This window comes from Ochotona curzoniae, unplaced genomic scaffold, assembly GCF_017591425.1.
Source record: "Ochotona curzoniae isolate NIBS_2020 unplaced genomic scaffold, NIBS_Ocur_1.0 scaffold_2453, whole genome shotgun sequence".
NCBI lineage: Eukaryota > Metazoa > Chordata > Mammalia > Lagomorpha > Ochotonidae > Ochotona > Ochotona curzoniae.
This window is the reverse complement of record NW_024467094.1, coordinates 1,367,824-1,635,899: the sequence shown is the minus strand read 5'-3', so window position 1 is coordinate 1,635,899 and position 268,076 is coordinate 1,367,824. Positions and strand designations below refer to the sequence as shown.

Sequence of the window (268,076 nt, the reverse complement as noted above, 5' to 3'; positions counted from 1 at the left end):
TTCTAATCCTAGCAGCTCCACTTCCCATCCAGCTTCCTGCTTGTGGCCTGGGAAAGCAGTCGAGAACAGCCCAAAGCCTTGGAACTCTGCCTATTTTGAGCACTGATGGAGTGAGCCAGCAGATGGGAGATCTCTGTCTCTCTACCTCTTAAATAATTTGAGTGATTAAAACAGGGTTGGGGCCAAAGCATTGCATAACAGGCTCATGTTCCCCCTGCTAAGTCGGCATCCCAAATGAGTGCCAATTCATGTCCCAGCTGCTCCGCTTCCCATCCAGCTCCCTGCTTGTGGCCTGGGAAGGCAGTCGAGGACGGCCCAAAGCCTTGGGACCCTGCACCCGTGTGGGAGACCTGGAAGAAGCTCCTGGCTCCTGCTTTTATCAGCTCAGTTCTGGCTATTGCAACCACCTGGAGTGTCAGGGGATGGCGGTAAACGAGCAGATGGAAGATCTTCTCAATCTCTCCTTCTCCCTCTAAATGTCCCTTTTAAATAAAAATATATAAATAGATTTTTAAATAGGCTTATTATTTTTTTTTAAATTTGCTTTTGATGCAAAAAGATTTTGAAATGTTATATATTAGGGGTTCTTCTGAAAGCTCCTGGAAACTGTTATGACAAAGTGAATGGTTTTAAGGTTTTTTTTTCACCAAAGTAAGGTTATCTCTTAATTCCTTTTTCCGTAAGCTTTTGAAGTATCGTTATCAGTTTTTCAAAATACTTATTCATTGATCATCTGCTTGAGAAGAGTGTGAGAAATCTTCTAACCTCTGGTTCACTCCCCCAATGTCCTCAACCCCCAGGGTTGGGCCAGCTCGAACTTAACAGCCTGAAACTCCACCTGGGTCTCCCACTTGGGTGGCGGGAGCACAGGAATTTCAACCGTCATCTGCTATCTTCCAAGGCGTATTGGCAGGAAAGTGGACTGGAACTTGAACTCACATACAGGGTGCAAGCATCCCCAGCAGTGGCTTAACCCACTGCCCCACAACTCTCATGCCACTAGCACATCATTTTAAACTCTAAGATCTAAATATATCTTTGTATAAAATAGTATATGCACAAGGTTAAAAATACAGAAGGTGTAAAACGTGTCCGCAGGCCATTCCTCTCACTCAATCCCCTTTTTTAGTGATAAGTTCTGTTTTTCCAGAGAAATCCTACATGCTTATGCGTCCTTAACGTGTATGGTTTTTCCTTATAAATGGTCACATTTGCTAACAATGTCCCATATCTTGTGTTTTCCACTTAATAATATATTTTGGAGATTTTTGTATGCCAGTGTATATTGCAGTATTTTAAAAATTATTTTTAAATTGCATTAAAATTATAATGTAGAATTTTATATATTTCATTATAAATTATTTTACAATTATATTTCTATAATTATCCTTGTGCCCCGCCTGCGTGGTGAGTGCTGGGTCTCTGTGTCCCCGGGGTTGGAGGGTCCTGTGGGGCATCGGTGGGCCCAAGTTTGAGAACCGGTCCTCCTCAGTGTAAAGGGCGGAGTGCTGGACAGCAGACCATGGTGCACACAGAGGACATGGTAGCCCACTGGGGCCTGCAGAGGACATCTGGTACCACAGCAGAGAATGCACAACAGAACACAGGGACAACTACCCCAGCCGAACATTGACAGCGGATCTCTGGGTGAGTGGAGACTCTGAGGTCGACTGCATCAGCCAGTGGAAGGGATTCTTCATCCATTCCATCGGCAAGATTGACAGCTTCTCAGAACAATCGCATCCACCTGGCAGAACCCTCGCAGCACGTGCCTCAGTGTGACCCTGGGTTGGTATCGGGTGGACGTTCCCTATCCTCGGGCACTGGGATGGCTGGGAGGCTGGGTATGGGCTCTCCACGTATCTATCCCCTCTCCCCAGAAATGGGAAGAAGAAATAGAAAGTTTGGAAACAATGATTACACCCACTTCTCCCTCATCTTAGATCCTTCCCACCCTGACCAACTATGTAAGCATCATCTAAAATAATAAAAACAACAATACTCTACATTAATATATGGCACAGGGCCCGGCGCGGTGGCGCAGTGGTTAAGGTCCTCGCCTTGCATGCCCGGGATCCCATATGGGCGCTGGTTCTATCCCGGCAGCCCCGCTTCCCTTCCAGCTCCCTGCCTGTGGCCCAGGAAAGCAGTCGAGGACGGCCCAAAGCTTTGGGACCCTGCACCCGCATGGGAGACCCGGAAGAGGCTCCTGGCTTCAGATCGGCATAGTATCGGCCCGTTGCGCTCACTTGGGGAGTGAATCATCGGACAGAAGATCTTCCTCTCTGTCTCTCCTCTCTGTATATCCGCCTTTCCAATAAAAATAAAATAAATCTTTAAAATATATATATATATGTGGCACAAATAATCATATTCAAATCTTTATAAATTTATTTAGGAATACTTAGCTGTATCAATATGCGAATATATATTACACACAATGTGTTGTATATATTAATACATATTATAATAAATAGAATTTATACAGCTTATATGTTATAATTATATAAAATCAAGTATATAATTTTGGTAATTATTATTTCTTTTGTCATTCTTCAAATCAGACAAACCTTGATTCGCAGCGACAGCTCAGATGGCCTGAGGTGCCCTGGCCGAGTCCCTCACCCAGCACAGCACCGAAATATACATATGTAAAAAACTGAGGTGTCCCTACCCTATATAAAATTATTTTTACGGAATTTTAAAAAAGACTTTTTTTGTTGTTAAAGATTTATTTATTTATTGGAAAGTCAGATATACAGAGAAGAGGAGAGAGAGGAAGATCTTCCGTCCAATGATTCACTCCCCAAGTGAGTGCAACGGCCAATACTATGCCGATCCGAAGCCAGGAGCCAGGAACTTCTTCCGGGTCTCCCACGCGGGTGCGGGGTCCCAAGGCTTTGGGCTGTCCTCAACTGCTCTCCCGGGCCACAGGCAGGGAGCTGGAAGGGAATTGGAGCTGCCGGGATTAGAACCAGCGCCCATATGGGATCCTGATGCGTTCAAGGCGAGGACTTTAGCCACTAGGCCATGCCGCCGGGCCCATAAAAAAGACTTATTTTTTTAATTGGAAAATCAAATATATAGAGAGGAGGAGAGAGAGAAATAGCTTCCATCTGACGTTTCACTCAAGTGGCTGCAATGGCTGGAGCTGTTATAGTGGCCCGACAGACTAATCTTCCACCTGCAGCAGTGACATCCTACATGGACCGTCTCCGCTTCCCATCCAGCTCCCTGCCTGTGGCCTGGGAAAGCAGTGCAGGACGGCCCGAGGTCTTGGAACCCTGCATCCACGTGGGAGACCCAGAAGAAGCTCCTGGCTCACAATTTCCAACTGGCCCAGTTTGGGCCATTGTGGCCATTTGGAGATTGAACCAGCAGATGGCAGATCTGTAACTCTTTGAAATAAAATACATAAGCTTTATAAAAAACTGTTCTGTAATATTATATTTTATTAGAACACCCATTAATTATTGAACTAATTCTTAATTGTTGGACATATGCACAGGTTCAGTATTCTTTGACGTGTTTCCGTGTCTACCCCTTGACACGTCTCTCGTGGCAGGTGAATTCACATTACCAATGAGAGGAAGTGAAAATATTGTATGCAAGAGTGTACTATTTGGGGGCAAGCAATGTGGCACAGTGGGCTAAGCTGCCATCCATGTCCACATCTGAGCTGGAGTCTGTAGCTGCTCTATTTCCAATCCAGCTCCTAGCTGAGGGGCCTGGGAAGCAACTGACAGTGGCTCAAGTGCTTGAGTCCCTGGCATGCGTGCGGGAAAAGTTCCTGGCTCCTTGTTTAGGTCTGGCCCAGTCTTGGCTGTTGTAGCCATTTGGGGAGTGACCCAGCGGGTGGAAGATCTGTCTCTTTCATTCTCTCATGTCTGTCACACTCACACACACACACACACTTTAATCAATCAATCAACCAATCAATCAGGGTGTAGAATTTTATTAGAAACTGCCAGTGGGCTGCTGACGCTGCTCACCAGCACAGTTCAGGTTCTTTGGCCTTTGGACCCCAGGACTGAAGCCAGCAGCCCTGTGCGGGGGTGGGGTGATGTAGGGGGGGCTGTCTCTCCCCTGGACTAGCATTGCACTCCTGGTTTCTGTTGTTCTGAGACTTCCAGTCGCTGGTCTGAGCTGCCAACAGCGTCGCTGACTCTCCACCTTGGACACAGCCATCATGGAACTTTTTGGCCTCCTGTTGGGATGGCGGCAGATGGAACTAACGCCGTCTTCGCACAGGCTCTGGGCCTCTGCTTGGTACACGTGCAAATACAGTCACGGGCGCGGACAGACAACAGATCCACACAGCACCTTTGGAAACCACGTGACCATCCCACGGGCGAGGTGTTCCGAGCGTGGGTTCACATTCGTTTATGGCCACGGCCACCTGCCAGGGCTGTGTGCTGGGGTCTTGTCACACACGGTGCCCTTAGGAGGACTCTTCCCCTGCCCGGGGGGGTTTTGCTGTAGCATCCTTGGTGGTAGCTTTCCCTCTCTGCCAGGCACCTGCTGACATCTGGCCGACCCTACAGTGCCTGCAAGGCTGCCTTTTAGCAGAGGCTGCTCCGGCGGGGCCCTCCTTCGGCTAGCGGATGTCAGCCAGGTCCAGGCCGGGCCCTCTGTGGACTGGCTGGGGTTATTCGGACTCCTTGGATCTGAACGCACTCGGAGGCTTCAGAGGAAATGCAGCGTGTTGATCCTCACATAGCGGGAGAAGAGGAGGTAGAGGCGGCGGAACCACAGGAGCTGGCTGCCGTGGCAGGTCATGGCTCTCTGCAAGAGGCACAGGGAGCGCTCACGGAGCATGCGCACTGCGACTGTTCCCGGCGCTCTCCCACCTCCCCTCCGCCCCCAGGCCCCAGCCTGGAACCCATGAACCCCTCCAGCTTGATCTCCGGGGTCGCTGCCTTTCTCCCGCTGCCTGTCTCCCCTCTGATGCCAACAGGCTGGCAGGACAGGCTGCAAGCCCCACCTCAGTTGAATCCCTCTGTGAGCAGGTAGTGGAGCGAGGTCAGAAGCCAGAACCGCCTTGCTCTAGCGCCCCCCTTTGCCCATCAGGTGGTTTTACTCCACCACAAATACGACACCAGCAGGCATGTTTTACGGAGAGCAAGCTACAGCATTATGCCCACATTCCTCTGAAATAGGTGAGATGGGAAGATAAAATCACTATTACAAGAGGGATCAGGGCTTGGCGCCTTGGCCTAGAGGCTCAATCCTTGCCTTGCAAGCACCAGAATCCCATATGGGCACCGATTCATGTCCCGGCTGCTGCTACACTTCCCATCCAGTTCCCTGCTTGTGGCCTGGGAAAGAATCCAGGACAGCCCAAAGCCTCGGGACCCTGCACCCGCGTGGGCCTTGAGACCCTGCATCCGTTTTGGAGACCCAGAAGCAGCTCCTGGCTCCTGGCTTCAGATTGGTTTATCTCTGATCACTAGGACCACCTGGGGAGTGAACTGGCGGATGGAAGATATTTTTCTCTGTATCTCCTTCTCTTTGTATATTTGCCTTTCCAACAAAAAATAAATCTTTTAAAAAAAATTTTAGAAGGACAAAAAAAGCTCCAAAACTCTAGTAAAGACATGGGTTAGCCTTCTCTAGCTGGTGAGGGACATGCACGTTGTTTTAATATCTACATCTGCTACAGTTTGGTTTTTAAATGGAATCATAGTAACTGATTTAACTAGACAAAATGTAATATAAAAGTTGCTGCATATTTTTCTCTAAATACCATCTGCTCATTACCCAAGTTGTCTCATTGCAAACTTTGTATTAAAGATTTATTTATTTTATTGGAAAGTCAGATTTATAGACTGAAGGAGATACAGAGAGAAAGATCTGTCAGCTGGTTCACTCCTCAAGCAGCTGCAATTGCCAGAGCTGAGCCAATCCGAAGCCAGGAGCCAGGAGCCAGGAACTTCTGAGTCCCCCACACAGGTGTAGGGTCCCAAGGCTTTGGGCTCTCCTCGACTGCTTTCCCAGGCCACAGGCAGGGAGCTGGATGGAAGTGGAGCAGCAGGGATATGAATCAGTGCCCATATGAAATTCTGGTGGATGCAAAGCGAGGCCTTTAGCTGCTAGGCTACTGCACTGGGCCTCTTTGCGAAATTTTTAAACAAATTTATTTCAGTGAGACAGGTGCTTCTACACCACTTCCCAAGTGCCGATGACAGTCAGGGCTGGGTCAGGCTGAAGCCAGGGTCCTGGGCTCCATGTGTTTCTCCCACATGGGTGGTGTCATTGACCGCCACCCAGAATGCTTTAGCAGGAAGCTGGAATTGGAAGATTGTCTCCTGGGAGGTAGCAGATGGTGGCTCAAACGCTTGGGTCTCTGGCCCCGAGGGGACAGCTCCGGATGGAGTGCTGGGCTCCTGGGTTTGGGCCTGGGCTAGGCCTGTCTCTCGTAGCCATTTAAAGGACTAAACCAGAAGAGAAGATTTTTCTGTGTGTCACTCTACTTTTGAAATTAATAAGCAAATCTTTAAATAAATTATTGGGGGGTCAGCACTGTGGTACAGCAGGTTACTTGTCCCCTTGCCAGTGCCAGCTGCTTTGAGTCCTGGTTATTTCTGTTACAGCTTCTTGCCAGTGACTGACCCCACTGACACACGGAGACACACACATGAAGGGTGGAAGATGGGGCTGGCGAAGCGGGATTATACGCTAAGTCTCTGCCTGCGGTGCCAGTATCCCCTATGGATGCTGGTTTGTGTTCTGTCTGCTCCACTTCCCATCCAGCTCCCTGCCTGTGGCCCGGGAAAGCAGTCGAGGACGGCCCAAGGCTTTGGGACCCTGCACCCGCGTGGGAGACCCGGAAGAAGCTCCTGGCTCCCAGCTTTGGATAGACCCAGCTCTGGCTTTGCAGCCATTTGGGGGAGTGAACCAGTGAATGAAAGATCTGTCTCTTTCTCTAACTCTGCCTTTGAAATAAATAACAATAATAAATTTAAAATCTTAAAATTAAAAAAAGAAAAAACAATTCAGGACAGAGGGCGAACCCCTGCAGAAGGTCTCTTGGTTAGGGTCCGCACGGAGGTGAGAAGTGGGGGGCGTGGGGGCGTGGCTGGGTGGGGCTGGGAGTCCCCGTTCCTCACCTTCGCCTGAGCTACTTCTTCACGGGTGAGCACGAGGAGAACATCCTGGGGCCGGAGCAGCGAGCAGGGCAGGTCCAGGAAGCCCAGGTACTTGCGCAGCACATTGACGGATTCCAGCGTGAGCACGGAGCACCCTGCGGGCACGAGCCGGAAGTGTGGGCCCTGCTGCGGACAACCTGCCAGCCAGGCTGTCACCTGAGCAACAGCCACCCCACCCCTCACCTCCCCGCCGCCCCAGTGGCTCGGGGGTTGCCAAGGGCTTTCTGAGGCACCAAAGCTGCGCTCTCTGCCCCTCATTGGCACGGTCTCCGAAGGGGCTGCCGACTACCCCCTGCTCCCTACAGGCTGCAAGGTCAAGGCCTGGTCCGTCCAGAGCTGACCCGCTTGGCAAACTCCCTCTGTCACTCTCAGCTCTCAGTTTTCTCATCTGTGAAAGGGTTTGGAGGATAGGAAACCTGATTCTCTCACGTGGGGTTGGTCTAAAGACTCCAATGGACCCTGGATGTCTTGATGAGATCTCCCAGCTCGGCGAGCCCCATCAGCCCACGTGAGAAGGGCACGCGCTGCGTGCGCTTCCATCCAGTGCATGGTCGCACTGCTGCCATGGCAGGGGCGGGGCTGGCAACTGGCACGGAGAGGCGGAATATGATGCAGAGTTCCCCAACTTGGGCTGGTTGGTCCATTGGACGCCTACCTGTCATTTACAACTTGTGTAACTAATGATGGAGATGTGATGTGGGTTTGGAGGACAGTATGAAAGTGTGTGTGTGTGTGTGTGAGAGAGAGAGAGAGAGAGAGAGAGAGAGACAGACAGACAGACAGACTTAACCTGAGAGAGAGCTAGACAGGTGTGGGACAGGCACCTGCTGATGGACACAGCCTGAACACTAATAACCCGGCAGTCCTCTCCCATCTCGGAGTAGGCTTTGTCCAGTGTAGTTCTCTGCTTGCAAACCCCTCTCCAATGAGCCTTTTGGAGATGGGCGAAGAGCCTTACCTTCAGGCAACTTTCCTTTGGAGTGCAGAGCCCTGGAAGGAAGACAGGGACAGGAGTGAGAGGAGGGGCCTAGATGCAAAAGCTATCAGGCTGTGGCCCCTACCCTGTTCCCAGGGGGTCCTGGAGAAGGCTTTCCTGGATTGCATATCTCTGATTAAAGTGGAGGGGTCCAAGGTGGGCACCAGCTGTTGCCTCTCAGGGTGCACATGTGCAGCAGGGGGCCTAGGCACTCCACTGATATGGCCAGCGGGTGTCTCAAGTGGTGGCTTGACCCTCGGGGCACAGTGCTGGCCCCCTGCATTGGAGACACTGACCGTTTACGTGCCGCAGCCCTGAGTGGATCCTTCCTCCAGCTCAGTTGATGCACTTGGACAAAAGTCCACACGGCTTAGCGTGCGTCCAGAATGAGCTGGGCACGATGCTCCAGCTCTCCACATCAGCCTTGGGAGTTCAAGGCCTCAGGGTTGCCAGGTGGCTTGAAAGGCCACTCCTGGGGCTACTTCGCTTTTCATGAACTTCACCAAAAACTCTCTCTGGCTGTTAACAAGGGCCTTTGTGTGTCTTTCCTGAACCTGAAAGGACCTAATACAGCCTTTATACAGGCCTCTATCTTTGCAGGAAGGGCTGGCAGTCTGGCTGCCCCTCATTGCATCATCCAGCGTCGAAGGAGGGCTGTCTGGAAAGAGGGTACAGGCAGTCACTTCTAGCAGCTTCCACTAAGTGACAGACAACTCAAGGACATGGTCGGGGGCCCCTGGGCTGGACTGACCTCTGTGTGTACGTGGTGGAATCGTGGATGGGGAACTGGGACCCTGGGTTCTGGCAGAGCCCTTGTGGCACTGGGCAAATCACTGCACTGTCTCTGTGGGAGGTGGCAGACAGACTCAATGATTGTGAAGGTCATGTCCAATTATAGAGTTATGTCCACCTGCTTCACAGGAAGACTGCAGGAAGTGCAAAAAAAAAAAATCCAACTGAGAAGATGACAAAATATATCAGGGTGAAGGTTTGCTCACTGCCAATGGGCAAAGAAAAATAAAATCAGGGCCCGGCGGCGTGGCCTAGTGCCTAAAGTCCTCCCCTTGAACGCCACGGGAGCCCATATGGGTGCCAGTTCTAATCCCGGCAGCTCCACTTCCCATCCAGCTCCCTGCTTGTGGCCTGGGAAAGCAGTGGAGGACGGCCCAAAGCCTTGGGACCCTGCACCCCTGTGGGAGATCCGGAAGAAGTTCCTGGATCCTGGCTTCGGATCGGCATAGCATCGCACTCACTTGGGGACTGAATCTTTGGACAGAAGACCTTCCTCTACTGTCTCTCCTCCTCTCTGTATATCTGATTTTCCAATAAATAAATAAATCTTAAAAAAAAAAAAAAGAAAAAAAAGAAAAAGAAAATCAGTCACTCTTTTTGCAATATTTTTTCTTAAATGCAGTGGTGGAGGGCCCGGTGGCATGGCCTAGCAGCTAAAGTCCTCACCTTGAATGTGCTGGGATCCCATATGGGCACTGGTTCTAATCCCGGCTGCTTCACTTCCCGTCCAGCTCCCTGCTTGTGACCTGGGGAGGCAGTCGAGTACGGCCTTGGGACCCTGCATCTGCGTGGGAGACCTGGAGGAGGTTCCTGGCTCTTGGCTTTGGATCGGCACAGCCCTGGCCGTTGCAGTCATTTGGGGAGTGAATCATCGGACGGAGGATCTTCCTGTCTCTCCTCCTCTCTGTATATCTGACTTTGTAATAAAAATAAGTAAATCTTTCAAAAAGATAATAATAATAAATGCAGTGGTGGAGGTATGTAGGCGTGCAGCCTAACTGTTAAGACACCTACATCCCGCATTTGAGTTCCTGGTTCAGTACCCGGCTCCGCGCGAATCCCGGCTCCAGCCTCTTGCTAGCACAGACCCTTGGAGGTCGCAGGTGAAGGCTTGAGTGCCTGGGTCCCTGACACCACTGTGGGAGATCTGGATATAATCCCTGGTTCCCAGCTTGAGCTGAGCACTGGTTATTGTGGGCATTCTGGGGAGTGCATCAGCAGATGGGAATTATCTGTTTCTCAAAACACAGAAATCTTTTTAAAAATATCTTACTTGTTTTATTTCAAAGGCAGATTTTATAGACAGAGAGACAGAGAATAGAGAGAGGTCTTCCACCTGCTGGTTCACTCCCCAAATGGCCATAACTGCCAGAACTGAGCTGATCCGAAGCCAGGAGCTTCCTCTGGGTCTCGTACATGGGTGCAGGAGCCCAAGGCTTTGGAGCATCCCCCAATGCTTTCCCAGGACACAAGCAGGGAGCTGGATCAAAGCGGAGCAGTTGGGACATGAACCAGCACCCGTATGGGATGCTGGCGCCACAAGGCGGAGGACTGTGCCGGCCCCCATAAATACATTTTTCAAACAAACAAACAAACAAAAAAATGCATGCCTTTGAGTGGCTAGCATTCCTGCTGTCTTGAGAGAGATTAGAAATCTCTAATTAGAAACAGGGAGGACATGCGGTGGCAAGCAGTGGGTAACACGGTCATCAGTGGCTTTTGGTGATAGTTTATGGGGCCCAGGGAATCGGGGTGGGGGCAAAGCGCTTTAGAACCTGGGACCCCTCTGCCCCTCTCCATCACCCCAGGTCGCACCTCACGGCCATGTTCAGGGCAATGTGGTTTCTGTGACCACTTACACCTCCTGCGTCGAATGTCACCACCTGCAGAGAAATATAAGGTTTGCACTCAGGGTGTCTGGGACATGCTCCTCAGCTTAGCCACTGCAGCCGCTGTCTCCAGTCCCTCGGGAGGGAGAGGAGAGGAGTGGTGTGTCCACAGGACTGGTCTGTCCACCACTGGGCTGGCTGTGTGGGTACTGCCCCGCGGCGGGCTAAATTGTGCATTCATGTTCCTGGCTGGTGGATCTGAGCGGAAAATCAGCCACATTCGAATCACAGGTTCAGGATTTCCTTGTTGTGTACATGTTGGCCTGTGTATTAGCAAGTGGCATTTTCCTGGCTGGCAGTTGGGCGACCACTGGTCATGTAGACGCTGGCTGCTTGACTGGGTGCCTTTTCCTAAGGACCACATGAACGGCACAGAAGGGTCCTGGAGGGTCAGTGAGTATGTGCATACCATGCCATGCCCCGGGCACCACTGTGGTTCTACAGCCCTTAGAACTTCCAGACAGAAACCAGAGCAGTGCCCTCAGGGGCTCTTGCCCTGCATTTCCAAAGACCAGTCCAGCCAGTGCCTGGTGTGGTTCCCCACCCCATCCTCTGCTTTCCCGCCCAGCCACCTATCCCCTGGGGAGCTACCGGCTTTGAACACTCAAAGCTTCCTCAGCTCTCACTACTTTACCATCTCTCTGAACTCCCCTGGCTCCTCTGAACACCCCGAGACCCTCAGGCGCAGAAAGGCCTGGCCTGCTGAAGGACCGCCACAGCCACGCGTTCACTGCATCTACACACCTGCAGCCAGCCACCTCTGCCGAACGTATTCATCTTTAACAATGAACTCCACTTGCCTGTGGATCTGTCTGTCTCTTTTTTTAAAAAAGATTTATTTATTTATTGTAAAGTCAGATATACAGAGAGGATCATCTTCCGTCTGATGATTCACTCCCCAAGTGAGCGCAACAGCCAATGCTATGCCGATCCTAAGCCAGGAACCTCTTCTGGGTCTCCCACACGGGTGCAGGGTCCCAAAGCTTTGGGCCGTCCTCGACTGCTTTCCCAGGCCACAAGCAGGGAGCTGGATGGGAAGTGGAGCTGACGGGATTAGAACCGGCGCCCATATGAGATCCCGGGGCGTTCAAGGCGAGGACTTTAGCCGCTAGGCCACACCGCCGGGCCCTCACCTGTGGATCTCTACCCCACCTCTCCCTCTCTGTGCTCTGTCCCTCTCCTCACCCGGGGGCTCTGCATGGAGGAAGTGCCGTTGCTCCCCGTCCGCCTCTGCTCACGTGTTCACAGACACATCCATGGCCGTGGTTCCACTACAAATCCAGTGGAGGTGACAGCACTTTATCTCTGAAGATGAAAGGCAGAGTTTGAATAATAATGATGATGATGATAAGGCTAGGGTGAATGATAAAAGGGATAGAAAACAGACATCAAGGATTCAGGAGAAGGAATAGGATGGCCAGACAGGGAAAGAGGAGAGATGTGCTTCGGTAAAGAAAGGGGAGGAAGGTGACCCCATGGCACAGATGAAGAGACCTGCAGGGGGAGGCCGGAAAGGGCCGTGTTCTTGGCCTGAAACTGCAGAACATGTTGACCTGGTGCGTAGCTGAGCTCTTGGTTACAACAAGAGCAGCTTACAGTCAGCCACGGGTACAGTATGAACAGCCCCTAACACCTGGGCAAGTGCAGGAAGCACAGCTAACTACAGTCACCTGCCGTGTGTGACTGCGCACGGCCCACTTCTCCTCCCGGGGCCCGATGATGTCATCGGGGAAGGAACGTGGTGTTCCGGGCGCTCCGGCTTATCACCAGGGTCACCGGTGGGTCCCTAACTACACAGTGCGTGAACGTAGTTCACTCCATTGTGCTTGGTACTGAGCATACATGCGCACACGCGTGCACGCACGCGCACGCACACACACATACACACACACGCCTGCCTGCCCACGTGCTATGGTAACTCAGACGGCATTTCAGGATCCTGAGAGCTCTGTCACTGTGAAGCCCTATTTTCCACCACACTGACAAAGTTCACCCAACTGCTAAGTAGTAGGAGACCTCTAAGAGAATACCAGAACGCTGGAGAAAGTCTTTGAATGGTTACTGCCCCTGCGTTTCTGTCCTGACCCACACGGATGCTGTGTGTTCATCCAAGGGGGGGGGGAGGGGTGCGGAACTAGCTGTCATTATCTCTCATTGATTAATAATAAATTACTTTTTTTTTTTTTATGCTCCTTCCTCTCACTTCTGGTGTTTCAAACTGACTTTAAGTTCAGGTTGCCTGTTCGTTCGGCAGGGCCCTGAGAGGACTGATCTAGAGGCTTCCATGAGGCGGTTAAGTGTTTCTTCCAAGGGTGTGGTGCGGTCAGTCCAGATAACAGATATCTGGAGTACAAGCCGTTCTCATCTTTAATGAGAGAGCTTATGCAACACCCAGGCAATATATTATCTTTTGAAATAGTTATTTATTTATTGTAAAGGCAGAATCAAAGAGAGAGAGAGAGAAAGCAGAAGAGAGAGAGAGAGAGAGAGAGAGAGAGAGAGAACCTTCCACACCCCCTGGTTCATTCCCCAGATTCTCTGGGCCAGTCCAAAGTCAGGAACCTGGAATTTCATCGGGATCTCCCATGTGAGTAGCAAGGGCCCAAACATGCATGCCATCGTTCACTGCCTTCCCAGGCAAATGAGCAGGGACTTGGATTGGAAGCGGAACAGCTGGGACAGCACACAGCACAGGCCCAAATCATGCAGCTGTGATGAGGCTGCCTTTGGGGTCATGGCTTGGTCCGTGGTGCCTGGGCCTCTGGTGCCCTGGGCCAAGCTCACACCTTGTGGCCTAGCCAGAGAACCACACCAGAGAGGCAGAGATGGGGGGAAAACAACCACAAAATACCACGCCTGGTCGGCAGGCATTGGCTGGGCGCCAGGCATGCCGCGCCCCGGGGAGGCCTGCAGGAATCCGGCCATCGCGACACTCGGCACTCTTCACGAGTTTCATGGAGAGTTGAGAATTATTTCACAAGTCATCTCGAGATAGCTTCCGCATGGCAATGGCTTCCTGTGTAATGGCCTGGAAGCCAGGGGCGGGCAGGGTGGTTTAAGACGTCCCTTGGGGCACATACGTCCTGCTGTGTCAGAGGGCTTGGGTTCGAGTCCTGCCTCGGCTCGAGATTCCAGCTTCCTGGGGAAGTGCATCCTGGAGGCAGCGTTGGGTCCCTGCCACCTATGTGGGTGACCCGGGTTGAATTTGGTGTCCCTGACTTCAGGTGAGCCTAATGTTGGCTGCTGTGGGCATTTGCGGGAGGAGTGACCCAGGGCAGGTGGTGGGGGATTGTCTCTGCCTGCCTATCTCTCTGCCTTTCCAATAAATTCAGTTAAATAATAAATAATAACAACAGAACATGAAGCTTTCTGACAGCAGCTGCGACCGTCCCTGCTTCGTTAGCCTCACGCCATTATTGTGCTGTCCACATGGGATCAGGGTTGTGCACAGCGAGGCTTTCCATGGGCAAGTCACTTCATGCTGATTCTTACCATTGGTAGGGCGTGTTCCACCTCCCCAGAGACCTGCCCACCCTGCCAAGGTAAAACCAGGACCCCAGGGCACAACACCTTGGAAGGACTGCTGGTCTCTGACACCTTGCTATATATGAGGGCTCTGTGATTAAGACTGGTTGCTGGTCTCAGTGCAGTAGCCTAGCAGCTAAAGTCCTCACCTTGAACGCCCCGGGATCCCATATGGGCACTGGTTGATATCCCGGCAGCCCCACTTCCCATCTAGCTCCCTGCTTGTGGCCTGGGAAAGCAGTCGAGGACGGCCCAAAGCCTTGGGACCCTGCACCTGCATGGGAGACCCATAAGAAGCTCCTGGCTTTGGATCGGCGCAGCATCGGCTATTGTAACCACTTGGGGAGGGAATCAGAGGACATAGGATCTTTCTCTTTGTAGCTCTTTCTCTCCATATATCTGCCTTTCCAAAAAAAAAAATAAAAAAGAAAGGAAGAAAAAGAAACCCTTCAGTGGTGTCACGTGTGGATGCCGGCCCCAAGCCTCAGCAAGCCCACAGCAATAATACTGAACTTGCTGTATGGACAAGAGGGAAATAGATGTTTTCAGAAGTTAATTTTAACACCAAACGAGATAAAAACATTTTTGTCTAGAAGTTAACTCACATAAGTGCCCCAGTTCTGTCTACTAAAAAAGACAGACAACATAATCAGTCTATTAGCTGCAATGGTCGGAGCTGAGCCAGGAGCTTCTTCTGTGTCACTTTTCTGTGACAGCTTGTTAAAGATTTGTTTAACTGTATTTGGAAGGCAGAGTTTACAGAGTTCATAAAAACTGAAGTTGAGTCAATTCAAAGCCAGGAGCCAGGAGCTTCTTCCAGGTCTCCCACACGGGTGCAGGGGGCAAGGGCTCGGGCCATTCTCTGTTGTTTTTCTCCAGCCATCATCAGAGAGCTAGATCAGAAGCGGAGCAGCTGGTACTAGAACTGGTGTCCATGTGGGATGCCGGCACTAGGAGGCAGAGGATTAGCCTGTTGAGCCGCTGTGCTGACCCCCTCACCTGAGTAACACCTTAACCGCTGCACCCAACACTGTCCCTAGATTCTTCTTTCAAGGAGGATTATTCAAAAGTTAACCTGGGGCCCGGCGCGGTGGCGCAAGTGGTTAAAGGTCCTCGCCTTGCACGCCCGGGATCCCATATGGGCGCCAGTTCTAATCCCGGCAGCCCTGCTTCCCTTCCAGCTCCCTGCCCGTGGCCTGGGAAAGCAGTTGAGGACAGCCCAAAGCCTTGGGACCCTGCACCCGTGTGGGAGACCCGGAAGAGGCTCCTGGCTTCGGATCGGCATAGTATCGGCCGTTGCGCTCACTTGGGGAGTGAATCATCGGACGGAAGATCTTCCTTCTGTCTCTCCTCTCTGTATATCTGCCTTTCCAATTAAAAAACAATAATAAAAATAAATCTTTAAAAAAAAAAGAACAGTTAACCTGGGGCAAATTGAGTGGTCAAGACGCTGCAATCCATCTCAGGATGTCGGGATCCATCCCTGGCTTTTAGCTCTGGACTCCAGGTTCTCGCTGCTGTAGCCCCTCAGGGGCAGCTCTGATGGTTCAGGTTGCTGGCTTCCTGCCATATAGGTAAGGAGACCTGGACTGAGTTTGCCACTCCTGGCTTTTCTACTCCTCAGTTTCCCACTCTGTCTAGCCCTGGCCATCAAGGGCATTTGGGAAATGAGCCAGAAGATGATAGCGCTCTCTCTCTCTTTGCCTCTTAAAAAATAATAACAAAAAAAAGGAAGGGGGGGTGTCCGGCATGGTAGCCTTACAGTCAAAGTCTTTGCGTTGCACATGTCAGGATCCTATATGGGCATCAGTTCTAATCCCGGCAGCCCCGCTTCCCATCCAGCTCCCTGCTTGTGGCCTGGGAAAGCAGTCAAGGTCGGCCCAAAGCCTTGGGACCCTGCACCCGTGTGGGAGCCCTGGAAGAGTCTCTTGGCTCCTGATTTCAGATCAGCACAGCTCCAGCCATTGCGGCCGCTTGGAGAGTGAATCAATGGATGAAGGATTTTTCTGTCTCTTCTCTGTAAATCTGACTTTCCAATATATATTAAAAAATAATAATAAAAAAAACCACAAACAAACCAAAACCATACAAAACCGTAAACACCCCAAAACCCAAACAAGTGGGGCTTTCCACATATGTGGTGGAGATTTAAATATTAATCCACGAAGGATTATCTATTATTTATTGTGTGAAAAGTAAGCCTGTTAGGCACTTTTGAGGTTGACCCCGGGCTAAGTCCAGTCCTGCTGATCCTAGCAGATCTGAGGCGTGAACCCCCGTCCCTGCCACAGCCCTGCGACCTGGGCCTCCTTCCCCTAAAGGGGTATGCATGGATCGGTCCTTCATTTTCGAGTGGGAAATGAAAGCTTGTCATGCTGTCAGCTTTACCATTCGCCCATCTCAAGCAAGCTGCTTGGTCTCTGGAGGCCTCTGCTTCCTGGAGGTCAAATGCACATCCTTTCAATGTGAAGATGCTCAGGGCAAAGATGAAGGTTGGTACTCAGGAGTCAGGTGACTGACAGGTGGTGGAGGGGGCGGATAAAGAGGACACCGACTAGGTAGGTTTAGGAGAGCGGTCTGGGGCTCATGGCCTTTTATCTATAGAGCGGCTCTGCAGCAGGACTGGTTGGGGAGGGAGGCCGGAGGTGAGGTTACAGACCCTGATGGAGGGACCTGGGGGGGACCAGGGAGGTGTCGTTCCCTTACCAAGTTGATGTCATTCATCTCCACATGCCGGAGTAGAACGCTGGCCACAAGCTCTGTGTCCCACTGCACTGCGGGGTCATCTGGAAAATTCCTGCAAGGGAGAAATGTCACCTGATCATGGTTTATGTACACATTCACAGAGAGAAACGGGGAGACAGGGAGACAGACATCTTCCATGTGCCGGGTCAGATGCTCAGATGCCTATAACAGCCAGGACTGGGCCGCGCTGAAGCCAGCAGCCCAGAATGCCATCTGGATCTCCCACGTAGGTGGCACGGACCCAAGTGCGTGACCCATCACCTTCTGCCTTCCAGGGTGCACATGAGGAAGAAGATGGAATTGGGAACAGAAAGGGGACCCGAACTCAGCTACTGCAAGATGGGATATGGATGGCCCAAGGGGTGGTTTAAACTGCTGCGACACACACCTGCCGCTGGACACACCCTTGGCTCCAGGAGATGAGTGATGACAGGGAGAGCTGGGGGGTCCTGCCCTTTAGATATGCAGATTCAGTGAAAAAAAAGGATGAGATTTATTAAGACAAGCAACTAGAAATCAGTGGATGATCCACATACACAGCTGTAGGGGTTCTGAGCCACGGGCCAAGGAGAAGCCAGCAGGCGTCAATGACCCACAGCCATCCACGAGTCGGGTGGAACCTGGGCACATACAGCAGGACAGGCCCTGGCACAGGAACAACAGTGCCAGGGCCTTGCCGCCTCGCACAGAGGTAAGCGGCTTGTTTGAGAGGCTGCTGGACTCGGACTGGAGCCCTGGTTTCCAGCTGCGAAGGGGACAGGAGCAGGTGGCATTCCCATGACCACATTTCAGGAATAGAGGTCCGTCTGTCAGAGCATCTGCAGCTCAACCAGCCTCTCCCTGGCCACATCTAGCTTTGCAAAGATCTTTTGGGTCTCTTCTTTGTTCTTTTTTTCGTATCTGGGGCTGTGATGTCACTTGGCAGGAGACAAGACCCCCATCTGGTCATTTGGGAAACATCCATCTTCTAAGCAGAGCCTCATCCTTCCCTGGCCTGGGCCAATGCTGGGCTAAGGCTGCTTGCGAAGGGAAGGCCTCCCTGCTCCTGGCCAAGCAGGTTTCGCTACCTGTCCCGCCTCCCTGCAGACAAAAAATGCCAATCAGGGACCCATTGGGACTTTGGGTAAATTAAAGTGCCATTTTGCTTTGCTTCCTCAGCCACCTGCTCTGGGCCCTCAGGCTGTTTTCTGTACAGGGAAGCTTTGAACTTTCTTTCTTTTTAAAGATTTATTTACTTTTACTGGAAAGGTAGATTTACAGAGAAAAGGAGGGATGGACAGAGAAAGATCTTGCATCCACTGTTTTCTTCCCAGATTGCTGCAAGAACCACAGCTGAGCTCATCTGAAGCCTGGAGCCAGGAATTTCATTTGGGTGTCCCATATGGGCGCAGGTGCCCAAGGACTTGGGCCACTGCTTTCCCAGGCCATAGGCAGGGAACTGGATGAGAAGTGGAGCAGCAGGGACAACTGGTACCCATATGGGATGCTGGCACCACAGGGTGGAGGATAAGCCTGTTGAGTTACCGTGTTGGTCCCTGTTTTGTAGCTATAATGAAGTATTGCATTCTAACAACATTTTACATATACACAAATAAGACCCTCCTCCTTCCCCCAATAGAAGTACATTATCCAAAGTTTGATTTTGCCATCTGGGGAGTGCAAATAAAAAATATTTGGAGATCGCTGTTCTAATCTGGCTCACTCCGTATTTTACTCAAATTTTCCTGGATTTTAAAAATACTACTTGACTAAGGCAAAATTTCCATAATCTAAAACGCATCCATTTTAAACATACAACTTAGCAATTTTTAGCAAATGTTCAGAATGTGCATCTTATTTTTACTGGTGTTTTGCATAGATTTGATTCTTGATTCTGCATTCTAGCAGACTAATGCTACATTAGTCATTTATCAGTCAGGGCCCAGCTAGGAAGATGGAACCAAGAGGAATCTTACACAGGGACTTGGTTAACCTGCTGGATGGGAGGGGTGAAGGGTCAGGCAGAGAACAATAAAACAACTCAGAGAGTGACAGCAGCAGCAGGAAGCCCCCACAGGCCTCAAGGATGGGACATTGGAGCCACGGACCAGGGTGACAGTGGGGAACAGAGTGGCAGGATCCAGAGTCACCTATGAAGGAGGAAGGGGGATGGCCCTGCCTGTCTCTCTTGTACCTCTAGTCCTCCATCGTTACCACCTATCTGTCCAACTATCCGGAAGGCAACTGGTAAGGGACTCTGGAGACTGTAGTTCCCATCAGTCAAAGACAGCCACATAGGATACAGGCAATGTCTCGCTTACTGCCAATGCTCAAAGGACTACTTACATGTCTGCTCTTTCTGGGTCCAAAAGCTGCAAAAGGCACAGTGGTATGGCCACCTGCTTCTTTCTAAGATCTATAGGAACGGGCCTGGCATGATAACGTAGTGTCTAAAGTCCTCACCTTGCACGCGCTGGGATCCTATATGGGCGCAGGTTTTAATCCCAAGGACCTCACTTCCCATCCAGCTCCCTGCTTGTGGCCTGGGGAGGCAGTCGAGGACGGCCCAAAGCCTTAGGACCCTGCACCCATGTGGGAGACCTGGAGGAAGTTTCTGGCTCCTGGCTTAGGATCGGCTCAGCTCCAGCCATTGCGAACACTTGGGAAGTGAATCATCAGATGGAAAATCTTCTTCTCTGTCTCTCCTCCTCTCTGTGTATCTGATTTTCCAATAAAAATAGATAAATAAAAAAAAAGAAGAATAAAAAAGAAGAAGATCTATGGGAACAAGGTGACCAGCCAGATCCAGGACCATGTAGAGCGACGCAGGGTGAAGCCTGGTGGCAGTAGTGGGCCACTCCAAGGCAAGCATGCTTCAGGCTCAGGCAGGGGTTAACAGCCAGCTCTCCCCCAGGGTTACAGACACAGAGTGCACATGGGGTCATCAGGACGCGGTGTGATGTGGCAGACAGAACGCCCAAGTTCTAGCTCCCCTGTTCGCCACGTGAACACAGGCATGAGCTGTGTCATCAACAAGGCTGGGAGAGCTCCAGCTCGTACCTTGATGACCTTGGCTTGGCTGACCCTTCTGGCTCTGCAATCTAGGACTTTCTGTTTAAGCAATTGCTTTTTCTCCCCTCTTCCCAGCTTCGGTGAGGTAGAACTGGCAAACAAAAAAATTGTAGATGGGGCAGTACTGGGCAGGTGTAAAGCTGTTGCCTGTAATACTGCCATCCCATTTGGGTGCCTGTCGATGTCCCGGTAGCTCCACTTCCCAGCCAGCCCGCTGCTGTGGCCTGGGAAAGCAGGGGAGGATGGCCCCAGGGTTTTGCTCCCTGCCACTCACTTAATGAGACCTGGCTGAGGCTCCTGTTGCTGGCTTTAGCCTGAGCCAGGCCTGGCTGTTGCAGCCAGCTGGGGACAGAACCAGTAGAGAGAAGGTTTCTGTCTCTCCATTTCTCTAACCATGATTTTCAAATAAATAAATAAAACTTGGTAAATTTTGAATCTACTGTACATTAACTATAGTTACCATACGGTACATTTAAAAATTACTTATAAGTGAAAATCCAAATCTTTGAAATGAACGATGAATCCTCCTCAATTCCTCCCCTCTCTCCACCCTGGGCCATCTCCTCTTTACTCTGCTTCTGCTTTAGACTTTACACATGAGTGAGAACATGTAGTGTGTAAATTCCTACGTCTGGCTTAGCTCACTCAGCCTAAGTCTTTGAGGTTCATTTACGATAATATGATAGTATGGATGATACAGGAAGAAGAGAGAGAAAGGAAAAGAGTGAGGGAAGAAGAGAGAGAGATCAGGGTGAAGCCAGGAACCAAGAACTGCATCCAGGTCTCCCATGTGGGTTCAGGGTCCCAAGACCTTGAGTCATCCTCCACTGCTCTTGAGGTCAGAAGCAGGGAGCAGTACCACAAGTGGAGCAGCCAGGACTCGAACCAGTGTTCGAACGGGATGCCAGTGCTGCAGGTAGGGGTTTACCTTACTGTACCAACATGCTGGACTCTCGTTATTTTCTAAAATTTCATTCTGTTTGAAAGGCAGACAGATAAGGAAGAGAGACCAGGAGAGACAGACAGACAAGACAAATATCTTCCATCTGTTGGCCTACTGCCCAGATACCAGTACCAGCTGGCGCCTGGGTCAGGCCAAAGCCTGGAATTCAATCTGGGCTTCCCACTTGGGTGGTGGGGATCTGAACACGAGAGCCGTCACCTGCTGCTTCCTGGGCTGTAACTTAGCAGGAAGATGGAGTTGGAAGCCGAGACGCAAACTGAGGCACTTTGATATGGTGCCTTAACTGCTGAGCTAAACACCCACGCCTAAGCTTCCAATATTTATAAATGATCTATTTATATTTAAGTATTTTCTTGTTACTGTGCACCCTGCACTTAGAATAGAACCTGGTCCATGATAGGCATTTGCTATATACTATTTCCTTCTTACTATTTTTATGTTTTTTTCACTGTTTCCTTCTGGTAAGTCAAGAGTAAGAGAGATTATTATTTATTATATATTTATTATTCGAAATAATATTGATCTTTTTAAAAAAAGACTTATTTATTTTTACTGGAAAGGAGGCAGATCAGATTTAGGGACAGTAGGGACAGAAGGAGAGACTAAGAGGAAGCTCTCCCATCCACTGGGTCACTCCCCAAATGGCCGCAGTGGCCACATCCACAACCCAACCTGAAGCCAGGAGCTTTTTCCAGGTCTCCCACGCAGGTGCAGGGTCCCAAGGCTTTGAGCCATCTTCTAGTGCTTTCCCAGGCCACAAGCAGGGAGCCGGATGAGAAGTGGAACAGTCAGGACATGAACAGGTGCCCATATGAGATCCCAGCACTTTGAAGGTAAGAAATTAGCCACTGAGCCATCATGCCAGGCCCTATTCATTGATTTTGAGGCTAGTGTTGCTAAGCGGCTCCTGATTTGTGAGTGTAAATAGCATATATTCGTTCCCAAACTCCCTGTGTTATCTAACTCTCGGTCTGACTGATAGCAGTCTAGCACAGCCAGTATTTCCAGAAGCAGGGAGAACAGAACCTTGTACAGGATCCAATGCCTCTAGATTCCTTCCTGCATAGGAACACATCCTCTAGGGCCTAGCTTTCATGCTATCCCCTCCAGGAAGATTTCTGCAAGGAGTTTTGGGGCCAGCTGTGCAATGTGGAGGGCACAATCCCTTCTTGACCTCCCCGTTTCTGACACCATCTACCAGGTCAGGGGTTCTTCTCCAAGCTGCCCTTGGCTTGGAAGGACCCACAGTAACCGCTGAAAGCGTGTTAAGTGCATGGTTATAACTGAAGACAGGAAAGAAAATATAGATTCAACTCAGCTGAGGAAGAGACTGATGGGCTAGGTTCTAGTGGGCACCAAATGCAGGGCTTCCATTGCCTTCTCCCTGGGCATCTGGGTATGACAGTACACGCGGGGTGCTGCGGTCAGGGAAGCCTAACAAAGGCCTGGCTCCCAGTTCCCACTGGGACTCCTCACGTAGCCCTGGGTCGATTCATGGATCGGTTAGTTGCGCAGAGGTTGAAGGCAGCTTTCCAGAGTGCATGGCCGAGAGCCACCACCCACTCTAAGCAAAGACACTGCCATCAGTATGACCCAGATTGGCTTCCAGAAGCCAGGGGCACAGGCCAGATCTCCATCAAGGCAAGGCCAAGTTGATTTTGTTTGTATGTTTGTATTTTTTTTTTAAGATGTATTTTGTTTATTGTAAAGGCACTGTTACAGAGAGAGAGAAAATAAGGCGATTCACTCCCTACATAATTGCAACAGCCCGGGCTGGGACATACTAAAGATTGGAGCCAGCAGCTTCTTTTGGGTCTCCCACATAGGTGCAGGGGCTCAAGGGCTTGGGCCATTCTCTGCCCATTTCCCAGGCTCATTAGCAGGGAGCCGGATTGGAAGTGAGGCAGCCAGGATTTGAACTGGAGCCCATATGGGATGACAGTGTCACTGGTGGTGGCTTTAGCCACTAGGCCACAAACCTGGCCCCCAAGTCCAAGTTCTTAGAACATGCCTTCTTTATATTTCAGAGCCTACATTGGACTGTGGCCCTATGGAGTCCCATTAGCACTCGATCAGGACCAATGTTTTACAATTTTCTATCGTGTTGGGTGTCTCCTTACCTAAAGTAAAAGAGAACGACCTGTTTTCTCATTTCTCCTATTATTTCCCGTGGTCCGTGGTGTAATTTAAAGTCAAAGAGAATGGTCTACTTCAATGAACAACTCAAAGCAATTGTGCTGCGGCGGTGTGGAAGGCGTCGGTTGTGTGAGGCGCCTTAGGAAGAGGCCAGAACGCGTCCCTCTCTGTGAAGTCACAAACTGCCCAGTCAAGTCCCTGGGGGACTGACGCCTTCAAGCAGGAAGTTGAGAACACGGTGACCTTACACTAGACAAGACCCGGGCTATGATTTCCGCAGGCCAAGAAGGCATCCCTTCTCCCCACCTCAAAGATCCCCTCTGGCCTCTAACACAGGTGGATGTAACTGACCCTGGGAAATTGCAAGCAGATCAATATAGATACAGCAATTCCTTTCAAAGATCAACTCCCCGAAGTTAACCTTTACCTAAAGTTCAATCCTGGTCGGCTCAAGGCCTGGGAACGTCTGTCTGGTTTGGCAGGCAGATGAGCGGTTCTGCCTCAGATAACCTCTGCAGGATGTAAGTAAGACGGCTCGTTGGTGACTCAGCCTTTGGACGCCTCCTTCGGAGACAATTGCTGAGTGACCTCTGCCCCGTATCCTCCCTTGCGCCCGAGCTTGGCTTGGCTGGCTGGGACTTGCATACTGTGACTGGAGCTACAGTAGCCAACTCAGGACAGGAGACCCAGGGAAGACCGGCCGGAGAGGAGGCGTCCAAGCCCCGAGCGCTCTCAACAGCAGCTCTCAATAGTGTCCCTACCCCAGCCCTGTTCCTGGGCACTTCCGGGTACTCGTCATAGAATCAACTCCTGACTCATGGATGCTGTGATTTTTGAAAAGCCTCTAGCACAATCAGTTAGGTTGTGCCCAGTTTTAGAAAAAGTTTATTTTTTTTTAATCTATTTGGAAGGCAAAGAGAGAGAGAGAGAAAGAGAGAGAATTTTCCTTCGGCTGGTTTGTTCCCAATTTTTGTTATTCTAATGAGGTTGTAAGGAGCATGTTTCTAGAAATCTCTCTGTGTTGCTGTGTTAGCAAATCATGGAGATGTACTTTTGGAGTCAAAGGTGAAGAGAATCAGGTGTATGTCTCTCAGGTGGGAACCACGTCGTGGGGCCGGTGCTGTGTCTCAGTGTTTTGAGCCACCTGCAGTGTCAGCGGCCCATAGGAGGCCGCTGGGAGTCAGGGCTGCAGGGGAAGCCAGCTCGAAAGCTTGGGGCCCTGCACTCTGGGGTGAAGCTCCGGGCTCCAGGCTATTGTGGCCACTGGTGAATGAACTTTTAGACAGAAGATCTATCGTTGCCACTCCCTCTAATTTTGACTTGCCAAAAAAAAAAATAATAATAATAATAATAATAATAATTTTTTTTCGGGCCAGCACTGTGGTCTAGTGGCTAAAGTCCTCGCCTTAAACACACCGGGATCCTACATGGGCACTGGTTCTAATCCCAGCAGCTCTGCTTCCCATCCAGCTCCCTGTTTGTGGCCTGGAAAAGCAGTAAAGGATGGCACAACACCTTGGGACCCTGTACCTATGTGGGAAACCCAGAAGAGCTCCTGGCTCCTGCCTCCTAGCTTCTAATCAGCTCAGTTCTGGCCGTTGTGGCCACTTGGGGAGTGAACCAGCAGATGGAAGATCTTCCTCTCTAGCTGCTTCTGTTTGCATATTTGCCTTTCTTACAATTTGAAAGGAAAAACAAGTACAAATCATATTAAGAGTTCCATATGGGGCCCGGTGGCGTGGCGTAGCAGCTAAAGTCCTCGCCTTGAACGCACCGGGATCCCATATGGGCGCCGGTTCTAATCCCGGCAGCTCCACTTCCCATCCAGCTCCCTGCTTGTGGCCCGGGAAAGCAGTTGAGGACGGCCCAAAGCCTTGGGACCCTGCACCCATGTGGGAGACCCAGAGAAAGTTCCTGGCTCCTGGCTTTGGATCAGCACAGCACCGGCCGTTGCACTCACTTGGGGAGTGAATCATCGGCTAGAAGATCTTCCTCTCTGTCTCTCCTCCTCTCTGTGACTTTCCAATAAATAAATAAATATTAAAAAAAAAAAAGAGTTCCATCTTGATCCAATGCTGTGGCACATGAGGCTAAGACTGCCCGCAGTGCCAGCATCCCATAGAGACATCAGTTCGAGTCCCAGCTGCTCCACTTCTGATCCAGCTCCCTGTTAATGTGTCTGGGAAAGCAGTGAAGGATGGAAACATGTGATATCTGCAACCGCTTGGGCAACTGGTGGGAGTTCCGGACTCCTGGTCTCAGCCTGTCCCAGCGAGGTCGCTACAGCCATGAGGCGGGTGAAGCGCTCTTTGACTTTCTGTGTCTTGTACTCTCTCTTGCCTTATAAATAAAAAATGTTTTTAAAAAAGATTTATTTATTTTTATTGGAAAGTCAGATATACAGAGAGGAGGAGAGACAGAGAGAGGAAGATCTTCCAGCCAATGATTCACCCCCCCAAGTGACCGCAACGGCCAGTGTTGCGCCAATCCAAAGCCAGGAGCCTCTTCCAGGTCTCCCACGTGGATGCAGGGTCCCAAAGCTTTGGGCTGTCCTCAACTGCTTCCCTGCCACAAAACAGGGAGCTTGATGGGAAGTGGAGCTGCCGGGATTAGAACCGGCGCCCATATGGGATCCTGGCACATTCAAGGTGAGGACTTTAGCTGCTAGGCCACAGAGCTGGGCCCCCTAAATAATCTTTTTTTAAAAAAGTGCTCCATTCCTTCTAAAAACCCAAGGTTCTTTTTCCCCTACAAAGTACTGTTATACTTTCTTTCTTATCATAAACTCATTTCCTTCTACAGTGTGGAAGATCTGGAAAGAAACAAATCCCTCAGTGTCCAGCTCAGTAGCTTAGTAGCTAAAGTCCATGCACGTGCCAGGATCCCATACAGATGCTGGTTCTAATCCCATCAGGCCACGTTGTCATCCAGCTTCCTCCTCAAGCCCTGGGAAAGCAGTTGAGGATGGCCCAAAGCCTTGGGACCCTGCACCTGCGTGGGAGACCCGGAAGAAGCCCCTGGCTCGTGGCTTTGGATCGCCTCAACTCTGGCTGTTGCGGCCCCTTTGGGGAGTGAATCATCGGATGGAAGATCTTCCTCTCTGTCTCTCCTCCTCTCCGTATATCTCCTTTTCCAGTAAAAATAAAATAAAATCGTAAAAAAAAAAAAAAGAAGCAAATCCCTCCATCATATGGGGAGTTAGAGAGGCACTAAAGGGTCAACAGGGAGCAGGACAGAATACATACACAGGAAGAACACAGTTTCATCTTGTTAACCAACACTCCGTTCTGCATATCCCTTGTGCAGGAGCCCATGTGAAAGCAGGAGCAAAGCCTCTGAGACTTGTCAAGCTTCTGGCTGAAACACTCCAAAATTACCTGACCCACACAGATGCGCCCAGGGTGAGGGGTCTGCTCCAGCCCACAGACAGCAATTCCAAGGCAACTCCTTCTCTGCTGCCTAGGCTCCAAAATCGGGCCTTAGCAGGCCTATGGAGACATTAAAGAAAAAAAAAAAAGGTACCGTGCCCAGAGTTCCCAGGCGCTTTCTTTAACGACTAGCAAGGGCTTTTGGGGACCCCAGCCCTGCAAGGCAGAGGTGTCCACTCGGGGGACAGGGAGCCTCCCACACCGCCTGTGCACGTCAAGGGTAGGGAAGGATGGCTTCTGCTTCTTTCTGACACTCGGCTTTCAGGAAAATTCCAGCCTTTCAGCTCATCTCGCCCAACCCTGTCAGCCCAGTAATGGTAAGGTGTCAAGTTCTAAGTTATCTGGGAAGGGAACAGATGCTATAGCGCGTTAGGTTATACCTTCAGTCGGGGACACCCACATCGCAGTGTCAGAGTGCTTGGTCCAAGGCCCCAGCCACTCCGCTTCTGGTCCAGTTCCCTGCCAAGCCCTCCTGGGAGGCACAGGTGGTGGGTGGCTCAAGCCTTTGGGTCCCTGCCAGGTTCGTGGGAGGCCTGGCTGGAGTACCAGCCTGGCCCGGCCCCAACTGTGGCAGAACTTTCAGGCAGTGAACTAGTGCATGGGGGATTTTTGTTTGTTTGTTTGCCTTTCAAAACTAAATAAAGTAAGCAAATAGTTTATAAAGTTAACATGTCCTGATTGGACGGATGCAAACATCAGGCAGTTTGCAAAGGAAGAGATGCAAGCATGCCAGTGTATATTCTTTCCAAAGCCAGTGCAAGATTCAGGCAAGCTATGCAAATGGAGAAGAGCTGAGGGGAAAGGGGAAATGTGTGGAAACTACCACATCTGCAAAGTGGGGCAATTTGACCAGAGGTGATTGCTTGTGCCCTCTGACCCTGCACTTCTAGATTTGTCCTAAGGAAATGATTAGAGGAATCCGAAGGCCCAAGTCAGCACGGGGCAGAGAGAGAAAGACAGACAGGAGAAAAAGCGCGCACCGAGAGAGCGCACGCTGGCTGAGCTCGCTCCGGGAAGCAGGCTGGAGTTCCGCCTTCCTGCCACTAGGGGGGCAATTCTCTAACTTCCTGAAATGCGGTAGATGAAAAATGCTCAAGATAACACGGAGGATCTAGGGCAGGTCGTGAGTAAAGCAAGCACAGAAACACCCGAGGCGAGGAATGGCCATGTACAACAGGGGCGGATAAAATGTCGCTGCACTTTTAATTTTGCTTGTGACTTCTCAAAGAGAATGGAACTCAATCGTGTAAACAGATGTGTGAGAGAACTTCCTTTAAAAGGTTCTGTAATGTCTTCAAGCCCCCAGAGAGCTTAGCCCCGGGTTTTCCAGAAAGCAGAGAGCCTGGGCAGAAGGCCTGAGCTCAGCGTGTACTTTCCTGGGGCAGTGTGACCCCCAGAAGCAGGAGCAGGTGGCAGGGAGGGAGGGACGCCTTGAGGACACAGCCTGGGCCATCCCACAGGGCCGTTGCCAGCATCTGTCCAGGAGGAGGAAGTGGGCTAGCTTCTGGGATCTGTGTGCCTGGACACCTGGGGGAATGGCAGAGAAACCCTGGCAAGGAAAGCAAGTAGTGCAGGGTCTAAGGACCGGACGTCGGCAGGGGCCCCACAAGGCACCGGGAAGGGAGGCTGCCCGGGGCCCCACGCTGCCAGTGCAAGGTTCCAAGACAATGAAGGTAGAGAAGGCTGCAGTGATGTGGATTAAGCCACACCAGGCACCAGACAGAGGGCTATGCTTTACGGATTAAAAACACCTAATTCTTGGGGTCCTGGGGTCCCTTCCCTTGGGAAATTTAGGGCTGGGTTTGGGGGGAGGAGGAGAGCTCCTGCAGGATCCAAAGGCAACTGCAGCAGGGGTCGGGGGTCGGGATAGCAACGGGGATAGGGAGCAGTGGGGTGGATCCGCGGTGGCCCAAGCACAGCCTCACTGCCTGTGGCTCAGGGCGGCCTCTGCTCCCCTAGGAGAGGGATTGGTGTTTTGCAATGACACCCCCTCCCCACCCCCACCCCTGCTTTGAGGACTCCTGCCCTGGAGGGGAGCTGGCAGATGCAGCTCTGAATACTGCTGGGAAATACCCCAAATCCTCAGCCCCGCCCTGGACCTTAAGGGTTCAGTAAACAAGCCGCGGCCTCGAAGCCTGTGAGAGTTCATAAAAATAACGTTTGTTTTCCTCCTGGCTGCAGATCCTCCAACTCTGACCTTTCCTACACATTCGAATGACTCACGCTGGCCCGTGCGCTTAAGAGCCAGGAGAGTCGCGCGGGGACTCTGGGCAGAGAGCCGGGAGGTCCATCCCTTTCAGTCGGCAAGCACTGGCGAGGCGGGAGCTTCCTCCCCTCCTTTCCCCTGCTGGGCAAGCCCAGGGGTCCTGCTCTGCCCTCCCGCAGACTCAGCCCTAAGCACAGGAGACAGACTGCAAGGTCCGCTGCTGGAACTCCACCAGGGTTGGGTAACCGCTTATCTCCCTGGAAACGCAGCCCCACTTTTGCACACTGCACTCTGAACTGTATTACCGACGGAGGCGGCGCGCACACACCCTTATTTGGTCTTGTGGCTTGCACAGCCCGAGCTGGGAGGTTCAGCTGCCCCTCCTCCACCTACCTCCGGCACATTTCTAAACTCGACGACTTCCTTTGTCATCCAAGGCGGGCAAAGGTCAGCGGAGTTCAGTAGGAGCTCTAAGGCAAGCCAAATGCAGGCTCCCTAGCTCGCTCAGGCGCACCCAGTTCCCTTAGGCCCTGAACCTAAAGGGGCCTCGTTCTGCTAATACCTGGGGGGGAGGGGGACACTTTGGGAGGCAGAGATTAACTCCAGGTCAGGCACCAGTGAAACCAGGCAAGTGCGAATGAATCAGATTAAGGCTTAAAGGATGACCTGGGGTGCCAGGCTGACACAAAGAAGGAAAAGAAGGGGGGCGGAGGGAGGGGAGATGAGTAGCAGGAGAAAGGAAAGCAAGATCTGAGAAAATGAAAGGGGACATAAAAAAACAGCTTCCTTTCATAGGATGAATATTCTGACAATGGCCTGATTTTAAAGCCCAGTCTCCCTGAGAGACCTCCACCCAGCTAAGGCTTGGAACCCCCAAACCTAATCCTGGAATGGATTCTTCCTTTCTATTTTATTATTTTAAATATTTTATTTATTTTTATTAGAAAGTCAGATATACAGAGTGGAGGAGAGACAGAGAGGAAGCTCTTCCATCTGCTGATTCACTCCCCAAGAGCTTAGCTGGTCCAAAGCCAGGAGCCAGGAGCTTCCTCTGGGTTTCCCATGTGGGTGCAGGGTTGTTCAGGCTGTGCTTAACTGCTTTCCCAGGAAGCTGGACGGGAAGTGGATGGGAAGTGGGGCCGCCAGGACACGAGCTGGCGCCCAAGGCAAGTGCAAGGCAAAGACTTTAGCCACTAGGCTACCCCACGGGGCCCTCTATTTGATTTTATTTTTTTTAAGCTATTTTTTTTTATTATTATTACAAAGTCAGATATACAGAGAGGAGCAGAAATACAGAGGAAGGTCTTTTGTCTGATGATTCACTCCCCAAGTGAGCACAATGGCAATGGCCAGTGCTGTGCCAGGAGCCAGGAGCCAGGAGCCAGGAGCCAGGAACCTCCTCCAGGTCTTCCACATGGAGACCTAGATGCAGGATCCCAAAGCATTGGACCGTCCTTGACTGCTTTCCCAGGCCACAAGCAGGGAGCTGGATGGGAAGTGGAGCTGCCGGGATTAGAACCAATGTCCATATGGGATCCCGGCACATTCAAGGTGAGGACTTTAGCAGCTAGGCCACACCGCTGGGCCTGATTTTTTATTCTTTTTTTTTTTTTAAAGGATTATTTGAAAGTCAGAATTACAAATAAAGAGAGAGATGGGACATAAAGAAATCTTCTGTATACTGGTTCACTTCCCAGGGGGCCATAATGGCCAGCCTTGAGCCAGGCTGAAGCTAGGAACCAGGAAGTACTTCTGGGTCTGCCATGTGGGTGTAGGAGCCCAAATACTTGGGCCATCTTCTGCTGCTTTTCCCAGGCCATTAGCAGGGAGCTGGATAGGAAGTGGAGCAGCTGGGACATGAACCGGTACCCAGGTAGGATGCCAGTGTGGCAGGCGGCGACTTTACCCACTGTGCCACAGCGCCAGTCCCAATTTTTCCTTTCCCCGAGGACACAAAGGGCAACGGCCCATTAGGAGTGTTAGGTGGCATATGAAACCAGTCACCTGTGCTCCCCTTTCTCAGAAACATACCTTTCCAGTGATTGCAACAAATAAAAGGTGTAAAGCTTGCAATCTTCTTGGGAGAGGTCTTCCAGAAGTTGCCAACTGGGGGACGGGCCTAGGTGGTTAAGATAAAGGTGAAGATGCCTGAACCCCACGTGGCAGCTTCCTGCTAGTGCAGCCCGTGGGAGGCAGTGCCATGGCTCGGTAGCTGGGTCCCTGCCATCCTGAGGGAGACTTGCCCTGGGCTCTCAGCTCCTCGCTCCTCTTCGCTTCAGCTGACTCAGAGCTGGTCAGCCAGCAGGTATTTGGGGAGCGTGAAGCAGCCATAGGAACTCTCTGTCTCTCCAATCTTTCTCTCGAATAAATTAAAAAAGAACTTTTTCCCCTCTTCCCCTTTAAGTGGTTAATTCAGTGTGCCTACTGAAAAGCCAGAAAGAAAAAAACCTGTTCGCTCCACTCACGTTAAAGAAGTGCCAGAGGTCACCTTGCCAGCCAGAAAGGGGTAGCATGTGAGGCCTCAGGTCGCTAAGCCCCTCTCCCACTCTCCTCTCACATGCAAGCAATAGAGTAGTGGCGACAATCAGCTTGCAAAGATTCTTGGATACGTGAAATGGAGGAGCGAGGTGAGGTGGGGAAGACTTCTTACGCAGATGGCTGGACCATAATCTGTCTCTAAAATCTGAAAATTTTGCTTCGTTCTTTATTTTTTAAAGGAATCCAAAATAAGGCTCCTTCTAGAGAAGGGGTTCATTTCCGACTCAGGCAAATACTTGCAAGACCATTGCTAACCCAATAAATAAGACAGCAAGCCAGAGGGCTGGAGCCCCGGATCCCTCTAAGCCACCAACTGCTCGTGACAGGCACCACATGTTCTGGTTGCTAAGCACCCGCTGGAATCCCGAACAAGACTGAGTGCAGGGAGAGAATGGTGTGGGGAAGCTTTTAAGGTGGAGATGGTGTTTAGTAGTCAAGTCCTAGGAGAGGAGAGGTGAGAGGCTAGGCCTGTGCAGGCTGATGGAAGGGATGCGAGTGGGAGGAGGGGCCAAGCAAGCTTCCGACAAAAGTAATCCAAGCCTCAAAAGGGCGCTCAGAAAAGTCAGGCACATTGCTACGGAGCTTCAGAGAAGGCAAACATAAGGTTTTAATGGTAGGGATCCATAAAGGAGGAGGCACTGGGACTGAACTGGGGGTGAACAGGTCTGCAGCTGGGGCAACAGGTGGCTAGGAACAGACTAAGCCAAGGGACGAAGGCACAGCTGTGGTTTGAACTCAGGAAGGCACGTGGCACCTGCCACCCTATAGAGGACAGGTGTGCAATGAGGCGGCATGGGAGAAGTTTGAACAGCTGGACTGGCTGGATCAGGAAATGACAGCTGGAAAGTCTGAGGAGCACACTGGGGACCGTAGAGAACAATGGGGGAGCTCCAGCAGCCCAGCCCAGAGGCCCAAGGGCTTGGGATCCTTGTGGGGGAGGGCTGCAAGAGGGCAGAAGGGCTGGCAGCTATAATTACCCGAGGGTGTACCGGAGCAGCCAACGGGATGGTAGGAACCGGGAAGGAACTGACATCCAAAGAAGACTCCGGATGTCAATAGGAGGGAAGTCCTGCTTGAGGAATACTCCATTCCTTGAAGAGCAAATGCTGTTTATTTAGTGATCATTTGTGGGCCCGCTCCCAAGGGCCAGCATGGACACCGGGATTGGTGCTGCTCCACTGTAAAGGGTTCATCTAAAGGGTGCTTATGCTATTGGGTTCCGCATGCTAAAATAAACAAGTAAGTAAGTAAATTCTCGTGCACATGGTGTGGTCACGGAGAGGCCATCCAGGGACTGCTTCAAGAGTGTAAGAACTCTCAGGGCCAGTGCAGTAGGCAGGCTAATCCTCCCGCTGCAGTGTGCCAGCATCCCATATGGCTGCTGGTTTGAATTCCAACTGCTCTACTTCCTATCTAGCTCCTTGCTAATGTACCTGGTAAGGCAGTGAAGAATGGCCCAGGCAACTGGTCCCCTACTCCCACAGGGAAGACTCAGGGGAAACTTCTAGCTCCTGTCTTGGGTTAGTCCAGCTCTGGCTGTGGCTGTCATTTGGGGAGGTAAGATTTCTCTCTTTCTCTCCCTAACTTTTGAAGTAGATAAATCATTTTTTAAAAAGCGCAAGAACTCTAGCTTGAAAAAGCTTTGAAGTAAATCCACGTGAGGACAGAGTCAGACAACAATGTGTGTTAATAAAAAAATAATAATAATTTAAAAAAAGAGGGGCGGGCAATATGGGGCAGCGTGTTAAGCAACCACTTGGGACCCCTGCATTCCACAGGGAAGTGCCTGCGATTGGCCCACCTCCGGTTCCACTCCGGCTTCCGGCTGCTGTTGACCTAGGAGGGCAGCAGATGATGGCTCCAATGCTTGGGTTCCTGTCATCCATGTGAGGGACCTGGATGGAGCTCCTGGTTCTTGCTTTGTCCTGGCCCAGCCCCAGCTGTGGAGGACATATGGGTGACATGAACCAGTGGACAAAAGCTCTTTCTCTTTCTCTCTCTGTATCTCTGGAATTCTGACTTTCCAATAACTAAACATGAAAAAAAAAAAAACCACAGGAAGTGAGGGGTCAGGGAGGGGAGTGGGTGTTTTCTCTAGTGGTTAAGAGTCCCTCAGTTAAATTTCCAGATCCGGTTCCTGACTCCAGCTTCCTGCTAACACAGATGCTGAGAGGTGGAGGTGCTGGCTATGGTAGCTGGGTTCCTGCCACCCACATGGGAATCCCAGATTAAATTCTTGGCCACAGCCTGATTCTGGTCTTTGTGGGCATTCGAGACCTTTGCAGGCATGGGGGCGCTTTGTCTGACCATTAAATACATAAGTATTTAAAAAGTAAGTTAAGCGTAAATAGAGAGCAGTCAACCGGATGAACACTGCCTAAACAAAGTAGAGGAAAAGGAATACTAAGCAAGGCCACTGGTTGTTAACCTTGGGGCCTCACCAGTGGTGTCTGAAGTGGCAGTGAATTTGGGCAGGTAGAAGCACAAGGATGAGGACTGGAGCCAGGGACAGTGAGAAAGCAGCCCGAGGCCAGGATGGGCCGGCAGTACTCTGATAAAGTGATGAATCAATTGCTGGATGCAAGATGGGGGACCCCTTTATTGGGTGGCTTGGAGCCTGGTGTGATGGCTCAATTGGCTAATCCTCTCCCTTCTAGCACCCATATCCCATATAGGTGTTGGTTCAAGTGCTGGCTGTTTCACTTGCCATCCAGTTCCATGCTTGCGATCTGGGAGAACAGTGGAAGATGGTCCAAAGCCTTAGGACCCTGCAGCTGTGTGGGAGACCTAGAGAGAACTTCTAGCTTTGGATGGGCTCAGCTCAGGCCGTTGTGGTCATTTGGGAAGTGAACCAGTAGATGGAAGATCTCTATCTCTCCTTACAAAATCTGCCCTTCCAATGAAAGTAAAAAAAAAAAAAAAAGTTGATGAGAGAGTCCAGCATTATGGCTCAGCAGGTTAAACTGTGGCCTGTCATACAGGTATCCCATATGAGTACTAGTTCTACTCCCAGCTACTCCACTTTCGATCCATCTCCCTGGAATGCAGCAAGTGATGGCCCAAGCACCCATTTGGGAGATCAAATGGAGCTGCAGGCTCTTGACTTTGACCTGGCCTACCCCTAGCTGTTGTGGCCATTAGGGGAATGAGTCAGCAGAAGGAAGCTCTCTTGTTCACTGTCTCTTTGCTTTTCAAATACATTTTTTCTTTATAGTTTAAATAAAGGGTTCAATCTATGTTTTACGAAGGTGTACCTGGGGCAGGCTGGAAGAAAGAAAAAAATCTTTATACTGGACATCCACACAAGAAGTGACTAGGGCGTGAATTATGATGCTGGAAATGCAGTGAGAGAAACATGAGAAATGACACAGCATTAGAATCGTTTTTGCCTAGAAGGCTGACTAGAGGTAAGGGAGGAGGGCTAAGGCATCTATCGGCCGGAGGGGCCGAGCGGGTGGGGAGGCATGGGGGGCCTTGGCAGGGAGTGCTGGCAGCGCAGATGGGAGAGGAGGGCTGAGAGAGGACTTGATGGTCTGAGAAAGCAATGGCAAGAAGAGGAGCTGGCTGGGAGCCTGGGAAGGAGCAGCTGGAGACTGCCTGTCTGGCTGGCTCTGGATCGTTCGTAAACAGTGAGCAGACACCAACCACACACCAAGGGCCAGCCTGGTGACCTAGCAGGCTGATGACTGAACCCCGCGAGTACGGGGCCTGACGGTTGAAAAAAGCAGCCTTCGTGAGTGAGGTCCTGGTGCCTATTATCTAAGTCCATGATGAGGCAGATGCGAGATGTACTCCTTTCCCTGGGGGACCTAGCAGCAGGGAAGAAGGGAGCTGAGCTAGAAAATCCATGGTGAATTGAGGAGCTGGCCTGGAGCAACTAGCGGTACTAACTGAACTGCAGGGGTCTGTGATAAAAATGTCCGGAGAGACTTGCCCTGGCATTGTGGCACAGCCAAGTTCAACTCTGTCTCTCCCTCTAACAAGCTGCCTTTCAGAACAACAATAAAAGCGGCATGGATGTGTTCTGCCTTCTTGCTGTACTCTCTGTGGGGCAAGGAGACCAAGCATGGCGTTCCGGGCATGGGACGATCGTGTGTGCTGATGGGCAGTTGGCAGCTTTGGTCTGCACTAAGGTGAGTTTCAGTCCCAATCAGCTGACTAACTCAATCATAGCAGACCCTCCAGCACACCTGTCCCTTCCTTCTTCCACAGCGGGAGGCCACAGCAGGATTTCTTTTTCTCTCTTTTTAAATAGATCTGTTTTATTTATATGAAAGGCAGAGTTACAGAGAGAGAGAGAGAGAGAGGCAGGGAGAGTCAGAGGGAGAGGTCTTCCTGCCTCTGGTTCATTTCCCACATGGCCATAATGGCTAGCGCTGTGCCAGGCCAAAGCTAGCAGGAGGCAGGAGTTACTTCCTGGTCCCCCACACAGATGCAGGGTGCCAAGCACTTGGGCCATCCTCTTCTGTTTTTCCCAGGCCATTCACAGGGAGCTGGATCGGAAGTGGAGCAGCTGGGACTTGAATTGGTGCCCAGATGGGATGCTGGTATCATAGGTGTGCTTGACCTGTTAGGCCACAATGCTGGCCTCAAGACTGGAATTTCTTTGGATGAGTGTGGAAAGGTTTCCATTGCACTAGCTCGCGACACGATGCTTGCTTCCCATCACATGGAAGACGTACCACCGGGCGTCACTCCAGCATCCCAGATTATCTGCTCGCTCTCCTGTGCTAGATCCTGGCCAGGGTTTCCACCACGTCACTGAAAATTCTATTACGGGTCTCCTTTTTCTTTCTTCTTCTCCTTTAGCCAGTCATACAAACATTCGCCAAGCTCAGCAATTAAATACTTCAAATACTATCTCTATATATCATAGATATAGGCAAAAAGACTAAACATTAAATATAATAGCAGAAGACACACATGTCTATTAAGTTAGGGATTTATAGCGAAGACGGATGAGAACACTAATCAAACACATTCGCAACTGTGGGTCAGTTATTTAAAACCAGAAATAAAACCACATTTGCTGGCGAGAACACGGCTATGATGAATGTTCACTCCCTCCAGGTTTGTAGCTAGCAAGTGTGTTCTCACAAATGGGATGACGCTGTTTCTTAAAAGTCTCTTGTAATATCACACAGCTGATGTTTCAGAGCAATTGAAAAAAAAAAAAAAACTTCAGACTTTTCTCGGGCAAGGGTGAATGATCCTAGCGTTAGCATCTAATTCTAAATGGGTCTTGGTCAACAGTTAGTTGGAAAGATGAATTCAGGGGCTGACAGTAATGCCAAGCAGGTAAAGCCACTAGCTGCTGCCCGTGTCCCTTATGGGTAACAGTTCAAGCCCTGGGTGCTGCGCTTCCAATCCACAGCTTCCTGATAGTGTGTCTGGGAAAGCAGGGGAGATTGCCCAAGTGCTTGGGCTTCTGTCACCTGTGTGGGAGATCCACATGAAACTCCTGATTCCTGGCCTCAGCCTGGTCAGCCCAGCCAAGCCCAGCCCAGCCCATGTACAATGTTGCCCAGCTTCCTGCTTGAGTATCTGGCGGGACTACAGAGGCTGGCTCAAGTGCTTGAGTCCTGGCTATGCATGTGGGGTAGAGTTCCTGGCTCCTGGATCTGCCTTGGTTCAGCACTAGCTGTACTGGGAATTTGGGGAATGAACCAGTATGTGGAAGCTCTCTGTTTCTCCCTTTCTGTGGCTCTCCCTTTCTGATAAATAAATGCTAAAACCATATGAGACGAATCTAAACGCCAAGATTGTGATCATGCATTTGACCTTTTGCCTAAGCCGCCGTTCAGGAAGCCTGCGTATCATATTGGAATGCTTGGGTTCAAGTGCTGGCTCTACTCACGGGCCAGGTTTCTGCTGCTGTGCATGTGGGAGGCAGCAGGTAAGGGCTCCAGCAGCTGGGTCCATGACACTCAGCCTGGGAGACCTCCATTGAGTCCCCGGCTCTTGGCCCAGCCCTAGCCACTGTGATCCTTGGGGGAGGGAAGTGACTGTGTCTGCCTTTGCTTGTCAAATAAATAAAAACTAAAACAAACAGGAAACATTGAATGGGAACCCTGATTATTATTATTATTAACTTATTATCTGAGAGGAGAAGAGACAGAGAGGAAGATCTTCCATTCGCTGCTTCACTCCCCAAGCGGCCACAATGGCTGCAGCTGAGCTGATCCGAAGCCAGGAGCCTCTTTCGAGGGAAAGGAACTTCTTCTGGGTCTCCCACGTGGGTACAGGGTCCCAAGGCGTCGGGTTGTCTGTGACTGCTTTCCCAGACCACATGCAGGGAGCTGGATGGGAAGTGGGACCACCAGGATTAGAACTGGCGCCCATGTGGGATCCCGACGGATGTGAGGTGTGGACTAGCCATTAGGCTACTGTGCCAGGTCCCTTACTTTCTTGAGTGTCCATGATGTACAAAACATTTCGATTTTGACAAAAGTCCAACCTCTCTATTTTCTTTCCATTTGCTAGTCATGATTTTGTTATTAGATCCAAGAAATCACTGCCAAATCTAAGGTCAACATTCACTCCCACATCGGTGTTGGCACTGTGGGATAATAGGCTAAGGTTCGACCTGCAAAATGAGGATCCCAAAATGGATGCTCATAGATTACTTCATTTCTGACCCAGCTCCTGGCCCTGTCCCGTCTGCTCCAGCTCCCTGCTTGTGGCCTGGGAGAGCAGTCGAGGATGGCTCAAGTCCTTGAGACCCTGTACCTGCATGGGAGACCCGAGAAAAGTTCCTGGCTCCTGGCTTCAGATTGGCTCAGCTCCGGCCATTGCAGCCATTTAGGGAGTGAATCAGCAGATGGAAGGTCTTCTTGTCTTTCCTTCTCTCTGTAAAATGTGTCTTTCCTGGGCCCGGCACGACAGCCTAGTGGTCAATGTCCTCGCCTTGAATGCGCAACAGGATCCCATTTAGGCGCCGGTTCTAATCCAGACAGCTCCACTTCCCATCCAGCTCCCTGCTTGTGGCCTGGGAAAGCAGTTGAAAACGGCCCAAAACCTTGGGATCCTGCACCCGTGTGGGAGACCCAAAAGACATTCCTGGCTCCTGGCTTCGGATCGGCATAGCACCGGCCATTGCGCTCACTTGGGGAGTGAATCATTGGGCGGAACATCTTCCTCTCTGTCTCTCCTCCTCTCTGTATATCTGACTTTGCAATAAAAATAAACCTTTAAACAAATGTGCGTTTCCAACATATATATATGTAAACATATATATATTTATTTGACTACTACATTGTTTCTTTAAAGGTTAAGTTTTGGGGTTGGCATCACAGCATAGCAGTTCAAGCTGTCACATGTAAGGTTCCAATTACCTCATTTCTGACCCAGCTCCCTGCTAATGGCATCTGGGACAGCCACCGAAGATGGTCCAAGCCCTTGGACCTCTGCCACCGTCATGGGAGACCTGGATGGAGTTCAAGCCTGGCCCAGCCCTGACCACTGCTGCTATCTGGGGAGTAAACACATAGAAGCGCACACTCGCTCCCTCTCTCAACTCTGCTTTTCAAGATAAATGAAATCTTTGTGTATATAACCGAAAAACGATCAGTCCTTTACCTGCAGACCTCGCCAGTTAAGCTGTGCCTCACCTTGAACCTACCTTTTCTCATACCTGGTCCTTTTACCAAATCAGTAGATGGAGCAACACTTCATCTTAGATTGCAACACAGAAGCAGCTGCAACTTTTCTCACCCCAAGTTGTTCTCTGGAACATCCCCCAGTGTCTAAGAATGATTTATTAGGACGTAGTGCTAAGGGGAAATCATCTGGAAGATTATTTATCTCGAAGACTTATACTCTAGAAAGCCATCTGCCTCAAAAACATTTTGGTGGTTGCCTGTAGTGTTGCCCAGTACATTTTCTGTAGGGGCAAGAGCTAGCTGACGGCACTTATTGTGCTTCCTAAGGCTGTGTTTCCAGGGGAACAGGCACCGTGGCGTGAGCGGACAGACCCGCTGCCCCGCTTTCAGGATAGCTCCATGCTCATGTGTCCAGGAAAAGCAGTGGGAGATGGCTTACGGGCGTGGGGCCCTGCCACACATGTGGGGGTCCTGGCAGCAGCTTTCGGCTCTGTTCGGTATAGTTGTGGCCATCTGGGGGAGTGAATCGGAGGATGCAAAATATCTGTCTCTCTTTCTCGCTCTGTAACTCTACCTTTTAAATAAATAAATGTTAAAGTGTACCAAGGTGGGTGTGGCGGTGTAGGGTTTGAGTCCCAACTCCACTGCATTCAAGTTGCCTGCCACTCTGCTTTTCAAATCCATCTATTTATTTATTTGTAAAGACTTATTTTGTTTATTTATTTTTTATTGCAAAGTCAGATATATAGAGAGAAGGACTGACAGGGAGGAAAATCTTCCGCCCGATGATTCACTCTCCAAGTGATCGCAATGGCTGAAGCTGCGCCAATCCAAAGCCAGGAGCCAGGAACCTCTTTCTGGTCTCCCACACGGGTGCAGGGTCCCAAGGCTTTGAAAGGCCATCCTTGACTGCTTTCCCAGGACACAAGCAGGGAGCTGGATGGGAAGTGGGGCTGGCGGGATTAGAACCAGTGTCCATATGGGATCTGGTACATTCAAGGCAAGGACTTTAGCCACTAGGTCACTGTGCTGGGCCCAATCTATTTTTAAGTTTCTGAGTTTTCCCTCTAAGTCCTGTTTTGGTATTATGGATGCATTTCTAGTGTAGCTCTGACAATAAATGGGACATGCTTAAAAATGTTTAGACGTGCTGCTGAGCAGAGCACATGAGCCTCCGTTTATCCGAGTGCAGGAAGGAACACTGGCACGTGTTTCACTTGATCCTGAAGTAGACGTCGGAGCCCTGGTCTCAGGAGCAGCAGGTAAATCCCTACCTCCCTGAGGCATTTTCCAGGTGGCAAAGAAAAGGCCAGAGGGCAAATCATCTGCCAAGGGACACACAGCAGTTATGCCGCAGGGCCGTAACCTGAATACACATCCCGCGACTCCTGTACGCGTGCGCTTTCAATATTCCTGCTTCTCTGATCTCGTTTCCTTCACACCCACCCTTTCTTCCACCAACAGTGGCAACCTGTCTGAAATGGAAATGTGGACGACTAACTCTAGTACTGATTACATTTTCACTGAAAACAACAAAAGCAGTAAAAATTAAATTGCCCTGCACCCGGTGCCATGGCCTAGCAGCTAAAGTCCTCACCTTGAAGGCACTGGGATCCCATATGGGCACCAGTCCTTGTCCCGGCTGCCCCACTTCCCATCCAGCTCCCTGCTTGTGGCCTGGGAAAGCAGTTGAGGACGGCCCAAAGCCTTGGGACCCTGCACCTGCGTGGGAGACCTGAAAGAAGCTCCTGGCTCCTGACTTCAGATTGGCACAGCACCGACTGTTGCAGCCACTTGGGGAGTGACCATTGGACGGAAGATCTTCCTCTCTGTCTTCCACCTCTCTGTATATCTGACTTTGTAATAAAAATAAGTAAATCTTTTAAAAAATGAAATTGTTCTAACTTCAACGAGGCAAGAACACCACGTTGGCTGAACCCCCCGAACATGTGACGTACCTTCCTGAGGGAGAGCCTTACCTTGAAATCCAGGTGAGACTGGCTCTGGGACTCCTGAGAACTCTAACATCTGCAGGCGCTAAAGGCTTTTATAGGAAATGGAGTAGCATTTGCATTCAATACTGCGCGTATCCTCTCATATGCTTTACATCATTTCTAGAGACTTACAATACCTAGTACAATGTAGATGTCCTAGAATTCGTCCCGATGCTGTGTCGTGGAGGAAATAATGACAGGGGAACAAAGCGTCTGCATGTTGGGTCCAGATGTGGTATTGTTTTCTGAATGCTTCAGTTGCCTCTGAAACCGGGCATGGATATGGGGGTGGGGGAGGGGGGGGAGACTGTACTGTGAAGCCTGGAAATCAGGGAGATGAGGCACAAAGCCATCCGCTGCACGTCGCTACCTCATGCTTTCCCCCAGAGTACGGAAGAACCTACAGACTAAACGTCACCATGCCATGGGGCATCCGCTGAGCTCTTTCATCAGCACCACGATATCCACAGGCAGCAAGCAGCCAAGGAGAAACACACTTTGCAGGAAGCTGTTTCCAAGGTCTCCGTTAAGCCTCTTTGTACCAAGAGGCGAGCAACATACCAAAAATAAAGATGCCTCGGCAGGTGAAGGAGAGAGATTTGATGCGTTATTGTCGAAAGCAGTAAGATTCAGTAAGGCTTCAGATGGCTGCAGCTCAAGGCTTAGACCTTTCCCTTTGTCCTTCCAAAGTGTTCTTCAGTGGGTAGATTAGCCCCATTAAAACAGGAGATACAATCTAAAAACCAGTCAAGCAACAGGGGACATTGGCATGCACTGCAACCTCATAAACTTACAAAAGAAAGAAAGGAATCCAGGAGGAAATCACATAGGCAAAAGAGAAGACAAAAAGCTACACAATTTTTTCTTAAAAATATCACTTTAATCCCCAACTGTGTTTACTTTTATTTCCTTAAAAGGCAGGTAGATAGAAAGGTCTTGCATTTGCTGGTTTACTCCCCAAATGCCTGTCACAGTCAGGCCTGGGCCAGGCTGGGACCAGAAGCCAGGAAGCGTCAGGGACCCAAGTTCTCCAGCAGGTGATGACCTGCTGGAGGTCCCAGGTTGCGCATGTGCAGACAACAGAGGCAGGACTCACACCCAGGGACTCTGGCATGAGATGCAGGCATCTCAAGGAAGGGTTGTCTTAGAAACTATGGCAACCAGCAGCAGCTCCCCTACGTAGCTTCAAAACATCTTCTGGGGTCTCATTACTGGAGCCTGGTATTTCTTCAAACAAAAAGCGAGACAGAGATTGAAGGGTTGTGCAAAGAGTTTCTGTTTGGCTCAACTTTCATTCATTTGAAGAGGCAGAGAGAAAGAGAAACAGATCACGCCCAAGGCTGTTTCACTACCCAAAGCCTCAGTAGCCAGGGCGGGGCCGGGCCAGAGTTAGGAACTGGAAACTCATCTAACTTCTCTGCAGCCTCCTTGGATCTGCCTTAGCTGGGGGGAACAGGAAGTGCAATCAGAACTAGAATCTAGGTGCTCTGAGACTTGGATGTTCCAATCATTGTCCTAACCACTAGGATAAACAGCATTCCCCGCCCCCCCCCCCCAGCCCCCTACAAAGAGTATCTTGTGTAATAGAAAGGGAAGTAAGTACAGCCTGGGGGGAGGGGGGAAGAAAAAGACGATCATTACAAATAGAGCCAGGAAGTGAGCACGTGGTGCAGCAGTTAAGCTTGGGGTTAAGGTTGGGGTTCCAGCCCCTGACATGAGCTTCCTGCTAATGTGGTCTCCGAGGCAGTAAATAATTACTCAAGCAGGGTGGTCCCCATCACCCCATCCATGGGAGGCTCACACTGAGTTCCTAGCTTCTGGCTTCAACCTGGCCCAGCCCCAACTGTTCTGGGCATTTCAGGAGTAAACCAGCAGATGGGAGCTCTTTCTGTGTGTCTCTGCCTGTCAAGTAAAAAACCAAAAACGGGCCCGGTGGCGTGGTCTAGTGGCTAAAGTCCTCACCTTGAACGCGCTGGGATCCCATATGGGCGCCGGTTCTAATTCCGGCAGCTCCACTTCCCATCTAGCTCCCTGCTTGTGGCCTGGGAAAGCAGTCGAGGACAGCCCAAAGCCTTGGGACCCTACACCCAAGTGGGAGACCCAGAAGAGTCTTCTGGCTGCTAGCTTCAGATCTGCTCAGTTCCGTCCATTGCGGCTACTTGGGTAGTGAACCTACAGATGGAAGATCTTTCTCCCTGTTTCTCCTCTCTGAAATCTGCCTCTCCAAAAAAATAAATAAATAAATAAACAAATCTTTAAAAAATAATTAAAAAACAATTAGCTTGTAACCTGCGACATAGTAGGATAATGGGAATGTAATCAAAGTATTGGCGAGAAGCTGGGCATATCAGCAATGGTGATTAGAGTCTAAGGTAGTTCTTGAGTTGAGGTTTGAAGGATGAACAGGAGTTCGCTAGAGGTACAAGGTGAGGAGTGCTGGGTTATGTGGGGAAAGGATGTTAGAAAGAGGGACAAAAAAAAAACCCCCCACAAAGCTGTGGGTGTGTAAGAAAGTACGGTGTGTAACTCCATGGTTTGGCAAATCTTTAACTTTATTTCTGTGGCTGATTTTGTTTTATGGCTTTTCATTTAAGGGATGTACAGTAACTGTGTAATGGAGAGTCTCGTATTCCAGATGTGAGGATACAATGCAGTATGCATCTCTACTTGCAAATCAAAGAGGGAATCCCGATGAAACTGTTGGACATATCTTGACAACAGGATGCTGGCTTGTCTGCCACTGTCTGTACCCACAATGCTAGGGTGCACCTGAATAGCAGAATGATGAACTTCTGACTGCTTATGAAGGACTGTACTATCGTAGTAACATGGGGGAAGTCAGTGTGGGGGAGAAAACGCGGGGAGGGGGTAAGGAAAATCCCAGAGCCTGTGGAGTTGTACTGTAAAATTAAAAATGAAATAGAGGGAAAGGAAAAATCATGGAGTGTTTTTAAAGCACAACTTAAATAGAAGCCTGGGAATGTGGAAAAGAAGCATGACTTTGGGATCTGTGAAGTCGTGTCTATTTTCATTACAGAAATAGAGGCGATGCACGTGTGAGCAGATATTAGATGATGACACTAAGCAGGGAGGCTGCGCAGAGACCACCGATCTATCCTCCCTCTCTCTCTCTCTCTCTCTCTCTCTCTCTCTCTCTCTCGGACAGAGAGGAAAATCTTCCATCTGATGATTCACTCCCCAAATGACTACAAAGGCCAGAGCTGAGCTGATCCGAAGCCAGGAGCCAGGAGCTTCTTGTAGTTCTCCCTCGAGTGTGCAGGGTCCTAAGGCTTTGGGCCCATTCTCGGCTGCTTTCCCAGGCCACAGGCAGGGAGCTGGGAAGTATGACTAGCAGGGTTAAGCATGACTAGTTGTTCTACCTCCGATGCAGCTCCCTGCTAATTCACCTGGAGAGCGGTGGAGGACAGCCTGAGTTCTTGGTCCCCTGCACACTGTGGGTGACCCAGTTGATATTCCTGGATCTTGGCTTCTGCCTGGCTTAGCCCCTTGCTGAGAGTGAATCAGAGGATGGAAGATCTCTGTCTTTCTTCCCCTCTCTGTAACTCAGCGTTTCAAGTAAATAAATCTTAAATAAATCTTAAAACAAAATCAAACCATGAAGGGAACGGCCACTACCACCTGAACTTACTGATTGCAGAAACAGTGTATCTGATAGTTCATGACAGTATCGCGGAGTAAGAGCTGTAGAAACTGTATCAGACAGCCGTCCGCAGTAACACAAAGTAACAGCACAACTACAAAGTATCCTTGCCCTGAAAAACTAAGACTTCCAGGGAGTTAATGCTTCGTATTCAACTTCCAGTATGGGAGAAAAGAGAGGATTTAAGAACAAACAGAAGGGATGGGGAGAATCCCAGTACCTATAGAACTGTGTCACATAATACAATGTAATTAAAATTAAAAAAAAAAACAAACAAACAGATACATACCACCACATGAGGAAACAGATAAATCCACAGCACAGGACATGCTATATGACAAACTCAGTTTCTTTATCAGATTCATGGGTCAGTGGCAGACAGGGAAATTGAATAGACTATCAACCCGCTATAATATATGGGTTTTATATTAGATCCTAAATGGACAGACCAACCACAGAAAGACATTTGAGTGATATGGAAAAAAAATTCAATATGCTATTGAACTGGCTACTGAAGTTCTCCCAAAAACTTAATTTTCTGGGATGTTATGATCATGGTATTGCGGCTATTGGAAAGAAGATAACCAAATTTAAGAGATGCGCATCTACTTATACAGAGTGAAATAACCTGATGGCTGAGGTTTGTTTTCAATACTTTAAACACACAAGAGTTGTTACGTGGGCACGCAGGAAGCAAGGATAGCAAAATCCTGGTGATCACCGGGGTTGGTTAACAGGTACCTGGAGGTGCATGACTCTACCCTTTATCCTTCTGTGTAATTTTGAAAAATATAATAAGAAAAATGTAACATGGCTACTTTAAGACCAAAAAACCCTGCAAGGCAGTACAAAAAATAATTTCCATTCTGCTGTCATTTAAAAGCAAGTATGAAGCTACTTTAGACTTCAAAAATAAGCTGTTCTCATCCACCCACATTCACTTAGTATGTCTTTTGAATGTACCCCTGTATGCTGATTGCTGGTGAATTGACTACCAGTGAATTAAGTGAAAAATTACCTGTTGTCAATAATCATTACATTGGAGGGTGGAATTCCCAAAACACCACAGCTCTGCAAGAGTTCTTTCTTACGAATCTCCCCTTGATTGTAGTAATTTCCTGAGGATAACAAATACATAGTGACAGATTTCTTTAACTAACCATGGGCATGTGCCTATTCATTCAGTCTTATACCATCGTAGCGCTAAAGGTTTTTAAGATAGCTGAAAAAAAACCCCAATGTGTGGCTACAACTTAAAAAAAAAAGAACAATTTGAAGGAAAGGCAATTCTAAGATTGCTATGTGATGCTCTGTGAGAGAAGACCGGTGACAGCAGGCTCCGCAGATCACCACTGCTGGTCCTTCCTCCCGCCCCCCACTTCTGCCTTTGTGGTCACCTGCTCCAGCCTGTGTGTTTGTTCCACGTTCACTCACCAGTGAGGCCCAGGTTCTTCCTCCCTTACAAGTGGGGACTACCTCAGAAAGTTTGCGGAGGGGTTAGACACCACGGGCCAGAGCACTCGGGAAGGGACTGCCTGTCTTTTTTCCATCCTTGACCTCTATCTTCCCTCTCCTCTGCTTCCTCATTTACCCTTCATCTTGGTCACCCAGATCAAACCTCCCCGCTTTGGGAAGGCCTTCTCCTGATTTCCCTGGCAGGAAAATGCTTTCCAGTGTTCTGCTGGTCAGCATGAGTCGTTCTCCGTGATTCATTTTTTAAATGTCATTGACTTGTATATTCCCGGCTTCCTTTAGCTCTGTTTTGTCTTCAATCTCCAGTATACTGCAGGTGTTCATGAAAGACAGAATGGAGAGGCTCTGCTCAGAGACGCAGGTCACCCAGACAAAAAACAAAACAAAAACGAAAAACAAAACAAAACAAAAAAACAACCCCACATGAGGGGTCTGGCTCTGTGGTGCAGTGGGTTAGGCTGTCATTTCTAAGCACCAGCAGCTCGTATCAGTACTGGCTCATGTTTGGGCTGTTCCACTTCTGACCCAGCTCCCTGCGAATGCGCCTGGGATTGCAAAGAGGGCTGGCCCAATTGCTTGGGCCCCTGCACTCATATGGGAATCCGGGATGAACCTCCTGGTTCCTGACTTTGGCCTGGGCCAGTCCTGGTTATTGTGGCTACTTAGGGAATGAATGAAAGAGATGGAAAAAATCTGTCTGTCCCTCCATTTCCCTAATTCTGACTTTCAAAGAAATCAATAAATAAATCTTTAAAAACAAAACAAAACAAAACAAACCTCCCAAGAGAAACTTTAACCTTTGGAAAGCCTTCCTCTAGTGCTGACTTGGAACTATTTTGAACTCTGGAGTCATTGCATTGCACCTATAAACCACCACTGCAAATACTGCAGATGGTGGGTTTAATTTCAAATTGCATCCATAATACTTTTTGGTTTTCATTCATTTTCAAATTGGATTAAAAACTATAGTCAGTTTTGTGAAAGTCATTTTATTCTGGGAGCCATACACCACACACCTAAACATATACCACATTTCTGTGCTTCCTTATTCATTATTATTTTAAAGATTATTTGGTCTTGGAGAGGTTTGCCCATTAGTGATGATGATTCTGAGAAACTGTTTAAAAAAAAAAAAAAGAGGGGCAGGTGTCTGGCACAGTGGTAAAGATGCTGCCTGGGATATCCACATATCATATCGGAAAGCTTTGGTTCAAGTCCTGGGTCTGCCTTGAACTTCATCTTCCTGCTAATGTGTACCCTGGGAGGCAGCAGACGATGGTTTGAGAAATTGGGTCCCTGACACCCAGGTTGGGAAAGATTTCAATTGTTTCTAGGCTCCTGGCTTTAGTCTGGTCCTAGGCATTTGGGGAGTGAATCAGAAGATGATCTCTCTCTTTCTTCCATACAAAATGAAAATAGGGGATTTCCCATTAAAAAATAGAATTAGGGCCCGGCACGGTGGCGCAAGTGGTTAAGGTCCTCGCCTTGCATGCCCGGGATCCCATTTGGGCGCTGGTTCTATCCCGGCGGCCCCGCTTCCCTTCCAGCTCCCTGCATGTGGCCCGGGAAAGCAGTCGAGGACGGCCCAAAGCTTTGGGACCCTGCACCCGTGTGGGAGACCTGGAAGAGTCTCCTGGCTTCGGATCGGCATAGCATCGGCCGTTGTGCTCACTTGGGGGGTGAATCGTCGGATGGAGGATCTTCCTCTCTGTCTCTCTTCTCTGTATATCTGCCTTTCCAATAAAAAATAATAAAAATAAATCTTTTAAAAAAAATAGAATTAAAAAAATGGGAAGAGGAGCCCAGCGTGGTAGGGTAGTGATTAAAGTCCTCACCTTGTATGTGCCAGGATCCCACATGGGCGCTGATTCTAACCCTGGTGGGCCCGCTTCCCATCCAGCTCCCTGCCTGTGGCCTGGGAAAGCAGTCAAGGACAGCCCAAAGCGTTGGGACCCTGCACCCGTGTGGGAGACCAGGACGAAGCACCTGGGTTTGGATTGGCTCAGCTCTGGCTATTGTGGTCACTTTTGGAATGAATCATTGGACAGAAGATCTTCCTGTCTGTATATCTGACTTTGCAATAAAAATAAATAAATCTTTTTAGAAACGGGAAGAGAGGTTTGAGTAATTGGTGCAGAAGTTACAGCTGTGCTTCACATGTCTGGATCACTGTTGCAGCGTCTGGGTTTGAGAGCTGGCTCCACTTCCACTTTTCGCTTCCTGTTGAAGGCCAGCCAGACAAGAGGCAGACGATGGCTCAAGTATCTGAGTCCTTGTCACTCATGGGGGAGCCCCATGTTGAGTTCTGGAACCCTGCCTGAACCTGGCTCACATCCAGCTGTTGCGGGGAGTGAACCAGCAGGTTGAAGACTTTCATCTCTCTGTCTCTCTACCTTTCAAATAAAATGGGGAAAAAATTCTTCAAATGAGCATAGGACTTGAATATAAATTTGCTAGTTTTTTAAGGATTCTTTTTTTTATTGGAAAAGAAGATTTTTCAGAGAAGGAGATATAGAAAGATCTCCTGTCCACTGGCTCAATCCCCAAGTGGCCACAATGGCTGGAGCTAAGCTGAAGCCAGGAGCCAGGAGCTTCTTCCAGGACTCCAACGCAGATGCAGGGTCCCAAGGTTTTGGGCCGTCCTCAACTGCTTTCCCAGGTCACAAGCAGGGAGCTGGATGGGAAGTGGAGCTATCGGGACATGAATTGGCACCCATATGGAATCCCAGCGAATGCAAGGTGAAGATTAGCCACTAGGCTATTGCAATGGGCTTTTGAATATAAATTTGGCTAATAAGCATGTGAAAAGATGCTATCCATTGTTATGAAAATGTAAATAGAGCCAGGAGCTGTGACCTAGTGGCTAAAGTCCTCGCCTTGAATGCTCTGGGATCTCATGTGGGCGCCGGTTCGAATCCCGGCAGCTCCACTTCCCATCCAGCTCCCTGCCTGTGACCTGGGAAAGCAGTTGAGGATGGCCCAAAGCTTTGAAGTCCTGCACCCACATGTGGGCTATCCGGAGGAGGTTCCTGGCTCCTGGCTTTGGATCAGCATAGCATTGGCCATTGCACTCACTTGGGGAGTCATCAGACGGAAGATCTTCCTCTCTGTCTCTCCTCCTCTCTGTATATCTGACTTTGTAATAAAAATAAATAAATCTTTTAAAAAAGATCATAGATAAATGAAACATAGAGAGAGAGAGAGTCTTCTGTCTGCTGGCTCATTCCCCAGTGGTTGCCATGGAGGCAGCTGGGGTGGTCACCAGGAGCATCTTGTGCGTCCCGTGTCCCAGGGTCCCAACCACTTAGACCATTGTCTGCTGCTTTTTCGGGCACGTTAGCAAGGAGCTGGGTTTGAAGTTGAGTAGCTCACACCACAGGCAGCAGCTTTTCCGGCTGTCCCATAGCAGCAATCTCAATGACTAAATCTTTAAAAAAAACAAAATTAATATACAATGCTACCATGTGTAAGTCAGAAATTATACTCACGATTTAGCTCAAAGGAACTGAAAATGAGTACTCGGGCACACATACAACTAGTGTTCACAGACGCGTTATTTACAATAACCAAAAAGTGTGAACCACTCAAGTGTGCCTCCAGACAAAGATGATGGGTAAGTGAAGTTTGGCATATATGCATACAGAAAACGGATTACTCAGCTATAAAAAGGAGTCAGTTCTGGCACATGCTATCACATGGGTAGGCTATGAAACACTGTGTAATTAATACAAACCCGACACGGTGACAATTCTTAGGAGCTTGCTCGTGTAGGAGACCAGCAAAGTCCAATTCATAGAGACAGGCTGGGGGTGGGGCGGAAAGCGGACTTATTGCTTAATAGGAATATAGAGTTTCTTTTTGGGATGATGAAATAGTGGTCGCAGTTACACAATGTAGTGAATCTACTTACTGTCACCAAATCAAACACACACAAATGCTCAAAATGATAAACGTTGTTATATAGTTCACCATAATTAAACATGTTCAAAATGGTATTTTGTTAGGTATATTTGATCACAGCTACAATATATTTTCACTGGACAAAATCTTTCATTCATCAATTACTACTGTGAAATGGAAATTATGCTTTTAAAATTGATAACTTTTAAAAGGATCATTAAAATTAAAACAATGAAAAAAACAAGTATGGAGCACCATGTTTGTATAGCCAAACTCAAGAAACACTTCCAGAGGCTATTACTAGTCAATGCCTAGTCTTATGAATAACACAATTTTTCATCATTCCCCAAACATTGCATTCATACTGACTTTCAGTAAACTGAGAAGGTACTTTGTTACTTTTTTTTTCCGATTTGTTACTTACAGATGGTCCTTAACAAGACCAAACGTATGACAATGTTTTCTCAAATATGACAGGTACGTATTTGAATCACATGGGAGAAGTGCACGAATGGGTAGAGTATCTGGTTGCTACACAAATATTAAGCCTTTTAAATTGCATTATATTGGATTACTCCCTTTCCACGCTTCTTTAAAAAAAAAAGCAATATATTTTTATTTCAAAGACAGACACACATTATACATAGACAATGGAGACAGGGCTGGGGGGAAATCTCCCATTTGCTGAGTCATTCCTTAATTACTTGCAAGCAACAGCTAAGGAGGTTGGGCGAGGCCAAGGCTAGCAGCCAGAAAGTCCATTCAGGTCTCTCACTTGGCTGGCTTCATCCAACCACTTGAGCCACCACCTGCTCCCTCCCAGGCCACATATCAGCAGGAAGCCTGAAGGCGACTAGAGCCTGGACTCAGCCCCAGCTCTCTAGATTGTCCCCGGGTTGCAGCTTAATTGCTGTGCAAATACCGACTCCCCCATTCTGTCATGTTAATATTGCTGTGTTTTCCTTTTGATTCTCTCTTTTTAAAAGATTTATTTATTTTCCTTGGAAAGGCAGATTTACAGAAAGAAGGAGAGAGAGAAAGATTCTCCATCTGCTGGTTGGAGGGTGGCCACAGCAGCCAGGGCTGAGCCGATCCAAAGCCAGCAGCCAGGAGCTTCCTCCCACATGGGTACAGAGTCCCAAGGAAAAATCTTTGTCCCTGAAGGACTTTCTCTTTGGTTGGTCCCTAAAGTTTCATTAGCACTTCTTTTATGGCATCTCATAGAGAGTCAAGGCCCTTCTATTTTTTACACTTAAAACTCTGTAACTTATTAATAAAAGCTCTGGGAAGTATAAGAAACTCTAATTAAGCAAGCAGTTGGCAAGACATCAACATTTTTACAAGCCCTGCTTCACTGCAAAAACAGACGGGTGCATGTAAGGTTATCTGAGTAAACAGACATTTAGAAAGATATACCACTGCTTAGGCACTCTTTGGCTAGTGTGACCCTGTGGTAATTCTTCTATCAACCTAGAGAAGAATACCCAAACATTTAGACAGACACCATTACAACACAAACAGGGAGGTGGGACCCTTGAGCCACATTCTGAAATCTCCACAACTCCCTCAAAGGGATACAATTTACGCCTTCAAATATTGCTGATTTATTTCATTCTTAGGAGGATACCCTCAATACTTACTTTGTAAGGAATCTCACCTATATTGGGCTAGAAAGGAAAGACAGATGAGACTAACAGTTGAGCCTGGGTCTAAATATATCTCCAGAAGGAAAATTCTAAACAGCTGTGAGTTTCAGAGAATGATGAAAGATAATCTAAAAGCTCTACGGTGACTTAGAAGCCTGGAGAATCCCTTTTAGCATAGGATACCTGCACAGGCGAGATACGAGGTAAACATTCTAGAGTTTTTGGCCACACTAAGAAGGAAGCCAGTGGTTCTTTCTTCTGTTTTCAAGGACCAAAACAATAGGTAAGCATGAATGAAAGCTAATCCTAGCGTTATCATGATGATGGTATTTGCTTATAGTTGGTGGCCAAAATTAGGGAAACAGAAGACAAGGTTTGTGTACAGACAAAGATACTTCCATGTAAAGAGGGTTTCTTCAAGGGTAATACCTTGGATGAATGAACTAGAGGGGAAAAAAAACCTCCCTCAAGATAGGGATGGTGGGTTGGTACACCCCTTCCTCAGGCCCTGTTTCCATTCAGGGGGGAAATCAGTAAGAACTGTAAGCCACATCCTTGCTTTCATTTGGTGGGAGGGATGGTGCTTTCTGGAAGGCTAGTTTCACCAGCATTACTAATCCCACATGCATTTGCAGAACTTTGGGAAGCATCCCCCCAGGAGGAGGACTCCACTCTAGCTCCCTGCTCGTGGCCTGGGAAAGCAGTCGAGGACGGCCCAAAGCCTTGGGACCCTGCACCCATGTGGGAGACCGGGAGTAATTTCCTGGCTCCTGGCTTCGGATTGGCTCAGCTCTGGCTGTTGTGGCCTGTTGGAGAGTGACCAGTGGATGGAAGATGATTTTTTTCTGCCTCTCCTTCTTTTTCTATAATTCTGCCTTTCCAACAAAAATATTTTTTTAAAAGTAACTTAAAAATATGTTAGTCAGACATGGGTTCTGGCCTAGCAGTTAGGATGCTGCTTGGCGTGTCATATTGGAATGCCTTCTGATTTCAACCTCTTGCTAATGTGCATCCTATGATAGAAAAGCTGATGGTTCAGGCCTGGGTGGTGTCGCACGGTCATTTTTCAGCTGCAGTGCCTACATTTATATGGATCTCTGCGCTCTCCTGGGGATTCAGCTCTCTGCTAGTGATCTGGCAGAGCCACGGGCCTCTGCACCTATGTGAGAGACCCAGACGAGGCTCCAGGCTTCAGAACAGCTCAGTTCTCGTCATGGGAGCCATTTAGGGAGTGAACCAGCAGATGGAAGATCTCTTTCCTGCTCTCTGTAACTAATTCTGCCATTCAGATAAAATTAAAATAAAAATCTCTAAGAAAAAAAAAAAAGGTGATGGTTCAAAATCAGTGTCCCTACCAACTCTGTGGGTGATCTAGATTGTTCTGGCCTCCTGTCTTAGTCATGGCTGAGTCTGGGTTCTTGTGGACCTCTGCACCTTTGCGTATCATATATATGTGTGCATATATGTAATTAAAAAATACTAGTCAATGCTGTGGATGGGTAATAGATCAAGAAAGGTGTTTTCACTACTGCCAGTGAGAATGCAAATCAGCACAAGGTTTTGGGGGTCTTGACAGAAGCCAATCCCAATGAGATACGTGTAGAAGGTCTAGCATTTGTTTAACACGCACGTGCTTAATAAATGATAAATCTCAAGTGAAAAGAATATTAAAATGTGATTAGAGCGTGTAATGAGACATAACCAAATGGGAGGAGGCATGGGCCATTTTATGAAACAGCTTTATTGAGGTATAATTTGACACAGTGGAAAATTCTCCTGTCACATGTGTTGAGCTCAATTCATCACACAGCTGTGCAAATATCACCATAAACCAATCTCAGGGATTTTTTTTTTTTGTCCTTGGGTCTTTGCTGCATCATAAATAAAAACTTTCACTGAAAATTGGGGGTGGGGGGGGGGAAGGCAGGCAGCTGAGTCATTCGAACCAGCTACAAAGTATCCTATCTTTCTGTGTGTGTGTGTGTGTGTGTGTGTGTGTGTGTGTGTTTAATCCCCTCCTATCTCAATCATCTAAGTCAGAGCTTTCAGGGGGCGTTCACATCCTTCCAGCACGAAATGGGTTTTCACAGCAGCAGGAGGGTTCCTTTGCGATGGTTGCCAGCGCCACTTTGCCTGTAGGGCCGGAGCAGGCCCCATCCGGCACTGATGTGTGGGATCACCCTTCTTCATTAAAGTCAAACGGGTTCCATAGGATGGCGACGACGCTCGTCGCATATCCTAACGGAAGCGCAGGAACCAATCGCGAGCAGCTGCCTTTTTTTTTTTTTTTTTGTGGATCCTCAATCCTGCTAGCGTCTCCACATCCCACCTGGGAAGCCGGCCGCCCCGGGGTCCTCCAGCCTGGCCGGAGAGGGGGAGGCGGCGTGCAGAGAAGGGCTCTCTGCAGGCTTAGCTCGCTCTACAAATGCTGCGAGGGGAAGGCGCCGGAGCCCGCTCAGCCCCCACATCCCCCTTCACCGGCCTCCTACCTGCAGAGAAGCAAAGCAGGGACACCCGGTGCCTCAAGCGGCCCAAGCCCAGCACGGTGGGAGCAAAGAACATGGCTTCATCGTCCGGGTGCGCGATCACCACGAGGCTTCGGCTTCCGCCTCCCGGCAGGCCCGCCTGCTCCCGACGCTCCACTCCTCCCGCCGACTCCCACAGCCAGGGGACACCCCAGGCCAGGGCGGCCAGCACCCCGGCCACCGCACACAGGAGACCCAGCGCGTCCATGCCGGGGGTGAGTGGCATTGCGCTTGCGCAGCAGGAAAAGCTGCCGCGGACCCCGACTCCGCCGGGAAAACCGCACCCGCTGCAATTGCGTTCCGCGTTTAAAAGGCCGCTCTGACGCGACTCCACAAGTCAGACTTGGCGCTTGCAGCCAAGCACGTCTCTCCCGAGTTGTCTCCATTTCCCCCCTTCCTTCCCCTTCGGCATTTAAGTGCCTGCTGCTTGGTTTCTGAGCCGAACCAAATCCCTGACCATCCACTTTTTCGTTTGTTTTTCTAACTTTTGCCCTTGGGTTCAAAGGGAATTACTGTAACACACACTTGCCACATCTTGCAGGAAGAGTTGTCCCCAGTCTTTTACCTCTTTTTTTTTTTTTCTTTTTCTCAATCTTTAGGCTTTCTTGTCACTATATGGTTAGACAATCTGTAATCTCGAGAGAAGTTTTCCCAAAGTGGCATACACGCTAACTTTCTTCTTAAGCTTGGGGACTTCGGACCTGCGGTCTTTTTTTTTTTTTTTTTTTTTCCCCCCTTTAGAAAAAGCCTTCGGTTACGAGCACTCCCCTCCCCCTCTCGGCTCAGACAGGTCATGTTAGGGCAGGGTTGAGCGGCTACAGTTTCTCAGTTACTACCGAGAAACATGGTGGACACCTCTTCCGCGGCCGGCAGTTACGAATGCGATAGAGCAGGGTTCTGGAGAGTATCCCGGGTAAGGCGGACGCCCCTCCTCAGGTTCTCAAGAACCGCCGACTTGCCGCCTCGCAGGTCGGCCGGCCTCGATGGCGGGGGCCCCCGCGCACGGCCTGGCGCGCTTCCCTTTCCCACGCCCGGGGCTTGAGGGGAAGAAGGAAGGCCCCGAGCGCGCGCGGCAGCCGCCCGGCGTCCCCAGCAAGCCCGGCTGGCTCCGCGATGGCTGCCGCGCCGGGCCCGGCGGACGGAGGGCGGCCTGAGGGACGAGGCTGGGTGCTCGCCGTCGTCGCCAGGCCCATGGCGGGCGGGTGCGGGGCGGGGAGAAGAGACGTGACCCAGAAAGCTCGGCCGAGGCAGCAAGCGGCGCTCGGCCGGCGGAGGGAGTCGGTCCTCCCAGGCCTCCGGAAGGAGGAGGAGCCGCCGGTGTCGGAGCCGCCTTAGCCGCGGTCGACCGGCCTGGGGGGTGGAGGGGGAGGGAGAGGGGTTGAGTCAAGATGGCGGCCAAGGTGGCGAAGCAGCAGCGGCAGCAGCAGCGGCGGCGGAGGTGGCGGCGGCTGGAGTGAGCTCCGGGCCTCGGCCGCGCCGAACGAGGTCCCGGCGGAGGGGACGCGCAGTCCCGTCCCTCAGGCCGGGGGCAGGGGAGCGGGTGGCGCGCCGGCTCCTACGCTCCGCCAGCTCCCGGTGAGTAGGCCCCTTGGCGCCCGCAGCCCGGCCTCGGGGCCCCTGACTCGCCCCCGGGGCTTCCGAGGACTCCCTCCATATACCGGCTTCTGGGCCGGCTCGAACGGTCCTTAGCGAGATGGGGAAGGGTGTGCTCGGGCTTGGGGCGGGGGGGACCCCCGGGCCAGATCGAGGACCATCCCAGGGGCGCAGCTGCTTCCAAGCCTCCCCCCACTCCCGTACACACTGACTGCTCAGCCGTGCAGGGACGCGGCGGGCGCGGCGGAGAGCTCGGGCTGGGCGAGTGCAGAGCTTTATGGAGTTTGAGAGGAAGAATGGATTGCGGCCCGGCCGGTGCCGAGGTGTCCTGCGGGGAAGCGGGGCGTGCGGAGCCTTGCAGGGCGGACCGAGGCGGCCGAGCTGGGCGCCCGGGTGGGGCCGGCGCAGGTGGCCGGCCTGGTGGGCGCACCCCGGGGCGGACTTGGCGGCCGTCTCGTGGGGGGGGGGGAGTGTGGCAGGGATCAGGGAGGGTGACAGCGATGGACAAGTGCGTGGAGCGCCGGCTAGTTTCACCTTCCTGAGCCGACCGCTCTCGGGTGTAATGGCGAAGGGGTGGGTTAGTGGTGGAGGTGGCAAGCATCCGAACCCCGTGCCTTCCGCCGTTGTATTATTGATGTTTTCGGGAGGCCAAGGCGGAGAGGGCACCTCGTTTTTTTTTTTTTTTTTTTTTTTTTTTTTAGAAACTGGAATTGAGAACAATCCGTCTGAAAACGGAGAGAGAAAAGACCGACTTTGTCCATGTAGCAGGAGCGGGAGTGGTTTAGTTACGGATTAGAGGAACGGATGGGAATTAAGGGGTATTCGCGAAAAGTCGGTTTGCCAAGTGTCAGGTGTTTCAAGCCCCGGTGCGTCTCCCACCGAGTTAACCTTGGGTATGGGTAATTCTAATCTTTGGGAATAGTATGTTCACCTGCCTGAGATTTGCTTCCCTCATTATCTCCCCTAATTATCCCGAAATTTACATTCCTTGTGTGCAGCCTGGCAAAGCAAATGATGCGAGGCACAGAACATGGCAGTGTGGGGGATAAAAGCAACAGGCCTGTTTTTTTTTTAAATGCCTGCGAATTGTTTCATTCGTTCATCAAGACTGGATCTGTAGGGCCGGGTGCTGGTTCCCGTGTGATTGTTCTGTGCTTAAGTACCTGAAGTTGGTGGCGTTGTTACAGTATTTAATTTCTGATAGTTTTGTTGAAGGTGTTTTGCTCTGCCCTTTCATAATGATGTTTATTGGTTGGATCAGCTTTTGTACCTGCCTGGGCTCATGAGCAGATCCGTTTTACAGTCAGCATTATTTAAACATGAATGAGACAGAAGAAATGACCGCAAGTTGCTGGAGCGACCGGCCCGGCCCTGTGTGTTATTTTCTCATCTAGTTGATGTCCAGTGGGAAGTTTATTTAGTATTTATAGTCCTCAGCTGTTTTGCATTTTTTGTGCACACCTGTTTATGAAAATCAAGCTAGATCGATTATAGATGTGTATCTAACATGTGACACACTACAAAGTGATTGCTGGTAGTATCAAAATATTGCTTTACAAAAGGCTTTCCATATGTTGGGCTACTTCCCCGGAGGAAACACGTCTGATACAAAGATCCTGGGACTTCCTTTAACTATCTGTGGCATTTTGGAACATGAGCAACCTTTCTTTGGTTTCCTGGGCCATATTATTAGGAAACCACCTGTTCTTGGGTTGGCTGTTGTGAGCCTGAAGGGAGTTGGTCGTCTTGAAATTGCTTTCACCCGGTTGGAGGCTGAGCTTTCTGCGGTGCCTTATCAGCCCATCTCCCACGGTGCTCACACCTTCCACCTCGCCTTGTAGGTACTCATGCACGGGTTTATCTCCTTTTTAGAGTTGGTTAGACCCTCTTCTGATTTTATCTTTTAAATAGGAGTGTGTGTGTGTGTGTGTGTGTGTGAGAGAGAGAGAGTGTGGTATTGACACTGCAAATTTTTGTCGAATGAACAGAATTCTCATTAAAAAAATATATGCACATTACAGGTTAACCAGCATACACCTGTTATTTGCTATGACATATCTGTATGGTTGTGATTCTGTCCCATTAGCTCTAGAGGAATATGTGTGGTTTTTTTTTTTTTTAAAACTGAATGTCAGGATTAAAAAACAAAATTAGGCAAAGTACTTGGCCTATAATCATAATTTAAAGAAAAGCATGAAATGTGGATGGTGAACTTATGTTCTGTGGAGCCGAGTAAAAGTTTGCCCCATGGCTACATAATTTTAGTTTTTTTTTTTTTTTAAGATTTGCTTATTTATATTTAAAAGGCACATTTAGGAGAGACAGGGAAAGGGAGAGGTCCTCCGTCTGCTGGTTCACTGTTCAGAAGGCCACAGCTGTGGGAGTTGAGCTGCTCTGGGGGCAAGCAGCTGCGTCTGGATCTTCCACATGGGTGCAGGGGTTCAAGGACTTACGCTGTTTTCCCAGGAACGAAGCAGAAAGCTAGGTAGGCAGTGGAGCAGCTGGGATTAGAGCTGGTGCTAGTTTGGGATGCCAACTGCAGGAGAGGATTAGCCTGTTGAGCCACTGTGATGCACCAATTAATCCTGTTTTTAACAAGCGTTAATAAAATAAGCTTGTGAAGTGGTGGGACTGCCTTGCCATTGTGGCCTTTGCATGTAGGTGACTGTCCCCCCATTTATTACTCAGTTTTCCTGTTTAAGCCTGAGAGTGATAGAGCCCTCGCATATTCCTTCACTTCTGTTACTTTAGATGGCGGGTTTTATTTTAAATATGGTACAAAGCAGAACAAAGGTTGGCCAGAATTGTCATGCACACACTTACTTGTAGGTTAGATATTCATATATTTTGTTCAGTCACTTGCAGGGCACATTGGTAAGTATAGTTAAGCACAGATAGTGTCATCTATAGATTGCCTGCTGTTTTGTCATTTTCAGGTGTGAGGAGACAAGAGCAGTTACATTGTTAAGAAGCTGCTTCATTTCTTTTTCATCAGGACCGGCTTAAGAGTATGAAAAACAATAAGTCTGTAAATTAGCAACAGTTGTATGTGAAACTGCCGTTTGTTTTGTGTGTGCTGTGCTTGTGGTGGTCTTCTGTGAACATTAGCGCCGTTCTTCCCACCATTTTGGTGTGGTCAGAATGTTTCCTGGAGGGTCTTCAGATACAACTTGCTCTCACCAACCCCCTCCTCTGCATTTGAAAGTCGGAGACCACACAAAACACCCAGTGTTCTGAGGACCCCTGGGGTTCCTTCCCTGGGTGCTGCCATTACTTTGATTTAGCAGTGTTCCCCAAAGCAAACGGAATTGGTTCAGTGAAGATGCTAGCCAAGCAGTAGAGGATCTGGTCTTACCTGTTCTTCCTTGGGGGAGAGGAGGTGGTGTGCCGCGGCTGTGCTTGGCCGGAGCGGAGTCCAGCTCTTCGCACATCCGGTTTAGCGTGCGTGCCACGTTCCATGTCGTCCACCTTTCATGGGGTTTCACGTAATGGTTGACACTTACAAATTGGATGGGATGAGAAATGAGAAATCAGTGTGGATACTCAACTGAAGTGTGGAATTTAAGATATTTATGTAATTCAAATACAGTTGGCAAAAAAAATGGGTTTTGATCAGTACCAGTGATCCTGCACAGTGATCACTGGGAATTATTTAACTTGCCTGATTTTGGTTTTGGATAGATTAACATCTTAAAGTCTTTGAGGACCTAGTGTTAGTTTTAAAGCTTAAGTGTTACAGTAATGAAAATTTTGTTTTGCCAGTGTCAGGTTCTTCTGAGATTGAAACAAATAGGTTAATCATTTTATAAATTTAGCTGTTGCTTTCTTAACTTACTCTGTTCTCCGAATTTTTAAAATTTAAGTATGTGGGATTTCAGTTCTATAGATTAGATGACCAGTAAATATATGAACTGTATCTTTGTTACATTGAAAAGCTCATTTACAGTGGCCCTTGTTTTGGATTTATGTGAAAGGGGGAGAGAAAATCCACTCACTGATTCGTTCTTCCAGCGCCTACAGTGACAGGGCTGGACCAGGCTGCAGCTCCCAAGAATTCTGTTGTGTCACACGTGAGAGTTGGGGACCTGCTGCCTCCCAGGGTGCACAGCAACAGGAAGCTAGAATTGAGAGTGTGGCAGGGACTTGGGCCCAGGTACTGTAGCTTGGGGTGGGGCATCACAACCGCTAGGTGCCGGCCCTGGAAGGCTCGCTTGAAACGTTGGTGTTCTGTAGGTACTCATGCTAAAATGTTTATTTCAAAGGGTTTTGGCACAGCGGGTTAAGCTGCAGGTTTCTTTTGAAAGATTTATTTATTTGAAAGGCAGAGTTATAGAGAAAGGAGGAGAGCCACAGAGACACACCTGGGCTGTCTTCTGTTGCTTCTGCTGGCGCAGTAGCAGGGAGCCAGATCTGAAGTGGAGCAGTTGGGATTTGAACTGGTGTTCACATGGGATGCTGGTGTTATAGGTGACAGCTTGACCCACATAACGCTCTATCAGCCCCTCTCCACCCCTCCCCCCCATGGTTCTTTTTAAACTGTGGTGGTTTTCACACAGCGACCACACCATAGTGTATTTCTGTATTAAATGGTATGCTTATTTTGAGTTGTATGAGAAGTATTTGTTCAGGGCAGACATTTGGCATAGTGTTAAAGATGTTGCCTGGGGTGCCTGTGTCCCAGTCTGAGTACTTGGGTTCCAAGTCCCATCTCTGCTCTCCATTCTGGCTTCCTGCTGATGCAGACCCGGGAGCTAGCAGGTGATGGCTCAAAGCGGTTGGGTCCCTGTTAACCATGTAGGAGATGCAGATTGGGTTCTGGGATCCTGACTTGGCTTGTCCCATCCTTGGCTGCTGTGAGATTTCTGTCATTCAAGTTGAAAGAAAACAAAACAACAACAACAAAAACCTAAAAAAGAATTGTTTTCTTGTTCTATTTTTTTGATTCCCTTACCCATCTAAACTGTGTTACATTTAAATCTGCCTGTTTTTCAAGTGGTTGGCCAGGTATTGCTTTATTCAGAAAGTCTCCCGCCTCTTCCTTCTCCAAAGTTTGTGTTTTTATCCTGGAGTTTCCTGATGGTCTTACCATCATAGTTATGCATATGTCCATTTATTCACAGCAGGCCTTCACATGTAGTCCTTTGTTGTAGGGATGTGTGAGAATACGGCACAAAGTTCTTGTTAGGGAAAAAAAAACCTAGATGGTAAGTTTATTTTGGTACAAAAATGTTTGAGACCCATGCGTTATTTTCCCGAATGTATGTTTCCATATGTTTTTTGGAATGCCCTTGCATGTATCTGCGTTAGGTTTTTTTTTCCTTCTTCCTCTTTCCTGTCCTAGCCTGGTCAATATTAGCAGAGCACGTGATGAAAAGAACCTAACAGCTTCAACTGGCGTGGCTGTGATACATATCTGATACACATGTAACATTTTGCTGGGAAACAGTTTTTGAAACTGAAAACCTGGTAGAAATACTACCAGTGGCCGTGACATATAACGTCTACGATCAGTGCATTATCAAAGCATTTCTCTGGAAATTGTTTTTTTGTGTGTTATATTTCTGAGATGTTCAGAGGACAAGCAAATAGACCCGGGGTTGGATCATCCCAGGCAGCGGGTATAGTTTCAGGTAATGTTGGAATACAAGAATGCTTTAATTTATAGAAGCAGGGGATTTTGGAGACGTTCCAGTGCTAGAAAAACGGGATGGCTGATGGATGTGATTATAATAGAACTTGAGAATGCTTTTGAAAACATAGTTGTGACTAATTTTAAAATTAAATTCATAACTAGGATTAGTCAGGAAGAAAGGAAGAATAAAGTTAAGAATACCCCATGATTTTGATCCCAACCCCAATGTTATGCTTGTCTACTGAAATGTAATTTGGGCCTTTTTTCTTTGTTGAAGTAACCACTACAGATCGCCATTAAACTTTGTTAAAAAAATTTGACTTTTAGATTTGTGATGAGGTCACTGTGATGGTTATAGATTGTCACTTGGCCCATACTTTTGTTTGAAAGACTTTTTTTTTTAAAGATTTATTTATTTTTATTACAAAGTCAGATATACAGAGAGGAGGAGAGACAGAGAGGAAGATCTTCTGTCCAATGATTCACTCCCCAAGCGAGTGCAACGGCCGATGCTATGCCGATCCGAAGCCAGGAGCCAGGAACTTCTTCCGGGTCTCCCACACGGGTGCAGGGTCCCAAGGCTTTGGGCCGTCCTCGACTGCTTTCCCAGGTCACAAGCAGGGAGCTGGATGGGAAGTGGGGCTGCTGGGATTAGAACTGGCACCACTATGGGATACTGAAGCTTTCGAGGGGGGAGATTATCCAGTTGACCCACTGTACCATCATGCCCTTGCTGTCTCAAGTCTTTGAATTCCTGTAATTTTGCATTATTATTATTTTGTTAAAGATTTATTTTTATTGGAAAGGCAGATATACAGAGAGGAGAGACAGACTGTCTATTTGCTGGTTTGCTCCCCAAGTAGCTGCAACAAAGCTGAGTTGTTCTGAAGCCAGGAGCTTCTTACAGATCTCCCACACAGGTACAGGGTGCCGAGGCTTTGGGCCTCCTTTACTACTTCCTAGCCACAAGCAGGGAGCTGGTTGGGAAGTGGGGCAGACGGGATATGAACCGGTGCACATATGGGATCCCGGCGCATGCAGGGTGGGGACTTTAGCCACTAGGCTACTGCACCAGGCCCTTTGCTTTACTTTAAGTACTTTCCATTAGTTTTTACATAATAGTAATAGTGTTTGAAAGTATTTGGAATGAAACCAAAACTTGTGCTTTCTAGGAGTTGTAGCTGAAAATATGCACAGTGTAAATCCACCAGATGCAGTATTATACACACTCTGTGGTGCAGTGGGGAGGGAGAAGTTATTTTATATTCATACAGAACCATTTGAATGTGTGAAGGAGGATACGCTATTTTAAGTCTTGTCTTTCATTTATTATAAGTAATATATCATCTCCAGGGAGTGCAATATAGCAACATAAAGAGATTGACTCCTTCGGGGTGGCACAGCAGGTGGCAAGGCAGGCAGCCCGAAGGAGTGGAGGTTGGAGTCCTGGCTGCGCTACTTCCAGCTACTTCCATTATGGGTTGTTGCTAGGGCCCCTGCAGTCCATGTGGGAGTCCGGGATGGAGGTCCTGGCTCATGGCTTGGGCCAGCTGTGTCTGCTGTGTTTTGGGGGAGGTTCCAACGGATGAAGATGTTATTCTCTGTCTTTCCCTCTCCGTTCCTTAGCCTTAGGAGTAAGTTAATAAATCTTAATTTTAAAAAAAAATTTATTTTTAAAGGAGTAGACTTCATGTGTTGTATGTAGCTCGTTTTTATTATTTTTTTCCCAAGATTCATTTTATGGGAAAGGCAGAAATAGAGAGAGGAGATGACAGAAAGAAAGATCTTTCATCTGCTGGTTCTTTCCCCAAGTAGCCCCTGTGGCCGATGCCGAACCCATCTGAAGCCAGGAACTGAGCTTCTTGTGGGTCCCCCACGTGGGTTCAGAGTCCTGAGACAGTAGGCTGTCACAACAGGCCCAGTAAGTTAATAATCTTAAGAAGAAAAAATTGTGTGTTTTTTTTTTTTTTTAGGTGTACTCTGCTGAGTGTTGCAGATTCTTCTAGATTTTTTTTTCTCTGTATAATTTTTTTTTTTTTTCTACCTGGGGCCTTATCAACCATTTTGTACATTACTGTTCCAGTTGCCTGTAGAGCTCTGTACCGTCAGTGACTGCATGGTATTCCGTTTCCGCTGCATGTCAGCTGTCTTACTCTGTATAGGGCTTCTGCATTTCATGCAGGAGGGAGAGAAGCCTTCTTCCTGCTCAAATCACCATCCCGGGAGGAGGGAGCAAGGAAGGAGCATTCGAATTGTACCCGCACGCTACCTCTGCGTGAGTAGATACAGATAGGTAAATTCAAAAGTCCAGCTTCATGTTTTTAAAATGCATTTTTAATTTAATTTTTGTATTTATCACAAAGGTGAGAGGGTGGACACGCTGAGGGGCCTCTGGGGGGATGGAGAGAGAGCAGGGGTGGTGGCGGAGAGAGAGCAGGGGTGGTGGCGGGGAGAGAGCAGGGGTGGTGTCTGGGAGGTGGCGGAGGTGTTTCAGTTTTCCCTCCTGCGCGGGCCCGTGGGGGGCGGGGAGTAAAAAATGCACAGCTCCTTGCTTCTACCAATTGTGTTAAAAGCCAGTTTGCGGAGGCCCATTGCGGTGGCGCAAGTGTTAAGGTCCTCGCCTTGCACGCCCGGGATCCCATATGGGCGCCGGTTCTGGTCCCGGTGGCCCTGCTTCCCTTCCAGCTCTCTGCATGTGGCCTGGGAAAGCAGTCGAGGACAAGGCTTTGGGACCCTGCACCCACGTGGGAGACCTGGAGGAGGCTCCTGGCTTCGGATTGGCATAGCTAATGGCAAGAGAAAGAAAAATACTCACCCCGCTACTAAAATAAAAGTGAAGAGTATTATGTGTATGTTACTATTTGTTTTTTTTTTTTTAAAGATTTATTTTTATTATTATTTTTTTTATTGGAAAGGCGGATATACAGAGAGGAAGATCTTCCGTCCCAGGATTCACTCCCCAAGTGAGCGCAACGGGCCGATACTATGCCGGTCCGAAGCCAGGAGCCTCTTCTGGGTCTCCCACGCGGGTGCAGGGTCCCAAGGCTTTGGGCCGTCCTCGACTGCTTTCCCAGGCCACAGGCAGGGAGCTGGAAGGGAAGCGGGGCTGCTGGGATTAGAACCGGCGCCCATATGGGATCCCAGGCGTGCAAGGCGAGGACCTTTAACCACTTGCGCCACCGCGCCGGGCCCACTATTTGTTTTTAAAAGGAGAAACAATGTGTCGTGGTTGCTCATGTATCCTAGGCTGTGTCTGCGGGGTTACTGTGTAACCTTGGCTGTCCCAGGAAGACCTGAATGAGAGCAAGGCTTCTGAATCTCCTGGTTTGTGTTTTATTTATTTATTTATTTATTTAAAAATCTTTATTTATTTTTATTACTAAGTCAGATATACAGAGAAGAGAGACAGAGAGGAAGATCTTTCGTCCGATGATTCTCTCCCCAAGTGACCTCAACGGCCGGTGCTGTGCCGATCCGAAGCCGAGAACCAGCAACTTCTTTCCGGGTCTCCCACGAGGGTGCAGGGTCCCAAGGCTTTGGGCCGTTCTCCACTACTTTTCTGGGCCACAGGCAGGGAGCTAGATGGGAAGCGGGGCTGCTGGGATAGAACCGGCACCCATATGGGATTCTTGCGCGTTCAAGGCAAGGATTTTAGCTGCTAGGCCACTGTGCAGGGCCCTGTGTTTTATTTTTTAAGATTTGTTTTTATTGGAAAGTCATTTATAGGGTTACAGAGAGAACAGCCCTTATTCGCATTTTTCAAATGAGCAGAACCAGAACCTTTTGATCTACTATTTCATGGTTCCTCTTTTTCTTCTACTTTTAGTTTGGAATCATTTGATCTATCTGGAATTTTTTATAGAAGTGGTGAATTGGGAAGCAAAATTGTACATTTGTTGTCTCTAGATAGCAAGTTATGTCAGCACCATTTAATACATTAATCCGTTTATTGCCCTGATTTAAATCACAGCCTTAAATAATTTACCTCTTGTGTTTTGTTGTTGAATGTGTTTGGGAATATTTTTCTCTTGATCTCTTGCTGTGTATTGCTATACCTTTAAATTGCTGTCATTTTAGAATTTTAATAGTTAATCATCTAGTAATTACTCTTTTTAGATTGATATTCTGGTCAATGAATTTTTCTGCATGAATTTTAGAATAATTCTGTGAAGTTTTAAAAGCTTGGTGAAATTTTAATTGAAAATACTGAATATTTGGAATACTGAAATTATAGTTAACTGTGGGAAAATTGACATTTTAAAAAATTATGTTGAAAAGGCAGATTTACAGAGAGGCAGATCTTCCATATGCTGATTCACTCCTCAAATGTCCATAATGGCCAGAGTTGAGCCGATCCGGGTCCCAGGGCTTTGGGCCGGTCTAGACTGCTTTCCCAGATCAAACGCAGGGAGCTGGAAGGGAAGAGGAGCAGCTGGGACATGAAGTGATGCCAGTATGGGATCTTGGCACATGCAAGGCAAAGATTTAGCCGCTAGGTCATTGCACTGGGACCCTCCATGTACTTTTTTTTTTTTAATAATTGTTGTATTTTTTAAAATCAAGATGTATTTATTTTTATTACAAAGTCAGATATACAGAGAGGAGGAGAGACAGGAAGATCCCCCGTCCAATGATTCACTCCCCAAGTGAGCACAACAGAAGCCAGGATCCAGGAACTTCTTCCTGGTCTCCCATGCGGGTACAGGGTCCCAAAGCTCTGGACCGTCCTCAACCACGCTCCCAGGCTACAAGCAGGGAGTTGGATGGGAAGAGGGGCTGCCGGGATTGGAACCAGCGCCCATAAGGGATCCTGGGCATGTTCAAGGTGAGGACTCCAGCTGCTAGGCCACGCCGCAGGCCCCCATGTACTTTTAAATTGAAGATTTATTCTACTTATTTGAAAGGCATTTATAGGTAAAGAGGAAGAGAGAAGAGATTTTCTGTCTTCTAGTGGCCTCCCAAGGGTCTCTCCCTCCCGAAATCCAGAAACTTCCTTTGGGTCTCCCATGTGCTTATAGGGCCCCAAATACTTGGGCCACTTTATGGAGCTTTCCCAGACCATTAGCTGGGAACTGGATTGAAAGTGGAGCAGCTGCGACTCATAGCAGTGCTCACATAGGATGCTGGTGGCTCACTGAGCACGCTTTCTGGAATTTTATTTGTTTATTTATTTTTTCAACATAAATTTGTTTATTTCTTTTTTCAACAAATATGGTAGGGAACCAAAGCAGGGAGTTGACATTTTAGTGGAAGAAGATAAAATATAACCAGGTCAAATAAACTTTTGCACTTTAGATTATGGTAAAGCTGTAAAAATGCAAAGAAGGTGATAAGATTGAGAGTAACTGGTGAATGCCTGGCTTCAAAAGAGTGCTCCAGAAGGCCCTTGGGGCAGATGAGGCCCTGCAGCCACTGAGCGAGCTGCATTCCGAGGCTGGGATAAAAGGACAAAGGCCCCAGGCTAGGAAGGGCTAAGCTCCTGCTCCCGGAGAAGCTGAAAGGAAGCCCCAGTTGCTTGGACAACTAGTCCAGTCTTGTGTGTCTCCCTGCACAGTTTGGACTTTGTGTGTAAGCACTTAGGAAGCCTTTGTGGAATGGTAAGTACCAGAGGGACCTGCTTTGCTGTTGTTTAGGAGGAACAGGTGCTATTTGAGAGGAGAAGCTGAGTGTAAGAGGGGTTTCTTGGACAGTCAGAAGTGAAGATGTTGGTAGTTGAGGTGGCGAGGCTGTAGAGCGAGTGTGGAAGGAACTTGCCGTGGAGCAGTGTGTGTTGTGCACAGCTGAGTGCTGTAGCTGCTGTGGGTGCTAGGAGGCCTCACAGGTTGCGTGTGTTTTGTTTGTTTGTTTGTTTTCCCGTTTCTTTTGGTCCCTGACTTTTTTTCCATGCAGAACTCCATGAGCATTAGTTGAAGTCCAGTGCCTTTCTCACTTGTTTTAGTGTATACCTCAGAGTCTGTTCCTTGAGCCTCGTTTTGTGCAGCAGGTGCAGCCAGCTGTTGGTTCAAGGGGAGTCAGCACTGTGCACTTCAGGACACCTGTTTGTGCTTTGAAGTAAAGCTGCCCTGCAGCATTGGGGCGAGGTGGTTAGTGGAGCCGCCGAAGCCTAAGCCTTTATGCATCACCTAGTGTCAGGGGCTCGCGAGCTGCCTGATGCTTTTATTATTCTGTTAGTTCACATCACACATCTCAACATACTGCCCTTCTAGTCTGTCAGTTAAGGGAAGAATTGACAAAATAGTCATGCATCTGGCTGCAAAAAAATATTTGTTTTTATAGTTCACTGAGTTGCCCAGGTCGGAGAATTACTTGGATATAGTCAAAATGTAACAGAGTTCTCAGCTGGGTTGTTGCCTGGCACCACTGTCTTGGGGAACTTTTATTTTTTTTTCTTGCTCTGTAAAAGGACAAACCAAAATAATTTGCATTTAAGAATTATTTAGTGACTACTGTGTCTCTTCTTTAGGTAATTATGTGCTGATGGAAGCTTTTCTCTCAAGGTGATGCTATTCAGCCCAGCTCCGGTCTCCACGTGGGCGGACACTTTGACCTGACCCAGGGGTGCTGTCGAATTCCCCCTGCCCCCCTAACTCTGTCTCTGCTCCATCACCTACCTGCAAGTGCAGAGGCCTGGTCTGTGGAAAACCCCAAAGGTCATTCCTCCCTGTCAGACACCGTCAGCTGTACCCACTCCAGTACATCTCGAGGCCCCCTTCCCCAGGGAGCCTGTAGGCCCACCTCCAGATCCAGGGTGGCCTGTTTCAGCCCACAGTTCCCTGCCCTCCCCACTTAAAACAACAACAAGAAAGTAAGCAACTATGCTGGCATATTGGTACAGTTAATATGAATTTGGCATTAACCAAGCCCCAAAAGTGCCAGCCACTGGTTGCTTTTCTCCCAGCAATGTAATACCTAGGTACAAGGCAACCTGGGGAGGCGGGGGGGGGGGGGGGAGGCGGGGATTCCACACTTTTTTTATCAAAAAGATTTGTTATCTGGCTAGTTCAGTTAAATGGCATCTTTGTGGAATTCTTATTCTACTTTGGTGAAAAACAGTCTTTGTCTCTCTTGTGACTGCTGGTAGATGCATTTTTGTTCCTCGGAAGAGGCGTCCGGAGTCCTGTCACAGTGTATTTTTAGCTGTTTTCCAAGATAGCTTAGGCTACCTTGAAAACCTATCCGAGTACATTTTGGTAATGCAGAAATTGTAGGCCGAAAGCCAGGAGTTCCTGGTGAGGAGCTTTTTGAGGGACAGTGAAGAGGAATATATTTAAAATGTTGTTGATTCAAGGTTCGTTCTCCTCTTGAGTAAATTTGTGTATGTGCCTGTGTGTGTTTGCAGTTAAAATAAGAAAATGCAAAAAAGAACTTAGACCAATTTTACTTTCTCATATTTCATTGCTCATTTTTCACAATGTGAGAGACTAATTCTGAACCTGTCTGCAGAATTCAGATAAAATGATGCTGTGTCACAACAATGTCCTCCATTTTAGTGTTTTGTTCCCATCCTAAAGCATGGTTGTGTTTGCTAATGTTCATGATGTAAGGCAGTTAGTTGCTCCTAAACTCTTGACTGGTGTTCTTAAACAGTTCACAGAAGTTTTACATTTCCTGAGTCAATACTGTAATGCTAATCCTGAGATAATAACGTTTTGGTGCCAAGAACTAAGTTTACAATCTGACACTGCTATTTAAAGTGGTCCCTTCTCCGCGAGCCTTACCTTTGAGCTGGAGTCTGGTTTCAGTTGGTTTCCCACTGGCGGAGGTGTCTTGGTGAGCAGGGCCTGCGGTGAGGGGTGAAGCGGGGAGCAGGATCCCAGTGCAGCTGTCCTCTAGAGCTGCATTCCAGGACCCCCGTTCTCAACTGGACTAGTTCTGATTTTGCTTTCATGTAAGGTGTTTGAAGAAGGAATACTGATCAAGGAAAAGAAAAGTTCTGAATTCTGTTGTTATTTGACTCTTGGGTAATTTTTTTTTTTTAAAAGAAAGATTTGCTTGGTTATTTGAAAGGCAGAGAAGGGGAGGGAGAGATTGACCGAGTGATTGATTGATTAATTTTCCATCTGTTGTTTCACTCCCCGGATTGTTGGTTGGGGTGGGGCCAAACAAACTAGGAGCCAGGAATTCCAGCTGGGTCTCCTGTCTGGGTGGTAGGGCCAAGCACTTGGGCCATCTTTTGCTGCTTTCCTAGGCACTTTTAACAGCTGGATCAGAAAGTGAGAAGCCCGGACTTGACTCTGTTCATATGGGATGTAGATGTGGCAGGCCTCCGCTTTGTTGCTTCCTGGGTTGGCTTGATCATACTTTTAAATAATCTGACTTCTTTTTATTCTTAGGATATTAAAGTTAATATTCAGTAGCAGGTTAATCCTTTGCCTGCAGTGCCAGTATCCCATAAGGGCACTGGTTTGTGTCCTGGCTGCTCCAGTTCTGATCTGGCTCCCTGCCAGAGGCCTGGAAAAGTGAGAGAGGGGATCCCAAGGGGCTCCTGCCCCTATGTGGGAGACTTGGGAGAAGTTCCTGGCTCCCAGTTTTGGATAGGTGTCGCTCTGATTGCTGTGGCCATTTGGGGAGTGAACCAGCAGATGGATGATCTCTCTGTTGTTTTTTCTCTCTGTAAATCTGCCTCTTAGATAAAAGTAAATAACTCTTTCAAAAAAATTAGTAAAATCACACACAAAGGTCATTATGGATTACTGACAAAAGGGAAAAATGAACAGCGGATCAACTAATTCATATTTGTGACAGTGGAATCCTTTTTTTTTTTTAAATATATATTTTTATTGGAAGGGTAGATTCACAGAGAGGAGACAGGAAGATCTTCCATCCACTGATTTACTTACCTTAAATAGCTGCAATGGCCAAAGCTGAGTCGATCTGAAGTCAGGAACCAAAAACAACAACTGCGTGTCCCATGTGGGTACGGCATCTCAAGGCTTTGGGCCATCCTCCCCTTCTTTCCCAGACCATAAACAGGGAGCTGGATGGGAAGTGGAGCAGCTGGGATGAGAACTGGCTGCCCTATAGGATCCTGGCACTTGTAAAGTGAGGATTTAGCCATTGAGCCAATGTGCTGGACCTGAGTGCAAGCCTTGAACCCAGCATTCAGAATTACTGAAAAGTATTAGTTTTTAGGATTTATTTATTTCAGAGGCAGAGTTACAGGGTGGGGAGTAAGGACATGGGGGCAGAGAGAGAATCTTCCCTCCTGCTTCACTTCCCAAATGACTATAACAGCCAGGACAGGGCCAGGCCAAAGCCAGTAGCTTCACCCAGATCTCCCATGTGGGCGCAGGGGCCCACACACTTGGGCCGTTTTCTGTAGCTTTCCCCATCACAATAATAGGGAGCTGGATCAGAAGTGGCACGTGATGCAGCATCTGTATGGGATGCTAGTGCTGTGGGGTAGACTTAATCTGCTGTGGCACAGTGCTGACTCCCTAAAGCTAACTGGGAAAGAATTAACGGGCAAGCTTGATCAGATCCACACATTGAATTTTGTGTGTGTTTGCTCTTTCTAAATTCCAAACAAAATTGAAACTAAGGAACACAAAATATAGATGACAGAAGTTGTGTGTGTGTATTCTATAACATATCAAGTAATTATTTAACTCTAGGCAATATATACTTTATTATATATATGTGTGTATGTGTGTATATTTATATACTTGTGATATAGCCTACATCTTATAAATAATTCCTAAGAGTATCTGTGCATCCCTCATATATTTATATGTATGAAATCTTCATCATGGAATTTAGACATTATTGCATGTATAATTCAGATAGGAGTTACGTATATACATTCCATTATTTTTCCATTGCATGGCTATCATACTCTCCAGCTGGTTTGTGTAACACATTCCTATACGTACCTCTTCAATTACTGTTCTCAAACATGAGCTCACCATATTTTAGGCTGATACAAAGGCTTGCTTTCCCTTCAGTCAGCCTGTGAGTCATGCTGGTAAGTTCTCTTCTAGAGTTCTTAGGAGTGCTGACAAGTTGACTGTGATATTCCTGAGAAAGAGGAAATGTGCTAGAATAGCTGGGAAGGATTTGAAAGTAGTAGCAACTACAAAGCAAGGTGAGGAGAAACTTGCCCTTCCAGATATGGAAATCGCTGAATATTTTAGTAATTTAAAAGTGTGGTATTGGCACAGGAAAAGGTGAATGAAACTGGTGAGGCTAGGATCATACACAAAAGGGAGTACCACCAAGTAATATGGGTCCTTTTTATTCTTTATCTACTGTTTGAGACCCTTACAAACATTCCAAAGGTAATGCAGCGATATTGACCTGTCTGCCATCTCTGTGAAAGAAAACTTAGTATTTTGTTCTAATTGCTTCAGTCTTAATTTTAAAAAGTGTTGAAGCCAAAGCTGTGATGTAGTGCGCTAACACTCTGCCACCAGTACTGGCATCCCATTTGGGCAGCAGTTTTGAGTCCTGGCTGCTCCATTTCTGATCCGGCTCCTTGCTTATGACATGGGAAAGCAGTGAAAGATGGCCGGAGGCTTTGTGTATCTGCACCCATGTGAAAGATCTGGAAGAAAACCTGGCTTTAGACTGACCCAACTCTGGCCTGTTGTGACCGTCAGGGGAGTGAATCAGATGATCAAAGATTTCTTAATCTGTCTCCTCTCCCTGTAACTCTTTCAAATAAACAAAAGAAAAAAAAAAACATTTTTAAGATTTATTTTAACAAAAAAGATTCATTTTTATTGCAAAGTCAGGTTTATAGAAAGGAGAGACAAAGATCTTCTGTCTGCTGGTTTACTCCGCAAATGGCTGCAACAGCCAGAGCTGAGCTGCTCCGAAGCCGGGAGCTTCGTCCCAGTCTCCCATGTAGGTGCACACTCCCAAGGCTTTGACCCACTCTTGACTGCTTTTCCAGGCCACAAGCAGGGTGCTGGAAGTGAAGAGAACTGGGATGCAAGTCGATCGCCCGTATGCACTCCTAGCACTTGTTAGCCATTAGGCTACTGCGCTGTGCCCAAGATTTAATTTTTTGAAAGACAAAAAATAGGGAGAGCCAGAGAAAGCTCTGATTCACTGGCTCACATGGTCCTGATAGCCAGGTCTGGGCCAGGTTGGAGCCAGGAGCTAGGCATTCTGTCTCAATCTCCCAAATGTAGTGGAGGGGCCCAAGCACTTAGGTCATCGTCTGCTGCTTGCCCAGGTGCACTTGCAGGAAGCCACCCCGGAAGCAGAGCAGCCTGGAGTGTAACTCGGGTATGCTGACGTGGGGCGCTGGCTTAGCCACATTGCCAGCCTCGTCTTAGCACATATTCATGCTTTTATTGTTGGTGTGCTTTCCAATATGTTAACATGGTATAAATTGTCATTTTTTTGAGATTTATGTGTTTTGAAACACATGGCACTGCTTTATTCATTGTAACTGCTGTGTGGTATTGTGTATATACCAGTTTATTCATTTTGTGACTTATATTCAAATTTTCCTATTGTAATACTGTAGTAGATACCCCTTGTTATCTATGTATGCCAGCTTCTCTAGGGTATATACCTAATTAGTGAAATTGCTGGGTTGCAGTGAGATGGCATTTTAGATCAGTGTAGAGAGACGGTCATGTTCAGTAAGTGTTTTGTTGAGATAATTATCGGTTACGAAAGAAAACAAAGAGCCCGTTTTAGAAAAAATAGCTTATTAAGGAGATATGTATGAAAGGATTAAACCTTTAAGAAATCTAAGAGGGAGATGTAGAATTTTTGTTACAATTTGGGGATGGAAATTATATATATATATTTTTAAAGATTTATTTTTGTTATTTTTTAATTGGTGGAAATTATATTTTTTGGAAATTTCAGAACATTTATGATACAGAGGTTAGAGTTTAATATTCATTATATACACAGGAAAAAAGAGAGAGGCCTCATTTCCAAAGAGACAGCCTGAAGAGGCCCACGTGTCCATTCAGGGTCTCCTGCCCTGTTCTCTCATCCGCAGCCTCCCCCGGCCCCCTTGGCCCCCCTGGCCGGACCGCGCTGCCCGGCTCGTCTCTTAGGCTTCAGCACGAGAGTCCTCCCAGAAATTAATTATCCAAACCAGGACAATTGAGAGAATGAAGTGGAGCATCATTAATCACTGCGGTGGGACAGAAGGTGTAAATTGGCACTGTTTTAGGAAACCAGGGCGTGTGGCCATCCTTGCTGAGTTTGGTTTTCTGTGATTGCTCCCCTCCTCATTACCTCCCTTCCTTGGCCTGTCAGGTTGGCTCATCTGGTTGCCTGAATTTAAATCCTCCATCCATTTCTGCTAGCAATTTCAGCTCCGTGTTCTAGGAAGCAGCGGATGATGGCTCAAGTGTCTGGGTCTGTGGCACTTAACAGTGGATCCAGCTAGAATTCCGGACAAATCCTAGCTTTGTCCTGTTCCAACCTTGGCTTGTTGAGGGTCATTTTGGGTGCAAGCCAGCAGATGGAGAATTTTTCTCTTTCAGATAAACATTAAAAAATATATTTAAACTAGAAATACATCTACCCTGTAAACAGTGGCTATTATTTAGTTGTAAAAACAAAAATTGTGTCACTTGTCCCAACACTCATGGAACTGGAGGACAGTATGCTAAGTAGAATTTTGAGCACTGGAAGCATGGCGTATTTTCTTTATGTGTGGAAACAAAAAAGTGGGTTTTACAGAAGTAAGGAATAGAATATTGGGTGGGATATGGGAGAGGGGGAGGGAGATTTGGTTAACGGGTTCAGCAGTACAGTTGGGTAGGAGGAATACTTTCTTCCTTTTCATTTAAGATTTATTTATTTGGGGCCTGGTGTGGTGGCCTAGCAGCTGAAATCCTCACCTTGAATGCGCTGGGATCTCATGTGGGCACTGGTTCTACTTCCGGCAGCTCCGCTTCCCATCCAGCTCCCTGCTTGTTGCCTGGGAAAGCAGTCGAGGACGGCCCAAAGCCTTGGGACCCTGCACCCATGTGGGAGACCAGGAAGAGCTCCTGGCTCTTGGCTTCAGATTCTCTTAGTTCCAGCCATTGTGGTCACTCAGGGAGTGAATTATTGGACAGAAGATACTCTGTCTCTCCTCCTCTGTTTCTCTATATGACTTTGCAATAAAAAAATAAATAAATCTTAAAAAAATTTGAAGAAGACCAAGTGAGGAAAGGAGATGGTCTCTGTACTGGCTTGCTTCCTAAATTGTCACAGCAGTCAAGGGTGGACCAGGCCAAAGCTAATTTCTGAGAATTCCATTCAGGTCTGCCATGTGGGTGTCAGGGACCCAAATATTTGGGCTATTATCAGCTGCTTTTCTGGGAGGCTAGGGAAGCAACTGGAGCAGCTGAGACATGAATTGGCATTCTGATATGGTATGCTGAAGTCACAATTGGTGGTCTGACTGGCTTTGCCACAACAGTGGGCCCTATAGGGTTAATTAATTTTGTTTATGTTTTTTGAAGATTGAATTAGAGGTGGAGAGGGCGGGTGAGTTCTTCTGTCTGTTGGTTAACTCCTCAAATGGCTGCGATGACAAGAGCTTTGGTACAGCTGGGCTAGTCTGAAGTCAGGAGCATCTTCTAAGCCTCCCATGTAGATGCAGGGCCCCAAGCACTTGGGTCATCTTCCAGTGTTTTCCCAGACACATTTACAGAGAGCTAGATTGGACATGGAGCAGCTGGGACTCGAACTGCTGCCCATACTAGATGCCGGCACTTTAGGCAGTGGCTTAACTCAGTGCCACAGTGCCAGTCCCGGGAATAACTTTAATGTGTAGTACAGGCGGATAGCTGTAGTTGAGGATTTTGAATGTGTCCAGCACAGAGAAATGGTGATGTTCCAGGTGATGAATATGTCAGTCCTGCTGGTCTGATCATCACATTTGGCCTACATGTATTGAAATGCTGTACTGTGCTCCATAAATATGGGCAGTTACTATGAATTGACTTAATGACAAAAAAGATAAAAAATACGGATGTTTTCTGCATTGATGAGGATGCGGTATGGAATGCTCACATCTCACATTGAAGTGCCTTGTTCGAGCCTGCTTTCCTGCTTCTGCTTCCAAATTCCTGCTGTTTGCGCATGGGAGGCACAAGTAGCTTGCCGCTTTCCTTCTGATTGCTTCAGCACTTGGGGAGTGAACTAGGGAATGGGAGCTCTCTTTTTCTGTATTAACTAAATAAAATAGAAATTCAAAACTCTAAAGCATAAAGTTCAGTAAATTTTTAAAATACATTCAGAGCTATGTGTTTTATATGTTTAATGTTTCCCACAGCAATTTTGGAACATTTTCATCTACCTCAAAAATTTTTTAAAAATCTCAATAACGTGGAAGAAAACATACCAAATGAAAGAAGTCAGAACTGGGTCATAGGGGTTGGTGCTGTGGCCTTAGGGGCAAAGCCGCCATCTGTGGTGCTGGCATCCCTTGGGGGCACCAGCTCACGTCAGGCTGCTTCGTTTCCAAACCCAGCTCCTGGCTAATGCACTTGGGAAAGTAATGAAGGATGGCTCCAGTACTTGGGTCTCCAGTCATGGTGGCCATTTGGGGAGTGAACCAGACGATGGAAGATCTCTGTTTCTGTCTCTTAACATCGGCTTTCAAGTAAATCAATCTTTTCCAAAAAGTAATTCAGCAAAGAATATTCTAAGATCTTTCCTAGGGAAGTCAGATGTATATAGAAAATATAACAGTGATTACCAGGAACTAGAAAGAGAAGCATGGGAAAGTGGGTACAAGTGTTTGAATTGGGAAAGGCTTAAGAAGTTCTGGGGCTGGATAGTGGTGGGGGTTAGCCTTGGTATTTAGCTAAGTACAGAGGACCCTAGTTCAGTTCCCTGCGTTCCATAATGGAGTACCTGGGTTTAGTGCCTACTTCTGGCTTCTTGATGTAGCCTTCTTGGGCTCAAGAGGTTGGGTCCCAGTAGGAGCCAACGCTAGACCGAGTTACTGGTTGCTAGCTTTGGCCTTTCTCTGTCGTGCTATTGCAGGCATTAGGGGTGGGAGGGAGCCTGGGCATGGGAGCTCTCTCTGGCTCTTAGATTGATACATTTTTAAAAAGATTAGAATATTACATTTAGCATACACTTTACCACAGTAAGAAGGAAAGGAAACGCTGTATCCTTTGTTCTCCATTTCTCTGCCACTATCATAACAGCCCTGAGTGCACTTTCTGCTGGTTATTGATTTGCCCGTTTCTGACTTCTCTATGAAAGGATCCTTTTAGTAGGCTTACTTTACGATGGACTAATTTTACTCAACAATATTTTCAAAGTTTTTCAAGTTCTAGTACTTCCTTTTTATGTGCATACCACACTTTATTGGTTCATTCATCTGTTGATGCACACGGCATTTGGGTTCTTTCCAAGGTTTTTATATTAGTTGGGACTTAATCTGAGATCAGAGAAATAAAAACCTGCCTGGCCTGTATTAAGTAAAGGAGAACTTAATGTAAAACTATGTAGGCAGTTTAGCAAGTGTCCAAGGACGAGGGGAGAAGTCCATTTGCTTTTCATGAGGAATGACCCTGGCAGGATGAGAGTGGAGTGAAGATCACACTGCTGTGTCTTCAGGAATTGCACCTTCTCTCCTGCTTGTTTGGGTGCCTGCTCTGGGCTGTAGATGGGCCTTTGCTTCTCCCCTGCCTCTTCTCATTTTGACGCTCTCCTGCTGCTCTGCCTTGCAGCTCCCTTCCCTGTGTCTGACGTTCTTCATCCCATTCTCCTGGAGCAGTGTTTGGTTTATCCCTAGTTGAATTAGGGTAGTTCCATGTGCTTTGGAAATTACATGTTAGGGGGCTAGTGTGATGGCTGCAAGTGCTGGCACCTCATATGGCTGCCGATTAATGTCCCAGCTGCTCCACATCTGATCTACCTTCCTGCTTGTGGTCTAAAAAAGCAGCGAGGATGGTCTAAGACCCTGCACCCACGTGAGACACCAGAGAGAAGCTCCTGGCTTCAGACCTGCTCACCTCTGGCCATTGCTGTCTTTTGGGGAGTAAAGAAGCAGATGAAAGATCTCTCTCTGACTCTCCTTCTCTAACTAAAATCTACCTGTCCAATAAAAACGAATAAAACTAAAAATTACATATTAGCCAAATTTTAATGTAGGGCATGTTCCCTTGAAAGGACTGTGTGTGTGTGCGTGCGTGCGTGCGTGCGTACGCGTGCCCCTCTTGTGGGTATAGCTGGCATCTCTAGACTCGAACACAGTAGACCTAATTCTTTCAGCCACTGACCAATATTTTGGTCTCTGTATTCTGAATTTAAGATCCCCAGGAACTGTTGGTTATAAAGATTCTATATGTTTTTCATTATGTGAAAAATAAACCTAGTATGTTTTAATGTAAAATTTTTATAGGTAACTTTTCCAAGAATAAAATGAGAATTGTTTTACATTTCTGTAAATTTGTTTAATGCTTGCCGAAAAGAAGCTAGCTTTTCAGACCTTATACATTTGATTTTTTGCAATACCTCTTTTGATGGAAGCTTATAAGGAAAAACACTGTCTCATGTTCACATGATATAAATATTTTTGAAGATTTACTTGTTTTTATTGGAAAGTCAAATTTCCGGAGATAAGGAGAGACAAAGATCTTCCATCCGTTGCGTCACTTCCCAAATGGCTGCAATGACGGGAGCTAAGCTGATCTGGAGCCAGGAGCCTCCTCTGGGTCTCCCACATGGGTGCAGCCGAGGCTTTGGGCCATCCGCCCCTGCTTTCCCAGGCCACAAGCAGGGAGCTGGATGGGAAGTGGGGCAGCTGGGACATAAACCAGCATCATAAGGGATCTTGGCACTTGCAAAAGGAGAATTAATTGAGCCATTGTGCTGGGCCTGATACAAGTATTTTTAAGATAAATATGAATATTCTCTGATAGTGTACTAAAAAACGACAAGTGGTAGTCTTTTGAAAGGTTAGATGATAAACTATTACATATGATTTTACTGATTTATTTTAAATTCATCTTTTACTTAAGCGTGTGTATGTAATTTTGTACTGGTCATTTGGAAAGCATTTGTGGATTAAGTTTTGTGTACAGTTTAAACGTTGATAGGTTCCACTATGTAGTAAAAAACTCCGGGTTGCTGTTTGGTTTTAGATAGACAGTCTACTTGAGATGCCTGAGGGGCATGTTAGATAACTTGGATTTGAATGTGGCTTTTGCTCCCAAATTCAGCTTTGTGCTGATGCATACCTCTGGAGGCAGCAGGTAATGGCTCAGGTATCTGGGCTTCTGCCTCGCTTGTGGAACACTGGTTCTCAATTCTTGTTCCTGGCTTTGATTTGGCCTAACACTGGGTATTGTGGTTATTTGAAGACAACAGTGAAAATCTATCTCTGCCTCTCAATTAAATTTAAAAAATTAATTTAAAACAACCCTTTAGTTTGTCAGTTTTTCTCTTTTTTTAAAAAGGCTTATTCATTTATTTATATTTCTTGGGAAGGCAGATTTGACAGAGAGGAGAGACAAAGATCTTCATCCACTGGTTCACTCCCCAAGTGGCCTCAAAGACCGGAGCTAAGCTGAGCTAGGAGCCAGAACCCTCTTCTGGGTCTGCCAAGGGTGCAGGAGCCCAAGACTTTGAGCCACACTCTACTGCTTTCCCAAGCCACGAGCAGGGAGCTGGATGGGAAGTAGAGCGGCTGGGACACAAACTGGCATTCATATGGGATCCTGGCATGTACAAGGCAAGTACTGTAGCCTCTAGGCTATCATGTTGGGCCCAATTTCTTTCTCTAAGATTTTCTTCTCTTATTTGAAAGGCAAAGTTACGTACAGGGAGAGACAGAGTATCTTCTGTCAGCTTCCCAGTCTTCCATGTGGGTGCAGGGTCCCAAGGCTTTGGGCCATCCTCAAATGCTTTTCCAGGCCATAAGCAGGGAGCTGGATGGGAAGAAGTTCCCCTAGGACAAACACCAGCACCCATATGGAATCCTGGCGCATGCAAGGTGAGAACTTCAGCTACAAGGCTACCACATCTCCAGCCCTAATTTTCAGTTTTTAATTTTGAGCCCTGGTTACGGTGTATCAGCATCCGTCATTATGAACCAATTACCTTTGTTAAAAAATTTTTTAATGTATTTGAAAGGCAGAGTCAGGGCTGGGCCAGGCCAGAAGCAGGAACTCCTGTCGCTGTCCTGCCAAGTGGGTAGTTGGGATCCAAGTGCTGGGGACATTTTCCATTGCCTTCCCAGATGCATTGACTGCAGCCTATACCAAAAGTGGAGTAGCAGGCACTCAAACTGGAACTCAAGTGTGGGATGCCAGTGTTGCAACTGAGAGCTTACACCACTGCGCTGCAGCACTGGCCTTAAGTTCTTTTTTTAATTGGCTTTTATAACGAGATTTTATTTATTTGAATGGGGGAGACAGAGAGAGAGAGAGAGAGATCTAGGCCTTCCATCCCCTGGTTCATTCCCCATGAAGCCAGGAGCCTGGAGCATCATCTTAGTTCTCCCTCGCAAGTGAGTATCAGGAGCCTAAGTGCTTGCTTTGGTTACGTTCCACTGCTTTCCCAAGGTGTGTTAGCAGGGAGCTGGATCAGAAACCGAGCAGCTAAAACTCAAACTGACAAACCAGTATGATATACTGGTGTTGCAGGTTGCACCCTAACCCAGCGTACCACACGATGACCCACAGTTATTGGCTTTTTTCTTTTTTTTTCTTCCTTTTTAAAAATCTTTCCTCTTTTCATTTCTTTTCTTTTTCTTTTCCTTCCTCCCTCCCTTTCCCCATCCCTCCTTCCCTCTGTCCCTTTCTCTTTCTTTTTAAAATCCTTGTTAAAAATTTCATTTTGTAACACAGTTTTATAGGCTCTGGGATTCCCCCATCCCCTCCCCATCCCCTCCCCCCATGTTGGATTCCTCCACATTGTTGCAGTAGTACAGTTCAAATCCAGTCATGATTCCTTCATTGTGAGCATGAACCGTGCATAGAGTCCAGCCTCTTACTGTCCAGATAGTTTCAACAGTTTCATTGGGAGACCATGCCTGGTCTGAAAGAAGAGCTGGCAGAATATCATCCTCTCCAGTGAAAAGCTACAACACAACATCAGCAACAATTTACAACATCATGGAGTTAATTGGCATGCTATAGAGTGACCAATATGTTAGAAAATGCAAGTTCTTAACCACATCCTGTGACTGCTTCATTGACATGACACAACCGGCTCCTATACACCTTACAATGGTTAGAGGGTACTGTTCAGTTGTCTTGTGTCTATTTTCACAGTTGGCTTTTTCACAACCCCCAAATTCAGAATGATGTGCATTTCTTCTTATAGTGTACTTATTTCTCAGATACTTTTAGAAAGACAGTTCCTGAGCTCTTGCTCTGTGTCAGGTCCCATGGCAAGGTTTCAGTGTCCCCTCTTCCCCCTGGGGATTGGAAACCATGGGTGGTGCTGAGCTCTGTGCACCATGTTTTTTCCTGTCGTGCATACCTACTATAAATTTTGCCTTTTAAGTTGGGCACACAGTAAAAGATTAATACCAATCAGTAATAATAAAATAGAACAGTTCCAATAACATACTGTAGTAGAAGCTATGTGGGTATGATCTCGGAACATCTTTCTTACTGCTTTGAGGTGATATAAGGAAATGAAATGAGATAAAGGAGTATTTATTATATACTTTGGCTCTCTGTAACTTTTGTGGCTTGAGGTTCAACAGCAAAACCAGCATTGATTTCTTTCCTTATTTCCAATTTCGTGCATAGAAGATTCATTTTGACCATAGATTTGAGTAACTTTGTGTAACTTTTTTCTTCTATCCAGTGGTCATTTTTCACTTTTACCCTTAAAGGGAACACTTTATGGGTGTTTATGGGTAAATGGTATACATAGCATGGGTTTGTTGGACAAAGGGGTGATTTATCGCACAGGATAGTGTGAGATCTCATTATGCATGCAAAATGATACAGTTTAAAAGTTAAAAAAATATTGAAAGGGAGAGTGATTGAAAGGGAGAGTGATAGTTAAAGAGGGAAGTGTGATGGAGTATATGCATGCGTGTGTGTGTGTGTGTGTGTGTGTGTGTGTGTGTGTGTGTATCCCACATAACCATAATAGTCATAATAGCCAGTTCTGGACTAGGCCAAAGCCAACAGGTAGAAACTTCATCCTGGTCCTCAATCGAAGTGGAGCAGCCAGGACTCTAACTTGTACTCTGATTTGGGATGTGGGCTTTGCAAACGGCCATGTAACCTGCCACATCACAACATTCATCTGTATAATTTAAATTCTTCTGAAAGATTTATTTTTATTGGAAAGGCAGATATACAGAGAGGAGGAGAGACAGAGAGGAGGATCCCCTCTCCGTGGTTCGCTCTTCAAGTGGCTGTAGTGATTGGAGCTGAGCTAATCTGAAGTCAGGAGCCACGAACTTTTTTTTTTCTTTATTTTTGACAATCTTTACATAATTAGGGCAAAAAAGGTTCAAAAGCTACAGGAAAGTGGGTAAGACTATTATTTCCACATTGTTTTCTTCCTGCATCTGGTGTAAAGGGGCCCCACCCAGTCTCCCACCCATCCCAGGTCCCTGACGTGGGGCACGCTCCGAGGGTCTTGATCAAGTGGTTTTGATAGTTCAGAAGTTATGAATTGCTGCCAATCTTGCCATTGCAAGCACAATGAAGTTGCTGCAGAATCCACTGACTGACACAGTCCACCTTAGAGTCTCCATTTCCCCAGTTTTTCACTGCCAACATATAGGAGCCAGGAACTTCTTCCAGGTCTCCCACGTGAGTGCAGGGTCCCAAGGCTTTGCACTGTCCTCAACTGCTTTCTTAGGTCACAAGCAGGGAGTTGGAAGGGAAGTGGAACAGCCAGGATACCAACTGGCACCTGTATTGGATTCTGGTGGATGCAAGGCGAAGACTTGTAGCCACTAGGCTGCCATGCTGGGCCCTATTTATTTTTAATTTTTAATTTTTTTTTAGTTTTAATGATGTTTATGTAGTTGACCAGGGTGGGAAGGTTGGAGGAATAGAGGAGGGTGGGTGAGACCATTGTTTCTAAGTCTTGCTGCTCTTCCTCTTTTAGGTGGGGAAAGGGGGAAAATTAGGAGAGAAGCCACACCCAGTCTCCCTGCTGCCCTAGTTCCTGGGATGGGGAACAGCTACCCAATTCTGTACCGGGGTCCCTGATGTGGGGATCCTGCTATGAGGATTCCACTTGAGAGCTTTGGGTAGTTCTGAAATGCTGTTGATCTTGCCACCCAAGGATGAGGAAAACCTTCCACGGTTCATCGGCTGACACAGTCCACCCCAGAGTCTCCATTCACTCTGATCTTTACTGTCAACACTTGGCTGGGGCAGTTGAGCAATTTGTTCTGCTCGCCTTCCTTTGCTTTGGTACCAGATGTCCTTTGCAGACCCCACTGAACTGCCATATCCTCCATGTATATTGGGTATGCCGTTCACTGCTCCGTCAGTCACTAAGGAGGTTCAGTTATGACACATGCACTCCACAGTCATACTGCAGATCCTACAGTTTTCCCCACGGTTGGATTTCTGAGTCCAGCAATTCAGTTGGGTGCATCCCCACACAAAACTCATCTGAGGCAATCCCAGTATATCTGAGGCAATTCCAGTGCTTGCCACTGTGAGTCTGGCTCAGTCCGTCACCCATGTCAGCCTACACATAGATGGGTAGTTGCAATTGCTGGGTAAGTTTTGTCTCCAACGCCATCTCTTATGTAAACCGTTGGATGGTATGGTCCAGTCCAACCCTGTCCCCCGCACACTTGGCCCTCATGTTCACCAGCACAAACCACAGCCTAGTTGGGATGACTCCCAATAACTCCCACCAGGCCTGCTTCTAACCCTTGTTCCTGTTCTTGCCAATATGTGCAACAGACTGGGCCAGTCTGTCCCATATCCCATTTAGTTCTTGTATACATCAGTGGGTGTTAAAACCTAGCTCAACACAGTTGAACCCACTATCTAGCCCACACTCATGCCGGTGGATACTATGCCTGTCTGACCAGACCTGCCCCCAGTCCTGATTCTCATGCTCACCAGTGGGAGTTGCAGCTCATCACAGGGTGTCCTACTTCACCCACTCCTGGACCCATATCTTGTACTCTGCACGTGGTTTTGCAATCAGCCTCACAGGACTTGCTCCCAGTCCCAGCACTTGCCAGGTGATGTCGGGGCAAAGCCCAGCTAGCCTGCATTTACTCTGGCTCATACCTGCCCAATGGAAGCAGTTGGTTGGGCCAGCCTGGCTGTCCCCCATCCCAGCTTATGTGCAGGCCAACAGGTGTTACTGTCCTGCCCGGCCTGGTCCACGCTGGTTCCAGTACTCAGGCTCATCAGTGGGAGTAATGGACCATGGTCCAGCAGGAGAGTCCCCACAGCTCCCTACTGCTGTTGCCCTGCTCCCGTCTCACATGTGCTGGTGGGTGCTACAGCCCAGCCTGGCATTGGCCCACCACACCTTAGCATTAGCTGGCAGGTGTTGTAGCCTATCCTAGCCCAGCCTGCCTCTAGTTCCAGATGTTGGTGGGTGCCACCACCCAGCCTGGCCCAGCCAGGCCCCAGTCCCGTCCCGAATGTGGACTGGCTGGTGTTGCGACTTGACCTGGCTTATTCTGCACCTCATCCTGGTTCTCAGATCTGACAGTGAGTGTTACGAATTCTCCCAGCCTGGCTTGCCCCCAGACCTGACCCACACATATGCTGGGGGCTCTTGGCTGCTTCCAGCCTTGTTTCTTGTGCTCACCTGCATGGACTGCATCCTTATAAACGAATTCCCCCAAGCTCCTGTGTCAGGCCTCCTCCCAGTGGCAGATCTTATACACATTGGTGGGTCTTTGATCCAGCCTGACTTAGTCCACTTCCTGTCCTGGCAGGAACAGTGGCCTTGCCCAACCGCCCCACACCTGTTTCAGTTCTTACTGTTGGGTATTATAGCCCAGTCACACCTGGTCCACACCCAGATACAGCTCTCATGTGATTCAACGGGTGCCAAGACCTAGCCCAGCTTGTCCTTCATACCTACCCTGGTTCTCATGAGCACCAATGGGTGCTGGAGTTTAGCCCAGTCTGTGTACTCCAGACCCAGTCTGCACCCATGTTGAGGGACACTGCAATCATGTCCAGCCCACAACACCGCCCCCATTCCAGCTCTTGTGCTCACCATTGGGAACCATAACCCAGCTGGGGCAACCCCTTAGCTGCCCAACCAAGGCTATTCCCAGCCACAGATCTTTCACCTGTCAGTAGCCGATCTGATACAGCTCAGCATTGTCTATCCCTTGTCTTGACCTTTTGCTGCAGCCTGACCTGATCCAGCCCATCCCTCCGTCCCCTACACCCCTACCCGTTTCAACTCTCAATGGTGGGTGCTGCCAGTTTAGTGTTGCCCAGACTGCTCCCATCCCTGACTCACGCAAACTGGTAGTTGTGATAGCGTAGCCCAGCATGACCTGCACTCCAGCTTGGCTCTTGCACATGCCAGACAGTTAAGGTTGGTGTGGCCCTGCCTGATCTTCCCTTTCCAGAGCCAACCCTCACACTTGCCAGTGAGTGAAACTACCTTGCCCAGCCTGATCAGCACCCAGGCTTGAATCATGTGCTCACCAGTGGGAGCTACGGCTCACCAGGGGAGTTTTCCAAGTTCCTCTACCAGGTCCACTCCCAGACCCAGTTCTAACATGTGCTGGCAAGTATGAGGTCCTTGCCTGGCTGTCTCCCCATTCCTTCCTGGGCTTTATATGAGCTGGTGAATGTTGCGATTTGGCTTGCCCCACATTCATTTCTTGGGTGCTGCAGCCTGGACCTTCCTGGCCTGTTCCCAGCCTAGTACCTATGAATGGCAGAGGGTTCCTTGGTCATGCCTAACTCGGCTTTCCCCAGCAGAAATTGGAGTTTCACAAGGAGCCCACATATCCGCTGCAGAATTTGCCCCTGGATCTGGTTCTCTTGTGTGCTGGTTAGTGTCATGGCGCAACCTATCATTACCTATCTGCTGTTCTGACTCTCACTGGTGGGTACTAGTATCTAGCCCTGCCAGGTGATTTTGGTAATTCTGAAATGCTCTTAGTCTCTCTGATCCAAGAAGGAGGAAACCTCTCCAGTGTCCGTCGGCTGACACAGTTGATCTTATAGCCTTCATTCAACAAGATTTTTGCTGTCATTTGGCTGGGATACTTGTCTATGGTATCAGATGTCCTCTGCAGGCCCCAGTGGGCTGCCCCATCCTCCATGTGCATCAGGGCCTGCCATCTGCTGCTCCATCTTTTCCACTAAGGAGGACCAGTCTCGAAGGTGAACCTGGGCCATGCAAGCTTGTCCCACAATCTAAAATTTAAAGGTTATTTATTTCTGGACATTTCCGTGTAGTATCTTCAGGTCACAGCTGATGCTTAGCAACTGAAACTAGTGTGGTGTAATATGTATTTTCACTCTGTATTGCTAATTATATTTGTCATTTTAAGTGTAAAGCAAAAGAGCCATTAAATGTTTTTCAAATTTTAGTAATTTATGTTAAAAACACGAAAGCAAGCTTTTACAGATAGTTCTGGCTTTATTTAGATGGGATAGCGGTAGTTACATGTATTGGAAGTGCACTTGGCATTTTAATTCTTATCAGTGTATTTTCCTATTTTCTGCAGGTTGTTTCCTAGAAACATGGTTGTTTGTTGGACTTGATCTCACAGCCCAGTGAGGACGTCTTTACTGATAATGTCAAGTTCAGGTTATCCTCCCAACCAAGGAGCATTCAGCACAGAACAAAGTCGCTATCCTCCCCACTCTGTCCAGTACACCTTTCCCAGCACCCGCCACCAGCAGGTAAGGAACAGGTGCTCTGTATGATGCATGCATGCGCTTTGCTTTGCTTTTCCTGTATAATGTACTTACTGACCAGACAAAACATACTTTTTTTATGTGACAATAAAATAATTCTGAAAGATAGGGGTCCAGAAGTTAGGAATTTTCTGTGAAAATATCACCTTCTGCCAGTTTTCAGAGGTTGCTATGTCTCTGCATTGATTGTAGCTGCTGCTGATTCAGTGACTATCAGGGTTTCTCTGTTTTCCAAATTCAGGTTGAATTTTCAGTGGATCAGCTAACTGCCTCCCTTGAGTGGTGGCCAGGGTAAAGGCTTCTCCCTTCTTGAAAAATCTCTTGATAGGAAGGCGAAAGAGAGTTTGTATGGTTTTTTTTTTTTTTCATTTTGGGTAAAATATAAAGTGGAATGATCAGTTTAAAGTGGACACTGCTGGTATGAGATTTGTAGAAAAAGAAGAAAGGAAAATGTGAAATAGTTATCCTGGAGTATAAGAAAGCGTATTTATTGGCAAAATCTTTGAAAGTGTGGTCATGGTTACTGAGTGCGTGGGCGTTCTGTGTTCCGTGTAGGGAATCAGTGTAACCATTGAAGGTTATATTTATATTAACGTTATCAAATCCAACTATTTTTGTCTTTTTGTGCTTTGTTTTATGTAAGAAGTTCTGCCAAACTCAGGATTTACTAAGATCTTCTATGTTTTCTTGAAGTTTTATAATTTCATATTTACACTCAGGTCTACAGTTTGTTTTAGATTCTTTGTATGATGTTGAGTTGAGGGTTGAGTTTCAGCCTTTGGCTGTTATAATTGATGTTAGCTTAGAAAATGTTTCCTCTAGCTGCAGTTTTTTAAAAGGGTTTATTTGAATGGTAGATTGAGAGGAGAGAACCCTTCCGACTCAAGCTCACTTCCCCCAGATAGATTCAACAGCTAGGTCTGGACCAGGCTGCAGCCAGGGCAGTGTCTCCCGTCAGGTCTTCGCCTGTGTGATAGGTACCTAGAGACGTGGGCCCTTTCCCACTTCCTTCCCAGGCACATAAGCAGGAAGCTGGATTGGAAGCGGAGGATTCAAACTTGCACTTGGATATTGGATGCTGAGATTACAGAGGCCTCTCGAGCCTGCTGTGTGAAAAGACTACATATTTTTTCCTTTCTTAGGTGTTAAAAGAAGCTTCTAAGTCTAGAACTTTCTTTGGAAGAAAGATTTAAATTATAAAGTCAGTTTTCTTTAAGAGTTATTCTTTCTCTAGTCCTAGAATCAATTTCATGTGAGTGGCAAGGTGAGGGGTGCAGGGGTACGGGGGATGGACGGAAGGAGAGGGAGAGCTAATTATCTTCCATCCCTGGCTTCCCTTCTCCAATGGCCTCCAATAGTTGGGGTCCGCCAGACGGGAGCCAGGAACTGCATACTGGAAGATGTGTCTGCCACGTGGGAGTGACCCAAGTACCTGGCTAGCTTGGTGTCTTCTCACATACAGTAGCAGGGAGCTGAATCAGAGTGGAACAGCCAGGATTGGGGATGTGGCTACGGCTCACCCATCTCTGCCGTAGCACTCAGCTCCTTGCAGCTTGTTTATAGTTTTTGTTTTTTTAAGATTTATTTTTATTACAAAGTCAGATATACAGAGAGGAGGAGAGACAGAGAGGAAGATCTTCCGTCCGATGATTACTCCCCAAGTAAGTGCAACGGCCGGTGCTGTGCCGATCTGAAGCCGGGAACCAGGAACTTTCTTCTGGGTCTCCCACACAGGTGCAGGGTCCCAAAGCTCTGGGCCGTCCTTGATTGCTTTCCCAGGCCACAAGCAGGGAGCTGGATGGGAAGTGGAGCTGCCGGGATTAGAACTGGCGCCCATATGGGATCCCGGGGCGTTCAAGGTGAAGACTTTAGCCACTAGGCCACACTGCCCGGCCCTTGTTTACAGATTTTTAAGTTAAATTTATTTATTTTTAAATGTTCATTACTAAGTGAGGTGATCTATGCAGGTCTCTGGGTGGAATGGGAAGGGACTGGGAGAAGGTGGGTTAAGGAAAAGACCCTGCCCCTCCCCACTGAGCAGGGCAGTGAAGGGAGGGGCTCACGTTTTTCTGCTCCTTGCAGTGCACAGTCGGTGGAAGCCTCTTGAAATCATTTTGTATGTGTCAACAAGCCTTCAGTGGCTTGCCTTTGGACCTGTTCCCAGTCCCCAAGCCCCGGCAGTGTACACCCCCAAGCACCCCCCACCTGTACCAGTGCACTTGTGGCAGAGGCGATGGCATGTGATAGCCCTGGCTGGTGTGTGTCCACCTTGGCAGGGCGGGCACTCTGCCCCTTCCTCTAGGTCCATTCATCTGTCTATTCTTTTCTTTAGTTTTCTTTTTTTTCTCTCTTGTTATTGATTGATTGATTGATTTTAATGGAAAGTTAGATATTCAGAGAGGAGGAGAGACAGAGAGGAAGATCTTCTGTCCGATGATTCACTCCCCAACCGGCTGCAACATCTGGAACTGTGCCAATCCAGAGCCAGGAGCTTTTTCTGGGTCTGCCACGCAGATGCAGGGTCCCAAGGCTTTGGGCCGTCCTTGATTGCTTTCCCAGGCCACAAGCAGGGAGCTGGATGGGAAGTGGGGCTGCTGGAATTAGAACCGGCGCCCATATCAGATACTGGTGCGTTCAAGGTGAGGACTTTAGCTACTAGGCTATTGTGCTGGGCCCTTCCCCAGGTTTTTTTTTGAAAGTTGTATTTATTTATTATTGGAAAGTCAGATATACAGACAGGAGCAGAAGCAAGAGGAAGATCTTCCATCTGCTGAGTCATTCCCCAAGTGGCCACAATGGCTGGAGCTACGCCGATCCAAAGCCAGGAGCCTAGAGCCTTCTGGAGTCTCCCACGTGGATGCAGGGTCCCAAAGCTTTGCACTGTCCTTGACTAGTTTCCCAGGCCACAGGCAGAAAACTGGGGTGCCCAGCGCGTGGCCTAGTGGCCTAGTGGCTAAAGTCCTCACCTTGAATGTGCTGGGATCCCATGTGGGCACCGGTTCTAATCCTGGCAGTTCCACTTCCCATCCCATTCCATTTTCTTTGTTTTATTAAAAAAAAAAAAGGTGTCTCATTTCCCAAATGGCCACAGTGGCTGGGGATTGGCCAGGTCGAAGCCACGAGCCAGGAGCTTCTTCTGAGTCTCCCTGCCTGTGGCCTGGGAAAGCAGTCAAGGATGGCCCAAAGCCTTGGGACCCTGCACCTGCCTGGGAGACACCTGGAGGGGGAAGTTCCTGATCCCGGCTTCAGATCGGCGCAGCACCAGCCGTTGTGGTTGCTTGGGGAGTGGATCATTGTAGGAAAGATCTTCCTATCTGTCTTTCCTCCTCTCTGTAAATCTGACTTTGTAATGAAACAGAATAAATCTTTAAAAAAAAAAAAAGCTGGATGGAAAACAGGGCTGCTGGGATTAGAACCAGCTCCCACATGGGACCCTGGTGCGAGGACTTTAGTCACTAGGCTACTGCATTGGGCCCTTTCCCCCAGATCTTAAGAAAAAAGGTGGTTGCTGGCACACTGGTATGTTAACACAGATTTGTCATTAACCAGGCCCAGAAAGGCCTGCCAGTTATTGGTGGCTTTGCTCCCAGCATTGTTAACACTTGCCTTGAGTCAAGACAACCTAGGCAGTTGCCTACAACTGGGAATTGGTTGTTAAATTCTTAATGTGAGTCTAAAGTAGTCTTGATTCTAGGCTTAGCTCTATTTCTTGGGTATTTACCCAGTGTCCTTACGTTCAGTGACCTGTCTCCACTCTTACTGGAGGAAATTTGAGTAAGCTCTAGAAATTTTTTTTTTTTAAATTTTTTAAAGATTTGTTGATTTGTATCGGAAAGACGTATCTTCAGAGAGAAGGTGAGACAGAAAGCTCATCCATTTGTTAGTTCACTCCCCAAATGGTCACAGTGGCTGGAGCTGAGCTGATCCCTAGCTGGGAGCCAGGAGCTGCCTCCAGGTCTTCCATGCCAGTACAGGGTCCCAGGAATCTGGGCGATCCTTTGTTGCTTTCTCAGGCCGGAAACAGGGATTTGGGTGGGAGTTGGACCCATATGGTCCAACTTGCAAGTGGAAGATTAGCCGATGGAATGATCGTGCTGGCGATAAACAATTCATGTTCGTGGGCAAGAATTCAGGCAAAGAATGAAGGGAACCCGAGAGCCTATTCCAGCAGATCTTTTTTGCTCTGACTCTGCCCTCTCAGGGTTCTTCTTTAATAACCGATCCCGGCTGCAAATTTCAGGTGGCCTCCGGGCGGGCAGCCTGGGCTGTGGGAAGCAGGCCTACGTCATTCGTCACGTTTCTCCTGGAGAGAATTCCGTGCTGCTTATTGTCCAGTGTTTGATAGGATGAGTGAAGGTTTTTTGTTGTTGTTTTTTTGTTTTTTTTTTAAATTAGGTGTTCAACTTTTTTCCTTAGATTTAGCTGAACATTTGAATTTTATCTCATGATTTTAAAATTTTCTGGTTGATCACATGCAGAATGTTTACCACTTTATGGTTTATAATATAATGCTTTTTTTATGTGCATTGGATTACGCAACCATCACCATTAATTCCGGAACACATCCATCCTTGGAGTCAAAAGTGCATACCTGCTAGCAGGTTAACTCCGGGTCTTTTCATCCTGGCAGCTGCCAGTCTATTTGCTGTCCTTATGGAGTTACCTGTTCTAGACAGGCCAGATAAGTGGAATAATACTGTGTGATCTAGAAAAGTGTCTGGCTTTTTAATGACATAGTGTTTTCTGGGTTCCTCTATGCTCTCTCATGTACCGTAACTTTATTCATTTTAATGACTGAATAATACTCCGCAGTATAATCAGCCACATTGTGTTTATTCCTGAATTGAAGGCTGTTGGTCAGCTGCTGTGGAACAGTTCTCTGAAAACCTGGACAAGTGTTCTGTCTGTGGTTACATGTTTTACTACTTTTGGGTTTATACCTGGGGTTCTTATTTCTGACTCATTTACTAATTCTGTGATAACTTTAGATTTGTTTTTAAAATAAGCTTTTGCCAAAAGTTTCTCTTCACTGACAGGCTGCTTCCAGTTTCTTCATTTATAAATATGAACTTCACTAAATGGCTTCTCTGATCCTTTTAAAAAGCCTAATCATCGACATGGGCACGTTCATTAGGGTCTCCTGATGGACCCCTGAGATTGAGATTTTGCTTATGTAAAACATGCAGGTAGTCAATATAACATTTGAGAAGAAAGTAAAATATAGATTGAACTTGAAATGTAATTTTGAGTGACTTGAAATGCTGTAGTGTTAAAATGTTCATGTTTTTAATCAGGGAAGGTTTGAAATATTTTCCTTCCTACGCTTAGTGGCTACCCTGCCTTTTGTTTGCTTTGAATTCCTGTCGCTGGTGGCTGTTTGGTTAGTAATGACCTTGTGGTGATTGGTTGCCAGGAGTTCGCCGTCCCCGACTACCGGCCGTCCCATCTGGAAGTCAGCCAGGCCTCACAGCTCCTGCAGCAGCAGCTCCGCAGGCGGCCTTCATTGCTGTCGGAGTTTCACCCAGGTTCTGACAGGTAACGAGGTTTCTTCTTAAAATAGAAGAATGCATCAGCATTGCAACTGTGAACTATGTACTTCAGCATGGTGTCCATTTCTTGATCATACTGTTTTATTAACAAAGTTATGACCGGCTGTTACAACTTCTGTGTATGTGGACCTGTTTTATTTGGTTGATCTTTCAGAGTACTTAACAATCGTCAATGAGATCTTAAAGCATCTTTTCATATTTAATGCTAAATAGTGCGAAATTGGCTGACACAGAATTGAATCCTCGTCAGCTCTGTGGCCTTGTTCAAGCTTTGTAAACTATTGGTGTTCTTGTCTCAGCTTGGGCTGCGGTGCAGAGTACTGGAGATACTGAAGTCCCGTCACAGAACGGCTGAAGCAGTCTCTTGCATTAGGCCGAGGCATTGGTTTAATGACCAAAGTTTCTCATGTGTTCTCCTTTGCAGCCAGAGATGTAAATCATAAATTTAGACCCTGCCTACCACAAATCCCAACTTCATGCACAACATTGGGTGCTGTGACCTAGCAGGGTGACCCCCTAATTACTCCCACCAGGCCCATCCCGGCCCCAGTTTTTGTGTGTACTGCAGCACGTACTGCAACCTTAGCCCCATCTGTCCTTTACCTCATCTGGCTCTCGTACACACCCATGGGTGCTGCAGCTTGGCTCTGCCTGACCCTCGGGATCTGGCCCACTGTGTGCTGATGAGTGGTGTCATAGACCAGCTTGGCTTCACCCCAACCCTGGCGCTCATGCCCACTAGTGGGAGCTGCAGCACAGCAGGGGATTGCCCACAGTTCCCCTACCAGGGTTCTCCCAGCTCTGGATCTTGCATATGCCAGGGCGTTCTGCAGTCCAGCTTACTACCCAGTCCTGACACTTGCCAGCTAGTCTGTTACGGTTACATGCCTATGGCCTGCACTCAGACAGGCCTGCCCCCGGTCTCAGCTCTCACACTCACCAGTGGAAGCAGCGGCCCATCAAGAGAGTTCCAAAGTTGCGCTGCCAGGCCTGTTCTCAGCCTGGGGTCTTGCAAGTAGGTGCTGTGATCCAGTCTGAGCTGACCCACCCCTTGTCTTGAAATTCTCTGGCACGTGCTGCCACATTGCTTAGCCATCTTACCCCATATACCAGCTCTTGCTGGTGGGCGCAGCAGCCTAGCTCAGCCTGGCTAATCCCCAGTCCCCTTGTGAACTGACAGGTGTTGCGGTCCAACTCTCCCTGCTTTGTGCCTTGTTCTGGCTCTTGGCTTGTGTCAGTGTATACTGTGAACTTGCTCAGTCCGGCCCAACCCTAGACCTGGCTCACATCTACACGCATGGGTGCGGCAGCCCAGCTTCCAGCCCCAGCCCTTGTGCTCACCAGCGTGAACTGCAGCCTAACAAGGAAGCTTTCCTACCAGTCCTGCTCCCAGCTCCACAGCTCATGTATGGCCCCCAGGCTTTTTTTTAAAAAAAGCCTAACATGGTTGGCCCCCAGGCTTTTTTTTTTAAAGATTTATTTTTTATTGCAAAGTCAGATGTACAGAGAGGAGGAGAGACAGAGAGGAAGATCTTCCATCCGATGATTTACTCCCCAAGTGCCCACAACGGCCGGTAATGCGCCGATCCAAAACCAGGAGCCAGAAGCTTCTTCCAGGTCTCCCACACAGATGCAGGGTCCTAAGGCTTTGGGCCGTCCTCAACTGCTTTCCTAGGCCACAAGCAGGGAGCTGGATGGGAAGTGAAGCAGCCGGGATTAGAACCAATGCCCATATGGGATCCCGGTGCGTTCAAGGCGAGGACTTTAGCCACTAGGCCACTGCGCCCGGCCCTTGGGCCCCCCAGTCTTAGCACTCAGTGGTGGCTACTATTGTCTAGCCTAACTGGCTCACATCCATTTTGACTCTCCGTTGGATGCTACTAGGTTTATTAATTGTACATCTTTTGATCTGTGTCTCCTTTCCTACTTGCGTTCCACACCTTACCTCCACCCCTCTCCTCTGCCCTTGGTAGCAAGTGTTTTTGTATATTTGCATCTTTTCTTCTCTCTCTCTCTCTCCCCTCGTATTTATTTATTTGAAAAAGCCACAGAGTGAAAAGGAGGGACAGAGAACCATCTTTCATCCTCTAGCTCATTTTCCAAATAGCTACAATAGCCAGATCTGGGCCAGGCTGACCCCAAGCCCCATAAAATCCATCTTTGTCTCTCACATAGATGACTTGGGCCTGGACCGTTGAGGTGTCTTCTGCCTTCTCAGACACCTTAGCTGGAAGCTGAATTGGAATTTGAACTGGAGCTCTATATGGGGAAGTGGTGGTTTACTATACTGTTTCACAAAACCAGCCCTCTCGTTATATGTCAAGATCTCAGTGAGATCCTGCAATATTTTCATGTCTCATGTATTTCGTTTAGCATGATGTCCTCCAGGCTCCATCGCTTTGTGGCAGATGGTAGGATTGCATTTGTTTTGTTTTACAGCTAAGTAATATATGTGTAATCATTCACGGTTCCTATAACCCTTTGTCAACAGAAATTGAGGCTATTTCCTCATCTTGGCTTTTGTGAATAATGGTGCAATGAACATGGGCTGTGGATGCCTTTAGGGGGTATTGATTTCATTTCCTTTGGGTGTGGGCCCAGAAGAGGGATTGTTGGTCATGTGGTAATTCTATTTTTAATCTCTTTAAAAACCTGTATGTTTTTCCATTATGGCTATACCAGTCTACATTTCTACCAAAGTGTTTCAGACTTTTCTTCAGTTGCCAGTGTTGGCAGTTGAGAAGAGACAGACAGATCTTCTGTCACCTGTTCACTCCCCAAATGGCTCCAAAGACTGGAGCTAGGCTGGTCTGGAGCCAGGAGGCTTGAGCTGTTCTTCCTTCCTTCCTTCCTTCCTTCCTTCCTTCCTTCCTTCCTTCCTTCCTATCCTTCCTATCCTTCCTATCCTTCCTATCCTTCCTATCCTTCCTATCCTTCCTATCCTTCCTATCCTTCCTATCCTTCCTATCCTTCCGATTCAGTTATTTTTATTGGAAAGACAGATTTCTGGAGAGAAGAACCAGAGAGAAAGATCTTGTGTTGACTGGTTCACTCCCCGCGTGGCTGCAATGACCAGAGCTGAGCCGATCCGAAGCCAGGAGGCAGGCTCCTCTTTCAGGTCTCTCACGTGGGTGTGGGGTCCCCAGGTTTGAGCCTTCTTCCTTTGCTCTCCAGAGCAGCTGGGATGTGAACCAGCGCCCATAGGGGCTCATGCAAGGCAAGCAGTTAACCATTGGGCCATCATGCCAGGCCTGAGGATTGGACTTCTTCCATGTCTTCCATGTTGGTGCAGGGACCCACGAACATGGGCCATCTTTCACTGCTTTCTTGGCACATTAGCAAGCAGCTGGATTGGAAGTAGAGCAGTTGGGAATGGAATTGCTACCCATATGGGGTGCCCGTGCTGTGGGCAGATGCTTAACTGACTACTCAACTGGTCCTGGCAGTTTTTTTTGTGTATTTTTAAAAATTACTCACTTGATTTAGAAGCTGTAAGAGAATGAATATTCTCATCTGGCTCAGCATGTGCTCTGCTTCACTCCCCCAAATGCCCGCTAAGAGCATGTAACGTAGTCTAGGTCTAGGCGTGGCTTGAGCCATCCTCCGCTGCCTCTCAGAGAGTGTGACCTGGAGGCTGGAGTTGGAGCAGTTCTCTGGACCGTGAGCCAGGCACCCTGGTTTGGAGGGCAGACCTCCAAAGCTGTAGCTTAGCAGTCACACTAAACTTCTGCATTGGTGTAAAGAGCTGTCCTTCTGTACTTTCTGAGTAAAGCTGTTGAGTTTGTGGACCTTGGACTTTGTGGACTGCCTTTGAAATGATCCATGTGAGCAAGATGATGCAGTGTATCATCCAAAGAGATAAAGGTCACGGCCTTCAGGATCCACTTTTGGGAGCGCTACCATGCATGTTTGCAAAGTTAGGATGGTGTGTTGCAAAGTGTTGGCTTTCTACCTTATTACTGATACCTCAGAATTCAAGTCATTTAAGATAAACACTAGCAATCGAGTGCTTTTATTATTGAGTGAAAAATGGTAATTTCTCTGGTCTGCATTATTCTGAATTCAACAGTACCAAGTTTAAAAATATCATTTTATGAATATTTTTTGAAGGTGGGAATTGTGTCTTTGAATTCTAGATTAAAAAAAAAAAACATTCAACCTCTGCAAGAACCTTTCTCAGTTAAATAGCTCTCCAGTTAGTTTTTTGTGAAGTGGGTGTACGCGGGGGCACAGAGGTTCCTGGAAAGCAAGCATAACGTGTTTACTTCAGAGTCTCACCGGGGAGGCTAGCAGGAAGTTCAAGTCTGGCACTGAAGCATTTTCAAGTGTTTCTTTTCTTTGTATGCATTAGGCCTCAAGAAAGGAGAACTGGCTATGAGCAGTTTCATCCAGGCCCATCCCCAGTGGATCATGACCCACTGGAGTCCAAGCGCCCACGTCTGGAGCAGGTTTCCGATTCCCATTTCCAGCGAGTCAGTGCTGCGGTCCTGCCTTTAGTGCACACTCTGCCGGAAGGCTTGAGGTCCTCTGCAGATGCCAAGAAGGTAAACGTTTGTTCTTTTGCTCTGTGGTGCTGTAGGTGGTATAGCATTTATTTAGCCATATTTGGGCAGGAAGTACATAAAAGAAAGTCCAGTTACACCAATCTCTGAAGGTTTCTGTGATTGGAAAATAAAAATTTCTTTAAAACAAAAAAAACCCTACAACCCTGCACACTTGTGGGAAACCTGGAAGAGGCTCCTGGCTCCTGGTTTCAGTTTGACTCAGCTCTGGCCATTGGGGCCACTTGGGGAGTGAACCAGGAGACAGAGATTATTTCTTTGTGTATCTCTTGCTTTCTGTATATCTGCCTTTCCGCTGAAAAATAAATAAATTAAAAAAAAAAGACAAAAACAAACCAAAAAACCCTGCAGACTCAGCGCTTCAAACTTACAAAGTTTGGTGTATTGTAAAGTGGATGATTTAATAATTCGCAAGCATTTTGCACAGGCTTGCTGTTCTGAAAAGAAGGGCAAAGGCATTCAAAGATTTAAAATTTAAATTTAATAAAACTGGAAATGAGTTTCTGAAACGCCCTGGAATTCTAGGGGGAAAGCATTTGTTTTTAGGTAAAGTTTAATTGTTATTCTTGAAGATTTAGTTTGATGTAAAAGGCAGATTTCCTCAGTGAGCAGGAGGGACACAGGTCGTTCATCCATTGATTGACCTCCCACATGGCTGCAGCGGTCGGAGCTGGCTCAGTCCTGAGCCGGGAGCTTCATCCGGGTCTCGCAGGTGGACTTAGGGACCCAAGCACTTGAGCCATCCTCTGCTGCTTTTTCAGGCATGATAGCAGGGAGCTGTGTCTGAAGTGCAGCAGCTGGGATTCAAACCAATGCCCATATAGGATGTGGGCGCCTATGGTGGAAGCTGAACTTCCTCCTCCATGACACCAGCCCCCGAAAGTAAATTCCTTAAAAAGTAAATGCATTGTTAATTCGTAAGTTACACGTTTTTTAAACAGAAAAATACTTAGCTTTTTTTTGTTGTTTGTTTTTATTGGAAAGATAAACAGAGAAGAGGATCTTCTGTCCTCTGGTTTACTCCCCATGTGGCTGCAATGGCCAGAGTTGAGCTATTGTGAAGCCAGGAGCCTCTCTGGGTCTCCCGTGTGGGTGCAGGGTCCCAAGGCTTTGGGCTGTCCTCCACTGCTTTCCCAGGCCACGTGCAAGGAATTGAATGGGAAATGGGGCACTGGGATTAGAACCAGCGCCCATGTAGGATCCTGGTGGCTGTGAGGTGAGGACATACTTCAACCACTAGGCTGCCATACTGGGTCCTTTTTTTTTTTTTTTTTTAAAAACTGGAAAGGAAGATCAAATTTTGATAAGGGAAGGAGAAACAGAAGTATCTTTCTGTGCTTGCTCACTCCTTAAATGGCCACAACAGCTGGAGCTGAGCCAGTCTGAACCCAGGAGCCAGTAACTTTTTTTGGGTTCCCATATGAGTACAGGGTCCCAGGGCTTTGGGCCATTCTCCGCTGCTTTCCCAGGCCACAGATGGGAGCTGCATGGGCAATTGGCACATGAACTGACACCCAATGGGATCCCAGCACTTGCAAGATGAGGATTTAGCCATTGAGCCAGCATGCTGGGTCCCTGTATTTATTCATTTAGTTAGATATTGGGAAGATCATATTTTATGGAAAAAGAATCAGAGAGGCTTATATCCACCTCCTTCCCATTTAAAAAAAACAATTATTCACTTGAAAGAGGTGTAGAGGTGTTCTGTCTGTTGGCGTGTTCTAGGCTGAACTTAAGCCAGGAGCCTTGAAATTCGTTCCAGTTGCCCACATGATGGCAGAGGCCAAGTATGTGAGCAGTCTCCTGCTGTTTTCCCAGTTTATTAGGCAGGGAGCCGAGTCAGGAGTGGAGCACTGGGGTTCCTGCCTATAATGTTCACCTGTGTATTCCTGCTGACACCATCATGTACTTATTGCTTAAAAGAAAAAACAATTTTTAAAAAAGTTTTGAAGTAAAATTGAAATGCTTCACTTATTGGGTATTTGAACATCTTTCTGTTTATGTGTTGTTTTTCACATTTGTTACTGTTTTTCTGTTTACTTTGTATTGAATTGTGGAATTCAAAGTTTGCAAATGATTTGTGTTTCATCATGTACCTTTCAGAATTGTTTTCCTGCTTTAGTAAGTGGGAGATCTTATTATTTTTTTTTAATTCAATTTGTGATTTAAATTTTTTATTTTTGCTGTTGACCTAGTCCATGACAATTCTGGATTTGCTTATGATAACTTTTTAAAAAATAGGTGGTCTTAATTTGCTGTTATTTTACAATAAGATGTGAAGTGAGTTTTTTCTTCAAAATCGCTGTCTGGATGTTCCAGTACAAGAATGCATTCACTGTGTAATTGGAGAATTATATGGCTGTTTGATCACTATTTCTAGTTTTGTCTTAAATAGATGTTCAAGCAATTTGATTTTTTTTTTTTTGTTAAATATTTAATCATTAGGGACTCTATGGAATATGCTGATTTGTAATATTTTTAAGGCGTATGTCTTCAGCTGGGGAGTATTCTAAAAGTTTGTTGAATGAAAATGTGTGTTTTACTATGATACATTTCTGTAACAAACTCTTGGCTTATGGTAGGAGAATGATACTAATTAAAACATGGTCATCATGATGGTGCAAAAAGATTTTCCCCTGAACATTAATGTTTCAAAGTTCTCAGGCGCAACCTCTCATCATTGAAGAAACAACCATTAGAATCATTACAATATTTGACCGTAATAATATTCTTATGTACTGCCTTTAATCTTCGCTTAGTGTGTGTAAAGCTGGTTTAGTGGGTTCAAGAACTGCTGTACTTTCACAGCGTTAGTGAAGATTTGAGAGTTGAAAAGACGTTGTGAAAACATTTTCTCTTGTGTTTCTTGTTTGTTAAGATTGATGAAGATGGTTATATTTCTACCCTAATTTTTTCTTTTGAGAAAACACACCATGTATTTTGACGTTAAGGGTATATAATGGACGGATGAACTACAGGGTCTCAGCCTGCCAAAGAGTACTGAGTGCAAATGACTCTGGAGCTTTACCTGTATTATTAGCTCTATTAGAAATTATTACTGCTTTCCTTGCTGCGTTCTTAATAGAGTTGAGTAGGCTATGGTATACTGATCATTTTATTTTCCCCAGAAGTACTCTGATGTGTTTGTAGTACAGACTGTCACAGAATGAGGCTTCTCAGCAATGTACATGTTTTAGCTGTCATGTGTGTCAAGGTTTTTTGAAGCAACTATTCAGGTATTGCTTGTGTGCTACGTCTTACATAATGCACTTTAGGATTCTATATAACACTGTCAGTTATCCTCATCTAGGCTTGTCATAGCCTCAAGGAAATTAGTGATTTATCCTGAAATTCACCTGTATTATAATATTGCTTATGTGTTCGCCTCAGACTGGAAGTTATGTCTGTGTGTGTATGTGTGCCAAGGGGTGGTAGATTCGGGGTAGTGGAGCTTTGATTTACTGACAGTTCTCTGCTTGTTTGAGGTAGGCTTGGACATACATGCAAACCACTTACTTTATTATTTATTTGAGAGGCGGAAAGGTAGTGACAAAGCTCAGATTCACTGTCTCATTCTTCTAAGAATTGGAACAGTCCAGAAGTGGGAGCCAGGAACTCAGTCGAGTTTTGCCACATAAGTGACAGGGACCAACCACCTGAGCCATCACCTACTGCCTGCCAAGGTGTGTTCCATCAGGAAGCTGCAGTTGGCAGCAGAGCCATATTTAAACCCAGGCATTCCAGTATTGGATACCTGTGTGTTCGCTTTGGTAAAGAGATGATTTGTGCTGTAACTTAGGTGGGCTGAGTTGTCTTTTGTGAAGATAGGCTCTGAAACCTTTGCAACAAACAGTTATGCAAGTTCTCTTGACTTGTTTCTCAGTTCAGGCCTCTAGAAAGCCTAAAAGTTTTCTTAAAGAACTCTTCACCAGGCCTGGTGCCATGGCCTAGTGGCTAAAGTCTTTGCCTGGAACTGCTGGGATCCCATATGGGCGATGGTTCAAATCACAGCAGACCTGCTTCCCATCCAGCTACCTGCTTGTGGCCTGGGAAGGCAGTCAAGGATGGGCCAAAGCCTTGGAAGCTGGAGGAAGTTCCTGGCTCCTGGCTTCGGATTGGCACAGCACCGGCCGTGGAGGTCACTTTGGGAGTGAATCATCGGATGGAAGATATTTCTGTCTGTCATTCCTCCTCTCTGCATATCTGGCTTTCCTATAAAAATAAAAATAAATCTTAAAATAACAAAAACAAAAAACGCTTCACCGTATCACGAGATGTTGGGTGGGCACAGGCTTTACCTGGAGTAACATTATCCCCAGCCTGCTTTGTTCAGACCTTTCTGAAAACCTTCCGGAGAAAATGACTTAGAGTTTGATATGACTACAGCAGTTTCCAGTAGTGCTAGTATTGTTACGCTATTTTCAGATAGTGAATATACTTAAACGGTAAAAGTGGTATTGATAAGTATGGCGTTTGTGAATATGTGTTTATGTATAAATGCAAAAATTGTTACTGAAAGACTAACCTTAGAGAAATAATGTGTTTCTTATGTGTGAAGATGAAAATTGTTACGAAAAATTAACATTAGAGAAATGATGTATCTCCACTTTTTTTTTTTGATGATTTTTTTTGAAAGGTAGAGTAGTGGCATAGAGGGGGGAGATGCTGCCTCCTCTGCTTTATTCCACAAATGCTGGCAGCAGCCGGACCGGCAGTGCTGCAGCCCAGGCCTAGAACTCCAGGTGGTTTCCCGATTTCCAGGGAAGGGCAGATACTCAGGCTGTTCTGTCCTGCCAGCATTGTCACGGAGCTGGAATGGCCCTGGAGTGCTGTTCATACGGAATGCCTGCACTGCAGGCAGGGGATTAACCTTGCCGCCCCAACACTGGTACCCATCGTGTTTTAAATTGTGCTTTTACAGTTTAAGACTGTCTTGACTCTAACATGGCTGTTAATGTTTCATAACTAATTGTCCTTGGTTTGCTTCTGAAGGATCCAGCGTTTGGAGGCAAACACGATGCCCCCTCCTCCCCAATCTCTGGGCAGCCCTGCGGAGATGATCAAAATGCGTCGCCGTCAAAGCTTTCCAAGGAAGAGTTAATACAGAGCATGGACCGTGTAGATAGAGAGATTGCAAAAGTAGAACAGCAGATCCTTAAACTGAAGAAGAAGCAAGTAAGTGTGTCTATTTACTACTCTAAACATCTTAAGGATGTGTGACCCCACAAGGAATTTTCCATATTTGGGAACTCTACATGCCTGATATACTTTATGACTTGATTTTTTGCTATCAGTTTCCTGTTTGATCCGTTTGTTTCCCCTGGTGTCTGATTATGTGATCCTACATAGTGAAATTTGTTCATTCCGTTTTTGATGTTCAGATGTCTTTTCCTTAGTTTCTTACTTTTCCATGGAGTGGTGGTGTTTTTAGTTCACAAGTTGTTTTCATTGTTTTTCAAAGATTTGTCTGATTGTTTGGAGTGCAGAGTTACACAAGAGGGAAACATGGAGGTCCTTCATGTGCTGGTTCATGCATTCCTGCCCACAACAGGCAGGGCTGGAGCAGGCTGCAGCCTGGAGTTGAGAAGTCCATCTAGATTGCCCACCCAGGTGGCAGTGGCCCATTACACTTCCGTTGTTTTTCCCAGATCGTTGATAGGGAGCTGGACCAGAAGTGAGATAACCGTGAGTCACACCCATGCCCTTACAGGATGCCAGCATTGTAGGTAGCAGTTGAGCTCACTACTCTTTTTTTTTTTTTTTTTTTAAGATTTATTTTCATTGCAAAGTCAGATATGCAGAGAGGAGGAGAGACAGAGGAAGATCTTCTGTGAGCGCAGTGGTCAGTGCTGCGCCGATCTGAAGCTAGGAGCCAGGAACTTCTAAGTCTCTCACGCAGGTGCAGGGTCCCAAAGCTTTGGGCCGTCCTCAACTGCTTTGCCAGGCCACAAGTAGGGAGCTGGATGGGAAGTGGGGCTGCCGGGATTAGAACCGGCGCCCATATGGGATCCTGGCGCTTTTGAGGTGAGGACTTTAGCCTCTAGGCCATGGCGCCAGGCCCAAGATCAAATAAATCTTAAAACAAAAAGAAAAGTAGGGGCCAGTGTGGTGGTACAGCAGGCTGATTAATTGCCTGCAATCGTAGCTATCCCATATGGACATGATTTGTTTCCCAGTCCAGCTTCCTGCTTATCACCGGAAAAACAGCAGTGAGTGGCTTAAATTCTTACATCCCTGTACCTGAAGGGGAGACCTGGAAGAAGCTGCTGGCTTCAGATAGGCTCAGCTCCAGCCTTTGCTGCCTTCTGGGGAGTGAACCAGCAGATGGAATATCTCTGATTCTCTTTCTCTCTATAAATCTGCCCTTCATATAATAAAATTTTAAAGTTTATTTGAAAGACAGGGATTGAGAAAGAGAATGGAAAATCTTCATTTCTAAATGGCTCGACAGCTGGGGAAAGGACATGCTGAACCAAGATCTAAGGCTGTGATCGAGGTCTTTCACCGTGGGTGATAGGTGCCCACATACTTGTGCCATCCTCTGCTGCCCTTCAGAGTGTGCACGAGCAGGAATGTGGTTTGAAGGTGGACATGGGGCTTGATCCCAGGAACCCTGATACATTATGTGGCAGCTCAGGTGGCAGCTTACCACGCTCTACCACATCACCTACCCCAACATATGACCTTTTTAAAAAAGTATAGTTTTTTTTTCCTCATGTTGTTTTTTTTTCCCTTCCAAAATAGATAACTTATTTTGAAATCAGAGTTAGCCAACACTGGGCCAGGCCAAAGCAAGAAGCTGGCATTTCATATGGGTTTTCTTTCTCCACTTCTAGTTTTTTTTTTTTTTTTTTTTTTTCTTTTTTAAAAACATTTTTATTATTTTATGATATAGTTCCATAGGCCTTGGACTTACCCCCACCACAAATCCCCTCCCCGCCACTGAGTTCTCCTATATTATTCTATAATGTTATCCTACATAAACCGTCATATGTCCATCATTGCGGGCATGGACAGTGACACAGAGTCCAGCATCCTATTGTCAACAGTCTCCTCTAGTTAACAGTTTCATTGGGAGTCCATCTTTGACCTGGAAGTAGAGAGGCCTACTGCATTGTGTCTTCACATCTGGGTATGGTAGTCTCCATTACCATACATAGCATTAAATGAAAAGCCAAAATACAAAATCAACAACAGGAAGAAGAATAGAAACTTAGAATGCCATGTTCACAAGAGGTTTTGATAGTTCAACAGTCTTGAGTTATTGTCGATCCCCCCACTCCAATCACGATGTCATCTCTCCATAATCCACTGGCTGCTATAGTCCACCTTAGTGTCTGCCCAGATCTTCAGTGCCAACGCTTGGTTGGAGTAGTTGATCAATGTCTTCTGTCCTCCATCCTCTGCCATGGTACTAGGTGTCCTCTAGAGCCTCCAATGTACTGTCATATCTTTCATGTGCATTTGGATATGCTGTTCACTGCTCCATCTGAGCCACTAAGGAGGCCCAGCTGTGACACATGCATTCCACAGTGAGACCATGGAACCTACAATTTTCTCCATGGTCGGGGTTCTGAGTCCAGCAGTTTGGTTGGTACAGAATCACCAATGAAACCTCATCTGAGGTGATCCCAGACCTGATTTCTTGTGTATGTTTGCCAATACAGGGTCCGGCACAGTCCATCGCCCAAATTGGCCTACACACACACTTATATTTGCCATTGCTGGCTCAGTACTGTCTCCATCCTCGTGTTATATGCAAACCAGTGGGTGTTGCAGTGCAGCCCTATCCTGCTCACCACATACTGGGCCTTTTTGTAAACCAGTGGGAGCTGCAGCCTAGTCGGAGCAACCCACAATAACCCTACCTGGCCTGCTCCCTGCCCTGGTTCTCATGCTTGTTAGTATGAACGGCTGACTGGTTCTGTCTATCTCATATCCCATTTGGCTCTCATACATGTCAGTGGACATTAAAGCCCAGTTGTCAACCAGCCCCACTATCCAGTCTACACTGTTGCCAGCGGGTGCCACCATCTGTCTAGCCATGCCTGCACCTGACAGAGTTTGCCTCTGTGCCAGCATCTGTCAGCTGATGCTGCAGCAAAGCCCAACCCACCCACACCCACTCTGGCTTATGCATGTACCAGAAGGTACAATCAGCCTAGCTTGGCCTTTCCCTGAGCCAGCTCACATGTAGGCCATCAGATGTTGTGGGCCTGCATAGCCTGGTCTGCCCCCATCTTGGCACTCATGTTCACCAGTGGGAATAGTGACCCAATATGGTGGCCCCCTTCGTTCCCTCAGTAAGTAGGTTCTCAGCATCCCCCGTGTTTCACATGTGCTGGTTGGGTACTGTGGCCCAGTTTGGCCCAGCCTGCCTCAACGCAGCATTTTCCAGTGGGTGCTGTATTTTGACTGGGCCTGGCCCACCCCCAATTCCAGCTCATGCTAGTGGGGGCTATAGCCTAGCCCAGCCCTGCCAGGCCCCAGTCCTGGGCCCCGTGTGGAATGGCTGGCATTGTACCCTGACCTGGCCGGACCCACACTCCCTTCTGGTATTTGGATCCGTCACTGGGTGATATGAACTGACTTAGCCTGGTCTACGTCTGACTGGTGCCTAATGTATGCTGGTGGGTACCGTATTTTGGCCTGGTCTGGGCTACTCCCCTTCTTGGTTCTTGCATTCACCTGCAGGGACTGTGTCCGGTTACAGTAGTTACCCAAGCTCCTCCATCAGGATTTTTCCCAGTGCCAGATCTCACACACATGGTAGTTTATGGGCCAGCCCTACTTAGTCCACCTCCTGTCCTAGCAGCAACAGTGACCTTTCCTCACTGGCCCTCATCCATTCCAGTTGTTGTTGGGTGCTACAGCCTATTCTCTGCCCCAGTACCTGTGAGTGTTGGCAATTTCCATGTTCACACCTAGTTGAGCCCATCATCACCCTGACTCTTGAGCTAACCAGTGGAAGTTGTATTTCCATAGTGTTGGGTCTACTTATCCTTTGCGAAATCTAGCCCAGGACCTTGTTCTCTTGCGTGTTGGTTAGTGTCATGGCCTTGCCTCATGTGACCTGTCCCCTGTTCCGACACTTAGGTACTGGGATCTAGCTCTGCTAGATAGACCTCCAACCATAGCTTTTGTATTGGGTGGCATGTCGCGGTCCGCAGTGCTCTGCACAAACAAGTACTCCCACATGGGCTGGTCAATCAGTCCGACCCATAGATACCTTCCAGTCTCTCCCCTCCAAACCACCATGTCTCAGTCCCCTTGCTTTCCTGCAAATACAGTAGCTTTGTCCTTGTGTCCCTCAGGATTCATTCCTCACCTGGATTCTGCTCCCTCTTCCAGTTTTAATACATGTGCTTCTGTAGCGAGCATCAACTCACTTCCCATTCAGCTGCTTGTTCATGGCCTGGGAAAGCAGTGGAAGGCCCAAATCCTTGGGCCTCTGCAGCCGTGTGTGATACCTGGAAGAAGTTTCTGGCTTTGGCCTGGCTCGGTCCCAAGCCTTTTCAGCCATTAGGGAGTGGAACAGTGGATGGAAGGCCTCCTTCCCTCCATTTCTTCCTCACTCACTCTTCTTGCCTGTATCACTCTCCTCCCACCCTCTCCCTACTGCCTTTTGAATAAATAAATTTTTAGAATTATTTAATTTGAAAGACACAGTTAACAGAGAAATAGAAGAAGGTGGAAGGAGCAAGAGAACAAGCAAGGAAGTGAGCGAGCGTGTGCCTCCATCCACTGATTCACTCCCCAAACTGCTAGTGGCTGGAGCTGGATCAGTCCAGCATCAAGAATCAGGAGCTGCTTTTGGGTCTCCCACATGGTGACAAAGGCCAAGGACTTGGGCCATTTTTTGCTGCTTTTCCAGGCACATTAGTAGAGAGCTGGATCAGAAGTGGAGCAGCTGGAACTTGAACTAACATCCATATGCGATCTCAGTGGTAGTGTTGCCAGGCTTCCTCTGCCCCCAGCTTTGCTTGCTATTCCAGATAATGCACGCATAGCATTGGAGGCAGCAAATAATGGCTCAACTACTTGGGTTCTTGCCACCCCTGTGGGAGACCTGGATGGAGTTCTGGACTCCAGGCTTCAGCTGACCTAGCTTCAGCTGACCTAGCCTCAGCTGTTGTGGCCGTTGGGGAGTGACTAGGTACATATACAATCTCTGTTTCTCTGTCAAATGCAAAATGAAACTTTCTGAATATGAGAGTTTGAATTTATTCCTCAGCTTTAAATAGTTATGGTCCATTATCTCCTTTTTTTTTTTTAAACAAAATACTTTCTCTCTAGTTACTTCATCTAGAAATTCCAGGTGAATATTCCAGTGAACACTTTTTCACTGTTTCTTCTAGGTCTCTTAATTGCTTCCTTTTACCATTCTTCTGGTTTCATTTGGGGTTGTCTTACACTTTACGATTTTCCATCTATATTTAATCTGTTGTCAAATCTGTCTTCAGCTTTAGTAATTGAGTTTTTGTTTCTGGAATTTTTATTTGGTTCATTTCCAGAGCTTAGTGTTTTGTATTCCTTGTGTTATTGGTTCACATTACATTTTACTATATTTAATAGTTGCAAGATTTTGTGCATCTGATTCTCCTTGGTCACTTGTCACATTCACCTTGTCGCACTTTAGTTTCTTTACTTGCAAAATGGTAGTAACACCAGTTACACCAATTAAATACATGACTTTTTATAAGCTCAGATAATTTAATACTTTGCATGGTATGTGGCTTTAGTTAATGTTCAGTGTCATGTACCCTATGATAATACTTTCAAATAACTTATAGCATATATTATAATTAGAAATATGTGTAGTATATTACCATAGGGAGATTTACAGGAACCACAAGTTTTATGAGAATATAAAATAACTAGATAAATAAATATACTGTAGCCTGTAGAGCAACATAATTTTTTTTAAAGATTTATTTATTTTCATTAGAAAATCAGATACACAGAGAGGAGGAAAGACAGAGAGAAAGATATTCCATTCACTGGTTCACTCACCAAGTAGCTGCAATAGCCAGAGTTGAGCAATCTGAAGCCAGGAGTTAGGAGCCTCTTCTGGGTCTCCCATGTGGATGCAGGGTCCCAAGGCTTTGTGCTGGCCTCAACTGCTTCCCCAGGCCACAAGCAGCGAGCTGGATGGGAAGTAGGGCAGCCAGGATTAGAACCAGTGTCTGTATGTGATCCTGGCATGTGCAAGATGAGTACTTTAGCTACTAGGCTACCAAGTGGGGCCCGAGCAGCATGACTTTTAAGTGCATTTTTCTTTTTAATATATATATATATATATTATTTATTTATTTTAAAAGGCAAATTTTATGGAGAGAGGGAGACAGTTAGACCTTCCATCCATTGGTTTATCCCCCAAATTGCCACAATGGCCACAGCTGAAGTGATTCGAAGTCAGGAGCCAGAAACTTGATGGTCTCCTACGTGGGTGCAGGGGTTTGAAGGCTTGGGCCGACCTTCCCTGCCTTCTGAAGCCATAAGCTGGATTGGAAGTGGAGTAACCAGGACTTGAACTGGTGTCCATCTAGGAAGCTAGTGCCACAAGTGGAGGATTGCTGGCTGCCCTCTACCCTCTTTTAAGATTTATTTATTTGAAAGGCAGTTAGAGAAGGAGATAAGAGAAGACTCCCATTTGCTGGTTCATTCCCAGATGGCACAGGGCTGGAGCTGGGCTGTTCTGAAGCCAGGGGCTCTTGGACTGCAGCCATCTTTCTTTTTCCATGTGCATTTTGCAGGGAGCTGGACGGGAAGTGGAGTAGACCAGGACTTGAAGTATTACTTACATGGGCTGTCAGCGTTGTAGGCAGTGGCTTTATTCACTGTGCCACACCACGGCCCCGGCAGCATAGTGCTAAGAACCTTATGTTGGGTAGGAATTGTTGCTGCTTGTGCCACTAGTATCTTATAGTAGAGGTCCCAGTTGCTCTGCTCCTGTGCAGCTCCTTGCTGATTCACTGAGCAGGCAGTAGGAAGATGGTCCAAGTACTTGAGTCTGCCAAGTATATACTGTGCATTTATAACACTTATGAAAAAAAGTGTTTTTCCTGGGCCTGGCACAGTTGTCTAGTGGCTAAAGTCCTCACCTTGCACACTCTGGGATCCCATATGGGTGCCGGTTCTAATCCCAGCTGCTCCACTTCCCATCCAGCTCCCTCCCTGCTTGTGGCCTGGGAAATCAGTTGAGGACAGCCCAAGGCCTTGGGACCCTGCATCTGCATGGGAGACCTGGAAGAAGCTTCTGGCTCCTGGCTTTGGATTGGCTCAGCTCTGGGTGTTGTGACCACTTGGGGAGTGGACCAGTGGACAGAAAATTTTTCTCTCTGCATCTGCTTCTCTCTGCATATCTGCCTTTCCAATAAAAATGAATAAATCTTAGAAAGTTTTTCCTGTGTCATTACTGGCCATTATGATAGAAATATAATATGCACTTTTATTCAGTTTTACCTTCTCTTACTGTTTTGCTTTAAATTGATCAAGATTTAGTTATTGAGGGTTATTTTCTTTTAGTCTTCTATGTGTCCATGTATATATGTATGTATTTCATAAAGTGGTTTGTGTTGTATAGTGGTGAAAATCAATCTGGTTTCTTTGCACCTTTGCTCCTGGGAGACCCTCTGTGTTACATGGTTATCCTATAGAGATGGCAGGCAGTGCCCAGTAGCATCCGTCATCTCTGTTAAGTGCTGGTTGGAGTTACGTCGAGCAGATGCTTGATTCGTCTTCTCTGGGTCTCTTAGCAACAGCTGGAGGAAGAAGCAGCCAAGCCTCCCGAGCCCGAGAAGCCCGTGTCCCCTCCCCCAGTGGAGCAGAAGCACCGGAGCATCGTGCAGATCATTTATGATGAAAATCGGGTAAGCTTGTGCTGGCTCTGCCGGCGCTGTCTCTAGTGTTCAGAAGCTTTTGTTGCTAAAGATAGGTGTTTTTCCTTATAGACTGAAAAAAATTGTTAACTGTGCTTTAAATTGTTTCTGTTTGGGTCATTTATTACGTAAGTATGATTTAATGAGTACAGCTCTATCAGCTGAGTCTCTTTATTATAGGGATATTGACATGCAAATTCGGTAGCATCCAATACCGAATACCTGTTCTGTAGTTTTCTCTTTATAAGGGCATTTCATGGTGAATACCCATAAAATTCCAGTCGAAATAGATCGGTTATTGGATGTAGAAACGGTTCAGATGCATAGTTTGGCTGTGTTTGAACTTAGTTCACATAAGTTTGGGCTTTTGTTAGACTTTTGTTTAAGCTTTATTAAAAATTTCTTCTTTCATATTCTTATATATTTTGTAATGCCCATAGTGTTAGGAAAACTAGACCTCAATTTCCTGAAGCACTTTTGTGATATCACAGGTTTTTTAATATTAGTGACTTATTTGGAAAGCAGTATGACTGAGATGAGGAAGCTAGATAAAGAGCTTTTTCATCTGCCAATTTACTGCCCAAATGGCTGCAACTGCTGGGGTTGTGTGGTGCTGAAGCCAGGTGGGAGGAACCCTCAGTGAGAGGAACCCTCGGTGGGGACTCAAATCCCTGCACTGGCACCTGCTGCCTCCCAGGAAGCTGTGGTGAGAGCTGAGCAGTCAAGGCTTAAAGCAGTTCCCTGATGTGGAGTGTGGGCATCCCAAGCTGTAGTTAACCTGCTGTACCACAGTTGGTTGCCTCTTAAAAGTGTGTGTGTGCGCACATGCATGTGTAAAGGAATATGTATTTGAAAGACTTACAATGGCAGGCAGAGAGCTATCTTCCATCTATTGGTTCACTTCCTGCATGGCCATCATGGCCCTCACTGCACCAGGCTGAAATTAGGGGCCAAAAGCTTCGTTAGGTCTCCCATTTGGGTAGTGGCGGATCAAGCATGGGCCATTATTCGCTGCTTTTCCCAGCCATTAGCAGGGACCTGGATTGAAAGTGAAACCTCCAGGACTGGAACTGACCATATGCTGTTCCACTATTGTTGTCTAGGCTTAATTCGCTGTAGCCCAATGCCGGCTCCTTAAAGTAGACTTTTAGCTCAAGGACCAGCAGTTAAAGGGAAAGTGATTGACCCTCAGTATAAAGAAAACATTTCCACAGAACTGTTTCACTAAGAAGGCTTCGAGAAGTCCTCAATGCTAAAGAATACGCTTTCAATACAATGGGAGAGAACATGTTATGTATCAGAGAACATACCATGAAAATTGTAATTGTTTCTGTTTGTTTGCTTGATTATGGATCAACTCATGAGTGTCGATCTTACACAGACCACCTATGGTATCATAAAAGCCCTTGTCTTCTAAAATTTATAAATATTTACATTTACCTGATGGGGAGAGAGAGAGAGTTTCCATCATTTGGCTTACTCCCCAAAATGCCCAGCACAGCAGGGGCTGAGCTTGGGGAGGGACAGGAGCTGAGCGTGCAACCCTGGTTTCCTTGTGTACATCAGGAACCTATTTGAGTGAGAAATCCCCATTGCGTCCTAGGAGCTGCAGTTGGCAGCATCGGGAGGCAGGAGCTGGAGCCTGGTGTCCCCCTCGGGCCACAGCGCTGAGGGGTCTGCGTGTCTTACCTGCTAGGCTAAGTGCCTGCCAGGAACTGTGGACTAGTAATGAAGTAAACATTTGTAAGAATAATGGTGAACTCAGGTATACGTGTAGGTGTATATAATAATAACTGAGAGTCACCAGATACATGGTTTTGAAAATTTATAAAAAAAATAGACAATATTATTAGCTTGAACTCAGAATTGACCAAGCTTGTTAGCTGACTAGAACATTCTACGGTAAGATAAGCCTGGTGAAGGTAGAAGACAGTATGGGACGCAGGTAACAGGTACTGCATGGTGCCATGCCTCGGACGCATGTGGCTCGGAGCAGTCATTCCTTTAAGAGAAGCCACTAACAGCTTTTATGTGAAATTGACTGAATTTTAAAAAGTACTCCATAGAACTTCAGAATGTTTTCATGTTTATTAGATTTCATGGACAGTTTGTAAATAGGAAGTAGAACTGATAGGAAAAAATTTTTAAGACTTACTGATCTATTTATTTGATAGTAAGTTGTATATAGAGAGGGAGAGACAGAGAGCTCTTTGATTTGCTGGTTTACTCCCCAGGAGGTTGCAACAGCTGGGCCAGGCCACAGCTGGGAGCCAGGAGCTTCTGCAGTGTTTTCACATAGTTAGCAGGAGCCTTCTTCCTCTGGTTTTCCTGGCCTGTTAACAGGGAGCCTGGTTGGAAGTAAAGCACTGCATTATAAACTGGCCTCCAAATGGGATGCCGGCAGTGTAGGCAGTGGCTTTGCCATAGTGCCCACAATGTTTGTCATTTTTATGTATTACAGTTTTATAAAAAGTTGACTTTCTTTAGTGTGTTAAACTTTGTTTTAAGATTTATGTATGTATTTTCAGATTTATTTATTTATATTGGTAAGTCAGGTTTATAGAGAAGAGAGACAGTCTCCTGGTTTGCTTTCCCAATGGCTGCAACAGCCTCTGAAGCTAGGAGCAGGGTGGGTGCAGGGTCCCAAGGATGTAGGCCGTCCTCTACTGCTTATCCAGGTCACAAGCAAGGAGCTGGATTGGAAGTGGAACAGCCGGGACAGAAACCGGCACCCATATGGGATCCTGGCACCCATATGGGATCCTGACATTGCAAGGCGATGATGTTAGCCACTAGACTACCATGTGTTAATTTTTTTGTAAGTTAGGTTCAGTGATATTTATTAATTGGGAGAATTTATTAATGAGATTCATCATACAGGCTGAATAAGTGCTTCTCGTATTAGTGAATTCTGTGGTTGCCTCATTGGGATGTAAGGATTTGATAAGAAATTCCGGTTTGTGTTCATTTTTTTAAAATCATTTTTACCAGAAAGGCAGATTTATACAGGGGGGAGATACAGAAAGATTATTCATCTGCTGATTCACTCCTGACATGACTGCAACAGCTGGAACTGACACAATCCGAAGCCAGGAGCTTCCTCTGGATCTCCCACATGGGTGCAGGGTCCTAAGGCTTTGGATCATTCTTGGCTTGGTTTCCCAGGCCACAAGCAGGGGGAGCTGGATGGGAAATTGAGCAGCTCAGACAGAAACTGGTGCCCATGAGATGCTGATGCTACAAGGGGAGGATTAGTCAATTGAGCTATCATACTGGCCCTTTGTGTTCAACTGTTGTATACAGATGTTTTTGTTAATGTATTAAATGTTTGTATCCATTAATGTAATTTGGTAACTCCTTTCAGATCTCTGTGTATTTGGTTTGTGTTAATTATAAAAACCAAATTTGAGGCCTGTTTTGGTGTTAAACTTATAAAATATCTTTTGCTAGTAGTAGATGACTGCTGCGCAGTTCTGGAACCTAGGCAGAGGGTCCCTGCGTGGGAGTTCCAGAACTCAAGGCTTTCTCGCCTTTCTCTCGCTGTGGCACTTGTGCATTGTGGTCCTGCTTTTTCCAAGACCTTCAGTGCCTCCTCAGGTCTGCATTATGAATGACCTCGCCTGTCTTTACTGCTGGGCAGGACAGATGGGGGAGTGCTATCCTTTTGTGCTGTCCTTCTCTGGTCGGAATGAAGCCAAGTGTGGGACAGTTGTTATGGACAAGACATCTTGCTTGTATTTAGGAAGTTAGAGGAGGAAAACTGCCCCAAAGTGGCTTATTTTAAACTTGGCTTACTAAGAGAAAAATTGGTGTCATATTTAACTTCAGACTAAATTTGTTTAGTCTGTGAGCAGACTGTTCTCATGAGCTGTTTTGAACAATTTGCTTTGGTACTGTGTTCAGTTTCGGGTTCCAAAAATATTTGCAAATTCTGTAAGAATAATAACACATATGTACAGCTTAGCTGTAAGAAGTGTTAGAAAGGTTTCAAGAAGCACGATCGTGTCCTAGGCTTTACGTTTTGGTTTGAAGAGACAGAACATTCCCATCCATTGGTTGATTCATTAGGTGCCTTTGGAGGCCAGGACTGAGTTGAGGCTGTGAGTGAGGAGCTTGCTTCAGGTCTCCCACATGGGTCGTAGGAACCCAGCTACTTGAGATGTTGCTGCTGTCTCCCAGTGTCCACGTTAGCAGAGCTGGAATCAGAACGTGGAGCTGCAATCGGAACCAGACACTAACTGCGAAACAAGGACATCCTAACTGGTGTCATAACCAGGAGACCTGACACTGGCACTCTATGTTTTAAGTGGATGGTTTTATTTTTAAGATAGATTTATTTATTTATTTCTAAAGATCTCCTTTGCCATTTAGCTTAGTTTGAGCCTTCATCTCTCAGAGGTGTTGAATCTCTGTCCTGCAGTCCTTTTTCATTCCAGTCCATCCTTCATGTTTGTGTCTCAGCATGTAATATAATTTGGATGATACCTCACTTTATATGGAGTAGCCAAAACCTCTTAAGAGCCTACCACAGCAGATTTGAATGTTCCCCCCAAATCGTAGGCACCTTTATCCTGTAATATTGGCCATGCGGACCGGTGGTCAGTATTCTGTCTTTCCTGTGTGTCCAGCACATGCGCACTTGAAGACTTACATCACATATGTTGAGTCAGGGTCAAGCACGGTGGCTTAATTGGTTTATCCTCCCCTCACAAGTGCTGGAATGTCATATGGGTGCCAGTTTGTGTCCTGACGGCTCCACCTCTGATCCAGGATGGCCGCAAAGCCTTTGGACCCTATACCCATGTGGGAAACCCAGAAGAGGTTCCTGGCTTCTGGCTTTGGATTGGTTCAGCTCCACCATGACCATTTGGGGAGTGAACCAGCAGGTGGAAGATCTGTCTCTCCTCTCTGTAAATCAACCTTTCCTACAAAAATAAATTAAAGAAAAAAAGCCTTTGATTAAATACTTTTGAAGCCTTATCCCTCTTAGTGGCAAGGTTTATCTTCCCCCTTGTTGCATTGGTGTCTAGCAAATGCCTGGCGCATAGAATGTTCTCAACATATGTTTGAAGAATTAATTGCTTCTTATCTATATATTTACATAAAAATGACATGGGGACATGATGGTTTTAAGTTACAATATTTTCTCCCCAACTATTGGTATCTTACTTTACTTTAGAAAACGACATGTAAGAAAACATATAATCTAACATTTATTTGTTACTGAGTGTTTATAGGGTGACTCAGACAAGCTGTTTCCTCTGTTGCTCAGTTATTGCCAGCGTTTCCTCCTCACTAGGAAGTAAACTCATTAGGTTTTCTTCAAAGAAACCAGTTGTGGTTTCCTGTACTGAAGACCAGGCCAATTCTGTTATGTTTTGTCACTAAATTTCGTTAAAGATGATGTGAGTTAAAGTATGTAAGATATTTGTTGAAGAATCATGGTTTCCTTTCTTCAAATTCTACTTTTAGGCACTTAGCAATTCCTTAGGTATTGCTTTCAAGATACATGTTAATCTTATCACATCACAGAATTTTTGGAAATTAGGACAAGGTTAGCTGTAGATCAGTCTTGGATAACGATCTTTAAATAGGTATTGCTTTTACACTTATGTACACTAAGTTTTAGTTATATAATGCAGCAATGTCTTTATCTTTAGAAAAAAGCAGAAGAAGCACATAAAATTTTTGAAGGCCTCGGCCCAAAAGTTGAACTGGTAAGTAAGAAGTTTCTGTTTGCTCGTGGTTTTGGTTGTCGCTTTTCTTGATATGAAGTCCACTTATTTTGGAATGAGGAGTGTGGGTGGTCAGGATGTTTATCATGAGATTTAAAATGATGGCGAATGAGCTGTTTACCTCACAGTAGCCTCATTCTGAGCGTGTGCTTGAGCAACCATTTGGTAACTTCTGGTGGAAGGACATAAGAATCAATTCGTGCTGTTAGAGTAGTAACAACGCATCATCTTCCTTTTGAAGTTCAACATCTACGACTAAATATTTTTAGTGTGGATATAGTGAATTTACAAACTTCCCTAAAGAGGCAACATTATTAGGAGTTGGGGCCAGTAAAATTTTTTAGGGATATCAAAAGTCTGGAAGCTTTCCTGCTGTATGTTAGCATGTAGACCCATTAGTACTTTCCTGAGGCGTACAATAATTGTTTCATCTCCTGCTAGACATATATACACAGTTTATACATATGTATTTGGTTTATTTTGTAGCCACTCTATAACCAGCCATCGGATACCAAGGTGTACCATGAGAACATCAAGACGTAAGTATTTCCCGTCTTTGGAGCTTTTCAGTTAAAGACCTATATTTTATAAAAAGATCACTTTTATGTTATCTTCTGGCATTATTTAATGTAGTATAGGTGTGTTTTAGATTTGTGTAATTTGCTGTCATTTTACTGTATGTTATCTTCCTCTGGCTTCTTGGGGGTTGGGGTGACAGCTTTGAGTTTCCGAGGCCAAAAAATAAAATAAATTATTGCGTAAAACTAGCTGGTTTTATAATCTGCTAGTAAAAAAAAAAAAAAAAGGTGGATACTTGACATTGAAATGGCTTACCTTGAGGCTTGAATTTTTTGCCTCCTGTTTTGTCTTTTTTTCAGTGGAGTACCTGCAAGGCGCATGATGAAGTAAGATAATGAAGCTTTTTCATTTAAGACTAGTGATGACACCGTCCCCCACCAAGCCACATCTGCCATTGCAAAGTAGAAGTGCCACGGATCATTTTATCATTATTCAAAATCCTATTCTAGGGAAATCCCTTCCATGACTCTTGCTAATGACGGTATTTGTAGACCCTTCTGCCATTTAAATGTCCTGGTACCTTGGAAGCGCTCAGTCACCTCACATGGGTGAGGAGGCTGCTCCAGAATGTAGTTCGCTTATTAGCCTTGCTCATCCGAGTACCAGGCCTTTATGGGTGCAGATTTTGGAATAAGAAAATAAGTGAAAAGAAAACTTAATCTCTTGATCTGATTGAAGGAAGAGAGGAAGCTAGATAGGTATCTTTTTTTGTTGTTTTTTTTTTTTTTTTGGTTATCATATTTTTAGAGAATTTTAGGTGAATTATTTTTAGTTTGTTGCAAAAATGTGATATTTCTATTTTATATGTTTCATTAAGTATAACCAGACCATTATAATTATTGACTGGTATAGTTACTAATGAGCACATTGCTATTTATATATATATTTTTTTTTCTTTAAAAAATTTCTAATTGAGTGTGTGCAATAGTTGACTACTTTGCAGAATTGGTGGCAAATATAGTTTGCATGGTAGTATGCATGAAATAGTTTGAATAATTTCAACTTTTGTTAATCAAAATAGATGTCATATACTTGTGGATTTTTGGTGAGATGCTGCTGTGGTGTTGAGAACCCTTAAGCAGGAGAGGCAAAACTTATGTAAAAATATGTTCTGTTTTGAAACTGTTTTGCTGTTTTAACGTTTTTAAAGGGAAGATTCATAGTTAAATTTAGTTGGTTACTTTTAATGATTTTCCCCTAGAAAAGCCTCAGTTAATGTTTGTATTCTGTCTTTTCCCCCCCAATATAAGTTAGAGAGCAGCTATGTCTTCGATTTGTTTATATTGTCTGTTTATTGCTCAGCGCATTTTCTCGAGATGGCATATTGACCAGATGACTTCATTTAAATTCTTAGGAGACATTTGAGATTGTATTTACTGACTGTCATTTGCTTATGAGTGGTGCATAATTATACTTAGAGCAAACTGCATATATGGTGATGCTCCCACTGTACCCACTGTACCCCTCCTCTTGTGGTATCTACTTAGGTGCATGCACCCATATGAATCATTCAGTAGTGTGATTCTTTTATCACTATCATTTGCTTTGTATGAAATAGCAAATGTATCTTTTAATTATTCTTTTTTTTTTTTTTTTTGGCTACTTTTTCATATAGCCATCTTCTGATTGTCCTTGTTTATTTGAATGGAGCCAGTGTCACTGTTAGTCCTGAGTGGCAGATAATCCAAAAAAAGTTACTTCTACTTGTTTGCTTGGCTTTGTATTTGTATTTGAATAATCCTCTTGAAATCCTTTCTGGAAATAGGTTGGGGCATAAATATTTATATTTGCACCTGCATGTCATTGTGTTTGAAGGTTCCAGTGCTTCACATTTGAAAAGTGAAACTGCTATGTGGAGATATGAGAAACCTTCCTGTCTTGTCACAGTGCCACCTGTGGCTTGGCATGAGTTGTACCACTTCTGTGACTGAAGTAAATCTCCTGCTAATGCAGAAGTCACTTCTCTAAACGTGTTGCCATGTACTCTCCTCAGAGAGGGGAGCACCTTGCTGAAGAGGTGGCATTCAGAGATACTGGGATCATCAGAGTTCTTAACAAGAATCAATAACTGGAGAATTACAGTTTTGAAATAGCATATGCCGCATATGCCTTATCATCTGACATACTTGTTGAGAATTATTCATATTAAGTCTTGCTATAAAATGGGAGGAATTTTAGTCTTCTCTAAATATTGCAAAAATTACCAAGCTTTATTTTGCAGGTGAAAAATTAGGAGTAACATTGGTCACACCATAAATTCTTAAGTGCTCTTTTTGCCTGTTTTCCAGTGTCTGGAAAAATAGTGATACACCATTAAATTGTGCTTTTTCTTAATGTCATGCAACCATATTTTTCTCTTCTAGAAACCAGGTGATGAGGAAAAAACTCATTTTATTTTTTAAAAGAAGAAATCATGCAAGAAAACAAAGGGTGAGGTCCTATCCTTGTTAACTGAAATTTGTACAGTTTTCACATTCATACTCATTTAGGCATTCGCTTTCCCATATTTAGTGAAAATAGTTCTCGATTTTATTTAAAAATGAATGCTGATCTAGAGACTAACTGTACATGTGACGTAAATATTAATATAATTAATAACATTTTGATACTCTAAATCACATTTAGTATCATTATCAAATTAATTTCACTGGTCATCTATGTATAATATTTTCATCTAACCAAAATTAAAGAAAATGGGTGAGTAGTTTCCAAAATATAAAGGATAAACAGATGTTCTACATTTAGTTTCTTAAGCCTCAAAAAATGTGGGTAAGTTACGGTCACGCTGATTAGACATTGTTCTGATTTTTTTTTTTGCTTGTTTGTTTTAACCAGAAATTGTGTCAGCTAGAGTTCACTTTTTTAAATTGAAATACGTTTTTGTATTATATGATTATATGATCTGCTATTTAAAAGTGTTAGTGTTTTTATTTTCATAGTGTTCATTCCAGTTTTACAAATAAACTTAAAAGTTTGTTTTTTAATTGTTATTATTGTTTTCCATGATATGATTTTGTAGGCATGGGGATTCCCTCCCCTCCTTTTCCCTCCCCTTCCCCTCCTCTTCCCTGCCCTTCCCTTCCTTTTCTCTGCCCTTCCCTCCCCCTTGCTCCATCCCCTTTTCCTTGTCACCACCCCCCTGTCCCCCCATGGTATAACAGTTGCAAGGTTAACATTCTGCTATTTAGGTGTGTCATGGCATTGTAGGTATAGACAGAGGTAGAAATTCTAATACCATACTCTCGAGGTATGCTTCACTGATTCACTGAAAGTCCTCCTTTCATTTGGGTAGCAGATGCCTCCTGCAGTGTATCTTCACTTCCTGGTATGCTAGTCTCCATCATCATTTATGAAAAAAAAAGTATATATATATATATTCATGGTCACCTATATATCTGTTTGTTTTTTGCATGAAAGTTGTATCATATCAGGGAGAACACAGAATATTTGTCCTCTGGGGACTGGCTTAACAAATAAACTGTTGATACATTTAAGTTCAGGTGTTTAGCAAATGAGTGATGTTCTTTAAATCCACATTGACAGTGAGTTTTGTACTTTATGCTTGATGCCCGGAGAGTTTAGTGAATTGGGAAACTGAGGAGGCCATCAGTGGTGTTGTAGAGTAACTTGTGATGTCCTAACTTGCCAGTCTTCAGTCCTTCAGATACTATATTAAATTGCTGGTCTTGACTTTTTCTGGGTGGGGGGCAAGAATAAAATGAAGTAAGAAGTCAAGTTACAGGTTTTTTCCTGCCTAAGAGTTTTGTTAAAATTGTTCTTTTGTTGTTAGCTGTTTGTTGTTCAAACTCAGGAACACAAACTTTTTCATACTTCAGTGTATAATTATAAAGTTTATGTTCACATAATAAATTTAGCAAATAAGCTTAATGAATATTTATGTCTGTGTACTGCATCATATATATGTAATCCTACACAATCTCGTACACAGGTGAGCAAGATTGTCAGATGGTTTTAGCCCGTAGGGAGCGCACAGTTGAGCAGGTATTACAGTACTGTGATCATCCTACAGATAATAGACACACAGATGATTGCGAGAGCCTGGAAGAGAGGGATCCTTAGTGCAGATATGGACCAGGAAGGTCAGTTTACAGGAATGTCGACACTGTCTGCAGGCAGAAGTAGACGTCGAGAGAGGGTGGCAGATTGAGACGTGGCTGGAGCTCAGACCAGTTTGCGAGTCCGGTAAAAGAGGAAAACAGCCAAGCTCCCGACATTGGGAGTATGTAAAACAGAGAAAGGAGGCCTGAGGCATGCACTGCTCTGCAGGTTTCCTAGGATCTTAAACCCCCCCCCGCAAGGCTGTAAACTAAGGTGCTTCAGGTTTGTGTTTTGTGACTTGAATGCACGAAAAACATGTAGGAGACTTATTTCAATCAGCTTAAAGGATGGTTAGGCCTGGATGAGGTAGGCAGCAGTGGAGGTGAGAAGGTGAACAGTACGCTAAAGACGTGGGGCTTGAACAAGGTGACTAAGAAGTGGGAGTGTTGCGTGATGGAGTGTGCGGAGGAGAATACTCTTCTCCAGTGCCACTTTGTTGAGATGACCAATGTTCGCAGTTTTTTATGTCCTTGTGCCCTTTTCTGTATCCATGTGGTATCAGGTACATTCACAGTTTGATGTTCAGAATGGAGAGTTCTTCTGTCTTCTCTATTTAAGAAAACGAAGTCCACAATACACTTACTTATTGAAAAGCAGTAATTCCTGGTTTCATGTAGCTCATTGGATTTATTTTTTAATTGTAACGTATATATGTGCCTTTTTTCTGTACTGTCAAAAATGTCTATTACATAGCATTTGTTTGATAGCAAAAGTCTGCAAGCAACCAGAATTTCCAACATTAGAGGAACGGTTGAAGCGTGTGCATTTTGCTCTGGTGAATTGGAAGGGTCATAAATAAGAAAATGTTGATGTGATTGCCTTTGGGTGATTGGTTAGATTGTGAACTGCCTGCTTATTTCTGATTTTGTGTTTCGACATCAGAGAAAGACATTGTTCTCAGGAAAATCAAAGCTGATCAGCGACTAGCAGTCGGTCGTTTACTTAGTAAACCCATTTTGTGTGCTCATTTTACATAGGAATCAGAGCTTTCTTTCTTTCTCCCTCTTTTAGATCGAAGACGTTTTCTTTCAGAGTTGAGCCATAGGCCACAAGCACTTTTGAGTTATTAAGAGCTAGCATATACTTTGCAGATTAGGGTTATCAGAGTCATAATTTCATTTAATTATTATTAATTTGCTACGGGTATTTAATAGGAACAAAAAATCTGCCAGCGTTATGATCAGCTCATGGAGGCATGGGAGAAAAAGGTGGACAGAATAGAAAATAACCCTCGGAGGAAAGCTAAAGAGAGCAAAACAAGAGAGTACTACGAAAAGCAATTTCCAGAAATTCGGAAACAAAGAGAACAGCAAGAAAGGTTTCAACGGTAAGCAGTTTGATGTTTAATGACATTGATGTTTTCCTTCTAAGTACATTTCTGGTTCTTCACAATATTTACTCTTTCCCGCGTCTGATCATTAAAAAACATTCTAACTGGACAGATGTCGTGGCACAGTGGGTTAAGTCACCATGTGTGTTGCTGACATTGCGTGTGGGCATTCCTCGTCCCTGGCTTCCGTCTGCCCAAGCCTGTCCACTGGGGCCATTTAGTGAACTAGCCTTCCTCCCTCTCTAACTCTGCTGTTCAAATAAATATTTAAAAAGAAACTTTTAAAAAAGCACTTTTATGTAATATAAAGTTTTATTATCAATGGTAAATATTTTTAGGGATCTTGTTTTTTTTGTTTTTTTTTTTCTTTTTTTTTTTTTGCTGTTTGATCATCTTTGTAAAAATATGTATATACTTGGGACTCTGTTCTGTTCTGTTTCTGAGAACATGAACTTCATTGGAAATGGCATTGAGAATAACTTGAAATTCCTGTATTCTTTTATTTCCAATTTAACTAAGCACTATGAATTAACCAATAATTAAGCAACTCATTAAATTTGATAGAAGATTTTGGATTCCTTTTTATTTTGAAGATAGCATGTTCTTTGTGAAGCTTTTTAAAACTTCGGTTTTCTTTACACTTTCATTTAAGAGTTATATAAGCCCCTCTGCTCACAGCTAAGTTTCTGTGAGGGATACTGCCTTTTCTCTCTCCTCTTTGAAATATTTGATATGTTTTTCTATTCTGTTACTTTGCCAGAAGTCAAAGATTGCTGTGTCAGATTGAAAGTGTATCAACCTTTTTTTTTTTCTAGAAATTTTCTGTAACTAGCTTTTTTGGTTGTTTGCAAGGCAAAAACACACATACATCAGGTAGTTTTACCATTTGAATCTTGGCCAAGTAGCCTGTAAGTCAATTTTAGCATTTAAGTTCTTAATTAAAAGTAGTTTCTCAGTAGTATGCTGCCAACTTCTCAGACTTTTCAGATGTTTAGAAGCCATTCTGAACATTAACTGAATTCATGTACTCTTTATGTAAGGTTTTAAATGTATTTGTATTTTCTCCCTCATATATAGAGTTGGGCAGAGGGGAGCTGGTCTTTCAGCCACCATTGCTAGGAGTGAACATGAGATTTCTGAAATTATTGATGGTCTCTCTGAACAGGAGGTAAGAAAATGAATTGGTTTAATTCAAGTTGACTGATTATCACAGCATTTTATTGCCATAGCCTTGATTGTAAAGGTTTATTTGCACATGGGTGAAGGAACCCAAGATGCTGGAGTTTGGAGTGTTCCAGAGACACTAGGCAACCGCCAGCACATTCACGTGATCATATGAGTACTTGGAAGCAGGGAAGCTTCCAGAGAGACAAATACACTATTTGGATAAATAAGGATCTAGATCAAACCAACATTGATGGAGATGTAGAGGAGGGAACTGATAGCAAAAAGTAAAAGAAGGTGGAACGGACAAAATGGGACAGATAGTTTGGGTGTGTGTGGTGATAATTAAGAAAAGTGGAAAGAGACCCTGGTTTCCAGTTGAGGGGACTGAGCTGCTGAGGTGCTGGAGGAGAATATATTTTGCATGTGACAGTGTGCTCCAGGAGGCGCACAGTTGATCTGGAGATACTAGGCATCGCGGGTAGCTGTATGTAGGTGAAGTGGTCCCAGTGAAAGGGATGGGTGAATGAGTGTTTAGACATTAAAACTGAATACAAAAGAGATTTTGCACCAAAACAAACTCATGTTTTTAATTCCGTTTCCCACTAAACTTTTTTTTTAACTTGTATTATTTATTTATTTATTCCCATTAAACTTTTTAAAGTGTTCTTGCCTGTATCATCTGGAACCAACAACATTGTTTCTCGCTCATTTTTCTAGAATAGAATTAGTCACATCTGTTGATTCTTGCTTCACGTTTATGTCCATCATGTGTTTATCTTTCTTTAATAATTGCTTATGAGCAGCTGGAATGTTACTTTAATGAGTGTGGTTTTTTGCCCTCTTGCGGCCATTTTTGAATTTAGTAGCATATTAATAAATGCAGAGTGATGATAATTTTTTTTTTAATTAAAGGCAGATATAAAGAAAGGAGAGACAGAGAGGAAGATCTGCCATCTTATGGTTCACTCCTCAGGTGACCGCAATGGCTGGAGTTGAGCCAATCCAAAGCCAGGATCCATATGGGTACAGGGTCCCAAAGCTTTGGTCTGTCCTCGACTGCTTTCCCAGGCCACAAGCAGGGAGGTGGATGGGAAGTGGAGTAGCCGGGATTAGAGCCGGCACCCATATTGGATCTTGGCACTTTTAAGGCGAGAACTTTAACTGCTTACACTATTGTGCTGGGCCCAAGGATAAATTTTTTTTTTAAGATTTATTTATTTTTATTACAAAGTTAGATATACGGAGAGGAGGAGAGATAGAAAGATCTTCCTTCCAATGATTCACTCCCCAAGCGACCACAACAGCTGGTTGTGGATCTGCCGATCTGGAGCCAGGAGCCAGGAGCCAGGAGCCAGGAACCTCCTCCAGGTCTCCCACATGGGTGCAGGGTCCCAAAGCATTCGGCCGTTTTCAACTGCTTTCCCAGGCCACAAGCAGGGATCTAGATGGGAAGTGGAGCTGCCGGAATTAGAACTGGGGCCCCATATGGGATCCTGGTGTGGTCAAGGAGAGGACTTTAGCCACTAGGCCATCGTGCTCGGCCCCTTCAAGGATAAATTTTGATTACAAAATTTTGGGACTCTTTAGCTGTGTTCCAACTGTGTTCGAACCATATTAAGGTTGATCCAAAAGCCATTTACTGCTTTGGATTATTTTTTTGCAGCTTTTGGTTTTGTACATGGGTGTTCTTAAACCTCATCTTGGAATTCTGAGAGAGTAGTCATTTGAAGTGGTGACCCCTATAAGTCATGCTCCAGGATGATTACAGTGCTGGCATGCTGATCCAGCTGCTGCTGGGACACTGGCGTCCCGTATAGAGTACCCATTCAAGTGCTGGCTACTCTACTTCCCTTTTTGCCCCCTGCAAGTTCTCCTGGGAATGAGCAGTGATGGCGTAAGAGCTTGCTTTTCCCACCTGTGTGGGAGCACTGATGGAGTTCTTGACCGCTGGCTTCAACCTGACCCAGTCCTGGTTTGCACTCCCTTTGGGGCGTGGACCAGTGAGTGGAAGATCAGTCTGTCTCTCTCCTTATCTCTCCAATTCTGCCTTCAAATAAATCAACAAATAAGTAAATAAACATTAAGACTATGACCTAGCAATATACTTCAGAATAATTGTTAAATATAAATAAATATATACAGTATGTTTTAGAGGGTTTAAAAATCTATATATAATACTTTCTAAACTTAAGTATTAAACTGAAATGGTGAATGATCTGAAATATTTAGATAAGTAAAATTTGTTATTCATGTTTTGCTCAGTGTATTTAAAGGTAAAGCTTGCTAACTATTATACCTATCTATTATCTAATGTAAACATTGAAAATTCTGTGAGACTGAGGTTGTAACCATCACTTTTACAAATGAAGAAACTTGGACACAGCTGTCGATTAAATAACTTGACTTGAGACAGACTGATATGGAACAGAGGCGGAGATCTAGTTCCGGATGTTTTGGTTTATGTTTCATACCTGCATCCAGTCAAAGCCATTCCGAACAAATATCTGCATCCTCTCTGTTGGGTGCCCAACTTGGCATGGGGATACAATAGTGAATCAATCTTCGGATGTGGAGTCTCAGGAAGTTAAATTACTGGAGAGGAAGATAAAGATGTTAATGTTTGCATGATGGTTGTGTAGTATTCACTTAGTCTGTGTTATAGAAAACAGTTTTTCCATCGTGAGAAGAAATCTATTTGTGTTTGTCAATCATGTGTGACAGAAGTCTAAGTTTGACTACATTTTGTATTCATCGATAATAGTGTGTCACACATTGTTACAACTTTATATTTCAGAATTCTAGACACACTATTTCTGGAGGGAGTGAACTATTATAGAAGCTGTGTCTAAGTTGGTCAAACCACCTCAGATTGCAGATTGTCGTTACACAGAGTAGACATCTGCAGGTGTTTTATTTCTCCTTTTTCCCTTTCTCATAGCTTCTTCCCAGCATCTAAAGTGGCTTTGGGGACCTGTTCAGAACAGAACGTTATTGCTATTGTTATTGCTGAAAACATCCTCACCATTGTCAGAGGTGGGCTGAGAAAACTGCTGGTCCCCTCCCCAAATACCTGCCTTGGGTAGGAGACCCAAACTGGGTGTCTGGATCTCAATTCAGGTCTTCCAGCCGGGTAGCAAGAACCTGGTCACATGCGTCATTACCACTGTCTCCCACTGTCTCTGCATTAGCAGAAACTGAACAGGAATGGACACTGGAGCCTGAAATCTAACCCTGGTACTCCGTTATGGGATGTGAAAGTCTTAACTGTTAGACCAAGCACCATCCTTAAATACACACTCTTTTAGGGACAGTTGTGAAGTTCAGTCAAATATGGGACAGTTTTACTCTAACATTTTGGCACCCTGTCGGTGTTGAGGCCCATCCGTCGTGCCTGGACCTATGTTTACAGTCTTCTCTGCTTGATCTAGAACACACTGGTCTGCCTTCTGTGCTCACAGTATGAGATGTCCTTCTTCTGGAATTGTTTATGTTGTGCTTCCAAAAGTTTGTGCCTAAACTCCAGATACATAATATATATCATAACTTTGCATAGTAACAGAACATGTGATTTTAATTTATCTTTAAGCAATATGTTCAGAAGTTTTAGAGCTTAATCATGGGGCAGGCATTGGGCCTAGCAGTTAAGATGCCTGCATCTCACATTCAAGTGACTAGGTCTGAGTCCTGGCTCTGTCTCTTGGCTCTAGCTTTCTGCTAGGAGCGATCTTGGGAGGTGTTAGTTAGGATCAGGTCATGGGTGTCAGCCATCAGTGAGGCAGGGCTGGAGTGAGTCTGCGGCTTTCTGCTTCCTTCCCCTGTTGCTATGGGCGTTCGAAGAATGAACCAGCAGAAGGGAATTCTCTTTTTCTCTGTTTGTCTCTCAAATAAATAAAGATGTGTAAGTACTAGGTGACATTCTCTGTGATTTAAAATCACCTACGAAATGCATATTTGAAATGACATCTCTCCTTCAGAATTTGTAGAATTAATCTCTGCATTGATGACTAAATCTGTTTTTTCTTTGCTTGCATTTTTACTGATTATTGGGGATGTCTGTGAACATCCAAAGCTAGTTTGTTAGTTGAGGTGATTTCAAACTAATGTGTTAGTCTTTGATGCTCAAGCTAATTTAAGAGCAGCTTATGTTAGTGATTTTTTTCTTAAAGATTTATTTATTTTCACTGAAAATTCAGATAGTCAAAGAGGAGGAGAGACAGAGAGAAAGATCTTTCATCCAATGATTCACTCCTCAAGTGGCCACAATGGCTGGAGCTGTAGTGATCTGAAGCTAGGAGCAAAGAGGGAGGAGCTCTTTCCGGGTCTCCCATGCGGGTTGCAGGGTCCCAATCCTTGGGCTGTCCTTCACTATTTTCCCAGGTCACAAGCAGGGAGCTGGATGGGAAGGAGGGGCCCCCGGATTAGAACCAGCATCCATATTGGATCCCAGCACATTCAAGGCAAGGACTTTAACCGCCAAGCTACTGCGCCTGGCTCTGTTATCGAGTTTGTTAAGACTAGACAATTTCCTATATGTACTTTTATGAGGAAGTTTTGAGGAAAAAACATTTTCTTCATGTTTGGGTAAATGTTTTTTGTTGTAAGCTTATTAGTACAAGCTACCTAAATTACGTTCTGGGAAAGATAAGTTGTATGCATGAAGCAAAGCTTTAAATGAAACCAGCTGATGTACTAAGGATACTAGTTTTATATTCTTAGTGGAAAGATGATATGAAATTGGTAAGAAGTTACTTAGTGAGTTTAAATAGTTGAAAGCGACTAATTTTTGATGACTGCTCACTTATTTTTCCATTAATTATTTTTCTAAATTGACATTAAGATTTGTTCTCCAAAGCCCTGTTCAAACTATTTGATCACTTCAGTGAAGTTTGTTGTATTATTTTAAATCTTCCAGACCTAAACGTTCTATAAACATCAGGTTCGTTTAAAGAACTCTACTCAGTTTTACTGTAAATAAATTGGATTTATCTTCCCCTCCTTCTCTTTTTCCCTTCCAGAATAATGAGAAACAAATGCGGCAACTCTCTGTGATACCCCCTATGATGTTTGATGCAGAACAAAGACGGGTCAAGTTCATTAACATGAATGGGCTTATGGAGGACCCTATGAAGGTTTATAAAGATAGGCAGTTTATGAATGTTTGGACTGACCATGAAAAGGAAATCTTCAAAGACAAGTAAGCTAAATTATAAATTTTTCTCCAATAGAAGTTTGTATAAATTGGTAAAAGAGTATTAGGCATTAACTTGTAAACCGAACTGTTGTGAAAACTTTGATCACATGTTGGCATATGAATGGGTTCTGTGACAAGCAGGGAATTAATCTTCCCATAGTTTCTAGGTGAGGAAAAATAAGTAGCAGTTTAGAACTGGCATCAGAGTTTCCTGAAGGTGGCTGTCACAGTTGAGTGCCAGCTGGGTCACTTTGTGGAGCCTTTTCAAAGTCCATGTCTGTGTCCTCTCTCATAGGCAGATCCGGGCAGTTTCAGGTGGCTTGTGCCTAGCAATGCTTGCATTGTCTCTGATGATGCTGCAGTTGATCTTCACGTCGGCTGTAGGACACGCAAAAATTAGTTTATATATAATTTATATTCTATATGGTACATGCCACATAATTATATATTACTATATACTATGTATACTATATATAAAGTATATGAAAGTTACATGTATAATATATATTGTATAGTATACAGATTATATATATTATTCTTTTCCCAAGTTCTTTCTAGTTTTTACATTGTTAAAATGTTTGTGCATGTTTATTTTTCACTCAGGTTCATCCAGCATCCAAAAAATTTTGGACTAATCGCATCTTACTTGGAAAGGAAGGTGAGAATGTTTCAACATTTGTGTTGATTGTTACTTTGAAATTTTTGTGCTCTGACATGTAGAAGTACTTAAAATTGAATTTTTTGCAAAGTTTTGATATAAAAACTTCTCATGATTAACATAATTATGTATAAATAGAGTGTTAGTTATTATGATGATAAAAATCTTAAGTGCAGAATTCAGGACTGTTATGGTTAATGAAAAATGACACCCTCCCCCCCCACCGATTTTCAGTAATTTTTTACTTATTCAAATGGTAGACAGAGATCTGTCTGCTGGTTCATTCCCTAAATGCCTACAGCAGCCAGTGTTTGGCCAGGCTGAAGTCAGGTGTTTGAGACTCAGTCCAGGTGTCCTGTATGGGGTGGTGGGGACCCAAGTCCTTTGTGTAACACCTGCTGTCTCTTAGGGTGCATTTTAGCAGAAAGCTGGAATTGGAATCAGATTTGAGACTGGAACTCAGGTACTCTGATTTGGAATGAAGCATCCCCTCTGCTCTTTAGCACTGCACCAGAGACCTGCTGTGACATAGCTTGTGTATAAATTCCCCAGATCATGAAAGTTGCAATGCATTTTGAACCCCATTAAATTTCTAATTAAAATATCAGGCTTTTGACTTCTTTGAATTTTCATAGGTTTAGTTTCTGAGTTACATATTTAGATATATTTAATATTTATGTAAAAATAGTGGTAAAGAGAATATTGGTTAGTATTTCTCACACTTCTTGGTATCTTAATTTGCATTGACAGCTGTCCTATTAGCATACTCTGCGTGTGTGTGTGTGTGTGTGTGTGTGTGTGTGTGTGTGAGAGTATGAGAGTGAGAGGTGTTTATTTTTAGAACTAGACTGACCTAAAGTGTTAGCCATGTTTTTCCTGTTTGTATTTTAAGCTCATCAGAAATTTTTCTTTATTCTTTGTTTCATTACATGTAAAAACATGTTTCCTTACAGAGTGTTCCTGATTGTGTTTTATATTACTATTTAACCAAGAAAAATGAGAATTATAAAGCCCTAGTAAGAAGGAATTATGGAAAACGAAGAGGGAGAAACCAGGTTTGTATCATTTTTGTATGAAGTGGTTGGTGAAAATATGAGAAGAAAAAGAATATGAGAATGTTGCAGTTAACACCTGCTTTAGAGACTGCTGTTTCTATTAAATTAGTGAGAATATTAGGATTATTTTGAATATATTTTACTTTTCTAGTCTGATGAAATTAGTTTTAAGCTTTCCTCTTAGTTGAATCTTGTATTTCAGTGTCAGTTCTGTTGCCTGAGGAGAGAACAGGAAGCAGGGTGAGGGAGAGGTTATAACATGTACAGAGTTGTTTACTGAAGTGCCTGGGATCTGATCTTATGACAAGTTACCTGCATTTGTGGAGCTTAGTTTCATCCTTAAAATGCACTTGACCTCAAAAGGTAGTTTTTCACAAGTGTGTGTTTTCACAGTTGCCATTCAGTGGTTTGAAAACTATTTCTCCCAAAATAACCCATTAGCAGCTGTCACAGCTCAAGTGTGCATGCTTCCCAGTGAGGCTGCTGTGCACATCTAAGCTCTGCTCTCACAGCTGCTGCTGCTGGCATACCTCAGTCTCTTCTGGAGTTCCCAAGTAGGCACCCCTGCCACGTGGCAGAATCTTAGGCGCTTTCTACCCTAGGTGGCCCTGGTCGGTGTCATAACAGTTTCATGTTTCCGGGTTAGCTGCTTCCCGCAGAATACTCCACAACGCAGATGTGGTAATATGTTTAAAAAATGTATTGAGGCAAAGAGAGGGAGGGTTCCCATGTATTGACTGATCCCCAGAGGTAGGCAATAGCTAGGACTGTCAAAGCTGAAATTAGAAGCTCATGGGTGGGAGGGACCCAAGTACTTGAGCGGTTACTGCCAACTGCCAGGGTGCACACTTGAAGGAAGCTAGAATTAGAAACCCTAAAATAAGGTGAATGCAGGTGCCCTGATATAAGATGAAGGTATCCCAAGACAGCAATTTTTTTTTAAGTTTTATTTATTTTTATTACAAAGTCAAATATACAGAGAGGAGGAAAGATGGAGAAGAAGATCTTCCTTCCAATGATTCACTCCCCAAGCGACCACAACGGCCAGTGCTGTGCCAATCTGGAGCCAGGAGCCAGGAACTTCCTCCAGGTCTCCCACATGGGTACATAGTCCCAAAGCATTGGACTATCCTCCACTGCTTTCCCAGGCCACAAGCAGGGAGCTGGATGGGAAGTGAAGCTGCCAGGATTAGAATCCGTGCCCATATGGGATCCTGGTGCGTTCAAGTCAAGGACTTTAGTCGCTAGGCCACGCCGCTGGGCCCCCAAGGCAGCAATTTAATGCCTCTATCAAATGCCCCCTCACTTCTTCTCTACCCCAATCCACTTTTTAAAGAAGATACAGCTGCAAATTTGTTTTAATTTATCTGTTGCATTTTTAATTTAAAATTATTTATTTATTTGAAAGGCAGTTTTATGGAGATGGAGAAATAAAGAGGTCTTCCTTTTTTGTGCTTGTTTACTCCCCAAATGGCCTCAATGGCCAGAGCTTGGCCCATCTAAAACCAGGAGGCAGGAACAACTTCCGAGTCTCCCACGTGGGTACAGAAGCCCAAGCAGTTGCTTTCCCAGACATTAAAAGGGAGTTGGATGTGAAATGGAGTGGCCAGGATCCATAGTGATGCGCTCCAATGGACAGGTGGCAGCTTCACTCATTTTAATTTCTTCACCCGTTTTTAATTTTTACTTATTTGAGGGAGTGCTCCCCCCTCTTTGATTCATTCTTCAAACACCTGCAGTGGCCAGGGCTGGGCCAGACTGAAGCTGGATGCTGGAATTCAGACCAGGTCATTCGTGTGAGTGACAGGAAGACGAGTCTCTGAGCCGTCCCCTTCTGCATCCCGTGGTGAACGTTAGTAGGAATTTGAAATGGGGCTGAAACTCAGGCACATCAGCATGGGTTGCTTGTTCTTTACTACTCCTCCTCATATAAGTTCAACATATTAGCATCTCATATCAAATAAGTATAGTTCTTTGTATTTTAATTGCATAGACACTAGAGAATGCAAACCAAAAATCATTCAGGTATATTATTATTGGTGTTCTCTAATTACATGCCAGCTTAATCTGAATCTGTTTATAGTGTTAGAAGTAAAAAAAACCTCTCTGTGAAGTGCTGCACTTCGCAGCATAAGCTCCCGTCCAACAAGTCTCTGTGACTGCAGACTCTCTGTGGTACCTGCTAGTGACCTAGATAACAAAGGACCAAGTCAGTGGTTGGGAACCATATTCATTTCCAAAAACCTTGATTACTTTCCATAGGAAGTCCTGGTCTTCTTTCATTTTAATACTGTGTTTTATGGTAGCAATGTTTTTTGTTTTTGCCCAAAGTTATATATTTGCACAAATGTAGTAATTTGGGTGCTAGAAGAATTTCTGTCTAAACTATCAGCTTGTTACCGTTAGGATGTTTTGGACAGGCTAATAAATTAGACATGACGGAAAGAACTTTACTCCCCAAAATGCTCTTCTGTACCAACGCACTCCTCCTTGGGTCCTTGCACTTGGTCAGTCCAGGGCTCTGTGTCTGTGGGTGTGTGGCAGTAGTACTCAGCCTTTCAGGGTTAGCATGACAGCTGCTACGTGCGTAAATCCCCTTGCGTATGGGGGTCGGCCTCTAGGGAGTCCGTGGTCAATGGTGCTGGTCATCTAGAGGAGGTGCTTCCTGTGCGAAGTGCTGGCCTCTCCTACTGCAGCTAGTGTTCTGAGAAGAGCGGAGGGAGGTCACCTGTGACCTTTGTCCTGAGCAGAGATTGGTGCTTCATGGATTTGTGGTGACAGAACGAATGCCAACCCCCGTTTTCACCACGGAAGAATTCCATCCTGTCTTTAATGTTAGTGACAGTCCTTGGGATAGGTCTTTCTCTGAATTGCGACTAGGAGCAGTCCATCTCACTGCGGCTGGCGGCATACAGAGTGGTCAGAGTCCTCCTGGAGAACTGCCACATATACTTGGGCTGAGTAATCCAGCAGCTCCTTCAGAGTTCTTTGGATCCTCTTCGAGCTTTCTGCAGTCTCCTTCCTCTCCCCGTGGACAGGTGTAAGGCAGTGGCGAGGTTGTCTCTTAGATCCTAGCACCGCCAGGGTCAGAGAATGAGGTCAGCTGCTGACTGGCTTCCAAGCAGGAGGGAATGTGTGGGATTGCTGACTTTTTAAAAGATCCTAGATGGCAGAAGAAGGAAAGTATTAGCGAAAAATAGGGAGTTTCAAACATCTAGGGAAATGCATGTTATGAAAAATATTATTCAAAGATTTTAATTTGTTTTGCTCCCAAATTTGTCTTTTTAATCCTTTCCTCTTAAGTTTTTAAAGAAAGGTGTATATTATTGTCCTAATCTATGGGGACTGCATTTTTCCGCTTGCCTTTTGTTAAGCTGACAATTCCCTGTCATGTCTTCAGATTATTTGCTCACTTGTTGGACAAAAGACAGGCTGTGACAGCTGATACCCTTCCCTGTGAGTGACAGGTGTATGCTGAGTTTGTTCCAGAGAGAGGTTACAGCATTTGAGACATGTTAGAGGCTGTAAGAGCCAGTAAGGCTGTTTGTAAATCTTACAGCCTCAGTAATCTGAAAATAACTTTGATTTTTAAGGTTTGTTTTTTCTAATAACGAATTCTCAGAAAATCTGACATGGACAGGGTAAGAAATTGGGTATGTCAGAAAAACAAATGAGGAAATTGTGGTGTTGAAATGATTTAGTAGGTGGAATTATATGGATTGTGAGAGTTCATTCTCTTTTTACATATTGTTGTGTTTTTTAAAAGAATTTTTATTTGAAAGCTGGAACAGCAGAAAAGAGAGTGATGTGGCTCTTCCGTGCGCTGCTTCACTCCTCTGATTGCCTCTAACAGCTTTGGCTGGACCAGGGAAAGCTGGGAGCCTAGAATCCAGGTCTCCACGGGCAACCAAAGAACCTGCAGTTTCCAGGAGTCACAATGGCAGGAAGCCGAGTCAGAAGAGCACTAGGGACTTGAGGTTAGGCACTTCAGCCTGGGATGCTGGTGTCCTGAATGGCATCTTCACTGCTTCGCCACATGCCCACCCAATCTGAAGTGCTGAAATTTGATTGAAAAACTTGGGAGGTCAGGATGAGGATCAGATGGGACAGTGACTGTGAAGGTATGTGAAGAATGTGGCATGGGTGGTTGAACAGAAGACTTTCTGCTGAAGGTCTGGGAACAGTACTCGTTGATAATGAATCCTTTGTGATTTTTGCCTGTTGGGAATTTGGACTTCTTCTGGAAGCATTTTAAATGTGGAATGTTATATTGATTTGGGGGAGGAATGTTAGAAAAGGGAATGAAATGTATTTTAAAATCTGAGGAGTACTGCTGAAACATAAGCGTATGCGATACAAAATCATGTTTACAATTCAGAGAGAATTCATGAAGTCAGTTCATAACACCAAGAGAAAGCTGGCATGGGTAGATGGTGTGAAATACGAAAAAGGAAATATTAATAAGACATTACAGTTAAGCAGTGGGAAGTAGCAATAGGGATCAAGAAGGATACTGATTGTTTTTCCTTCCTTGTGATGTGGTGGTGAACATCCCGCTTGTGGGCTGTACAGGGCTCATGAAATCTTTTGGACTGGTCTTGCCATGGCAGCTGTAGTTGAAATTTGAAATTCAGTAAATTTGTAGCAGGTTAATTTTTAAGTTGGTAATTTTGTATACCCCTTTGAATGACGGCATTAATTTCTGGTGGTCTTGGCAAATGAAAGGTTTCCTACTGCAGGATTAAGAAGAAGTTATAATGTGACTTCTCTTTTGAAGTGACCCACAGGTTTTTGTTATGTAAAAGAACAGGACAGGTTTTATTTGAATAGATAAGTCTGGGGAGCTGTTAATTGAAGGAAAAGGTGGTTTAGCAGTTAAGACGTGCACGTCCCATTTTGAAGTGCTAGGGTGTGAGTTCCAGCGCTGCTTCTGCTCCGGCATCATGTTAATGCACTCCCTGGAAGGTGATGTGATGGCTCAAGCAGCTGAATCCTTGTCATCCACAGCAGAAACCTGGACTGAGTTCTTGGATATGACCCCATCTGTTACAGGCATTTAGGGAGTGGACAGGAGATAAGAGCTAGCTTCCATGCTTGGGTGCTCCTTTTTCTCTTTCTGCCTGTCACATAAATTAAAAAAAAAGGGGGGGGGAATGAATGTAAATTTTACCTTAAAAGTTGGCATATGTTGAAAGTTCTGGGGCTAGGATATGTGGAATTATTACGAAGCAAAATTGAAGTTCGCTTGGATCAAAAGATTGGAATGGGAGGGCAAGCACTTTTCAGATGGCTGGAATAAAGGACTTGGGTTTTTGCTCTGTCCAGTATGTATTCAGATTATGATCACACCTTCATTTAGAAACAGAAGATCCTTGACAATAGCACCTGGAGCTGGATGGATGCTGACCACCGGGCTGCAGGCAGCCTAATCATAGTGCACCCAGGGTGCGGATGTGTGGCAAAGAGGGAGGGAGATGGGGCCCAGTATTCTTGTTTTTGAGGTCAGAGAAAGAACTCTTAGGAAATGTAGCGTTTTGAACTGAATCTCATCAGAGGCAGGGAAAGGTAAGAATGTTCCAGGCAAATACAGGAAGGTACTAGGTAAACACCTGGAGGAGTCCAGAGCAGCAAAAGATTTGGGGGTGTGGGATGGGGTTTGGAGGGAGGATGCACAAGGCACAAAGGCTTTGCTGTGAAGCTCATCCTGATTAGATTGTATGGTTTTGGTTTCTGAGCTGAACAGTAGTGCTCAAGACAAACAATTTGACTACTTGTTTTAGTCTCATAGTTAGCAAAGAGGACATCAAAGATATAAAAAGATCCTTAATAATCTGCTGCTCTCTTTCTTCATTGTTCTGTTCCATATTTTGTCCATGTGTATCTTTTATGGTTGTAATTATACCTTAGAAATTAGTGTCTTTTTCACTGTATTTTCTGGAGTTATTTCAGTCTTAGTAAATGGACCTCCCTTTGATAAATGTAACAGCTTAGAAATATTTCCCATAGCATTAACAATAATGAGGAAAAATGAGAATAAGTATTTAACAATAGGAAGGTAGTTTGATAAAGTAAGGTATGGGGTTAAATTTTTAAAGTAAAAATGGAATGTTCGAATGACAGTTTAGATGTGTGTAGTTAAAGAGATAAGCAATCAGATTTCTAAGAGGAATCAATTTTTTTTTTATCTCTGTGTACAAAAGCAATGAACTTTTTTTTTTTCACATCTGAGTAATGTTTTATAAGAATACGTTAGAAAGCATGGACTGATATTTAATGTATCCTCACATGTAAATGAGTAATAATCAGTAAGTTTTAGATAAGTATCATGATTTGTCAGCACTGTTTGAAGAGCTGATTTGTTTCCATTGTATCATTTTACTTTGGTTCATTTTAACAGCAAATTGCCCGGCCCTCACAAGAAGAAAAAGTAGAAGAAAAAGAGGAGGATAAAACAGAAAAAACAGAAAAAAAAGAAGAAGAAAAGAAGGATGAAGAAGAAAAAGAGGAAAAAGAGGACTCTAAGTAAGTAAAATAATTAGTGAAATGATGAGTTAAGTGGTGTAGTTGTTTTCAGATCGTTTCAACTCTGGGGCCGTTGTTGCTGAATGGGTTAAGCCACCATCTGGGATGCTCGTATCCCCTGTAGGTGCCACTTCCGGGCCAGCTCACTGCTAATGCTGTTAGTAAAGCAGGAGCAGATGGTCCAGGTGAAGTTCGTTCTCTTCTCGCTCCAGCTAGGCCCAGCCCTGGCTTGTTATGACCGTGTAGGCAGTGAACTGGTGGGTTGCTGTAATTAAATAATGCAATGTTTTTTTTTTTTTAAAGGTTTGTTCATTTTATTGAAAAGGCAGATGTACAGAGAGGAGGAGAGACAGAGAGGAAGATCTTCCATCCGATGATTCACTCCCCCAAGTGATAGCGTCAGCCGAAGCCTGGAGCCAGGAACTTCTTTTTGTGTCTTCTACATGGGTACAGGGTCCCAAGACTGCTTTCCCAGGCCACAGGCAGGGAGCTGGATGGGAAATGGAGCTGCCAGGATTAGAACCGGCACCCATATGGGATCCAGGCGCATTCAAGGCGAGGACCTTAACCATTATGCTATAGCGCCGGCCCAGGAATGCAGTATTCTAATACATGAGTTAATGTCGTGGACTTGCTTGCTAAGTGTGAGATATTAGTATTGAGAAGGCACAGGACACGATAACATACACTTATTACCAATACAATACAGTGTTGAATACATCATTTTTATCTTTGATTTGAAAGGTTTCTCTAAATCTTTTCTAAAATACTTTTTATGTTTTTAGATAGATTTTTATTATGTAAAGGGCAGAATGACAGAGGGAGGGAAGGAGAAGGAAAAAGAGAAGGAAGGAGGGAGAGAGAACAGGGACATTATTGATGCTCAATCTGTGGGTTGCTTTTCCAAATGACCAGAAGCAGCAGACCTGGGCCGTGACCAAGTTAGCCAGAAACTCCATCCTGACTTCCACAGGTATGGCAGGGATCTAAATAAGTAAGGTCATTTTCTGCTGCCTTCCTGAGCCATCAGCCCTAATGGCTTCCTGTGTTCTGGCTGCTCCACTTTGAGCCCAGCTGCTTGCTCGTGGCCTAGGAAAAGCAGCAAAGGGCAGCCGAACTAGGCCCTGCCACCCGTGTGGGAAGCCAGGATGAAGCTTCTGATTTCCTGGCTTTAACTTGGCCCAGTCCTGGCCATTGCAGCCATCTGAAGATTTGGAGACAATGTCATTCCCTCTCTGTTGTAACTCTTTCAAAATAAATAAATAAGTAGGCATTTTAAAAGAAATAACACAATTTTTTCATTAGATTAATATAATGTCCATGTAAAAATGGAAGGTGGATTTGGATTAGAGTATATAGAATTTTTTTTTTAAAGATTTATTTTTATTATTTTTTCATTGGAAAGGCGGATATACAGAGAGGAGATACAGAGAGGAAGATCTTCCGTCCGATGATTCACTCCCCAAGTGAGCCGCAACGGGTCGATACTATGCCGATCCGAAGCCAGGAGCCTCTTCGGGTCTCCCACGCGGGTGTAGGGTCCCAAAGCTTTGGGCCGTCCTCAACTGCCTTCCCAGGCCACAGGCAGGGAGCTGGAAGGGAAGCGGGGCTGCTGGGATTAGAACCGGCGCCCATATGGGATCCCGGGCGTGCAAGGCGAGGACTTAACCACTTGCGCCACCGCGCCGGGCCCAGTATATAGAATTTTATCAAAAGCTAAAATGTTAAACTTAGGCACCTATACTGTGGGTCTTTCTGGAAATAGGTAGGAATTAGAATGGATGGAATAATTTATTATTGAAACTGCCCTGCTACAATCCTGATCCATTCATAGTATAAAATGAATGGATTTAGAGACAAGAATCAAGGAGATTATTAGAAAAGACTAGAAACAGGATACTGATTAAATGCAGCTGCTAGTAGAAATAGAGATGATAAACTTGGTGAGAGGAACATTGCTAAGATGAAATACCCAAGACTTGGCCTTTTATCGCACGTAGTAAGTAAGGCCAAGGGAGAGACATAGAGGTGATGCTGCCCTGTGTGTCTCAGTGGTTGTTCACTTGGTCCTGTTAACGTGAGCCAGAGAGATGCAGCCAGGAGCCCAGGAGTGAGAATGAAAACGTGTTTGCGCTTGTTGAGTCCTGAGGGTGGTTATTGGTTCTGTAGGCATTTGGAAATTTGAGTCTGGATCTTAGGAGACAGGATCTGAGTACAGCAGGGTTAATGTGGTAAGCTCTGAGAAGAGGCCATTTGATTTTTTTTTCAGATATATTTTAATTTTTTTTGGAAAGGCAGATATACAGAGAGGAGAGACAGAGATGAAGATCTTCCGTCCGATGATTCACTCCCCAAGTGGCCACAACGGCTGGAGCTGAGCCATTCTGAAGCCAGGAGCCTCTTCCAGGTCTCCTGCTCGGGTGCAGGGTCCCAAGGCTTTGGGCCATCCTCAACTGCTTTCCCAGGCCACAGGCAGGGTGCTGGATGGGAAGTGGAGCAGCTGAAAAATGAACTGGCGCCCATAGGCCATTGTGCTGGGCCTGAGGCCATTTGATTGTGCAGTTTGTAGGTCATGGTGACTTCTGACATAACATTGTTAACAAGACAATGTAGAGTAGAAGCCAGATTGATGTGATAATTAGGAAGCAAAAGGAAAGAACTTTTCGGTAACTTCAATTTACGACTAGAGGCATGGAGTCACTGATGCCGTATATGGTTTTGTGGGAAAAACACTCTAATTTGGGAAAACCATAACAGGTCTTTACTTTAAAAAAATAACATTCAAAATTATCATCTTCCATTAAGCAGGAATAATTGAGTCTTGATATCTATGCATTCATTTGTGAAAATGTAGCTTAAGAGTCGTGTTTTTGTATGTTCCCACCACAGGAGGCGAGTACTATGGAGAGTCTTCCAGTGTTACCGTAGTATTGCTGTAATGTAACTAGCATTCTCTTAGTTTTTCCTAACTGCCTGAGATAACAAATGATAAGCAGTATTTAGCCTAAGAGAAGTTAACTTATTAATAGTGAACAAGTGTGATGTGCATTGTGGTGGACTGCTTGAAGCCTCAGCGTTGCCCTTGAAGTACAGTGTGAGCAGGCTCGATACCCGGATGAGGCAGCTTGCCTGTGTCCTCACAGGGCTGGTGAAGAGCAGTGGCCTGAGCCCCGGCCATCTGGATTCAGAAGTTGGTTGATGCCACACTGCCCTCCTTGTACGTCATTCTTTTCAGAGGTAGATCAGAATACGATTTAGTTTAATAAAACAGCATTGTGGATTAGTACCGCAAAAATCTGTCATGAAGATCACCTGTTTTTTGCTATCTTATTTCACGGATAATACAATTTAGAAGAAAGGTTCTAAACCCAAGTCTCTCTGCATTGCAGGTCTAGGTTATCTAGTCATTCGTGACTTTGTTTTTGATGTGCTTTGATGTTCTGGTTTTCAAGTCAATTGATTTGAAATGTTTAAATTTTAAAACTATTAATATACAAAATAAATCTTGGTGGCAAAATCTTAATGTGAGAATCTAAACTAAGAGATTAGATAGATTTATTCAGTTTCCACTTGAAGAATGTTCAAATGGCACCTTTCTTTGATGTATGTGTACTGTGAAATCGCACAAGTTTTATTCACTTTTTTTTTTTTTCTAGAGAAAATGTCAAGGAAAAAGATAAGACGGAAGGAATAGCAGAGGAAACTGAGGAGAGAGAGCAGGCCACACCCCGAGGGCGAAAGACTGCCAACAGTCAGGGTCGCCGGAAGGGCCGGATCACCAGGTCCATGACAAACGAAGCTGCAGCTGCCAGTGCTGCGGCTGCAGCGGCCACCGAAGAACCTCCCCCGCCTCTGCCACCGCCACCAGAACCCAGTGAGTGGAAGAAAGGACGGTGGCTTGGGCGTCTTTTGGCTGCTGGGTAGAGGGACTGTTGCTATTAACGACCTATCAGTAATCCTACAGTCTGATGTATGCAGTTTTTGAACTTTAGATAGGTTTTTTTTTTTGTTTTTTTTTAATGACTATCCAGCCACAATCTTTCTAATCTGCTACAGGATAGCATTTGTTTTTTCAGTTTGTTGTAATGCTAACTTGGGTGCCACTTTGCTTGCTGATGTTTAAACTTGGTGTTTATCGTAAGAAGGTTCTCTATAGTTAAGGGGTCTCCAATTTCACTTTTTAATGGTTGTGATGTAGGTGTTGTCCGTCAGGCATGATGTAATCATTTTTCTTGTTAGCATCAGAAGATTAGGATGCCTGCTCACTGCTTTTAATCCTGTATAGATAGCACTATAATGGGATGGTCTACTCACATGGCGTTTTTGGTTAGTTTTCATAGGAATCTTTTTTCTAGCTTTCATAAGAATACATTGTAAAAGTGCAAACACCTTCAGGTCTGATGTGCTACTCTGTAGTTGAGTGGTGCTGATTGTGTCACACTGTGAAGGTTAAAATGCAGTTTCTGGCAATGGCAAGCATGATTTTGGAGAACTAGATGGGACAATGAAGGATAGACTGCGGCTTTGTTTGAACAGAACCCTATTGCTTGCAAAGTGGGAAGCTTAAATGGTTGTTAAACAGAGAAGAACTGTGATGGCAACCGTGGAAGTCATGTTGGATAGGCTAAGGCAGGAGTGGGGGCCTTGTTAAAATGCACTGTTTATATGCAGTGGCTCAGGCAGGGAGGGGATGGCTCAGGAGATAAAACAAGGTTCAAGCTGACAGGTGCCATTAAATGGGAGGGAAGAATCAGAATATTAGTCTGAGAGGCCTGTTAATAATTACAATGACTGGGTGGACGGCGATACTATTATTTGAACAAGCTGCTCATTTCAGGCCTGATATTTTTAGTTTTCTTTTTAAAGTAATAGAGAAAGTTTCAGTTGCTGATCCATCTGTGCTTACTCGGTAACAGATAATGAGGAATCCAAGATGCAGGCCGCGTCGGTTCCACGAGTGGTGTCGGGGACCAGGGAGGAAGAAGGTGGTTGGTTTTCCCTTTGATTTTGTTGGCCAGGAGGAGAGGAAGCATAGACACGTAGCCCGTGGGAAGGCGCTGCGGAAAGTAGGGCCCCTCCAAAAAGAAGCTAAAGATGTTTGTATATGTATAGCTTTTATTTTTCTCTGCCTAATCAAGATCTTTTTCATTTCAGTTGCCACAGAGCCCGTGGAAACTTCTCGATGGACAGAAGAAGAAATGGAGGTTGCTAAAAAAGGTAAATTACAGTAGTTCTGGTTTGTTTTGGGAGAAGGAGATGATTAGTGATACATGAGGTGTTTTCTTTATATTTATTTATTTTTCAACTCAAAAAAGAGAGATCTACCAGAAAGGTATTTAAAGCAAACTTACCAGTTCTTTTTGATGGTGCTATGTCTCCACTGTGCTGTTTATAACATGCTTATATTTGAGAAATTTTAAGATTCTCCCTACGGTTTAAATTTGAATGTCATTTTATCAAAGAGCAAGTAACTATGTTCATTTTTTCAAAATTGTTACGAGATTATATGCTGTTGAAATGGTTTGGGAATAAATTTTGGAAGTTATTTCTATCATGTAAAAGTTGGATTTAATAGAATGGTAGGTACTTTCTCACTTTGTGTTTAGTGATTTGTTTGATGATAAATAGTGGCTGAGAAATTATACTCTGATTCAGAGGAGGGAGCATGGACTATGGGATCCTGCCAAAAACGGTTTGAATCCTGTCTCTGCCACTTCCATGCTGTGGCCTTCATCTTGCTCTAGAATTTTGTGAACCTTGTTTATCTGTTGTTGGCTCTTTCATGTAACGTAATTTGAAATTGAACTTTGATTTCTGATAGAACAAATCAATTGACAGTTAAATTTGAGAAAAATTAATTTTAGAGGTTAGGCATTTACTGTTCTAGTAATAATATATTTAGTATATTATAATTATTATAAATAGCTTGATGTTTTTAGTGACACGTTTCAAACTTCTTTTTTATTAGGGATAGTGAATAGCACACTTTACAATCATACATAAGCTCAATTTCACCAGAAAAAAGCTGTTTAAAGTGATAATCTTCAAATATTTTTATTTAGTATTTATTTGCCAGGATTAACAAATGCCCAACTTATATTACTTTTAAAGAGTCTCATATTTGTTAGTTAACTATCAAAAATGTGATGGCTAAATGTATTATCATGGTCTTTTTGGGCAAATAAACCTACCTCTTAGCTCTTTATATTACCACCGTCTTACATACATATGTCTTCCAATTTGTATTTAACCTGGAAAACTGATAGTTGCTTATAAATTTGAGCTGAGAGTTTGTATCTGGATATACTGATATGTAATGCATATTTTTGTATGATACATTTATGTGTCCATTTTTGCATATGTTTGTCCACATGTGTTATTTGATTAGAGATGTGTTTATGTGGTTTCTCTGATGTATTACAGATTTATAGTTTTAAAAACATTTTTGATATTTTTGACTGATTGTAAATTGAGGACAAATGGTGATCACGAGTTGTTTTTTATATATATATATATATAACTTTTTATAGTCGACTTTATTTTTAATTCAATGTTAAATTCAGTGACACAGTTCTTGTTTTCTTTCTTTAATTTAAAAAAATTATTAGAAAATTTGAATTTTGTGGTATGATTCTGTAGAGTCTGGGATTCTACCTTCCCAATTCTTACCCCCCGACTGATTTTCCCATATTGTTACAGTAGTATAGTCCTTCATAAGGAGTTATAATTTGGAATTATATCAGGCTTTTATTTAAGTGTGCCCTGATATTGCTGGCACAGAGTTTTCTTACATATCTATGAATTTGTTTTTGTTGCTGGTATTTGGCTACTTTTTTTTTGGGCTGCCTTTTAAATTTTGTAATGATGTGCTCAAGGATCTGGAAGTTTCTGATAATTCACTTTGCAGGTATTTGAGCTTATCCCTGCGGGTCCAACGTTGCTGTAATGCTGGGAAAGGTACTTGGTAATGATAAGGCTGAGTCCTGGTATAACGAGTGTGTTTTAATTGGACGGGCAAGTAGGGAGCTGTAAACGATATTGTGGTCAATACATGTTTGTGTAATGCACCAGGTAGTCACTGAGAGCATACTTTCAGCTAATGATGTGGAATATAACGGCTGTTTTGACTGTTTTGCTTGCTCGCTTTATGTGGCAACCATTTAATTAATTCTTGTTCTGTTTAAAATACAGGTCTAGTAGAACATGGTCGTAACTGGGCAGCAATTGCCAAAATGGTAGGAACCAAAAGTGAAGCTCAATGTAAAAATTTCTATTTTAATTATAAAAGGCGACATAATCTTGACAACCTCTTGCAACAGCATAAACAGAAAGTGAGTATACCATGAGTGGTGATTTTTTTACTTAGTTTACTTTTGAGCAATACCTGTAAGAGGCATGTTAGGTTGATTGTTTATTTACAGTCCAGGGGGCGGGGGAGGTTCCTGTTATGGTAATGGGAATTCAGTACCTTTGAATTACTGCAAACTAGATTTGATAAATAAGTATTGATCATGTTGAATGAGTTAAAAATGTATTTTCAGGAGTATAGGCATCTGACCTACTGGTTAAGACAATTGTGTCCTCTATTGAAATGTTTGAGTTTGATTCCTGGCTACAGTTGCCAGTTCCAACTCCTGCTAGTTTGCATAAGCCCTGGGAAGCAGCATTAATAGCTTCTACCATGTGAGAGCCCTGGATTGTGTTCCTGGCTCCTGATGTTGGCACAGGCTTGTCTTGACCATTCCATGTATTTGGGAAGCTAATCAGCAGACTGTGTCTCTCAGATAAATAAAGCTCTGGTGAGTGTCTTGCTTGGCTTTTCTTCTTGCACTCAGACTACAAATAATTGTTTAACTTTCAGGATTTTATCTAGTGCTAATACTCTAGCATTGGAAAATGATGTTTGTTTAGATTGGAACTTAAATGGCGTCTTCATATGGGCACTGAGAAGGACTAGACGTACTGGTGATTTTTAGCAGTTAGATTAGAGCAGTAACTGCTGTAATGATTAAATTTCTTGTCTCTGAAGAATTTTGCCGAGGGCAGATGATTGAAGGAAAATGCAGTGTAGGTTCTGTGAAGGGCACAGAATAGAATGCTGCCAGGACTGGCACCTCCAGAGCCATAGGTCTGCCAACACAAGGGACCTTAACTAGGCCTTTCAACACCATGAGAATATAAATTCAGTGTAGGTAGATAATGTCTACTGTTGAAATATTTATGTACATAATCTTACAGCTATGCAATGCCAGTTAATTAGCAGTTTTACATGAACATATAGTTCTTAGAAGAAAACATTTTTTTGAAGAGACTTTTCTGCTCTAAATGGCAAGAGGAATTTACTGATATCAATGGTAACCACTGTGTAAAATTATGTAATTGTTAACTAGTAAAGGAAGCTTATTGTAACATTAACAATAATACCAAAAATGACTTAATACAAAAAAAATTTTTAAAGATGTATTTATTTTTATTGGAAAGACAGATTTACAAAGAGAGACAGAAAGATCTTGCATCTGCTGCTTTACTTCCCAGGTGGCCACAATGGCCAGAGCTGAGCCAATCTGAAGCCAGGAGCCAGGAGCTTCTTCAGGTCTCCCATGTGGGTGCAGGGTCCCAAAGCTTTGGGCTGTCCTTAACTGCTTTCCCAGGCAATTAGCAGGGAGCTGGATGGGAAGTGGAATAGCCAGGACACGAACCAACCCCCATATGGGATCCTGGTGCATGCAAGGCGAGGATTTAACTATTGAGCCATTGCACTGGGCCCTTAAAATAGTTTTTATTCTTGTATATGAATAGACAGTTTTTTTGGATTCAGTAATTCAAATAATTTTGAAGAATTTTGTTTTTTGTTTGTTTGTTTGTTTAAAGATTTATTTATTTTTATTGGAAAGGCAGATTTACAGAGAGAAGGAGAAACAGAGAGAGAAAGATCCTCCATCCGCTGGTTCACTCCCCAAATGGCCGCAACGGCAGGAGCTGAGCCGATCCGAAGCCAGGAGCCGGGAGCCTCTTCCGGGTCTCCCATGCGGGTACAGGGTCCCAAGGCTTTGGGTCATCCTCTACTGCTTTTCCAGGCCATAAGCAGGGAGTTGGATGGGAAGTGGATAAGTTGGTAAATGAACTGGTGGCCTTATGGGTGCCGGCACTTGCAAGCAAGGGAATAGTTAGTTGAGCCATTTGAATTGCCCCCCATTTTAAAGGGTTTGTAATGTAGGGAGTGTGTTCAGTTTATGGCTACAGTAGATTTTAGAAAATAGAATATACAGCTACATATGGTCCACAGGCTGTATTTAATGTATATATGAAGATTTATACACTCATACATGTACTATGTGCATCTTTAAGGACTTAAAGGAGTGTATCAGTGCACTTATAATGTCTAGTTGGAATTGTGAGCAGTTATTTTTCAGTGTGTTTTATTCTACATTTCAATGTACATGTTCAGTAAAAAATGTGTATGTTTTTATTAGATGATTTGAAGTGTGAGATGAGCAGGGAGAACTTGCAGTTGCAGTAATGTTTTAATTGCAACTTTTGATCAGTTTGGTGAAATTCACCTGCATGGAAGAGCAGTTAGTGATGGCTCAGAGCTAGTTGCTTCACTTTAACCAGAACACACAGCCTTCTTGTCCGTTTATGCATATGTCTCCCGGGGTGCTATGTTATGTCCGAAGTGAGAAGACTTGACTTTTTCCTTCTAGTTATGTCAGTTATGGTGTTGTTGAACTTGCTGTTGTTTGCTTGTTAGACTTCACGGAAGCCTCGTGAGGAGCGGGATGTATCCCAGTGTGAAAGTGTGGCTTCCACCGTTTCTGCCCAGGAGGACGAGGACATCGAAGCCTCCAATGAGGAAGAGAATCCAGAGGACAGCGAAGGTATCTCAAAAGTCGTAGATTTAACCTGGCCTCTGCTATCCCAGACACATCGCGTTTAGCTTCATTCTTTGCGTAAGAATTTCTCTTGAAGGAAGTGTATTTTTTGTGTTATGCAGCTGTTAAACATAATGTGTTTGTTTATATAACCAACAACTGTTTATGTGATGCCTGAGGCTGTGCAGGTGCTGCAACCGGAAGCTGTTGGGGGTGACAGTCCTGCTTTAGCCACACGTCTGCACGGGGGAGCTACGCTGTGTCCCTTGGTGTCAGCACTTGCATTTCCCTCCTTATCTGTGCTTTGAGTCTGATTTGTTTCATCCCTTCCCAAAAATTTTTATCACAAAAGAATTAATGACCCGAGGAGTAGGAAAAAACACCAAGCTGAGAAGCTTAAGGAAAAAAATAATATTCCTTAAATCATTGACAGTTTGCTGAAAATGGTTTTTTCTTTCTTGAGTTTTTGCTGAAAGATGGAAGGGCAGCTAATTTATTTCAATTTTCAGTGTCACGTTTCTATGCATTTCTTTTGTAAATTGAACTGCTTCTGATTCAGAGGTTTTCATAAATGCTATTAGTAGTTCTTTGTACATTAAACAAGTTTGTGTTTTGTGTATGAATATTTTCTCCATCTCATTTGCCTTTTAGTTTTGAATTACAGCAGTTTAAATTCTATATGTAGAGTTGTTTATCTTTTTTTTTTATAAGCAGTTTTATTTTATATAAGATCTGGAAGTTCTATACCCTAGAGTTTAGAAATGTTAGATTCTGTTATTTTTTTCTCTACAGATTATTATGGCTGCTTTTCAGACTTACATGAAATGGACTTTGTTTTTGAATAATAAGTAGTTTTTCTTTTTTTCTGTGAGGTTTTTTTGTGAAATGCAAGGTGGTTGTTACAAGCAAGCATAAATAGAATATTGGAGCAAGCTGGGCTGGATTAAGATAGCCAGCAACAAGGAATGCAGCTGGTGTGTTCATGATCCTTTCAAAGAGCCCACTAGGGTTTGTTCCTGTTAATAGGTTTGTATCTGGTAGCTAGTATTCTTGGATTATAAACATAAATGAAATCTTTGGTCATACTCTTCAACCATGCTCTGAAAACACTTAGACTCCTTACTGCGTAACTTTTGTTGTAGTATAGCATTAATAACTGTTCTGTTTTAGTATTTATTATTTTTAATCTTATATTGTGCCTAGTTTGTAAATTAAACTTTACTCTTAAGTGTGTGTGCGCATGCAGAAAAGAATTTGTGTAGGATTTATTCCTGCCTGCCATGGCAGGCTTCTGCTGAAGGAGTCTCGAAGTACATTTTCCACAGATAAGGAAGAACAGCTGTATCAGTCTCCATGACCTGCTGTCAACAGAATACCTTAGCCTGAGTGGTTTCTGCTGCATTTCCTCATCTCTCAGATTTCGGGAAGCGGGCAGTCTGAGATCAAGGTGCTGGCAGAGTTGCCTTCTGATGAGCAGTCTCTTCCTGCCTTGCTGATAGCCAGCTGCCCTCTGTGCTGTCCCCACATGGCCTTTGCCCCTGGTGCACTCCTGCCGCCTCTTCCTTTCCCCAGCAGTCCTGCTGGATTGCAGCCCACCCGCTGACCTCATCTACCCTGCATTGCCTCCTGGAAGCCCCGTCTCCATATGCGGGCACACCAGAGTTAGAGCTTTTACATAGAAATTTTGGACTAGGAAAATGCAGTTCAAGCCATAACAAAGCTTGTCCATGTGTAGGCTTGCAGTTTCTCAAAAACTGAGCAACAGTAAGTGACTTTTTCCCTTTTATTTATTTCCTGTTGTTGGGTCTTAGTGTGTGGTTGCTTGAAGTTGCCAAGATTGGTATTACAATAACGTGGTCACCTGTCAGTGTTCGGCAGCATGGCTGTGTCCTGCATGTGTTTTCCTTTTGATAACTGGAGTAGTTTTCTAATAATAGGACGTGGACTCAACAGTAGAAACCCAAGGTCTCTCTTCATTTCTTTTTGACTTCACTTGGAAAGTGTCAAAGAATGTAAAAACTGTATGAATTAATTCATTTGTTAATCTTAATGGGACACTCTCCAGGTGCATTGCCTGTTGTGTGGCAAGTTTCTTACCAGTGGAAGAATAAAGGCAGCTGCGGAAGGGAGAATTCAGTCTCTAAAACACATCTGACTCTGTTTCCCTGAAATACATCCGTATTTCCCTAAAACACATCTGACGCTACATCTTTCATGGTCAGAAGAGTTAAAACAGAATACCTGAAACTTGGTCAAATTTGGATTTTTGTTGTTGTTGTTATTGCTTTATGCTGTTCCTCCAGGATTTTTTATTTTTAGGAAAAAACTCATGTTTCTCTGGCATTTGGTGAAACATTTTGTATTGGAAATGTCTCTGCCCTTTGGCATATTGAAAATTTTGCTTACATTTAAGTGGTATCCACTGCACAGTCACTGGCCTGTCTTGGGTTTAGTCATAGATGACGTGTCAGTTCGCCCTTGGATTTAAGGCTTGCCTTCGCAGTGTCGTTAGAGTGAAGGTTAACCTCAGGTGTTTTTCTTGCTCTTCATCGTTTGATAGCATGTCTAACGAACAGTAATTTTTACTCAGTAAAGTCTTTCCTTTGTGTGAGGTATACCTTCCAGAATTTTTGCTGGTCTTTTTGTTTGGTTTTTGAGGCTTGAACTCCTAGAGTCCACAGATTTAACTCCTTATTTCTATCTAGATGTCTCAGAACCACATCTTTTCCGCTTCACTACCCCTGCACGCTGTTTCTTCCTCCAGTCGTTCCCAGTATCAGATAAAGTTCCTGTCATAATTTTTTCTTGTTCTCCATCTGCAATCTGGCAATAATAGATCCCTTCCTCACCTGCTTTTGTGCTATAAAGTTTTGAGCCATTCCAATGCAGCATCTTTTTGATAAGTTCTTCTTCTTTTTTTTAATTCTAGTTCTTCACTCAGCATGCAGCGTGTTCTTCATACAGTATGCTAGAACTTGTAATCTGTACTCCAGTATACTTTCCCATACCCCCTCACAGGCACTCAGGACATCCTGCCTGAATTGAACAGTTGACCCTCTGAGCTCCTGCCAGCCTCTGTTCTGCTTGTTCCGTTGGCTCGGAGCACACTGCCCTTTGCTGCTCAGAGCCAGCCGCGCTCGCTCCTCCTGCCCCCGGTCAAGGCCTCTGCTGTAACGCTCTTCCTTAGAATGTGGCTCACTCTCACGTCTGGCAGGCTTCTGTTTAGATGTCAGTGTGCCCCCTGTGCAAGCCCTCACCGCCCTCTCCTGCTCTCTAGATTTTGTTATGTGGTCATTACAGATTCTGCTATCATTTGACACTCCGCACATGTGCTGTTGTCTGTTCAGCATAGAATATGGGCTCCATGAGAGCAGATATTTCGTTTTCTCTGCTTTGTACCCAGAATCTCAAAGAATTTCCTACACATAGTGGGTGTTTTATACATAGTTGAGTGAATGAAATAATGAATTTGTGGAATGTTTAGGATATTTTGACATGCTAAAAATGTTCTTATTAGATGGTCATGAAAGTTTTGATTATATTTTTCCATATAAATGGCATATTTATAACTTTGTAGCATCAAAGCTTCATGTTTGCTGAATATATTTCTACGTGTTTTCCATAGTTACATATATCTTATCCTAAATTGTCTCCTAATGTTTTTAAAATCTTTATTCCATCTAGAATTATTTCCTATATCTGTAGGGCCCATGTTTTTGTTTCATGGAGCTGGTTCTGACAAGTTTTTACTGAATAAATATTGCTTTAAAATACCACATTTGACCTGTTAATTTTGCAGGCCTGTTAGCATCTGTTTCTGGACTGTCTGCTGCTGTGTGTTACCCTTCTCTGGGGCAGTTTTCAACATGCTGTGAAGCACTGGCTCTGCTGTCATTTTGACTGAGCGACAAGTCTTCCCTCATTGCACTAATTTTTAGTTTTTTAAGTTTCTCAAGGACTTAACCCAATTTAACATATATACCGAAGAGTTATCTAAGAGGATTTTTTTTTACAAACTGGATTTTCATGGAAAGTGTGCACATCTCTATAGACTGTTTATAGCAGTGACAAATTGGAAGTAACCCAAGAATTCAACAGAGGAATGGTTAACTTGATTTAGACCTTTCCTGACCTCCCATTGAATGCATGATTCATCTAGGGTGTGAGTCGGCTGTGTGCTAGGCACAGTGTTTATCCCTAAAGTTTCAGAGAACCAGAATGTATGGTCTTCAGTTTATGGAACTTTTTAAAAGGGGATTTATTTGTTTTACTTGAAAATCAGAGTTAGAGGGACAGAGAGAGTGCTCTTCTGTTGACTTGCCAGATGGCAGCAATGGCCAGGGCTAAGCTAATCCAGAGCCAGGAACCAGGAGCTTCTTCTGCATCTCCCAAGTGGGTCCAGGGGTTCAAGGCCTTGGGCCATCATCCAGTGCTTTTCCAAGACATTAGCAGGGAGCAGGATTGGAAGTGGAGTAGCCAGGACTCAAACTGGTGCCTCCTGGGTTGTCAGCACTGCAGATGGAGGATTAACTTGTCATGCCATTATACTAGTCCCCACATTATGAAATTTGTGGTCTGGCAGAAATAACCAGACATCAAATAACTATGTACGTAGACAAAATTGTGTTAGGAGGTGTGAGGAATAGCATCTAACTTTGTTCAGCTGTGGAAGGCTTATAGTGCATGTGATATTTGAGCTGTCTCCACAGGACAAGTAGCTGACAGAGCCTTTTAGCAGGGGTGGATGTTGTGCGCTTTCTCTATGATACAAGGTGTAATGGGGCATTAGGAAAATGGAAAGGCCAGTGAGTCTGCAATACTGAAAGCTGTGTGCAAGATGAACGGGAGACGCTGGTACGGCCCTGCCTGCCAGGCTTTGCAGGCCATAGTGATGGGTTTCCATTGAAAAGATAGAAAAAGAGAGTGAATGTGTGTTATGGTAAGATTTGGCTTTAAAAAAGCTCGCTCTGTGGTTGATGTGGAGGATGATGTGAGGTGGAGAGTGCAAAGAGCTGCTTAGGGATTTGAGTGGTCGCTGTGAAGCTCAGCAGACGGGGGGTTCAGGGATATATATCCAGAGAAAATCGGGTTTACCAAGCCAGGCTCATGGGATCTCAGAAAGGAATCGTCAAAAGATGAACCGTAGGTGTCTGGCTTATGGTTGGATAGTAAACACTCGAAAAAAAAAAATGCTTGTTTACTTGAGATTATTGACATATTGGCACTGGACTTTCAATATAACTAGGTAAAGATGTCAGAAATATTAAAACTATAGGTATGAAATGGTAAAAGAATGGGGAAAAGACCGTTGTTAGAATAAAAAAAAATGAAGTACTATTCTAGAACCTTGCTGTCTGGTGTCATAATTTCTAGATGTCTACTTGTGGCTTTTGAGTACTTAACTGTGACTAGTTCAAATTGAGATAATACTGAAAATAAAGTACACACCAGACTTCTAAGACCTAATACTGGAAAAGGTAAAATCTTAATTCACTGATGTGATTTGGCTTACATTCCTGTGGGGCAAGGGTCATTTTAGAATGTGAACACTGCTCATTTTATTATTATTTTATTGCAAAGTCAGATATACAGAGAGGAGGAGAGACAAAGAGGAAGATCTTCCGTCCTATGATTCACTCCCCAGGTGGCCCACAATGGCTGGAGAGCTAAGCTGATATGAAACCAGGGCCCTGGAGTGGATCCTTTTCTGGGTCTCCCACGCGGGTGCAGGGTCCCAAGGCTTTGGGCGGTCCTCGACTGCTTTCCCAGGCCACAAGCAGGGAGCTGGATGGGAAGTGGGGCCACTGGGATTAGAACCAGCACCCATATGGGATCCCGGCATGTGCAAGGTGAGGACTTTAACTGCTAGACTACCATGCTGGGGCCTGTTATTATTTCTTAGTACTTATTTACTGATTATGTGTGTTTGGCAGTCAGTTACCGAGACAGAGTCAGATCTTCTTCCTTGGTTCACTCCCCAGGTGACTGCCAAGGATGGTGCTGCACTGGTCTGAACCTGGGAGCCAGGAGCTCCCTCTGGGTCTCTTAGGTGAATGTAGGGGCCCGCTGTCTTCAGACATTCCAGATGGGATGTGGCACCACGAACAGGATTAGCTTGCTACGCCAACAGCCTGGCCTGTACTACTAACTTTAAACACACACACAAACAGAAAGGTCAATGGAATTGTTGCAGGATGTTACTAGTTATGGCAACATGTTGTGTTTTGTTTTCCTGTCTTTGTTTCAAATATCATATAAATTACTTTTGGACATTAAAAGCTTTTGTGCTTTCAATTGCAGAAGCTCAAGACAATTTAATCTTTCTCTTGCACACTTTGTAGAAAACTTTAGCTTTCCCAGTGGCTGTAAGTACTTCAATGAGGTCATCCACGGAGTGTAATCCATCCTAAACGAGCACTTTGAAGCATGGTTTCTGTCACCACCTGAAGAGTGTCATTATCAGATTTTTATGCTGTATCATTATCTTTAAGGTGCTGAAAATAGTTCTGATACAGAAAGTGCTCCTTCTCCTTCACCAGTTGAAGCTGTCAAGCCCGGTGAAGACAGCACTGAAAACGCTACTTCTCGCGGAAGCGCGGAAGCCGTGGCTGAGCTCGAGTCCACCGCTGAAACCGCCCCGGGTGCGTCTCCTGCCTCAGCGGCCCCAAGCGCCAAAGCAGCTGAGAGTGAAAGCGCGGAGAGCCAGACGAATGCCACCGTCAGCGTGGAGCCCGCAGAGCCGATGGACATCGAGCAGCAGGAATGCAGCGCTGAAGCAGGTTCTGTGCTTGATACCCCAGTCACTACCAAAGCAGACCCTGGAGATGTTGACATTAGGGTGCCGGAAAACGGTGCTCCTACAGCAGAAGGTGAAACCAAAGAAAGAGACTTGGAGAGAGCCAGTGAAAAGGCAGAGCCTAGAGATGAAGACTTGGAGGTGACCCAGCAGATCAATCCCCAAAGGCCTGAGCCCCAGTCAGACAACGACTCCAGCGCCACCTGCAGTGCTGATGAAGATGTGGAGGGCGAGCCAGAACGGCAGAGGTGAGACTGGCCCCTTAGGTGTCAGCTGGCCGTACTCTGCCGGCTGCTGGCAGGATCATACAATGATGTCTCCTGCAGAGACAAGTGACAGTTTCTTTTACGATTTTGATATTGGTCTGTGATGCCAGGAACGATTGTGTGATCATTGCTTTCTTAAAAGAGATCGACTGTAAATTTTTTCTATTATTTGTCTGTATCTTTATATATAGGATGATATATACATATATATATATATATCATAATATATATATCATCTTTGTCTCTTTCTGTGTCTGTTTTCTTCTCTGGGATTTTTCAGCTGACTGTGTATGATGGGGTGGGACATGGTGATGGAAGGAGAGGTGAAGGGCATGGGCTTCAGCTATGATTCTCTCTGAGATGACAGACGTCACAGCAAGGCCACCTTTGTTGTCTGAGATGTAAGAAAATGCCAAGAGGAGAAGCATCCTAAGTGTTCTGAAAATAATGTAGAACATGATTTAAGTGCAAGCTTTCCATGTCAGTTGAAATTTTAATTCATATTTGTGAATGACTAAGGGGCTTCATAGATGGTTGGGGAAAATGTGCTTTACCTTTTTTTTGGTTTGTTTTTGTAAATATCTATATATATTTACATTGAACAAGTAACAGAGAGAGAGAGAGAGAGAGACACCAGCCAGTGCTGGCCCAAGCTGGAGCATGGGGCTTCATCCGGGTCCCACATGAGTAGCAGAGGCTCAAACCCTTGGGCCGGTTTCCACTGCTTCTCCAGGCTGTTGGCAGCAGCTGGATCAGGTCATGAACTGGTGCCCATATGCAGCGCCTGCCGTGCTGGTCCTTCCCATTCATCTCCTTTTTAAAAATTATTATCATCGTTTTATGAGATAGTTCCATAGTTCCTGGAATTTCCCTTACCTTCTGCACAAGTCCCCTCCCCTCCACCACTGAGTTCCCCTATATTATTACTATAGTTTAGTTCTTCATAAACCCTCATATGTCCATCCCCTTTTCATTGCTTTTGCTCATGCAGTTTTTAAAGTACCTTTGTAAAATTTCATATATAATACAAATTAATTTTTCAGTAATTTTAGTCTGTAAAGCAAATTAGCATGAAATGTTTATTACATCTTTATCACTTTTGAAAATGCTACAATGAAGAGATACATATTTCACAGGAATTGATGCTTCTTTATTTAATATCTAATGTCATTCCTCTACGCAGGTTCTGTACAAAGCATTCAGTTAACTGTGAAAAAGAAATATTGTCCACATTTTAGAATGCCTGGGTTCTTCGCTCTGGCTCCTGACTCTATTTCCCGACAAATGTAGACTCTGGGAGGCACTGACATTGGCGCCGATAATTGGGCTCTTATTACCTACTGCCTCTCTGCCGCTAAACAAATTTTTTGGAAAAATTTTTAAGTTTTTAAAGAAAGAGACAGAGATCTTCTGTTTGCTTAATCACTTCTCAGTATCTACAGCAGCCACGGTTGGGCCAGGCTGAAGCCTCCAGCTGAATCCAGGTCTCCAGTACAGTGGTGTAGGGTGCATATTAGCAGGAAGCTGGAATTAGACGTGGAGCCAGAACTCAGGCCTAGGAAATTTGATATGAGGGTGGACATCTCAAGTTGTATCTTAGCTACTATGCTAAGTAATGGCCACTCAGCTTTATTTGAAAGATTATTTATTTGAAAGGCAGAGTTAAAGAGAAAAAGGAAAAACAGAACAAGATTTCTGTCTGGTGATACATTTCCCCAAATGCCTAGAGTGGCCGAAGCTGGGCCAGTCTGAAACCGGGGTTCAGGAGTTTCTTCTGAGTCTCCCTTGCGGGTGCCATTTCCCAAGGCCTTGGGCCATCCCTCTCTGCTTTCCATGGCGCGTGAGCAGAAGGCTGTGTGTGAGGTGGAGCAGCCAGGACTTGAATTATCCCCCATGGGATGCTGGCACCACTAACTGGCAGCTTTACTTGCTATATCGCAGCTCCAGTCCAGTAAGGTATTTTTTTTTTCCAATTAGATTTTCAAATATGCTTGATAATAGAATCCCAGAAAGCTTGGAAAAAAAAAAATAGGACTTGAATCTGCTGTGTACTTGGGAGTATCCTGAATCCTGAAATGAGGTGAAGTGATGTGATTGTGTAGGTGCACCCTGCCACAGGCGCCTGCGTTTCACACATCAAGTCTCTGCTACCTTCACTGTGTCAGCCTCTTTCACCGTTCCCTCATTTCTGTAGTTTTTAGTTAGGGCTGCAGTGATTCCATCTGTACTGAACATGCACATATCTTTTTACTTGTGTTTATCCAAGTGCAATAACAACTTCACATTGTGGTAGGTGCTGTACGTTAGAGACTTAGAGTGTGTGAGGAAATTTAAGTAGGTTTTATGTAATGTTGTGCCATTTCATGTAAGTAACCTAAACACATCCTCAAAATTTGGGTCACAGAACCAGTCCTCTGCAAATATGGAGAGACCATTCTGTCTTTTCTGCTGTGTCCTTTTTGTTGAAGGAAATAGGCTCACCTAGAATGATAGGGAATGATGGATTCATGGAAATTCTGGTAGTGGGGGCCAGCACATTGTCTCAACTGGCTAATCCTCTACCTCCAGATGCCAGCATTGCATAGGGGCAATGGTTTGTGTCCTGGCTGCTCCACTTCCCATCCAGCCCCCTGCTTGTGGCCTGGGAGAGTAACAGGATGAGCCACAGGTTTGGGACCCTGCACTCACCTGGGAGACCCTAAAGAAGCTCCTGGCTTCAGATCTACTCAACCCCAACCATTGTGGACATCTGGGCAGTGAACCAGCGAATGGAAGATCTTTTTCTTTGTCTTTCCTTCTCCTATAAATCTGCCTTTCCAATAAAAGTGAATAAATTTTTTAAAAAAGTCCTGAATTTAGCTAAGACATCATTTAATCAGAAACTCAACCAGACCCTGTATCCTGTCTTTTGTTGAACTTTCTCCTCATGTTTAATCAGAAACAGGCTGGTAGGCTGTGCAGCAACCTGATTCTATTCAGGGACTTGCCTTTTATAATGTGTCTAGAGTCTATATACACATATAGTATATTTTATTTCTTATGTATTCTACAGTGAGATTGGCTACTAGAATAGTAAGTATCACAGTGATAATTTCTCAAGAGGATATTTTGACACAATAGATGATAGACTTCTCATCCACCAAAATTGAAATAAAACAGGATTTTGGCTTATCTGTTGGCTTATCAGGATATTCTGCCTAGATAGGTCATTCTTTTTTCTTCACAACAGTCTAAATTTAATTTTAGAGGCTTATTTTTAAGTGGAATAAATGTAAGCAGATTTAAACTAGTGCTTTATTTTTTTTTTTTTTAAGAATTTATTTTTATTGGAAAGTCAGATTTCCAAAGTAAAGAAGTGATGGAAAGATCTTCCATTTGCTGATCCACTCCCCAAAATCCAGAGCTGAGTCAGTCTGGAGCCGGAAACCATGAGAGTGACTAGGTCTCTCACACGGGTGGGTGCACAGTCCCAAGGACTTGGGCCATCTGCTGTTCTCTCAGGTTATAAATAAGGGGCTGGATGGGAAGTAGAGTAGCTGAGCTTGATGGTGGTAGATTAGCTTCTTATGCCACATTTGGTCCCAAACTATGGAGCCTTTTTTTTTTTAGGATTTAATTTATTTTTATTGTAAAGTCAGATATACAGAAAGGAGGAGAGACAGAGAAGAAGATTGTCCGTCTGATGACTCACTCCCCAAGTGACCACAATGGCCGGTGCTATGCCGATCTGAAACCAGGAGCCAGGAACCTCCTCCAGGTCTCCCATGTGGGTGCAGGGTCTCAAGGCTTTGGGCCGTCCTCGATTGCTTTCCCAGGCCACAAGCAGGGACCTGGATGGGAAGTGGAGCTGCTGGGGTTAGAACTGGCACCCATATGGGATCCTGGCACGTTCAAGATGAGGACTTTAGCCACAAGGCCACGGCGCTGGGTCCTAGAGTCCCTTTAAAAAGCATTTCTTAAACTCCTTATGTCAAATAAGGATTATTCATGTTTTTGGTATCTGTAAATATGAATGAAAAAATTGGTACAGTAGTAATCTTAAAGAGTGAGCATCTTTTGGAAGATCCTTGTAAAAATATTATAATTTTTGAGCAATACCCTGCAGTCTGTGTCACCTCCAAACTACTGAAAACCTGTTCAATTTTCTACATCTTTGGTGTTATCCCCAATTTTTCACATAATATGTAAATTGTTCCTTTTTATCCATCAATTTTTCTTTTTTTTTTACAAATTAATACATTTAAAACTACTCTCCTCAGTAGCTGTGACAACATTGGTAAATATGACAAGGTGTGCCACTGGTATGTAGTTTCTCAGTTATTCTCAAGTGTAGGTATCTCACCAAGTGCTGCTGATGGAGTCCTGTGGGCTCTTCGCAGCTCTCACAGGAAGGCGGAAGCCTGCTTTTTTGAGTGAAACTCTAGATTTTAAACTGGTAGCACTTATAGGAATACTCTGGTTCTAGCAAAACATCCCATAACAGGTAACTAGTTTTAACCTGATTTAGTAGTACAGTAGAACTGAACTTTTTTGTTAGATTTTGAATTATTTTAATTGAAAATTAAATTAGAGACACAGAGAGAAAGATGTTCCTACTGCTGGTTTACTCCCCAAATGGCCACAAGAACCAGAGCTGGGCTGGTTTGAACCCAGGAGCCAAGAGGTTTTTGTACCATCCTCAGCTGCTTTCCTTGGCCAGTACCAGGGAGCAGCTGGGACTAGAAGCAGCACCCATATGGAATGCGGGTGTCACAGGTACAGTTGGCCCAATATGTCACCATGCCGGCTCCTGAGTGTATTTTAATAGCTATTGTTTTCATGTTCATCATAGAGATGGATGATGAAAGTCAAATAAATTCCATCCTATAAGTCAACATCAGGTTTTTCCTCTTTTGTGAAAAATTAAGATCCTAGATACATTCTGTATTGTTCAAATATATTTAAGGGTTTATGCAATGTGTGTGTGTGTGTGTGTGTTAGAAGTAGGGAAGGTTTTATGTTTGAAGTCTTAAAAAATACACTCACTTACCTTTTTTTTTTTTAATTGATACCTGCAGAATATATCCTCTTGACTCCAAGCCTTCATTGTTAAACCCCACTGGATCTATACTCGTCTCTTCCCCAATAAAACCAAATGCATTAGACCTGCCCCAGCTTCAGCATCGAGCTGCTGTTATCCCACCAATGGTGAGTTTCAGCATACTAAAAGTGAAATGGAAATGTAAAGACCTTTGTAGACATAGTTTTTCTGTGCTGCAGTTGATTCTTGATGTTGTTTAAAATTGTGATTAAAAAAAAAAGCATAAAATTAACCACCCTAACCAATTGTAGGTGTGCAATTCAGTAGTGTTAAGTGAATCTACATTGTTTAGAAACAGATTCCTGAAACTTTTTGATCTTTGAAATTTGAAAATCTGTCCCAGTTACACAAGTCCCTCCCCTAGGCAATGATAATCAGAGTTCTATTTTGCATTTGTGAATGTGACCATTTCACATACCAGTGAACTGTTTTTCCCACAACAGTTGGTTGAAACATGTTAATCTTATTCTTGAAACAGTCAGTTCTCCAACTGGCTTGACACAAACTGGATGTCCTACAACTCAGTCAATTCCAGCACCCACTACCTAGGGTTAGTGTCAGACACTGTACCTCGGGGCTCAGTTCCCCAAGATTGCCCTCACCTGTGAGTACTGAGTCCTCAGGCGACCCACGCTTGCGTTCAGTGAGGTTACAAGCCAGGGCATCTTATCATTCTGTCATTGATAGTTTTTACTTCAATGGTTGCTAGAACTTAGGAAAGTGCCTTCCTCACTGTTACTGCATCCTGTGAAGGATACAGGCATTCACCACCTTTCTTACAGCTCTGCATTCCAACAGGAAAGCTCTCTGAATCCCCAGGGATTTTCTGAACACCTCGGCTTACAGATGCAAGTGGTTGTGTCCCTGGCTCGTCTTGTGCTCTCCGCAAGTGAATGGGGGTTAGGTGAAGCCGAAGGTTCCAAACCTCTAATCTTACTTTCATGTCTTGAACAACCAGCTTATATCCTGAGCCATCTAGGGGCTCCAGCCAATAGTTATCTCATTGGCATTCAGACACTTTTTCTTAAAAAGAGTGAGTGATGGAGAGCATGTTTATTTTGATTTTTGTATCATACCTTTTGTGATCTGCATTGTGTTCAGCTCTGAGAAGCACGGTCTAGCAATTTTAAGCAGTACTGTTGCTTATTAAAGATGGTAAAATCAGTAGAAGCAGTATTGTGAATGCAGTAAGCCTTACTTACAACAGATGGCAATTATTGCCACATTGGTGATTGGTATGTTTAGATTGTTCTTCTTTTTTCTTCTGTAGGTTTCCTGCACCCCATGCAGTATACCCATTGGAACTCCAGTGAGCGGGTATGCCCTCTACCAGCGGCACATTAAAGCGATGCATGAGTCCGCCCTCCTGGAAGAGCAGCGGCAGAGGCAGGAGCAGGCAGATTTGGAATGCAGGAGTTCTACAAGTCCATGTGGTCCTGCTAAAAGTCCCAGCAGAGAGTGGGAAGGTAGGTAGATGGAGCTACCACCTCAGAGAACTTGACTTGAAGGGGAAAAAACTAACCCCCAAAGTAGTGTCTTTTGTGCTTTGCGTGGTAATGACATCTTAACTGGTTTACTATGTTTGTCCCTAACAGGTACAGTTCCTTAACTTGCCCTTAGGTAAACTATTAAGAAATGTTAGTGTTAGCGACTACTGCAGGAGGATAGTAACATTTACTGTTCTGGTTCATGTGAATTTTCTAGTACTCACCTTCATGTTGAGGACTTTATGAGGGCATGTTTTATTCTCTGTTTCTCTGAATTTTCAGTGAGAATTGTTATCTTGTCCTTGAGGTACTGCAGTGTAATGTTCTAATACTCTGAGATAGATTCAACTTTGTCTAGTGGGCTGTGCCGCTCAGACCCTGGCTGAACTTCACCTTGTCATTTGCTAGTTGTGTGGCCATAGTCGACTTACTTAACCGTTTTATGACATTGGTCTTCCCATCTGTGAAGTGACCTTGCTAGGACTGTGAAGTAAGGAATGAGCATTTGTATTGATGTGTAGCACACAGCTGAGCATTTTTTGATGAAAAATGTGTATGCTAATTAATATCATATTCACAGCTTACTAATATAGAAATAACGATAGCGTGCGGGCTACTTATCAGTATGTCATTGTTATTACAAGTGACACATTTTGAATTGATGTGTGCTGTTGCAGTTTTTTCTTTTTTTTAAAGATTGATTTATTTGTTACAAAGTCAGATATACAGAGAGGAGGAGAGACAGAGAGGAAGATCTTCCGTCCGATGATTCACTCCCCAAGTGAGCGCAATGGCTGGTGCTATGCCGATCCGAAGCCAGGAGCCAGGAACTTCTTCCGGGTCTCCCACACGGGTACAGGGTCCCAAAGCTTTGGGCCGTCCTCAACTGCTTTCCCAGGCCACAAGCAGAGAGCTGGATAGGAAGTGGAGCCGCCAGGATTAGAACCGGTGCCCATATGGGATCCTGGCATGTTCAAGGCGAGGACTTTAGCAGCTAGGCCATGCCGCCGGACCTTATTTGAAAGTCAGAGTTTTATATCTATGGAGAGAGGGAGAGAGACAGAGAGATCCTCCATCTGTTGGCTCACTCTCACCGCAATGGCCAGAGCTGGGCTGAGCAAAGCCAGGAACCAGAAGCTTCCTGTGGCACTCTCACATGTGTACAGGGGCCCATGGACTTGAGCCACCCTTTGTTGCTTTCCCAGGCCATAGATCTAAAGCGGAGCATCTGGGACTCGAACCGGCACACCTATGAGACACTGCCATATTAGGCAGATGATTAGCCTGATATGCCACTATGCTGGTCCCAACTTCTGATGTTTTTTTTTTTAAAGATTTATTTTTATTATTTTTTATTGGAAAGGCGGATATACAGAGAGGAGAGACAGAGAGGAAGATCTTCCCTCCGATGATTCACTCCCCAAGTGATTGTAACGGCTGATGCTATGCCGATCCGAAGCCAGGAGCCTCTTCCGGGTCTCCCACATGGGTACAGGGTCCCAAAGCTTTGTGCTGCCCTCGACTGCTTTCCCAGGCCACAGGCAGGGAGGTGGAAGGGAAGCGGGAATGCCGGGATAGAACCGGCGCCCATATGGGATCCCAGGTGTGCAAGGTGAGGACTTTAACCACTTGCGCCACCACGCCGGGCCCAACTTCTAATATTTTTAAGAACTTAATTTATTTTGAAAGCAAGAGTGACAGAGACAGACACTTCATCTGCTGGTTCATTTCTGGAAATGACCACAATAGCCAGGCTGAAGCCAGGAGCCAGAAATTCCATTCTAGTATCCCATGTTGGTAGCAGAAACCCAAGTATGAGCGACCATCTGCTGTCTCCAGGCACATTAGCCAGAAACTGGATCAGAAGCATAGATCCAGCTCCCTGGATCTATGGACCATCCAGATCCCTGCTTGTGGCTGGGGCCCATTGTGGTAGCCTCGCAGCTGAAGTCCTCACCTTGAACATACTGGGATCCCATATAGGCACCAGTTTGTATCCTGGCAGCTCCACTTACCATCCAGCTCCCTGCTTGACGCCTGGGAAAGCATTGAGGATGGCCCAAGAACTTGGGACCCTGTACCTGCATGGGAGACCCAGAAAAGGGTACTGGCTCCTGGCTTTGGATCGGCTCAGTTCTGGTCGTTGCAGCACTTGGGGAGTGAACCAGCAGACAGAGGATCTTCCTCTCTGTCTCTCCTCCTCTCTATATAAAAATAAATCAATAAATCTTTAAAAAAAAAGCATAGGTGAATTTCAGTGCTAGATACTCCAAGGTTTTGGGGTCCAAAACACTGATCCAAACTATTGCACCATAATACTGTTCATGTGCTAACTTTTATAAAAACCTCCTGAGGTGGTAGAACTGGCCTGTGTATTCTGGGTCATGGTGAACCCATGAATAATTTATGTGTTACAGTGTACTTAACATATATGAATACAGTTCCTTATGAAGATAAATGGGGGTTATGAGTTTTATTTATTTTGGTAAGATTTATTTATTTGTAAAGCAGAGTCAGGTAGATTGAGCGCTAATAGCCTTAGGCCCAATGTGAAGGCTCAGTGGCTAAATCCTTACTTGCAAGAGGTGAAATCCCATACGGGCACCATTTTTTGTCCCGCCTGCTACACTTCCCATCCAGCTCCCTGCTTGTGGCTGGGGAAGCGGTAGAGGAGGGCCCAAAGCATTGGGACCCTGCTCCTTTGTAGGAGACCCAGAAGAAGCTCCTGGTTCCTATGTTCAGATCAGCTGAACTCTGGCTGTTGCAGCCACCTAAGGAGTGAACCCAGAGATGGGAGATCCTTTTCTCTATGAGTCTATTTCCAATTTAAAAAAAAAAAAAAACAAAACCTAAATCTTTAAAAAAGGTAAATCTTTCATCCACCAGTTGACTCATCTGGTAAAGAGTCAGGAACTAAATCCAAATCAGCTGTGTATGTGGTAGGGGCCCTTGTACTGGACCCGGGCATATTAGCAGGAAGCTGGATTGAAAGTAGAGCAGATGGGCCTTGAACTTGAACACACATGGGGTAAGGACATGATAGGTGATAGCTTGACATGATATGCCACAATGCCAACCCCAGGACTGTTGGCTTTAGATGCCTTGCATTTCAAGTGTTATTTTGATTTTGCCAGACATCCCTAGCCCCAGTTTTTGTATGCACTGGTGGATGATGGGTGATACTGTTTAGCCCCGCCCAGCTCTTCCACATGGGCGGGTGCCTTGGCCTGACCCAGAGGTGCCTTCAGATTTCTGCCACTAAACCACCTGGTCTCAGCTTCCTTGCCCAGTGCTCGGACGAACCCAGGAGTCATTCCTCCACATCAAACATGCCTTCAGACTCACTCTAGCCGGTACATCCCCGACCTCTCCCCAAGTAGTCTGCAGCTCTGCTTGTCCCAGCCGTGTGCTCCCTGCCTTTGCCCCTTATTTCCATAAACAAATAAATCTAGGTAAAATAAACAAACAAAATGGGTAACTGTGCTGGCACGCTTGTATAGTTAACACAAATTTGGCATGAACCAGGCTCAGAATGCCCGACTGCTATTGGTTGCTCTTCTCTCAGCAGTGTAACTAACACTTGCCGAGGTACAAAGCAATCTAGGCTGTGGTCTACAGCTGAGGTATGAATGTTCCAACTACAAAAGAATCTGTTATCTGAGAGTAGCATGGTATAGAATAGCTTCTTTTGAGCTATGTATTCCTTACATGAATGAGTTATGACAGATTTAGTGAGGAAGAAGTGCAAACTTTTACTAACTTTTAAAGAGTTTCCTTGGATATATTCATGCCAAAGCATAACTTCATTCACTTAGTAATATACAGATCATTCAAATTATGTGTATCGATTTATTATGTTAGAGCCTCATAACTTTTGTTGGTCAGCTTTTAAAAATGAGTTATATAAAAGCTAGAATAACTGAAGCAGGCTAGAACCTAACATTTTGAGATTCCAAGCTGAATTTCATTTCCTGTGGTCAGTCACAGTAACCCATTTGGGTTAGAACTTGGTGGTGTACCAGTTTTTAATCATAATGCAGTGATTTTAAAACCAGACTGTGATCACTTTGAATTAGTGTGACATTAAGGTTTCTCTACAAAGTGGAACAGTTGGTTACATTTTATCCAAAGATTAAGTTTTGTTCTAGTTACCTCACATATTAAGCACACTCATACGGTAATTTAACCAACAGCTTTCTGAGGTCTCTCCTTAAGTTACAGCCATCTGCCACTCAGTGTGTAGAATGGTCTTTTAAATAACATTTAATGTTTACACGTATGTTGTAAAAGTGTGTCGAATGTTTGACACGGATGTTTTAATGCAGTAGCTTGAATAGTTTGTGCAAATGTTAGATAACAAGAATGTGGATTTATGTTCAGAATACCAACACCTATTGATATAGTATGCCTGAGTTTAAATCACATTCTTTAACTTTTCATAGTCTCATTTGAAATGTGATGGTGGCACCTGTTGTCCATCTGTATGCTTGTTTTGATCATAATGTGAATGATTCAGATAATTATCAAGGATATGCCTTTTTATGTTTAGAGCTTTGCTTATTTGGAGAAGTGCTTAAAATGAATTGTTTTCAATTTTCCAGTAGTATTTCCATGCATTGTCTGGTTTTTCTGATGACTTTGAAGTAAATCAGACTTACCCATGTAGAGATAGTTAGAATTGAGTTTCTGGAACAAGCTTTCAAAGAGTTAATGCTTCTGTGTAACTGAATCCAATTCTGTGTTTATTTTGTTCTTTGTTTTATTTTTCTAGTTCTGGGTACATGGTGATCCAAATAGTTATATTTAGAACCAGCTGGATTTTTATCCTTTCTTAAACTTCAATATTAGCAGAAAATTTTTTTTTTTTTTAGCACATTAGTAGAAATTGTAAAGTCTAAGACACTGAATTCTTTTTGGTTCTAATTTTTAAATTTTTGACACATTTATGTCTGATTTTTTTTTAAAGATTTATCTTTATTATTTTTTTGTTGGAAAGGCGGATATACAGAGAGGAGAGACAGAGAGGAAGATCTTCGGTCCGATGATTTACTCCCCAAGTGAGCGCTACTGCCGATACTATGCCGATCTGAAGCCAGGAGCCTCTTCTGGGTCTCCCACGCGGGTGCAGGGTCCCAAAGCTTTGGGCCGTCCTCCACTGCTTTCCCGGGCCACAGGCAGGGAGCTGGAAGGGAAGCGGGGCTGCCGGGATAGAACCGGCGCCCATATGGGATCCCGGGCGTGCAAGGCGAGGACTTTAACCACTTGCGCCACCGCGCGCCGGGCCCTGATTTTTTTTATTATTATTATAAGAATGTATTCATTTATTTGGAAGGCAGAGTTACAGAGAGAGAAGGACACCTAGAGACAGAACTTGGATCTGCTGATTTATACCCCAGTGGCCACAGTTGGCTGGACCTGAGCTCTTCTGAAGCTAGAAACCAGGAGCTTCCTCAGAGTCTCCCCTGTGGGTTCAAAGACCAAAGCACCCAGACCATCCTTCTCTGCCTTCGTAGGCACATTAGCAGCAAGCTGTGCTAGCAATGGAGCAGATCACTTCTCGGCCTTTTGGCTAAGATCAAGTGTAGAGATGGAGCAGAGCCCAATGTGATGGTTCAATTAGCTAGTCCTCCACTTGCAAGCACCAGGATTGCATATGAGCATGAGTTGATGTCCTGGAATGCAGCACTTCCAGCTCCCTTTTTGTGGGCTGCGAAAGCAAGGGAGGATGGCTCATAACCCAGGGACCCTGTGTGCACATGGGGGACCAGGACGATGCTCATGGCTCCCGTTGTTGAGATGGCTGAGCTCTGCTGGTTGCTGCCATGTGTACAGTGAATTAGTGGATGGAGGATTTTTCTGTCTCTTCTTCTTTCTGCCTTTCCAATAAAAAGAATTTATGTTAAACATCTTAGGTTAAAAATACTTTAAAAAAATGTGGAGCAGCCAGAATTGGGACCAGCACCCACATAGATGGTAGTGCTGCAGCTGGCAGCTTCAGTGGCTGCCACAGACACCTCAGGCACTGAAATCCTCAACAATCATCAGGTTTTGTTTGTTTTTAAATTTATTTATTTTGATTTTGACAGATTGTACAAAGAAAGAAGGATAGATAAATCTTCCATCTGCTGGTTCACTCCCCAAATAACCACAACCACAAGAACTGAGCAGATCTGAAGCCAGGAACAACTTGGCTTGTGACGTGGGTGTAGGGCCCAAGTACTGAGCCATCCTCCAGTGCTTTCAGGCTGTAGGCAGGGAACTGTGTCGGAAGTGGAGCAGTTCAAGTTTACCTTGCGGCTTCCTGGGGGAGGAGATGCCACTGGAAAGAAATGAGCAACAGTGCTTTATTGGGCAACTGGCAAAGTTTATTTCCAGGGTTCCAGTTTATATACATTCAGCAAAGCAACACTTCAAACATAGTTCAGCTCAGACGTCGGTTAAAATGATCAGGTTTGATATACAACTGGTGTCACACATGTATAAAGCAGGGACTTCCAGGGCAACTAATAAGGCACCAGGATCAAAGCACCATTGGAGTGGGATATTCTATTGATAAGGAGCACTACTTTGATCTGGGATAACTGGATAACTAGAGCACAGATGATCGCCATCTATCAGGGAAGCATGAAAGCACATCCAAGGACTCACTGGCGGCAACAGTGCGCTCTGGGTGAGCCGCCCTCTGCCGCCTCTTTCCTGGAGCCTCTCAACAGGATCCCCCAGGCCTCTGTCCCTGTTGGATGTATTCCAGCAGAGCAGTCAGGATTGGGACTGGCACGTTTATGGGCTACTTATGTTGCAGGTGATGGATTAGCTTGCTGAATCAATGTGCCAGCCTCTCCAGTCATTTGAATTCTTCAGGAAGGAAGAAGTGATTTTTCTTGTGAAATAGATTTGTATCATGTGTATCTTGACTCAGTATTAGGACACCTAATGTAATTCATCCTGTTAACACAACAGGGAAAAATATGGTGCCACTCTCTTGGTAAAGAGCCAAGACACATCTGAAATGCAGTATCCAGTGAATGTAGTGAGACACTGCCACTCTGTAATTTAGAAAGAAGAGTCTGGAATTACAGGGTTTTTAAGAAAGTCTGGCAGTATGAGTTTGGGCAATTTGTACGATGTTGCTAGTCATCTAGTTGGTGGTGAGATCTAAATGAGATCATTCATGTCATACATGGTGCTCACCACTTGCATACTGGTTGATGTTAACATTTTTTTCTCATTTAAAGAAACTGAGTAGACAGACTTTGTATATTTGAAACCAACTTTATGGACCTCAATAGTGAAATAGTAGAAGCCTTTTCCTTGTCTAAGCATTAAAAGGAGATCCCATCTGTTAACACAATATGGTCAGGCCAAACAAGTTTAAGTATTTGAAGGGAGAAAACAAATAGTAATTTGCAGGTTAAGATTATCCACCTAGACAGCTGAAAAGAATCAGTTGAAAAGTCATTTGGAGCTAAACGAAAAATTGAAGTTTCTTAGAAGACATAGGAATTCACATCACCATGATATAGCTAAAGTAGTGAGTTATGTGTATAGACTTGTATGCAAAGTGTTATTTTCCTAGGAATAGAATAAAAAGTACGCAGGAATAGTTTTAAACAAGTAATGCACTAACCTATGATAAAAATCAAGCACCTCTCATAGAAAACTCAAAATATAAAGCCTCTTCTATTTATTTAGAAATTTAATGCAAGTTTAGTGAAAATTCCAGTGATGCTTTGGAGTGGAAGTACAGAAAATTATTTTGAATCTAGTTTTAGCTGTAAGGATAAATGGGTAACTAAAAGTAATGAAATGTTTTTTCTTTTTTAGTTTTTTTTTTCTCACATTAAAATGCTACATGTCTGCATATAGATGAGTTTTACTTTATGCTGACCTGATTTTTTTAAAAAAAATGACTTGAGTATGTTAGTTCCATTTAAGGAAAAAACTGCATATATTTAAAATTCTCAGCCGATCTGTATTTTGACATGCTCTTTAAGTGTTTCAAGTTATTTTATACTATGATTGGAAATAACTTGCATATTATAGAGTCTGCACTGATATTGCAGTTTTATAAGCTTCTGTAGGATTTTTGGATTAGTTTGATTTGCATCTTCAAACATTTTTCAGTCTTAAACTAATTCCTCTCAGTGTTGAGGAGGTGTCGACAGGCTAATTATAAGATTGAAACAAACCCTCCGAGCATATACCTGTTGTAATCCAGGTGAGAGCTGAAATCACTGAATCACCTGATAAGCCGATATTTGCCTGTTGTGATTCTGTTGCATGTGAAAATACTGGATTTTCCTTAAGAAAAAAGAGACTCTTTTTTTTGTCCTAAGAGAACAGTAGTGTCATTTACTTAGAGTTGGATTTCTCGGAGTTCTTAACCCCTCTGTGGTAGACCCTTTGACCTTGATGTTAGTTTTACGCTTAATCTGCCCCTAGATAGTGAGGGCTTGGTCCTTTCACACTTACTATTTTAATCAGGGTTCTTCCCTTATTTTGATAACTTTAACTTTCTTAGGAAAATCAGTGGCGTACGTGCCCTATGCTGAGGTCACACGTGCTCTAGGACAGGAAGCGCAGATGCACAGCCCCGCAGCAAGGTCAGCCTCACCGTGTAGGCTCTCTCCGAGAGAAGTCAGTAAAGCCGCTCCACAGCCTGGTATGAGTGCGGCCCGCTCTAGTGTCCGGCCAGGGAAATACCCACCTCGGTGCGGTGGCTGCTGGCCATCTACCCAGAGACGGTCCACGTGGGTGGATTACTCTCATGACTGAGCTGCTTGTCCCAGACATGTCCTTGCTGTTTCAGAACCACTTCCTTGTTTCTCTGCATTCCATCATCAGTTGTATTCCGTTCAGATTCACCGGGCCACGTGGAAGTGTATGTTCACAACTTTATCCTGTGTCATTGGCTAGCTTTGCTTTTGGGAAAAAAAAAAAAGGTGTATTTTGTAAAACTTGAGCTCCACCATCCCTCTTCAGCCTACCAAAATTCAGCTGTTCTGAGACAGACAATAAGTGCTTCCAAATTATGCGGTGCACACAGGGCATCTAACTGGATGTCAGTTACGTCTGCACGGAAGATGACGCAATGACAGCAGCTGTCCTTGAGCCCGTTCGTTCTCACCTAATCTGTGAGGCCAGAGAGTGGCGGAGAGACAAAAATTATTACAGAGTGACATTTGTCTAGACTGAGCGGAGAATTTGAGCATCAGCGTGAACACTCTGTTTTGGAGGGAGTAAACACAGCCTCACGTGTTCCATTTGTGATGTGATTAAGTGTCCAGGCTTAAGAGAAGGAAGTTGAAATAGAAATGTTCATCCCTGACTTCATTTCACGTTTATAATTTATTTTGTAATTTACAACCTTGGAAATTGACTGAGATAAGTATTATCAGGTTACAAAGAAGGAAACGGACTGTTTTAAATCACCTTTTCCTCTTTAAAGTCCTCCAGCCTGCTCCACATCAAGTGATAACTAATCTTCCTGAAGGGGTTCGCCTTCCAACCACCCGACCAACCAGGCCGCCACCACCTCTCATCCCATCCTCCAAAACCACCGTGGCTTCTGAAAAGCCGTCGTTTATCATGGGAGGCTCCATCTCACAGGTAAAATGGCTACACTTTACAATAGACTTCCTTTGAATGTATCTAACTATGACCCTTCCCGAGGAGTTGATTGGAAAGTGCAGCTACTGCTGTGTCCGTTGTCTGGTTTGGTTGGCCATGGCATGCTGTCTTAACTTACCACAGACGTGTGTTTACCATGATGTTTAGTGGAACACAAGTTAGAGTGGAGTGCTTTCAAGTAGTGGTTTTCAGTTGAGGTATGGTTCGATTTTAGACAATTTTGTGTACAATGTAACCACACCCGAGTGAAGCTACTGGACATTGCACTTTACCAGGTTCCTCATGTGCTTCTATGTGCACATGACAACACTTTCTGTTGGCCTAAGTTCATTTTGTTTTTTTTCTAGACTTCGTGTGAAATGAATCATGGAATATGCATTCTTGGGTGTCTGTCTGCTTTTAACTTTGCAGAATGATTTTAGGGCCAGTCAGATCTGTGTGTAATAAGTACTACCTTCCCTTCTTTTGAATAAATAAAACCTGAGCTGTGTCTAGGATTTGGCTGCTAAAAATGAGCCGCTATGAACAGTCTCACAGTAGGTTCTTTGTGGACATAGGTTTCCTGTTCTCTAGCGTAGTTATCTGGTGATAGAAGATTACATGTGTGTTTTTAGTTCTTTTCTATTGGTTTTGCAATTGTTCTGCTTTCTTCTGTCTTTCATTTTGACTATACTGATGTTGAGTACTTGATATACTTGTTGATTGTACAAATAACTCTGAAACTTGAGCATCTGAAATGTTTGAGATGTAAACCTTTTTGAGTATAATAACACAAGTAGAAAGTTCCATGCTTAATCCTGTATGACATATTGCAGTCAAAACACAAGTGTAGGGGCTGTCATTGTGTCATAGTGAGTTAAGTAGTTGCCTGCAGTAGTGGCTTCCAGTTTGGGTGCTGGTTCAAGTCCTTACTGGTTCACTTTCAGTCTAGTTCCATGATGGATGTTCCTGAGAAAACAGCAGATAATGGCCTAAGTACTTGAGCACTTACACCTGCATGGGAGTTTGGGATGTTGGCTCTGCAGGGGCAGCTTAACCCACTTGCCAGAATGCAGAATGATGGTCCCCAAAAATGAATTCTTATTTTTACACGACAGATGTTAACTTCTGTGACAAACATGTGAATATTGACTTTGTAATTGAGTTATTAAAAAAAAACAGAGTTTAGTCTTGTAAATTATGCTTTTAGGGAACACCCGGCACCTATCTGACTTCCCACAGTCAGGCCTCCTACGCTCCAGAAACAGCTAAGCCCTCCGTGGGATCCATCTCTCTTGGACTGCCACGGCAGCAGGAACCCTCCAAATCAGGTTAGGTGTTATTCACGACGGGTGGGTGCTTGTAACATTACAGCGAGGGATTCAAGACTTGCTGGATTGATGCTTCTCTGCTTTTGTCCACAGCTGCTTTGCCCTACATCAAGCAAGAAGAATTTTCTCCTCGAAGCCAAAATTCCCAACCCGAGGGTTTACTGGTCAGGGCCCAACATGAAGGTGTGGTCAGAGGTAAAGTAAGCAGAAACATTAAACTTTGAGCCCCAGTAAAAACTTATTAAAGTAAGTCATTAACATGTTTTTATATGGGATTTTTAAGTTACAGCCTTTAAATTCTTTTTTTCTTCTTTTTTTCAAGATTTATTTATTTTTATTGCAAAGTCAGATATACAGAGAGAAGGGAAGACAGAAAGATCTTCCGTCCGATGATTCACTCCCCAAGTGATTGCAACGGCCAGTAATGCGCCGATCCAAAGCCAGAAGCCCGGAGCTCTTCCGGGTCTCCCACATGGGTGCAGGGTTCCAAGGCGTTGGGCTGTCCCCGACTGCTTTCCCAGGCCACAAGCAGGGAGCTGGATGGGAAGCGGGGCTGTTGGGATTAGAACTGGCACCCATATTGGATCCCGGTGCGTTCAAGGACCTTAGCCGCTAGGCCATGGCGCCGGGCCCAGCCTTTAAAATCTTAATTCAATTGAGAAGCATTTGGTCTGGTGGTCAGGGTGCCAGTTAGGACATATAGTTCCTCGGTTTGACCTGTGGCTCTGGCTCTTGATTCTGGCTTCCTGCTCATGTAGACTGTGAGTGGCAGTTGTTACGAATCCAATAGCTGTGATTGAGCCAGCTCGCGGGATACCTGGATTACATTCCTGGCTCTCAGCTTTGACCTAGCCCAGTCTAGGAAGTGAACTAAGTGAGATGAGATGGAATCTCTCTCTCTTTCTCCCTTTCTCATTTTCCACTCTCCTTCTCCCCGCCCTGCCCCCTCTGTCTCTTTTCACTTCCCATCCCTCTTCTTCTTTTTCTCCCGTATGATCTTACTCGCGCTTGCATTCATTCATTTTCCCCCTCTGTCTTTGCCTGTCCAGTAAAGTGAAAGGCAGAGTGGCAGAGGGAGAGACAGATGCTTTCCATCTGCTGGTTCACTGCCCATAATACAAGTGCCAGGTCAAAGACAGGAGTCAGGAATTTCATCCTGGTTCTCAACATGGATGGCAGGGCCCAGGCTTGGACTGTCATCTGCTACTCTCTCAGGCACGTCAGCAAGAAGCTGGATAAGAAACAGAGCAGCTGAGAACGGAGCCAGCGCTCCAGGATGGCGGAGTTGGGGGCGTTAGTGTCTTAACCCGTTGCAACCCAATGCCAGCCTCAAGTCAAACATTAAGAAGGAAGCTACAAATTCACCTTTTTCCCATTTGAAAGTGATTTTTAAAAGTGTGCAGTTTGATGTTTCAGTAGTTTAAAAAAAAATTGCAATATTCTTTCAGAAGTTCATTTCAACAAATAGAAACTGCCTGTGCCTTTTTTTTTTTTTTTTAAATTCTCTTTTCCCCAGAGTAGAGGTGAGGTTTTGTTTGGGAGATAGCAGTAAGGAATGTAATTTGCTGTTAATTTTATTTTTATTCAGGCACCGCAGGAGCCATCCAGGAGGGAAGTATAACTCGAGGAACCCCAAGCAGCAAGATCTCCGTGGACAGCATCTCCTCCCTGCGGGGCTCCATCACTCAGGTTCGTCCTCGTCTCCCACCCGTGAGTGGGCATGTCATGCTACGTGGTGACTAGAGAGGGACAGTCCAAGGCTCATGAACTTCGTTCCAGCACTCTGCCCGAGCTTTGTGACCAAGTTGCTCGCCGTTCTGGGTCCTGGGACTGGATTTCAGGGATAGTAAACCTCAGGTCTACAAAGTACTTAAAGATCATTTTAACCACTAACTGTTCTTTCTCCTATGATTCACCTGAAAAGGTTACTTCCACATCGGCAGAAGAAACATGCTCTAAGTAATGAAAATTCCACAGTTTGGCTAGCAGCATGCTCAGCACATGTTCAGTTTAAGTAGAACTTAAGAGTTATTGCAAATTATTTGCTCCCTTTTGCTCCTTGTAGAGCTGCAGGTCTATCGCCTCAGGATGTTAGCCGCTTTGTACAAATCAGATGCTAAAGTATAAAATGTGTACAGCATTAATAAAAGCGGCAAGTATTAAATATTTTCCTTCAACTTGCAGGCAGATAAATTGCCCATTTTGACTCAGGAATGGCCTTTCTATAGTCAGGTGTTAATGTGGAATGTGGAGATGTGGAGGATGAGAAAGTCTGTATTGGGAAGTCACTGTGAATAGAAGCCTGCACAGTTGCAGGCGTGTGTCAGTTTTTGTACATCTTACAGGTTTTCTCTTTCGTATTGCCATGCCCTCTAGCGGTGATTCCCAGGTATGGCAGGTCATTCACATTAGTTCTTTGTTTTTAAAAATTTATTTTTGTTTGAAAGGTAGTGTTGCAGAACAGAGACAGAGAAGGGTCTTCCGTCTGCTGCTTCATTCCCCCGAATGGCTGCAACAGCTAAACCTCAGCCTGCCTGAAGCCAGCAGCCAGGAGATTGTTCTGGATCTCCCATGTGGGTGTAGGGATCTGAGCACTTGAGCTATCCTTCGCTGCTTTCCTAGACATAAGCAGAAGGCTGAATTGGAAGTGGAACAGCCTGGATAAGATCCGATGCCAATATGGGATGGCAGAAATCTAATTGTGCCTCTGTCCCAGAGCCTGTGTTAGTAGCAGCTAGAGTCAGGAGCTGGAGGGAGGCTGCAGATGCTACAGTGGGGACAGGGGGTGTGTGAAAGTTACAGCCGGAGTTACTATCCGGGATGAACATCTGGCTCTGAAATGGCTTTTCTCAAACTTCAAGATGGGATATACAAATGAAAATACATACCTATCCTAATTTGAACGAGGCTTATGTGGTGGATGTTTGAGGTTGAAGATACAGCAATTCTTTGTTTACAAAAACAACTTAATTGAAAGATAGTTAAACTGTTTGTGGGTTTGTACCCTAAAGCCTGGGCTGGGCCAGGCCTAGGAACCTGGAACTCAGTCCTGGTCTCCAGTGTGGGGATCTTGGGCCCAGCCACTTGAACTGTCAGGTGTGTCTGACGATACACATTAGCAGGAGGCTGGTATTGGAAACACAGCAGAGATTTGAACCCCGGCATGCAAGCATCTCAGGAAGCGTCTTAACTGCTATATCAAGTAATTGAATTTACAAAATTTGTTTTCAGAAATTAATGTCTGATCGCTTCCCCTGCACTATTGCTGGGTTCTCTGAAGATTCAGATGCATGGGACTCTGGGTGTGGTGGGCTGGATTTTCTGAGCATTTTGCCTTTCCTGAACCCGGAGTGACTCTTGTGCTGCTTGTGTTTGATTGGATGGCAGGGTACCCCGGCTCTGTCCCAGGCTGGCATACCCACTGAGGCACTGGTGAAGGGATCCAGTTCTCGAATGCCCATTGAAGAGCGTAGTCCTGAGAAAGGCAGAGAAGAAGCCGCATCCAAAGGCCATGTTATCTATGAAGGCAAGAGTGGACATATCCTGTCCTACGACAGTAAGTACTGGCTAGATAGCCTGAAGTCAGTATTGTAGTGGGTGGCAGAAACACAGGCTGATTTTCCTGCCTTCTGGCAGCGGGGAACTCTGTCAGCTTGGAAGTGTTTTGTGAAAATCCGGAGAGACAATCCTTGGAAGTAAATGGCAGTGCAGGGTGGGTCCTAAGTGTCTCATGTAAGTCATCATCGAACACAGTTTAATCTAACAAATCTGTGTTCAACTAAGATAAAATCACTTTTGACCATTAGGCAAGGGTCTGACTAAATTTGCTATCAACTGCCTGTGCCCTTGGTGTAGTCTATCTCTTTGTCTTCAGATTAAAAAAAATAAAGTATGTGAGTACACTGCCTGATGCTGTAAAATGTGTGATTGCTTTCTTGTTCCCTCCTCATTGCTTCCTTGGAGTCCTGCTTTTCTTTTCATATTCCCCCCAAAAATCACTTGTTTCTGTTCTATTTCCTGAAGTCTCTGGAGTCTATCCATTATTCTGTATTTCCCATTGCTGTTGCCATCTGTCACCTCCATGGCCCAGGTTCTCCCTGAGTGCCCTGCTTTTTGTCTGGTCTGTGTGAGGGGAGTTCCTCATGGTGCCCTGTTGACTCCCCATTGCTGTGGAGCCCTGCTCTTCATGGCTCTTCAAAGCGTGGCCTTCCCACAGTTCCTTTCACCCACCTCTACTGCCCCTGCCATCTCTGCCTGACTCCACTCTCCATGGGAACCATTTACTTTTAACAAATGTAAAAGGACTTAATTTGTTAATCTTACCTATAAGCATACCTTAACCCCTGACACACGTCACAGGCATTCAGTATTTCTGAATGAATGAGAACATTTTCATGAATGTCATCTATGCAGATGATGATATTGTTTCATAAAATAGGCTGAAATGAACAGAATTTATATACTCTCTAGCAAAAATCTTGGACTCTAGGCAATTCTTGTTTCTGTATTTTTCAGATATTAAGAATGCCCGAGAAGGGACTAGGAGTCCGAGAACAGCACATGAAATGAGTTTAAAAAGAAGCTATGAATCCGTTGAAGGAAATATAAAGCAAGGGATCTCGATGAGGGAGTCTCCTGTCTCAGCACCACTAGAGGGTGAGCTGCTTTCTACATGTTCTTTAGATGGATGTAACTGTTTGGTCAGGATTGCTGAATTGTGTTCTGTCATTTCTACCTGAAATGAGTTGAAATTTATGCTCATCTGCATGCATATCATGTAGTGGAGGGAATTTGAAAAAAAGAAGACAATTGCTCATATCATACGCAGCTGTTAGAATGCTCATGTTTAAATACTTTGACCGTTTGTACATTACCTTCTGTTTAAATGAGTTCGAAAATGGAAATTTATTATAACTTTGTTTTGAAATTGTGTAATTCGTACAGCAAAGATGTGACTCTGCATCTTAGTCTTATCCCTGCTGGTGAGTTTCTGTCCAGCTGTTTCTTCCCCTGTGAAGTAAGGGACTCTACCACCCCTTGGGTGAGGCGTGCAGACCGTGTTACTCAGCATGCACCGGGGGATCCCCTTTCAGCAAACCGTCATCTTGCTTTGCTTTGATTTTTGTTAATGAAGTACCTGCTTTAAATCTTAATATATCCCAACTACGTTTACTCTACCCAGCTTTTAGTGCTTTATCTAAATCGTACGTAATTTTTAAAGATTTATTTATTTTTATTTGAACGATGGTTTTTAAAGAAAGAGGAGGAGAAATGGAGAGGTCCTTCATCCTCTGGTTCACTCCTCAACAGCCAGAGCTAAACTCATGTGAAGCTGAGCGCTTCCTCTGGATGGTCCTTGTGGATACAGAGTCCAAGGGGCTTGGGCCATCCTCCACTCATTTCGCAGGCCAACACCAGGGAGCTGCACCTGAAGTGGAGCAGCCAGAACAGGAACCAGCATGCTAATGGCTGCTCGCACAGCAAGGTGGAGGATTAGCCTATTATGCCACTCTGCCAGAGCCATTTCTATATCGTTTCCTGAGAGCTGAATTTTCTCTATATAAAACAAAACCATTTTTATTTTCTCTTGGGTATTTTCATATGGTTGTTTATAATCCTTGATTCATCTTTTTCAGCAGTATTAATGTGGAATTTAAGTTACTTTATTTTGTTTTGCATATTTCTGTGAAATTATTTTTCATTTTTTCCCCCCTGTTAAGGTATATTTCAAGGCTGTGTGATGATTTCTAATCCTCTACTTTGGGATTTGTTTTTTTAAAAACATTTATTTACAAATTGAAATGCCAAAAGAGGGTTCAGCATTGTGGCATAGTCTGACCTGACTCCCTGCTGAGCGCACCAGGGAGAGCAGCAGGGGACGGCCCGAATGCCTGGGGTCCCTGCTGCCGGGGGGACTGCAGCGCCCAGCTGGGGAGTGAACCAACAGATATGTGTCATACGTGTCTGCCTTTCTATCTCTCTCTCAATCTCTATCTCCGTCTCTCCCTTTCACATTTAAAACATACTTTTTTTTTCAAAGAGGCAGAGGCAGAGATCAAGGTGTTCCATCTGATGGTTCACTCTTGGGAGTAGCCACAAGAGTTAGGGCTGGGTTGGATTGGAGCCAGAAGCCAGCAGTTCCAGCCGGGTCTCCCACATACTGGCAGGGACTCCGGCATGTGGGCCATCCTCTGCCACTCCTCAGGTGCGTTAGCAGAGTTCCCAGGAACCTGGTCTGGCACTGCAGTAGGAGTGTGGCAGCTCAATCTGTCATGCCTCAGTGCCTTCCCCCAGCTCTGCGATTTTCGATTCAGCTTTGAAAATGTCTTGTTTGACTCAAGGTTAGATTTCCTCCATGACCGTTTTGTATGTAGGAAAACATTGACAAGAACTGTTTGATACCATGCAGGTGTTCTTATTTTCTGCAGGGTTCACTTCTGGTTGACTCACGTATTTCAGATGCCATCCCTTCCACTGAAGCACTTTAACCAAAAATGCCTATTCTCAGACCATTAAGTGTGTTCAAACTGACACAAAAGGGAAAACTTTGTGGGAAAATGGAGTTTTGACAACAAAATTTTAAATCTGCATAGCTTTTTCATAATTATTTTCATGAATATCTTGAAAACCCTTTTGCAGTGTATTTGGTAACCATGTTTTGCTTTCTTGTTCCAAAGGGCTGATCTGCCGAGCCTTGCCTAGGGGAAGCCCTCACTCTGACCTCAAAGAAAGGACCGTGCTGTCAGGCTCCATAATGCAGGGTAAACTTCTCCTCTACTTACGCTGCCTTGCTGGCAAGAGTTGGACATTAATTTTCATTTAGTGTGTGAATTCTGCTTTCAAGATATTTTTCCCTTTTAAAGTATTTTGTAGTAAGCGCTTGATTGTACTTTTCCTGTCTCTGAGCTACAGTTTATTGGAAGATGATAGTTCTCTGGTCTTTAAATATAGACAACTTTTTATATAAAAAATCCATTCTGTGAGATTCTGATGAATGCTATGTAACATCTTGAACAACTCTAATAAATAGTTGTTGAATACATATTTGAGGACTTATGGTAAACAGGTAATCAGAAACTGCAAGAGGGTAAGGCATTATTTTTTAAATTATAGTAAATCTACATTAAAATTTTACTCGGTTTTAAGTGTACATTTTTGTAGCATTGTTGTGGAGCGAACAGTTTTTTCTTTTGATTTGAAAGAGAGACATAGCTCAATGTCATTTTAATGAGAGTGTTTCCTGTGTCCTTTTTGAAGGCACACCAAGAGCAACAACTGAAAGCTTTGAAGATGGCCTTAAGTATCCCAAACAAATTAAAAGGGAAAGTCCTCCCATTAGGGCATATGAAGGCGCCATTACCAAAGGAAAACCATACGATGGCGTTACCACCATCAAGGAGATGGGGCGTTCCATTCATGAGATCCCACGGCAAGACATTTCAACTCAGGAGAGCCGGAAGACTCCAGAAGTGGTCCAGAGCACGAGGCCCATCATTGAAGGGTCCATTTCCCAGGTGACTGGAGAATCAGCAATTCTGCTGATGGGACATCTTAAAAACCATGACTTAACTATAAAAGGTTCCTGTGATTTGGCAGAAAAATCTTCTGTACTCTTGACCACTGGTTTTTCTTGTGTTCATACACAGAGTATATCCAGTCGGACACCATGCACCTGAGATCAGTGGGCTTGGGACTGAGACAGTGTTACCGGGCAGGCATAGCTGCCACGGGCCACTGTGTTAATCTGCAGGTGACTTGGCTCTCTTGTCCTGTTTTTCTTTCCTTGTAGGGTACACCAATAAAGTTTGACAGCAACTCAGGTCAATCTGCCATCAAACACAATGTCAAGTCTCTGATCACAGGACCTAGTAAACTTCCCCGCGCCATGCCTGTGGAGATTGTGCAAGAGAACATCAAAGTGGTAGAAAGGGCGAAGTATGAAGATGTCAAAGCCGGCGAGCCCGTGCGTTCCCGGCACACATCTGTGGTGAGCTCGGGCCCCTCGGTCCTCAGGTCCACCCTCCACGAAGCTCCCAAGGCCCAGCTGAGCCCGGGCATCTACGATGACACCAGTGCCCGGAGGACTCCTGTGAGCTACCAGAACACCATTTCCAGAGGCTCGCCCATGATGAGCAGAACCTCTGATGGTACGTTACATTCTGGGGCCCAAATGAATCAGCTTTAATACATTATAATTTGTTCTTGTGTGGGCTACAAGATGGTGCATTGATACATGTGTATGTTACACAGTGCCTGGATTAGGGAATTAACATATTCAATACCTCGGACATTTCCGTGCTTCTCTGTATTGATGGTCTGGTTACTCTAAAATTTATTGTTTATTTTATATACTTGAAAAGAAGAGAGGGAGAGAAATCTTTGCTGGTTCTGTCCCCAACTGCAGCAGCTGTAACTGGTCAGGCTGAAGCCAGATGCCCTTGAACTCAGTCTGCCACCTGGGTCGCGGGGCCTGAGCACCTGAGTTGCCGCCTGCCACCTCCCAGCAAGCGTGTTAGCAGCTACGCGCTGGAAGCAGAGCCGCGGTTTGACTGGGCCCTCTAGGGAGGGCGTGGACCTTGTAGGAGGCATGAGAACCATTGGGTCAGATACCCACCCCAGCCCGATGGTTTTGTTGCACTTTTCCACCTTTGACGAGTAGTAAATTTCAAATTGTTAGCTCTTGATTATCACAAGATTTGCCATTTTGCTTGATGCTAGGAATGCAAAAAGCTGTTGTTTGAAAGGCATAATCTTGGGTAAAATGCTTAACTAACAGTGTGATAGTCTAGCAGTGCTCTAGAATGGATTTTCAGCTAATCATGTAAGATCTTTCTGAAGGTCCATTTTGGCAAGTCATTCTCCAGCAGTGGTGTCATGTGCTGGGTTGAAAATTAGATAGCAGAGCAAGCAAGATTGTTAAGAGTTGAATTAAAGTTTCTTACTGCATAAACTCAGGCAGCTAATTTTTTTGTGCCTTAGTTTGCTCTGGGTAAAGCTCTACTGTAGTATTAAGCCCACCCACACAGGATTGTTGTGAATCTGATGTGACATGTTATCATTAAACAACTTGGAGGGCAAAGTGCAATAGCCTGGTGGCTAAATCCTTGCCTCATGTGCGCCGGGTCCAATATGGGCACCAGTCCATATCCCGGCTACTCCACTTCCCATGCAGTTCCTTGGCCTGGGAAAGCAGTGGAAGATGCCACAAACCCTTGGGTGCCTGCATGGGTCGGAAACTCGGAAGAAGCTACTGGCTTCAGATTGGCTCAGCTCTGGCTATTGCAATCACTTGGGGAGTGAAGCAGAAAAAGTGCTTTTAAGGCCATTTCAGTCCATATATATTTAGAGCTCACATGCAAAGACTTGGTGCGCATCTATAAATTCGTTTCAAAAAAAGTTTTGTGGGCTAGTGGCGTGGTAGTGAAAGGGAGAAGCGAAGTGCCTGGTAATGGAGAATATCTGCACTACACAGAGGGGAGCCCTCCACCTGTTGACAGCGTGCGGGGAAGGGTGGGGAACGGGCAATGACAAACCGCAAGTAGCAGGGTTTGGCTTTGGCAGGCAGACATAATATCGTCACAGCAAAGTCTATATTATAAAAATTGTAGCAACTAGATGGTGGTGAAGTTTTACAACATCATGTTGATGTCTGATGCCACTGACTGTGTGAGTGAGTGTGGTCTCAGTCTCGGAGTGAGAGAGAGAGAGAGAGAGAGAGAGGCCACAATTTTAAAAACTGCGGGAGGTGACTGCTAGAGGTTAATGGGCTAGGCCGTGGTAGGGCAGTCTAACCACAGGGAAAGGAGAGGCTGCAGGGCGGAAGTGTCACTGCTGTCAGTGCCATGAGAAAGCCACCGTGGAAGAGAGGAGCGTGGAGAAACGGAGTGAACCTGCTGGCAGATGGTCGTGAGGCCGGCGGTGAGCACCGAGCAAGAGGGCAGAGGGAGGTTGGGTACCTGTGGGACCAGAAGGTCACCGAGAAAACAGAATCCTCCGTTATGGGATTTTGATGGGACAGTTGAATCCTAAAGTAAGGTACAACAGTGCTGCGCCCAAAAGGGAGCAATGGTCTCTGCACGTCAGAGCTTCTATTCACCATCGTTGCATTTTCCCGAAGTGAGTGCTGCTGGAAGAGAGAAGATCAAAATATTACATGAGGAGAGTCTACATTTGAATAGCACAAAAATGAATTAATGTTTTTATATAGATTACAAGTTTTCTGAAGAATTTTTGACACGTTGTTTTTTGTTTTTTTTTTCTTCCCAGTTACTATTTCTTCCAGCAAGTCTACCAATCATGAGAGGAAGTCTACACTGACCCCTACCCAGAGGGAGAGTATACCAGCGAAGTCCCCGGTGCCCGGAGTGGACCCTGTCGTGAGCCACAGCCCGTTCGATCCCCACCACAGGGGCAGCACTGCAGGAGAGGTTTACCGGAGCCATCTGCCCACGCATTTGGATCCAGCCATGCCGTTCCACAGGGCTCTGGATCCTGGTAAGAATGGCACTGGTGACGATGTAAGGGAGAGCAAAAATATTTTCTGCATCACTGGAACGTGTTCTGTTACAGTACACGGTTGAGATGACTGTACATATTATCTGCCTGCAGCTCTGGGTTTGCACTCACTGAACGTCCCCATGTCACCAGCAGCCCTTAAAGAACTGAAAAGATAAGGAAAGCCTTCTCTGATGGCAGGTGGTGAAGCTGATTGAAAAAAATGGTTAACATGAATAAGTACTTTAAAATGACAGGCACATCTTAAGCATGTTAATTTATAATAAAAAATGATTAACCAGTATTTATAAGGCCAAAGTGTGTGTTTAGTAAGCTTTACCTTATTTATTTTTTTCAGGTTTTTATTTCATTGCAAAGGCAGATTTACAGAGAGAAAGCTCTTCTGTCCTCTGGTTCATTCCCTAAGTGGCTGCACTGGCCAGAGCTGAGCTGATCTGAAGCCAGGAACTTCTGAATTTCCTACCCACGTGTAGGCACCCAATGCCTTGGGCCGTCCTTGACTGCCTTCCCAGGCCACAAGCAGGGAGCTAGATGGGAAGTGGAGCAGCCCGGGTTACAAACCAGTGCCTCTGTGGGATCCTGATGCATGCAAGGCGAGGACTTTGGCTGCTAGGCTATCCTGCAAGGCCCACATTGTCTTTCTTATACAAAAGAATAATGCTGCCTGGTGTTCTGGCACAGCATAGCACATTAAGCCAAAGTGTAGGGCATCCCATGTCAACTTCAAGTCCTGCCTGCTTTGCTCCTGGTCCAGCTCTCTGTGGATGTACCTGGAAAGCAGCAGATGATGGCCCAAATGCACGGGCCCTGCACTGATGTAATTTGCAATAAAATATTTTCTAAAGGTACTTTTGCTACTAGAAATATAAACAACCTCAAAATTCTTAGCTTTGGGCCCTGCATGGCACCCTAATGCCTGAAGTCCTTGCTTTGCATGTGTTGGGCCGGGATCCCATACGGGCGGCACCAGTTCATATCATGGCTGCTCTACCTCCCATCTAGCTCCCTGCTTGTGGCCTGGGAAAGCAGTTGAGGACGGCCCAAGCCTTGGGACTCTGCACCTGCGTGGGAGACCTGGAAGAGGCTCTGGGTCCTGGCTTCGGATCGGTGCAGCAGGGGCCTGGAACTCCACCCCTATCTTCCACACAGTGTAGTTACCCAAGTACTTGGACCTTCCTCCACTGGTTTCCTAGGCACATTGGCAGAAGTCTCAGTCACAAGCAGAGCAGCCAGGACTCGGAGCCGACCAAGGATCCTTGTGTCTGAAGTGGCCATTTGCCAAGCTGAGTCACAATGCTGGCCCTGCTTGTCAGAAGTGTTATGTTCTACTTTTTAGCATACTGCTGCGTCCCAGCATTTTGTGCCGTACTATCACCTCAGCATTGGCAGACTGCAGCTTGTGGGCCAATTCCTGTTGCCACCTTGTTCAGAAATTGAAAATGTATGGGCCTGGCACAATGGCTCATTTGCTTCACCTTGCTTCTGCTGGGATCCCATATGGGAGCCAGTTTTGTGTCCTGGCTGCTCCACTTCCCATCCAGCTCCCTGCTTGTGGCCTGGGAAGGCAGGTGAGGACGGCCCAAAGCCTTGGGAACTGGTTCTCACCTGGGAGACCCGGAAGAGACTCTGGCTGCTGGCTTCGGATTGGCTCAACTCTGGCCATTGCAGCCACTTGAGGAGTGAACCAGCAGATGGAAGATCTTTCTCTCTCTCTCTCTATTAATTTGCCTTTCAAAAAAATTTTTTGTGAAAACACAGCCACACCAACTCTTCTTTCTGTGACTTCTTTTTTTTTCCTATGGCAAAACTAAGTTGCCGTGACAGAAACCATATGGCATACAAGGCATGAAGTATCTCCCATGTGGCCATTTACAGAAAAAGTTTCCATTCCCAGCTCCAGTCACACACACACTGAATCCATGCTTGTGTCTTCACTGTTTTTACCTACAGGAATGTAAACTTGCTGTTTGTCACAAGAAGTTTTCATGTGCATTGCTGTCACTTGTATTGGATGGTCAGCCCTACAAACATAACCTTAGTTTCCGACATAACTTTAGATGCTTTAGGTGAATACAATGACGTGTCAAGAATTGGAAATGAAACCACTTGGGACACTTGTGACGACTCTTCTCCCTTTGCATTAAGTCTCAGATGTTAGCAGGAGTTAGAATGCACAATGCGGAAATGCTGAGGCGTGAAGTAGATTATTAAGAATATTAAGATATGGAGTAGATTATTAGGAACACTAAGGTGTGGAGTAGATTAAATAAAGATCTCTCCTAACCCCTCCTTGCAGCTAGTGTGTAGCTAAAGGTTGCACATCCACTCCGTGGTAGCTGGCTTTTTCCTTATGCTGGGTGAGCTTTAGCAAGTGCATTTCACTCAGTACGAAACTCAGTGCCTCTTTCTCATTCTCTCACTCAGCAGCTGCTGCTTACCTGTTTCAGAGACAGCTTTCACCAACTCCAGGCTACCCAAGTCAGTATCAGCTCTATGCAATGGAGAACACGAGGCAGACAATCTTAAATGATTACATTACCTCACAGCAGATGCAAGTGAACTTGCGCCCAGATGTAGCCAGAGGACTCTCCCCGAGAGAACAGCCACTGGGTCTCCCGTACCCGGCAACCAGAGGTGTGTGTCTTTGCAGTTCCGATGTCATCGGTGTATGATGTTTACCCGAGGGTCCAGATGCTCAGTAAATTACTTCTTGCGTGAATGATGGAAAGAAAATACTACAGTGTTTTCACATCCTCAGCTCATCTATCAGCAAGAGAGATGGCATGTGAAATAAGTCATCTGTCATTGAGCCCGTTGCTTGACGTCCATGTCTGAGCAGTCGGCTGTCACTCTTTGTCCTGTGTTTCAGTTATGGGCGGGGAACAGATATTTCCTGTTTTTCTGTAGATTGTTGAGGGCATTCTTAAAAAGTGATAGTGACCTTCCAACATTTTCGGTTGACAGGGAGACAAGATCAACAGCCATGTAGGTTTAGAGTAACATTTAACCTAGATTGCATTTGTCCTTTACCTAGGAATCATTGACCTGACCAATATGCCTCCAACGATTCTAGTGCCTCACCCTGGGGGGACCAGCACCCCTCCCATGGACAGAATCACGTACATTCCCGGGACACAGATCACTTTCCCCCCCAGGCCATACAACTCTGCATCCGTGTCTCCTGGTAAGGTCCCGCGGGCTCGGACCACGCTCACGGGCCAAGCATGTATTTTAAGATGTTTTAGGCAGCTTTTCCCCACTTAGTTTTCTGGTTTTTAGTTGACATTTAGTAACGGTTGCTTTGTACCATCTGTGGCTAGACTCCCTAGAAATATCTTGTGTTACACTCCAAAACTCGTAATAAGATAAATTTCCTGCACTCCAGATTTGGAGGTATCTTTTTTGTCTTTTGATTGATATGCCTTTTAAAGTCGCTTGATAAACTTGATAGGTTGACTTTTTTTGTCATTAAATTGCAGATGTATTTGTTTCACAGGACACCCGACACACCTTGTAGCAGCTGCAAGCGCGGAGCGGGAGCGAGAGCGGGAGCGTGAACGCGAGCGAGAGAGGGAGAGAGAGAGGGAGAAAGAACGGGAACGGGAGCGGGAGCGGGAGCGGATCGCTGCAGCCTCCTCGGACCTCTACCTGCGCCCAGGTCAGTGGAAGGCCGTGACCCTGTGGCCTCCAGCTGGACCCTGGTCTTACGGCGGGGTCTGGGGTATTATTACGCCATGAAAGATGGAAACAAAATTCTAGGACACAGTGTTATCAGAGGGTTCAAATTGAGATCACAGAAGGGTGAATTTTTCCTAGAAAAATTAAGTTTTCATGATAAAGTTCCTATTTTGATTTGACCTGAGCATTTGTTTCTAGCTAGGCCTGAGGTCTTCAATGCAGAGCTGTGAAAGCTCCAAGAAGCCCAGGCCGTGGTTCCAGTATCTGAAGTGTTGCTGGCAAATGGTGTTAGGAGGTGATGTGGCATCTTGAATTCGAACCTGGTGCTGCCATTCTGCTCAAGTGGGAAAGGAGTGATTAGAGTGTGGCATTAGACAGATTAGAATCCTCAAGGAGGCCATGCACTGCTGCCAGAGGTCTGCCGGCTTGGACTAACGGTGGCCTGGACTGTTCCAACAAATGGAATGGACAGAAAGGAACTACCAGGAAGAATATGAAGGAAGAACCAAAGCTTAATAATCAAGTATGAGGATTAAAGGGAAGATCAGAAACAAGGTTTGGTCTACAGTTAAGATAGAGCATGATAAGGGAAAGAGATGGTCATCTTTATTCTGGATATACTTAGTCTCGTGTGTCTTGGAGCCATCTGCCATCCCTGATATACTTCCCATTTTTAGTTTTTTCCAGTTAAATCATCTCCCATGTCTGCATTATCCTAGACACAGCCCTGGCACTCAGGCGAAAAGACCGGGTTTGGAGGTGTTGATAAGGAGTTGAAACTGTGGTGTCAGAGAGGTGTCCAAGGCATGCATATGAAGGGAGGATTCAGTGTGCTGCCAGGGCTGACCTGGGGTGGGCACGGACAGAGGAAGGTACAGAACCTGGGGCCCGAGAGTGTCATAGGACTTAGGCCCTGCGTAGCCCGGGGGGCTGGCAGCACCTGTCCAAGCTGGACACGTTTAGCTGTGACCTATACACAAGTACGGTAACAATCCCCGAGAACCTGTCCGTAGGAAATGCTTTCATGAATAGCACCATAACATTGAAAATCAAAGCTACACACAGGTGTGTAACTATAGCGGGACACATGTTTCTAAAATGCACATGGCCACACACTGATGGACTCAGCTTTAAGACAGTAAAATACCGGTTTTCTGTGTCGGACGTTTAAAACATTGACAGATATTGTGTGTTGCAGTGCCTAAAGAAACAGGTACACTAGCATAGGGTAGTGTCAACTGCAGCGTCCCTGTGAGAGGTAAAAAGCTTTAAATGCTATTCCATCGGCATTCCACTTGCAGGAATATTTTCCATAGAAACACTCATATAAAGTAATGAATGGTCAGAAGGAAGCAAATTGTGAGCTGGTTCTCAGTATGAAATCAGGAGTGTATACTCCAGACACTAACTCCGAGGAGGCCAATAAATGATGCAGGATTGATGGGAGGCTACAGAGCGAGCGAGAGTGATTGAAGGGGCAGTTTGAGTTCAGAATGCTCCAAGTGACTGTGAGGAAGGACTAGCCCTGTCCATAATGGGAGGGACAGAGTGAGAAAAATGTCTTCGCACTTAGAAAAGTGTGTCTACCCACCCAGTTTGCGGATGGGTAGTGGGAGAGTTCCTGTGGAGAGCAAGGACTGCAGGGAGTCGGAGCCTCGCAGCGCCGGCACGTACGCTGGACGTTTTATTAGGCTAAGCAGAACGCCGTACTTAATCTTCAGAAATCATACACACGCCAGAGTTTGAGGATAAGTCTGAGAGTAGACTTTTCTGGTTGCCATAAGCTTCTTTCTTTTGGTGCCAATTTTGCCTAGAATCAAGATCGAAACTTGTCACAAAAATGGAAACGCCAATAAATGCCTTACGTTTTATTGCATCTTCATCGAGCATGTGTAAAACAAGTTTCTAGTGAGGTCAGACAGGAAGGTTGTTCTTTTCGAATATGGAGCTCTGGGCAGCTAGCAGGAAGTGCTGCTGCCTCCGTGTCCAGCTGCTTTCTCACAGCTGCTCTCGTTCTTTTTGCTTTTGTGCCCAGCAGGCTCAGAACAGCCCGGCCGGCCTGGCAGCCACGGGTATGTCCGCTCCCCGTCCCCTTCCGTGAGAGCTCAGGAGACCATGTTGCAGCAGAGACCCAGCGTCTTCCAGGGAACCAACGGAACCAGCGTCATCACCCCTTTGGATCCAACTGCTCAGCTACGAGTCATGTCAGTCCCTTGTTACACATTTTGATTACCGAAAAAAGTCTTGCATAGACATTTTGAATTTTGTAATTCCGTAGTATCAATCCAGTCCCAGTTTTCTCTCTGCCGACTCCGTTTTGCAGTCCATCCCCCCCACCCTATTCCCGGTAGCTGATCTTCCCTTCACAGAGCTGTGGTTTGGTTTTATTTACAGGCCACTGCCCGCTGGGGGCCCTTCCATAAGCCAAGGCCTGCCAGCCTCCCGCTACAACACTGCTGCGGACGCCCTGGCTGCTCTTGTGGATGCCGCAGCTTCTGCACCCCAGATGGATGTTTCCAAAACAAAAGAGAGTAAGCATGAAGCTGCCAGGTTAGAAGACAATTTGAGAAGCAGGTCAGCTGCAGTTAGTGAGCAGCAGCTAGAGCAGAAAACCCTGGAGGCGGAGAAGAGATCTGTTCAGTGTCTGTACACTTCTTCAGCCTTTCCAAGTGGCAAGCCCCAGCCTCATTCTTCAGTAGTTTATTCTGAGGCTGGGAAAGATAAAGGGCCTCCTCCAAAATCCAGATATGAGGAAGAGCTAAGGACCCGAGGGAAGACTACCATTACTGCAGCTAACTTCATAGACGTGATCATCACCCGGCAAATTGCCTCGGACAAGGATGCGAGGGAACGTGGCTCTCAAAGTTCAGACTCTTCTAGTAGCTGTATGTATCTCAATCTAGTTTCACAATGTGATATCTGAGTAAAGAATTACTTTCTCCTCTAGGTAAAGCAGAAGCTTCTGGCATTTTTAAAACTCCTGATGTTTGATGGTCAGTGTCACAGAAAAGATGTTGTGGGTTGGCAGCGCAAAAACATGTCTCTCACTGTGAACGTTTAAACACCCCAGTGTCCTAAGTACAAGTTTATCAGTGTGTTTCCAAAACAAAGCTACCTTTTAGAGCACCGAGCTGGGAAAGCAGACAGCTGTGAAGACAGCCTGTCAGCATGCAGAGGCGTCTGATGGGTGTACTTGGTCTGGAAGCACTGCCAGTATGCTGTTCAGGACTTCAGCTAATAGCCAAGTTTGTTATATCCTTTACGCGAGATATAGATTTGTACAGAGTGACGCGCCTCACTTTGGCCACTGGTTCTTAGCATTGTACCTTTCTTACAAATTACAGTTCGCTCGGCTTCTGTTAGTCACTGTGATAGGGTAGGTCCTGCAAACCTCCACTACAGTGGGAAAAGAAAAAAGTTAAAAATTCCTTTTTCACTGTTGCTGAAATTCTGTGTGGAATTCCAGAAAGAACAAGCATTTAAACAAACACCTACTAAACGTGAAAGTGATCTAAACATATCATGTTACATCTACATGGAAATTGAAAGGGTTGGAGGCTTTAAAAATTGATTTTTTGTGCACCCCAAGTCATATCCAGGCCTTTTTTGCTCAGATCTCCACCTGCTTAGCTGTTGCTGAGATCCAGAGGAGGCAGCTTGTTGTTTAAGCAGTACAACTTTTCAATATGAAGAAAGTAGCAAACCGGGGAAGAAACCTGCAGCACTCCTAGGAGGAAGTCAGCAGCACACAGGTGGCCCCTGTGCAACGCAGCTTCCCTTGTCACCCCCAAAGCTCGAGCCGGGAGTTCGCATTTCGGAAGGTCTGAAAGTAGAAAAGCCAGGTTCTTTGCGAGTCGCAGTAGCAGTGGGCTGCATGAGCGTCCCAAGCTGGCGGTAATCCTCCAGTGTGGCTTCCAGCTTCCTCTGCAGAGCCTTCCTCGCTCACCCTGGAGGTGAGGGCATCACCTGGGCCTTGCCCCTCTTAGGGGGCTTCGTGAGCACATGGACATGTTTTGAGAGCTTGATTATTGGAAGTTGTTAGCAGACCCGGGGTGCTGGCACATGAAGAGTGATGCGTCACAGTGGATACAGATGTTTCCCATTATTAGTTCCTCAGTGACAGTCTCCATCCTCAGTCGACTGGAGTTGCTAACTGCATTTTTCCATGAGCTGGTGGCAGGAGGAAGGGTTGTTGAGCACGAGAGGCACAGACCATCTCGTACCTGGGTCTGGCTACGGGCATACATCGTTGGAGCCTCCGACAGTTTTCTCACTCAAGTCAGAAAATTCCTAAGCAGGAAGATGCATTTGCCTTCTGGATCCACGGCCGAGGCCGAGGCAGGACTCCTGATGAGCCCTTCACTGGTGTGGCATCACTCACGGTCGGATGGAAGTCCCTGTCTGAGTTTGCTTCCCTTCACACACTCCATGCTGTGGCTGTTGTTTTCACAGTATAACATGGTGCTGAAGAACTATGTGGTTTAATACCTGTCAGCAATAACATTACAGGAGAAAATTATTACATATAACTCAAAACTAAATCCCCATGGTGATGAAGCAGCTTTGTAGCATCTCCTAAGAGCAGGATATCTCCTAGAACTGGGTTTCGTGGACTGAACTAGCAGATTGCAAACTGTTGCCTTGCTTACTCATTCGTCTCTCCTGATGAGTATCTCCCAGCTCCCAGGGGAACATCACAAAGCTGTTCTCTCCTGTGCCTTATCTCATTGTTCCTCATGGAGCCTACCAACATATGTGTTTATTTGAGAGCGAGTGTTCCCATCTTTTCCTTTATTTCTCCGGGCCAGATACAGGAGCCAGGCATGCCACGTGATCCACCCTGCCCTCCAGGGTCTGCACTGGCACAAAGCTGGAGTCAGGAGCGGGAGCCGAGAACTGAATTCCTGATGCGGAGGGAGCCTCTTCATCCCTGGGCTAAACACCTGCTCCTTTCTGGGCTTCTCACAAAGAGCTTAGAACCCACAAGGTTTCAGAAATGCACCAAGGCACGCGGTCACAGTCCACTGAATTTAGTAGTTTTCATTACTTTGGAATGCTGTTGAGCATTTATGCAAAATACAAAAAAACGAAAATATGGAGCTTGAATAACTTATGCTTTTGAAACTTTTCATAGGATTAGTTTTAAAATAAGATTCTTTTCTTAAAGTGTCTTCTCACAGGTATGACACAACTAATGATGCTATTGAGGTGATAAGCCCAGCCGGCTCACCTGCGCCGCCCCGGGAGCAGCTGCAGGCCTATCAGCCAGAGACTGTTAAAGCAAATCAAGCAGAAAGTATGTCTCTCAGCCCCCGTTCGCGTGTGTTCGCATCTAGTTATGTGTTTCTAACCTGTCTAGACCATGAGAAGAAATAACTTGGTCTGTTTTAGGGTAATCTTGTATCCATCTATTCTAGACACATTTAAAACTACAACTACCAAAGTTAGCTTTTAAGCTATCATCGATCACACTTTTGCTTATATTTTAACAAGATGGAAAATAGATGGTATTGATTCCTGTTGCTCATTTCTGTATTCACATTTTATTTTGCTTGTCTCAGATTCTTATCAGTGAAGACATCCCCCCCCAAATTAAGATGTATTAATTTTGAACTTTGAGAAATGTATCACATTTTGTGTGTTTTTTTGAACTGTTTAATCTTTGATAATGAGTGACAGACCACAGCGTCCCTGGAGTAAGACGTCTGTGTGTCTCTGTTAGACGATCCGGGCAGACCGTACGAAGGACCGCTGCATCACTACCGAGCCCAGCAGGAGTCGCCCTCTCCGCAGCAGCAGCTGCCCCCTTCCTCCCAGGCAGAGGCAGTGGGCCAAGTGCCCAGGACCCACCGGCTCATCACGCTTGCTGATCACATCTGTGTAAGCTTTGCATCATTTTCAAAATTTCCTTTTCTGATCATGCAGAAAGCAGATTCCATTTAGAAAGAAAAAACTATAAAGAAGATATGTGTAGATTTGTACTTTTATTTTAAAAGTCCACATTATTTACTTACTTTTTATTTATTTATCTAACTACTGGGTTCAGTGCCCAAGTACCTGAAATTGCTGGGGACTGGGTCAGCAGCCAGTTGGGAGCCGGGAATTCATCAATTGCACAAACCCATTTCCTTGAGTTGCCACCAACTGCAACTGGCTGTGTGTAAGCAGGAAGCTGGCATCAGGTGTGGGATGGGAACCTGGGCACCCCAGTGTACTGAGATGGGAACTTGTCAATACCAGGCCAGATGCTGGCCTCCAGTGCACCTTTCTATGCAGGTACTTAAGGAGCTTAATCACGGCCTTTTCTTTTCTGTGTCACAGCAAATTATCACACAGGATTTTGCTAGAAATCAAGTTCCCTCGCAGACTCCCCCACAGCCTCCCACTTCTACATTCCAAAACTCGCCATCTGCTTTGGTGTCCACACCTGTGCGGACAAAATCATCAAGCCGTTACAGCCCAGAGTCCCAGCCGCAGCCTGTCCACCATCAGAGACCAGGTCCTAGAGTCTCTCCAGAAAATCTCGTGGACAAATCTCGGGGCAGGTACGGTCTTTACTGCAAATCACTTGCAGATTTTCACCAGACAGTTTGAGTATGCCTAGGCAGGGATCCCTGTCCCGTACCACCTTGCGTTCACTGGCCTTTGTTCCCTGGGAGGTGCAGGTGAGCTTTCTTCAGTGTGTGGTGCTTGAGGTGCCTGCCCTCTGAGCAGTGGTGTTCTTGTCTTTTTACTGACACCCAAGTTGATTTTTGTTGCCAGTTATAAAGGACAGTTTAGGGATCCCCTCTATTGGGTTTATAACAATAATTATTTAGGAAAATGACATTAAGGAAAGCAAAGTACAACCAATGGCAACAGGATGGGAGGAAGGAGGTGCCTTACTTGGCAAAAATGCTGGTCACCAGTGTATCCTAGCTGATGTTTGGGTTAAAAGGGGAGGGGAGAGAGAAGGTTTTTGGTTCAGGGTGGCAGGTTAAGCAGTAGTGTATGTTAAGGCACAGTCATGGAACACAGCAGGAGCTCCTGAGAATGGGACAATGAGCCTGGGCAGCAGCAGGTCAGAGTCGGCACATGCCTGGGGACACACACATCGATGAGCCCGAGGAATGGGAGCTGTAGCTCACAGCACGAGAAAGACACGTCTAGTGAAAGGTTCCAGCCTTCCAGCCCTCGCTGCAAGCAGCTGCATGGTCTCTGTTGTAAACATTGTAAACCGGCACAAGGAGAGGGCCCAGGACAGCACGTCGCCGTCTGCCTGGCTCTGGTAGTCACAAGTGAGTGGCACAAACACACACACGCACACGCACAAACCGACGGGCAGTTCCAGTTCATTTTTTCCCCTTATGTTCTTCCACCAATTGGATTATCTTGAAACAGAATTTTGACATTCATTTCAAGAAGCTGGATAATTTTTTCAAAATACCCACTAATTTATTTATTTGAGATGTACAGTTAGTTAAACACAAAGAGTTCAATTAATCTTCTATCTTCTGGTTCATCCCCCAAAAAAAGAAAAACAAAATGCAATCATGAAGAAAACTGAGAAGCTTATTTACAGGAAAGTCCTGGCCCATCCCTAACGTAAGGTAACCGGCAGCAGATTCTGAGCCACTGACGGCATCTGTTTGTCTTTACTACTGATTTCTGCATCACTACACTTAAGCATCTGGTTAAAATTCTCTTATTGGACTTCGTAAAATCATCCTGTTTTATAGTTCAGAATCTTCGCATCATCCACAGTGTTATAAAATACCATTGACTTTCAACCTATAAGCAAAGCAGTTCTAGACGATGATGACATACATCCTGAGTCACAAAAATAATGGGTCGGGTGGGAGTGGGCAAGAATTGGTAGAAGTAGCAGCGTGGGTTGCTAAACTGCTTCGTTTAAAAAAATACGTTAGAGCTTGACGTGTGCTGTGTGATGTTAAAATAGAGTAAAATGGGCAACCATGTGGAGAAGGCAGATCAAGGTCTTTTTCATGGAGAGAAAGATGGTAACTTTCAAATTTGATAAAGCAGGAAATTATATGATTATTTGAATTTCAGAGGCAAACATCAAATGAGCAACTGTAAGAATGCAGTAGGTTGACCAAGAAAGGAAGTAATAGCATTTGAGTGCAGTGGAACTTAAGTAGTATCAACAGGAACATATTTAATATTGAAAGTTAAAGGTGGCTCCCAATATGCAAAATTGCTAAGCTAAAAAAAATGGTTTTAGATGTTCATCTCACATTATCCCTGGCAGTGTGCAATCCAGAGGAACAATGACATTGCACAGACCCGCAGAGTGGTACGGCTGGAGCCTGTCTTCAGTTAGCACACAGGTCTTTCCCTTATTGAGGGCCAACTAGCAGGTCACGGCTCACACCAAGCACTGCGCTTGGACTTAACATGGCAGGATGCAGCCTCCGCATGAGCTCCCACTGTGGCCACCTCCAGTCACTGGGTACATGGTGACTACTGAAGCGACTGACTCATGAGCTAACCAGTTTCTGTTTGGGTTAAGCCTGTGAATCATCGAAGCACAATCTGATGTCCTCCATGTCGCAATGGCAGGCCTGGAAAATCGCCAGAGAGGAGTCACGTGTCTTCAGAGCCCTACGAGCCCATCTCCCCACCCCAGGTTCCGGTTGTGCATGACAAACAGGACAGCATGCTGCTCTTGGCGCAGAGGGGAGCAGAGCCTGCGGAGCAGAGGTGAGGCGGGTGTGAGGGCTGGGAACCAGTGCCCTTCTCTGATTTGGTTTGTGTGTCAGGATGGGGTTCTAGGAGGATCTCTTTCTCTAGTGTAAATGTTCTATTTTAATACATTAGAGAAAGTGTGGTAATTATTCTTGAAACTCAGTCTTCCTCAGTCTTTGGAAACCTTTTTGCTGGTAGTTGTGTCACTCACGATTTCACCCACCAGGTGAGCGCTTACCAGACACCAAGCACCGTGCTTTCCTGCCTCAGTTTCTCACCCTGGTCCCACCCTATGAATTACTGCATCTGGACCCCCATTTGGATGACATGTTTTTGCTCTAGCCTCTTTCCATTCAGTCACCATCCTTCCACCAGAATTATTTTCTCTAAGACTCACAGAATCAAAGCATTTTGTTCTTTCATAATCAGCTTACTGTACTCGTTCAATTCCATTTCATTCTCACATGCAGATTTGTTTTTGTTTAAAAGGCAGAGTCACAGAGACCCATCTACCATCCAGTGGTTGGTTCACTCCTCAAATGGCTGCAGTGGCCGGGACTAGGCCAAGCCGAACTAGGGAGCTCCATCCAGGTCTCCCACATGAATGGCAGCCCCCAAGTTTCTAGTCCACCTTCCATTGCTTTTCCAGGCACATTAGCAGCAGGCTGTATCAGAAGTGGAATCCTGGAACGTGAACCATCACTTGTGTGGGATGCTGGCACGGGAAGTAGCTGCTTAGCTGGATGTGCCATAACCCATTCTGCCTTGCTCTGTCCATGCTGAAGCTGTGAACCCTCCCTTTGCTGCCCTCTTAGGTCAATCTGTGGGTCATCCTTGTAAGGGAGAGTCCAGCTGTAAACCACGATCCAACTCCAATTGCTAGTACATTTCTTAGAATATCTTACTTGTTTGTATTTACTGTATGTATTCTTAGACAGCCAAATAGGTAAGTAGATCTGTCTCTTGAGAGCAAATGCTTTTATATTAAATGATACATTCACATGTTTTGCCTGAGTGTAAGTTTTTTGAGAACAAAGACCATGTCTCATCTTTCTACTGCCTTGTCTTTCTTGGCATAGGCTCTGTGCTTGAATTATGAATCCACATGACCAGATTTGGTTACCAACAGCTTTCTCTGCCCATGCTCTTGCTCTCTGCCGGGATCCATGAGCTGTTAATGAGACTTGTTTTTAGAAGTATGTTAGTAAAGAAAGCTGCCGATGAAATGTGAGATCCTTTACGCTCATACTGTTAGTTGACTTGAAGTGACTGACAGGCAGCTTGCTTTATTCACAGACGCTATTCTGTTCAAGTCCAACTGTCACTTAGATATGAGCTCCTGCTATTTTATAGGCAAGTGTGTTACTATAGTTTCAGTGCACTTAAAGGTGAGTATTTCTGTCAGTAGAATGGGTCCCGATTTGCATGATGACGTGAGTCCATGTTTGTTAATTGCAGAGCATCGTGACATTTGACTCTGCCCATGGCTGCTCACCTTGTAATCCTTAAGAATTGTTGCATTCCAGCCTGGGATGGCACGAGGGGGAACCTGAGCTGACTTGTAGCTCCCGTTGAGTTCCTGGCCATTGAAGATTTTCGTGGAGTGAATCTGCTCTCCTCAGATGGGAGCTGTGTGTGACTCTATCCCTCTGTTCTCTCAAATTAAAAAAATAAATCAGATAAGCTCAAGTTCTCCTTTCATCAGAATTCAAGATCTCACCTTTGACACCTGGAGCTGACTGTGTCCTCACATAGAGCTGTGAGGATGTGACGCGGCACGTAGCAGCTTCTGTTCTCCGAGCACTCCAGAACTGGCACGGTCAGCAGTAAGAATGTCCTCAGGGTTAGGAGCCGATGGTTGTAACTGACTTTCCTGTTTTCTAATAGGAATGATTCCCGCTCACCAGGGAGCATTAGCTACTTGCCTTCATTCTTCACCAAGCTTGAAAACACGTCCCCCATGGTTAAGTCAAAGAAGCAGGAGATTTTTCGTAAGTTGAACTCCTCTGGTGGAGGTGACTCTGACATGGGTAAGTGGGATTTCTTTCATGAACCCCAAATAAAACATGCGTTAATATTATGCTTGTCTTGTAATCCTTGAGCTTGAAGGCTTGTATAGGGCCTCCTTCTAATACATTCGACCCTAAAATTCCTTGTCCAACATCTGCTAGTTGATGAATTGTTCCGAATTAGGGCGTAGGAATTTAGGAACTTGTTTTTTTGAAGGTGACCATTTTCTCCTTGAACAAATGCTGTGTTTAGGAGTCCTACCCTTTCAGGTGGGGCTGGATCAATCCTCCATTTGTTTTGCTTTTTTTTGTTGTTGTTGTAGTTAAACCCTGGGCCATCGCCATATTACATCTTTTTAGATATTTGAATATTCATCCTTTCTTGGTCTTAACCTTTGTAAATGTCTGTTTCACCAGTTCTTTCCCATGTTCTCATTGTGAGTGCACCCTCCTGTCTGAATCGTTCCCTACAAGAAAACATACAGTTTGGGTTTTCAGTAGGCTGCGTGGTACAGAATACTGTGATAATGGCCTACCTTGAATTTATCATTATTAATGCAGCCTACGATTTGTGGTGGTTGTTTTTTGTTGGGACAATGATGATTCTGTGCCCATGGCATGAACACACACTTACGGGTCAAGAATTGCTCTTAATCTATAACACTTCCTCCTTGCTCTGCTTCTGTGATGGCCATCTCCCAAGGGTAGGACAGGCTGCACTTCCTTCCAACGACTTTTGTACCCTGCCAGTATCTGCCCAGATACAAACTCAGCCATTCAGTAGTCATATACACATGCAGCCTCTGCAGCCTCTGATAAACTCCCCACCTAAAATTCTAACATCAGGATATCCCACACTATAGGGCCCTGCTTCCACTTAGAGTAGCTGCTTGCTAGTACACACCCTCTGAAGCAGCACACTGCATCTCTGCTCCCCACAAGGGAGACCTTGTTTGAGTCCCTAGCTTCCAGTCCTGGCTACTGTAGGCATCTGGGAGTGAACCCAGTGCTTGGGAGACAGCGCCCCCCCTTCCTTTCCACCTGCCTCACTCTAGCTCTATGTCTGCCCCTCAAAATAAATTAAAATGTAAAAGGTTAACACTGTGTGCCTAGACAGTGTTCTAAATTCACCCTGCCGACTATACTACGTATTACTATTACATCTGCTTTGTCGATGAGGAACTGAGACGAGGGTGTAATAGTTGGCCCAGGTTATAGAGCTCGTCCATAAAGGGGCGACTGTCCAAGCCTGCGACTTCTGACTTCAGAGTCCATGTTTCATTGGCTTCTAATAGTTCTGAACTTGCCAAACTGGCAGAAAGCTCTAGAGCAGAACCCTTCCTTAGGCTGATGTGCCTGCATTCATCACAGGCCCACCTTACTGTCCCCCCCACCCCCTTTTGTCCTGACCTGCATTGTCTCCAGTAATGAAGACTGGGGACACTGCCATCTGCTAGTTCTCTAATCTGCTTACCATCTACTGCTGTTTGTCAGATGGTGGGCTGGGAACTAGGGACTGCCGGGTGGGAGTGCTGCTTGTGAACTCATTCAGGAAAGGACGAGCCCAGGGTCAGTCGGCCCGGCTCTTAACTGCCAAATCCCTTTTTCATGTGACAGCAGATCTGGAAGATAAATACTTTAGACTGCCAACCAGAATTGCTGTCAGATCTGCAGAAGTCCTTTACAAAATTATCATTGGTTTTCTCGCCCCAACCCACAACCATTTCATCTATTATTTACAGCTGTTCAAATCAGGAGTAAAAAGGGTGCTGTCATTCTCACATTCTCTTACAACCCGGAGATGAGTCTGCCGCAGCATGGAAACATACTGGTCTTAGGTGGCCACGCCTTGGTCTGGCCTGCCCTGCCCCTCTCTGGTCTTTGTTGAAACACTTGGACTGTGTATGTGTTGCAATCTGCAGTGTCTACTCTCAGTACGTTTTACGTCGTCTGTAGGCAGTAGCTCGCTTTCTTCAGTTCAACACTCGGTGGAGTGCCGTGTTGGGTGTGTAGTGTAATAGCTGTTGCCTGCTCTGCAGCAATCCGCTAGCCAAGCAGAAGTGCAGTGAGCATCTGAAGCAAGCACCAGTACAAGGGCTTCGGTGCCTGGAATTGTTGCTGTTTTTGGCAGGAAGTTGATATTACAAAACCGACAGGCTCCTGGGTCCCACCCCTGCCTCCGGACATTCAGTATGCAGCAGAACTCAGAAAATAAAGCCACCAGCAGCTCTGCTTTCCCTCTGTGCTCCCCTGGGGCCACCACTGAGGGGCTTCTGCAAAAACCACAGTGCTTTAAGATGCTATTTGGTCTCTTCCACACTTCTGACCTTTTCCCCAAAATGCTCTTTTCTGGGTTCCCACGCACCTCTCTGCTCCTCTGGCCATCTCTATCTTCTTAAAAGCCCAGCGTCACTCTGAGCGGCCCGAGGTTGCTGCCGCCTCACTCCCTCTGCGATCACTTTTATGCCAGGACTCCCAAATCTATGTGGATCTGACCTTTCTCCACCGGGGTCTCCTTAGTGTGCGCTCAGACTGCACCTGTTCACGGGCAAGCAGGAAACTGAACTCACAGGCTCTTCTGTGTTCCGGCCCCAGGCTCTGTAGGCAGCGATGAGGCCGTTTTATTTACTGTGTTCCCCGACATCCTCTATACAACTTTATGGAGAAGATTCTCTTCCTCCTGGCTGGGTGGGGGACGTCCGGCCCACAGCCTACGTAGGGCTTCCAAGATCACTTGGCTGGCCTGGCCAGGAACTGCAGGCAGGACTGCTTTTCTGGCGGGCTAAGTCCTGCATGGAACACACTGGCCTGTGAGTCTCATCAATACCCAGATGGCCTCGGGCGCAGAAGAGCTTTCCAGTCGGGGGTTAAGGCTCCCCGATGGAGAGTCCCCCTGGCACACACACTGTCTTTGCAGATGGTCATCGCCCACACACCAGAGCCTCTGCTTGTGCATGTCCCATTCTTTGAGGTGTCATTTGTGTAGCCACCATTCAATTCCTGCACTTTCCTTTAAAATTCTCAGCATCTAATTGAAAGAAATCATGGAAAGCATTTATGTTTCCAAATTGCTTTCCCTTCTGGCACAGTGCTTTCTGGTTGCTGGTTCTGCTGTCATTTCGCGCTGCGCAAGCGAGGAACGAGACGCCGCGTGGCACAGAGGCGGTCCTTGGTTACGGCCCCAGCTGGCCAGGGCAGCAGCGCATTGAGGCGGCTTCTGGAATGTGTACCAGACTGCCGCAGACCTGATGGCCCTTTTCAAGTCCAAGGTTCTTTCTTGGCTGTGGAGCCTGGATTCCTGCTCGGAGAATGGCTTTTCCCCGATTCTCTGTAGCAGTGCAGCTTCCCTTCTGGGGTTGCAGTGCTGCTGTTTTGATTATCTTGCCTTAATTTGATTTTTTATTTCCTTTAAAAAAAGTAGTTATCCTCAATTTAATTGGTAAAATAAGCTGAGCTCATTGGCAATTAGAGGTCAATTTTATTGTCGGATTTTTAAAACCTTTGATGTACTGGATTATCACATCTCAAATTAACTTCAATATTTGTTTCAATATAGCAGCAGCTCAGCCAGGAACAGAGATCTTTAATCTGCCAGCAGTTACAACATCAGGTAAGAATGAAAATATATCATCAATGCTATAGTGGGAAAGTAACAGTCCATTCAGTAACTGTTTATTGAGACCAGCAGGACTGCTCCTACATGTAAAGTAATAGTTTAGTCCGAGAAGAGATCGTGAAAAAGGGAACTAAGATTCAACAAGTACTTAACCGAAGAGAGAATCAGAAACTATTGAACCAGGCATTGGTGTTGTGGCATTGCGGGCTAAGCTGCTACTTCTATAGTAGCTATCCGCTGTTGGAGCACGGGTTCAGGTCCCGGCTGCTCCCTGCTAATGCACCTGGGGGTGGGGCGGGGACAACCAAAAGCGGTGGAAGAATTTGGACCCTTCCAGCTGCAGTGAAAGTCCAGGCTTTTGGCTTCCACCTGGCCCAACCCTGACCTTTTCAGCCATTTGAGGAGTGAACCAGCAGATGGAATATTGCTCACTCTTTTGCCTTTCAGTTTTAAAAAAAATCTTAAAAAAATCTGAACCAGTTAACTGAGTGACTTTAGCAAGAGTGTGGGTAGCTGAATGACTTGGGAAACACATTTCCCAACACTGTCCTTTGTGCGTGGAAGGGACCTGTGTGGACTCTGGGCTTGGGGGGCTGTGTGGCCTGTCACTTCTCCATCTTGGGTCTGCCTCCGAGCCGGGCAGAAATGATGCCGGTGCCCTCCTGCAGGCTCCGTCAGCTCCCGCGGGCATTCCTACGCTGACCCTGCCAGTAACCTCGGTCTGGAAGACATCATCAGGAAGGCTCTCATGGGAAGCTTCGATGACAAAGTGGAGGATCACGGGGTGGTCATGTCCCAGGCCGTGGGGGTAGTGCCTGGCGCCGCCACGTCAGTTGTGACCAGCAGTGAGGCCCGGCGAGAGGAAGGGGACCCGTCACCTCACTCAGGTAGTGTTGCCCCTCTGGAAGAAGCCAGCTCAGCCCACGTCCTGACAACAGGCAGTGTCTCCTCTTGATTGATTCTAGGCCTTGCCCACACACCCGCTGCAATTACGACTTCATATTTCTGGTTTTCAGTAAAAGTGACTTACTGTTGTGGTAAAAATGACAGTTTCAGTATAAAAGGACTGGCTGACACCACAGAAAAGGCCACAGGACAGCCCAGTCCTTCCGGCGCCGACCTCCGGGCAGCAGCCGCTCCTGTAGCACGGAGCAGCACCCCTGCAGACAAAGACAGGCATCAGATCATTCTGCACGGTGTTACCAAAAATCACCATGATGCTAGCTTTCAGCATAAGTTTATGAGCAACAAGTTTCTTAATCTTTGAGAATCAGCATCTCTTATACTTAAAATAGAATCCGAAGGTCTGCATCTCTCGGCTCGCTTTCCTCAAGCAAAGGGCCCTCCGTGCTCCAGGAAGAAATGCAGGTTAGCTCTCCCTGGAAGATGACATCAGGATTTCCTGTTCTGTAAGCGAGCATCGTCCTGTCCTTTCCGCCCCTGCCCTCCGGCTCATGTTTGTTGGAAATACGCACTTAGAGTTCCAAGGCCAGGGAGGTTACAGCTCGGCTCGTGACCTGGGCGCTCACCCCTGCTGATGCGTTGAGGTCTGAGCTGTCCCGCTGCTGTGAGAGACCCCAGGGGCCTGTGCACCCCGGGAGTTCTGACCCAGCCTTTCCCTCGATGTACCGTGTGGGAACACCTGTTGGCTGCCCTCTGTGCTGGGGCCGCGGGGCTCCGGGTAGTGAAGGTCTAAGGTTTCTGTCGGTGAACCTGCTTTAATTCTTCACCACTGTTTAGAAAATTGCGTTTCTTCAGTTACCACATATTTTATGTTTATGACATAAGGACATATCTTTTATTCTAGTCACTGTAGGTAAAATTCTTTCTTTTAAATAGTATTTATCTTACTAGCTACTAAAATCTAGCTTCTTCATGCTACTATTATTTTTATTCATGTAGTATATAGAGACCAAATACTGTATGTCAATAATTAATCCTGTCACTTGAACAGGCGTCTGCAAACCAAAGCTGATCAGCAAGTCAAACAGCAGGAAATCTAAATCTCCCATCCCTGGGCAAGCCTACCTGGGGGGCGAGCGGCCCTCGTCCGTGTCCTCGGTCCACTCGGAAGGGGATTACCACAGGCAGACGCCGGGCTGGGCCTGGGAGGACAGGCCCTCTTCAACAGGTGAGCCGCCCCATCCCGCCCCGCACAGCACAGGTGCCTGAGGCCCGGAGCGGTTTATAGTAATGCCATGTTTACTACTGCTTTGAAAATCAGAAACATTTATGGTTTGAAAAACTATACTTCCATGACTTTAAAATTAAAGGATTCTACCTCTGAGAATGGAATTTGAATGCACATAACCTTAGAAGTACCATTAGCATCAGCAAAGATCTACAAAGAGCTGGCACCCACTCTCCTATGTTGGCTGGTTGGTAGCCAACGTTGCCATTTGCAAGTCTGTGGTTTCAGTTCTTGAACTGTACTCGGGTGCCACTACTGAGGTCACCGCGCCTTCCACATAGATACTCGGAGAAGATTCTCAGGGAGCCTTGAAGAGTTCCTGGTGTAACCGATTTTAGTTCAATTAACACTTCATTCTTCACTTGGGTTTTTCATAGAAACACGTGGCACAGGCTTATGCTGACCGTGCAGCTGCTGGCTGGGTTACAGTGCAGCGGACACTGTGGGCGCCGTTGCCCCCGTCACACACGGGCTGCGTCGTGGCTAGAGGGCGGAGACCTGGGCTTCTCCATTGCTATCCGATTTGCTTTTGTAGTGTCACGTGACTACAGGTCCTGTCCTCCAACCAGAGTCAGACTGGGTGAAACGGCAAGTAAGCTCCCACTTTCTCTTTTGTCAGGTTCGACGCAGTTCCCGTATAACCCTCTGACGCTGCGGATGCTAAGCAGCACCCCACCCACTCCGATCGCATGCGCCCCCTCGGCCGTGAGCCAGGCAGCTCCTCACCAACAGAACAGGATCTGGGAGCGAGAGCCCGCCCCGCTGCTCTCGGCGCAGTACGAGACGCTGTCGGACAGCGACGAGTGAGCGGACGTGAGGCTGGACGGGGGAAGGGAGGAGCCCGGCTCCGGGTTCGTGTTAGTAAGTGCAGGTCGGAACCTGCCCTCCTATGATTTGTGCCCAGAGACTTTTCAGGAGAGCCAGGGCCACGGATGATGGAGAAATGATAAAAATTTGTTTGGAGAGTCAATAGGAGAAAACAAAAACCGCCTTTGATATGGTCAGTTGAGTGGATTATAATTGTAGAGGGGTGAATTGTAGAGTTTTTAAAAAGTGGACAATTCCTGTTTGTAAAGAAAACCATAATGTCTTTAAATCACTCTTATTGTAAATAGAGGACCTTTTTGCAGTGTAGCCCCTTGCTGTAGATCTGGTGTACTTATGTTCAAAGCAGCGCATCAACTCGGGGGGGTAATTTTTGAAAAATTTTTTTGTCTATCTTTTTAACCCTAGCCTTCTAAAAAAAAAAAAACCTCACACAGCCCAGATCATAATGTCGGCTGTCACGGGCATTGTACTTGATCTGATTTTGTTTTCTTTAAATTCAGCTTCCCAGTGATGTTTCAAATCTTGTGGAAATGTTTAGGTTTTTAACAGACCCTGTCCTAGTCTGTGCATTAGGGTCAAAGGTAGGAACAATGGACTTCTGCCGTAATGTAAATTTCCAGTGCAAGCTTTAATTTTTCCTTCATTAGTAGCACTGAAAAAAAATGACTGCATGGGTATGTTATAGTTGAGTTTTTAAAGTTTTAAAGGCTTATTTGAGGCATACCTCACTGTTATGCACACTGGTAACTTAACCATGCCCCTAAGGTATTCCTTTTCTCCTGCATTTGATGCAGCCCAACAAGGCTTCTGTTTTGAAATAAATCTGACCGGCTTGTCCATAGCTACAGCACATCATCTGTGACTCAAGGCTCTTGGGGTCTCAGGTTCCAAAGGAGAAACCTACATGCTTTTAGTTTGGTATTCATGATCGATAGAGTGTGTCCATCTTTCATGCTGGATCCTGAAGAATTCTCACAAAGAACCTGGTCCTTTCTTTGCATCTCTGTGCCTGCCAGAGCTTGTTCTAATTTTGCTTCCTTAGGGCCACAGTATTGTTGAATGTTCTCATTTCATAAAATCTTAAGGTGCAAATAACTTAAAAGAATGAATTACAATCTAAGTATGGCACTACAGGGTCAGTTTTATGCCTCAGTAAGAACTCACTGAATTCCTAGATTTTTGGGTTAAACATGTAATTTGATCATAACACATGAGCATCCTTCCACAGCATATACCTGCTGATGTTCTGGGGAAATGCCACTGATGACTGGACAGGGCAGAGATTACAGGTGTTTGAGGATGACTCAAGTTAGCACTTTATAAAGACCTGGCCTTTTCAATGAAAGCTCAAGACTGAGGTTTCTAATACTTTGCTCAAAGTTAAGTGACAAGGATCCGCCACAAGCCCATGTCTACCTGGAGAGAAAGCCTCCAGCCCCGTGAGAATGCTTCAGATCAGGCGTCACGGTCAGAGTTCCTTTATCTGAAAGGCTGGCATCTTTATAATACTATTTATACACATGCAGTTTCTGTAAGAACAAAAAAGTAAAAATTCCTCTCAACAGCTTTCAGCTGGAAGGTCTTTTTTCCCCCCAGGTACTGGTAGTTATTTTAGAATTATGACTATGTTTAACTGTGACCCGAGGGTACTGTGCTCTCCAGTCAGGATGGTTTCCAGAACAGACAGATCCTACCTTGTTCTCGGAGCTCCCTGGACTGCGGCTCCGGGGCAGGTGTCCCTGCTGCAGGCCTGCGCCGAGGGGGCCGCCACTCACACATCAACACTGACTCTTTGCCGGCCCAGGTTTCACTGCTCTGATGCTACAGCTTTAGGACTTTAACACCCAGAACAGAATTCATGTCTTCCTGAAACTGCTAAAATAAGCATTCTGACAGCCAGTTTCCCAGTGCGTGCTTATGATTGGAAATTTTGTAATGTTTTAATTTGGGTATACTCAGTGATTTTAAAAAATTCTTTATTCCCTGAAAACGCCAGTGATAACACAGTTCCAAATTTTAAAATGCACTGTTGTAAGGAGTTCAGCCCAACCAGCAAAGGGAATCAGTTCCCCTTTGAGTCACTGGACAACAGTGTGAATGAACCGTACGGGAGACAGGCAGGAGACCAAGCTGCCGTTCTGAAAACCACTTGAATTTCCAAGGAGTGGGACCATGACTGAATCATTGTGGAGGATTGCATTTCCTTAAATAAAACTTGGACTGAAAAACCTAACTTGGACTACCCCTTGCAGTGAGCGGGCAGAAGGTGAGTGGCTGACACCAGCTGTTGTCTGATTTTTTTCCTCTGCTCTCAGACCTGATTAAAGGAATATAACAGATAACTTCGATACAAAGGGGGAAGAAACTTTACCTGTAAAATGTACAAGTTTAGTTTTAGGAGTTTTATATTTTCATCAACTCTTCTGGAAGAATTTTTTTAATGAGAAATTCAAAGATTACTGGACTACATGCACTACATGTTGAATAATTTCTAGTTTATTAAGAAAAGATTATTTCAGTATGTACATATGAACCAAAAATATCACTATCGGTCCCAGTCCCTCCCTCTGCCCACAGGAAAGCCAGCATCAGTGTTTCCTCGTGGGATCCACAAACCCTTTCTCCAGCCCTTGCAGTGTGCCAGCCGCTGCCCTACAGCACGCGCACCGAGGGCCCCGAGGAGGGGACACCTTTGCCGACACGGCAGTCTCTTCCTGTGAGACAGATGCAGCCAGGGGTCCTACAGCACCCGGCGCCAACTCACCCCCATCGGGGACGGCCACTGCACAGCCATACCGAGGAGAGCGGGGCCCGCCCGGCACTGCTCGTCTCTACCTCATTTCACAATAGTTGCATATAATGAGCTGTGTACACTGCTGTTTGATTAAACGGCGCTCTACTTACAAAGGCCTAATTCCACATGTGATTCTGGCAGCACTGCAAGCCAACACTTCGCCTTCGTGCACTCAATCCCACAGTGTGCTCCATGAGACGGAGAAGAAAAACAACTCACCATTGTCCCCCTCTGCCATGACACAGGTAGCTGGTCTGCCACAACGATAAAGTGAGGAGGGCGGGCACGAGTGGGTGTAGTGATGCCAGGCTGGGCGCACACCTGCACAACAGTGACCTGTCAATCTGATCCAGCGTCAGGGGCAGCAAAGCAGCACCTAGCCACAGGATGGCATCTGTCCTCAGAGCGGCCATTGCCAGCTGCAGGGCAAAGTCGTGGCAGTGAATGCACACCTCGTCCTGGGGTACTGGGGATCTCTCCTCCTCCAACGCAGACTTAGAGCTTAATAAAATTAAGCCAAAGGACTGCTTTTTCTTGCCAGCCCAGCCAGTTCTTCCCGGATGTGTTGTATAGAGACCTCGTCTTTTTTCAGTTCTGCTTGCTTCAGCGCTTCCTGGTAGATTTCTTTTGCTTGTGTATATCGTTCTAAAACAGCCCAGAGAGAAGGAACAGTAAGAAAATGCACGTCACAGCATTCCTGAAGGAAAGACAAAGACCCAGGTGACTTCCGGTGTGCTTCACTTCCTCCCTGGGGGACACGCCTGGCGTGTGCTGCACCCCGCGAGCAGCAGGCGGCAGGTGGGCGGCCACCAGGGGCTGCCGCTCGGCTTCCTGCCAGCCCCATGGGACTCCAGAAGTGAGCAGAACAGCAACCACTGCTCAGCCTAACCTTTCTTCTATCCTTCCTCCCCTTCTTTGAGTTTCCTCATTGCCCAGCAGCATCCCTCTGCCCATGCCCACGATGCCCACCTCTGTGCATCAGAACCGCAGCTAGGTTGCTGAGCACCATGTGCAGCTCTGGGTGATCCACCTCTCTGGCCAGCTCCGATGCCCTCTGCATGTACGCGTGCGCCTCGTCAAAGCGGCCCTGGGCGTCCAGCGCGGTGGCCAGGTCGCTCATGAGCACAACCGTCTGCAAGCAAACAGGAGACGAGCCCTGCGTGCGGGTGCCCAATGCTCTGCCGGCATTCCAAACGAGCAACACGAGCCTGTCAATCGCAGTCGCTACAGTCACACCGACTCGGGCTTGCCTCCATATTCCTCACTAAAGACCCTTTGGAGTAAGGCCCAATTTCCTTTCTGGTTAAAGATAATCCACAAACCAAATTCTCTTTCCATCTAAAACATGATCACCTTACATACCTGCCCAGCTCAGTCCAAGTTTTGCTATTTTGGGGCCAGTGCAATGGCTTAGTAGGCTAAGCCTCTGCCTATGATGCCAGCATCCCGTATGGGTGCCAATCCATGTCCTGGCTGGTCCACTTCCAACCAGGCTCTCTATGCCCGGGAAAAGTAGTGGAGGATGGCTCAAATTCTTGGGCTCCTATACCCATGTGGGAGACCCTGAGGAAAATCCTGGTTCCTGGTTTCGGCTATTGTGCCATTTGGAGGGAATGAACCTGCAAATGAAAAATCAATCTCTGACTCCTTAAAATAAATCGGACTGGGGGAGGTTTTGCTTTTGGGCCCGTTGCAGTAGCTTAGCAGCTATAGACCTCAACTTGCATGCTCCAGAATCCCACATGGGTGCCGGTTCTAATTCCAGCAGCCCCGTTTCCCATCCAGCTCCCTGCTTGTGGCCCGGGAAAGCAGTTGAGGACGGCCCAAAGCCTTGGGATTGGGACCCTGCACCCATGTGGGAGACCCGGAAGAGACTCCTGGCTCTGAGTCAGCTCCAGCTGTTGTGGCTACTTGGGGAATGAATCAGTGGACTGAAGATCTCCCTCTCTGTCTCTCCTCTTTATATATCTGACTTTCCAATAAAAATAAAATCTTTAAAATCTGTTGTGCTTTTGTATCCTGCGGGATCCACTACTCACCCTTAAAGACATGCTTTCAGTGAGGAGACACGTGTTTCTAATTTATCGCCACCACCATCACTCCCTGCCATCTTAACTGGGGCTGAGGCGGCAAGGGTATCCTATTGGAGCCTGGTCCTCACAGAGCTCCCAGGGGAATCTCCTGCCCCGCTCCGTACTGCCGAGCTGCACGCTATGGCAGGGAGGCACGGGGGCTCGCGGGAAGCTGGCGGGCTGTCCTGGGCCGGCCCAGCACAGAGCAGCAGTCCCAGGTCCTTTCTGAGCTGCTGGGGTTTGTGTAAGAACACGAGTGCCCTGGGGCTCAAGGAGGCGCATCTGAGGACCACCCAGTGCTCTCTGCTGTCCGCTGGGACGACGCTCGGGGTCTCCTGGGCTTTCCTCACGCAGCCCCCTCACCTGTGGATGTCTTTCTCCTTGTATTTCCTCGGAAATCTGTAGCGCCTTCTCGTACATCACCTGTGCCTGGGAGGGCTGCTTGGAGTGCAGCAGGTAGCGGGCACAGGCGTCCAAGCACATGCCCAGCAGCAGGTGGGTGTTGGCCTTCTCCTCCCCTGCCAAGGAAAGAGCAACCAGGGGGTCACCAGGACTTGGGGGGCAGGACAGACTCCCGGCACCTCAGTCACCTAAAGATCTCTCAGATCCATCCAAGTGACCTTCAGCAGCAGGAGCCACGGAACCTCGTACGCTGTGAGCAGATGAACAGCCCCGGCGGCAGTTACGCGGATGTTTTTAGTTGAGACTCACAGTGGCCAGCAGCAGCAGACAATGATAAACCCTATGAGTGAACAAAAAGCTGATGAAAAATCTTGAAGATGTGGCTCAAAAAGACAGTGGGGAAACAACACTCAGAATCCTAAAATGCAGACTCAGACATCAAATTTAAACAACACATGTATTTTTCTTTGGGAAACAATGAAGACTAGAGGGATTCTGCACCTGTTAAAACATGTTACTGAATCAGCGACACAACGTCTGAGCCACACCCGGGCAACACAGAGGGTTAGGAAGTGCAGGTCTGGGGGAACACGAACCGATATGAACCTGCACAAGGAACAGCTTCCTGGAGGAGATCTGGATCTCAGTAAGGCCGGACAAAGGCTTCTGCAGACAGCGCTCAGCATCCCTCCCGCCAGGGGGCGTCCCGCAGTCCCCAGACTGTCCATGTACGCAGGAATATCCATGGCATACACAATCTTTGAAAGGACTGTGACTAAACAATTGAGATTTAAAAAAATCTCTTAACGTGAAATTAAGATTAGTCTAAAACCTTACAGACTTGTTTTCAGAGCAATACAACAAAGATGATAAATTTTTAGTGTTAATTTGTGGCTGTACCTCATTTAAAATGGCAAAACAAGATGGCAGTAGCCAAGCACCACAGGTCAAGGTAGGCAGGTTTAACCACAAGCACACTAAGCAAGAAGCTGAGCAAAGACTGTAAAATCAACTAGCAGTGTAATACTGAAAATAGTATGAATTAATCATTACCTAATGCAGACAGACTGGGACACAATGAACAACAGAGCTTTCTGTCCTTTCAAGTACTAAAAAGTCCCAGAAGATAGCTTGCAATAAATATGAGACTTAGAATCCCACACAGGCTGTTAAAGCCCATTGTTCTCTGAGGACACTCAAAGACCAGGACCACTGTCTGCCCAGGCAAAAACATTGCAGAAAAACAATGTTCCAATTATTCCAATCCTGGATCCTGTCTGCCCCTGAAAACGAGTCCTGAAGCTTATTTCTGGGATTGTGCTAATTTTCGGCAGATGTTTCTAGATCTTTGAAAAATAACTTTTTAAAACATTTTTCTAATCAGAAGACATGCTCAGTGCTGTAACTTAAAAAGCAGAGAATAAAGTAACAAATTCCAGTGGGAAATCCTCACCCATGACTGTAACAGAACAGAGTGGAAGGCAACACGGAAAACAAGATTAATAAGATGCAAGTCTTGCCCATAATAACGATTGTGATGCATTTCAAAACGTTTTAAATTCACAGTACCTTCTGACCATAAGAAAGAAAAATATTCTTTGAAAAACTTATAAAATTAAGGCCAAAGGAGAAAAGACACACTGCTACAATACTTTTAGAAAGTCAGTCCTGATATAAAAACCTTTGAGAAACCAATGGAAAAGTGATCCAGCACACTACTGTGCTAAGACAAAGAGCTCATAGATTTTATGGAGTACCAGAGCGGTTCTGCCCTGGTTAAACATGGTTCTTTGAAACATTGGTACAAAAGTTGTTACTTTTACAGATCAGAAAGCTTAGGGGCCCATACAGTGGTGAGGCATGCTAATTCTCCACCTACAGTGCTGACTACCGTGTAAGTGCTGGTTTGAGTCCTGGCTGCTCCAGTTTCAACCCAGCTCCCTGCTTCTCCACCTGGGAAAGCAGCGCTAGCCCAAGTCTTGCACCCATGCACTAGACCCAGAAAACGCTCTTGGCTTTGGACCAGCCTGGCTCTGACTACTGCAACCATGTGGGGAGTAAACTAGCAAATAGAAGACCTCTGTTTCTTCTCTGTAAAATCTGCCTTTCAAATAAAAATATTTAAAAACAAACAAGCTAAGTAGTAGGGGTCATTTTTGCAAAATCATTCAAAGATTCATTCAACCATGTGAGTGGAACATTAATTCCAACTTCAATTATAGTTATTTGTCATAAATTGGTTCTAGTTACAGGGCTAAGCTACCTAAAGTCAGTCTGTGGGGGAAATAAGATCCACCAGAGGATGTCACATTCAGAGCGTCAGCGTGTCCACGCTGGCGGCTGCGCTCTGGTCCTTACTAGAACGTGGCTCTATCCACGAGGCAGTGACTGCTTCTAGCTGCAGCTCCGTATCCAGCAGCATGTCCAGCACATAAGACACTCGATATCTGAACGAAGAATGCTGAGCTAAAACAATATAAAAAAACAGCAGCATGGCATGTGTCTATGAAAATTCAAGGTAGAAGTCATTACAAATGGCAAAAAGGACAGTCTTAACTCTGTTTTGGGGCAGTGGTGTGCTATTTCCTGCCATTTCAAACTTTAAGTACAGACCACAAGTAAAAGATCCAAATGTTTAGGAGAGGGTATCTGTTTTTATCTAAAAAGACAACGATTCTATTAACAAAATACATCAGCTGAAAAACATGAAGATTCTAATTAACATCTGGATTTAATTCCTGAATGCTGCACGTGGGTAAGCTCTGCCTGCTCGTCTCATACGGGCACTGGTTTGCGTTGCAGCCGCTCCACTGCCCAGCCAGCTCCCTGCCAACGCACAGAGGACGGCCCAAGTGCTCGGGCCCTCCCATCCATGCCCTGGCTCCTGGCTGCAGCCTGGCCCAGCTCTAGATGCTATGGCCATATGAGGAGTGAACCAGTGGGCAAACTGATCTCTCTCACTCACCCGCCCTTGTGATTCTTTCAAATATTTTTCCTTAAAAGATGGCCTAAATATACAAAGAATTCTTAAGTCATAGAAAAAGCCCCTCAAAAACCAAGCAAAGGCCATGGAGAGATCATTTTCAAAACAAGAAATCTACTCGCTGTGTACGTGAAAATGTTCTATTTCACCAGGAAGGCGGATCTCATTTAAGCCAAATGACACCTCTTCATTACCAGAAATTTAAGTATAATAATACATGAGGGAAGAACAGGAAGGCTCCACAGTATTAACGGGGACATGAGCTGGAGGACCACATGGGTATGCTTTTGGTAATGTCTACTGAATGCACCCAGCCATTCTACCCTTGTTTATATCAAGCAGGGAATATTTTGTATGTGCAAAGAGATACAGACCCACAAATGATCAGTGACGTATTGTCTCTCACCGCATAATCTGAACCACCTTGATGTGGGCGTGTCCCGGCTGCCCCACCTGCCCTCCGCTCCCGCCTGTGGCCTGGGAAGGCAGGGAGGATGGCCCAAGTCCTTGCCATCCTGCCCCCGCGTGGGAGACCCAGGAGGAGCTCCTGGCTTAAGAATGGCATGGTGCCAGCCACTGGGGAATAAACCAGCAAACAGGAGATGTTTCTCTTTTTCTCTTTGTAAATCTACTTTTCCAATAAAAATAAATAGATCCTAAAAAAAAAAAAACCTTTAAAAACAATTTGAACAACCTCTCATTAACAGAAGTGGGGCATTAGATAAGCCCTACTGTGTACATTTATTAATATCTACAAGTACAATAAACAGGCAAACAAGACCAAATTTTAAGTGGCAGAGGGTATTTTGGGGGGGTCAAACTTACAAAAAATAAATATGGTGGAATACTGAAACTTGCAATAGGAAAGAAAATAAGCAGGTATTAATTTTTTTAACCCATTGCTTGAAATCTCTTAACACAAAACAGGAGAAGCACATAGCTGACTTTGTAAATAACCAATTAGTAATGTGGAATAGGAGTTGAAAAAATACCCCCAAATACAGACAGGAAAACCAAGGGGAATGAGGGTGAATGTGAGGGAGAAGGAAGCGGCCACACAGCCCTGAGGCGGGGCACAAGCAGGTGCAGCCGGAGTGGCAGGCGAGGACAGCCAGACCCTGAAACAAGGCGGTGCCAGAGGCTCCCCGGGGCACGCAGGCACTTCAGACACCAGAGAACACTCACACTTAACAAGCCACAGGGCCACGCTGAGCCCAGCAGACCACTACTCCTCCCCGTCACGCCAGCATCCCACCTGGGCACCATTCCTGTCCCGGCTGCTCTGCTTCCCATCCAGCTCCCTGCTCGTGACCTGGGAAAGCAGCAGAGCTTGGCCCAAGAGCTTAGGTCCTTGCACTCATATGGGAGACCCAGAACAGGCTCCTGGCTCCTGAATGGATCAGCTTAGCTGAGCTCTTGCTGCTGCAGCCACTTGGGAGAGTGAACCATCCACTGGGTGAAAAGATCTCTCATTTCAAACAAAAAATCTTAACAAGAAAAAAAAAAAGAAGAAGAAAATGGGCTACTCACAAAGCAAGACAACCAAGCTGGCCTAAATAAACTACACTCATCCTGCAGAGGAAACAAAGTAGAAATTTTTTCCCTCTAATGAATCAATCTGTCTGGACCTATATTGTTAACAGAATCATTAACATTTATTTGTTCAAAAGGTAACTATTTGATACAGAGTGAGAGCAGAGTTCACCTTTCCTCTGATTTAACCCCAGATGTCCGTGACAGCCAGGTTGGAGCCAAGAGGCGGGGATTCAGCCAAGTTTCCCACCCGCCTGCCCCTCACTGCTGCGGCTAGGGCAAACTCGGGCACTCCACGCCGTGAGCGACCAGGGCAGTTCTCAGACCCGGGGAAGTTCTCAGGTGAGCCCTCGGAGAACCGCAGAGCCTTCCCTCACATCCGCCTGCGGGACTGAGAAGGGGAGCTACAACAGGAACAGAACTTGTCTCCTCGACTGCTCATCTTAGAAAGCTTTAAAACTATCAAGAGACAAGGAAACACACTCTGACTTTTCAAACTCCCAAGCACAGCTTTCTCGAAAAGGCACACTGAAAACTCAATAGTACATAATGAGTGTGTAATGCCAAACTTAAATTTGTGACAAATACCTCAAGAGACAAAATCATTTTTCTTAATAAAATGACAGTTGGCAAATATCTGGACTATTCAACGAGAGCTAGACACGCACACGAAAGTTAACCGCCAGCTTCTGCCCAGGATAACCAGATAAAGGACCGGAACAACACTGCCAAGCCTGGCCCAGCAGGTGCACCCGCAGTGGGCTGCTGCCAACAGAACGGACACTTGCCACAGCACGCCAGCATTCTCCAGGACAAACCACACACAAGGCCACCGAGTGTAAAAGGACTAAACTCATACAAAAAGTGTGTGACTCAGCCATGAGACAAAATTAAAAATCAAGAACAGAAATATGGGATATTCACAAATGCTTAGAAATTAATCAGCACACTTACAAATCCAAAAGTGTCTAAGAAGAAAAGCAGGAAAATATTACAATGAGAAGTCAACAGCGAGCTCATCTGCCACCGAGAGGGCCAGCATCCCGCCGCTAACTGTTCATGTCCCAAACTTCCCCATGCCCCACTTCCCTTCCAACTCCCTTCCTGTGGCCCGGGAAAGCAGTCAAGGACAGCCCAAGGCTTTGGGACCCTGCACCCGCGTGGGAGACCCGGAAGAAGCTCCTGGCTTCGGATTGGCTCAGCTCTGGCTGTTGTGGCCACTTGGGGAGTGAACCAGCCCATGAAAAATCTTTCTTTCTCTGCCTTTCCAAAACAAATTAAAATATATATATATAACATTTATGAGAAGCAGTTAAAGCCTGTAGGGCTTTGGGCCTCTGGGCCGTCCTTGGCTGCTTCCCAGGCCACAGGCAGGGAGCTGGAGGGGACGTGAAGCAGCATGGACACAAACCTACCCATATGGGATCCTGACACATGCAAGGGGAGGATTTAGCCTCTAAGCTATCACATCAGGCTCTCAAATTTTCTTTTTAACACTGTTTACATAGTTGAGGGATGCACACCCATGTGGCCCTCTGATTAGGAAACGGAGGGGTCAGGTACAGAGGAAAGTGGGCAGGACAAATGCTTCTTTGTCTCCTGTGTCCACAAGGGAGGAGTGGGAGGGACCTGCTCCTTGCTGTCCAACTGCATCAGCACCCAGGGATGGAGTGGGGCAGTCATTCATGACTCCTTAAAGACCCCGATGTGGGCTAAGCGTGTTCCGACAGTGTTACTTGAATGGTTTTGATAGTTCTGAAGGAAGCTGCTAGTTTCATTGCTCCAAGTGCAGAAAACTTCCAAGTCCACTGGGTGACAAGCATCCACCTCACAGCATCCACAGACCCAGGAACACGCTGCTAGCTTGGCCTAGAAGAGCTGGCCGTCATGTCCCCTGTGTGTCCTGGCGTGCTGTCATTGCGCAGGCATTGGCAGCTGAGGAGGCCCAGCCCCCATACATGCGCTCCAATTACACATTCTGAATTTCTTCCTGTGGCCAGGGTCTGAGTCCAGTGGTCTAGCTGGGGTGACCTCAGACTTGACTTGTGAGTGCCAGCCAGTGCAGGGCCAGGCTTGGCCTGTCACTTGCACCAGCCAATGCATGCAGCAGCTGATGGAAGTGCCTGGTCAGTGGTGTCCCAGTCCGTTTCTCATGCGAACTGCCAGGTGCTGTGGCCCAGCCACGCCAGCCCAGCACAGACCTGGTGTTCACGCACACCGGCTGGTGCACCAGCCTAATGGGGTGAACCCAGTAACTCCCACCACGGATGAAACGTTCAATGAGGAGGAGGGCAGAGTCAATGTGAAAGACCTACTGCTTTGAACAGAATATGTAAATTCAAAGTTGTTTGTTTGTTAGTTTTTGCTAAGGCAGATATATATATAGAAAGGAGGAGAGACAGAGAGGGAGATCTTCCGTCCGATGATTCACTCCCCAAGAGAGTGCAACGGCTGGTGCTGTGCCGATCCGAAGCCAGGAGCCTCTTCCAGGTCTCCCACACGGGTGCAGAGTCCCAAAGCTTTGGGCCGTCCTTGACTGCTTTCCCAGGCCACAAGCAGGGAGCTGGATGGGAAGCGGGGCTGCCAGGATTAGAACCGGCGCCCATATGGGATCCCGGCACGTTGAAGGCGAGGACTTTAGGCACTAGGCCACCTCGCCAGGCCCCGTAAATTAAAAGATTTACAAATTTAGAAAAATGTGATCTCAGACACAGAAGAAAGTACTGCTCTGTAACTCCTCAAGGCTGGCATTGAGGGCACCCGCCACCTGCAGCTCTGGCATCCCATCTGGATGTAGGTTTGAGTCTCAGCTGCCCAACTTCCAATGCAGCTCCTTGCTGATGAACTAGGAAAAGCAGTGGAAGATGGCCCCCACACTTCAGCCCCGACACCCACACAGGAAGCCTGGGTCAAAGCTAAATGTCTGAGGAGTCAACAGCTAAGAGAAAAGCTGCCGGAGAACGAACTGCAAGGAAGAGCTGGCCTCTGGGTGCTCCGTGCAGTCTGGCACTTCCAAGCAACAGGTCACCCAGAGGCAATGCTCTACACCCGACTTAGAACAGACAGACTCCCAATTCACTAGATGACATCAATACAATCCTGCAACAACAAGCAAGCACAACAAGTGAGTTATGGCTTCCACAGAGGGAAAAAGAAACAGTGGAACATTTGCTCTGTATGGTGGCTGGATGCCAGTGAGGATGCCCGTGTCCCACACTGGAGAACGTGACTTTCACTCTGCTCTATTCCTAATGTTAACTTCCCACCAAGTCAGAATCTGGGAAATGGGGCCAGCGCTGTGGCATAGCCAGGAAAACCGCTTCTTCCTGTGGTGCCAGCATCCCATATGGTGCTGCCTCGTGTCCTGGCTGCTCCTCTTCCAGTCCAGCTCTCTGCTAGTCGCCTGTGAAAACAGGCAAGGATGGCAAGTACTTGGGGCCCTGCACCCCTGTGGGAGCCCTGGAGAAGGAAGCTCCGAACCAGGCTCTGACTCAGCTCAGCTTTGGCCACTGTGGCCATCTGGGGAGCGAAGCAGTAGGTGGGTAGAAGATCTCGCTGTCTCTTCCTCCCCTGTAACTCTTTCAAATAAGTAAATCTTAAAAAAAAAAAAAAAGAGCCTGCAAAACTATAGTGATGACTCAAGTAGTTGGGCTGTTGTCGCCCACCGGAACCCGCACTGAGTTCCTGGCTCCTGACTTTAGCTTGGCCCAGTCCAGTATGCTGCAGGCATTTGAGAAAGAAACTGACCAATGTTGTCTCAGTTTCTCAAAGACATAATTTTTGAGCTGAAAAATGCAGAAGTAGTTTGGGGCTGCCAACATGGCACTATATGCTGGGATTCCACCTGTGGTGCCAGCATCCGATGTGGGTACCAGTTCATGTCCCAGCTGCTCCACTTCCCACCCAGCTTCCCTGGCCTGGGAAGGGACGGGATGGTCCAGGGCCTTGGTCCACTGGCCCCTGAACCCATACGGGTGACCCAGAAGCAGCTCAGGGCTCCTGGTCAGCTCAGCTCAGCCACTGCACCCACGCGGGGGATGAACAGGCAGATGAGGCTCTGGATCTTATTCCTCTGTGACTCTGCCTTTCAAATAAAAATGTTTTAAAAAATAGAAATTTTAGAAATAACTGAGCCTTACGTATTATCCAGCATGGGGCTGGTGTTGTAGTACAGCAAGTTCAGCTGCCCCCTGCAATGCCGACATGAGTCCCAGCTACTCCACTTCCAATCTGCTCCCTGACAGGGCGCTTGGGACCCTGCTCCCAGGTGGGAGACCTGGAAGGGGCTCCTGGCTCCTGGCTTCAGATCGGCTCAGCTCTGGCTGTTGCAGCCATTTGAGGAGTGAACCAGTGGATTCAAGCTCTCTCTTTTTTCTCTGTATATCTGCCTTTCCAATAAAAAATAAATCTTTAACAATATGCAGCAGCATAACCTACAAGCATGCTGGTTTGCTCTTAACATAATAGTGAATATATTTATATGTAAATCGTCTATCACCACTATTAATGTTGTTCTGAAGTCACAACCAATGAACTAAAGTTAATAAAAGAGACAAAGAGGCTGAAGAAATAACTGAAGGAAATATTACTGCCTGATCTCCCAAATGTAATGAAAATAGTGTATAAAGCGACAGTTACTTAGAACCAAACCGAACGACATCACTGTCACATCTACGTGATGAGCACGGGCAGCTGGAGCCACAGGCTGCCCAGTGGGATGAGCCAGTGCTTCCAGGTTCTTCCCTGGCAAACAGAGCAGCCGTTATGGCCCTCTGTCCATTTTTCCTCACATCACTCAGGCAGAGGGGACCTCTACCCTCAGGAGCAGATCCTGACCAAGGACTGGGCAAGGACTCAGAAACACCACCCGATTAATTCCAGCCACAAGAGGTAAGGCTGCATCCTCCCAGGGACTTGCAGGGAACATGGCCTTCATGCTCCAGGACCCGACTCCTTTCGGGTGGGCCTCTGGCACCGTGGCTTTAGCTGACTGGACCCTCACAGCACCCGTCAGTGGGCGTGGTTTGAATCCCGGGTACTCCACTTCCCAGGCAGCTAGGTGAAGCAGAGCCTGGTCACAGCAGGTGAGGGCTGCCCTGGGTCCCTGCCACAGGGCAGAGCCCTCAGCTGCTGGCAGCCGGCTGGCTCTGCCGATGGAGGGCCTTTAAGCAGTCCATCAGCAGGTGGAAAATCTCTACCTGCTTCTCAAAGAAAAAAAAAAAGGAAATCAGATTTTTTAAAGTTTCCTTTTCCTCTGGACACTGACATTTCTGGACGAGATTCTGGCGACTGATACTGTTACTTTCCAGTCACAGGAGAGACTGAGGAAGAATTCAAACAATGTGGTCATTGAGGCGGCACTGCCATCACCCCATGGCGGGCCCCTACTGCCAAGCAGCCAGCTCCAGGGCACAAGTGTCCTTGCTCTCCAACTCACCTGGGCGACATTCCCACTATTACGGCAGACGAAGGGGTGCTAACAAACGTAATGCGTCTCTGAGCACCCTGGGAACCTGACTGAGGTATTCGGATCCATGTGAAAAACATCCACAATTCAAGTGAAAACTAAAGAGTGCAGAGAAATTTTACAAAGTGTTTATGCATTATCACTCTGTAATCTGAACATTTAGTCCTCATAATTCAAACATATATTGTTGTTAAGACTCAGCAGATGAACAGGTTCACATGGAAAACCCTAAAAGCAGCCCCAGCTTCTTAAAAATTACATTCTAATAGTTATCAACAGCACACCGAAAAAAATCCCAGCACACTGAAACTGCTCTAGCTCAATGGCTAAATCCTCCCCTGGCAAGCACCAGGATCCCATATGGGCGCCAGTTCTATCCCGGCAGCCCCGCTTCCATCCAGCTCCCTGCCTGTGGCCCGGGAAAGCAGTCGAGGATGGCCCAAAGCCCTGGGACCCTGCACCCGCGCGGGAGACCCAGAAGCGGCTCCTGGCTTCGGATGGGCTCAGTTCCAGCCGTTGCGGCCACTTGGGGAGTGAACCAGCATATGTAAGATCTTTCTCTCTGAATCTCCTCTCTATGAATCTGTCTTTGAAATAAAAATAAAATAAATCTTTAAAAAGTAAATTCTAAAGAGAAAGTCAGAAGGAAGGTTGGAGTTCTCTGACTTGCACAGTGACCAGATCCTTCGAAGCAGGGCTACCCCCAGGAGCTTTCCAAAGCTGACAGCACGGCTCACGGAACAGCTTGGATAATCAGCATACATTAACGGATAGTAAAAGCAAAGGAAAGAAACAAAAAGGAATTCCGATCTAATTCTCAAAAGGATAAACATTCAGGCAACTCATTAAATGTCCTCACCCTGGATGCCTACCGTGCAACTCGCATCTACTACCATAACAAAGCTGCAAAAATGCAATGGCGTCTTCTGAATGGCTACACAGGTCAAACTACAGAGAGCGGAGAGCGAGAGAGGAGACGCAGGAGCACATCCCGGGTGTGAACGCAGAAGGCGAGGCTGGTGCAGGAGCCTGCAGGCAGAGCGAGCATCCACCTCCTGGACCTCGCAGGCCACTGTCTGCTTGCAGGGGAAAGGCTGGATTTTCAAAGAAAACCATGGTGTTGCAGAGACAACGGAGGCAAAGGAAGCTTCCCTCCTGCCACTCTACCATCAACTGTGGAGCGGGAGCCTGCACGCCACGCTCCCAGAGTAGGACGAGGTGTCTCACTGAAGACACCTGAGTCCCTCTGTGTTCCTCTATGTTCATAACTGTGAGAAAGGATGGGCGGAAAATCTCTTAAAAAGCCTAAAGCCCAAGCCAATTAAAAAATATATATATTTAGTTTTTAGGGCCCAGCGCAGTGGACTAGTGGATAAAGTCCTCGCCTTGAACACGCCGGGATCCCATGTGGGCACTGGTTCTAATCCTGGCAGCTCCACTTCCCATCCAGCTCCCTGCCTGTGACCTGGGAAAGCAGTAGAGGACGGCCCAAAGCCTTGGGACCCTGCAGCCAATAGGAGACCCGGGAAGAAGCTCCTGGCCTCTGGCTTCAGATCGGCTCAGCTCCAACCGTTGCAGCCTCTTGGGGAGTGAATCACTGGACAGAAGATCCTCCTCTGTCTCTCTTCCTCTATGTAAATCTGACTTTCCAATAAAAATTACAATTAAAAAAAATAAAGATTTGTTTTTATTAGAATGCAGATCAGATTTACAGAGAGGAGAGACAGAAAGAGCTCCCATCTGCTGGTTCACTCCCAAGTGGTTGCAATGGCTGAAGCTGAGCCAACCTGAAGCCAGGAGCCAGGAGCTTTATTTGGGTCTCCCACATGGGTGCAGGGTCCCAAGACTTTGGGCCGTCCTTGACTGCTTTCTCAGGAAGATAGATGGGAAATGGAACAGCTGAGACACAAACCAGTGTCCACACGGGATCCTGGTGCTTGCAAGGTAAGGATTTAGGGCCATGGTATTGGGCCCTAAGCCGTTTCTCTTAGAGCTAGTGGGCGGGATCACCACTGCCCTATTCTTGGGGCCAAGCTTTCCTGTCGCGTTGCTGCGAATGAAGATTCTGTTTTGACTGTGTTTGCTTCCCAGCTTTTTATTTATGTTCCGAGGGAAGGACTGAACCCATGAAACTTCACTGGTAACAATGGGACAGGGGTTACACGTACAGTGTCCACAAGGCACTGGGCAGTGGGGCTGGACGGAAGTTCCTACCTGCTCCTCTGCCAACTGCTTCAACCACACACATGTGCATGTCACGTTGCCATTTAACAAAAAACAAACCCAGAAAACCAATGTGAACGCAAACCAGGGAGAGAATGAAGTGTTAAGATTTTTACAAAAAGCCCCAATAAGTAGTGCCTTACAAATAAACAGTTGCTTAACAAGAACAATGCTAGACAATAACATCATTAGTAACAAGCTAAGAGTTATGCAAGTCAATGAGCTTGGGGAGGAAGGGGCACACAGCCTTAGCCTGGTTATAAAAACCTGCCAAGGTGACGCATCGCGAGGCTGCTCTGAAGGCGGCACTGTTCCACGGGCTTTATCTAAAACAGAAACCAGACCCTCGGCAAGGCCCAACCAGGGTGTCTCTACTCCCACACTGAGGGTCCAAAGCACACCCCGACTGACGTGACCACGTCACAAAGCCAAGATCGCAGCCGGCGGTCCCTTCAAAGGGCCATCTGGCACTCCTCAACAGCAGCCTACTTCTCACCCAGCAGCTTGGATACTAAGAATCTACCTTAAAACAAACACATCTCAGGTGAGTGTGTGACACGATTGCCAGGATCGCCAGCGCTGACAGTCCACACGGGAGAGCCGGGTTCAGCAGCTCACTCTGCTCCCGACTCCTCTGCACAGCAGCACTAACTTAGGGCCCTGCCAAACACGTGCCAGAGCCAGGTGCGATTCCCAGCCCCAGCTGTTGGCGACATTGGGGACTGAACCAGTGAACGCAGAGTGTCTGTCCTCCTCTCTGCCTTTCCAATCCACAACCGGGATGCGCTGTTCTGTCCTGCGAGCGGGCATTTACCTCCATTCCTCTCCCGGAACACCACCAACATGAACGCTAAGCGCCAAAGGTATACAAAGCTGCAAGGACGGCAAGAGTAATCTACTCCCAATAAGGTCTAAGGGCTCAGGTGGGCCCTAAAACAAATATGTTCTGTGTTTACTCATTTATGTAATTTTTAAAAAATGTATTCATTCTCTTTTCTTTCTATCTGGAAGGCAGAGCAGAGGTGAGGTGAGGAGGGGGGAGTAGGGAGGGGAGAAGAGAGACTGTACTTGCTGATTCGCTCTCCAAATGGCCACAAAGAGCGGGGCTGGTCCAGGTCACAGCCGGGAGCCCAAGCACTTGGGTCATCTTGTGGTGTTTTCCCAGGCACATGAGCAAGGGAGTGGATGAGAAGCAGAGCAGCCAGGACTTGAACCAGTACTGTAATATGGCATACCACATCAAGGGCTGCTCAATCCTGGAACCACAACACTAGCCCCATGCATACATCTGAGTGAGACACATGTAAGACTAAGCATTGTCTTCCTAGGGACACAGAGGTGAGACATATTAAAAAAAAAATTGTGGGAGGGGCCAGCGTGGTGGCATAGCATCACATGGGAGACCTAGAACCTTCTGGCTTCTGATTTGATGGGCTCTGCTCATCACAGCATTGTGGGGAGTCAAACAGTGATGGAAGAACTCACTCCCTAACTCTGCCTTTCAAATAACTAAGTATATTTCAAATATGTATTACAATTACTTTTAAAAAGTTATTTATTAGGGGCTGGCATAGTGGCATAGGATTCTAATTTTCCACCTGTGGCACTGAAATGTCGTGTGGGTGCTGGTTTGAGTCCTGGCTGCTCCAGTTCCAACCCAGCTCCCTGCTAACGACCTGGGAAAGCAGCAGAGGATGGCACAAGGCCGCGGGCCCCCGCACCCATTTGATGGACCCAGATGAAAACAGGAATACCCCAGCTCTGGCTATCCGAGGAGCGATCCAAGGATGGAAGATACTCTCATTCATTCATTCACTCACATTCTCCCTATAACCCTGACTTCCAAATACATAAACAAATAAAGAAATTCCTTTAAAAGTTTATTTATGTCACTTATTTGAAAGGCAGAGAGAGATCTTCCATTGGTGGGTTCACTTCCTAAATGCTCACGAACACCCAGGTTGAAGCCAGGAGCCCAGAGTCCATCCAAATCTCCCATAAGAATGACAGGAACCCAAGGGCTTGACCCGTCTTCTTGTCTCCCAGAACGGGCAACAGCAGAAAGCTAGATCGGAAGCAGAGGAGTGGGGACTTGAACCCATGAAACTGATAATGAAATGTGAGCATTCCCAAGTGGTGATTTAGCCATTGGAAATGCTATTTCAAATTAAGTCATATAATGCTAGTTATTTTTAATACTATAAAGGTAATAATATTAGATACTAATTACAAAAATATAAATGTGAACTTGTAGAAATTTATATTATATTGCAAAAAATACAAATAAAAAGCAAATATAAATGTACAACAGAACTGTTGTAACATTCTGATATATAACACTAACCATTATAAGGTGACTATATTTAATCAACATATTCTAGAATAGGCTCCTCCTAACTGTATTTTGTTTGCTCGTTTGTTTAAAGATTGATTTATTTTCGAGGCAGGACTGAGAGACAGAGAGAGATAGCCTCCATTTGGTGTTTCACTTCCCAACTGGCTGCAAAGGCAGGAGCTGGGTAGTGCAAAGACAAGAGCCAGTAGCTTCCTCCAGGTCTCCCACATGGGAACAGGGGCTCAGGGACAAGGCCACCCTCCAGTGCTTTCCCAGGCCTTAAGCAGGGAGCTGGATCAGAAGTGGAACAGTCGGGACACGAACCAGCGCACACATGGGACTGCAGAGGATTAGACTGCTGAGCCAATGTGCCAGCCCCAGCTGTATTGGTTTGTTAACTGACATTTGATTTTTTAAGGGCACATAAGAAAATACACATATCCACAACAAAGAGAACAAAATACCCTAAGTGAAGTTCCTAAGTCTTAGGTCATGTTTTCATGGGACAGTCAGTCAGTGCCAATGAAAACCACATAAATTTGATCTTGGATACTTGTGCAGAATTAACAGGAGCGTAGCATGGTAAGCTGCCACCTGGGACGCCGGCATCCCACAGTGTAGTCCGGTTTGAGTCCCAGATCCTCCACTTCCAGTCCAGCTCCCTGCTAACGTGCCATGAAGGTGACAGAGGATACCAAAGTATATGGGTTCCTGCCACCTTGTGAACAACTTGGATTGAGACTGTGACTCCAAAACTCCAGTCTGGCCCAGTCCCGACTGCCGCAGGCCTCTGGGGCATGAGCCAGTGGATGGAAGATGTATCAGCTAGTTGGGGCAGGCCTCCGAGAGAGGAAGCAGCCTCCCAGCCGAGACCGGAGTGAAGGAAGGAAGCTGCCCTTGGGAAGGTCTGGCTCAAGAGACTTGGCAGGGGAATAATGAGTAACACGGCCTTGGAATCTGAAGTGGCTAAGGGGCAAAAACAACAACAAAAAAAAAATGTGACGAGTGGGAGGAGCCAGGGGAAAGCAGCAAGGAGTAACACAGAAGTCAGTGGAACCAGACCATGGAGACGGTCAGTCCACGTGGGGATGCTGGGCTCATTCCACGGATACAGACACCACAGTGCTGAAAAGGCCTCTACCTGGTGCATGGCTACCAGGTTACAGGAGCAGGGGAACCTGTGAGGCTCCTGTGGGCATCCAGGCCACACATCAGCCTGGACCAATCTGGTCAGGGAGGTGATAGAACATGGTCTGATACAAATCACACTGAGAGTTAACCCAGTCTGAGCTGCTTATGGATTCAATTCAAGAAATGCGTTAGAAATGATGGCGATCACTATTAGCTTATGGGGCCACAGCAACTGGATGGATGCTGGTGTCACACAAGTGATGGAAGCCAAGTGTGTGCATGGCATGCATATCAAGATGCCAGGTGTGCAAGCAACTCCGTCTGTGATGTGCAGGGACACAGAAGGTGCGTAATATTTAGGAAGACTGAACCCAAGGCTATCACCTAGGATGCAAAGCAGAGGGCTGAAGCCATCCTGGAGCCCACCGACACACAGCAGCTGGCCCAGACGAGACCCAGAGAGGTGCCCAGGGAGCAGCCCCGAGTCATCCAGCGCCAACAATGCCCACCTGAGGTAGAAGCTGCCAACAAGTAAGGTAAGGGCTAAAACAACCGCCGCACTTGGGGACTTGATAAAGGTGCTTTCAAAGACGCAACAGAGAAGAAAACTTGGTGCTTGTTCAGGATGGAACAGCAGACAAGGGCCTTTCCCACGTGAATTATGCCAGGTTCCCAAGGCTGACAACTCCATCCTGCTGCCCTTGGTGGCTCCTGGCACTGCGCAGGTCCGAAACCAGCTCCCTGAGTGTCAGATACGAAGGTCCCCAGCATGCCAGTGTCAAGAGCTTCCCATCCATCCCATTCTGTCCCTGTCTGCCACAGGGAGCGAAGATGGACCGCAAGACGCTTTGCATCTGGGGCCGAGAGGTAATTACTTGGTATTCTGACTGGCTTTATTTCCTGCCCCCCAATTTCCCAGAGGGTATATGTAATTTAAACTTAACTACAAATTCTGGACATGCCACCAAGAGGCTAAACATCCCCCCATCTCTCACACACACACACACACACACTTTCTTCTCTTACCCTAAACCTCTGCTTCTCCCTGGCCGTTCCCCAGCCCTCACAGATGTTCTGGTCTGAGGTGCAGCAGCAGAGCCCTGCTCAGACTAACGGCCCATGCAGGAGAGAGGCAGGCTTCCTACCTGACATGACACCTTCCGCCAACTCCTTTTCTCGCTCGATCTTGTCTTCCAGGGTTGAGATGCAGAACTCATAGCCAGCAAGAGCAAATTCTTGTCTGTAAGGCAAACGTCCACCACTAGTCATTTTCTTCTCCACAAGCTCCTCTTCTCTCCTGGTCCTTCAGCACAGGTCTAAGCGAGACCAGCGAAGGGAGTGCAAACAAGGAGAGGGTTTTACTCAAAGTCAATCTGCTCCTTCTTAGATGCTGAAGTCATCCACACTGCCATGACCTCCATCACCAACAGCGCCGCGGGGAGTGGTGCTCTCCACGTGCGCGTGACAGCCTGACACGCTGAGCTATGTCCCTGAGGCTTCAGCTACCCTGACCTGCCGACTCCTGCCCAGACCTCGCCTTCCAGAAACTTGAGCTGTGATACACTTCTCCCAAGCTGCAGGTCTCTGATCAGAAGTCCCCAGTGCCAGCTCCTAGCCGGAAGGCATCCACGGACCTGCAGTCAACAGCGAAGGAGTGGGGCGGGTACACCGACTGCTGACAGCACACGCGAGAGACTCTCCCTCTCTGGCCACACAGCTTCACGGTTCTCTGTAGGTCCCAGTTCTTGGCAGCAGCGGCACTACACAGCTCGTCTCTCCTCCCCCTGTGCTTCGCTGGAGGAGAACTGACGGCCCCACTGCTCTGCGGTGTTCCCCTCCTTCCCTCACACCCAAGTCTGGCCAGGAGGGACCCTTTCAAGCCAGGACACGGGGCGGGGAGCGGCCACCGAGACACCCGCCGCCAGAGCCAGGAGTATATGAACAACTCCCCTTTAACTCCCATCAGCATCTCTACACTCAGAACCTGGCCTTGTCTTTTCTGGTCCCATGTTTCTCTTAAGAGGAAGTGAGGAAGCAAGCATTTGGCTCAGCAGTTAGGACACTGCTTGGGAGCCCACGTCCCTCGTCGGGAGTGCTCGGTTGCAGCCCTGACTCTGCTTCGGATCCAGCTTCCTGTCTCTATCTGCTCCAAAAGCAAGGCCCCCTGAAGCAGCCACGTGAGTCCTCAGTGCCAGCTCTCACACTGAAAGTGGCTTCTTCAAAAACAAGAAGAGTTTTCATGGGGAGAAAATTATACAAAAATCTATGCATGGATTCCAAAATAAATGTTGCCTTCCATCTTCCCAGGAACTTTCCTAATACCCTGGCAGGTTATTCCCAGCAGCTTTTCCATATGCCCCCTCCTCTACCAGGAAGAGCTAAACTGCATCGGGACTGTAACGTCCCTTCCCACCACCAAGAACAGAAAACAGCTTTATCACGGAGCAGCCCGAGGTGTGAGGGCTCCGCACTCCACGCAGCAAGCGATGGAAAAGAGCAGAAGCATGAACGAACTGAAGACTACAAAGATGAGGGATGGGGCGCGTTGCAGTGTGACCATTCGATTGTCTGTAGATTCTGATGACTTCTAGGGAAACGGAGGCGTTGGGACACTCCAGGGTCAGAGCCTCCCGCCTGATGCCCCAACGCTGGCTGCTGCCACGCCGAGGCGTCAGACTAGACTTACCTATTTTGAGCAGCATAGATGCTGGCTAACTTCAGGGAGATTTCGATGATTGCATTGTCTTCCTGTTGAGAGAAAGAGAAACGAAGGAAATTCAGGACAAGCAAAATGTCCGCACAGAATATTTCAAAATCAACTCCTAGTCTGACTTAGGTCTCAGACCTATTTTCTGTCCTTTCAGAGGAACTGGTCAAATGTGAACTGAGTAACTCCGCTCATGTGTTAGTGAAAAGACTTTATACATGCGGGGGGCGGGGGGGGGGGGGGATCCACTTTTTCTGGCCAAAGTGTGTTAAGAATTGGGAAAAATTTTCTAGAAGCAAAACCATTTTGAAAACTGGGCCCAGTGTGGTAGCCTAGTGGTTAAAAGTCCTTGCCTCACAGCATGTGCCATGATCCCATATGGGCGCCAGTTCTAATCCAAGGTCCTGGGATTCTGCACCCGAGTGGGAGACCCGGAAGAGGGTCCTGGCTTTGGATTGGCTCAGCTCCGGCCATTGCGCCTGCATGGGGAGTGAACCAGCAGATGGAAGACCTTTCCCCGCACTCCCCGTCTGTCCTCCTCTCTGCATATCTGCCTTTCCAACAGAATAAACCAAAACAACAACCAAAAAAAAACTGCTTCAGTGAAGGACACGACAGTGTTCCTACCTGCTTCATGCCCTCTCCAAGCAGGTGCCTCATGGTCGCCTTAAAAAGCTGTTCGGCCTAGAAGCACAAGACACGGTGTTGTCTTTTCCCTGGGGCCCCCTATCCTGTGAGAGTGGGGTAAGTGCTGCTAGGACGCCTCCTCCCTCAGGAGATGGGTAAGCACGCTCACACAGACACACACAAAGTGTCAGCACACCACACACTGCGTGCACCTTCAACTTCTGACAAGTCGAACCCAGCTTCCTAGATCTATTTCTCATCTGCAGTCTCTCTAACACTCAGTCTTCGGCCTTTTTCACTATAGAATCCCTCCCAGTTTTTAGCAGATCACCCTTCCCTGCACCTAGGTGTCATTGCACCACAACAAGGTTCCAGCCACAAGGTGGAGGCCCAAAGTACCGGAACAGCTTTTTAAAGCCACAGCTCGGAGGAAAGCGGCTGACCCTTCATCCCCCCTCCCTCCCTGCAGGGGACCGTGCCACCCACCCGCCCTCCCGGCAGCCGTGCCTTCAGGGTTTGGCTTGCACCTTGGAACTGCTGCATTAAAGAGAAATGAACCTTTCCGTGGGCCACTGTCTTCGGAGGCCTCACTGTTACAGCAGCTGAGCCCACATCCCTAAGTTAATCCCTCGCAAGTGCAAAACGTTAACCCAACACCATGTTACTTACGTTTTCAAGCTGACCCCGTATAAATGCCAAGTTGGCCATCTGAAAGCAAATTACACAGGTTTTTTTTTTTTTTTTTTCAGTTTTGAACACCAGGCTCTTACTCATTTCAAAACCATTATGTCAAATATCTTCGCTTTCTCCATCAGCGGCCGGGGCACATCCTGTGAAATCATCCCGGCCTGCCGGGCCAAGGCAACTGCAGGCTGGTTACTCAGCGTCCAATTTTGTACGGCCTCAGGGATGTTATAAATATCCAATGGCCCTAACAAGTAAAAAGGCTCCTTGCCTCAGCTCTGAATAAATAAAATATGTTAACAATTAATCAGCTAGAAGCATAGTACAGCAATGACGTAAAAAGTGAATTCTGGGGTGGGCGCTGTCATGTAGCCGGTTATACCTCTAACGCCAGCACCCCACACCAGAGCGCCCGTTAACAGTCTCAGCTGCAGCATTTCCAATCCAGCTCCCTGCTACCATGCCCGGGAAGCCAGGGGCCACTGCTACTCACAGGGCAGACCCACCTGGAGCTCCAGGCTCCTGCAGGCATTTGGGGAGTAAAGCAGTGGATGGATGAGCTCTCACTGTCTCTCTCTCTCTCTCTCTCTCTCTCTGTCGCTTAGTGTTTCAAATAAATACATCTTTTGTTTAAAGTGAGTATTTTGTTGTTTACTTTGCTGATGATAAAATCTGATCTAGACACCCGTGGATGAAGAAACAAATAATAATGACAGCGGTTTCTTTTTGGCCTGGCACTCAAGTTTCTTATAAGTGACAACACATAATTTCAAAAAGAAAGAAAAGAAATAACTTAGTTGTTAAGAAGTGAATTTTAGGAAAGATATCTTGAAGGTCAAGAACATTAAAAAAACAATTAGCTCTTCCCTTCATCCACCCTTCCCCATCAGCAGCTGGGATTGGTTAGAAATTTACCAAGTCGTAAGTGTAAGTGATGGCCTTCTGGTTGTTGCTCTGGAAGGCAAGACGGAGAGCATCGTGCAGAAGCAGCTCAGCCTCTTCCGGCTCGTCTTTCATGATGCTCAGCTGGACAGAGGAGATCAAGAACACGGAATGTCAAGTGAGCTGGCCGTCACCAGTGGGGCCTGGCTCCAGTTCCCAACACAGCGAAGGAAGCCCTTGCTTCCTCAGATACTCCCTGGATTCTCCCAGGCCAGTCGGCTCCTCTACAGCTACAGTGGCCACATGACGAAACTGGGCAACGAAGGCCGGGGAAAGGCATGATGCGGGGGCCTCCTCTACCAACAGTCAGGGGAAGCAAGTGGCGCAGGGAGGTAAGAGCAGTGAGGCAGAGTCAACCAAACCAAGCAGTGTGGGGGAGAACCACCCAGCCAGACATGAGTGAGCAAAAAATGAGGGGCGCCTCTCAGGCCAAGCAGAACATTTTCTGGGAGAAACGAAGGGAAGGTGGCCAGCCACAGGGTTACTGCCAAACGGCTGTGCCATGAGGCTGCTTTGGGTCAGGTGGGGTCCTGCACGCAGCAGGAAGGCGTGTGGGGTTTATCACTCGGCCGGACTCCGCTCCAAAGATCTCCAGGCAAGGAAGCCAAGTCATCCAGTTGATGAATTTTTGTTAAATCACTGTATCGGGAAAGCTGGATTGCGGGGCAGCAGGAGCCACGGCTTGCACGCCAGGCTGCTGACAGAGCCCACAGGAGGTGGCCGGAGGGCAGAGCTGGATCTGGTGGCCGCGCTGGCTGCCCAAACAGCCCTGCCAGGTGACATGCAAGGGACACGAGTGAGATCCCGAAGGTGGCAAAAAACGGGGGGAAAGCCATATGTTCGCGAGGACAGCTGGGATGACAGGGGCAAGAGAGGGCAGGGCAGGTCGGGAACTGGACATGAGAGAGAGAGAGAGAGAGAGAGAGAGAGAGAGAGAGAGAGAGAGAACGAACCGGTGTAGTACAGACCTTGCAGAAAAACGCAGTGCTGTAGACACCGGACTAGCAAACCACGTCTGAGGCAGAGCCCGCAGGCAGGGACGCCACGCCGGCACAGGTGCAAAGAATCACAGCAGGTGCAGCCCGGGTGGAGAGCGCCAGGCCCGGGGAGGGGGAGCCGTGCGCGTCCGCTGCCGCGGCTCTCGGGCTCGGACCCGCCTGGACCGTGTCCAGCCCGTCGCAGACAGCAACCCCGGAGCCTCCTCACCTTAGCCCGCTTCAGCAGCCAGATGATCTGGGCCTCGGTCTCGTCCTTCGCTTCCCGCTGCTCTGCCGCCTCCTCCTCGGTCTCGGCGGTCTTCGAGAACCAAGCGAGCACTGCGGGAAGAGGGCTCCGAGGTCACTGGGGGCTCCGAGGTCACGGGGGGGCTCCGAAGTCACGGGGGGGGGCTCCGAGGTCACGGGGGCTCGGAGGTCACGGGGGGCTCGGAGGTCACGGGAGGGCTGCGAGGTCACGGGGGGGCTCGGAGGTCACGGGGGGGGCTCCGAGGTCACAGGAGGGCTGCGAGGTCACGGGGGGGGCTCCGAGGTCACGGGGGGGCTCCGAGGTCACGGGGACCCCCCCGGCCCGCGCCCGTCCCTGTCGGCCGACCCCCGCCCGGCCCCGCGCCCCTCACCTGCCAGCAGCGGCAGCAGGCCCGGGGCCCTGGCGCGCGGCACGGACGCCGCCTCCGCCTCGGGCCCCGGCAGCAGGCGCGGGTAGCAGCCCCGAGCCCGCCGCCCCGCGGCCCGCAGCAGGCCCCGGCCGAGACCCCGGCCGAGCAGCCGGTACATGGTCCAGCCGCGCGTCCTCTGCGCACTGCAGGCCCGGCCAGCGTCCGCATGGCCCGCCCCGCTGGGCGCCGAGCGCTCGCCGGATTGGCCAGGAGCGCCGAGCGCTCGCCGGATTGGCCAGGAGCGCCGGGCACGCGCCGTGACGCACGCTGACATCCGGCCCGGCCTTGCACTGCGCCTCAGGTGTGGCTGGCCACCGGTGGGAGGACATGGCGGTGTGCCTGCCGGCTGTGGTGGAGGAGCTGCTGAGCGAGATGGCCGCGGCGGTGCGGGAGAGCGCGCCAAGTACGGGCCCGGAGGGCGTGGGGGCGGCTGCTTGGCGGGCTCCCGGTGCGCCCTGCGCCCCTCGCCCTGGCTGCGGGGTGGCTCCCGGGGGATGCCGGAATTCCCGCCTTTGCAGTCGCTGGCGTGGCCGGCCTGAGCTCACGCGTGGAATTGCTGGAGGAAATGCAGACCCTGTGTGGGAGAGAGCCGCTTCCTTCTCGGGCCGGCAGAGGATGCTGTGCGTCCGCTTGCCCGCTGGGCTCGTGCGTGCATGGGCTCCGATAGCTGCCAATGAGGCCTCCGAACTTAGGCGCTCTGACAGGGTTTTTGAGTTAACTATTCTTAAAGGTTGGAGGAAAGTTAGGGCCACTGTAGTTTAAAAAAAAAAAAACTTTTTTTTTTTTTTGCAAGTCAAAACCAAGGCGCCAGATATATATGCTTCGAAGGTGTAGGGCTGTTCTGCTGCGTTGTGATGTTAGGATGGGCGGGTGGACACGGTCGGCTGCCCTCTCCGGTTGAGTGGCCATGCCCGCTGACCATCTTGGGGACCAACCCATGACTCACACACGGACACTGCTGCCTCGGCTGCATGCTTGGTTTCAGCAGGATTGTTCTCGCCATCCTACGATCTTTGTTGTAGCCACACAGCCCAGACCCACCCACAGTTTTAGACGAGTTCATTTTTGGTGTCGTGATGGGCAGACCAGTCACAGATGAGCAACTCAGGAACAGTAGGGGGACTCTTCCTGTCTTGTGTAACCTCTGAATTTCCCTCGGGTAGTGATGGTCTTAGGTTTTTGACTGCTTCGACCTCAGACTCATTCCAAATGTGCCGTGTCCCCGCACAAGGTGCACACACACACACACACACACGCCAAGTGCTTCATCGACTGCACCCTCCTTGTCTTGTCCTTCGGTTGTCTCTTGAAATCCTCTCTCACTGTTCTTTACTTGGAATTCTCTTCCTGTTTGGGGTTCTTGTTTCTCAAGTGTATTGACTGAATGGTGCACCCGCCAGTAGCAGCTTTCTGCCAAAGCGGGCGGCACCACGTACCGTTGGAGAATTTACATGTCAAAATAGTACTTTTTCCTGCCCTCACGCTCCATTGACGAATAGATACGAAATTGTGTGTTGGAAGTATTTCTTCAGAGAACTGAAAGCCCTCTTCCATGACCTCTAGTTTCTAGTGCTACTCCTGATTTTTATATATGAACTTGGGTTTTTCTCGAACTAGGAACTGCAGTCATTCACTAATGCTTGTGGGGTGTTAGTCCCAGGGCCTCTCTTGGAACAAACTTATCTACACGCATCCTTCCAAGGATTTTAAATCACTTCTAGATTACAACACCTAGCATAATCTAAAAGCTGTGTAGACAATGTTTCACTGAATTGCTTAAGAAGTGACAAGGAGGGAAAAACCCTGCACGTATTTAGTACAGTTGCAGCATTTCCCCCCCCCAAATATTTTCATCCACTGAATCCAAGCAGGCAAAACCCACGGACATGGGAGGTAGGCTGTATTATCCAGGGTTGTCAGTCTGTTTTGCTTTTCCACTCCAGCATGTGAGCATTCAGTGGATCGATTCAGGCTGGAAATGCGTGTCCTTAGATCCTGGGATGTTTTCTTGGTGTATGTCTTTGATGAGTTCCCTGGCTGTTCTTGGATTCCTGTTACTTAGTTCTGAATTCCCTCTGTTCTCCTAATTGACTTCTCTCTCTTATATTTCTCAACTTCGGAAATTTTCTTCCATCTCACCTTCGAGATTTTTCTACTCAACTTTTTATTTTTGCTGTCATGCGTTCTTTTTACAACTCCTTCACTGACTTGCATTCTCTCTGATGATACTAACGACAGATGTGTGAGATTATCTTGTCTGCAGTTTTTGCTCTAATTAAATGTCTTCTATTGTGTCCTTCTGTTGTCTCATCACCTTTAATTATTTGGCCTTTTTTTTTAATGGAAATTAAATGGACCGCGACAGTCACTGTAGTTGTTCTAAGCTGTTTAGTCTAAAAGGCCATTCTGGCTTGGGCTCGCCAGATTCTGCAGTGGAGACTTGTAATGTCCTTGGACTTCTAATGTCCTTCTAATAGCCTGCCATACAAGAGCAGGAGGCCCCCCCGCCACACACACACAGCCACCTTGTTTTCGGTGTGAGGCTTTCGTCCACTATGCCTGATACTCCCCCCAGGCCAGATCTACTGTGTCTGAAGTGATAAATTTTCAAGGCAGGCAGGGAGAGACAATCACCTAGACCTAGGGAGGGTTCTGGGGTTCAGTTTATCACCTTACACAGAAGTCTTTGGGTCTGTGAAGCTTTTTAAAAATTTGTTATGGTCACCAGACTAACATCATTATTTTTATCCCCATTTCTATTTTATAGTTCCTGATGAGCACCTATTATCGTAAGTACAAATCCCATTGTATCAATTTTTTAACTGTTAAATGTGTTGGGCTATTACCTATTGGAAAGGCAGAGAAAGACACTTGCCTTCTGCTTGTTCACTCCCCCAATGCCTGTTAACAGCTGGGCTGACAAGGCTGAGCCAGACGCCAGGAGCTCCGTCCAGGTTCCTATGTCGCGGGGTTGGTGGGGGGACTTGGACATCTGAGCCCCCACCTGCTGTCTTCTCAACACATTAGCAGCATCAGAGGTGGAAGGGCAGGACTCCAGCCAGGCACTCCGAAAACAGTATGTCTGTGTCCCTGCTGTGGCTTAACCACCACTCCAAGTTCCCACCACCAATTACTACTTTAAAAGCAGAGAAAATGGATAAATAATAACAGGATGGAGACAGCTAAGATTTAGGGGGCAAAATGATAATCCCAACTAGTGACTACAAAAATGATTTTTCATCTGTAAAACTAGCAACTATAGGGACCCAGCGTGGTAACCTAGTGCCTAAAGTCCTCACCTTGCATGTGCTGGGATCCCATATGGACGCAGGTTCTAATCCCAGCAGGCCCTGCTTCCCATCCAGTTCCCTGCTTGTGGCCTGGGAAAGCAATCAAGAACGGCCCAAAGCCTTGGGACCCTGCACCCACGTGGGAGGCCTGGAAGAGGCTCCTGGCTCCTGGCTTCAGATCGGCTCAGCTCCGGCTGGTGTGGCCGCTTAGAGAGTGAACCAGAGAGAGATCTTCCTCCTCTCTGTCTCTGTGTGTATCTGACTTTCCAGTAAAAAATAAATCAAATCTTAAGCCACAGAAGATATACTGGCAAGAATATGAGGAAAGGAATAAGAGATACCCAGCTGGCAGAAATGTGAATTTAAAGGCACAGGCAGCAGGAGCTTAAAGCATACAGGTTCTTTACCCTGGTATTCCATTTACAAAGCATACCCCAAGGAAAGAATCAGGAGTGTTCATGTAGACTGCAGTCAGTATGTTCATCCAGTACTGTCTGTGTTTGGAGAGAATAAAATGAGTTTATGAAGTTCTTTGTAGCCATTTTTTTAAAAATGACAAAAATTAGTGAATGCATTCAAGAGATGTTCGCTGTAGGTCATTAGGTGAACAGAAATTTGGAAAGAAATTCATAGTTAACTATTCTTATCTGATGGGTAAAATTTTAACCAAACTTTAGTGGTTTTTTTTTTTTTGTGGACAAAATTTTCCAATGTCAAATCTGAAAAGTACCAAATGTATTCTTTGCCAACCCCTCAATAGTTTGTCCCACACGAGACTAGTTTGTTGGACAATGAGGAAATTGAACACTTCAAAAGCCTCCCTAGTTGCTGTCTTTGTGTGTCAAGCCCTATGACTTTGATAAAATATTAACTTTTTACTGTTAGCCCGACCTAGCCAGTTGCTTTTCAGTTTATAACAATAACACATTCTTATATATTTAAAAAAAAATCCTTGATTGACAAATAAACCACAGCAGTCGGCACCCAGGGACAGTTATTCTTAGGTTTGGGTCAGTACTTTCTTTTAAATTAGCATTTTGAGGTAATTGTAGATACCCATAAGAAAAAAGTTGACATGATGGGGAATTGATGAACATACTATTTTACTCCCAGCCATTCTCTTCTAATCCTATATCATAAGAATTCTCCTGGAGGCAGCACTGTGGTGTAGCAGGTAAAGCCTGCTGTGATACTAGCATCTCTTGGGCACTGAGGTAAGACCTATTCGAATTCCAATCCAGCTCCCTGCTCACGCACCTGGGAAAACTGCAGAAGATGGCCCAAGTGCTTCCACATCCCACATGGGGGATTCAGAAGAAACTTCTGGTCCCTGGCTTCAGCCTGGTCCAGCCTCGGTCACTGTGGCCCTCTGGGAAGTGAGCCAGTGAGTGGATGGCAGACCTCTCTCCCTTCTCTCTGTAACTCTGGCTTTCAAATAAATAAATGTGGATTTTTTAAAAAGAAGTTTCCCATATGCCAGTATTTTCTGAAGTCACCATTTCCACAGCTAGATATCTTTATTCCTTACCTGAAAGTACAAATTTTACATTCAAACATGAAAAAAAATCTGATTAGTGTTGGTGAGGGTATGGAGAAAAACAGCTGTTAAGCAGTGCTTGAAGGAGGGCCATATCCTTGTTGGGAAGCTGTTGGCAATACCTGTGTACATGTCTAAAATTAAACAATTCCATTCTGGGTTAGGGAATGGAATTTCCATGTATGTACAGCAGCTAACGTGTACAGCTGAGCATCAAGCATTGTTACAATAGAATAAAATGGAAACACTTGGACTGCCCAAACGTAGGTGCTTACTGAATTAAAATGTTTACATACAGTTAAGTAAAAAATATACATATATACAGCAGCATTCAATACAAGATGTGTCATATAAACAATTCCAAGTCGCTGAAAGAATAATTTGTATTCAAAATTCATAACAATTCACACATATAAACATGCTGGCTTCAGAAGGTTCCTAGGCAGCGGGATTAAGAGTATGCTTCCGAGGTGGGTGTTTGACCTGATTAAGACACTCACGTGCCATGTCAGTCCCGGCTCCGGTTCCAGCCTCCTCCGGCGAGCATCCAGGGAGGCACCCAGCTCCTGCCACACACACTCCGAGGAGACCACACTCCAAGGGGACCTGAATCTGGCCCTAGCCGTTGCGGCCACTGGGGAATGACAGAGCAGCAGATAATGGTTCATACTCTCTTCCTTCTTCCCTCTCAAATGCTTTTTTTTTTAAAAAAAGTTTTTTTGAATATTATACATTTTTCAGAAACTTCTTAAAGACATATTGTACATACGTACCTGCACATGCAAATGCACAGACACTCTGCGTCATCAAGCATGACAACAGTAACCGGAAGGAAACCTTGAATGCATGTGCTTCCCTCAAGGACGAAGGAAAAGTCAGGAGAAATACACTGCAGAGAGGGCTTGTCTGGAATAGTTTATTCCTTTTCCTCAAAATGCAAGATCTGAAATAAATGAACAAGGTTTTCATGTTTCTTTTTTTAGATGTTCATGTTTATTCTGGGGAACAAGTCTATGAGTTTTGACATGTTATTTATTTTGTTTCCAGTTAAAATTTCAAAATATTTTATTTTTTATTTGAAAGGCACAGTAACAGAGAGGAGAGGAGAGAGAGGAAGATCTTCCTATCTGCTGGTTCACTCCCCAAATGGCCGCAGCAGTTGGAGCCGAGGCGATTCAAAGCCAGGAGCTTCTTCTGGGTCTCCTGTATGGGTGCAGGGTTCCCAGGCTTTGGCCCAACCTCTGCTGCTTTCTCAGGCACATTAGCAGGGAGCTGGATCAGGAATGGATCGCTTGGAACTTGGATTGGTGCCTATATGAAATTCTGGCACTAGCGGGGGCAAGATGTGCCTGATCTGCCACCACACTGGTTCCTAAAATGATTTTTTTTATTCAAATATATTATTTACCATTCCTAAAACTTTTTTCTTTTTTAAGCAGTGAGAAACGGTTGTCCTTTGGGGTAAGTTATTGAGGTAACCTGGAGTGCTGCTGCTAAGAAACCTTTCTTTTTCCCAGGCTGAAGTTTGTCTTTGGTGCATCGGCTGTCCAGGCCTTGGACCTCGTCGATCGACAGTCTGTCACCTTAATATTGTCACCCAGCGGAAGGCAGGTTTATCAGGTAGATGTCTAGAAATGATCGCATTCATCAGAAACCCCTTAGGACAAAACGTTCCATCAAGCAGATTCTCAACTACTGAAAAGCTTCTTACCCAACAGTAAAATTATGAACAATTTTTAGAAGTCTTTGTGTTTAAAATTGACACGTCTGTCAATGGTGTGCAACATGATGTTTTGATATAGACATATGTTGTGGCATGACTAAATCAGGCTCGTTGCCATCTGTTACATGCTTAATGGTGACAACACTTACAATCCGCTGTTTCAGAAATTTGCAGGTTTGCAATACATTGTGAGTAAGTGTAGTGACCATGCTGTCAGTTCAGTGTGTAGGTCTCCTGAGCTTTTATTTCCTGCCTCACTGAGACGCTCTGCCCTCTGGCCAGCTTCTCCTCGCCCTTCCCCAGCCCCCTGCTTTCTGCCTCTGCTGGATTCCACGCCACGCGTTCGTGATGCAAAGTCACCAGTCTGACGTGTAGTTGCCCTCTACTTTTCCTTTGCTGTCTGATGGGAGGCATCTGTCACCTTCACCATTCATTACTTTATGCTCGCGACAGCAGCCAGAATGTGTCCTGAGAGCCTTCCAACACGCTCAGGTTTACCTCTCAGAAACCATCTTCCCAAACTGCCAGCAAGGCAAGCATCCATTGCCAGACAGCGCTGAGCACAGGCAGTCTCCTTGGAGCTTGCTTTTTGCCCCCTTAGCGCTTATACCAGAGACAGGTAGGTTTGTGAGGTACTCTGAATTACTTTTGTGTTTGATGGGGAAATGCTCTCCGAAAGCCCAGCAGGCTGCAGCATGCCGTCTGTTTTGTGGCAACCGCAGTGGCATCTGGCTACCCCACACTGCCTGACTCTAGTCGCATCCGATGCTTGACTAGAGACTGGGCAGGAGCTGCATGCCAGCTCTGGCCACCCACGCCCTCTGAGGAGTCATCTGAGATGCTGGTGGGTGAAGCCAGGCTTGAGGGGAGTCTTGCGATAAAACAGAAATGCTGGCAGTCTTGGCCAAAGATTTTGTGCCTAGTTCAGAAGGTTAAAAAATAAGCCATTAGCCCTTGTATGTAATCCAGGCTCTGCTGAAGGACCAGGAAGGGATAGGTTGTTCATAATCCCACTTTATTTTAGGTGGACTTAGCAGAAGTGAGACCGGGTGAATTCATTGTTAGGGAATGAATGACTCCAGCAGAGCTTAGTGGAGCAAGCTGCCATTCCACATTGTTGCCCAACTTCACTGACCTGGCAAAATGTTAGTGTTTCTTCACTAAGAACATGGCGTGGAATGCTGCAGGCAGAACTTGTAGATGGCGTTTTCCTGTGCTGCCTATTGGGAGGATTTTCTCACTCACTTAATTGTGCTCAGGGTAACACTCACTGTGTAAACCCGAGGAAGTGTTTTCTTTCCTGGCTATTTTAATTATTTTAAAATTTCTTTGTTATTTGAAAAGCAACAACCAAGAGAGGAGAGAGGGAGATCTCCCATCGGCTGGTTAACTGCCCAGATGCCCACAAGATGGCTAGAGCTGAGCCAAGCTGAAGGCAGGAGCTTCTGCCAGGTCTCCAACACGGGTGACAGATCCCCAAGCACTGGGGTCGTCTTCCCTGGCTTTTCCTAGGCCATCAGCAGGAACTAGTTTGAAAGTGGAGCAGCTGGGACTTGGAACTGGTGTCAGGAGATCCCAGCGTTGCATGTGCTGGCTTTACCAGCTGTGCCATGACACTATCCCTGATTTTTGAGGAGCTGAAAATGCCCAAAACTAAAGAGGCCTTCAAGTTTTTCCTGTGACTTTTAGTCTTGGGTGCTTATTCTCAGTCCCACCCTTACATTAACACTTGACCTAGGCAAGCAGACAATCCAGCTGTTCTCATTCTGTAATCCAGTTGTTACTCAAAAAAGAAGAAAAAATGTTAGGGAAGGCGCTGTGGTGCATCGAGTAAAGCCACAATTTGCAGTGCTGGCATCTCATGCAGGTATGAGTTGTAAGTCCCAGCTGCTCCACTTTGGATCCAGCTTCCTGGTAATGTACCTGGGAGAGCAGTGCAAGATGACCCAAGTCCTTGGGCCCCTGCACCAACAGGACACAGAAATGAAACTCCTGGTTCCTGGCTTCAACCTGGCCCAGCCTCAGTCGCTGAAGCCATTTAGCTGCAGTGGATGGAAGTTCTCTCGGTCTCTCCTCTCTGTAACTCTACCCTTCATATAAAACTAAATCTTATAAAATTTGAAAAAGTCTTGTTTGGAATATCTTAATCATTGTTAACCTTTGTTTCTGCCAGTGGTCACTGTGCCTTGTTTTTTGTCATTCACGTCCAGTAAGACATTGCACTGCTCTATAAGTAATAAAAATGCTAACTTCATAGAACCGTGGCTGTCAGCTTGGACTTTGAATTGAGACTATCGAAATATTACACGCCCTCAAATTAAACTTAATGGGTGCACTATCTAGTTTTATAGTAAGGATTGGCTTAATTCAGGAGTTGTATAACGTGACGCTGGCTTGATACCCAGCTGGTGTTTCCACGGACCAGTCTTCCACTGGTCCACCCTGGTGCTCCTGCAGCCCTTCAAGGGTAATGCAGTCCCCCTGATGTTGTGTCCCAGAGCTGCCTTTTCTGTCACCTGAATTCTCAGGTTCTCTGCGGGTCATTCATTCAGGGGAGGCTGGGCTGGGCTGTGGGGACAGTGACCTCCGATGCTGAGCTTCATCTCCCAGGAAACAACTGCAGCCCTGTCCCCCTTGGTGCTCCCACTTGCAGCAGCAGCCCCAACCTGGGACGCCAGGGACCTGTCAGCAGAGAGGAAAGGGCAGAGTATGCCCAGTAAGTTGTAACATTTCTGCCTAGCTAGTCACTTCTGCTGGCTACCTCAGGCCCCAAGCCAGCATGTGCTTTAATAAACGAGGAATGCAGGATCCCTTGCAGAGAGAGCCACTAACACTGGAGCAATAAATGACAGTGCATCACTGGGATGAGGCTGTCAGGACTTGGAAAAGTCAGAAAACAACTACCTGCGAAGGGGTGACCATTCAGGCGGGGAGCCCTGGAAAACTTAACAGACCTGCCAGTGGAATCCCTAACAGGCAGTCACAGAGTGGCCTCTTCCTGTGTGTCTCTTTAAAAGCACACACATAAAACCTCCCTCCTGGGGATAAAAATTCCAGACTATAGAGCAGTTCCTGTAAGGGGAGGCCACTTCCCTACTGAGGGATGAAGAAATGCTATCCGAACCAGATTGTCCCTACGGTCAATTCCCAGTTCCAGAAGCTTCCAAGATTATTGCCCGATGATCAGATATATCTGTTTCCCACTGCTAAATTAGGAAGAAGCAAACTCGGAATGTACCCTTTATATTTTTTACTGCCTTGGACAACTGCAACTTTACTTGCAGTCTTAGCCAGCCTTTGAAAGGGTCAGACAAGGGAAGCCCTGTAGGACTGCTCCCCATTCTGAGTCACCAGGCATTTCTTCAGCACCGGCCATGGCACATTCTGTAGGATTGAGAGACTCCACGGTGAGAGGGAACCCGTGAGTCACTCAGGGAACTATGCTTGGCTGAATTTAGATCTAGAGAGAACAGACGTGGGAGGTAAACAGAGGAGGGGGAAAAAAAAAGATGTGGGGATTCATTCATTCATTGGTGACAACCCAGGAATCCAAGAATGACAGCATCGCTGGCTGTTGCAGCCTCCTTCAGGAGTAAGCAGAACAGTCTTGCAACATGCTCCTTCTGGTTGTTGACAAGACCCCCTGGGACATTTTTCCATTGATATTCAATTGCAATTGATATGTTCACATCACTGCCCTATATAGGAAACGAGATGTGACTTTTCAATGCCGAATTTACAACTCTGACTGAAATGCTTGATGGGTTGGCATCTTCTCACTGGTTGCTCATTTCTGATAATCCTACAACCTCAAGGAATTCTGATTTTGCAATTAAAAAGAAAACATGGTGAGGTGGGTCCATCATGTGACCCACTAAACACATACACACAGAGGCACCCCTTAATTCTGCTGCTACTGCTTTGGCTAAAGCTTATAGCTCATCTGTTGCTTTAATCTCTGTAGGAAACAAAAGGATCCTGGGGTGCTGACACATTGTAATTCCAAAAACAAGCCCCCCAAAAAGGGACTTGGCTTTTCAGTTTAGATTACCATCCTGGGGCCAAAACCTCATTTGATAGCTCTAAAGAACAGTTCCTTATAAAATAACCCCAGGATGTTTCTGCTTCCCGTGGTAACTATTAATAACCTCAGACTTGCAGTTTGAAAATTAACTCTTCAGAATGAAGCCTCCAGACCTTGGCGGTTGGTGGCAGGACTGAAGTGCCTGAACAAATGTGTGTAGTCATACGAGTCTTATCTTGCAGACACATCTCACTTTCGCCGCTCTCCAGTGCCACAAGACCGTTTGTTCCTGGGCCGCGCCTCTCCCCTGCCCCCACAGCTGCGTCCTGCGAGATGAGCTGGCAGATCTGGGCTCGCCCTTCTTCCTGAGACCTCCACCCCTAGCGAGCGCTGAGTCATCCCTCGGCCGCTCTCTGATCCCTTGGCCTCACTCGCAGAGGCTCTTGAGGGGCCTCATCCCACTCTGAGTTCCTGCTGTCTGGCTTCCTCCTGCCCTCCACTCCTGCCTGTTCTCACCCACCCTTCAGCTCAGGCAGTTCACACGTGCTCAGTTAACGGACATGATAGATGCCTGCGTCAGGAACAGACTGACCTGTGCGGACGGTGGAGGGAGTCTGTGACTCTTGAGTTCTGTTGTGTGAAGTCCTGGAGGACAGAGCACTGGGACACGGGGAGGAAGAGAGTCCCCCCTTCTGTGTACAACATCACTGCCTTTCTTCCCGGGCACACTGCAGAGCAGGGCTCGGTCGTGAGGGAAAGAAGCGGTTTCCTGCACCCCATGTGAGGCCTGACCACCTCTGCCCTTCTCCCCAGGTCCTGGGAAGCTCTGGGAAAACCTACACCTGTTTGGCTTCTTGTCATTACTGCTCATGCCCTGCGTTCGCCTTCTCGGTGCTACGGAAGAGTGACAGCCTCCTGGTGAGCAAGAGGAGGGCTCTTACCACCTGCGAGCCAATCAGCAGGCCCTTTTTTTATCATTTAAAAGTTATGAAAAATGGAAGTTGTACTACGTCTTGAAACAAACATGTTTTATCTCTGACAAGAACTTAACTGTTCTTACCTCCAGTTGATCATCTCTCAGGGTTTAAACTCCCAAAATGTAACGTCTTCTTTAGAACCACAGCAGACTCCTTTAATTAAAAAAAAGGTCAGGGGTTGAGGCTGGAGTTGTGGCAGATCTGGTTAAACCTCTGCCTGTGACACCGGCATCCCATTTTAGGCATCAGTTTGTGTCCCAGCTGCTCCACTTGTGATCCAGCTCCCTGCTAATATGCCCTGGGAAGGCAGCAGAGGACGGCCCGAGTCCCTGGGCCCTGCACTCAGGGGAGACACAGAAGACTCTCCTGAGTTTGGACTGGCCCAGCTCTAGCCATTGTGGCCATTTGGAGAGTGAACCAGCAGATGGAAGATTCTCTTCCTCTGTAGCTCTGCCTTTCAAATAAGTTTCTTAAAAATCCTAGGAATAAAAAAAAAAAATAAAATTTCATGGATTAAACTTAAGGGAGGTCAACAGGGCAATCACGGAGGCTGACCTTGGGTAGTTAGATGCCCAAAAGAAATATTAACTAAATCAAATGGTCATTATGCCCGTGCCAAACTACAGCCATGAGGTGTGCCTTCCCATCGTGCAGAAGACAACCTTCCACGTGGGATAAGTGACTCTGCCTGTCCTGTAAGCCTTGGCTGATTTTGCCCAAACCTAGAGCACAGAGCCAGGATCAAGACATTTCTTATTCCCAAGGGAAAGGCACTGTCCTAAGAATAGGTAACGACTTTTTAAAAAGATTTATCTGAGAGAGATGGCTGCAAAGGCCAGGCTGAAGCCAGGAGTCTGGAACTCCATCTGGTCTCCCATGTGGTCAGCAGGGGCCCAAGTATTTGGGCCATCTTCTATTGCCTTCCCAGGTGCATTAGCAGGAAGCTGGAATGGAAAATGGAGCAGATGGAATCCAAACTGACAGGTGCTACTTTTTAAATGCTGCAAAAGAAGAAAAGCAATGGCGTCCGTCCATTCTCCTTCCTGGAGTGTAAACCATCACTGTGAGCGTCTCTGGAGGCACAGAAGGAAAAAACATAACGCTAGAACTAACAGGAGCCTTGTGCTTCACCCAGAGCAGAAGGCAAAGTGAGCCAGTGTGTGGCCCAGACACCCCGGTCTCAGCTGCCTGTCTGCAGTGTAGGCAGTGAGCTAAAGGCCCAGAATGTGTGCACCTAATCCTTTCCTGCCACAGAGAACAATAGCGAGGGGCACGGCTTAGACAGGCCTCCTGTTTCTAACTGCTTTGTATGTTCTGTATTCCAGTGCAAACATCTCTTGGCAGTTTATCTTACTCAGGTTATGGGGACCTGTCAGCAACTGAGTGTCTCTGACAAGCAACTCACTGACATCTTGTTGATGGAGAAGAGACAAGCAGCCTAAAACGCACTGATGAGATTCGTCCCTTTCAAGATAGAAGTGCCACCAAGAAATGCATTTAACATGTCTTGATTCACACGGGAGAGGAGCCATGACATGGCTCTTCAAGACTTGTTACTGTCCAGTCCATCATGGGCTGCAAGACAGGCTGTGAGTGTGGGGAGTATGCACATGGCTGCAAGCCCATGGGACCAGTGTTGTGGCCTAAGAGGTTTCAGCCTGTGGGTGCCGACATCTCAAGAGTGCCAGTTTGAGTCCCAGACGGTCCACTTCCCATCCAGCTTCTTTCTGATGCACCTGGGAAAGCAGTGGAGGATGGTCCCCAAGTCCTTGGGCCCCTGCAATGATGTGGAAGAGAACTGGAAGCTTCTGACCCCTGGCTTCAGACTGACCCAGCTCCAGCCATGCAGCCTTAGGGGACGTAAACCAGCAGATGGAAGATACCTTTCTTGCTCTTTGCCTCTCCTCCTCTCTGTAACTCTATCTTTGAAAAAAAAAAAAAGTCCTAACAACCTTGTCATGAAAAACCTAAAAAACATCTCTGAGCCTCCTGGGTAAAAATGTCCCTGGGAGTGGGGCCCAGGTCCTCGGGCCCACCTCCAAGATGCGTGCTAGATCCTTGAGCCCCAGGGGTGGAGATCCAGTAGGGATCTGATGGGGTGCAGGTCACCTGGCTCAGGCCCTTGGGGCCTGTTGTGCAGTGCCAGATTCGATGGCAGGCGGTCCAGTGGATCCTTGGGAGTCTGGCCTGGGATCTTCATTCTGCCTGGGCAGTGGGTAGTGGGTTCGTGAGCCCCAGGGGCAGGATGTCCAAGATGGCTCATGTCATCTGGCCCAGGTCCTTGAGTCCTGTGTGGTGGGTACCAGATCCATGAGCTCCAGGGTGGGGGTCCAGCAGGGCTTGGGTCACCTAGTCAGGCCCTGGGGCTCACCTGTGTGGTGGGTGCCGGGTCCGTAAACCCCAGGGGTGGGGGTCCTTGGGCCTACCTGCGTTGTAGGTGAAGGTCTGACAGCCCCAGGGGTGGGGGTCCAGCAGGGCCTGGGTCACCTGGCTCAGGTTCTTGGGCCTGCCTGCATGGTGGGTGCTGGATCCATGAGCCCTAGGGATTGGGAGTCCAGAGGGGCCTGGGTCCTCTGGCCCAGATCCTTGGGCCCACACGCTTTGTGGGTCTGGGTCTCTGAGCTCCAGGTGTGACGGGTCTGGCAGTCCCCAGGTTGCCTGTCTGGGGTCCTTGGACCTGCCTGCATGATGGGTGCTAGATCCATGAACCTCAGGGATGGAGGGCTCTGGCAGAGCCTGGGTCACCTGGCCCCGGGTTCTAGGACCCACCTGCATGGTGGGGGTTGGGTCCATGAGCCCCAGGGGCAGGGAATCAGAAGGGGCCTGGGTATCCTGGCCCATGTCCCTGGATCTGCCCAAGTGGTAGTCTGTGAGCCCCAGGCATGAGGGGTTTGGTTGGTCCCAGGTCACATGGCCTGGGGCACTGGGCCTACCTATGCAGTGGGTGCTTGGTATGAGAGCTCCAGGAGTGTGGGTCCAGGGGGACCTGGGTCACCTGGCCTGGGTCCTTAGGTTTGCCTGTGTGGTGGGTGCTGGATCTGTGAGCCCCAGGGGTGGAGTTCTAGTGGGGCTCAGGTTGCCTGGCCCAGGTTCTTGGGTCCACCTGCATGGTGGTTGCCAAGTCAGTAAGCCTCAGGGTGGGAGGTCTGGCTGGGCCTCGGTCGCCCGGCCCAGGTCCATGGGCCCAAGTTTGAGAACCGGTCCTCCTCAGCGTAAAGGGCGGAGTGCTGGACAGCAGACCATGGTGCACACAGAGGACATGGTAGCCCACTGGGGCCTGCAGAGGACATCTGGTACCACAGCAGAGAATGCAGAACAGAACATAGGGACAACTACCCCAGCCGAACATTGACAGCGGATCTCTGGGTGAGTGGAGACTCTGAGGTCGACTGCATCAGCCAGTGGAAGGGATTCTTTATCCATTCCATCGGCAAGATTGACAGCTTCTCAGAATGATCGCATCCACCTGGCAGAACCCTCGCAGCACGTGCCTCAGTGTGACCCTGGGTTGGTGTCGGGTAGACGTTCCCTATCCTCGGGCACTGGGATGGCTGGGAGGCTGGGTATGGGCTCTCCACGTATCTATCCCCTCTCCCCAGAAATGGGAAGAAGAAATAGAAAGTTTGGAAACAATGATTACACCCACTTCTCCCTCATCTTAGATCCTTCCCACCCTGACCAACTATGTAAGCATCATCTAAAATAATAAAAAGTTTTCAAATGTCCCTGGAAGTAATGGAGCATTGTGGGGTCAAATAAAACCTAATACTGCTCCAACCATTAGAATTCTTAGAGGACTGAATTACTGATTTTTTTTAAAGAATGGAATGATAGCCCAGATGAGTAAGGGAAAGCTTATATGGGTGCAGATTCTTCTCCTTGGGTTCAGAAAATTATTCTGCAGTAATGAAAGATGAGAGCAAACATGTGGCTAAGCAGCAACAAGTGTGGGAAAAGCTGGGTTCCTGGTGTCGGTGTACTGGTGCCTTCTGTGCTATGTTGGTACCACGCAGCTTAAATGGGCTGTGTGCTCAGATCATGCCTAGAAGAAAGCAAGAGCTGGTTTTGCACTGCATGAATTTTTGGATTTTGGACACACTAAGGAGCAGACTGAAAATCCTGTCCTGGATACTGTTAAGGACTTTCTGTCTAAAGAAGAAAAGAATCATGTTGGCAGGGACGGAGCAGAGATTGCACTGGAGCCCGAGAGAGAAGGGAGCATGTGGCGGGAGGGTGGAACCAGGAGGCTTCAGCCCAGAACAGCAGCTTCTCGCGGCCAGGAGAGCCTCCCAGAGGGGCAGGATCCTCCTGTCTCCAGTGGGGTCCCTCTAAGGGTGCCACAAAAGGAACTGAAGTAGGAGACCAATTCGGGAAGTAAGTCCCCATTCTTGTGACCCCACAACCTGAATGCAGGTAACACCTTTCAAGATGTCTGCTACATAACAAACTTGGACTGAGCAGACTGAAACACAGGAAGTAGATGCAGCCTGTGTCATATCCTAAGCTGCTTTGTTTTGTTTTTAACATATTCTCTTCACCTAATACACACGTTTAAGACAAATTTGACTTCATAAAATTTTCAGTATTGGTTCCAACAGCTCGGCCAAACTTGCAATTCACTGCATAGGCTCTGTGAGAGGGATGCTCATGGTGGAGGGGCCCATCTCCCCAGTCTTTCTCTAGGATAAGTTATCTGTATTCGTGAGAGGTTAGTACTTAAAACTGCTACCTGATGACAATTCTGCTTAGTAACTTCCAAGAATAGGATTTCCCTCAATTAAGACAGCGGTTTCTTGGTTGAAGAATTATTTAATTTTCCTAGTTGTCCTAGGAAGAAGATTTTTGAGTACAGCCAACTTGTCTTTTTCCATTGCTTCTAAAAAAATGCATTATAATAATTCACAGTGTTTCACAGTAAAATGGTTTGCTGTCCACCACAAATGAGGCAGATGCTCACGAGTCTTTTAGAATCTATCCAAGTCACTGGCATCATCCACAGAGTAACAGCAACTGAACAGAAGCATAAATATCCTTGTATGTGTCCACCCTTCAAGTCTGCTAGGTACATATGACTGGATACGTGAGAACTCCAGGAAGACGCTCATGAGGTTGGCCTGTTGTTTCACAGGGAGAATCAGCCAGTCGTACCCTGTCCTGTTTTGTGAACCCGTGCCTTCTCAGAGAGGCTGGAGCCTGGGTCATAGGCCCATGCCGAGGACAGGCTGGGTTCTGGTCTGCCCATTCCCACTCTTGGCATCTGTCTGGCAGAGAACGTACCTGGAGATGATTCTGTGGAAAGTTTCTCGGAAGTCTCGGTTCCGGTAGGCATACACGATGGGGTTGACAACCGAGTTGGCGTGGGACAGGAGAATGGCTATGTTAATTGCCCACTTGGGCTTATCCTTAGCTCGAGCTGGCTGAAAAAGAGTGATGCAATTGATGGCATGCACTGGTAGCCAGCAGAGAGCAAAGATGCCCACGATCATGGCCAGCGACTTGGCTGCATGGATCTCCCGCTGGAGGGTTGTTCTCGAGTGGTCCATGAGCTCAGTGCGCTGCAGCTGCCTGCAGGCCACCATGAAGATCTTGATATAGATGACCAGCATGATGAGCAGCGGAGGCAGGACGCACACGAAGAAGTTGAAATAGACCATGTAGCTCATGGGGATCACGTTCTCAAACAGACACTTGACGAGGCAGCAGCTTTCATTCGTGGCTCTGTCCCCAGGCTCAGTGCAGTTGGTGGTGGCACTGTCCCTACTGTTCCACCCCAGGAATGGAATCAGTCCGATGCCAAAGGCAAGGACCCAAAGGATGCCAATGACTCCTCTTGCTCGAGTCCCAGTGACCAAGCTATTGTACCTGTTCAGAAGGACAACACCACAGTTCAAGTCAGTCCACTGTGCAGTCAGGAAGCCCCTGCCACCGCAGTCCAATGGCCCACCCCTGCTTTTCTTTCACAGTCAGTCAGTCCCAACAGCCGCAGAGATCTCCTCCTTGGCACCAGGGCCTAACCCTCCACACTGAGGACGTGTAAGCAGATACAAGCACCTTTGCTCAAACAGGCTCAGGAAGACTTGACTTGGTAACTCTTCTCTGTCTCGTGATGAACAATGGTTCAGATCAGAACAGTCCCTTAGTTGGCAAACAGCATGGAGAGAGGGATGGCATGATAAGTGAACAAGTTAAGAGAGAAAGATCAGGACTGGCAGAGATTGCAGTGTTAGAGGCCTGAAGGGTTTTAGACAGAGGCTCCTGTATGTGAGGGACAGAGGCCCTTGGGGTCAGGCAGACTGCCTGGGGCTTTGGGCAGTGGTCTTTCCAGTCTCCCCCAGGTAACAGCTGCGGTGTGGCTTGGCTCGCAGGCAGAGTCATTTCTGAATAACTGCACTGTTGCAGAAGAGTCATCCTGCAGGTGCCCTGCCTGTACAGAAATGCCAGTGGCAGAGTGGGTAACAGTCCAGAAATAGGAGGCTGACATTGGGGTGCGCAGGTGAAACCACCGCTTACAATGGTGATATCCCATATTCGAACCCCTGTTACTCCTGGCTACTCCATTTCCCAGCCAGCTCCGTTAATGCATTTAGGAAGGCAGTAGAAGATGCCCCAAGTAGTTGAACATCTGACATTCACACAGGTGACCCAGATGGCGTTCAGGGCTTCTGGATTCAGCCCGGCCCAGCTCCGACTGTTACGGCCATTTTGGGAGTCCTCCATCCTCATGAGTCAGCAGGGAGATCTCCCTTTACTTTCTCTTTTTTGTCATTCCACCTTTCAAATAAATCTTTAAAACAAAATTGGGCAACAGCAAATATTTTAAACCATGAAATATTATCTAAAACTGCTAAAAAGCATAAATACCTTTTTGACATATGTAGACTATAAATTAGTCTACATATGCTTAAGGCAGAGGTATAAACTTTGCTATTAATAACCGGTCCATCATAGGTACATGAAGTGCTATATAAATGAATGCAGTCAATCTAATACGTTGAGTGAATTAAATCAATCCTTCTGTTGTCTCCTGGAAGACGGGATATAATCTGATTGATGTACCTTAGGATACACTCCTTCTGTGCGGAGTCCTCCTTTGCTTGCAGAATGAGGTCTGTCAGCATGGACCACAGGCCCAGTGCCTCCCTGGGCGCCCATGCTGTGCTCTGCATCTCACAGACACCTGTTCCTCTTCAAGGGTCACCTTTCCTGGTCACCTCTCAGGCACAGGTGACCACTCCCACTCTGGCCCGTGCACACACGTGTCATGGTTCCTAATTACGTGTGTCCCCTCCCCTCCCCCACAACATCAACCCCTCAGGACTGGGCCTCATCCATTTGCACTGGCTCAGTGCCTGCACCCGGCAGGTCACTGATACCACTGTGGGCATCATGAATGCCTTCCTCCATCCTCAGGAGTCACCCAACTTGTCTAGCAGCTTCACAGCCAGATCCTACTTGTCAGGAGTGTACGATGCCATGGTTGGGACAGGCAGAAGAGCTGACTGTTTGCTCAGAAGTTAATGGAGGTCCTGCCACATCACTCAGTGACCCTGCATCTCCTCTGTCCCCATTTGGGTTCTTGTCAGCAACAGATTGTTGTCTGTCACACAGCCAAGCATGCAGAGTCCCAGGACTTCAGGTCCAGGAGGTGGCTTGTCCCCAGCCCTGCTCTGTTCCCTCCTGCACCACTCACAGGGCTCAGCACATGGACAATGGCTGATTAAGTGTCAGGCCTTGAAGATGGATTCTGTCTGGAACAGGCAAGTGGTGGTACATTGCTGCTTTGTGTGTCTGTCCAGGCTGGTGATATGAGGTGGTTCTAGACAGTGTGACCTCAACGGGGTCTTCTAGTGGACCCCAGGAAGGATTTTACTTCATGAGAAATAGAGACCCACCATAGGAACTCTGCCCCTACTCTGATCTGTGTCTGATCTGAATACTATGTTGTCTAGAGCTGCAGCAGCCATCCTGTGACCTTGAGGGACAAGCCTGAAGACACAGCCAATGATAAGACAGAAGGAAGGAAACAGCCCAGGTCCTTGATGACATCTTTGAGCTATCAGGCCAACTCTGTGACCACCGTGGCTCCATACTATCATTTCCAGAGAGAATTACATATCTTGACTGCTTACGACACTGCCAGGTACTCTGTTATCTGCAGGCCAAAACATACCAATGGCAGGGGCGGGGGTGGGGGGGACGGGAAGGGTGGACACTTTTATGTTTTCTTGACCAATTTATTTCACAAAGGAGGACACATAACCAAGTCAGTATACAAATCAAAGACCGGAAGCTGAGTGCACACTCACAGGGCACTATACCATATTTTTAAAAGATTTGTTTAGGGCCTGGCACAGTAAGCTAGTGGCTAAAGTCCTCGCCTTGCACACAGTGGGATCCCATATGGACTCTGGTTCTAATCCTGGCAGCCCCGTTTCCCATCCAGCTCCCTGCTTGTGGCCTAGGAAAGCAGTCGAGGACGGCCCAAAGCCTTGGGACCCTGCATGAGTGTGAGAGACCCAGAAGAAGCTCCTGGCTCCTAGCTTTGGATCGATTCAGCTCTGCTCCGGCTGTTGCGGCCACTTGGGGAGTGAATCATCTGACAAAATATCTTCCTTTCTGTCTCTCCTCCTCTCTGCGTATCTGACTTTGCAATAAAAATAAAATAAATGTTTAAAAAAAAGAGATCATTTATTTGAAAGCTATAGTTAGAGGGAGTGGGGGAGAAACAGATGTCCCATCTGCTGGTTCATTCTCCAGATGGCTGGGATGGATCAGGATGAAGCTAGGAGCTTTCTTTGGGTCTCCCACATGGGTAAGCAGGAGCCTACACATTTGTGGCATTTTTCTTCTGCTCTCCCAGGTGCATTAGTAGGGAGCTGGACTGGAAACAGAGCAACCAGGCACCTAACTTACCCATATGGGATGCTGGTGTCACCGGTGGTTGCTTTATCTGATATGCCACACGACCAGCCAACACCACCTCTTATTTAACATTACATGTCCTGTACCTAGAGGCTGCTGGCGTCACACTGCCTCTCCTAACTGGAATCCACCCACATCTGTACATCTCAAAACTGCTGGATCCTGCAGTTGTGTAAGCCTGCTTCTGGCTAGAACACCGTCACCGACTCACTTTCCTGCTTCAGGTTTTCATTCAGATTTCTTCCTTTCTTATTTTGCTTGCTTCATTTTTGTATTTCACATAAATTCTTTGTTGCACTGTTTTTTAATTTTTTAGTTTTTAGCAGGTTCAATACAGTTCATAGATACAATTCTTTTTTTAAAATTTTTATAAAATTTTGTTTTGACATTCTTTACATAGTTAATTAGGGTAAGAAGGTTCAAGGGCTACAGGAAAGTGGATAATACTAGTATGTTTTCCATATTGTTACCTTCATGTTTAAAGGGGGGTATTTAAGGGAGAAGGCCCACCCAATTTCCCACCCTCCCCAGGCCCCGGATGTAGGGTATGCTCTGAGGTTCTTGCTCAAGTGGTTTTGATATTGCAACAGTTATGAATCGCTGCCAATCTTGCCACTCCAAGCACTCATAGATACAATTCTAAGAATACAATGAAATTCCCTTTCACCCTCTCTCCCTCCTCTCCCTCCCCCGACCTCACCTAGTCATTGCGCTCTTGGAAAACAAACGCGTGCAAATGAATCGTGAATTCTCCAAATGTGCAGGTTGCAATAATGAAGGAAAAACAGGGAGATCCCGATCCAGAATGGCAGGAAAGCAAAAAGCTGCTAGATAGGAAGTGGAAAAGTCCAAGAAGAAAGGAGAGGACAGGACACGCTGAGGCACAGGCAGGACAGTCTGCTCTCTCCCTAAAGAAGCCAAAGGAAATGAGAGCAGCTCAGCAGAGATGGTGGCCAGTGTGTGTCAACAAGAACCTGAAACATGAGGGTCTTTCATGATTGGGGACAGGGGAGGGAAGGAGCAAACACACTGGAAAGAGAGGTGGACGGAGCCAAGAGACAGGCTGCAGCATGAGGTGCAGGCAGCGGTGGCAATTCGGGGGAGAGGCAGGGCTGGGACACCAGGGCTACAGGGGCGGGGGGGAGGCTGTGAACACAGGTCCTGGTCACGCCAGAGCACAGCTTCGGGAAGTGGAGGTGGGACTTCAAGGTTAATGAGCCAGGGGAGCAGGCTCATTCTCTGGGAACCCCAAATCTAGTCAATGCTGAAATACACAGACCTATGTCTCTGTCCTACTGTCCCAGTGACACTAAAAATATTTTAGGCAACTGAGAGCCAGTGTTCCTGTCCACAGGTCGACTCCCCAAATGGCTGAAACAGCTGGAGCTGGGCTTGTCCAAAGTCCAGAGCTGGAAATTCAATCCAGGTCTCCCATGTGGGTGTCAGGGACCCAATTTCCTAAGAGATCACCCTATCTCCTAGGGTCGGAATTAGTAGGCAGCTGTCGTCAGGAGGTAGGGCACACAGGCTGAGACGCAGGCCCCTTAACTGGCTGAACACTAGACTCTCGGTTCTTCAAACTGTGAAGGATAAAAACAGAGCTCATGACCCAGGTCTCCATCTCAAATAAGTTATGCTCTCTAACTTCTCCCTAGCTGGCAGGTGGGCATTCATGCCCATCAGCCTTTGAGCCACTTACCCAAACACCAAGTTTTGGAAACTGACACTGCAGTGCCCATGTTAGACCGTTCGCAGCACAGCCACCCCAGCACCTACATCCCCACTCTGGGAAGCTCCAGCCTGTGCACTTTCTCCTATTCGCAAGGCAACAGCTGTCACCACCACCACACAGATTTAGAACTTGACAGCTGCCCATCACCTTCAGTCAGACACAAATCCTCTCTACTCTGATTCTCACTTTGCCCCAAGCAGATATTTTTCTGCTTAAAAAGCTATAAGCTCTCCAGTGCTCATCTGACAAATCCCAGCTCCCTTGGCCACCTGGCCATGGGCTGGGCTTCATGCTCTTCCCTCAAACACACCTGTTCTTGCCAGAGCCGTTGGTCACTTCCAGGGAGCCCCTAATCAGAAGGCATGGGAACTGGGAACTGGAGGAAGGGACTTGCCTGCTACTCTCTTGGGAGGCAGACCTTAAAGGCAGCCAAAAGAGACGTGTGCTGCCTCTTTTGGCTGCTGGACACAACCAGATTCTGCGGGCCTGGCTTGTGCAGGAATGCATTTGCTGGATTCCAAATTGACTCACTCCAGAAGCCACACTGGAGTCACTGCTCCACTGTCACAGGGCAGCTGGTGCCCATGGAATGCATGCCACTGACCCGGTGGGCATGGGAGGAGATAGGGCTGTAGCAGCAAGTGGGCAGGTGCCCCTGCACTGAGCAGCTCCTTGGTACAGATCTCTGGCACTTCATGAAGGCTCTGCTTCTCTCCTCCCTGTTGCCCCTGCCATGTGTCCTCCCACCTCTCTCCCTAAGTTAGGCTCAGCCCTTTGCCTAAATATATTCCCCCTTCCAGCGCCGCCCTTGATGCAGGCTCTGTACCCTCAAAATCCTGCTGTCTGCATGTATGTGGCCACTTCCTCAAACACTTCTGAAGGATACAGGCCCCCACTGCAGAGGGTATTGAGCCTGGCTGTGAGGCCTGCTGGGGATGCAACAGACTAAGTGCCAGGCAGCAGAGAAGGGGACACAAAACCAGAGAAAGAACAAGCCAAGCCTTTGCAGATCTACACAAAAGGGGGTGTCCTGGGAAAACCTGGGCTCTGGGAAGCAGCGGTGCCCCAATACACTGTGTGTGTGCCCACACACGCATGTGTAGCTGTACTCTGATCCATCCATTCTCTTTATAAGGAGCTCGTTAGCTAAGGAGATCAACAGAAAAACAGTCATGAGGAGGGAATCAACAAAAGGCACAGTGTGAGTGCTATGATTACATAATGCGAGGGGCTATGGCCAAGGGCCACACAACAAGTGCTGGCCCGCTGCCCAGGCAGGGTCTCCTGCTCTAACCAGGCCACCTTCTCAGCCTCAGAAATCAACTCTGAGCTTTCAGTTAAGATTCACAAGAGGAACTCTGGGCAGGGACACTGAACGTGGCTTGTTCAGCCATGGCCTGCAAAAAAGAGCTAAGCTCCCCTCACACCTAGAGCGTCAAGCAGCCACCGCTAACAATTGGGCAGGGCTGACATGTGGCACCCACCCACACACGGAACTGCCGCTGCTCACTGAAGCTGGGGATTGCTTTTTCCCCTTGTAAAAGATTTTACTTATTTTCAAATGCAGAGTTGTAGAAAAAAAGAGAGGGAGAGTGTGGGCAGGGTTGGGGGTGGAGAGAGAAAAATCTTCCATCTACTGTTTCATTCCCCCAAATGGCTGCTATGGCCTGTACTAGACCACGCTGAAGCCAGGAGCCTGAAACTCCACCCAGGTCTCCCATGGGTGCAGGGGCCCAAGCACCAGAGCCATGCATCCACTGCTTTCCTAGGAGCCTTAGCAGGGAGCTGGATTAGAAGTGGAGCAGCCCAGGACTCAAAATGGTGTTCATATGGGATGCCAGCACCATAGGCAGAATATGTCCCCTGCTGGCCTAGATGAGCTGGCCATCATGTCCCCCACGTGCAACTGGACATGCTGTCCACTATGCAGGATTAGCAACTAAGGAGGCCCAATGCTGATACATGCACTCCAAGAGGGGATCACACATCTTGTGATTTTTCCTGTGGCTGGGGTGTGAGTCCAGTAATCTGAGGTGATCTGAGATTTGATTCTTGCAAGTGCAAGCCAGTGCACAGTCAGTGCACTAGTGGGTGCCATGATCTACTCAGAGTGACCCCCAATAACCCCCAACAAGCCCCTCCCCCCCAGTTTTCACGGCTGCAACCTTGTCCAGTCCAGCTCACATCCCACCCAGCTCTTGTGCACACCAGTGCTGCAACTTAGCTCAGCCCAACCTGCTCCCAGACCTAGTCCTCACATATGCTGACAGGTACCATGGCCTTGTCCAACCTGGCCCACTCCCAGCCCTGATTCTCTCGCTCACCAGCAGTGGGTACAGCTTAGCAGGGGAGTGCCCACAGTTTCCCTGCCAGGTATGCTCTTAGCCCCGGATCTTGTACCTGTCAGGGGATACTGTGGTCCAGACTGACATGACGCACATCCAGTCCTGGCACCTGCAAGCTGGTGCTGCAGCCTAACTTGGCTGGCCTGCACTCATTCTGGCTCTCCCTCATGCCAGCGAACAGTATACATTCTTACAAAAACCTCATGTTCTTTAAAGCTGCACACAGACAACAAGACTCAGGTTAAAATGGGGCAAGGGTCCCAATTATGTGCTTTTGAGGTCACTCAAAAGCACATAATTTGGTAACTATAGCACCAACAAAGTCACCCAGGCAAGCGGTCCAATGGAATAGATGCTGTCCCAGTGGATATCAAAACACACCTCCAAAATATCTACTAGAAATACTGGCAAAATGTTACCAACAGCAACAAGTGCCACGGCAGTGCCACCAAAGAGAGCTGACAGCCAGGGTGCTGTCACAATGCTGGGCACAGCAGCAGTGCAACCTGCTGTGGCTAAGATCCCCAAAGGCTGGACCCCGCTTCTGTGGAAGGGGTGCCAACATGAGGACAGGAACTGCTTTTGTCTTCTGTGTCCCTGGGAACCCACAGGAGACCTCATTTGCACAGCAGTCACACTGAAGGCTTTTTCCTTTGCTGCTGAAAACTGGAAATATACTCCTCCTATTCCACCTCATTTGCCTAGGCAATACCAGATAAGCAAAAGCAACGCCTGCCTTGACCCAACACCCTTCCCCTGGTCCCACCACTCATGATCTGGTCCACACCACAGAAATTTATTTGGAGGCAGTGCAGTCTCTACTGAAGTGCGCCAGGCTGGCCGCCCAGAGCACCTGTCCCACTTACCACCCATCACCTGACTCCACACTGTCTCTTCCTCCTGAACGACCAGTGAGGCCCATTATGACTTAGGACTTAGCTCCCCAAACTCACGCAAATATTTACCCCCCAAAGTTAACAGCTCACTGATTAATGCCATTGATTGATAGATTCAGGGTGGCATCTGGGGTGGGTCTGGTGAGCAGTGTGTGTGTTAGGGGGTGAGCCCTTGGAAGGTGGTTCTCATGAGGGAGCTGCTATCTTGAGCTGAGGATGGCCCAGCTCCTCTGCTCTGGTTCCTAGTTCATGGTGCAGTGCAACTTTGCACCTGCTCCACCATGGCCAGTCACCACCAGTTGCCACATGCATGGGGCCATCTCATCCTGAACTAGGAACCCCCACATGTTAGCTGGAATCAACTTTTTCAACCTTTCTGGCCCAAGAAGCTCCCCTCAAGTGTTTCAGTTAATGAGCCCAAGGAAAAGCCACCCAATATGCAGCCCGACAGAAGACAGAGCCTTGCTCACTACTCCTGCCCAGCAAACAGGCATGGGAAGAAAGCATGCATGTATTAAACAGGATCAGAACACGGTGAGTGTAAACATCCTCTCAGCATGGGCCCAGCAAGACAGCCTAGTGGCTAAATCCTTAACTTGCAAGCACTGGGCTCTCATATGGGCACCAGTTTGTGTCTCAGCTGCTCCACTCATCTAGCTCCATGTTTGTGGCCTGGGAAAGCAGTAGAGGACAGCTGAAAGCCTTGGGACCCTGTGCTTACATGGGAAGAAGCTCCTGGCTCCTAGCTTCAGATTGGCTCAGCTCCGGCCATTACAGCCACTTGGGGAGTGAACCAGTGGATAAAGATTTTTCTTTCTTTCCTTCTCACTGTAATATGCCTTTCCAATAAAAATAAGTCAATCTTTTAAACACCCCTCTCAACAGCTCTAACCACAGCAAGATACGGTGGGGGACAGGGGCGTGATGAGTCTGGTGTGAGCTTCTGTTTATAGACTACCTGATGTTCCCTGGGCACAAGGGGACACCCCTACCATCAGCACTTGCCTCCCGTTCAGATTCTCCATGGAACCAAACTAGAAGGCTTATGGTTTACACACACACACACACACACAAATTATCTTTACATAGTTGATCAGGGCACAAACTGTCAAGGGCTATAGGAAAGTGGGTAAGACCATTAACCAGAACGTTCTTAAAGCATTCATTTTTAGAAAAATAAGCAAAAAATTTAAAATAGTACTCTACTGAAGAAGTAGAATTCACCAATTAAGGCCCAAGTTCTGCGATTATATCAATGAAACATTATTCATTTCAAAGTTGTACAAGTGTGCAATGTAAGTCTTTATAAGTGTTCTCTGCTCCCCACCGAGGCCACGGTGAATCGCCAGGGCCTCCTTTTAGGTCAGGTCGAGTGCCTCTGGGGAAGCCACTGGTTCCTGAGGGGCTCTCGGCTACTCCAACAAATGCAGGTGTCGTCACACCTCAAGGCGGACTTTGCTCTGCCCACTGCCACAGGGAAAGGCGGGCAGCAAAGAAGCCACTGTCCTTTGCAGCCACCTGAGGACAGCAGGTGCAGAACGCAGGCAGTCGGACACAGAGATAGCACGCACTGCTGTTGCTAATATAGCAAGGCTAACTCACCCAGCAGACTAAGGACAGGGGCCCAGGCTTCCCAATTTCTGACCCCATAACTCGGACTTTGAAATACATAAATCTTTTAAAGGAAAAAAGAAGTCAACGCCTTTAAAGACCAAAAATAAAGAACACACAAACAAAACTAAGATTCTGGGAAAAAAAAAAAAAACAGCTAAGGGCCTGGCACAGTGGCTCAACAGGCTAATCCTGCCCCTGCAAGTGTTAACATCCCATCTGGGCACCAATTCATGTCCTGCATACTCCACTTCCCATCAGCTCTCCCCTTATGGCTGGAAAAACAGTAGAGGACAGCCCAAGTCCTTGGGCCCCTGTACCCACGTAGAAAATTCCTGTCTCCTGGCTTGGGATCAACACAATTCTGGCCATCGCAGCCATTTAGGGAGTGAACCAGAAGATGGAAGATCTTGGATTTCCTTCTCTCTGTATTTCTGCCTTTTCAATTAAAATAATCTTTTTTAAAAAATAAAAACATCTATAACTAAGATGACTGGGGACATCTGACTGTGGACAGTAGCGTCTGCCAAGACTCCTGAGCATGTGGGGTAGTTTGGTGGTGCAGAGGATTCACCTGCTGAAGGCAATGCCAGCACCCCATTTTACAGTTCCTAGATGTTCCACTTCCCATCCAGCCCCTCTGAGATTTAGCCCGAGAAGGCTGCAGGAGATGGCCAAGTACTTGGACTCCTGCTATTCTTGCGAGAAACTAGGCTGGTGCTGCAGGCTCCTGGCTTTGGCCTGGCTCAGACACAGCTGTTGCGGCCATTTGGAAAGATCCGTCACTGTGCCTTTCAATGGAAAAAGTCATGAGTCTGATAGCTTTGCATAGTGGATGTTCCTATTTTTGAGAAAGTAAAAAACAAATATTGTGAATTTACATGAAAGATCTATAGGAATTCATTGCACTCATTTTGCAACTTACAAGTTGTGAAAAAAACACACTGCTTCAGAATGACTCATCTTTAAACCCACAGACTGTCTTCAGTTAGTCAAGTGTGTGTATGTATATATATGAGTGTGTGTGGTACACGTACGTGCATATATATTTATACACAATATATATATATGAGTGCAGTGTATGTGTGCACATATATACACAATAGCCCCAGCTATCGAAGCCATCTGGGATTGCTTCTCGGCCTTTTGACTAAGATCAAGTGTGAAGCCATCTGCGGAACGAACCAGTGACAGAAGATCTCTCTCCCTACTCCACCACGTACACCTCCATCCCTTCTCTCCCCTCTCCTCCACCATTACCCATATTTCTCTATCACTCTGCCTTTCAAAGAAACAAATACGTACATCTTCAAGAAGGATGGGACTCAGCACCATGGTATAATGGGTAAGGCTGCCACCTGCAACATCAGCATCTCACAGGGAAGTCGGCTTAAGTACCAGCAGCTCTACTTCCCTTCCAGCTCCCTGCTGATACACCTGGGAAACTAGCAGAGGACGGCCCAAGTTCTTGTGCCACTGCACCCACATGGGAGACCCAGAAGAAGCTGCTGGTACCTGGCTTTAGACCAGCCCAGCCCCTGTCATTGCAGCCATTTGGGAAATTAACCAGCAGATAGAAGATCTGTCTCTCTTGCACTCCATTAATTCTTGCAAAATATCAAATAAAGCTTTAAGAAGACAAAAAGATGGCAAGTACACGAGGAGCAGGCTACAAAGGTAACTGGATTCAGACAGCTCAGACAAGAGTGGCTTCCCAATGCCGGGTGGAGTGGGGCTTGGGCCCACAGAATCGGGTGGGGAGGGTTTACAAAGCGCTCCTGACAGAACCTGGTTCTGTAAGTCTCACCAGAAAGTTGTGTAGCACACTGCAACAGTGGAAACTGAGACATGGACAGATGGCTGCTCTAGGAGGCAGGACTCTTAGCAGCAGGCTTCAAGAATAGCAGGTGACAACCAGAAAAGCAGAGCTTGAGGGAGGCGCAGGCACTTGAACACATTCAAATGGAAAAAGGAAGGGAAGGTGTGTGCAGAGGCCAAAGGAGCTGGGTCCGCAACCCGGGGGAAGCACTGATCCCAACTCCCCACAACTTACTATAGTCCTCACCCACAGGGACCTTGGACAACCCAGGTCTCACTTAGTGCAAAATGCCCAGCCTTCATGATGGCATCACCCAGATGCCCACAACTCAGGGACTCACCCTGGACTCTTCCCTGTCCCTCAGACCCAAGTTACCAGGTCCACGTGTGCCCTGCCACTCAGCATGCCCACTCACTGGCCAGTCACTTGAGCTGACGAACAGAAGCAGACCTTTGCCCACTGATCCCTGCTCTGCCTGGTCCTGGGCAGCCACATTTCTTGGGTCAATTCACTGACTAGTTTTTTTTTTTTTTAATTCTATGGTACAATCATGTAGGGTCTGGAATAGCCCCCACCCCAAATTCCCACCACTGATGAGTTCTACTGACCTCTGCTCCTTGAGACTCCTGCCTTGGCCTTTTGGGTGGCTGGGTGGCTTTGCTGGAGACCCCTCTGCTCCAGACCCTAGCAGACTAATTTTGGCTGACATCAAACACCAGCCCCTGGGGGCAAAAGTCACATTACCCCCATCTCAGAGACCCCTAGACTCCACTTCTATCCCACCGCCTCCACCCTGGCGTTACTTTCTTCCCTCTCTCCTGGACAGCACCCAAGGAGCACATCCTGCCAGCTGCCCACCTCAACGACCACTCTACAAGGCCTATGGCAGATATTTGTATAGAGTTTATGCTGGGACCTGGGATGCCCACCTAGTGCAGTGCCTTGCTCAAGTCCTGGCTATTCCACTTCCCTCACACCTTCTTGCTAGGATCATCCCAGGAGGCCACAGGTGATGGCTCAAGTACTTGGGCCTCCACAGCTGACATGGGGGACCCCTGGTTGTTGTGGAAAAGTCAGGAATAAACCAGTGGATGAAAGATTTCAGTCTCTGTCTCTCTCTCTCTCTCTCTCTGTCTTCCCTCCTTCCTTCCCTTGTTCATTCTCACCACAAACAGATAAATAACTAAAAAATGTTCTAAAAGTTGGGTGATCTACAGGATATTGGAAGTCACGTCTCCTCCATCTCTAATTTTAATTTTCAGAGAAAATTTGCGATCTAGACAGGAAGCAGACTAAATTGTGTATACTTTTCAGCAACAGATTGCTTCTGGAAATAGAATCCACTTGACATGGACAACAGAACTGTCTCCTTCAGCAGCCTGGGGAACATTGCAGCAGGACCACATTTTTGGCCACCAAGCACTCTGTTCCTTTCTGGAGCAAATTCTCCTAAGAGGTGCAGAAATAAGATAGCACAGATGCTGTAACCAAGTTCTAGCTAATGGAAACTCCACATATAGCTCAGAAAGTTTTATAATAGTTACAAAATAAATGCAAATGACATAAACCTTGACAATATAAAAAGAAATAGAGGAATATGTACGTGTTCAATACACTGCAGAAGATAATGAAAGAAGTAACAGATAACACCTCTCACAGGCAAACTGGGAACCCGGAGATCAGGCACAGGCGACTTTCCATCCACAACTTAGCCTGTACATATAGTTTCAATTTTTTAAAACATCATGAATTATGATGTTAAATTTTGATTACTTTCATTTTATTTGAAAGAGAGAAATGTGATCTCCATCCACTGATTACTTCCTAAATGTAACAGGGCTGGGCCAGGCTGCTAACAGGAGTCTGGAACCCCACTGTGGGAACCACTGGCTGTTGCCTCAAAGGGCGCACGGCAAGTAGAGTCACAGGCAGACAGGACTTGTACCAGGCCGGTACGGGATGCAGGCATCTAAGCTGTACTGTAACTGTGGTGTCAAATGCCAGCCCGTGAGTTACCTTCTTGAAAGCAAGATCTCTATTAGGTAAATTTCTATTATGCAAAGAGTCTGTAAGGGTGACAGAAACCAGAAGTAGGGGATGGCACTGTGGTATAGGAGGTTGAACTGCCACCTGAACGTTGGCATTCCATTTGAGTGCCAGTTTAAATCCTGGCTGCTCCACTTCAGCTCTGCCTTTCAAACATACATAAATAAGTTATATATATATATATGTATATATATATATACATACACACATACATACATATATATTCCATATATGTACACATACAAATATAAATATATAGAATTTAATATGTAATTTAATAATTTCAATATAGGACCTGCTGCTCCATCTAACCCACTCTGGCCCTGAGCCCCACGTGGAGCCCCTGCTCCCTTGCACAGGCCCCTCCCACCCACCATGGACCCTCTAGAACAGGCGCTCCACCCCTTCTGGTTGCGTGAGGAGCCGCCCTCCAGGGCCTGTGAGAGACTGAGCAGGCTTGCTCCGAGTTCCTACTAGGGCTCTCAGTGTCTCCAGCCTGCTACTTCAAGATCAAGGGCTCAGCACGTCAGTGCCCTCAGGGGAGAACAAGCAAGGCTCAAACTGAAGCTTCCAGGGCTGGACCCTCCCACCCCTGTCCAAGGAGGGAGGTGGAGGCCTGAGCGCCTCAGCAGTCCCTGCTGTCCTCAGTCAGGTCCAAGGGACATCCCACCACCCACAGGGCAGGGCCTCTTTCCTCTCGGGCCCATGACCAGGTAGCTGCAGTGGTTTGGGTCCTGCGGAACATTTAAAGGGCCCCCATCTAATGCACCAGTGTCCTCTTGCAGCCATCACTGGAGGGTGGACCACTCCTGAAGGGGGTGAGTGTTGCTTGCTGGGGGTTCCTGGGGAGACACGAGGGTCTTTGCTCCTGGCCTCTGTGCATGTGGCCTGGGACTAACCATACCCAAGCCTCTGTCTCCTCGAGTCAGTGAAGCGTCTGACCCCATGAGCGGCTGGCAGGGGCAAGACACTCAAAAAAGGCTTCAGGAACAGTGGCAGCCACTCACAGTCACACTGCAAACCCAATGTCTGAGAAGATCCTTCCCCATTCCTGTCCTAGCAGGCAGAGCCACGCCAGCAGCAGAGCAAGGTACACAGATGTCCCCCTAGTGCCAGCAGGCAAAGCCCCCTGTAGCCGGAGATCCCTTGGACCCAGATTACTGTCACAAAAACGCCATTCACCTTTGTTTCCCTGCTTGCACTGAGGGCAGCTGGGCCCGCTGGGTGGCTGTGGGTACAGCCCATGGGTATAGGAGCCTGCTCTGTAGAGCCTGCTCTGTAGGCTCCTGCTCTCTGGGGTCTCTGGACCAGGTCCCCCTTCCTCACCTTTCAGAAGGGATACATCCCAGGCTGTCTCCTGCCCGGTCCTCACTCGCTTCTAGTCAGCAGCCAGCCAGGACTGGCCGGACTCTACCCCCAGGGAGGGGACAGGACCTTTGATGCCCTCTACAGTGGACAACATCAGAGCTCAGCAGGTCCACGAGGACCCGAGTGACCACAGCAGGACCCCTGCTCCTGCCCAGACATGCACATGCCCACCAAGGAAGCCGCGTGCCTAGCAAGAGCCCCCAGCAGAGGGTAAATGACAAGCAGAGTGACTCCCTGGTGGAAGTAACAGGACCTGCACACGCCAGGAGGAGCCAGACCTGAGCATCTGTAGCCACCTGTCCTCAGCCCAGCCCTGGTCCCTGCTGGCTGGCTGGCAGTCCCAGGATACCTTCGGGCCCCGATCTGCCCTGTTCTCCCTCAAGTTGCTGAGAACTCTGAGAAGTTCTCATTTCCTCATCTAAGACTGACTGGACAAGCTTTTCTTCTGCCATCATGCGCCAGAGAGCTCAGGCTCTCCCTCTCCATGTCCTTCTTCACATGGCCCATCCACCCCATCCTGGCTGTGCCCTTTGGAATGCCCACCTGATGCATGCTTCCTTCATTTGGTCACTCATGCCTTTATCCCCGGCATGGGTCCCTACCACCCAGCCAAGCATCAAGGTAAGTGATGGATCCTAAAACAAAACCCTAGTGTTGTGGCACAGCAGTTATACCATCACTTGTAATGTTAGCATCCTATATAAGCACTGGTTCAAGTCTCAGCTATTCCACTTTTAAAATTCTGTTTATTTTATTACAAAGTCAGATATACAGAGAGGAGGAGAGACAGTAAGGAAGATCTTCTGTCTGTTGATTCATTCCCCAAGCAGCTGCAATGGCGAGAGCTGCGCCGATCCAAAGCCAGAAGCCAGGAGCCAGGATCCTCTTATGGGTCTCCCATGTGGATGCAGGGTCCCAAGGCTTTGGGCCATCCTCGACTGCTTTCCCAGGCCACAAGCAGGAAGCTGGATGACAAGTGGGGGTTGCTGGGATTAGAACCAGCCCCCATATGGGATCCCAGCGTGTTCAAAGCAAGTGCTGGCCTCTCCTCCACTTCTGATTCAGCTCCCTACTAATGTGCCTGGGATGGCAGTGCAAGTTGGCCCACATGCTTGGATCTCTGCCACTCACATGGGAGACCCAGATGGAATTTCCGTCTCCTGGCTTCAGCGATGGTGCAGACAATTTGGGATAGTGAACCAATCAATAGCTAGAAGATCCAGCTCTCCCTCTCTCCCTGCAACTGCCCTTTGGGTAAACAGGTCAATCTTTTTTTTTTTAAAGATTTGTTTTTTAACTTGTATTGGAAAGTCAGATTCACAGAATGAAGGAGAGAAAGATCTTGCTTCCGCCGGTTCACTCGCCAAGTAGCCACAATGGCTGGAGCTGAGCCAATTTGAAGCAAGGAGCCTGGAGCTTTTTCCGGGTCTCCTATGTGGGTGCAGGGTCCCAAGGCTTTAAGTCATCCTCCACTGCTTTCCCAGGCCATAAGCAGGCAGCTGGAGGGGAAGTGGGGCAGCTGGAATATGAGCCAGCACCATATGGGATCTTTAGCATGCAAGGTGAAGATTTAGCCACTAGGCCAACCCCAAGCCCAAACGGGTACATCTTCAGAGAAACGTACACACTCACAGAAAGTTCTGAAGGCTGAAGGCTGCAGGGATGCATGCCCTCCAGAGGCTCCAGACAGAATCCCTTCTGCAGCACTGCCAGCTTCTGTTGATCTCAAGGCTGCCCCAGGCTCTGCACCAGAGAGGAGGGCCCCGCCCGGACAATCCGGAGAACGTCTCCCATGGGGATCCACAGGCTGTGCTCTTTTCGGCAGGTTTTGGGATTTCAAACCAGTACTTCCTTCTTTAAGGGCCATCATTCAACCCACTGCAATGGGAAGGCTCTGGAAGAGGAAAATGGCCATTGACACAGAGGCAGGAAGGCAGAACTCAAGGAGGGGAGTCCTTGGAAGGCAGGGTGTGGGGGGATTCAGAACTAAATATTTTCTTGCCCAGCTTTCCTTTAAAACATTAAAGGTGAGCTTCATGGCACAGGGGTTGCTGCTCAAAAGAATAGGTTTTGGGCGTGATGACTCAATCACTAAATCCCCTCCTTGCAAGCACTGGTATCCCATGCGGGTTTCAGTTAGTGTCCCAGCTACTCTTCTTTCCATCCAGCTCCCTGTTTGTGGCCTGGGAAAGCAGCAGAGGACGACCCAAAGCCTTGGGACCCTACACCTGCATGGGAGACCTGGAAGAAGTCCCTGGCTCCTGGCTTTGAACTGGCTCAGTTGCAGCCAGATGGAGAGTGAACCAGCAAATGGAAGATATTTCTGTTTGTCTCTCCTTCTCTGGATAAATCTGATCTGCCTTTCCAATAAAAATAAATAACTCAAAAAATAAAAAGATTTTATAAAAAAACACAGAGCTCCCTGTGGAAGTCACATGCTTACTGACTTTTGGGTTTTTGTTCAAAACTCTCTAACATGCACCTCCACGAGGGGACAAACAGCCCTGCAGGAAGGGAGGAGGACACTCCAGGTCCACAGACATGTCCCTTGCTTTCTATGGACACAGCCAGCCACACACTCCCCCAAGACTCCCTTCTCCTGCCAGAGGGGACAGCAGCCAGCCTCAGCCCCAATGAAAACTTAGTATCATAGCACCAAGGAAACTGAGTCCACAGGACAGAGAAAGGCAAGGCAAGGCAAGGCAGGACAGAACAAGTCAAGGTCAGCCCCCAGCTCAGCTGTGGACGTGGAATGAGGCAAGAGTAGATGAGGCAGGAACACGTGCTCCTGTCTGGACCAGCCTGAAAGTGACATGAGAGCGTGCTTGTGGGGGACAGACACCTGCACCTGGGGCTCTATGTTAATACCATCCACTCCTGGTGACAGCACTGGAACTGGACTCTCTGCCAGCATCCACATCAGGGACCATTGGTATGTAAGACCAGAATAAGCAGACTCCCCATCATCCTGATGGGATAGAGACCCTTCTTTTTCAAGTCAGGATGTCATTTTTGTGCCCAGTATCATCTGAGGGCTCCCTTTTCCTTCTACCTCATCACCTTCCCTAGGTTAGCAGACACACTGTCAGCTGAGTGGCAGGCAGAAGTTGTGGCCTTGAGCATCACAGGGGAGCCTTGGGGGTGCCTCCTGGGCATGCGGGGTCAGTGAACAGGGCCAGTCCTAGGGTTGATTCTGCCTGGGGGAGGTGCAGGGCCTCACACCTGGGACCCTCATCCCCTAGGCCTCACCTTTCTCTCTACTAAGCTTTGTGAGGGGAGATGACTTATCCCAAAAGGGGCCCCACTGACTTTACTCTCACTGTGCAAAGTTACAGTTTAGTGTTCTCAAACTTTAGTGAACCCCAAATCCTTGGTTAGAGACACCAGTGTTATGGGAATCCCCAGCACCTGGCAAGGCAGGCTCTGCACTTCATCTTGGCTTGTGGGGTGCACAAACTGGAAACTGGAAAGGGAGAAATGGCTGGGAGCAGAAGGCTTGCCAGGCTCCAGCCCAGGAGGGCGAAGGTATCACGGCCTTCCTCTGGTCCACCAGAGTGGGTGCTAGTGCCACGGGCAGGTCAGATGCTTCTACTCTCAGACACGGGGGGCCTTACCACACACACATCTCTTCCACACCTTTCAGCCTCCTGGCCACCCTGTGGGCATTCTTCCCTCCCAGCAAATGCAAAGGAGAAGTTAGGATTCTGTGATTCTCCTCTTTCCCCACTGCTACACCAGTTTGTTTGAAGATCCCGCCCAGCACTGTTAGGGCAGATTTAAATATTAATGAAATTTCCTGCTGCATACAGCATGAGAGATCCTTCCAGGAAGTCATGAGCTGGGGTGTCTCTGAGTCTCTACCAGGGACAAGGACCAGGGGGTACCACTAGATGGGCAACTACCCTGGGACAGGTGACTGCCAAAAGGCCAACAAGTATCCACTAAGATCCAAGAAGCAGGGAAGGGAAGGGGGAGAGAGGAGAGGTGGGTGTTGTATGCCCCAACCCTTGGAAATCCTGGGTTCTCAGCATACCTGACAAGTTACTTGCCATCTAATGGTGTTCAGATGCCAGAGGACACAGCATATGAACAGCCCACGTGGCCCACAGCCTGGCCGTGCAGGAGGCTCCTATTCACCAGGACTCAGAACATAACCCGAGAGACTGGCCTCTGGAAAAGGCTTGTGGGAGCACTCCCCTGCTCAGTTCCCACAAATGCACTTCCCTCACACCCACAAGATGACTACAGGCAGGGTGCTCCTCCCCAGCCCCAAATGCTACTTCCACACACAGCCCTGCAGCATGGTTGCTGGCACAGGTGGGCGCAAGGCTTCAGCTCCGAGCTCATGTCCCAGCTCTGCCACTCACTCCAGATGTATCATGCTGAGCAAAACTAATCCCCCTAGAGCTGCCACTCCCACATCTAAAACACACAGGTAACGGCACCTGCCCTCTGGGATCACTGCCATGGTCATTTACTATAAACTGCCTGGCACTTACCTGGCACTGAGTGAGTGCCCTTCCCTTCCTTCCGGCTGCTAGGAATCAGTATCCTAGTCTCAGCTCTAAATCTAAAGAATCCCGAGCTCACCTCTGAAATGCCAAAGGGGTGCCAGGCACCAAGCACCGAGGAGGCTTTCAACCAACCCTCAACTTGTCAGCCAAGCCCGGGAATCCACACCCTGTTGCTGGCTGGCTCCAACCTCCAATACTAACGTTCTTCAGTGCCGGAGCAAGAGTGGACAGGTACATTTGGAAATCCTGGCAGTTCTCAGCTCACTGCGACAGGGCAGCAGAGGATAAACTAAATGACACAACAGCAATGCAGTCTGAGGCTGGAGGACAGGGTTTGGCAAACCCGGAAGCACTGTGACTCTTTTAAAAGCCTGTGCACACCGTGATTTAAGTCACCGTTAAGCATGCAAGGAGTCAGTAGCGTTCTTCAAAGCTACCCAGGCCCTTCTCTCGGATCAGCTGTCAGCCTCCTTTGCAGCAGGCACACCCCGAGGCTGGGTTGTCAGCAGTGCTCACTCCGACTGGAGGGATTCCCTCCACCTCTCCGGACACTCGGCACTTGAGCCACAGTTCAGTGGCTCTCCTGACCCTGTGCTGTGCAGTGGCCAGTGTGGGCTAGGAGGAAACAGCCTTCCACACAGGAGTGGAGATGTGATATACAATCAGCGCCCACCACCCACTGCCCACGGGGCATCTCTCCTGGTGCCACGTGCTGCCCTCCTAGGGATCCCTATGGTTCTTTTAGAGGGATGTGCAGTCAGAACGCCCCAGGAAGCACAGAAGCCAACAGGGTCCTGCTCTAGGTCATCAATAAGGTCTGGACAACTCAGACACAAAGTCTGTAGGGCTGTCAGCAACCTCCAGGCTGGGAAGTGCAACTCCTAGGGCCCTGCCCACTGGAGGTCTCCAAGGGCAGGAACTTGGGCCAGGAGAGGGGCTTCAGGGTCATGGGACGCCGCACGCCTCACCTGAGCGGGAGGCAGATGGCCAGGTACCTGTCGACGGCCACGGCCAAGAGGCTGAAGATGGAGCTCTGAGTGAGCATTAACACGAAGCAGGCGAGGAAGAGGCAGCTGTGGAAGTCGGTGCAGAAGCCCAGGCTGATGGTGATGGCAAAGGGGATGGCGAACAGCCCCACGGCCACGTCTGCCGCCGCCAGGGACACCAGAAAGTAGTTGGTGGGTGTCTGCAGTGTGCTGGATATGCCCACCGCGGCACATACCAACAAGTTGCCCGCCACCGCCAGCACGGAGATGACCAGCTCCAGCGCCACGTACAGCGCGTCCTGCGTCTCCAGCTGCATGGCAGGAAAGCCCCAACCTCGGACGTTGCCTTATCAGTGCGGAGCCAGGCGCAGGACAGCCGCGTGGGCCCCGCGGGGGCACGGCCGGAGAACCCGGACCGCGCCTTGTCCAACTCACGATCTGAGCTGCCGGCTCCCGCGCTCACTGCCAGGTTCTAGGGGCGAGGGGCGGGGGAAGGAGGGGCGGGAGGGTGGGCGGGACCGGAGAAGACCACGGCGCCCATTGGTGGCCGTGCCCGCTCGTCTCGGACTCCCAAACCAAACGCCTCTCCTTAACTGAAGCCGAAGTCTACGCCCACACATGACCACTCTTGATCTGGCAGTGGGAGGCGTCCTTGCGGTAGCGAACATCTAACCTGGACGAACTTCCAACTTTTCCCCCCAAGTTGGAACTCGGATGCTCAACTGGTCCACACTGCCTGCCTCCCAACGCAGCTTCCCAGTAAAGCCGCTCCCCGACCCGGCACGGTGCGCGAAGCCACTGATGCCCGGTGCCGCCGCCTACGCAGGCGGGCTCTGCTCTGCCTTACCAACTTTCCCCTCGGGCTGTCTGCACCCAAACAGCAAGGATCCCGGGGAGGGGGCGCTGCAGTCAGAGTGCTTATGGCCACAATCCCGAGGGCTTGCTCTCGTCTTAGGACATGCCCCCCCGTCCTTCACTTCCTGTCTACCTCCTTTAAATATCGGAGTTCCTGGGGCTCGCCCTTTATCCTTGACAGGACCTGGATCAGCAAAGGCTTCCACTGCGGTCCTAACATCCTGAACTCTCAACTCTCTTCCCTCCAGCCCTAACTGCTCCTGAACACCCCTCAAAGCTTGCCCCCAAAAGCCACTAAATGCAAAACCAAGTTCCTCTCCATTTCATCCCCCAACACCCATGCTGCTGCGTCTGGGAC

General features: G+C 46.6%; 5 protein-coding genes across 11 annotated transcripts; 2 read left to right on the top strand and 3 right to left on the bottom strand.

The window, feature by feature from the left end:
- Positions 1–3,939: 3,939 nt before the first annotated feature.
- PIGL (phosphatidylinositol glycan anchor biosynthesis class L) lies at positions 3,940–54,408 on the bottom strand. Its single transcript, XM_041000928.1, has 7 exons — positions 54,163–54,408; positions 45,673–45,772; positions 17,037–17,127; positions 10,732–10,799; positions 8,107–8,138; positions 7,110–7,243; positions 3,940–4,785 (listed from the first exon to the last, which is right to left on the bottom strand). Exons 1-7 carry the CDS (start codon positions 54,404–54,406, stop codon positions 4,687–4,689), a joined length of 768 nt encoding a protein of 255 aa, XP_040856862.1. The 5' UTR covers positions 54,407–54,408; the 3' UTR covers positions 3,940–4,686.
- A 31,571-nt stretch (positions 54,409–85,979) lies between these two features.
- Positions 85,980–202,639, top strand: NCOR1 (nuclear receptor corepressor 1). 6 transcript variants are annotated; one of them, XM_041001593.1, is made up of 46 exons: positions 85,980–86,190; positions 91,619–91,740; positions 96,106–96,298; positions 101,309–101,491; positions 109,075–109,188; positions 114,858–114,914; positions 115,419–115,471; positions 117,875–117,941; positions 120,785–120,957; positions 122,038–122,128; positions 127,143–127,321; positions 127,922–127,976; positions 128,930–129,031; positions 135,429–135,553; positions 139,210–139,427; positions 140,708–140,770; positions 142,745–142,884; positions 145,305–145,431; positions 151,965–152,469; positions 157,545–157,674; positions 158,838–159,033; positions 168,503–168,663; positions 169,874–169,994; positions 170,088–170,189; positions 171,583–171,683; positions 173,382–173,550; positions 174,510–174,650; positions 176,672–176,755; positions 177,252–177,508; positions 177,784–178,141; positions 180,261–180,488; positions 182,934–183,143; positions 183,544–183,693; positions 184,006–184,167; positions 186,226–186,391; positions 186,582–187,072; positions 189,355–189,483; positions 189,910–190,067; positions 190,509–190,732; positions 191,245–191,247; positions 192,750–192,890; positions 194,763–194,905; positions 198,441–198,494; positions 199,169–199,390; positions 200,455–200,631; positions 201,311–202,639. In XM_041001593.1, the coding sequence occupies exons 1-46, from the start codon at positions 86,083–86,085 to the stop codon at positions 201,496–201,498; spliced, it is 7,341 nt and encodes a 2,446-aa protein (XP_040857527.1). In that variant the 5' UTR covers positions 85,980–86,082; the 3' UTR covers positions 201,499–202,639. The 6 variants fall into 6 exon arrangements, with proteins under 6 accessions (XP_040857527.1, XP_040857526.1, XP_040857528.1 ...); XM_041001592.1 differs by having other exon boundaries at positions 151,917–152,469; positions 182,937–183,143; positions 199,169–199,387; XM_041001594.1 differs by having other exon boundaries at positions 151,917–152,469; positions 186,582–186,718.
- A 1,980-nt stretch (positions 202,640–204,619) lies between these two features.
- TTC19 (tetratricopeptide repeat domain 19) lies at positions 204,620–229,217 on the bottom strand. 2 transcript variants are annotated; one of them, XM_041001590.1, is made up of 10 exons: positions 229,035–229,217; positions 228,626–228,735; positions 227,393–227,503; positions 226,463–226,501; positions 225,794–225,850; positions 225,146–225,207; positions 223,605–223,699; positions 206,749–206,903; positions 205,283–205,445; positions 204,620–204,958 (listed from the first exon to the last, which is right to left on the bottom strand). In XM_041001590.1, the coding sequence occupies exons 1-10, from the start codon at positions 229,189–229,191 to the stop codon at positions 204,825–204,827; spliced, it is 1,083 nt and encodes a 360-aa protein (XP_040857524.1). In that variant the 5' UTR covers positions 229,192–229,217; the 3' UTR covers positions 204,620–204,824. The 2 variants fall into 2 exon arrangements, with proteins under 2 accessions (XP_040857524.1, XP_040857522.1); XM_041001588.1 differs by lacking the exon at positions 226,463–226,501 and having other exon boundaries at positions 229,035–229,191.
- A 146-nt stretch (positions 229,218–229,363) lies between these two features.
- Positions 229,364–242,553, top strand: ZSWIM7 (zinc finger SWIM-type containing 7). The gene is made up of 5 exons (XM_041001360.1): positions 229,364–229,476; positions 231,841–231,862; positions 235,418–235,520; positions 240,461–240,565; positions 241,950–242,553. Exons 1-5 carry the CDS (start codon positions 229,401–229,403, stop codon positions 242,064–242,066), a joined length of 423 nt encoding a protein of 140 aa, XP_040857294.1. The 5' UTR covers positions 229,364–229,400; the 3' UTR covers positions 242,067–242,553.
- A 2,858-nt stretch (positions 242,554–245,411) lies between these two features.
- On the bottom strand, positions 245,412–267,292 carry ADORA2B (adenosine A2b receptor). Its single transcript, XM_041001398.1, has 2 exons — positions 266,846–267,292; positions 245,412–246,486 (listed from the first exon to the last, which is right to left on the bottom strand). Exons 1-2 carry the CDS (start codon positions 267,178–267,180, stop codon positions 245,823–245,825), a joined length of 999 nt encoding a protein of 332 aa, XP_040857332.1. The 5' UTR covers positions 267,181–267,292; the 3' UTR covers positions 245,412–245,822.
- Between the last annotated feature and the right edge of the window lie 784 nt (positions 267,293–268,076).

What these genes read in the sequence shown, in the direction of transcription:
- TTC19 (XM_041001590.1), bottom strand. Translation starts at nt 229,191, where the DNA reads ATGTACCGGCTGCTCGGCCGGGGTCTCGGCCGGGGCCTGCTGCGGGCC. An exon ending in AAGGAGAAAGACATCCACAG is followed by an intron (nt 205,446 to 206,748) that starts GTGAGGGGGCTG and finishes GTTTGCTTGCAG; the next exon opens with ACGGTTGTGCTCATGAGCGA. An exon ending in TGCGGTTCTGATGCACAGAG is followed by an intron (nt 204,959 to 205,282) that starts GTGGGCATCGTG and finishes GGGCTGTTTTAG; the next exon opens with AACGATATACACAAGCAAAA.
- NCOR1 (XM_041001591.1), top strand. Translation starts at nt 86,083, where the DNA reads ATGTCAAGTTCAGGTTATCCTCCCAACCAAGGAGCATTCAGCACAGAA. An exon ending in TTTCACCCAGGTTCTGACAG is followed by an intron (nt 91,741 to 96,105) that starts GTAACGAGGTTT and finishes TGTATGCATTAG; the next exon opens with GCCTCAAGAAAGGAGAACTG. An exon ending in CATCTTACTTGGAAAGGAAG is followed by an intron (nt 127,977 to 128,929) that starts GTGAGAATGTTT and finishes GTTTCCTTACAG; the next exon opens with AGTGTTCCTGATTGTGTTTT.
- ADORA2B (XM_041001398.1), bottom strand. Translation starts at nt 267,180, where the DNA reads ATGCAGCTGGAGACGCAGGACGCGCTGTACGTGGCGCTGGAGCTGGTC. An exon ending in GCCATCTGCCTCCCGCTCAG is followed by an intron (nt 246,487 to 266,845) that starts GTGAGGCGTGCG and finishes CCTTCTGAACAG; the next exon opens with GTACAATAGCTTGGTCACTG.
- ZSWIM7 (XM_041001360.1), top strand. Translation starts at nt 229,401, where the DNA reads ATGGCGGTGTGCCTGCCGGCTGTGGTGGAGGAGCTGCTGAGCGAGATG. An exon ending in CCTGATGAGCACCTATTATC is followed by an intron (nt 231,863 to 235,417) that starts GTAAGTACAAAT and finishes TCTTTTTCCCAG; the next exon opens with GCTGAAGTTTGTCTTTGGTG. An exon ending in GGAAGAGTGACAGCCTCCTG is followed by an intron (nt 240,566 to 241,949) that starts GTGAGCAAGAGG and finishes TCTGTATTCCAG; the next exon opens with TGCAAACATCTCTTGGCAGT.
- PIGL (XM_041000928.1), bottom strand. Translation starts at nt 54,406, where the DNA reads ATGGACGCGCTGGGTCTCCTGTGTGCGGTGGCCGGGGTGCTGGCCGCC. An exon ending in GCCCTGAACATGGCCGTGAG is followed by an intron (nt 8,139 to 10,731) that starts GTGCGACCTGGG and finishes TCTTCCTTCCAG; the next exon opens with GGCTCTGCACTCCAAAGGAA. An exon ending in AAGAAGTAGCTCAGGCGAAG is followed by an intron (nt 4,786 to 7,109) that starts GTGAGGAACGGG and finishes TGCCTCTTGCAG; the next exon opens with AGAGCCATGACCTGCCACGG.